The 288,358-nt window shown below is 38.5% G+C and overlaps 9 protein-coding genes across 11 annotated transcripts; 7 read left to right on the top strand and 2 right to left on the bottom strand.

Moving 5' to 3' along the window:
• The first annotated feature begins 8,586 nt into the window (after positions 1 to 8,586).
• LOC109271331 (olfactory receptor 10A5) lies at positions 8,587 to 9,549 on the top strand. The gene has a single exon (XM_019456659.2). The coding sequence runs from the start codon at positions 8,596 to 8,598 to the stop codon at positions 9,547 to 9,549; it is 954 nt and encodes a 317-aa protein (XP_019312204.2). The 5' UTR covers positions 8,587 to 8,595.
• A 15,440-nt stretch (positions 9,550 to 24,989) lies between these two features.
• LOC109271332 (olfactory receptor 10A2) lies at positions 24,990 to 26,048 on the top strand. Its single transcript, XM_019456660.2, has one exon. The coding sequence runs from the start codon at positions 25,095 to 25,097 to the stop codon at positions 26,046 to 26,048; it is 954 nt and encodes a 317-aa protein (XP_019312205.2). The 5' UTR covers positions 24,990 to 25,094.
• An 11,285-nt stretch (positions 26,049 to 37,333) lies between these two features.
• LOC109271333 (olfactory receptor 10A4) lies at positions 37,334 to 38,281 on the top strand. The gene has a single exon (XM_019456661.2). The coding sequence runs from the start codon at positions 37,334 to 37,336 to the stop codon at positions 38,279 to 38,281; it is 948 nt and encodes a 315-aa protein (XP_019312206.2).
• Positions 38,282 to 40,589: 2,308 nt separating this feature from the next.
• LOC109271334 (olfactory receptor 2D2) lies at positions 40,590 to 41,581 on the bottom strand. The gene has a single exon (XM_019456662.2). The coding sequence runs from the start codon at positions 41,579 to 41,581 to the stop codon at positions 40,634 to 40,636; it is 948 nt and encodes a 315-aa protein (XP_019312207.2). The 3' UTR covers positions 40,590 to 40,633.
• A 40,443-nt stretch (positions 41,582 to 82,024) lies between these two features.
• Positions 82,025 to 83,197, top strand: LOC109271335 (olfactory receptor 2D3). Its single transcript, XM_019456663.2, has one exon. It carries the CDS (start codon positions 82,025 to 82,027, stop codon positions 82,967 to 82,969), a length of 945 nt encoding a protein of 314 aa, XP_019312208.2. The 3' UTR covers positions 82,970 to 83,197.
• Positions 83,198 to 88,935: 5,738 nt separating this feature from the next.
• ZNF215 (zinc finger protein 215) lies at positions 88,936 to 118,990 on the top strand. Of its 2 annotated transcripts, XM_019456162.2 has the most exons (6): positions 88,936 to 89,243; positions 98,446 to 99,016; positions 106,357 to 106,442; positions 107,833 to 107,965; positions 108,311 to 108,406; positions 116,869 to 118,990. In XM_019456162.2, the coding sequence occupies exons 2-6, from the start codon at positions 98,617 to 98,619 to the stop codon at positions 117,774 to 117,776; spliced, it is 1,623 nt and encodes a 540-aa protein (XP_019311707.2). In that variant the 5' UTR covers positions 88,936 to 89,243; positions 98,446 to 98,616; the 3' UTR covers positions 117,777 to 118,990. The 2 variants fall into 2 exon arrangements, with proteins under 2 accessions (XP_019311707.2, XP_019311706.2); XM_019456161.2 differs by lacking the exon at positions 108,311 to 108,406.
• Positions 118,991 to 131,833: 12,843 nt separating this feature from the next.
• On the bottom strand, positions 131,834 to 148,342 carry ZNF214 (zinc finger protein 214). 2 transcript variants are annotated; one of them, XM_053900018.1, is made up of 5 exons: positions 148,099 to 148,342; positions 147,656 to 147,714; positions 146,977 to 147,065; positions 134,886 to 135,047; positions 131,834 to 133,789 (listed from the first exon to the last, which is right to left on the bottom strand). In XM_053900018.1, exons 2-5 carry the CDS (start codon positions 147,670 to 147,672, stop codon positions 132,093 to 132,095), a joined length of 1,965 nt encoding a protein of 654 aa, XP_053755993.1. In that variant the 5' UTR covers positions 147,673 to 147,714; positions 148,099 to 148,342; the 3' UTR covers positions 131,834 to 132,092. The 2 variants fall into 2 exon arrangements, with proteins under 2 accessions (XP_053755993.1, XP_019311711.2); XM_019456166.2 differs by lacking the exon at positions 147,656 to 147,714.
• An 11,284-nt stretch (positions 148,343 to 159,626) lies between these two features.
• On the top strand, positions 159,627 to 198,262 carry NLRP14 (NLR family pyrin domain containing 14). Its single transcript, XM_019456168.2, has 11 exons — positions 159,627 to 159,937; positions 160,712 to 160,783; positions 164,499 to 166,092; positions 169,462 to 169,632; positions 172,060 to 172,227; positions 182,186 to 182,356; positions 182,750 to 182,920; positions 184,708 to 184,878; positions 186,781 to 186,951; positions 196,532 to 196,702; positions 197,866 to 198,262. The coding sequence occupies exons 1-11, from the start codon at positions 159,646 to 159,648 to the stop codon at positions 197,999 to 198,001; spliced, it is 3,288 nt and encodes a 1,095-aa protein (XP_019311713.2). The 5' UTR covers positions 159,627 to 159,645; the 3' UTR covers positions 198,002 to 198,262.
• Positions 198,263 to 227,158: 28,896 nt separating this feature from the next.
• Positions 227,159 to 228,820, top strand: RBMXL2 (RBMX like 2). Its single transcript, XM_019456169.2, has one exon. The coding sequence runs from the start codon at positions 227,330 to 227,332 to the stop codon at positions 228,512 to 228,514; it is 1,185 nt and encodes a 394-aa protein (XP_019311714.2). The 5' UTR covers positions 227,159 to 227,329; the 3' UTR covers positions 228,515 to 228,820.
• The last annotated feature ends 59,538 nt before the right edge of the window (positions 228,821 to 288,358 follow it).

Below are 288,358 nucleotides of genomic sequence, written 5' to 3'. Positions count from 1 at the left end.
ATGCCTCTTCCCCTCTTTGCTGGAAACCTTCAAGTCTTGCATTAAATAGTATTTTGATAAAAGCTTGCCTTATATGACATTCACCAGGGTTTGTTCACATGTTTTCTATATTTCATTTCCTTCTCACAACAGGTAGTGGGACATAGAGTAATTTTAATATCTTCCTCTAGGTCATACTGCTAGAAATTCATAGGGAAGGAACCAGAATGAAAGTGTTATTTTGTTTCAATCTCTTTCATTTTTATTAAAAATTTAAGAAATGTACATGACAAAATTAGTTAAGTATAAAATAACATACGATCAAAAGATTTCCCTTTCAATACTGACCAGTGTGCTTCCCCACATTTCTGCCTCAAAGGCAATGAAATGATCAACCTCTGTGTATCTTATCAGAAATTTACTATTTACATGTTTTGTATGCCTGTGTGTGTATCTATTTCTATAAAATATATGTATAAAATTTGTATAATGTGTGTATAATATTTTTCACCTTTCTTTTTCAAATAAAATCTTATCTGGGAGTTTACTCCATGTTAGTATAATATTTTCACTGTTACATAGTATTCCAATGGAAAATCTGTAATTTTGAATCAGTCCCCTATTGATGGAATTAAGATAATTCTCCATTATTTTACTGTTGAAAATTGTGCTACAATAAAATAGTTATAATCTTTCTTGTGCCTGAAATTGTAGACTGTCTCTATCTTATACTGCTCACCAGCCTTTTCAAAAGCAGATAGCCTCAATTTACTTGATCAACCTTTGGGCAAGGGATTACATCTTCCATTTATGCATCTTCCTTGACAAGTCTAGTATTAACAACAACAACAAAAAAGATCCTATATTATATAGGAAGTCTAAAAAGAGAAATAGGGGTGCCTTGATGGCTCAGTCTGTTAAGCATCCAACTTTTGGTTTCAGTTCAGGTCATGATCTCATGGTTCATGGATATGAGCCCCACATCAAGAGCTCTGCATTGTCAGTATGGAGCCTACTTGGGATTCTCTCTCTGTCCCTCTCTTCTCCCTTTCCACTCACTGTCACTCTCTTTCACTCTCTCTCTCTCTCTCTCTCTCTCTCTCAAAATAAGGAAAATAAACTTAAAAAATTTAATTAAAAGAAATAAAGGAAGTCTACTTGACTGAATCCTTTCAGCAGTTTCCTATTTCTTCTCTCCTGGTCTTACAAGCTTAATTGTTTATTTGTTTGATGCCCGGCTTCCCCCATTCAAATGTAAGCTTCATGAGCACAGGGACTGTGTTTTGTTCATTTCTCTTTCTCAGGGTATAGAGCAATGCCTGGCATGTAGTAATCACTCAATACATACTTGCTGATGAGCAATTATTGGCTATATGACAGGTCATTGTAACATTATATTCATATGATACATTAAGACATATGTTGTAATATAATATATGAACATCAAAGCTAGTAATATATCCCATCTAACCATATCAACCCTATATAATAAACATTTTATCTTTGTCTCAGCAATATGGGAACAGAAATACAGAGAGTTTAACAAAATTGCTAAGCATCACAAATCAGAGTTCTAGTGCTGCAATTAAACTGAGGTCACTCAGAATCCAAAACTTTTGTGCTTTCCTCTACATAATGATACATTCCTAGAGTATGGGTTTTGTTTCTTGAGCTTTATCCTATTGACATCCATATATTTTAGGGCCTCAAAGGACAGAGAATGCAAGAAAGTTCAGGTACCCTTGAGAAAGAGCAGGAAGCGGAGCTAAGATGAGCCCAATAACACCTGAGGGAAAATACAGATGCCAGCCCTTAGACTGGCCCTGAGGACAAAAGAGACACAGCTGTGAATAACTCTCTAAGTCAGGACTGGGAACATGGCCGATCCATGTAGTGTGCTCGCTTGTGCCTGACAAAGAAGGCAGCAAGGACCTGGCTTCAAGTCCAGCCATTAATGTTTCATCCAGCATAGAGAATAAGCCTTCCCTGGTTCCTCTTCTGGTTTTTCTGACAACAAAGCCAGAGCTCTTCAAATACTCAAGGGCAAGCATGAAGCTCGGGTGTCAGGCAGACCTGAACAAGGCCAATCTCCCTACTGGGCATAGGTAAGGCTCCTACCAAGGGCCGGATCAGCCAAGGGCCCCTGTCCAAGTTCAGATGCTCAACTGGACCAGGTTTGGCAGGGTTTGGAGAACCACCTAATTCTACTTCTGTATCTACACTGGGAAGATCTCATCAGTTTCTCTCTTCCCTGGACCTCAGTTTCCTCTTTCTATGTCATAAGGTGAGTGATACATGAGACCATAAAAAGATTGAGATTAACCAGTTTTACAAATCTGTCCTCTATAGGTTTCTGTGTCAGAAAACTTCCAAGCTCTGAAGCCTCCACAGAACATATACTTCCTCCAAGTTTGACTTTCCTCTGATTAATTCAGGGAACACTTATGTCAGTGGAAATTCATGAGATAGAGCATATCAGAGCACTCCACTTCTTTAGGACAATTTTATGGATACAAAGGCCTAGAAGAGTGGGCTCCTACTCCTGGGGTGGTCTAATGATTACAGAAGGATGATCCTGCAGAAGTTCTGGAGGAACTGGGAAGGAGCCTGTGTGATAGCTGTGAGCCACTGGATTATGTAATGTATCTGTCTTGGGCCAGGGTGCCATCTCTTCTTCCCCAGTAGTTTCCAGAAGTTCTGTGGGAACCCTTCAGGCCTTTCATATCTCCTCCCTCTTCCTTTCCAATCTTCCTCACTGGTATCAAACACTACACTTTGTCCTGAAATAGAGCTTCTAATTAAAGTGGTTTAGTAGGATATGAGTAGATATGGAATCCAATGGAAACTCTAAGAATAATAAACCTCCTGAAATTCTTGTATTCATTTTTCCACTCATTTATCCCAAAATACATATAAATGGCTTAATCTGGGCATGTATTGGGTTTATGCCTATAAATAATAAACAGCTACTGGCCTGAAGGAACTTGCAGATTAAACTGGGAAATTCTGATATCAATAGATTATTAAAACATAACTGAGGGGTGCTTCGGTGGCTCAGTCAGTTAAGCATCTGACTTCAGCTCAGATCATGATCTCACAGTTCGTGGGTTCGAGCCCCATGTCGGGCTCTGTGCTGACAGCTCAGAGCCTGGAGCCTGCTTCAGACTTTGTGTATCCCTCTCTCTCTGCCCCTCCCCAACTAGTGCTCTGTCTCTGTCTCTCAAAATATAAAAAATAAAAACGTTAAAAAAAACCCCACATAACTGAATAACTACATCTTTTAAAAAGTACCCAGAAATAACCCTATTTAGAAGCATCACAGAGGAAACATCTGAGTTTTGAAAATGAGAAGGAAGAAGTCAACCAGGTAGAGGGCACATGTGCAAACACAGATGATGTTATATGCAAAGATATTAGAGCAGAGATTGGCCAACCATAACCCATGGACGAAATCCACTTTTATATGGCCCAGAGCTAAAATAGACTTTGACATTTTTTAAATGGTTAAAAAAATCTAATGAATAATGTTGCATAGCATCTGAGAATTACATGAAATTCAAATTTCGATGTCTATAAATAAGATTTTATTGGAACTCAGCCATACTCATTTGCTTACATATTGCATATATTTGTATACCTAATGTTTATTTGCTTACCTGTAGATTAGGTATTTTAAATGTGTGTGTGTAGATTTGTTTAGATATTGAGCAGTTGCCACAGAAATCACATGATCCACAAAGCCTAAAATATTTTATATCTTGCCTTTTACAGAAAAACTTTGTTGACCTCTGGTATAGAATCATGAAACAAAGTAATTATCAATAAATGGTAAGAGACGCAGCATTGGTGGAGATTATGGTGCTTGGATGAGGAGGAGGCAAAAGATAAGAATGAAGAACTATTCTGTATTCATATTATGTGTCTTGCTGAAAACCCAAGTGTTGCTTCTATTATATTTTTTCTGATTATGGTTCTGAGTGCAGTCTCTGCCTTGTACTGCCCATGCAGACAATTTACCAGATTCCTTAAGTACCAAATTACTTAATCTCTCTAAACTTCAGTTCATCCATTGGCAATTTGGGGAGGATAATAATAGCATCTAAACCAGACTGTTGTGAGAAGAACATGAAAAAAGTAAAAGTAAAAATAAAAATACGCAGTGTAATTCTATTATGTTCTCAGTAAACACTACCAACATATGGTCATCATTTTCATTTCTATTGCAACTGCTTTTATTGCTGCTATATAACAAATGTAACCCACTGTAAAATGTTTAGAAAGCCAGAAAATGAAGTTATAAATGGGCTAATCCCATCCCTTTTTCTACCACTTAAAGGTGATTATTGCTAAAATTTTTCACATTCTCTTAGTCTATTTTTTTCTGCGCACATATTTATGAAATTGGAATCTTACATATGTACATGTGTATTCTTGGGGTTTTTTCTCATTTAGTATTATATGATAGGTACTATCATATATACTATCATATGAATAGCAGTTAATGTCCTTCAAAAATAATCACATGTTATTTTAAGCGTTTGAGTCATAGTTGACCCAGACATTATGGATTACTGTTTTTTTCCAATTTTGATACTATAATGATACAAAACAGAATACATTTATATGTGAACTCATTATCTATGGCTCTGATTATTGGCCTACATTAGAAACCCTGAGGAAATTCTTGAAGCAAAATCTATGAAACTTTAAGGGACTTCATACACATTTTGTAAACTGCTTTTCAGAAAAATTATATTGACTTATAGTCAAAATCTGTACCATCCCTCTCACTAGCACTGAGCATTATGACTATTTTCACTTTTCTAAGTGTGATGAGAAAAATTGAATTTCTGTGTTATTTACTGATATGTTTAATTTTTGTTTATTTTTACTACCAGGAAAATTGAATAATTTTATATGCTTATTCCTTATTGGCATTTTTGGCAAATCAAAACTTTGTGGCCTCTAGTTTTTGTGGGCAGAAATAACGGTTTTCCTTAATGATGTGTATGACCTCTTTATGAGTCATTTGATGCTTTTAATTATTTGTTGAATAACTACAAATACTATTCCATTTGTATTTAATTTTTTTAAGAGTTGTTTTGAGTTACCAGGGCACCCAGCTGGCTCAGTTGGGAAAGCATGCAACTTTTGATCTTGGGGTCATGAGTTTGAGCCCCATGTTGGGCATAGAGTTTACTTAAAAAAAAAAAACAAAAGAAACCTAAAGAGAGAGTTGTTTTTAGTTACAAAAGTATTGTATTCTTAATAATATGTGTTTATCTCAATATAAATAATTATTCATCATTAAGATGAATAATGTAGAGTATACGAAACATAAAGAAGAAATTTAAGACACTTATATTAACAACCCGAAGATTTTGACATTTAAGTGAATACAACTACAATTTTTCTATGTATGGATATTTACATTAGTTACATTAGTTTCAGGTGTACAGCTTGGTGATTTCACAAGTTTATAAATTATGCTATGTTCATCACAAATGTAGCTACCATCTGTCCCATTACATCACTGTTACAGTATCATTAGCTGCATTCCTCATGCTCTGCTCTTTATTCCCATGACTTACTCACTCCATAACTGGAGGCGTCTATCTCTCTCTTCCCTTCACCCATTTTGCCCAACTCCTCTTCCCCACCTCCTCTGAAACCATCAGTTTTTTCCCTATATTTATAGTTCTGATTCTGCTTCATATTTATTCATTTTTTAAGATTCCATTTATGAGTGGAATCATATGGCATTTGTCTTTCTCAGTCTGACTAAAAATTTTGTTTTAAATGTTTATTTTTGAGGAGAGAGAGAGTGCAAGAAGGGTAGGGGGCAGAAAGAAGGAGAGAGAGAATCCCAAGCAGGCTCCATGTAGGACTCAATCTCATGGACTGTGAGATCATGACCTGAGCCAAAATTAAGAGTTGGACACCTAACAAACTGAGCCACCTAGGTGCTCCTAAAAATCTTGTTTTTAATTTCCATCTACTTGCCAGTAACTTCTTATATTTTATCTATGTTTTATAGCCATTTATCCTTCGCCTACATTTTTTTCTCAATATTTAAAAAAAATTTTTATTGTCATAAGAACACTTAAGATGAGATATATTTCTTTAATTTTTTATTATGCAATACAGTATTGTTGGCTATAAGCACAACATTGTACAGCAGATGTCTAGAACCATCTCTCTAATATTATAGTCTGAAGCTCAGAACTGGCTATTGTTTATATAAATATTCAGATTGCATTGAGAAAGTATTCTTCTATTTATGAGTTAGTAAAATTTGCTAGATTGCACTTTTTTTCCCTTAAGAGGTAAATGTTGAATTCATCAAGCATTTTTGGGATCTACTGAGATTAACATATTTTTCTCAATTGAATTTTTGATGGGATTAATTATGTTTGATTATTTTAAAATTGCAAACCATATTTGCATTTTGCATTTCTAGAATAAATCCTACTGGCATTACAGATAATTTTAGATTAACAAAGGTCTCAGTTTACTTGATATTTTTGCACTGGTATTACCAAATAAGATTGATCTTCGGACTTTTTGGTGTATTATATTTTCAACTTCTGAAAACAGGTATATGTAATTGTCATAATGTTAATTGGGAAACACTGCATCTTTTTCTTTGTTCTGAATCACAAGATTTATCTCTTCTTGAAGGACTGAATTACATCCATTAAACTATCCCAGCTCATGGCCTTTTTGGTAAATTTTGATAAAATTACTCTAACCCACTCATATTTTATCATTAAAAGTTTTTAATCTTTATTTACTTTTTTTGAGAGAGAGACAGAGTGCGTGTTGGGGAAGGGCAGAGAGAGAGGGAGAGAGAGAGAATCCTAAGCAGGTTTCATGCTGTTAGTGCACAGCCTGACACAGGGCTTGATCTCACAAAATTGCAAGACCATGACCTGAGCCAAAATTGAGATGCTCAATTAACTGAGCCACCCAGGAATCCCTTGTCATTTTTTAAATCAAAGTGAACCTTACCTATTAGTAGAAAACCATCAATTTCATTTTAAAATTATACCTTAATATAATTTTATTCTCTTATAATTTAAAATTTTTTATTCTACTTCTAAGGTTATTTTCCATTTCTTATTCCTACTATTGCATATTTTTGTTTTCTCTATTTCTTTATTAGATTTTCCAGCAATTTATCTCCATTTTTAACTTTTCAAAGGATAAACTTAGATATAATTTACCAATTTTACAATGTTTAAATTAATTTCTGCTTTTAATTTTATTTCCTCCTTTCTGTGTCTATTTTGCTTTCTAGATGATTTGAAAACCAAGTTGATTTATTTTAATTATTTTTATGGTATAATAATAAGTCTTAATTCTCCCCTACAAAATTTTTTTAACCTGAATGTACTGTGTCTTGTCATGTTTCTTGTCAGCAGAAATACGTTGTTCTTCCAAATTCCTTTATTTCTGGCTTTATTGAGATATAATTGATATTTAACATTGTGTAAGGTATACAGTATGATGATTTGATGCATGAATGTATTGTGAAATGGTTACCACATTATGGTTAGTTCACATATCCAAAACCTCACATAATTACCTTGTGTGTATGTATGCATTTAAAAACATTTAAAATCTGGGTCACTTGGGTGGCTCAGTCAGTTAAGCGTCCAACTTTGCCTCAGGTCATGATCTCATGGCTTGTGGGTTCCAGCCCCGTGTCAGGCTCTGCGCTGTCAGCTCAGAGCTTGGAGCCTGCTTCGGATTCTTTGTCTCCCTCTTTCTCTGCTCCTCTCCTGCTCGCACTTTGTCTGTCTGACTGTCTCTCAATAATAAATAAACATTAAAAATTTTTAAAAATCTGCTCTTGCAAGTATTGTATATAGTACAATATTGTTAACTATAGTCACCACCACCACTGTACATTATATCCCCTTATTTATCCTATAACTGGAAATTTGTACCCTTTAACCAATATCCCTCCATCTGTTTCTACGAGTTTGGTTCTTTTAGATTCCACACATAAGTGAGATCATACGTTATTTGTCTTTCCCTGTCTGACTTATTTTATTTAGCATAATGCCCTCAAGTTTCATCCATGCTGTTTGTTGCAAATGGCAGGTTGTTTTTTTAATGACTGAATAATATTCCTGTGTGTGTGTGTGTGTGCATGTGTGTGTGTATGCATGTGTGTGTGACATTTTCTTTATCCTTTCATCCACTGACGGACATTTAGATTGTTTCCATGTCTTAGGTATGGTGACTAATGTCACAATAAACATGGGAGAGCAAATATCTCTTAACACCATCTCAAAGGTATTAAGTGTGTAACAGTAAATGGGTATGGGTAAATACGATATGATTTGTTTTAGAAAATATGGTAAAAAAGCAGAAAATACATCATAAAAGAGTAACAATAGGAAATGATGAACTCTTTCCAGAGCTCAGGCTCCATTCTTCCTTGTGTTTATTCTTAGACAGCTCAAGGCCCTTTCTTTTCCAACTGAGATACCGACCCAGCCTCTTTTCCTGACACTAAAAAGGAGTCTGATAAACAAACCAAGATTCTGATTCCTCCAATCAAGAATCTCTCTCCATGACTGAAGCTGGAGATTCATTTCTGTATTGATGGCTGAAGGAAACTGGACAAGGGTTGGGGAGTTTATCCTCATGAGCTTCTCTTCCCTGCCTACTGAAATACAGTCACTACTCTTCCTGATATTTCTAATCATCTACCTGGTCACACTATTGGGAAACAGCCTCATCATTCTTGTTACCTTGACTGACCCCATGCTGCACAGCCCCATGTACTTCTTTCTCAGGAACTTGTCCCTCTTGGAGATTGGCTTCAACCTAGTCATCGTGCCCAAGATGCTGGGGACCCTGCTTGCCTGGGACACAACCATCTCCTTCCTTGGCTGTGCCATGCAGATGTATTTCTCCTTCTTCTTTGGAGTTGCTGAATGCGTCCTCCTGGCCACCATGGCGTATGACCGCTATGTAGCCATCTGCAATCCCTTGCACTACCCAGTCATCATGAACCAGAGGACACGTGCCAAATTGGCTGTTGCATCCTGGTTTCCAGGCTTTCCCGTAGCTACTGTGCAGACCACTTGGCTCTTCAGCTTTCCATTCTGTGGCACCAACAAGGTGAAACACTTCTTCTGTGACAGCCCACCTGTGCTGAGACTGGTATGTGCAGACACAGCAATGTTTGAGATCTATGCGATTGTTGGAACTGTGCTGGTCGTCATGATACCCTGCTTGCTGATCCTGTGTTCCTACATTCGCATTGCTGCTGCCATCCTTAAGATTCCATCAGCTAAAGGGAAGCATAAAGCCTTCTCTACCTGCTCCTCCCACCTCCTTGTTGTCTCCCTTTTCTATGTGTCATTAAGCCTCACCTACTTCCGGCCTAAATCCAATAATTCACCTGAGAGCAAAAAGCTGCTGTCATTGTCCTACACTGTTGTGACTCCCATGTTGAACCCCATCATCTATAGCCTGAGAAATAATGAGGTGAAGAATGCCCTTGGCCGGACCTTCCACAAGGCTTTCGGCCTTAGAATTTGCATCCCATAGACATTAAGAAATGAGAGTAAAGTGTACTCAATGTGGAGCAATCAGTTTCATATTTGGGATTCCTCTGCCTCCCTTGCCATCTCTGTTGGGATGAAACCCAGCTGCTGAAATGACTATTGGGAAGCTCAGAAGAGGGAAAAGAGCAGAGAAGTAGGTTGGCCCTGTTTCTACCTCCTGGAAAACTCCTCTGTTCATTGTAGGTTTACGTTATTTTTCTTATTGGTACAGCGGCACTTTGACACTTCTATGACTAACCTATTCCTGGTATTGACTTTGTTAATGTGTGCCAATGTGACAAACATGGGAGACAATATGAAACTGCTTGTAGTATGAACTTGGGAGACACAAAGTCATCTTGGCACTTTATCTTGTTTTGGACAAGTCTAACTTCATTCCATTGGAAAAAAGCCTATAATCCAGGTTTATATAATTTATTCATTTCATTTTGTATGCTTCTGAGGCAGTACTGGCTCTTAAGTTAGTTGGTGTTTCATGTGGATAGAGGAAGTGGAACAGTACTCTCCATGCATATTCCTTTATAATCCCACGGGCCTTACTCAATTCATTCCTCAGGCTATTTTTCCCAGGTAATATTACATTACAAAAAATGATACTCAATATTACCAACTCATCATCAGCAAACGTTTTCCTTGTTTGGCTAACAAATAAGCCTTTGGAAACTTAAATTACTTTCAGCCTCATTGTCATTTTATATTTTTATGAAGAAATTCTACTTTAGATACTCCATTTACAGTTTTCAGATCTGTCTGTTACTTTCTGTGAGTTGTAAATAATTTCAATAAATATTTAATCTAGAGATTCTTTCTGTCAGTGGGTAATAATTTCAATAAGTATTTAATCTAGAGATGTCTATGTATACTGTATTCTTTAACATAGAGTATCATTACATAATAAACACAATGATTTATCATCCAATTTGATAACAGAATAATCTGATCCCACCATGCTTTTTTAAAGGTTTTGTTTTAATTCCAGTTAGTTAACATATAGTGTTATATTAGTTTCAGGTGTACAATATTCAACAATTCCATGCATCACCCAGTGCTCATCATAAAAAGTGCACTTCCTAATCTCCATCACCTATTTTACCCATCCTCCTGACTCCCTCCCTCTGTTAATCATCAATGTGTTCTCTATAACTAAAAGTCTGTTTCTTAGTTTGTCTCTCTCTCTCTCCCATTTCCTCTTTGCTATTTTTTATTTGCTTGTTTCTTAAACTCCACATATGAGTGAAATCATATGGTATTTGTCTTTCTGACTGACTTATTTCACTTACCATTATTCTCTCTAGCTCTATCATGTCATTGCAAATGGCAAGATTTCATTATTTTTTATGGCTGAGTAATATCCCATTGTATATATGTACCACATCTTCTTTATCCATTCATCTATGAGTCAACACTCAGGCTGCTTCCATAGTTTGGCTATTGTAAATAATGCAGCTATACACAGGGAGGGTGCATGTATCCCTTTGAATTAGCATTTTTGTATTCTTTAAGTGCCAGTAACACTCTACTGTACTTTAAAATGTGGCATTTGAAGTTTAGTTCCTTTTCTCATTTTGACATCATGGGCTTGCACTGATAATAATATAAGTAAATAAAGTATTGAAGTATAGAGACACCTGTGGCACTCAAAATGCTGTCAAGTAATAACTGCATCACTGTATAATTTTTAACTTATTAATACTTACTTTTTGCAAGAGTCATTTACTCTTAGCAGCAGACCAGGCCATGTTCACACTCTTATAATTTGACAAGAGCTACAACAAGACTGACTAATTAAATTGTAACCATTTCTCTCCTATGTTCACCTGCCCTGATTCCTGGAAAATTTTTTTTCATTTTCATTGAGATATAATTGGCACATAGTATTATGGAAGTTTCAGATGTACAACATAATGACTTTACATATGTATCTTTGCAAAATAATTACCAAAGTTCAGTTACCATCCATCACCTCACGTAGTTAAATATTTTTTTCTTGTGCATCACTGTGGTTTTTAACACCCTAAATAGGGGGCATCTGGATGGTTCAGTTGGTTAAGTGTCTGACTCTTGATTTTGGCAAAGGTCATGATGTCATGGTTCATGAGATTGAGTCCCACACCTGGCTCCATGTTGTAATGGAGACTGCTTGGGATTCTTTCTCTCCCTCTCTCTCTGCCTCTCCGTTGCTCACTCATGCTCTCTGCCTTTCTCAAAATAAATAAATAAACTTAAAAAAATTTAATACCCCTAGCTGCAGATGAAGGTACCACTAATGTATATGAGTTCTACATAGCTGCTCAGCTATACTGTTGTAGGATGAAAACAGCCATAATATATAAATGAACAAGCATGGCTGCGTTTCAATAAAACATTTCTGGATACTAGAATTTGATTTTCATATACTGTTCGTACATCAAGGAATATTCTTCTTCTGATTTTTTCTAGCCATTTAAAAATGTAAAAACCATTCTTAACTCATGAACTATATATAATAAAGACCAGTGGACGGTGGGATTTGCCTGTAGGCTATAGTTTGCTAACATCTGGGTAAAAGCATGAACTCTGAAGTTAAAATGCCTAGGTTTTATCCTGGTTCTGCCACTTGACAGCTTGGTGATATAGGACAAGTTATTTTGCACCCCTCTTCTTCAGTTTCCTCTTCTGTAAAGTGAAGATAATAATAACACCTATTTCTTCCCCTTTTTCATCATGGTTGAGAGGATTAAATGAGTTAATATATGTGAATCATTAAGGAACAATGTTGGACACATAGTAGTTTGTATAGAAATGTTAGCCATTATAAAGATCTGATTATTGGGTGGGGGAAGTGATGATGATAGTGAGAATAATAGAAATTATGACATGGGAGGGAAAACTGGAGGGAGATGAAGGGGAGGAGTTGGTAGGAGTCAAATCTTGAAAGGCCTTCCATGCCAAAGAGCTTGAACACTATTTTGTGCACAAGAGAGGTCAGTTGAATGGTTTTCAGCATAAGGACAAAATCAAGTCTGTATTTTAGAAATATTACTTGGCAGTGATGAGAAAAGTGGGTGGTAAAGGGACACAACCTATAAGATAGACACCAGTCAAAAGACCTTTGTAATTGGGCAGTTAAAAGATTATAAGACCAAAATTCAGTGCAAGGAAAACCACTTCTTAATCTCAGAATTTGAAGTCCTCCATCAAAATGGGTCAGCAGAGCAGGCATTCAGCAGAGCTGACAGATCAGAGTAAATTCATTCCTGGTCTGGACTGCATCTACTCCTGTAAGCATGCAGGCCAGCAGGGATTTGAGCTTCAAAGCTGGCCTGCTTTCCAAGATGAGTTCGTTAGGAGGTGTGGCTGTGCAGCCTGAGTTCATTAGCCCTCTCCCCAGATCTGATCCTACCTATTCACATAAGCTTTCCCTCTGGCCCCTGGGACAGACCAGTGGGTGCCTCAGTCAACTGCTCCCTAAACAGCAGTGTGCCTCATTAACAACTTTTTAATGAGGTCACAGGCTATGACTGCTCATTAATAGGCTGGTTAGCCTACAACCCCAGAGTGGAGGAGTCTGAGGATAGAAGCCAGTGAGAACAGAGCTCAGCCTGCATTAGAGCTGCCTCAGAGCAGAGACTCCTAGGCTTTCACTCTCAGGCCTCCAGGGTCTTGGAGCTCTCCGAGACTGATTCTGCAGCTAGAAGTCAGGAGGGGCCAAGGCCTGAGAGGGGAGGAATTACAACAGAGTCCAGTGATCGCAGACTTGGGCCAGAGATTCTTGAGGAAATCAAATGCTTTTCAGGTTCTCTTTGATGCTTGCGTAAATGGAATATTGCCCTAGGAATTTTTGTTGTCTTGCTTTCCATAACCACGAATTTCCATGCTATTCTCCACACACACGTCCAAGTGCAGATTCTTTTGTATTATTTCTCAAGTCCTTTTGAACTATACTTGTCCTGGGAGTTCAGAGGTTGGCCCTCTTCTTCCGTCTTCCTTGTGTACTATCTCAGAGATCCCATCCATTGCCAGGGTTTCAACAAATCCTGTGGAGATGAAGCCTCCTTGTGGAGATTAAATTTGGGTATTGGCTTCTATCTCCCACCAGGATTATTCCTAGAGCCTCCTAGCTGATCTCCCAGCCTCCAGTGATACTGCAGACTTACATATGCACCTCATTCTAATCCATCCTCCTTACCGTCTCGTCTCTAGAGTTCTTTCTAAGTGTGCTTGTGAAAATCTGTCATTTTCGTGCTTAAAATCCTTACAATCCACCCTCATCTTCAAAATAAAATGAATGTTCTTCTATAATATGAGCCCCTTTATACATCAGCTCTGGCTTTATTTTTCCAATTTCAGTTATTACCATACTTCAACCATATCGTTGAATGAATAGTCAACTCTTGCCCTCCTGAACTATTTTCTTTCCCCGTACACCATGCATTTCCACTTTCTCTAAAGTTAGTCTTTTTTATTCCCCTCAACAATTAGCATTTTGAAAAACCTGGGTTCAAATTTTGTGTCTGCTGTTTACCAGCTATGTATGTTTATGCAAATTATTCTCTATCTCTAGCCCTCAGTTTCTTTGTCTTTGAATGAGGTGATAATACCCACCTCATGGAATTGATAAGATGAAAATTTGAACAATGAAAACTGCCATGAAAGTGTTAAAACTAATCATGCTCTGGCAACAGAGGCACCAAGCAAATAGCCACTTCCACTTGTAAAACTTTGTGAGTCTATTCTTTATTATTTCTTGCAGTTTGAAGTAAGATTGTCAGTTATGCAGCATTCTCAATTAGTTTGCTACTAATTGTAACACAGGGAAATCATTAGGTTCTCTCCATTTCCCAGAGAGCGGGGTAAAGAAAGGAATTAGCATGTAATAACTGTCAAATATGAGTTACCTATTTATAAATTAAGTATCATTTACTCTTCACAGGTATTATCAGGATGTACAGACTAGAACAACAACAACAAAAAACCAATAAGTGTCAGAGCTTATGTTTGAATCCAGGTCTACCTGAACCCAAAATGTCATGTTCTTGTCAGTATAGCATGTGCCTTCTCCAAAATATAAAGGCAGAAACTATAAAAAAGTTAGGAGGAAAAGCTCTCTGTCTCTCAAAAATAAATAAATACTAAAAAAAAATTTTTTTAAAGTAGACAAGTACACAAAAAGTTGTAGAACAAAAAGTGCCGTACAAAGTGCTGCACTATGTCATAATTCTGCACTTTGATAAACACTGTCATGGAAATATTCAACCCGTCTCCTAATCCTGATCATTCTTTCCTGGCAAAATTCTTACTTAAACCTTGGCTCAACTGCTATGTTCATTGTCCCTGTCATTACATACCACAAGCCAGGCTCTTATTTCTAAACTATTATTATAAGAGCCTCCTCACTGATCTCATTGCTTCCATGCTCCCTTCCCAATCCTCCTTAACCTCACTGCTAAGTACAGGATTTACAGGGATGAGCAAGACAGTCTTTGCCCTTGGGGTCATTATAGTCCAATGGACAGGAGAGATATATTTTTTAATGTTTTTACTTATTTTTGAGACAGAGACAGAGCATGAGCAGGGGAGGGGCAGAGAGAGGGAGACACAGAATCTTAAACAGGCTCCAGGCTTTGAGCTGTCAGCACAGAGCCCGACGCGAGCCTCGAACTCATGGACTGTGAGATCATGACCTGAGCTGAAGTCGGATGCCCAACTGACTGAGCCACCCAGGCACCCCTGGACAGGAGAGATATTAAACAAAGAACTGTGCAAATAAATATGTAATTACAAGTTGATATCATTGCTATGAAGGAAAAGAACCTAGTGCTCTGAGAAAGAATAAAAGGAAGGAGTCTTAATTTGCATTTGGACTAGAGAAGACCTCATCAAGGAAGTGACATGTTTTCTAAAGTTTTTATTTTAATTCCAGACAGTTAACATGTAGTGTAATATTACATTCTGGTGTACAATATAGTAATTTGACACTTCCATACAACACCCAGTGCTCATCACAAGTGCACTCCTTAATCCTCATCACCTATTTAACCCATCTCCCCTCCACCTCCCCCTGGTAGCCGTCAATATGTTCTCTATAGTTAAGAGTCTGCTTCTTGGTTGGCCTCTCCCTTTTTTTCCCCTTTGCTCATTTATCTCTTAAATTCCACATATGAATGAAATCGTGCTCTTTGGCTTTCTCTGACAGACCTATTCTGCTTAGAATCATACTCTCTAGCTCAATCCATGTCATTGCAAATAGCAAGATTTCATTCTTTTTTATAGCTGAGTATTTTTCCATTGTATGTATATAAATGTACATATGTATATATGTATATATGCATATTATATATATATATATATATATATATATATATATATATATTTCCCTCATATCTAGGATAAGGGTTTGCTTTAGGGCGAGGATAAGGATTGGGGTTAAGATTAGTGCCAGTATGAGGGTATGGACCTATTATCCTGCAGCTTAGAGACATCTCCAGAGGGATAAATTTAAGGCGAGGTTATGGTTAGGATGAAGGATTAGGGTTAAGGGTTAGTGGTTAGCTGTTAGTGGTTAGTGGTTAGTGGATTAGGTTTTTGATTAGAAGAATACTCTCTACCTCCATCCATGTTGTTGCACATGGCAAGATTTCCTTCTTCTCGAGGAAGTGATATTTAAAGTGGTATCAGAAGAGTGTGTAGGAGTTAGCCAATTAAAAATAAAGAGGAATAATATACAAATCAAAAGGATTTGTATATACAAAGATCTAAGTCAGTAACTGCAGAAATGGTGTTGGTAGCAGTATTAGTAGTAATGTTAGTCATCATGTAGTTAACTGGCATACTCCTTCCCTTCTTTGATGGCAACCTTCAAGGCCCAGGTCAAATAGCATCTTAATGGAACATTGCCATATACGACATTTGTCATGGCTTAGCATGTTTTCTACACTTTATCTCATTTTCTTCTCACAACAGGTACTGGGCATCTCATGCATATGAAAATGACACGCAGAATAATTTTTTCCAGGTCACAAGGTTAGGAAGCAGTGAAAGAAACCAGAATGTTAGTTTTGTTTAGATATTTGTTTCAAATATCTCTTTTCTATTAAAAAAAAAACCCAAATACTTTCACGTGATAAAAATTCAAGCAGATTCCTTCCTTTTGGAGGTGGAGATAAATTTCTCTTCCTTGTATGTGGGTTGGACTTAGCAACCCACATTGAAGGAATAGAATGTGGAAAGGGGATAGTGAAAAGTCATGTTTATATCCTGTACATCCTGATATGATGTGATGAGAAAGGCACTTCACTCTCTGGTATTATTTCCGCCTCTCCAAACCAAACGAAACGAAACCAAAAAACCCATGTAATCATGAAAACACAAGATCTAAGAGCATCACAGATTAGAGAAAAGTGAGGATATATAACAACTAAATGCAATTCAGTTGCATGGAATGAATCCTGGTAAAGAAGAGAAACATTTGTGGAAAAACTGATCAAATTCAAATAAGGCCTGTAGTCTACTTAATAGTATTGTAGCAATGTTAATTTTTTAAGTTCTGAGCAATGAACCAGGATCATGTAAGATGTTAAAACTAGGGAAACCTGCATGGAGTGTAAAAAGGAATTCTTACTATCTTGGCAACTCTTTTATAAATCTAAAATTATTTCAAAATTAAAAATGTTTTAAGTCAAAAATTCAACCAATATAAAATTATATACAATCAAAAGTAGATATCTGTCTCAATACTGACTTCTGGCACCCTATTTCCCTGCCCAGAGGTAACTCATCAATTTTCTATATATCTTTACAGAAAATTTCTAATAATAAATTTTATTTACATATTTGAGATTTTCTTTTTTTATTCTTTTAGTGTTTATTTTTGAGAGAGAGAGAGAGAGACAGAGCGTGAGTGGGAGAGGGGCAGAGAGAGAGAGAGAGGGAGACACAATCTGAAACAGGCTGCAGGCTCTGAGTTATCAGCACAGAGCCTGATGAGGGACTCAAACTTGGGAACTTGGGAATGGTGAGATTATGACCTGAGCCGAAATAGGACGCTTAACCGACTGAGCCATCCAGGTGCCCGTTGAGATTTTCTTTTATAAAATATATGCAGTTGTACGATATGTATATGATGTTTTTTACATTGTTACTTTAAAAAATTGCAAAACATTGGCAGTCTGGCTGGTTCAGTTGGTGGAGCCTCAACTCTTGATCTTGGAGTTGTGGGTTTGAGCCTCACAGTTGGGTGTAAAGATTGATAAAAATAAAATCTTTAAAAATAAAAATTGCTGAGTATAACAAACAGGAGAGATCTAGTGCTAGGATTAAATTTAAATTACTCTGACTTCAAATTTAGTGCTTTATTCTACAAAATCCTACGTCCCCTAGCCAGGATGCTTTTGTGTGTTTGTTTTGTTTTGTTTTGTTTTCTTGAAAGTTTTCCTGTAGGCATCTGAAATTCATCATGGTCTCAAAGGACAATAGATTTAAGAAAGGTCAGGCACCCTTGTGGGAGGGTAGAAAGAGCAGCTAAGGTGAGCCCAATAATTCCTGGGGGGAATATGCAAGTGCCAGCCCTTCACCTGGTCCTGAGTATAAAAGAGACATAGCTGGGAATAACTCTCCTGTCAGGACTGAATGCATGGCCAACCCATGTTTGCTCACAGATATGCTCACTCATGCCTGAAGGCAGCAGGGACCTGACTTTGAGTCCAGACAGTAATGGCTCATCCAGAATAGAAAATAAGACTTCCCTGCTGCCTCTTTTGGCTCTTCTGACATCAGACCCAGAGTTCTTCCAATACTCAAGGGCAGGCATGAAGCAAGCATGGGTATCAGGCAGAGCTGAACAAGGCAGATATCCCTATTAGGCACAGGTAAGGCTTCTACCAATGGTCAGATTAGCCCGGGACTCTTCTCCAAGTTCAGGTGCTCAACTGGGCCAGGTTTGGCAGGATTTGGAGGGACACCTCATTTTATTCTTGTGTCCACACTGGGAAGATCTCATAAGTTCCTCTCTTTCTATGTCATAAGTGAGATATGAGACCACAAAAAGATTGAGATTACTAGTTTTTTTCCCAGTTCTATCCTCTAAAGCTTTCTGACCCAGTCTTGCAGCCTCCACAGGACATAAACTTCCTCCAAGTTTGACTTTCCTCTGATTACTTGGGGAAGACTTGCCTCAGTGGGACATTCATGAGGCAGAGCACATCAGAGCATGCTACTTCTTTAGGGAAATTTTATGGGTGCAAAAGGCCTTGAAGAGTGGGCTTCTACTCCTGGGGTAGTCAGGCTAATGATTAGCAGAAGGATGATCCTGCAGAAGTTCTGGAGGGACTTGGAAGGAGCCTGTGGGCCAGCCGTGACCACCAGATTGTGTGATGTCTCTCAGTCTTAGGCCAGGGTGCCATCTCTTCTTCCCTGGGAGTTTCCAGAAGTTCTGTGGGAACCCAGTGGGCCCTTTCATCTCTTCTCCCTCTTCCTTCCCAATCCTCCTCACCAGCACCAAACATTATACTTTGTCCTGAAATGGAGGTTCTAATGAAAGTGGAGTTCTGACTAAAGGGAGGGCAGTCACTGAGAAAAGTAGGAATTTCAATGATGAATGGAAACTCCAGAGAGAATAAACTTTGTCAAATTCGTATTTTCATTCATCCAGTCATCTCAAATCACGTATCTGGCTAATCCCTGGGCTTCCTCCTGTAATGATGACCGAGGCAGTTAATTTTCTGAAGGAGTTTACAGATCAAGATGCAAATAGGCAATTATAATATCTGAATAACTGAAATATTTTTAAAGATATAGGAAAGAGAGAAGATGACTAGTATGTTTTCACTCATATGTGGATCTTGAGAAATTTAACAGAAGATCATGGGGGGAAGGGAAGGGGAAAAATAGTTACAAACAGAGAGGGAGCGAGGCAAACCATAAGAGACTCTTAAATACAGAGAATAAACTGAGGGTGGCTGGGGTGTGGGGGAGAGGGGACAATGGGTGATGGGCATTGAAAAGGGCATTTGTAGGGATGAGCACTGGGTGTTGTGTGTAAGCAGTGAATCACGGGAATCTACCCCCAAAACCAAGAGCACATTTTACACACTGTATGTTAGCCAAATTGACAATAAGTAATAGATAAATAAATAAATAAATAAATAGGAACGATAATGATGGCCTTGAAATCATAGCTGTAAGAAGAAAATGAGAGAATGAATATAAAGCACAAAGCATAAATCTCTTATATATTCAGTCGGTATTTCCAGCTTCATCATGAGTATGATTATCAACACTTTCACTTGTAATATTTTTATTGCTATTATATAGCAAATGTAGCTAGCTCACTGTAGAAGATTTAGAAATCCAGGAAAATAAAAATAAAATAAATCCCCACTTTTACCACTTGAAGTAGACCAGTTTTTAATTTTGCATGTACCCTTTCAGCCTTTCTACAAGAATATATTTCCAAAATTAGAAATTTATCATATGTGTGCAGTGTTAGCATCTTATTTTTTCATGATGGTTGGCCCTGCACAAACTTACATGTAAAATCGTTGCCTCCATCTCTTCTACCAGAGGAGTTCTTGCATCAAAGTGTATGAGCAGTAAAGGATCCTCACACAAGTATGCCAAATTGATTTTTAAAGAGATTATACTAATTATAAAGCCCTAAACAAAATAAGATATGGCTTACTACACCACCCCTGACTAGCACTGAATATCATATTTTTAAATATTTCAAAGATGATGAAGAAATTTAATTTATATGTTAATTTTCAATTTTATTACTAGCAAAATAGAGCAATTTTTATATGCTTACTGGCCATTGGCACTTTTTGGTGAAATAAATTTTTGTGTCTTCTATTTCTCTTTTGGGGAGATCATGTCTTTTAAAAATTTACTTATATGGCTAATTATTTATCAATTAGACAAATGCTTTTTATTATTTGTTGCTGTTATTGCAAATATTTTCCCATTTTTCATCTTTCCCTTTTTTATGGGTTGTTTTGTGTTATATGTATTTTATTCTTTATTATATTCAAATGTTCTTAAATAAAAACCAATATATTTCACTGTAGATAGGATAAAAAATATAAAATACAAAGAAGAAATTTAAAGCACTTGTAATTGCACCACTAACATATTAACAAAGGAATAGAACTGAAGGTTTCTATATGGATATATATGCATGTATATTTGTATTATGTATGTGTGTGTATATATATATATATATATACATTTTGAAATAAATGTCTTACATTGAGTATGCTATTTTGTAGCCTAATTTATCAACTTAGCAAAACATATTGAATATTTTCACATGCCATTTGATATTCTTATAACATACTTTTAAATTACTTCATAGCATTCTGTAGTATAGATGTAATACAATTTATTTCACTGATCTATTTTTATATATCTAGAATACTCTTTACTGTTTCTTTGTTTTAAGTTCTCTATTGTAAATAAAACTGAGAGGAGCATTGTGACAGATAAAATTTGCACATAATCTTAATCTAAAATTGTAGACATGGAATTGCCAGTTCAAAGAGACTATAAACATACAGTGAAATCTGCTTATCATCTGGACCTACAGTGTTCAAATGTTTATATCCTTTCACTTTTACCCAAAATAAATATATAATATTTTAAATATTTAAGGAAAATAATCTCTTCTTTTTTAATTGTATTTGATTTCTGATGACTTTGAACCTTCTTTACGGGTTTTTTGGCATTTGATTTCTGGTGATGTGAATTGAATGATTATAACTTTACTTAATTTTCTCTTAGATAATCTGCAACAATCTCTTGAAATTTATCTTCTAGATATTGTCTTCATTTGGTATTTGTCTTTAATTTCTCAGTTAGGCTTTTAATGTTCAAACATTTAATTTTATATTTTCAAATCAGTGGATCTTACCTTTTTTAGATTCTGTTTAAGAGTTTATGCTGAGAAAGACCTTCAGAAAGCTAAAGTAAATATTAACATACATTTTTTTTCAAATTCAACTATGACTTTGTATTTACATTTAAATCATCCATACTGGATGTATTTTGTTGTATTGTTTAAGGTGAGAATGTAACATTTATTTTCCCCTCAAGTTGCCCCAGAGCTGTTTACTGAATTCCTTTTATATATGCACTGCTCCTAGGATTAATTTTGTTTCAATTATTTGCCTAACGTACAATTCTTCGAAGCATGCACAAGTAAACATATTAAAGTATTTTAAAATTATGAGAGAATACAACAAAATATTGTGAGATAGTATTAACATGTGTTTTAATATCTAATGGTATATATATTCTTGCTCTACTTAATGTTTTTGGAACCACATTAAATTTACTATTAATTTGTTGGTGATTGACATCTTTATAATACTACTTGTTTCTTCATAAAGACAATATGGCATTCAATTTGTCCAAGACATTTTTCCAATTATATCAGTTCATTACATTCCATAAGAGCATGTCTTTTTTTAAAATGCTTATTCTAATGTACTTTGAATTTTAATGATACACTGAAACTTTTTTTTAGTTAGCATTTGTTTTCATGAATACTGGAAAACCACTTATTTGATATATTAGTACTATGACTAGTCAACCACTGAATTTTTAATATTGATAGTTTTTCATCTTCCTCTATAATAATGTTATCTTTTTCTTTCCAATATTTATTTCTTATTTACTTTCCCAGTCTTATTGCATTGGCCCAAATTCCAAAACTTATTGTGAAACCAAGCTGGGAATCTTCAGAAGGACTTCGGGAGATCTGAGGCTTCCTCCAAAATACATTCAATATTATATATTTTTTGAAGGACAGAGATTCCATAGTTTTTGTCAGAATCTCAAAAGGTTGCGTCATCCTCCAAATTTAAGAATCTCTGCTCTAATGTTTTACTTGTAAGTGTAGTGTTGTCTATTATTTCTACATAGATACCCAGATTGTATTGAGAAAGTAGTTTGGGTTATAGAGGAAAAATGAAACCCTGGGGAACTTAACTACCATGACCTTCCTTGGGTTCTGAGATATCTAGCTGGTCCAACTTCTCTCCATCTTTCAGAATCTTCTTTTGTTTCTTTCACATATAACGTCTAGGGGTTTTAGTGACACTTAGTGGAAAGAATAAGGAAAAATATATCTCCCCTCTCTTCCTAGAAAGAGTTCTCTGATTTATTTTTTTCCTTTGCAGTTGTGCTAACGTTTTTGTTTGGTTGTGATTTATAGGGGTCTTTAAAATTCATTTTGCTTTATTTTTATCATTTTCTAGTCAGTTACTTAACAGAATTTTCCCCTATCTTCAAATTAAAAAAAAAAAAAACTTTCACTAATATAAAGAAATGTTTGTGTAAATCTTTTAAAATTTATTTTGTTTTGTGCTTAGGGGTTCTTTCAGTTCAAAGTCATGCCTTCCTTTAGCTCAGAGATATTTATTCTTCCCCTGGTACTTCTCTGAGTATTGTCTCTCTTTCCTTTTTGTCATGCCATTCTGAAATGCCTGGCAAGTTGATTGTATTTCCTGTATTTTCCTTTATTATTACTCTCATTATTTTCATATTTTCAAAATTTTTCTCAGTGATGTGGGCATGATTTCTCAAACTTATATTCTAATTCATCACTTCAGTTTTCTTAAGTTTCTAGCACTACACTCCACAACCTTTTAATTTGATAATCATGGTTTGCCATTCTCATCCCCACTCTGCCCCAACCACCATGGTCTTTTCTGACCTAAGGCTGTTATTTTTAATTACTGCTTATTCAATATTCAATATTTTATGGGGCTTTGTTGAGAGTACATATTGAAAACAATCAACATGTCTTTAGTTTCGTTCAGACTCTTTCTTGAGAAAGGGAACAACTGTTCTCATGTCTCGAATTTATTCCACTAATTTGAATTGTGTCTTCATACCTCTCATGACTTTCTCTACTTATTCTGAAAAGCACAGGGCTGGGTTGTACTGAATGACAGTAGGAGTCTCTAATTAAGATTCTTTGTTTGTGGCATCAATGATCTTTTTATTATTATTAATTTTTGAAACTTGTATTTGGTTTTTCTGAAGTTGATCTCAAAACTGTAGACATTGCTTCATTTAATTTTTAGTGCTTCAGAGAAATCTTAGATCAGTCTGATCATTATTCTTTGGCAAGAATGACTTTCTCTTCCTTCATGGATGTTTTGGAGTTTTAAATACAACCTTCAAATTCAAATTACTCACTATTACCTGACTAATATTGAGCTTCAGTAGTTTGTCTATTGCTTAAAAATGGATTGTATATGAAATTGGAGGATGAGTATACCACCTGATTTTCTTGATCCCAGGTATACAGATTTCATCCCTCCCCTAATTCACCTTATATCATTCATTTTCAATGTCAGAGTGATGTTTCTATGTGTTCTATGTGGCATATATAACAATGTCACTCCCATGCTTCATATATTCAGGCGGCTCTCTTTATCTATAGAATAAGGTCCAAATTCCTTAGCATACAATAAAAGTCTATTGATGTAACATATTCAAAACAAGGACCACAAGCTTGTTTCTCTTTTACTTTGTTTCAATTCTGGTTTCTAGTGCTCTTAATAATGTTTTTATTTCTGTTTTTAAGCTTGTATTTTTTGTATAATAGTTTCCTAACCACATCCAATTCCTTTATTACTTATTTTCCAACTTCATCTCATAATTCCTCCATTAGAATTCAATGTTCTAGATTACCAAAATAATGAGAAAAGAAGGGAATATGATAATAAGTTGAAAATTAGAAAGAAATCATACAAAATGTGATTTTGCAGAAATTCCCATTTTATTTTCTTAAGCATTAATGAGTTAGTCTTCAGATCAAGGTAGAATAGTGCAATGAATCACAGTCCAGTGGAAGTCTGAGAACTCTGGAATTCAACAGATGTGGTTTGGGTTCGAGACCTACCACTTTCACTGCTATTCCTTAACTTCTCTGGGATAAGTTGCCTCCCCTATAAAATGCATATATAAAAGGACAAAACACAGGCATGTGTTAATTGTCCTCAATACATGCTCCTCACTCACCTCCCAAATTACAGCCAGCAAGAAAGATTCATGAAGAGTAGAAAACTTATTAGATGCAGTATTCTGCATTGAATATATAAATTCTGCATTTTAAATATATTTCTAAAGTTTTTATAAATTCACATGTATGTGTTTTTAATGAAATCATGAACTTTGGGCTTGTATCTCAAAAGTTGGGGTGTTTTCAGGAATATAATTTCTTCCAAAATGTGCCCCTTGATGGCTCCTTCAGGGACTTATGGTTCTGATTTGGTATGACCATTCTGTACATGTTAATGTACAAATAAGGAAATATCAACTCTTCCAGAAGCTGGCCCAGGCCCATCTCAGAACTTAAGCTCTGGCCATTCTTCCTTGTGTCTTATTCTTAGACAGCTCAAGGCCCTTTCTTTTCCAACTGAGATCCCGACCCAGCCTCTTTTCCTGACACTAAAAAGGAGTCTGATAAACAAACCAAGATTCTGATTCCTCCAATCAAGAATCTCTCTCCATGACTGAAGCTGGAGATTCATTTCTGTATTGATGGCTGAAGGAAACCGGACAAGAGTTGGGGAGTTTATCCTCATGAGCTTCTCTTCCCTACCTACTGAAATACAGTCACTACTCTTCCTGATATTTCTAATCATCTACCTGGTCACACTATTGGGAAACAGCCTCATCATTCTTGTTACCTTGACTGACCCCATGCTGCACAGCCCCATGTACTTCTTTCTCAGGAACTTGTCCCTCTTGGAGATTGGCTTCAACCTAGTCATCGTGCCCAAGATGCTGGGGACCCTGCTTGCCTGGGACACAACCATCTCCTTCCTTGGCTGTGCCATGCAGATGTATTTCTTGTTCTTCTTTGGAGCTGCTGAATGCGTCCTCCTGGCCACCATGGCATATGACCGCTATGTAGCCATCTGCAATCCCTTGCACTACCCAGTCATCATGAACCAGAGGACACGTGCCAAATTGGCTGTTGCCTCCTGGTTTCCAGGCTTTCCCGTAGCTACTGTGCAGACCACTTGGCTCTTCAGCTTTCCATTCTGTGGCACCAACAAGGTGAACCACTTCTTCTGTGACAGCCCACCTGTGCTGAGACTGGTGTGTGCAGACACAGCAATGTTTGAGATCTATGCGATTGTTGGAACTGTGCTGGTCGTCATGATACCCTGCTTGCTGATCCTGTGTTCCTACATTCGCATTGCTGCTGCCATCCTTAAGATTCCATCAGCTAAAGGGAAGCATAAAGCCTTCTCTACCTGCTCCTCCCACCTCCTTGTTGTCTCCCTTTTCTATGTATCTTCAAGCCTCACCTACTTCCGGCCTAAATCCAATAATTCGCCTGAGAGCAAAAAGCTGCTGTCATTGTCCTACACTGTTGTGACTCCCATGTTGAACCCCATCATCTATAGCCTGAGAAATAATGAGGTGAAGAATGCCCTTGGCCGGACTTTCCGCAAGGCTTTAGGCCTTAGAATTTGCATCCCATAGACATTAAGAAATGAGAGTAAAGTGTACTCAATGTGGAGCAATCAGTTTCATATTTGGGATTCCTCTGCCTCCCTTGCCATCTCTGTTGGGATGAAACCCAGCTGCTGAAATGACTATTGGGAAGCTCAGAAGAGGGAAAAGAGCAGAGAAGTAGGTTGGCCCTGTTTCTACCTCCTGGAAAACTCCTCTGTTCATTGTAGGCTTACGTTATTTTTTCTTATTGGTGTTTCAATAATTCTGTGCCATATAATTCCAGATATTCACATTACTATGTCCACATTGTGAACAGCATGAAACTGCTTATAATCCTATTGTGGGGATACATAATAACAGAGGACAAGACCAGTGAAAAATCATCATCTCACTTTCTTTTCCATCGGGCAGATCTGACTCCATTCATCAGAGAGAAAACCCTGTAATCCTTACCAATGCATAACTGTCATCACTGTCTTATTTCAGTTTGCATGCCCTTGAAGCATGTTAGTTCCTCTAATCTCACTGGTATGTGATATAAATATAGAAACATGGATTGATAATGCCCATACTTACACCTTTATAACCCCACAATCATTTTAGTCCTTACTGTTTTCCCAGGAAGAATGAGCTGAGCTTTCACAGGCTTTCTATCCCATACTCAGGTTCTTAAGCCTTGTTGAAGTAGTAGTATAAATTTCTATTGTGATACTGTTTTCATCAAAGTTTAAAATGGATCTAGCTAACTGCAACATAGCTCTTCCTTAACCACAAAAATATTTCTCATTCTTCTTATGATTTCATAGTACTCTATTTTTTAGATATACCATAGTTTATTTAATGAGTCTTTTACAATTATAAATCATGCTGTAAAAAATAGCTTTATACACAAGCATTTTCATATTTTTACCAGTGTATCTGACAGATGGAAATCTAGAAATTGGGCAAAGGGTGAATACATGTACCATGTTGTTATATATTGGCAAATTTCCCTCCAAGTTGATTATACCATTTTACCTTCCCACCAGAAATTTACAAGGGTTCTTCTTTCCCTATTGTCCCATCAATAACATTTGTCATCAAACATTTGAAATTTTGTTTACATAATAGGTAAAAAATAACTAAAATTTTAATTTGAAGGAAATAAATTTTGAAGATTATGGAAGAAATGATTGAGTAAATTAGAGAATATAGTGAATTTCATTCATACTTCTGTGTTAGTAGTTTAGATGATTAGCAGCTGGTGATGTCCGGTACTCCATTTTCTCTGTTTGAAAAGTTCTTTCCATCTGTACATTAGCCGGATCCATCTCATCTTTCAAGGCCCTGGTGTGATCCCTCAAGCAGCATAAATTATTCTCTGCTATATGCATCTATTCCAATTTTATCAAAAGATAAGTTAAATTTTGCATATACTATGCTGTACTGGTTTTTACATGTTTGTCTTTTCCCAGTGTACCTGTAAGTCTTTAAAAATTAAAGCTGCACAATTATTTTTGTTTTAACATGACATGAGAATTCCTGAAAACCATATGTTCTGGAAAACTCTGCTTTTAAAATACTATGGAAAAATAGGGCTAGGGAATACCACTCAAAATATATGCAAGTTTGAAGCCAGAGCATTAACAGAAACAACAGCTGGTACCTGGAGAGACAACATAGACTGCTCAGATATGCAGTTCAGTGATGTTGAAGGTTGCCACAGTAGATATTTAACAAGCATTATAACAATAGAATGAAAATGTCAATGATGGTTTATTTAGTAAAAGAGTATTTGGTACTGAGATAATGCAGTTGATATGATGCTCTGAACCAGTGGGGCAGCTTCTTATATGGTCATGGGAATCAGTGCCACTTTCCAGAAGTCAGAAACTGCACAAAACAAGAGATGCTTCTCTTTGTGAAAGGAGCTTCAATTATAGTCATACTTCTAAAATTTTCTTTAAAACAGGTAAGAGAGCTCCTGATGGCAAGGCCTTGTGACATTCAGCGTTGAAGGTTATATTTTGGTTTGCTTTGCCCAATGCAAACTTTACATTACAATGAAATTATTCTATAGTTTTTCAATAGTGTATGAAGATGAACAAACGAATGGGTAATCCAGTTGAGAAGTGGTGGTGACTTGGAATAGAGTAGTATCAATACAAATTAATTCTAAATAATTTTTGGAGGAAGAATTGATAGGATTTGATGGTGGATTGCATGTGAAGAAATACAGTGCTCAAGTTCCTGCAATAAAGTATAGATATTCTGAAAGTCTGGAGAAGATCCATTAAAGAGGCATGAAAGAGGTTTTATTCCCAGAAAGGTTAAACCTTTTCCTTCATATCCCTGCTATGAATCTCTTCTCACCTTTTAGAAACATCTTCTCCAAACTTACAGTAATTGATCTTGCCTCAGGATCAGTTCATTTCATTGGGTTATCCCAGAACCAGATATGGAGCCAAGGACTCAAGTGCAAGTGAATTATTAAGGAGAAACCATTAAATGTAGTAGAGTAGGAATGGAGAAGAAGCTGAGCAAAAATATAATTTTGGGTGCAATTCCAGACTCAGCAGTTCCCGCAGGGAACTCCAGGGAATAAATAAAGCTTAGTTTGTTCTGCTTCATGCCAAAGAAGTAGGCTTTTGTACTCCCATTTCAGTCATCCACTGGCTACTGGCAGACTGTAGAGTAGGAAATGGGGAGAATTAAAACTCCCAGGGACCACTGAAGGGGAAGAATAAATAGCTATTCTTTTTTATCCAGTGAGTCACCTTTATTATTTATTCCAACTTTTGTTGGAAATGTGGTATACTTCCCTACAACAAACTGCAAGATGAATGTGCCATCCTAATTAATTAAAATGGAAATCTCAGGTCATATAGGTGAAGTATGATGCAGAAGGTCAGTATTTTAAATATGGCTTGTAGAAAAATGCAAGCACATATTTGCAGGCACTTCGCTAAATATTAAGCAAACAATAATGAAGAAGTCAGGTATGGTTACTGCCTTTAGTAAGAAACATGTGGTCAAATGTCTGTTTCAGAAACACTATAAAAAATGTTCAGACATGCATTAGAGTCTTTGGATGAAGCCCTAATCACCTTGGGAAAATTTTGTCACAAAGCATGGACATCATCTTACTCCCTCAACTTCATTTCTTATTCAAGAAGTGTTAGGATTTTCAGACTGTTATTCAGACTTTCTTGTTTTCATCTTATCCAGGAGTTACTAGCCTCCCCAGCCAACAGTATCCCCTGCCAACTGCTTCTCCACTTGGCTTAGACAGTGATTAATGAGTTATCCTCTCCATGCATGAAAACTTCCGAATCCAGATCGGAAACACTCCCAAAGAATTAGCCCAATGAGAATCAAAAGTGAAGGAAGATGTAAAAGAATACTGGAATGATACAAATAAAATCACTGTCTTAAAGAGATACCTGCACTACCATGTTCATTGTAGCATTGTTCACCATAGCCAAGACATGGGAAAAATCTAAGTGTCCATTTACAGATGAGTGGATAAAGAAAATATGGCATATGTATACATATATACAATGGGATATTAATCAGCCATAACCAAGAAGGAAATCTGGCTATTTCAACAATATGGATGAGACTCAAGGGCATTATGCTAAGTAAAATAAGTCAGACAGAGAAAGACAAATACTGTATGATCTCATCTATATGTGGAATCTAAAAAAACCAAACTCAGAGAGAAGGAAAGTAGAATAGTGGTTATCAGAGACGGGGGTATGGTGACATTGGTCAAAGGGTACAAACTTAAGATGAATAAGTTCTGGGGATCAAAACATACAACATAGTGACTATCATTAACAATACTGTATTCTGTACTTGAAACTTGCTAAGAGAGTATATCTTAAATATTTTCACCACACACATAAACAAAAAGATAATTATGTGAAGTAATGGACATGTTAACTAACTCTATTGTGGTAATCATTTCAATATATGTATCCATTATCAAATCATCACATTATATATCTTAAACTTACACAACATTATATGTCAATTTTATCTCAATAAAGCTGAGGGAAAAAGGAATACTGGCATGCTCTTCTGATCTCTCTTTCTGGTGCAAACCTTGGAGAATAGACAGACCACTGTTTTTTCCCTTGCTCTTGTAGCCTCATGAGTGCAGGAAAAGTTAGAGCTGCAGCAAAGCACTTCCTCCAATTATGGGATTGCAGAATCTTCATGAATTTTTGCATGTCTGGGAATTCCTCAAAACTCACACCTGTCAGAAACTGAACCTATGACTTTACCTGAGGATGAGGAAGCATTGGGGGAATCACTCCCTTCCAGTAAACACCAGGGACTAAAATAGTCCTGAGACCCAGCCTGGAATCCTCTAGAGTGATTGACACAGGCCCAGCCCAGAGCTTCTCTGAAGTGACTAATGCTGCACAACTCAGAACTTCTTTATAGGGACTGACAGGATTTACCTGGGGTGTCTGGCACACCCCTGGACAAAGCTTCTTTGAGAATGTGACAAGGCAGAACCCCAGAGTTCGCCAGCAATGAGGACTGAGACACACCCAGAGTACCTTTGGGATGATTGGCACAGACACAGCCCAGGGCTTTTCTGAAGTGACTTGCACAGATATAGCTATATTTTAGGACTCCCCTGGAGTCACTTGTTCAAACATAGTCTAGTCTAAGCCTAGGGTAGCTGACACAGACCGGGGGTTCTCTGGAATATGATGCAAATTTCATTCGCAGGAGGTAAGTAAAGAGCAAAGTGGACAGAGCACAGACTTGAACTCTTTTGTGAAGAGGATGATGGCCTATTACAAAGAAAATGTGTCTCCTTTGACACATTTCTAGGAAACAAGAAAGGAGATCAGAGGTCTCAAGTAAATAACCAGAAGTTTTTGACAAATTAGGTAATCTGGGAAAGGATGGAAAACAATGATTATGTATTAGGCTTTAGAATGTTCAAAGCACTTGAGTATATATTATCTCATTTCACACCCATAGCCACCCTTCAGATGGATAGGGCATCTGTAATAATAGTCATTTTACAGTTGAGAAAACCCTAACTCAGAAAATGTCATGTCAGTAGCTCTGTGACTCACAGATAAAAATAATAACTAGAACTTTAACTCTGAATTTCTTACTCTAAAGTCCTTGCTATTGTAACTATGTGGCCTCAAACTATCATTTAGGTGGGATTTTCACAAGTTTTCTTAAGTATGCTATCTTGTTCTTTCTTGTTGAAACAGTGCATGGAATCTTCAATACGTTACCACAGAAAGGAGACACTCTGGATAGAGGTGTAGCTGGCCAGTCCACCTCAGCTAGGTTTCTGCATACTTTCCCCTTCCCTAGAGTTCTTTCCCCTTCTGATGGCTGCAAACACAACTACATTTATCCAAGGCTCTGTGCTTGCAAGACCATTAGTAAAACAGTAGCTGAATTATACCTCATCAATAACATCCTGACAACCTCAACTGCATTAATGGAGCTACAGGAAGATCCGTTCTTTAGAATATCATCCCAGCAAACTCCCTTCCACCATCTCTCCCCTGCTTAGTAGGGGAAAACAGAAATTTAAAAAATGAAGAGAAAGGTGAAAGAGATGGAAGAGAGAGAGAGGAAAGGCTACATCAAAAGAAGGCAATGTAAAGGGATGGTTAGAGAAGGATCAAAACAAATGAAGGAAAATATGGAGTTACAACTGTGGGAGGGAGGCAGATGCAAGGTTTTGAATCACATTTTCATATTGTTTTGTGCACCCCTAGGGCCCTAAGAAGCAGCATTAGGGGGCTCTTTCAGGGGAAGAGAAAAGTGAAAGTCAAGCAAGTGGGGCTCTGAGCCCCTGCCTCTGCCCTTACTCATCCTCATTGGACTTAAGTGTTGAGATTCTCTGTAGGATGTGGTTTGAAAGAAAAGGGAAGGTCATCTCTGCTTTAAAAGTCATAAAAACTAGTGCTATGAATATGCATTTCTCTCAGCTTCCTTAACTGAGATTTTCTTTTTTTTAAGTTTTTTTTAATGTTTATTTATTTTGAAGAGACAGAGATAGAGCACAAGCAGGGGAGGGCCAGAGAGAGAGGGAGACACAGACTCTGAAGGGGGCTCCAGTTTCTGAGTTGTCAGCACAGAGTCTGCCTTGGAGCTCGAATTCACTAACTGTGAGATTATGACCCAGGAAGTCAGATAACCATCTGAGCCACGCAGGCGCCCCAGTTAACTGAGATTTTCTTTGATAACATCTGAACTTCTGACCTGAGACCATTTTCCGTCCTTGCCTTTTGTTACGCATTGGCCAGTGTCTAAGTAGCATCATCTGGTTGTATCCTTAGGAAATTCTCAAACTATGTTATGTTGCCGTTTTTCTCCAGTTTCAACTATCAAAGCTACACTTTATTGGATTCTTTTCTATCTAACTGCTTTACCAAAAGATTTGGTTTAGTCTTTTTGAAACTATAAAGACTATAATAATATCGATAATAACAATGATGGTGGTGGTGGTGATGGCGAGAATGCAAATTTGTGTAGTGTTTTATAATTGTACATTTATTTCCGCATCTCTTACCAAACAATAATTTAAAACATTGTTTAAAATATTTTTACAGGGGCGCCTGGGTGGCTCAGTCGGTTAAGCGTCCGATTTCAGCTCAGGTCACGTTCTCACCGTCCGTGAGTTCGAGCCCCAGGTCGGGCTCTGGGCTGATGGCTCAGAGCCTGGAGCCTGCTTCCGATTCTGTGTCTGCCTCTCTCTCTGCCCCTCCCCCATTCATGCTCTGTCTCTGTCTCAAAAATAAATAAACGTTAAAAAAATTTAAAAAAAAAGAAAAATATTTTTACAAATACTTATAATAGTGATTACTTTGCTCCATCATGGATTCACTAAGAATTTCATGACTAAAAACGTAGTTAACTTTTAAAGATAAATATCAGCATGTTAAACCTATTAACTAATGCCATTAAGATAAATGTTACTTAGTGATTCAATAAATGTTGATCATTACTTTGTAGGTACCAGGCATTGTAATGTGTATACAATGATGCATATCATTTGGTTTATGTCAAGGAGTACACAATTAGCTGGAGAGGACAAATATAAAAATAATTATAATATAACACCATTGATATAATAAGGGTATTTTAAAATGCTCTGAGGAACACAACAGAGATAGTAATTTATCCATTTGGGGAAGGAGATTGTCAGAAAAAGCTTCACAAAGAAGCTGACATTAGATCTTAGATTAAAGAATGAGTATTTGATATGGTTTATCTGAATTTCACTAAGGCATTTGATGAACTTTTTCATGAGATCTTTGTTACTACATTAAACAGATATAGTCCAGGTAACAGTACATATAACTGTTTATTTATACCCAACTCATGTCTGAAATTATTTGAAGTTACTTATAGAAAAAAAAATAGTTTTGCTGAATAGCCCAAAAAGCAGAGATTAAAAAATTGGTGCCAACTCATTTTAGGATATGGCTTAAGTGGTGTGCCCCAGAGTCATGGCTCTGTCCTAGGAAACATTTTGATTAAATATTTCAGGGGAGTGGACATCTGTGGCACAGTGAGTGATGTAAAGCTGTTATAATAATGCTTTTAAAATATCTTCTCAGAACATAGCAATACATTTTTAAATAAATGTATATTGGAAAACAAAACCAAATGTACAACCTATAAAACACACACACACATTCAGAAGTCTTAACTGTAGACTCAACTAGAGACCCAATAGCATCATCAAACTGCTATAAAAATGATTAAACCTTAGACTACATTATTTATCAAGCACTTGGAGTTAAGCACTCTGCCAGGTGCAAAAGATACAATGATGAATAGATTTCCCTCCTGGCATTAACTATTAGATGATATAAATATATGTACACATACACAATTGTATAGTGCTCTAGTAGAGTTTTACACAAAGTGTTATAAGAGACTTAAAGAATAATCCCTTAATTAGGCCAAGGGAGTGAAGGGAAACTTCACAAACAAAATGATGTTTCAGCTGAGACTTGCAAGACCAGAAGAAATTATACATAATTGCAGGAAGAGGTTTCCAAAAGTAGAGAGTAACATGCACAAGTACAAGAAGGGGTAAGAGAATATGAGGTATGCACAGAACAGAGAGTATTTTTGTGTAACCAGAGCATCAACTGTGTAGGGGATTTGGACCTGGACAAATAAGCAGATACCAGAGAAAAAGACCTTGTTAAAGGTATTGTACTTTTTCCCAGGGATAATAGGTAGTGACTGAAAGACATTAAACAGATGAGTAACTTAATTGGGGTTGCTATCAGATCACACACAAGTCAAGGATGGTTTGTAGAGAATGAACTAGAATCAAGTTTCTGCAATATTCCAGGCCAGAGAAGATAAGAGTAGTGATGTAGAAGGTGACACTGAATCAGTGTTTTTGGAAAAATAATAAATTTTGGGGTTAAATGAAAGGATTTTTGTCCCAACTCCTGCATCATGAAGCCTGGGTGGTGTCATTTTCTGAAATGAGTTAGATAAAAGGAAGAGGCTTGGGGTAGTGGAAGATGATGGGTGTAATTTATAACCCTTATCACTCTTTAAATCTGTGTAAATTATATGAGGCTGTATCATTGATGTGTGTAGTCTTTGCATCTAAATTCCTTCTGAATGGGGATCACTGTGCCTACACTCTGTCTATACAGATATTTCCATGATTATTTTTTGTATTTTGTTCATTCTTCATTCACTTATTGAGTAACAATTTAATGGGCATCTACCTTGCTAGGAATTGAGATAAAAAATTAAATTTTCTACACAGTTTCTACTTTCAAGTAGTATACCATCTAAAATATGAGATGGAGACATAAGTTAACAATTATTCTAATATTAGGTCCATGAAAGTGGGTGTTGCTAATACCTTGAAACTTTCTGATCTTCTTTATAATTTGTTTTGCTTTTTGCTCTATTACTACCATCTTATGCCAAAAACTCCTGTTTGCTCTCACCTATTAGCCTAGACTCATTTCCATTCTCAGAGTGGGTGAGTCACCTAATGGGTAAAGCCATGACTCGGAGACAAACTGCCCAGGAGGCATATCCTGATGCCAACATTTGCTGGCTGTGTAACTTGGAAAAATTATTCAACCTCTCTGTGCCTCCTCAGCTGTAAAGTGGACCTACTAATAACCCGTATATCTTTAGTTTGTTGCAAGATTTAACATAATGCATGGAAACCACTTAGAATAGTGTCTGGCACTTACCTGGTGCTCATTAAGTGTTAACTCTTACTTGGAAATTGACAAAGTATCAAAATTTTCAAAGAAAACATGTGGGGACCTGGGTGGCTCATTTGGTTAAGTGCCTGACTCTTGGTTTTGGCTCAGGTCATGATCTCACTAACTATAGGATCGAGACCCACATGGGGCTCCACACTGACAACACCCACATCAGGCTCCATGCTGACAGCACAAAACCTGCTTAGGATTCTCTCTCTCCCTCTCTATGCCCCTCCCTTACTCTTGCTCTCACTCTCACTCTCACTCTTTCTATCTCTCTCTCTTTTTCTCTGTCTCTCAAAATAAATGAACTTAAAAAAAACATGAATATGAATCAGCAAAAAATTTTAAATAGCACTTTCTCACTGTTATTTTTTTCTGAATGTTTATTTTTGAGAGAGAGCGAATAAGGAGAAGGGCAGAGAGAGGCGGAGACAGAGAATCCCAAGTAGGATCCAGGCTGTGAGCATAGAGCCTGACATGAGGCTTGAACTCATGAACCGTGAAATCATGACGTGAGCTGAATGACCTCAGTTGAAAACAAGAGTGGGACACTTAAGTGATTGAACCACCCAGATGCCCCTCTTGCTGCTTTGGCTGTTTACTTCCCTCCTTCCTTCACCACCCTGACCATGTCTTGCACCTGCTCAGTACTTTACTCAAACATTATCTGTTCAGGGAAGCCTTCTCTGACACTCCCCACACCCCAAATGCCTATGTCCTTCTCCACTGTTTTATTCTTCTCCATTGTTCTTACAGCCACGTAACATACTATACATCCTATTTACATGACTTGTTTACAGTCTGTCTTTTCTACTAGAAAGTGAGTTATATGAGGGCAGAGATTTTTTTTTTGTTATGTTTACTGATGTATTATCTTTAGTATCTAAAACAGTGTCTGGCACAGAGAAGATAATCAGTATTCATTGAATAGACTATTCTTTTCTCTTAAGGATTAAAAAGTAGGGACTTCAGTGAGTTTGGGCAGTAGATAAGGAGATAAGAAGTAGATTTGGGAAGACAAATCTAGCATTATCTCATAATGACTACAATGGTTAGCATGTGTTATGTACCAGTTACATGCAAGTGCTTTAGATTTAGTCCTTCATTTAAGTTTATATTTATCACAATTTCAGGTCTCAGTTTTGAAGTTTAGTTCTTGATGCCATGATGAAACATTCTACTTATTTCTTACAGGATTTGATATTAGTCTACATATTTGAGTTGGTCTTTATTTATTAACATGTAAAACTTGAAGTGATATTTCTTGAAAATCAAGATGCAAGTCAACCAACAGAAACTGATGAAAGGGTTTATGTGCGATACATCTAGATTCTTTCTATGGTCTGACCCTGTCTTGAGTTTGTGTTCCCTTTTCTGATCACATATAGCTATACAGAGAATATTTATCCCAGGGATCAAAATAAACCACAGTCTCTATATTTCATGTCTCCTTGTATAAATTGCAATATTCTGAGTTTAGAAATGAATATATTTACATTGAATGTAGAATATATTGAGTATTCCTCCAATATACTGAAATCATCCTGAGGGTTGGCTGCTTGAGATTAGGGCGCATTCAGTTCTCTTCCTCAGGATCATTGGTAACTTTCCTTGATTTTCTCTTTCCTACCCTTCAATTTTGCAGAAAACATACCCTGGCTCACCTCATCAGCTTTCATTGTGCATTAAAGGAGTTTCATTGTGCATTGAGGAGAAATGCTTGGCCTGGCTGCTTTTTTAGTACCACTGAATGTTGAAGAAAGATAAGGTAGGAGCCCCAACATGAAGCTGTGATTTTGATCTCTATAGAGCAAAGTCAGGAGATATATAGGTATATGGTGTGCCTCAGTTCAATCTGAAAAAAGGTTAGTATTCTTCCAAAAATTATGAATCCCATAGACAGGCTTATTTTTTTACATTTTGGAAAGTACACCTTTTGATTTGCAACAACTATAACAAGAAAGGTAGAGAATGGGGCCATGGGAGGCTTTCTAAGGGTATAATAGAAGTCTAAATAACATATGGAGACTTCTACCTTCCTGGAGCATGAATGTCAATGAAATCCTGGACAGAAGAATGATGTGGGGAAACTGGACAATTGTCAGTGAGTTTGTCCTTGTGAGTTTTTCAACCTTATCCTCTGAGGTACAAGCTCTCCTATTTCTCCTTTTTTTGACTGTTTACCTGGTTACTCTAATGGGCAATATTCTCATCATCCTGGTCACTACAGCTGACTCTGCTCTACAAAATCCTATGTACTTCTTCCTCAGGAACTTGTCCTTCCTGGAGATAGGCTTCAACTTGGTCATTGTGCCCAAGATGCTGGGGACTCTGATCATCCAAGACACAACCATATCTTTCCTTGGCTGTGCCTCTCAGATGTATTTCTTTTTCTTCTTTGGGGCTGCTGAGTGTTGCCTCCTGGCCACAATGGCATATGACCGCTATGTGGCCATCTGTGACCCTTTGTGCTACCCAATCATTATGAGCCGCAAGGCCTGTGCCCAGCTAGCAGCTGCCTCTTGGTTCTCAGGGTTTCCAGTGGCCACCGTGCAAACCACATGGATTTTCAGCTTCCCTTTTTGTGGCCCCAACAGAGTGAACCACTTCTTTTGTGACAGCCCCCCTGTCATTGCACTGGTCTGTGCTGATACCTCTCTGTTTGAACTGGAGGCTCTGACAGCCACTGTCTTATTCATCCTCTTTCCTTTCTTGCTGATCCTGGGATCCTATGTCCGCATTCTTTCCACTATCTTCAGGATGCCCTCAGCTGAGGGGAAACGCAAGGCCTTCTCCACCTGTTCCTCCCACCTTCTGGTTGTGTCCCTCTTCTACAGCACTGCCATCCTCACATACTTCCGACCCCGGTCCAGCACCTCTCCTGAGAGCAAGAAGCTGTTGTCGCTCTCCTACACAGTAGTGACTCCCCTGTTGAACCCCATCATCTACAGCCTAAGGAACAGTGAAGTGAAGTCTGCACTGAGGCGAGTCATCCTCAGGACCCTGGGCCCTCAGAAACTATGATTGACTGACATGGAAACTGAAGGGGTGGAAGGCAAGGACAAAGGAGAGAGAAAATAATTCCTCAAATGGGTTCTGGTCTCTCCTCAGTCTAAGAGCAATGCTCTACCCACTAGAATTTTGGACTCTACTAGGATCCGTTTCTCAATGAAAGATCATGATTCTTTGGATTCTGTGGGATTGTGGTACCAATGCATCTGAGGATGCCGCCAGTTTACACAGATTAGGAGCCTATCCGGAGGTTGATAACATCGCTACAATTTGCCATTCATTACTTGTTTTAACTTTTCTTGAACTTCTTCACCCATGTCTTTTTATAATCTTCAGCTTTACATTTTTCTATTTGTCCAAAAACTCTACCTGCAACTCTCAAGGATCTTTTTTGCTTATAAGGTAAATTTATGATAGTGATGATAATAAATAATAGAGTTTTGTTTCATTCTTTCACTCACTTTTTTCAGCAAACTTTGAGTTTGAACTCAAAATTTCAGTGCATTTTTACTCATCATTCAGCATGTGTCAGACTCTGTTTAGGCTCTGAATACAGATTGCTGAATAAAATAGACAAATTTCTCATCTTATGGAATTTATGTTCTAGTGGGAAAGAGAAATAACAAAGCAATACTTAAAAAATTCTACTGGCTTAGAAAGTACCCGTGTTCAGAGGAATAGCAAATTAGGACTTCTTCCTCTACTACAATAATTGGTCTGTACAGTATCTGGAGAAAGACTGCTCCACATGGACACTGCCTCAATCTCAAATTATTCAACTTGGATATGAGAATTGCTTGACAAAAAGTGTGTAAAGGAATCCCAAGTTGAGTATAAATGGACATAATTCTAGGAAACTTCTGAGAATAACCCAAAGATTCTTTGTTTACTAAATTTTGTATGTAATCTTGTGATTGGGTGAAATCAACTGTCCTTTTTAAGCTTGCATATCACTCAACCAGTATAGCAGCCTGTCTTTATGGTTTTGTCCAGTGAACATAGTCCAACTCTGGATTCCAGGAAAATAGCAGACTTGGGATGTGTGCACCACAGCTTTGTGTTAATTAGTGAAATTAACAGAGTAAAATGGTATTCAGTGCATAGACATATCCTTTCCACAAACTCTATAAATAACTCTAACTCTGTGTGCTGTGGAGGTAACAGGTATCAAGGGGTCTCTTGTAGCAAGGGATCTAGAAAGGCAGCACATTCTAAATTATTACTACAAGAATTTACAAGTGAAAATATAGATCATGGGGTTCTGTTTGGATAATAGCAATCACACAGCTAAGTAGATTGACACCACTATACATTTATAATCTCCAATTTTAGCCAAACTTTAACTGCTCCTTTACATTTATTTTATTTGTCCTTGTATGGTAGGCAGAACAATGGTCCCCCAAAGATGTCCATGTCCTAATCCCTAGGACCTATAAGTATGTTCCCTCACATAGGAAAAAGGACTTTGTAGACAGAATTAAAATAAGTATCTTCAGATGGAGGGGTTATCCTGGATTTTTTTAATACAGTAACAGGAAATCAGAAGATAGGTAGAGAATGAACTCAAAATATTTATTCTTGTGGCTTTCTCACTTCCATACATCTAAGCCCACAGCTCCTGTCTGGTGGCTTTCAGACAGCTACCCTTTCCAAGTTCTAATTGTCCTTCAGGCCCAGGGTTGGTACCAGCTTCTTTCTTACTCTTTCTAGCCCTGGGATGTCACTATCTCCTGTTAGCTTCCAAAACTCTGTCTTTACCTTTATCTTATAGATAAAATATTCATGTCCCTTATTAAGGGTGTGAGCAGAGTGTGAGAAGGACAGCAGAACTCATATATTCTGCTTCATTGTACCCATGCTCTTCACTACCCACTTCAAACACACATACAGACTCATGTGCAGGCACATATATACTTAGCACCTATCTCATAGTAAGTGATTAAGTACTTAATTAAACACTTAATGTTTGTTAATTTATTGATTATTTGATGATGCAGAGAGATTCAAAAGATAAAAGAGATGGAGTAGGATCTGGGATAGATTGCTGGTAATATAAAACATGATTTAAAAAAAGACAGATTTTTACAGGTTCCAGAGTTTATAAAATGTGACTGTTTCTTGCAGGGTTTCCTAACTCTTAGATGCCAAAAAAAACAAAAAAACAAAAAAACAAAAAACAAGAAGGGAGCAGACCCTCATTGTATTGCTCCATGAATTATTGTCCTTCCTCTTCTATAAAGGAAGTGCTAGATGAAGGATGGAGGGTGGGTCCACAACAAGCCCCCAGGATCTTACAATATTCCAGTTTTGCTAAGGGAACTACTCAGCAAGTCTTATAAGTAGGGAGCCAAGAGGGTCTCACTGTCAGTGGAAGATTTCAAGCCTGCATGAGAAATTCCTTGTGGCTACTTTTCTCAGAGCTCCCTTCACGTCCTTGTTTCTCAAGCTATAGATGAGGGGATTAAGCATAGGTGTCACCACTGCATAAAACACAGACACCAGTTTTTCCTGTTCTTTGGAAGACTTTGGAGCCATGTAAGTGACAATTGCTGATCCATAAAAAAGGATGACCACAATGAGGTGGGAGCCACAGGTAGAGAATGCCTTGAGCCTCCCCACAGCTGACTTCATCCTGACCACAGTCACTATGATGTGACTATAGGATACCAGAATTAGGGAAACAGGTATGAGGAGAATCACAACACCCATGAGGAAAATGACCATCTCTGAAGTATGAGTGTCTGTGGATGCCAGGATCAACAGTGCAGGGGCCTCACAAAAGAAATGAGCAATACTATTGCTGCCTTGGTAGGGTAAACTTAGTGTAAAAGTGGTATCTACCACAGACACCAGAATGCCGCTGGTCCATGATCCTGCAGCCAGCTGGACACACACCCTCCAAGTCATGATGCTAGGGTAATGCAAAGGGTTGCAGATGGCCACGTACCGATCATAGGACATCACTGCCAGAAAGGCACACTGGGTGCACCCAAAAATGAGGAAGAATAGAAGCTGAGCTGCACAACGTGTGAATGAAATGACCTTCTTCTGGGATAGCAGGTGGGCTAGGGCCTGGGGAACGATGTTGGTAGAAAAACAGAAGTCAGCCAGAGATAAGTTGCAGAGGAAAAAATACATGGGTGTGTGAAGCTGGGAGTCAACCTGAACAAGGTACATGAGAAGTAGATTTGCAAGCACAGTGATGAGGTAGACACCCAGGAATAAAATGAATAGCAACTTCTGGGTGTGTGGGTCATCAGAAAGTCCCAGAAGGAGGAATTCTGTCACCTGTGTCTGATTTGTTTCTCTCATGGTTTGTCTCTTTTTTCAGTAAGAAGTCTCTTTTTTCAGCATGTAGTTTTATAACTATTATAAAACTATATAATTCAGATTTGAAGGGCTACAGAATTGCCCTCAATCACTACCAGCCATTCCAAGCATCCCCTTTATATAGATAATCACGCTGTTTTAGTTGGAACATTTTCAGTGTTGCAAAACTTAATGCTTCCAAGATGGTGCATTCATTTTTAGTGTCATCTGCAAATGTAGAGTAGATCAAAATAATCATCTTCTTTATTCTGAATATCAAAATTCTAATAATAAAAAAAGATTTGATTAATATATAAAGTGACGGCATTTAATTTCACTTCATTATCAACTAAAGCCCTTGAGTCTTATGTGGCTATTGACACACCTCTCCCGTCTTATGATGGTATAGATTGTTGTTGTTTTTTTTTAATTCTTTGGGTGTACAACTTTTCCTGTTGTCTCTTCCCTGACAAGACAGTCACTAAGGTATAAGAAATCAAAAAGAGCCAAAGTGCCTTGCAGAAATGACATTTTTCTTGGAGAAAATAAGCTGTTTTTGAAACTCAGGAAACCAGGGAGTAACTGGGTGGTGTGCCATAATCTCTTTGGCAATCCCATCCCAAGCTTTGGCTGGAACTCCCAAATATAGATCTTAAACATCAGTAAACTTCCAAAATAGCAGACAAACCATCACAACATTTCCATTTGAAGCCACCAGGTTGGCTAGTTTTCTGTGTTCAGACTAAATAGCACTAATCCACCTTCTCTCATTGCCTTGCATTATCTGTGTATTCCTCCCAGAGATTAAAAAGTCCTTTGAAAACTATATCTTTTTCATTTTTGTGCCCTTTTTAAGACATAGCATAGGGATTTATTTGATCAATTATTATTAATTAAAGTACATAAAAATAATCTGATCATATGGTTTGGTAGAGTTGTTTAAAAAGCCTACCAGATTCTCATGTCATTAAGACGACAACATAGATTGTTCCTGACTTTGTTCCCCTCACAATAAGAACAACCAACAACTATTCAAGAATAAGACACCACTGAGAGAAACCTAGAACACAGTGGTGAGGCTGAAGCAACCCTTGCACCACAGAGACCAAGAAAGATGGCATTAGAAAGGTAAGAGAAGCAGCTTCCTGTTGACTGCATTGTCCTTCCCCCAGGCCAGCACAGCACCATGTGAAGAGGTCTCCCCTGAGCCTCCTATTCCTCTAGTAGGAAACCCAGGGGAGACTGTCTGCACCACCCCAACATTGTGGGTTGCTTTATAAGGGAGACCCTACTCTGATCTCACACCACAGGGACTACAGAGGAATCGGTGGGGCTCAACTATTGGGAATCTGATTGTGATAGAGAAGGAAGGAGGGACTCACAACAATCAGCACACAGATCTTGGCAGATCAAATTCATACCTACACTCCCCAAAGACTAATCCCAACCAGCAGTTTTGCTCATCTGTAGAACCACATAAGGGGAACACTCTGACCAGAGAACAAGGTGGGGTGCAGATCTGCTTGTTTCAGATCCTCAAAGGAGTTTTGATGGCCCTAGAGCCTAGTTTGCTCATGCCCAGAAAGGGAGCTCAATCACAACCCTATCTGCTGTGAAGAGAGACTCTGGCTCCACCTGACCAGAAGGGCTGATGACAACTCCTGAAAGTGGCACAGTCCAGCAGCACTCAAGCTGAGAAGAGGGCAGGCACAACTGATTGCATCCAGAGCAAAGCCAATACCAGTGGAACATTCTTGTGCTACATATAGGCAGCGGCATTAATTCATAGCTTGGGCTGAAGGTAAATTCCAGCCCTTCCCAACTAAAGAGACTGCCTGAGAAATTAAGAGTAGCCTGAGTGGGCCATTCCCCTCCCACCCAGACTGGAGAGCTAGAACATAGCCCACCCACTGTCAAGAGTCTCTTCTGGCACCATCTGACTGAAAGGGCTGGTGACAACTCCTAGAAGCAGTCCAGTCCAGGGGCACTCAAGCTAAGAGGCAGGTGGGCAGAACTGGGAGTTTGTAGAGCAGAGGCTGGTGGCTCTGTTCCATCCGGAAACTTAGGGTATGTAAAGACAACAAACAAAAGACTTAATCATCTTTAGAGCTGCTCTCTCACTGTGCTCAGGCAAGAAATCTAATCTGTGGCCCCATTTATCACTGAATATAGCTTTCAGCTTGTCCAACCAAAGAAGCTAACCAGAGCACACTGAAAGCTGCATAGCCCATACAACAGCCCTACATGCAGTGGCACTTCAGCAGAGCACAGCTATGCCTTCTTTCATCTGCAGGGCAAAACTGATGACCTCACTTGACCAGGGAATTCAGTGCACACTCTGGATTGATTGGGGTCCTTAAACAATGAGTTTTACAGTGGGTTCTGTCCTACTGCCCTGCCAGTGCAGGGAAGTTATTTCATATACTATTACTGAATATAATACCCAGACCTGATCATCTAGTAAGCCTGACCAGAGAATCCAGGCAACCACAGAGCCCAGCCTACACCCTCACTTGGGTAGGGAACTGAGAAAGCAGTCATACCCAACTATTCTCAGACAGTGGAACATTTCCCATTATGTTAATAGAATGAAAGAAAAGAATCATATGATCATCTCAATATATACAGAAAAAAGCATTTGACAAAATTCAACATCCATTTGTGATTAAAAAAAAACTTTTTTTTTATTTCTTAGATCACCATTTTATTATGAAAGGATATAACTCAGGAACAACCATATGGAAGAGACACTGTTATAAAAATTCTTAACGTGTTATGCATGGAAGGAACATATCTCGATATAATAAAGGCCATGTATGACCAAGTTCACAGTTAACATCATACTCAGATGATCATACTCAGGTGAAAGATTGAAAACTTTTCTTGTAGGAACAAAACAAAGGTGCCCACTCCTATTCAACATAGTACTAGAAATCCTAGCCAGAGAAATCAGGCAAAAAAAATAAAAGGTATCACAATTGGAAAGGAAGAAGTAAAACTGTCTATATTTGCAGATGATATGATTTTACATATAGAAAATCTTAAAGACTCGATTAAAAATAAAGTTAGATCTAATCAGTGAATTTAGGTAAAGTTGCAGGATACAAAATTAATATACAAGATCAGTAGCATTTCTATACACAATTAACAAATTTTCCAGAAAACAAATAAATCAATCCCACTTACAATAGCATCAGGAACAATAAGATACTTAGGAATAAATTGAACTAAGTAGGTGAAAATTCTCTATTATGAAAACTACAAGACATTGATGAAAGACATCAAAAACACAAATAAATGGAAAGCTATCCCATGTTCATGATTGGAAGCATTAATACTATTAAAATGTCAATACTACAAAAAGCTATCTATAGATTCAATCCTTATGGAGAGTCCCAATGGCATTTTTTACAGAAGTATATAAAACACTCCTAAAATTTATATGGAACCACAAAAGACCCAAAATAGCCAAAGTAATCCTGAGAAAGAAGAACAAAGCAAAAGGCATCATACTTCCTGATTTCAAGCTAAAAAGCTATATGATAAAGCTATAGTCATCAAAAGCTATAGTCATCAATTCCAGTATGGTACTGGTATAAATACAGACAAATAAACCAATGGGACAGAATTGAGAACCCAGAATTAAACCCAAATGTATATGGACAACTAATATTTGACAAGGGAATAAAGAATGCTCATTGAAGGAAAGACAGTGTTTGCAGTAAATGGCAGTGAGATAATTGATATTCATATGTAATAGACTCATATCTTATACCACTCATAAAAATTAACTCCAAATGGATCAGACTTAAATGTAAGTCCTGAAATCATGAAACCCCTAGAAGAAAACACAAGAATAAAGCTCTTTGACATAGGTCTTAGTAATGAATTTTTGGATATGACACCTAAAGCATAATCAACAAAAAAAGAATGAACAAGTGGGACTACATCTAACTAAAAAGCTTCTGCACAGCAAAAGAAACCACCTACAAAGTGAAAACCAACCTATGAAATGGGAACAAATATTTGCAAACTGTATATCTGACAAGGGGTTTATATACAGAATATATAAAGAACTCATACAACCATTAGTCATTAGGTAAATGCAAATTAAAACCACAGGGACACATATCACCACATGCCTGTTAAAAAGGCCATCAAAAGCAGACAAGAGATAACAAATGGTGGCATGGATGTGGAGAAAAGGGTACCCTTATCCACTGTTGGTAAGATTGTAAATTGGTACAGCCACTGTGGAAAACAGTATAAAAGACCCTCAAAAAATAAAATAGAACTACCATATGATCCAGCAATTCCCTTCTGGGAATATATCTAAAGGAAATAAAAACACTAACTTGAAAAGATATCTGTACCCCCATGTTCATAGTAGCATTATTTACAATAGCCAAGACATGGGGATGCCTGAGTGGCTCAGTCTGTTAAGTGTCCGACTCAGTCTCAGCTCAGGTCTTGATCTCAGGGTCATGAGTTCAAGCCCCTGACTGGGCCCAGTCTTGGGCTCTGTGCTGGGCATGGAGCCTACTTGAAAACAAACAAAACAAACAAAAAAACAAAAACAATAGCCAAGACATGGAAACAACCTAAGTGTCCAGTAATGTATAAATAGCTAAAGAAGTTGTGATATATATACAATGGAATATTATTCAGTCATAAAAAACAAGGAAATGATACCATATGCAACAACATGGATGGACCTTGATTATGCTGACATTAAAGTACACTAAAGTACAGTTATTAAAATCGTTTTAGAAAGCAAATATACAATAACACATGTGCTTCCCTATTAACACATTAAAATTCAAAATGTTGTGACAGGTCTAATAACCACCTTACTTTCAAAATAATGAACTTAAAGGATATTTTGAGGTATCTTTAACAACTCTAATTTCTGTTGGTGATAAAGTCATAGATATTGCTAATGATAGTTTGGCTTAATTACCAACCTTCAAACAAGAAAGAAAATTTGAATTTCTGTTAGAGTAAAATAGAAATAAAGAAGTAGCATTCACATCTAAATTGAAGAACACTCTGAAGTTTAAGTTAAGAACTCCTAGGCTAAAGAAATTCCCAGTTTTCTCAAAAAGATAGTATTACATTCTATGTAATTTGATAATGGAGTCTTAGGTATCTGGATAGGTCTGTGAGTCAGTGATGAAAGGTTCCAATTCATCACAGAAAGAATAAATGAATAAATAAATCCTTAATATAAACAATCACATTTATGGTTCCCTTATCTGACCATAGGCCACATTTCCAGCCACTTTTCTCACCACATAAGTAGGACACACTGTGTTTTTATACCCCACTGATTTTTGTAGGGCATCATCCCCTTATTCAAATGTGTGCCCACTACTCAAGTTAGCATCACTTTCCTTGAACATTCATCACACTTTGAATGTTCAGTCAGCTTATTTGTTGATCAAACGTTATTGGCCAAACACATGTTTGATACTGGGGAAAACAAACAAACAAACCAAGCTCCTAAGGCCGAAGAATCTCAGATAGGAGGAATCAAACTATAGTCATGTTTTATCCTCAGTGACAATATGGTCTCAGGGACATCGTAGATTCACAGAAAATAATAGTTTACTGAATGAATGTACTGGGCCAAGTGAGTCTGTATTATCTAACAATTACTTAAATCAAACTAATATAGAATTGTTTCTAAAGAAAAATGTAGTCCATTGCCAAAATAGCTGACATAAAAATACATTTTGAGGGGCACCTGGGTGACCCAGTCAGTTAAGCATCTTATTCTTGATTTCCGCTCAGGTCATGATTTCATGGTTTGTGAGTTCGAGCCCCATGTTGGGCTCTGCGCTGACAATGTGGAACCCGCTTGGGCTTCTCTCTCTCTCCCTCTCTCTCTGCCTCTCAAAAATGAGTAAATAAACTTAAAAAAAAATACATTTTGAGACCACACACTATTTTAAGATACGTAACTTCAGAATTACCTCCATCTAGTGGAAGGTATTAACCTGATTAGTTCTTAGAGTCTCCCCCAGGACCTTTGGACTTTGCTTCTCTCTCTACCACAGTTCACACACTTCCCAGGGAAGAAATTAATGCATGTCTCTAAATCTCAGGGAAAATTAAATGGTAAGCAAATATTCTCAGTTTTGATGAAAATAACATAAAACTAAACATCTGTCACAAAGCTTTAAGTGATGCCTGTAATCAGTGGTTGACTTAATGAAAGGGCAGCTACAGAATATTGCTGATTTCTATAGCTTCATCTGGCTTATACCTACATGTTTTTACAGATTACATTCAAGAAAAATATTATCCGGGAATACTTTCCTTTCTGATCCACACATTTTTCCCATTCCCCACTCCCACTCACTCTGAACACATATAGGTATAGGCATATACAACTAAACACATTCACAAACTAAATATATAAGTGTACCTTCACCATCATATATTTACTTCCATCATAGCTAATAACGTTACATTGAAATTACTTTCTTTCTCTGTGGTGGTAAGATATTCAAGGGCAGGGACCACATCTGACTCATCTTTATTCACAGAAAATAGGATAAATGCTGGTACAGAGTAAGTGTACAATACATGTCTTTTGAGCTAATTTGACCTGAGCCAAAATACCAGGAGACAGAGAGGTCAGTGTGAGTCAGAGATGAGTGTGACTTGTGATCTGTCAGATAGGAGCTTTCACTGATCCTGGCACCATAGTAGAAGCCTACACCCCTGACCTCTCTTGATTTGTTTTTAAAAGCATATTATGCTCTAATGCAAATGTGGAGGAGAAAATGTTCCCCCAGGTGACTGTGAATCTGCCCCCAGGGTCAGAAAGCTTCTGAAAGAAAATCATATTTATATTGTCAAACTTCCTCTCCTTTATTCTGCCTTTTCCCTAGATTTGACATCAACTTTTAAGTTCATTTCTCTAAAAGTGACATATATTATGAATCAAACAATATGGTAGGATAACAGAGCCATGTGTTGTCTAATCTGAAATTATTTTTAGGAAGAAGATTCTGAGTGAATCCATAGGAACCAAGAAAAAATACTAAGTTTCAGTTTTGTTTCCAAGATCTTTTGTGCTCAAAATCACTTATTCCCTACCCTCCATATCCATTTATAGTCTTCCAAGCCCAGCTCAACAGAGGCATAAGAATTCCCACTCAAAGGATCAATACTGACTCCATGGAAGTTCGGGTTATGTCTCCCCTGGATGAGGACCATGATTCTTCTTCACAGGGAATTTGACATTGTGGTTGTGGTTTGATAAGGTAGATCCACTGTGGGAAAAACCTTGGCTAGATTTATTACAGAAGACTTAGCCCTAAGAATCTGATTGGACAAAATTAGTTGAATTTTAAAAATCAAATTTATGAAGAGATTGAAACCAACCCACTCCCAAAATATACTAGGTTATTACTTTTTTCAACTTGCACCTTCTCTTTCCATTCCTTCAATAATCTTACCAACATTTTCTCATCAGGTGGAGGAAAAAAGATCAAATTAGCATGTCAAAGTCAGTAAAAACATCTCACTGTTGAGGGGGAAACTGCTGCAGGTGTGTTGGCTGCAGGAGGGGCAGAGTGGAGACTACAAGACAGTGGGCATCTTGTCATAAGTCATCTGAGTCAAAGAGCTCAGTAAAATCTCCAAGTCAAGATCAGGGACAAGGCAGAAAGGGAAATCCCCACATGGAAAATGTGTTCTGTCTACCAGGCATACTGTGCATAGTTCCATTTAAAGGAGGTCAACAGAAGGATACTATGAACAGTCTCTGGAGTGACTGAAGGGCTCGGGAGAATTCTGGATCATTACAGTGGATCTTGAGTTATGTTTCCTCTCAGAGGTTCCCAAATGGTTATAAGGAGAACAGAAAATAACATGCAGTTAGCACTCACATCTCTGTTTATGAGCCCCATTACCAACCAGTTCTTCTTACTTGTATTCTCTTTTGGGAAGTGTTTTATTGTTGCAATTAAGTATTTGGTTTCTAGGCTGTAGGTTGCAACCCTGTTCTATTACATAATGTATGTATGATTTTGAGGAACTTCATTTGTAGAATGTGAATATGATGTGTCCCAGATAATAATGAATTCTTCAATGATTAACATTTTAACTATTTTATTTTAATAACCTGATGCTAAATTTTAGACTTAATGTCCAGAATATATAAGGAACTCCCACAAATAAGAAAAGTCAGAAAACTCCAGTAGCTAATAAGCATATGAAAAGGCACACAACATAATTAGCCACCAGAATATATAAATTAAAACCACAGTGAAATACCACTAAGCTTCATAAAAATGGATTAAAAAAGGGGCGCCTGGGTGGCTCAGTCGGTTAAGCATCTGACTTCGGCTCAGGTCATGATCTCACAGTCCGTGAGTTCGAGCCCCACGTCAGGCTCTGTGCTGACAGCTCAGAGCCTGGAGCCTGCTTCAGATTCTGTGTCTCCCTCTCTCTCTGACCCTCCCCCATTCATGCTCTGTCTCTCTCTGTCTCAAAAATAAATAAACATTAAAAAAAAATTAAAAAAAAGGAAGAAAAAAAATGGATTAAAATGTTTGAGGATGTGGAGCAATTTACATTGTTGATGGGATCATAAATTGGTACAATCAATTCAAAAAGTCCATTTGGAAATATCCTTGAAAACTATCCTTGAAAATATGTCTTCCTTCTATAATCCAGTAGTTTCACTCCTCTGTGGTATATATACCTTATAGGGATGAGTATTTATATCCACCCCAAGTATGTACAAGGATTTTTATAACAGCCCTATTCATAATACTTAGAAGTGGAAATAGGGGCGCCTGGGTGGCTCAATCGGTTGAGCGTCCGACTTCGGCTCAGGTCATGATCTCGCGGTCCGTGAGTTCGAGCCCCACGTCAGGCTCTGTGCTGACAGCTCGGAGCCTGGAGCCTGTTTCAGATTCTGTGTCTCCTTCTCTCTCTGACCCTCCTCCATTCATGCTCTGTCTCTCTCTGTCCCAAAAATAAATAAACTTAAAAAAAAATTTTTAAAAAAAGAAGTGGAAATAATATATATTTCCACGGACAATAGAAAGGATAAATTGTGATACAGTCATGCACTGGGATACTATTGAATATTTTTTCAAAAATGAACTACTACTATATGCAACCACATAGACAGAAAGATGTTTAGTAAAAGAAGTCAGACACATAAGAAATATATTCTATAGGATTCCATCTCTTTGAAGCTCAAGAACAAGCAAAACTAATTTATATTTTTAGATCTCTAAATAACAGCTACCTTTAAGAGAGTATTGATTTGGAGTTGACTGGGAGCCTTTTGATGGCTGTGAGTGTTCTACATTCTGATCTATATAATAGTTACACAGATATATACATACATAAAATTTTCTTGAGTATACTGAAGATTGGTGCATATTTTGTATGTAAGTAATACCTCATTTAGAGAGAGGGGAAGAGAGAAGAGAAAAAATGAAATTAAGTATTTAATTCAAACTTCTGAGGACAGAGGTGTGAAATAGCAGGGCAAATCCAAAGGCACAAACACGTAAATAATAAAAGAAGAAATCAATGAAATAGAAAACAAAATCTGAATATGAGAAGATTAATAAAATCCCTAATTTTTCTTTATAAAGATTATTAAGATAGCCAAAACTTTATCAAAAATTATTTTAAAGAGGGAAAATAGTAAAGCAGGGAATCCAAGGGGCCCTCCCTCCAAAGTTATACAAGAAAATATGACAAATGCCATCAGAACAAACTTTATCTGGATTCTGGAAAACAGAAGTTTACAGCAACTGATTGAGTGCTTAACCAAGAAAAAGACAACTGAAACCATGTTTGTGTTGTTTAACTTACTCCCACCATGAAAGTGAAATGATGTGTCACAGAATGAGAGAAAACATTTGCAAATCATATATCTGAGGAGGGTCTAGTATCCAGAAAATGTAAAGAACTCATGCAACTCAATAACAAGAAAGATAAATAACCAATTTAAAAATGGACAGAGACTTGAAAGGTATATCTCCAAAGAAGATATACAAATAAATGGCTGACAAGAACATGAAAAGATGTTGCACATCACAAGGCATTTGAGAATTGCAAATTAAAACCACAGTTAGAAATAGAATCTCTTCCTTTTCTATTGGCAACATTGCAAAGCCACAAAAATAAAAGCCAGGTCACACTGGTGAAAAAAAATAGCGGTGGGAGGATAATAAGTGGAAAAGAATTGAGAGCTCATAGATAGACCTATGTGAAAATTTAATGTACAAAGCAAAGTTAATTCCAAAAATCATTAGGAAGAGGACAAATAGTTTAGTAAAGAGTATTGGTAAATACTAGTTTACCACTAAATACTACATAGTATTAGTAAATACTAGTTTACTACCTAGAGAAAAATAAAACTGGATTTCTACCTAACATGACAGAACAATGTAGATTCTTAATGGATTAAATACGGGGGCACCTGGGTGGCTTAGCCAGTTAGGCATTTGACTCTTCTGCTCATGTCATGACCTCAAGGTCATGGGATTGAGCTTCTTGTTAAGGGCTCTGCGCAGGGTCTAGAACTTGCTTAGTGTTCTCTCTACCTCTCCCTCTCCCTCTGACCCTTGACAACTCTCACATGCTCTCTCTCTCTCAAAGATAAATAAATAAATAGATAGATAGATACATAGATAGATAATAAGTTATTATCTTCCCCTTTAAAAAAATAAAAGAAAATAAATGGACTAAATATCTAAAAGTTAAAATAGAGCAATGACATTGTAGAAGAAAATATAAAAGAACATCTTTATGACCTAGAGTGAGGAACCTCCAAAGCACAGACCATAATGAGAAATTTCATGAATTTGATTTCCTCAAAATCTGGGATTTGTCTTCAACGAAGAACATTATGAACAAAGTTAAAAGATAAATGAGAAAATGGGTGAGATATTTGCATTATGTAAAACAAATAAGACATAAGAACTTAATATCAGGAATTCATAATAAATTCTAAAAATCAAGAAGAAAAGGAAGAAACCCCCAATGGAAAAAAAAATAGATATAAAAAGGGAATTCACAAAAATTAACTTCAAAGGGCTACAAGAATATAAAGCAATATTCAACTTCATTAGTATTGAAAAGTATACAAATTAAAGCAACAAAGGGGTATCTATTTACCCCTATTAGGCATGCAGAAATTAGAAAGTCAGATACTTTAAAGTGTTGGCAAAAAGTAGAAGATAAAGGAATACTCATTTACATTTGGGAAATGTAGAAAGGTTCAGCCATTCTGGGAAGGAATCTAGTATTACTTGGTCACCTATGCCTGTACGTATTCTATGATGTAACAATTGTTGCTAAATATGGAGCCAAAAACTCTTAGAGAATGATATAGTCATATGGTATACTCCTGTAATATTTGTGGTTCTGTTATTTGTGTTGATAAGGTGTTGTGTAATTTGGGCATCTTTCACTAGGAAAGGAAATGAATGAAAATGCAAGAGATGTGCACCAAGGATATTGCACAGCAGTAGGGAGCAAGTCTAGATGAACATATGGCATTGCGAATGATCTTAAAGACTCAGAGCCAAGTGAAAAAGGTAAGCAAAGAAGCATGTAACAATATCATTTACATAAATTAAAAATATATGCACAAGTAAAAAATGATTTTTGAGGACATAATAAAAGCACTGCTTACGTTAGAGTACTTCCGAGGTCAATGGGAGTGAGGTATGGGTGTATATTAAGCAAACAATAAAGTGAATGCATAAATAAATGAGAGAGGGCCTTTGAAATCACTAACCATACAACATGTCATATACTGAAAAATAGAATTAACTCAGTTCTCCACACTGGAGAACAAGCAAACAAAAAACAGGAGAAATTAAGATTGCATGGTACTTGTACAGAAATACAAAGTCAGTAAAGGAACAGACTACCAAGTGTAAAAAAAAAAAAAATTAGCAAGAGTTTAGTATCTCATATAAAAGACACTTAGAATTGATGAGAATTTTCCCATAAATGGTGCTAGGTGACCATTGTGAGGAAAAAAGCAGGATCTCTACAGCATTCTTCATGTCAAAATAAATTCTAGATATATAAATATTTAATGAAGCCGTGTATGTAAGCAAAATTATGAAAATCTTAGAAGAAAAAAGGGATGATTTTTAAAAAACATAACCTTTTAACAACAGAGACCTTTCAAATATCAACACAAAAATCAAGTCATAAGAGAGAAGACTGATTGATTTGCCTAGATTAGATTATAAACATGTGATACAAAAATCTACAAAACAGAAAAGGCAAAGTAGAAAAAGACTTATTTTTAAGACAAAATCAAATAGCCAATTTTTCATAATATTCAAGGGTTTTACGCAGCGGTAAAAGTTGAATAGCCCAATAAAAGAAAACTAGCAAAGGAAATAGTCACTTCACAGAAAAAAGGGAATGAAAATGATCAATAAACATAATAAATTATGTTCATTTTCAAGTATAAAGTATCATATAATAAATTAGCAATGAAACACCATTTTTTAACCTAATGGATTAACAAAATTGAAGAGTTTCACAATACCAAATTAATTAGTAAAGGTATAACTAGGAACTTTCATATAAGTTTGATGAGTGTAAATTAATACAACTTTTTATAGGGCAATTGATAATATCTATTGACATTTTAAAGATCCTGCAGATAAACCTCAGGAAATTATCCTTCAAATATATTTGACAAGGACACAAAGATATATGTTCACAGAGGTTCACTGTGGTGCTATTTTAATGTCTAAAGATTGTAAATAATCCATATGTCCATTAATATGGATATGATTAAATAAATTATGGCATATTTATACCATGGAACATAATGCATTTGTTTTCAATGAGTTAGATTTCTATGTGCTGTGAAATCAAAACTGAACTATAAATAATGTGTAAGGCAAGCCACAAAGCCAATAAAACAACAAAATTCAAATTACTAGCATTTCCTTAATGTCATAAATGATGTTTTGCTGAAACTAAATTGCCACTTGAAATATGATTGGGAGAATTAACTGCTTCAGGGCATTTCCTTTAATCCTACATGGCCGTACTACCATTTGATTCTTCTACCTTCTTCTCTTACATCTTTTGACCCTCAGATAATATGAATGCATCATTTGGATCTAAAGTTTACCTTTTAACAAAGGTTTTCATTGGCTTGAGAGAATTATAGGAATAGTTCAATTTTTATGTGGCCAAACCAAAGTCTGAATTTAATAGTTTAAAAGTCTCATTCTATAAGATTGTCCTTTGTGAATTATTGCAACAAAAGAAAAGCTTTGACTTGATGTCCAGTAAATTTAACAACTTCGATATAACAGCTGACTCAGAACTCCTATTATCACATTGATATGAAGACCATGCTAACCAAATTCAACTCCACCACTTACGGTGATCATATGGCATCAAAACAACCATAACCAAAATCAAAGTGCAATCCCCACAATCAAGTTGTAGTACTCAGAAAGTTGGCATCCAGACAATCCAGTATCTGCTCGTTTTCATTTCTATTTAATGACCATATAAATGAAAACACAAGGTTGATAACTTGTGAGCCCCTGAGGATGTATCTGCTGATGGCATTTGGAATGATAGTGGTGTAAGGTTTGAAAGAGGGGTGTTAGTATGAGTTGGAGACTTTAGTCTGTGACTTCAAATAAAACACCAAGTGCCCTACAATGTCTCAGAGGATGGAAAGGTAATAAATTTGAGGGCTTTTAAAGCTCCAGGGAATGCCTTGTTTACATACTCTCAGGACCTCACCTTTAAATATTTCCTTGAAGAAAAAATGCTCTGTTCAGAACTAGGACCTAGGAGAATTGGAGTTTGTGGCTTGAATTAAGTAAGGCAGAAAGGCTTGGGGTGGAGTCACACTCTTAGGATGATTCTAGTGCAGGTCTTGGGAGGCACTGCTAAGGAGCGAACCCACAACTGGTGCTGTCCTTCAAGACTGGACCTTCAGGCTACAGAAATCATTCCCTCCCACATTTGACCCGTGATTCCTTCACCCATGACCCTGCAGCCCAGTTGCTGCCTCCTTTCTGCCCTAAGGTGAGAGTGGGAAAGCTGCTGATGGGCCTCAGTCTGTAGGAAGATTCAGTACCAACTGGGGATTGGGAGGTCGGCATGGTGATGAGAAAGGTAAATTTTGTCATTTACTGTCTTACACATCAATGTTCTTCCTTGCTAGACTCCCAGAGACAACAATTCTATTCTCACTGTTCTCCAGAATCCCAGCTTCCAAATCTTTTTCCAGACTTTCTTCTTCAGGGATGGGGCTCTTTCCAAAGATATCACAGAGGCTGTGCCTCTTGCTGTTGAAAAGTAACTGCCTGATTCTCTCTTTCCCTCCTTTGTCAGCCTTCATTGTTCATTTGTTGGTCTTCATTTGTCAGTCTTCATTGTTTCTCTCAGCTTGCTTTTGTTCCACCATCCCCCACTGAATAGGCAAGGGTCTGGAAGGAAAACAAGAATCTTGCTTTGAGGTATCTCATCAAGAGCTCCTTGCTCTAAAGTGTTCTGTGGGTCTAGGAGATGTGAAGGAATCAGGACCATATGGCACACTGTTCTAGGAATGCCAGCAAGTGCTGCCTCCAACCTGCTGGTGAGTTAGGGCAAGAAGGTGGAGAGTGGGGCCAATTACAATCAGTGTTGTGCTTCTTCTAGTCCTGAAGAGGATACTAGCTCCCACTGCTGGTGCCATCACACATATACTCCATACTGTGGTATCCTTCACATACAAGTCATGCATGGTGGGTTCCCAAAAGATCCAGCCTTGGTCAGTATCCAGTTGGCTCAGTACCTACTCTGTGACATCTTTTGTTACTGTCAAAGATTTGGTGGCCATGAGAGTACATAAATAAGAATATTAAATACTTCAGTGACTATATCTGCAGTGTGTGGATGTCTGTGTGTTTATGTAAGATATTGTGAAGCTGAGAGTGAGCAAGTACATGTAGCATGTGGTGTGTATATATGACAAGGAGTAATGCCATGTACACAACTGTGTATGTGTGAGATACAGTCACTAAGAGAAGGTATCTGGAAAGGCCGTATTAGTTACAATGTCATTAGGGTCTCAGAGGATAAAAGATGCATTGCCTGTCCCTTTGACTTGGGGACACAGCCAGAATTACAGATCTCTTCTTGTATTTCTTCCTTCTTTTGCTTTTCCTCCACATCTCTAGATTCCTGTCCTCTATGTTCAGCTTTCATTCCCTGATTTCTTCTAACTTCTATTCTCTTTATTGTATTTTCGTACTCTGAGCTTTTCTTCCTCATTTTTTCTCCAAATTAGATAATGAGACATTATTGTTTAATTAATTAGTAAAGTTTACAAAGTTATTTGAAATATGTAGAATGTAAAAGAATATTTATCCCTGGCCTTCTTTGGAATATAAACAACACTACATTTCATCTTATTTACCTCTTTTTTTTTATTCATTTATTACTCTCCTATTTGGAGGTAGAACTATACCTTCTCCAATACACATATACACATATGTATATAAATGTACAAATCCTGCCTTTAAGGGATAGAGAGATCATCATTCTTTAAATATACTCTACAGTCTCTACCTGGATGCTAAGTTTTTGTTGTGTGTTAAGAGTTTATCAATGAGGTAAGGGTATTATTTAATAGAATTATCTCTAGAGAGATAGAAAGATACACAACACCCACACACACACACACACACACACACACACACACACACACTCCATATGTATGAATCATACCCATCTATGTTATTTCACAGCCCACTTTTTTAACTCAACAGTGTGAGCAACATCTTTCTATGGGAAATAAAGATCTACTTACCTTTTAATGGCTTAAGGTTAAGGCATCATCATCATAGAAGTCATTTTTTAAAATGTAGTTGTCAGACATTGTGTAAACTACTTTCCATTAAGCTCTCAAGTTAATCTTTACATCCATACTATGAATTTGTGGTGTTATATCCATTTCACATTAGGAAACTGAGGCATAAAGGAACTAAATCAATTGGTCAAGGCCACAGAGCTAAAAATTGGGGAACAAGTATTTAACCTGTCTGTATGATTCACACATCTTTACTGTTACCCATTTCTCTCTACAGTATTGTATTATATAGGAAAACAATACTTTTTAAAGTTTATTTATTTATTTTGAGAGAGACAGAGAGAACAAGTTGGGGGAAGGACAGGAGAGAGGGAGAATCGCAAGCAGGCTCCATGTGGTCAGCGCAGAGTCTGATGCAAGGCTCGAACTCACAAAACCATGGGATCATGACCTGAGTGGAAATCATGAGTTGGATGTTTAACTGACTGAGACACCCAGGTGCCCCAGAAAACAATGATTTATTTAACACACCACCTATTGTTAGACTGCAAGTTGTTTTATTCTGGAAGCAATCCTATATGTGAATATTCTTTGAAACAAAGTTTTATGCATACCTGTAATTATTTCCAAAATATAAAGCCCTAAAAATAACATTGTTCAGAAAAAGAATCAAGTCCATTTTGTAAATTTTTAATATTTTCATATTGCTTTCCAGAGAGATTTTATAAATGTACATGCCTACATTTTTCATATCTGTTTGCCCCAATCTCAAAAATACAGTTTATTTATTTTATTCAATCTATTCCACCTTTGCTAATCTAATGTGAGAGAAACAATAACTATTATTTTTTTTTATATTTCTCTAAGTCAGTTTTTGGGCATTTGCATTTTTTCTGTGAATTGCCTATTTAACATCCCATTTGCATTATTTTCATTGGAATTCATCTTATTCTTGATTCTTTAAAGCTCTCGGATGTCATAGTTTCCTATTTGTTGCTTATATTTTAAACATATATGTTCTTTAGTTAACCAATTATTTTAAAATTGTTTTATAATAAAATATAACAATGGTTGTGGTTTTCACGGCACTCTTAGAGGGTCCTTTCTCAAAGAAAGATGACAGAAAGTATTCACCTACATTTGGTACTAGTAATGTTATGGTGTCTTTTTGTTTTATTTTGTTTTACGTTGAGAATTTTAATCCATCTGGATTTGAGGGAGAATAAGAATTGATGTGAGAATGTTTTGTCCAAACAGATAGCCAGATAGCTTAACACTATTTTTAAATAATATGCCTTTCTCTATTAATTTATCTTTTATCATTCATTCTCTTATATTCCTTTTTTTGTATTTTTTTTTGAGGGGGAAGAGGGGCAGAGAGACAAGGGAGACAGAGAATCCCAAGCAGGCTCTGCAGTGACAGCACAGATGTGGGGCTCAATCTCATGACCCTTGAGATCATGACCTGAGCCAAAATCAAGAGTTGGATGCTTAACCGACTGAACCACCTAGGCACACCTTTTCCCTTATATTCTTGAATTTGTTAATTGTCCCCTTTATTCATTGAGATGTTGATTTCTGAACTAATACAATATATATAATAAAATTTAATAGTATGTCTTAATATCAGATTAAATCTCCTACTCTCCCCAATACCACAGCTCTTTTCATTTTCATCTTTTCAGATGTTTTCCCCAAATATTTTCACATGCATTCTTCTGGATAAACTTCAGAATTATCTTGTGAAATATTCCATCAGAAATTGCTTATGGATTTTGATTATAATTGCATGTGATTTTTAGACTATTTCTAGGCAGGGTTTCTCAAAATATGGTCCATAGAATAATCATATCAAAAGCACCAAAAATACTTGTTAAAAAGCAGATTTCTTTGTTCAACCACAAACTTACTGAAAATCTCCAAAGCTCAGAAATATTTATTTTTGACAAACTCTCACAGAAAGATTTATTAGGAATATTAATATACGTGAATCAATGATTTAGGAAGAAATGATACCCTTATAATATTTAAATTTCCCACCTAGGAATTAGGTGTATTTTTCCATTTATTCATGTTGATGTCTGTGTTCCTCACTAGAGTGTAAAGAATTTTCCCCTTGTATTGGTTTTGATCATCTTCTGTTAAATTTACAGTTGAATGTTTGGGAGACATTGCTGTTATGAATTGTATCTACATTTAATTAATTTTCTAATTCTCACTAATATATAAGAAAAGCATATATACACACACATATATATTAATATATAAGAAAAGCATATATATACACACACACACGTATATATATATATACACATATATATGTATATATATATATATATACATATATATATAACTAGTTTGCAGATTTCTTATGTTTCTAATCAGTTTTCAGTAGATTTTATTAAGATTTTAGACACAAAATAAAATTCATTTACAAATGATGATAGATTTACTATTTCCTTTCAAATAATTATACATCTTAAAAATTTTTTTTAAATGTTTATTTATTTTTGAAGGAGAGAAAGACAGAGCATGAGCTGGGGGAGGGGCAGAGACACAGAATCTGAAACAGGCTCCAGCACAGAGCCAATGTGGGGCTTGAACTCACAAACTGTGCGATAATGACCTGAGCTGAAGTCGGAGGCTTAACCGACTGAGCCACCCAGGTGCCCCCAATAATTATACATCTTAATTCTAGTTTCTATTTCTAATTTCTATTGTAGTAACTAATAGTTATACAATAACTATTGCATAATAGTTATTTGCAATAACTATTGCAAACAGACACCTTTTCCAAACCCAGAAATTAACGTGAAAGTTTCTAATATTTCCTTGTGAGCATGGTGCTAGCTTTTGATTTCAAATAATACGTATTATCATTAAAAGAGGTGTACTTGAATTCCTTCTAAAATGAAGTATACCTAAGTTCCTATTTTACTAAAAATACTCATTTGAAATGAAAGATGAACTTTATCAAACGTCTTTTGTACCATGTACTGAGATTTTTTTATTCTCATTTTTATCTGTTAACATGAAGAAATATTTTTGGTCTATCTGAGCATTCATGGAAAAAAGTCACTTGTTCATGATGCTTTATTCTTTTGGAATACTGTGGTACCTTATACGCATTTATTTATTTTTAATTTTAATTCCAGTATAGTTAACATACAATGTGATTTGGCTTCAGGTATACAATATAGTGATCCAGTAAGTGTACTGTTAATCCCTTCACCTATGTCACCCATCCCCCTACACACCTACCCTCTGGTAACCATCAGTTTGTTCTCTGTAGTTACGAGTCTATTTTTCGGTTTCTTTTTTTCTTTGTCCCTTTATTTTGTTTCTTAAATTCCACTGCTGAGTAACATTACATGGTATTTGTCTTTCTCTGATTTATTTCACTTAGTATTATACTCTTTATGCCCATCTGGGTTGTTGCAAATGGCAAGTGTTCATTCCTTTTCATGGATGATTAATGTTTGAGTATATATATTCCACTTCTTATTTATCCATTCATCTATTGATGGGCATTTAGGATGTTTCCAAGATTTGGCTATTGTAAATAATGTTGCACAATAAACTTAGTGGTGCATATATCTTTCCAAGTTAGTCTTTTTGTATTCTTTGGGTAAATACCTGGTAGTGGAATTACTGGATCATATGGTAATTCTTTCTTTTTAATTTTTAAAATATTTTTCCTTATTTTTGAGACAGAGAGAAAGTATGAGTGGGAGAGGGGCAGAGACAGAGGGAGACAGTAATCAAAGTGGGCTCCACACTGACAGCAGAGAGTCCAATGTAGGGCTCAAACTCAGGAGCTGTGAGTTCATGACCTGAGCCAAATTGGGCACTTAGTTGACTGAGCCACCCAGGTGCCCCTGGTAGTTCTATTTTTAATTTTTTGAAAAACTTACATACTATTTTCCACAATGGTTACACCAGTTTGCATTCCCACCAACGGTGTGCAAGGGTTTCTTTTTCCCCACATCCTTGCCAACATTTGTTCCTTGTGTTTTTGATTTTAGCTATTCTGGCAGGTGTGAAGTGGTATCTCTCATGGTTTTGATTTGTATTTTCCTAATGATGAGTGATGCTGAGAATATTTTATTGTGTCTGTTCGCCATCTGGATGTCTTCTTTGGAAAAATGACTGTTTATGTTTTCTGTTCATTTTTATTGTATTATTTGGTTTTACAGTGTTGAGTTGCATAAATTCTTTATATGTTTGGATACTAATCCTTTATTGGATATGTCATTTGTAAATATCTTCTCCCATTCAGTAGGTTGCCCTTTAGTTTTGTTGATTGTTTCCTTTGCTGTGCAGAAGATTTTCATTTTGAAGTAGTCCCAACAGTTTATTTTTGCTTTTGTGTCCCTTGCCTCAGAAGACATATCTAGAAAGATGTTGCTATGACCACTGTCAGAAAACTTACTGCCTGTGCTCTTTTCTAAGATTTTTATGGTTTCCAGGTATCACATTTAAGTCCTTAACCCATTTTGAGTTTAGTTTTGTGTATGGTATGAGAAAGTGTTCTGGTTTCATTCTTTTGGATATAGTTGTTCAATTTTCCCAACACCATTTGTGAAAGGAATGTGTGTTTCTCATTCATATTTTGCCTCCTTTGTTGAGGATTAATCTACCATATAATCATGGGTTTGTTTCTGGGCTTTCTGTTCTTTTCCATACATTTATGTGTCTATTGTTGTGCCAGTACCGTATTGTTTTGATTACTACAGCTTTGCGATATATCTAGAAATCTAGGATTGTGGTATCTACAGTTTTCTCAGGATTGCTTTGGCTATTTGGGTTATTTTGTGGTTCCAGTGAATTTCAGGATTATTTATTCTACTTCTGTGAAAAATGCTGTTGGTATTTTGATAGGGATTGCATTAAACCTGTAGATTGCGGGGCGCCTGGGTGGCGCAGTCGGTTAAGCATCCGACTTCAGCCAGGTCACGATCTCGCGGTCCGTGAGTTCGAGCCCCGCGTCAGGCTCTGGGCTGATGGCTCGGAGCCTGGAGCCTGTTTCCGATTCTGTGTCTCCCTCTCTCTCTGCCCCTCCCCCGTTCATGCTCTGTCTCTCTCTGTCCCAAAAATAAATTAAAAAAAACGTTGAAAAAAAAAATTAAAAAAAAAAACCCTGTAGATTGCTTTGGGTAATATGGATATTTCAACAATATTTGTTCTTCCAATCCATAAGGATAGAATATCTTTCCATTTGTGTAGTCTTCAATTTCTTTCATCGGTATTTTATAGTTTTCAGAGTACATGTCTTTCACCTGCATAGTTAAGTTTATTCCTAGATATTTTATTCTTTTTGTTCCGATTGTAAATGGGATTGTTTTCTTAATTTCTCTTTGTGCTGCTTCAATTATTAGTGTATAGAAATGCAAAAGATTTCTGTATATTGATTTTGTATCCTTTGACTTCACTGAATTCATTCATTAGTTCTAATATTTTTTTGGTGGAGTGTTTAAGGTTTTCTATACTTAGTATTATGTCATCTGCAATTAGTGAAAGTTTTATTTTCCTTACCAATTCGGATGCCTTTTATTTCTTTATCTTGTCTGATTACTGTGTCTAAGACTTTCAGTACTATGTTGAATAAAAGTGGTGGGAGTGGACATCCTTGTCAAGAGATCTTGGGGGGAAAGTCAGTTTTTCTCCATTGAGTACGATGTTAGCTATGAGTTTTTCTTTTTTATTTATTTATTTATTTATTTATTTTTTCAATATATGAAGTTTATTGTCAAATTGGTTTCCATACAACACCCAGTGCTCATCCCAAAAGGTGCCCTCCTCAATACCCATCACCCACCCTGCCCTCCCTCCCACCCCCCATTAACCCTCAGTTTGTTCTCAGTTTTTAACAGTCTCTTATGTTTTGGCTCTCTCCCACTCTAACCTCTTTTTTTTTTTTTTTCCTTCCCCTCCCCCATGGGTTTCTGTTAAGTTTCTCAGGATCCACGTAAGAGTGAAAACATATGGTATCTGTCTTTCTCTGTATGGCTTATTTCACTTAGCATCACAGTCTCCAGTTCCATCCACGTTGTTACAAAAGGCCATATTTCATTCTTTCTCATTGCCACGTAGTATTCCATTGTGTATATAAACCACAATTTCTTTATCCATTCATCAGTTGATGGACATTTAGGCTCTTTCCATAATTTGGCTATTGTTGAGAGTGCTGCTATAAACATTGGGGTACAAGTGCCCCTAAGCATCAGTACTCCTGTATCCCTTGGGTAAATTCCTAGCAGTGCTACTGCTGAGTCATACGGTAGGTCTATTTTTAATTTTTTGAGGAACCTGCATACTGTTTTCCAGAGCGGCTGCACCAATTTGCATTCCCACCAACAGTGCAAGAGGGTTCCCGTTTCTCCACATCCTCTCCAGCATCTATAGTCTCCTGATTTGTTCATTTCGGCCACTCTGACTGGCGTGAGGTGATATCTGAGTGTGGTTTTGATTTGTATTTCCCTGATAAGGAGCAACGTTGGGCATCTTTTCATGTGCCTGTTGGCCATCCGGATATCTTCTTTAGAGAAGTGTCTATTCATGTTTTCTGCTCATTTCTTCACTGGGTTATTTGTTTCTCGGGTGTGGAGTTTGGTGAGCTCTTTATAGATTTTGGATACTAGCCCATTGTCCGATATGTCATTTGCAAATATCTTTTCCCATTCCGTTGGTTGCCTTTTAGTTTTGTTGGTTGTTTCCTTTGCAGTGTAGAAGCTTTTTATCTTCATAAGGTCCCAGTAATTCACTTTTGCTTTTAATTCCCTTGCCTTTGGGGATGTGTCGAGTAAGAGATTGCTACGGCTGAGGTCAGAGAGGTCTTTTCCTGCTTTCTCCTCTAAGGTTTTGATGGTTTCCTGTCTCACATTCAGGTCCTTTATCCATTTTGAGTTTATTTTTGTGAATGGTGTGAGAAAGTGGTCTAGTTTCAACCTTCTGCATGTTGCTGTCCAGTTCTCCCAGCACCATTTGTGAAAGAGACTGTCTTTTTTCCATTGGATGTTCTTTCCTGCTTTGTCAAAGATGAGTTGGCCATACATTTGTGGGTCTAGTTCTGGGGTTTCTATTCTATTCCATTGGTCTATGTGTCTGTTTTTGTGCCAATACCATGCTGTCTTGATGATGACAGCTTTGTAGTAGAGGCTAAAGTCTGGGATTGTGATGCCTCCTGCTTTGGTCTTCTTCTTCAAAGTTACTTTGGCTATTCGGGGCCTGTTGTGGTTCCATATGAATTTCAGGATTGCTTGTTCTAGTTTAGAGAAGAATGCTGGTGCAATTTTGATTGGGATTGCATTGAATGTGTAGATAGCTTTGGGTAGTATTGACATTTTACCAATATGTATTCTTCCAACCCATGTGGACGAAATGTCTTTTCATTTCTTTATATCTTCTTCAATTACCTTCATAAGCTTTCTATAGTTTTCAGCATACAGATCTTTTACATCTTTGGTTAGATTTATTCCTAGGTATTTTATGCTTCTTGGTGCAATTGTGAATGGGATCAGTTTCTTTATTTGTCCTTCTGTTGCTTCATTGTTAGTGTATAAGAATGCAACTGATTTCTGTACACTGATTTTGTATCCTGCAACTTTGCTGAATTCATGTATCAGTTCTAGCAGACTTTTGGTGGAGTCTATCGGATTTTCCACGTATAATATCATGTCATCTGCAAAAAGCGAAAGCTTGACTTCATCTTTGCCAATTTTGATGCCTTTGATTTCCTTTTGTTGTCTGATTGCTGATGCTAGAACTTCCAGCACTATGTTAAACAACAGCGGTGAGAGTGGGCATCCCTGTCGTGTTCCTGATCTCAGGGAAAAAGCTCTCAGTTTTTCCCCATTGAGGATGATGTTAGCTGTGGGCTTTTCATAAATGGCTCTTATGATGTTTAAGTATGTTCCTTCTATCCCGACTTTCTCAAGGGTTTTTATTAAGAAAGGGTGCTGAATTTTGTCAAAGGCCTTTTCTGCATCGATTGACAGGATCATATGGTTCTTCTCTTTTTTTTTTATTAATGTGATGTATCACGTTGATTGATTTGCGAATGTTGAACCAGCCCTGCATCCCAGGAATGAATCCCACTTGATCATGGTGAATAATTCTTTTTATATGCTGTTGAATTCGATTTGCTAATATCTTATTGAGAATTTTTGCATCCATATTCATCAGGGATATTGGCCTGTAGTTCTCTTTTTTTACTGGGTCTCTGTCTAGTTTAGGAATCAAAGTAATACTGGCTTCATAGAATGAGTCTGGAAGTTTTCCTTCCCTTTCTATTTCTTGGAATAGCTTGAGAAGAACAGGTATTATCTCTGCTTTAAACGTCTGGTAGAACTCCCCTGGGAAGCCATCTGGCCCTGGACTCTTATTTGTTGGGAGATTTTTGATAACCGATTCAATTTCTTTGCTGGTTATGGGTCTGTTCAAGCTTTCTATTTCCTCCTGATTGAGTTTTGGAAAAGTGTGGGTGTTTAGGAATTTGTCCATTTCTTCCAGGTTGTCCAATTTGTTGGCATATAATTTTTCATAGTATTCCCTGATAATTGTTTGTATTTCTGAGGGATTGGTTGTAATAAGTCCATTTTCATTCATGATTTTATCTATTTGGGTCATCTCCCTTTTCTTTTTGAGAAGCCTGGCTAGAGATTTGTCAATTTTGTTTATTTTTTCAAAAAACCAACTCTTGGTTTCGTTGATCTGCTCTACCGTTTTTTTAGATTCTATATTGTTTATTTCTTCTCTGATCTTTATTATTTCTCTTCTTCTGCTGGGTTTAGGCTGCCTTTGCTGTTCTGCTTCTATTTCCTTTAGGTGTGCTGTTAGATTTTGTATTTGGGATTTTCTTGTTTCTTGAGATAGGCCTGGATTGCGATGTATTTTCCTCTCAGGACTGCCTTCGCTGCATCCCAAAGCGTCTGGATTGTTGTATTTTCATTTTTGTTTGTTTCCATATATTTTTTAATTTCTTCTCTAATTGCCTGGTTGACCCACTCATTCTTTAGTAGGGTGTTCTTTAACCTCCATGCTTTTGGAGGTTTTCCAGACTTTTTCCTGTGGTTGATTTCAAGCTTCATAGCATTGTGGTCTGAAAGTATGCATGGTATAATTTCAATTCTTGTATACTTATGAAGGGCTGTTTTGTGACCCAGTATATGATCTATCTTGGAGAATGTTCCATGTGCACTCGAGAAGAAAGTATATTCTGTTGCTTTGGGATGCAGAGTTCTAAATATATCTGTCAAGTCCATCTGATCCAATGTATCATTCAGGGCCCTTGTTTCTTTATTGACCGTGTGTCTAGATGATCTATCCATTTCTGTAAGTGGAGTGTTAAAGTCCCCTGCAATGACCACATTCTTATCAATAAGGTTGCTTATGTTTATGAGTAATTGTTTTATATATTTTTGGGGCTCCGGTATTCGGCGCATAGACATTTATAATTGTTAGCTCTTCCTGATGGATAGACCCTGTAATTATTATATGATGCCCTTCTTCATCTCTTGTTACAGCCTTTAATTTAAAGTCTAGTTTGTCTGATATAAGTATGGCTACTCCAGCTTTCTTTTGACTTCCAGTAGCATGATAAATAGTTCTCCACCCCCTCACTCTCAATCTAAAGGTGTCCTCAGATCTAAGATGAGTCTCTTGTAGACAGCAAATAGATGGGTCTTATTTTTTTATCCATTCTGATACCCTATGTCTTTTGGTTGGCGCATTTAATCCATTTACAGTCAGTGTTACTATAGAAAGATACGGGTTTAGAGTCATTGTGATGTCTGTATGTTTTATGCTTGTAGTGATGTCTCTGGTACTTTGTCTCACAGGATCCCCCTTAGGATCTCTTGTAGGACTGGTTTAGTGGTGACAAATTCCTTCAGTTTGTGTTTGTTTGGGAAGACCTTTATCTCCCCTTCTATTCTAAATGACAGACTTGCTGGATAAAGGATTCTCGGCTGCATATTTTTTCTGTTTAGCACACTGAAGATATCGTGCCAAGCTTTTCTGGCCTGCCAAGTTTCAAAAGAGAGATCAGTCACGAGTCTTATAGGTCTCCCTTTATATGTGAGGGCAAGTTTATCCCTTGCTGCTTTCAGAATTTTCTCTTTATCCTTGTATTTTGCCAGTTTCACTATGATATGTCGTGCAGAAGATCGATTCAAGTTGTGTCTGAAGGGAGTTCTCTGTGCCTCTTGGATTTCAATGCCTTTTTCCTTCCCCAGTTCAGGGAAGTTCTCAGCTATAATTTCTTCAAGTACCCCTTCAGCACCTTTCCCTCTCTCTTCCTCCTCTGGGACACCAATTATGCGTATATTATTTCTTTTTAGTGTATCACTTAGTTCTCTAATTTTCCCCTCATACTCCTGGATTTTTTTATCTCTCTTTTTCTCAGCTTCCTCTTTTTCCATAACTTTATCTTCTAGTTCACCTATTCTCTCCTCTGCCTCTTCAATCCGATCCGTCATCATTTCCATTTTGTTTTGCATTTCGTTTAAAGCGTTTTTCAGCTCCTCGTGACTGTTCCTTAGTCCCTTGATCTCTGTAGCAAGAGATTCTCTGCTGTCCTCTATACTGTTTTCAAGCCCAGCGATTAATTTTATGACTATTATTCTAAATTCACTTTCTGTTATATTATTTAAATCCTTTTTGATTAGTTCATTAGCTGTTTCTATTTCCTGGAGATTCTTCTGAGGGGAATTCTTCTGTTTGGTCATTTTGGATAGTCCCTGGAGTGGTGGGGACCTGCAGGGCACTTCCCCTGTGCTGTGGTGTATAACTGGAGTTGGTGGGCAGGGCCGCAGTCAGACCTGATGTCTGCCCCCAGCCCACCACTGGGGCCACAGTCAGACTGGTGTGTGCCTTCTCTTCCCCTCTCCTAGGGGTGGGATTCCCTGTGGGGTGGCATGGCCTGTCTGGGCTACTTGCACACTGCCAGGCTTGTGGTGCTGGGGATCTGGCGTATTAGCTGGGGTGGGTAGGCAAGGTGCACGGGGGCAGGAGGGGCAGGCTTAGCTCGCTTCTCCTTAGGTGATCCACTTCAGGAGGGGCCCTGTGGCAGTGGGAGGGAGTCAGATCCGCTGCCGGAGGTTTGGCTCCGCAGAAGCACAGAGTTGGGTGTTTGCGTGGAGGAGCGAGCAAGTTCCCTGGCAGGAACTGGTTCCCTTTGGGATTTTGGCTGGGGGATGGGCGAGGGAGATGGCGCTGGCGAGCGCCTTTGTTCCCCACCAAACTGAGCTCTGTCGTCCGGGGGCTCAGCAGCTCTCCCTCCCTTTGTCCTCCAGCCTTCCCGCTTTCTGAGCAGAGCTGTTAACTTGTGACCTCCCAGACGCTAAGTTGCGCTTGCTGTCGGAACACACTCCGTCTGGCCCCTCCGCTTTTGCCAGCCAGACTCGGGGCCTCTGCTTGGCCGGCAGGATGCCCCTCCGCCCCGGCTCCCTCCTGCCAGTCCGTGGAGTGCGCACCGCCTCGCCACCCTTCCTACCCTCTTCTGTGGGCCTCTCGTCTGCACTTGGCTCCGGAGACTCCGTTCTGCTAATCCTCTGGCGGTTTTCTGAGTTATTTAGGCAGGTGTAGGTGGAATCTAAGTGATCAGCAGGACGTGCGGTGAGCCCAGCATCCTCCTATGCAGCCATCTTTGCTATGAGTTTTTCATACATGGCCCTTATTATTTTGAGGTAGAGTCCCTCTAAACCTACTTTGTTGAGGGATTTTATCATGAATGGATGTTGTACTTTGTCGAATACTTTTTCTGCATCTACTGAAATGATCATATGGTTTTTATTCTTTCTCTTGTTGATGTGATGTGTCACGTTGGTTGAGTTGTGAATACTGAACCATCCTTGCATCCCAGGAATAAATGCCATTTGATTGTAGTGAAAGATTTTTTAAATGTATTGTTGGATACAATTTCTAGTATTTTGAGGATTTGTGCATCTATGTGCATCAGATGTATTGGCCCTATATAGGTTGCTTTCTTTGTAGTGTCTTTATCTGGTTTTGGTATCAGGGTAATGTTGCCTTCATAGAATGAATTTGGAAGCTTTCCTTCCTCCTTTAGTTTTCAGAATAGTTTGAAAAGAATGGGCATTAACTCTTCTTTAAATATTTGGGTAGAATTCATCTGTGAAAGCGTCTGGTCCTGGACTTTTGTTTGTTGGGAGTATTTTTTTTTTTTTTTTTGCTGTTTTTATTTTTTTATTTATTTTTTATTTTTTTATTTTTTATTATATGAAATTTATTGTCAAATTAGTTTCCATACAACACCCAGTGCTCATCCCAAAAGATGCCCTCTTCAGTGCCCATCACCCACCCTTCTCTCCCTCCCACCCCCCCATCAACCCTCAGTTTGTTCTCAGTTTTTAACAGTCTCTTATGCTTTGGCTCTCTCTCCCACTCTGACCTCTTTTTTTTCTTTTTTTTCCTTCCTCTCCCCCATGGGTTTCTGTTAAGTTTCTCAGGATCCATATAGGAGTGAAAACATATGGTTTCTGTCTTTCTCTGTATGGCTTATTTCACTTAGCATAACACTCTCCAATTCCATCCATGTTGCTACAAAGGGCCATATTTCATTCTTTCTCATTGCCACATAGTACTCCATTGTGTATATAAACCACAATTTCTTTATCCATTCATCAGTTGATGGGGTTGGGAGTATTCTGATTATTGATTCAATTTCATTGCTGATAATCTGTTCAAATTTTCTATTTCTTCCTGATTTAGTTTTGGGAGGTTATATGTTTCTAGGAATTTTTCTGTTTCTTCTAGGTTGTCTAACTTGTTGGCATATAATTTTTCATAACATTCTCTTATAATTGTTTGTATTTCTGTGGTGTCATTTGTTATTTCTCCTCTCTCATTTGTTATTTTATTTATTTGAGTCCTTTGTTTTTTTCTTTTTGATAAGTCTGGCTAGATACTTGTCAATTTTATTAATTTTTTCAAAGAACCAGCTCCTGGTTTCATTGATCTGTTCTATTGTTTTTTTTGTTTGTTTGTTTGTTTGTTTCTATGTCATTTATTTCTGCTCTAATCTTTATTATTTCACCTCTTCTGCTGGCTTTAAGCTCATTTATTGTTCATTTGCTAGCTCCTTTAGGTGTAAGATTATGTTGTTTATTTGATATTTTTCTTGCTTTTTGAGGTAGACCTGTATTGCTATAAACTTCCCTCTTAGAAAATCTTTTACTGCATCTCAAAGATTTCTGACATTTGTGTTTTCATTTTCTTTTGTCTCCATGTATTTTTTATATTTCCTCTTTGATTTCTTGGTTGACCCATTCATTGTTTAGTAATGTGTTGTTTATCCTCCATGTATTTGTGCTCTTTCTAAATATTTTATTTTGTTTGATTTCTAGTTTCGAAGTATTGTGGTTGGAAAGATGTATAGTATGACTTCAGTGTTTTTGAATTTATTGACTTATTTTGTAGCCTAATAGGTGAGTGACCTATTCTGGAGAATGTTTCATATGCACTTTAAAAATGATGTGTATTCTTCTGTTTTAGGATAGAATGTTCTGAATATATCTTTTAGATCCATCTGATCCACTGTGACATTGAAAGCCACTGTTACCTTGTTGATTTTAGGTTTGGATCATCTATCCAATGATCTATCTTTCTTGGTCTGTAGTTAAAGTCTTTATTTTCAAGTCTATTTTGTCTGATACAAGTACTGCTACTCTGTCTTTCTTTGTACTTTAATTTGCATGATAAATGCTTTTCCATCTATTCACTTTCTTTTTTATTTTTAATTTTTTAAAAAATGTTTTATTTATTTTTGGGGCACCTTGGTGGCTCATTCAGTTAAGTGTCTGACTCTTGATTTTGTCTCCAGTCATGATCCCAGGGTCTTGGAATCGAGCCCCATGTCAGGCCTATGCTGACAGTCAGAGCCTTCTTGAGATTCTCTCTCCCTCTCTCTCTCTCTTTCTCTCTGCCCCTCCACTACTTGCTCTCTTTCTCTCTCTCTCTCTCAAAATAAAGAAATATACTTAAAAAACAATATGTTTTAAATAAAACATTTTGAAAGAGAGAGAAACAGAGCATGAGCAGAGGAGGGGCAGAGAGAGAGGGAGACACAAAATTCTTAGCAGGCTCCAGGCTCCAGGCTCTGAGCTGTCAGCACAGAGCCCAACACGGGGCTTGAAATCACCAACTGTGAGATCATGACCTGAGCTGAAGGTTAAGCTGATGCTTAACCAACTGAGCCACCCGGGCACCCTGTATCTATTCACTTTCAATCTGCCTGTGTCTTTAGGTCTGAAATGAGTCTTTTGTAGGCAACATAGAGATGGGTCTTGGTTTTTTATCTACTGTCATCCTATGTCTTTTGATTGGAGCATTTAGTCCATTTACATTAAAAGTAATTATTAATAGATATGTATTTATTGTCACTTTGTTAGTTGTTTTGTGGTTGTTTTTGTAGTTTTTCTCTGATATTTCTTCTCTTGTTCTCTTTCATGGTTTGTTTGCTCTCTTTAGTGATGTACTCAGATTCCTTTCTCTTTATTTTTTGCTTTGTGGTTACAATTTGGTTTGTATATAACATCTTCTGCATAGAGCAGTTTATATTAACTTGATGTTTGCTTAAGTTTGAATTCATTCTTTAGTCCTCTCTCCACCACGTTTTGGGTATATGATGTCATAGTTTACAACCTTTTATTTTGTGAATCCCTTGACTGATTTTTACAGACATACTTATTTTTACTGCTTTTGTGCTTCCTGCTTTTTATATTCTCACTTATGGCCTTTCCTTTCCACTCAAGGAGTACCTTTTAATGATTCTTGCAGGGGTAGTTTAGTGGTTATGAACTCTTTTAATTTTTGTTTGTCTGAGAAACTCTATCTCCCCTTCTATTTTGAATGATAATCTTGCTGGATAGAATATTCTTGGCTGCAGATTTTTTCCTTTTAGCACTTTGAATATATTAGCCACTCCCTTCTCGCCTGTAAAGTTTCTGCTGAAAAATCTGCTGATAGCTTAATGGGGTTTCCCTGGTATGTAACTGTCTTCTTTTCTTTTGCTGCTTTAAAATTTTTCTCTTTACTACACTTTTTGTCATTTTAATTACTATGTGTCTTATTGCAGACCTCTTTTGGTTGATTTTGTTGGGGGAAACTCTGTGCCTCCTAGATCTGGATTTCTGTTTCCTTCCCCAGAAATGGGAAGTTTTCAGCTATTACTTTTTCAATTAATGCTCTGCCCCCTTTTCTCTCTTTCCTCCTTCTGTAATCCCTATAATGTAAATGTTATTAGGCTTCATGGAGTCACTGATTCCCTATGTCTGTTCTCTTTTTTCTCTCATTTGCTCTGTTTGATTACTTTCCATTACTCTGTCTTATGGGTCATTTTTCTCTTCTCCTCTAGACTGCTATTTATTCCATTAAGTATATTTTAAATCTCATTTATTGTGTTCTTCATATCTGATTGTTTCTTTTTTATCTGTTTCTTAAGGGTCTCACTGATGTCCTCCACTCCTTTCTCAAGTCCAGTGAGTATCTTTATAATCGTTACTTTAAATTCTTTCTCTGGCCTATTACTTATATCTATTTTGCTGAAGTCTTTTGCTGTGATTTTGTCTTGTTTGTTTGTTTGTTTGTTTGTTTGTTTCTTTGGGACGTATTCTGATGTCTCTTCATTTTGTCTAACTCTCTGTGTCTGTTTCTGTGTGTTAGGAAAGTCAACTAGATCCTATAGTGTCCTGCAATGCAGTGTCTCCTGTTCTTCCAGACAGACCTGTTCTTGCTGGTGCTTCAGGAAGTGTCTCCTATGTGTGTTGCATATGACCCGCTATTGAGTCCTGACCACTTTTTTCTTCAGTCCAGTTGTCCGCAGAGGCTATCTTTGTCTGTTGTATGCAGTATTTTGTCCCTAGACAAGTGGGGCACATTTTTAACAAGGTGTGCACTGGTCTACTTGCAAAATGAGATCTGCTGCTGCTGCTGCCAGAAATGAAATCCTGCAAAATACGTAGGTCCAGAGATGTGGCATTGGTGGGGTTTGTGCTGGTCTTTTGGGGGAGGGAACCCATAGAGCCAGGACTAAGGCAAGCGTGACTGGGAAGAATGGATCTGCCAAAGTGGGAGTGGGGGTGAGGCTTGGTATAACCAAGTTAGTAAGTGTCAGCACTGTGCTGGTTCTTGCAGGTGGCCCTTTGTTTATGCTGGGGAGGGCAAAGGAGGGAAATGGTGCCTGCCAGCTCCTTTGTTCCTGGAGGGGTCTCCCTGTGATCCCTGCCTATCTGTGCCATCTGAGACGAGTAAATTACTCTCCCTCCCATCTGCCCCCAGCATTTTTCAAACTACTGCTTCCATGCTGTATCTTCCCTGGCTGTTTGTTGTGCTATCTCTTTAAGGGCAGGACTCCACTTCCTAACACACTCTGGGCTCTCCCAGACCTGAGTCTTCTGATTTTTTTTTTTTAATTTTTTTTTTAACGTTTATTTATTTTTGAGACAGAGAGATACAGAGCATGAACGGGGGAGGGTCAGAGAGAGGCAGACACAGAATCTGAAACAGGCTCCAGGCTCTGAGATGTCAGCACAGAGCCCGACGCGGGGCTTGAACTCACGGACCGCGAGATCATGACCTGAGCCAAAATCGGCGGTTTAACCGACTGAGCCACCCAGGCGCCCCTGATTTTTTTTAAATATAAGACTTTAAGTCTTGCTGGTTATAAGAACTCACAAGGTTTGGTCCCTCTCACTTTCAGAGCCAAATGTTATAGGGATTCATCTTCCTCGGTGCAGGCTCCCAGATGTGACATCTGTTTTTTGCCCTTCTCCATGCCATTGGCTACCTACCCACTGCAGACTGCCATGGTCTATTTCATTCTCAAAGTATGTCTTCACCCTTCCTACCTCCTTCAATTTGGCCCTTTTTTCTGTCTTCAGTTGTGGAGTTTGTTCTGGTCTTCAGGTCATTGTCTGGGTTATTTACATTGATGTGAATGTTATCTAGTTGTATCCATGGGATAAGGTGAGCTTAGGGTCCTCTTACTTTGCCATCTTCCCAAGCTCTCAATCTCTCCCTTTTAATAAGAATGTTTTATCCATTTACTTTTCATGTATTATGAATACAATTAGGTTTAAGTCTATTATCTTGTATTTGCTTTCTATTTTTCCCATGTATTCCTTGTTCTTTTCATCTTTTTTTGCCTTCTGTTTAATTGAGTATTTTTGCAATTCCATTTTATATATTCTGTTTGATTTTTTTGCTATAACTATTGTTTTATATGTTGGGGTTTATAAAATGCATTTTTAACTTATCATAGCTTATTCCTAAGACCTGTCCTCTAAGAGGTCTCATTGCCAGAAGCAACTCACTGAGCAACTCATTGCCAAGAGTTTTCCAGGAAGCCCCTCAATTTTGGATGGCTAGAATTCCAAAATCTTGCTGCTTTACCTGGCCTCTAATAGTTGTTTTTTCAGGCGTTTTCCCTGTCTTATCCTATGCTTGCTTTGCTTATTATGCAGCCAAGACTTGTTCAGATTCCTAAAGTGCCTTTACTGTACAACTACTTCCTTTCTGATGCTCTTTCACAATTTCCAAATGCTTTGGCACTATCATTTATGGGTCTCTGTCTCCTCAGCTCAGTAAGGCCATCATGTTCTGCTTAGGCTCCAGCTGCATGGACTGTGGTTCTGAAAGTGCCTCTAAGCATAAAGTTAATGTGACCATGAAACTCACCTTCTTTTCTTCCTTGCTATACAGGATTACATTCTGAACTGGCTATTATCCAATGTCTGAATATAGTTGTTCCATATTTTGTTTTATATTTGCTTCTAGCAAGAGAGCTAGTCCTATAGCAGTTACTTTATCAAGACTGAAAGCAGATGCAATAAAGTGACTTTAGTTTAGAGCATCCTCAATTAAGTGCTATATAGATTTACCCATTTTTATATTTTTTCCTATATTGGTAATAGATAGCCTATTAAAGAACAAAAACATTAAAAAAGAAAAAAATGGGGCGCCTTGGTGGCTCAGTTGGTTAAGTGTCTGACTCTTGATTTTGGCTCAGGTCATGATCTCACATTTGTGAGATTGAGCCCCATGTTGGGCTCTGCGCTGGGCATAGAGCTTTCTTAAGATTCTCTTTTTCCCTCTCTCTCTCCCTTTTCCCCTCAAGAAAATAAAAAATAAATAAACTTTTAAAAATAAATTTTTGAAAGTTCTTTCTTTCTGTGCATTTTGAAAACATATATTAACATTGGTCCCTAAGGCATTAGCAAAACCACTTTTTGTAAGTACCAGTGGAAGATGACTGGCATTATTATTATTAATGAAATCAATCATCCTCTGTTGGGAAGAGAAGAAATAGTAGTATTCAATAACAGCTAGACAATAAAGTCAAGGAAAAAAGAAAATAACAAACACTACATTATTGATAGTGATGAGAAAAGTTATTATATTACCTTTGGAATTTCAGAAATAATTGAGGGAGAGGAATAGTTATTCTTTGAATAACTATAGGCACTCTGCTGTACAGTACATTTCTAGGACTTACTCATTTTACATAACTGAAACTTAGTATCCTTTGACTAATACCTAATTTGACTAATAATTACCTCCTTCCCCAAGCCCCTGGCAATGATCACACCACTCTGCTTCTATGAGTTTGACTATTTTACACAAGTGATATCATGTAGCATTTGTCCTTTTTTCGTTTGTTTTTTAACTCTTTATCCTTATGTATCTAGCTTACTTCACTTAGAATAATGTCCTTCAGGCTCATCCATGTTGTCACAAATGGCATGATTTCCTTCTTTTTTAAGGCTGAATAATATTCTATTGTATGTATATTCAACATTTTCTTTGGCGCATAGACATTTATAATAGTTAGCTCTTCCTGGTGGATAGACCCTGTGATTATTATATAATGCCCTTCTTCATCTCTTGTTACAGCCTTTAATTTAAAGTCTAGTTTGTCTGATATAAGTATGGCTACTCCAGCTTTCTTTTGGCTTCCAGGAGCATGATAAATAGTTCTCCATCCCCTCACTCTCAATCTAAAGGTGTCCTCAGATCTAAAATGAGTCTCTTGTAGACAGCAAATAGATGGGTCTTGTTTTTTTATCCATTCTGATACCCTATGTCTTTTAGTTGGCGCATTTAATCCATTTACATTCAGTGTTATTATAGAAAGATATGGGTTTAGAGTCATTGTGATGTCTGTATGTTTTATGCTTGTAGTGATGTCTCTGGTACTTTGTCTCACAGGATCCCCCTTAGGATCTCTTGTAGGGCTGGTTTCGTGGTGACAAATTCCTTCAGTTTTTGTTTGTTTGGGAAGACCTTTATCTCTCCTTCTATTCTAAATGACAGACTTGCTGGATAAAGGATTCTCGGCTGCATATTTTTTCTGTTTAGCACACTGTAGATATCGTGCCAAGCCTTTCTGGCCTGCCAAGTTTCAAAGGAGAGATCAGTCACGAGTCTTATAGGTCTCCCTTTATATGTGAGGGCACGTTTATCCCTTGCTGCTTTCAGAATTTTCTCTTTATCCTTGTATTTTGCCAGTTTCACTATGATATGTCGTGCAGAAGATCGATTCAAGTTACGTCTGAAGGGAGTTCTCTGTGCCTCTTGGATTTCAATGCCTTTTTCCTTCCCCAGTTCAGGGAAGTTCTCAGCTATAATTTCTTCAAGTACCCCTTCAGCACCTTTCCCTCTCTCTTCCTCCTCTGGGATACCAATTATGCGTATATTATTTTTTTTTAGTGTATCACTTATTTCTCTAATTTTCCCCTCATACTCCTGGATTTTTTTATCTCTCTTTCTTTCAGCTTCCTCTTTCTCCATAACTTTATCTTCTAGTTCACCTATTCTCTCCTCTGCCTCTTCAAGCCGAGCCATCGTGGATTCCATTTTGTTTTGCAATTCGTTTAAAGCGTTTTTCAACTCCTCGTGACTGTTCCTTAGTCCCTCGATCTTTGTGGCAAGAGATTCTCTGCTGTCCTGTATACTGTTTTCAAGCCCAGCGATTAATTTTATGACTATTATTCTAAATTCACTTTCTGTTATATTATTTAAATCCTTTTTGATCAGTTCATTAGCTGTTTCTATTTCCTGGAGATTCTTCTGAGGGGAATTCTTCCGTTTGGTCATTTTGGAGAGTCCCTGGCGTGGTGAGGACCTGCAGTGCACTTCCCCTGTGCTGTGGTGTATAACTGGAGTTAGTGGGCGGGGCCGCAGTCCGACCCGATGTCTGCCCCCAGCCCACTGCTGGGGCCACAGTCAGACTGGTGTGTGCCTTCTCTTCCCCTCTCCTAGGGGCGGGATTCACTGTGGGGTGGCGTGTCCCGTCTGGGCTACTTGCACACTGCCAGGCTTGTGTTGCTGGGGATCTGGCGTATTAGCTGGGGTGGGTAGGCAAGGTGCACGGGGGCTGGAGGGGCAGGCTTAGCTCGCTTCTCCTTAGGTGATCCACTTCAGGAGGAGCCCTGTGGCAGCGGGAGGGAGTCAGATCCGCTGCCGGAGGTTTGGCTCCGCAGAAGCACAGAGTTGGGTGTTTGCGCGGAGCGAGCAAGTTCTCTGGCAGGAACTGGTTCCCTTTGGGATTTTGGCTGGGGGATGGGCGGGGGAGATGGTGCTGGCGCCTTTGTTCCCCGCCAAGCTGAGCTCTGCCGTCCGTCCGGGGGCTCAGCAGCTCTCCCTCCCTTTGTCCTCCAGCCTTCCCGCTTTCCGAGCAGAGCTGTTAACTTATGACCTCCCAGACGCTAAGTCGCGCTTGCTGTCGGAACACAGTCTGTCCGGCCCCTCCCCTTTTGCCAGCCAGACTCGGGGGCTCTGCTTGGCCGGCGAGCCGCCCCTCCGCCCCGGCTCCCTCCCGCCAGTCCGTGGAGCGCGCACCGCCTCGCCGCCCTTCCTACCCTCTTCCGTGGGCCTCTAGTCTGCGCTTGACTCCGGAGACTCCCTTCTGCTAATCCTCTGGCGGTTTTCTGGGTTCTTTAGGCAGGTGTAGGTGGAATCTAAGTGATCGGCAGGACGCGCTGTGAGCCCCGCGTCCTCCTACGCCGCCATCTTCCGGAACCCTCTATTCAACATTTTCTTTATCCATTTGTCAGTGGACATTTAAATTGCTTCTGTCTTGACTATTATGAATAATGCTGTAATGAACATGGGAGTTCAGATATTTCTTGATTTCAATTTCTTCTGACATAAACCCAGAAGTGAAATTGCTGGATCATATGATAGTTCTATTTTTAATTTTTTGAGAAACCTCCAAACTGTTTTCCATAGTGGTTGTACAAATTTACACTCCCACCAACAACGTACAAGGATTTTCTTTTCTCCACATCCTTGTCAACACTAGTTAACTTCTGGGGTCTTTTTTCCAACCCTTTTATAATAACCATCCTAATAGGGGTAATGTAATATTTCATTGTGGTTTTGATTTACACTTTCATGATGATTAGTGATGATGTACAACTTTTCCTGTACCGGTTGGCCATTTGTATATCTTCTCTGGAGAAATGTTTATTCAGTTTTCTTGTCCATTTTAAAAATTGGATTATTTGCTTTTTTGTCATTGAGTTGTATGAGTTCCTTGTATATTTCAGATATTAACCCTTTATCTGGTATATCTGATATATGGTTTGCAAATATTTTCTCCCATTTGATAGGTTGCCTTTTCATTTTGTTGATTTTTTCCTTTGCTGTGCAGAAGGTTTTAGTTAGTCTACTTTTCTTTTGTTTTTAATCTCACTTGTCTATCTTTTGCTTTTATTGCTTGTGCTTTTGGTGTCAAATCCAAGATCATTGCCAAGTCTAATGCCTAGAAAATTTTCCCTATATTGTCTTTGTAGAGTTTTTTAGTGTCAGGTCGTAAGTATTTTCAGTTGATTTTTGTATATGATATGAAATAAGGTCCAATTTCATTCTTTTGCATGTGGATATCAAGTTTTCCCAACACCATTTATTGGAAAGACTGTCATTTGCTCATTGTGTATTCTTGGCACCTTTGTCAAAGATCAGTTGACTGTACATGTGTAGGTTTATTTCTACATTCTTTATTTTATTCCATTTGTCTATGTGTCTGTTTTTAACCATTATTATCTAACATAATAAACATATTTTCTTGTGAACATTTTTCTGAAATTTAGAATATTTATTTAGAATGGATTCCTAGAAATGTATTTAGAAATTGGGATAATATTTGGGGGTATTAGATGATATTAGGCCTAGGGAACTCAGGAACTCCTAATATTAATATAGTACTAATACTAATACTAATATTCTAGTCCTGGTCATTCTTCCTTAGAGTTTTGTTTTTGTTTTTTGTTTTTTTTTTTTAAAGAGAGAGTGCTAGTGGGGTAGAGAGGCTGAGGGGGAGAGAGAGAGAGAAAGAGAGAAAGAATCTTAAGCAGGCTCCATGCTCAGCACAAACTCCACCCAGGACTTGATCCCATAACCCCAGGATCATGACCTGAACCAAAATCAAGAGTCAGACATTCAACTGACTGAGCCACCCAGGTCCCCCCTCTCCTTAGAGTTCTAGAAAAGAAACAAGAAACATGAAAAATAAGACACTGCTTTTTGTTAATTGCACTAGTCCCTAATGTCACTCAAATTCAGAACTCTGATTAGCCTGGGTTGGGGTACTCAGTCTCCTCTAAAGTCTTTCAAAATCTTCAACCTCCCTTACAACTTGAGGGGGACTTTGTCCATTTTATCAGTTCAGTACCATGAAGAAGTGAGAAAATAGAACATGCATGACCTTTTAAAGCACAATAACTGTAACCAATAGTAAATATGGACCAAGCAACACACTAGAGTATCACAAGTCAGATTATTCCTCACAGGGAAGAAAAGACTAGTAAAAAAAGAATATCTTCCTCCCCCATACTATTGAGAACTGGGTCAAAGTATATGAATATTTAAGTTTTAAAATATATTTGACAACATTTTTTTCTAGAAAGATTGGACTAATTTTCCTACCCACTTGCATTGTACAAAAATGTCTTTTTTTTCCCTGCACCCTCATTATATGGTTAATGAATTCTGCCATTTATTAATTGTTTAATTTGGGGAATGTAGCTGAACTTTTCTGTGCCTCAGTTTTCTCATCTGCAAAGTAAGATTAATAGTGTCTGTCATGTGTTAAATTTTCAATAAACTACTAGTTACTATTTTGTGATGTGATTATTTTGTTGAAATCTTAGCTAATTTCCCAAGTGAAAAATATATCCCTCATTGTTGTAGTTGTACTTATTTAGTTATAATAATATAGAGTATTTTTCTTAAATTTCGCAGCTTTGTATTTCTTCTTTGTAAGTAGTCTGTTCATGTCTTTGGCCCATTATTTCTTGGACTGAACAATTTTCATAGTGTTTTATATGTAATGTTAATGTAATAAGGTATTTTTTAATGTTTATTTATTTTGAGAGAGAGAGAGCACCTGAACAGAGGAGAGGAAGAGAGAGTGAATTCCAGGCAGGCTCCGCACTGCCTGATGCAGCTCAATCCCACGAACCATGAGATGATGACCTGAGCCAAAATCAAGAGTCTGACGTTCAACTGACTGAACCACCCGGATGTCCCTGTGATAAAGTATTTTAACTTTTGTTTGACATAATGTCTCCTTCAAATATTTTCCTCAGTTTATAGTTTATCTTTTAATCTTATTCATGATATTATTTTCTCACAGAAGTCTTTCAGTTTATGTTGTAAACTTCACGTTTTCCTAGACAGCTCTTGTGTCAGTCTGATCCTATCTAGATATCACAAGAATTTTAATTTATTTTTCCTGTTTTTTTAATTGTTTTACTTTTCGTATTTTTCTCTTTAGTTAAAATAGAACAATCCTTAGTGTATGAAATGCTAAGGCTTTATTTCTCAACCAAGAAAAATTTGTTGTTTTTTAAGAGGTCAAATTGAGTTTGATGCCTGAAAGCTGTTTCTCATCTTTCAAGCGTATGTTATAATTAAAGATGGAGTATTTTGAACAGTTAGTGGTGCAATTTTATGCATGATAACAGTGCTAACAGTATACACAGTCATTTTGTAACAGTATGTGTAGAGCCATTTAGTAAAGTCCACATGAAGTCTAATATCTTCATATCAGAATTAGCCAAGAAGGCTTTAACACTGTCATAGTTATCTATAAATAAGTGGCACTGTGAAGAAGAGTTTTGGAAGAAAATGAAGCGGATTTAAATTACAACCACCTAATAAGAATTACAATATTCTATTTAATATTAATTAGAACAACTTGGATAGCAAAAGCCTAGAAATATCCAATTTGCTTTATTTATTTATTTATTTTAAAATATTTATTTATTTTTGAGAGAGAGAGAAAGAGAGAGAGAGAGTGTGTGTGAGTGGGGGAGGGGCAGAGAGAGGGAGACAGAATCTGAAGCAGGCTCAAGGCTCTGAGCTGTCAGCATAGAGCCCAAGGACGCCAGAGTTTCAATTTGTGAACCGCAAGATCATGGCCTGAGCCGAAGTTGGAGGGTTAATTAACCCACTGAGCCACCCAGGCGCCCCTCCAATTTGGTTTTAAACTAAGCCTTAAATGATACTCTTCTATAGGACTTGATGTCACAAACCGACAGTTTGTTCTTTTTATTTGTACCAACAGGTAAACAGACATAAATCTCATGGGAGAGGAAAACCAAACCTCTGTGGCTGAGTTTGTTTTCTTTGGCCTTTCACAGGACTTGAAGACCCAAATCCTGCTATTTACTCTTTTTCTCATCATTTATCTTTTGACTGTATTTGGAAACCTGCTCATCATCATTCTCATCTTCATGGATTCTCGACTTCACACTCCCATGTACTTTTTTCTTAGAAACCTCTCTTTCGCAGATCTCTGTTTCTCTACTAGCATTGCCCCCCAAGTGTTGGTCCACTTCCTTGTAAAGAGGAAAACTATTTCTTTTTTTGGATGTATGACACAGATAATTGTCTCCCTTCTGGTTGGGTGTACAGAGTGCGCACTGCTGGCGGTGATGTCTTATGACCGGTATGTGGCCGTCTGCAAGCCCCTGCACTACTCTACTATCATGACCCACCAGGTGTGTCTCCAGTTGGCCATAGGATCCTGGGCCAGTGGGGCACTAGTGTCTCTGGTGGATACCACCTTTACTTTCCAACTACCCTATCAAGGACAGAATATTATTAATCACTACTTTTGTGAACCTCCTGCCCTCCTGAAGCTGGCTTCAGCAGATACTTATAGCACAGAAATGGCCATCTTTGCAATGGGCGTGGTCATCCTCTTAGCTCCTATCTGCCTGATCCTTGTCTCCTACTGGAATATTATCTCCACTGTGATCCAGATGCAGTCTGGGGAGGGGAGGCTCAAGGCTTTCTCTACCTGTGGCTCCCATCTCATTGTTGTCGTCCTCTTCTATGGGTCAGGAATATTCAACTACATGCGGCCAAACTCCAAGACCGCAAAAGAGCGGGATAAAATGGTATCTGTGTTCTATACAGTGGTGACGCCAATGTTGAACCCCATAATTTATAGCCTGAGAAACAAGGATGTCAAAGGGGCTCTTAGGAAACTAGCTGGAAGAAAGTCCTTTTTTCAGAGGCAGTGATCTCTGGGTTTGACTTTTAGAACTATGGTAACATCCTTAAAAAAGGTGCAGGCTTTTGGTAGGCAGTTATGAATTAGATCATTTCAAGAAGCATAAAAGTGAAGGACATGTTCCAAAATCCATGAATACTCCATGCTAAACTAGAACACAGAGGAGAAATAAAATGATAAAAAGTTAGGTTTTCTTGATTATGAAACACATCAAGTACTATTTTGGAGTTTGTGTTTGTGGTTAATTCAGCTAATATGGATGTTTTAAGCATGGTCACAATTGAATCTAAGAGGTTTAAACTGGATTATTTGAAGTAACATCTAATATGAGTTGCATACATGACACTAACATCGAAGACATTTCAGATTTAGATGTCCCAGTCATATAAATCTCCAGGAATAGGCTCTGATAGAAACAACCAATATATTTGGAAGAGTCTTTAATACTGGGATCATTCATGGCTCAACATTTCAGCTTGTAAAATGGTACCAAAAGCAAAATACTTCCTAGTTCATGATGTTTTCTCTTGAAAGCTCAAAAAAAATGAGTTTTTTAATCTCATCATCCCAAATTTCATATTAACATAGACTATCAGAGTAAAAAGGGAATTTCACAGTCATTAATTCCAAACATAGGCCTGAGACTTAAACCAGTTTATAATGTTTCTATTGAGTAATTGTCCAGCATTTGCCGAAACAAGAATATATATCTCCCTACTCTCTTGGATTATTCTCTTTCATTTATACAGCTACCCTTGAACTAGATTGTGCCAACCCTCACATATTTGAAAATCTGCATGTAACTTTTTGACTCCCCCAAAACTTAACTTCTAATAGCCCACTATTGACTGGAAGTCTTACTAATAACATAAACAGTCAATCAACACATATTTTCTATGTTATATTTATTACATACTCTATTCTTACAATAAAGTAAGCTAGAGAAAAGAAAATATTAAGAAGAGCATAAGAGAAAATACCTTTACATCACTGTACTGTATTGAAAAAACTCCATATATAAGTGGACCCATGCAATTCAAACCTGTGTTGTTCAAGGGTCAGTTATAGATAGTTCTTAGCTATTACAAAGATCTTCCTTATGGTAAGTCAAAATCAATTTTCCTTTATGTTGAACCCACTTTCCTTAGTTTTAGTCCTAGAACAACTTTCATTATACTATACCACAATTCACTGAAGTCAGTTTCTATACTTGCCCAAATTCAATCCTCACAGCCAAACACCCAGTTGTTTCTTTAAATTTCCTTCATGTAATGTGCTTTGGCACCCTCTAACCATTCTGGTCAGCCTCTTTTGAAAGGGCCCTATTTACCCAATGAATATTTCTTCCAAAAGCAAAAGAGAAATTAGAATTTGAGGAATTGGAGTTTACTAATCCTAGGCTGACCCCTTCATAGGCTTAGATGCCTATAACCACATCTGACTGTGTCTCAACTTCTCTACAATGGTCAATTCTGGGGTCTACTTCAGGTTTCATAAACCCTTAGTCCAAACAATCTGGCTGACAGCCCTTTGCATATTTTTCCCCAACTTTTAGCCAATCACATGTCTAGAGGGGATTCCATGATAACCATTCTACAGTTACCATGGATATGAGTCAAGAACTACTGACTCTTCAGTAGAAGACCTCCCCAGTGAAGTAATAAAATCTAGTAGCTATATTTCTTATTTCTTTCATTCATGCATCCATGCATTCATTTTAAAATAACTTATTGAGCTCTTATTTTATCATATCCAACTCTGATTGTATCCAATACATCCAGAACAATGACTGACACATAATGTGTTTTAATACACATTTTTGCATTTGTTACTATTCTTTTAAAATTACTGGAGGTGCACTACAATAGACAAACACCAATCTGGGTGTGAGGATCAGAGGAAACTCATTCAAACAGAATGTGCTAGTTGAAGTGATATAGACAAGGACAAAACACTAGTATGTGAAGTTGGTGACTTGGCTGCCTGTGATGATCTAAATGAAATCTATTTCAGTAACAGGAGGAAAAGTAAGACAATGTGAACAGAATATATGAACACTAATTTGGAGAAGTCTCACCATGGGGAAGAAGGAAGAAATAGGGGTGGCTGAGAAAGTGGGATTGTGAGATTTTTACTTTATTTTAGATTCCTAAGTCACTTCCCCCTTTTCCTTGAAGACTTTAAGCTCTGGATCACTGTCACTTTCCCAAGACACTACTCCTGTTATAGATCTTAGTTATCTAATTTTCACATAAAATCAAATATTCAAATATCTGTATTCTCAGAATTCCCTGATCTTCATTCCTCCAATGATCTCAGCCATTCGCTGCATGGTCATATCTTTAATATTGCCATTACCAATACTTTCCATTCCCACTCCAAATTCTGAAACCACAGACTCCTGAGCAAAATAAAATGGTTACTGTTTTAAGGCACTAAGTTTTGAGATGGTTTGTTACACAGGAATGGATAACTCAAATGCTGAGAGAATTATGCTCCCATTCATTCCATCAAAATAGATGCCAGTGGGAATTTTTCACATTACTAATAGAAGTTTATCTCTCTCTCTCTCTCTCAAAATGAACAAACCAACAAAAAATATGATATATCTCCTGCTATAGTGAGAGGGAATAAATTGTCAGAATGCTTCTAAAGAAAAAAATTTAGTGCATACACCCCAAAATAATAATAAAGATAATATATGATTAGGGTTCTTAGTTGTAAGTAATAGAGACTATGTGTGATTTAAGCTAAAAGGAAAAATACTGAAACAATGGTAATTCTGGTCCTGCAGCCAGAACTACAGGCCAAAATCCTGTCACAGAATGGGTGTCATGGGAACATCACTGCCGTTTAGCACTAGATGGCGCACTTTACTCTGCCAACACCATCAGCCCAGGCCCTGCAGAGGAAGCTGCTGATTCGCTGAGGCTGGAAATTGGGAGTTGGTGCTTCCTCTGCCACTGACAGAAAAAGAAAAAAGAAGTTATCTGCTGACAAGCACTACATCAGTCAGGTGATCAAGGTTAACAGCAATGTGATAAGTCACGTTGATATATATATACCCTTGAGATGATGTGATGGAAATAGCGCTTTATCTTTGTGATTGTCCTTCCCTAAACCCATAACTTCAGTCTAATCATGAGAAAAACATCAGACAAATTCTAATACATGAGCTTCCTATAAAATATATGACCAGTAGTCCTCAAAACTGTGAAGGTCATCAAAAACAAGTCTGAGAAACTGTCACAGCCAAGGAAGCCTTAAGGAGACATGACAACTAAATGTAATGTGGCATCCTGGATGAGATCCTGAATCAGAAAAAGGATATGAGGGGAAAGAAAAGAACAACAAAGAAAATCCAAATGAAGTATGAATTTTTGTTAATAAGATATCAGTGTTGATTTTCTTAATTTTAACAAAGATACCACAATAATAATGGAAGATAAGTGGGTATATAGGAACTAAGGGTACTTCTCAGTTTTTCTGCAAGTCTAAAACTGATCTGAAAAGTAAAGTCTATTTCTAAAAAAAGAAAAGAAATGGTTTGCTGTCCTTGCTTTTTCATGTCACTAGCTCTTAATTCAGTCTAGACTGAGTGTATCTAATTGATTGAGTCCAAGTTACATGCTATACAATAGCTGCAATTAAGGCAAAGAAAGTGAATTTCAGGTGTATTCAGCTTCTGTGGAGGCAGATAGGTTGTTACTAGCCCATGATTCACAGAAGGCCATAAATATGGAAAAGGTACTCAAATGATCAGAAGCCAAAAATTGACAAATATCCATTACCCATGGCCTATGAAACCAAATCACCCCCACTAATGTCTTGACAACCTATACATTCCAAACTGACCAGTATAACTCATAATGTACATAACACAACATTATGAGAATATGTAGAATACAGAATGTTGAGTGAAGAACACAGAAGAGTTGAGTGAGCTTAGAATAGGGAATGCTTCTGTTGGGCATTAAGACAGTCCTCATCTGATTGTGTTTAAATTTTTTTTTTTAATGTGTATTCATTTTTGAGAGGGCATGAGTGGGGGAGGGACAGAGAGAGAGGAAGACACAGAATCTGAAGCAGGATCCAGGCTTCGAGCTGTCAGCACAGAGCCTGACGAGGGGCCTGAACCCACGAACTGTGAGATCATGACCTGAGCTGAAGTCAGGCGCTTAACCGACTGAGGCACCCAGGCACCCCTGATTGTGTTTACTAATGTGTTCCCTACTGCTAGTACAATGTCTGTACTAGTCACATATTCTCAATAAAAATTTGCTGAATGAATGTGTGGCCTAGGAAAAGTGTTGATTTAAGTTTTCTCTGTATGCTGAATTAGGTTCTAATTCAGAAGACCTAGATTTCATGATGCTAGAAGGAAATGGAGTCTGTAGCAGACAACTGTATGAATCTTAAGGATCAAGTCCCAGTTAGTTTTACCTTCACAATAAAAGTCATATATTGCAAGAACAATCATAAGATTGTTCCATTAAAAAATATCTGGACCTGGGGCACCTGGGTGGCTCAGTCAGTTAAGCAACCAACTCTTGATTTTGGCTCAGGTCATGATCTCACTGTTGGTGGGCTTGAGCCGTGTCAGACTCTGCACTGGCAATGCAGAGCCTGCTTGGGATTCTCTCTCCCTCTCCATCTCTACCCCTCCCCCTTCCCCCCCCCCCCCCGTCTCTCTCTCTCTCTCAAAATAAATAAACTTTAAAAAATAAACTAAAAAAACCTTTAGTGAGGTGACTGCAACCTGAAAATTACCCTATTCAATTAGAGAGCAATGTCAGTGTTTCCGTGGACCTCTGAAGGTAAGTGGCCAGAAACCTCATATCTGTGAAGGTATGAGAGGAGAAAGGCTGGTCCTTCTCCTTCCTACTTTGTGCTTTTTCCATTTCTCTGCTCTTTAATCAGCTATAGATTATATTCGAGCCTATTTACTGGCAACACTTACAAGTTAAAATTTTGGTTTTGCCTAGCTAATTTAATGTGACTTTCATAAAGGTCAGCCTCATTGCAAACAATTCATAGCACACACCATACCCCCAATCTTGGAAAATGTCATTCCACAATTCTGTCAAAACTTACTAATGGCTCTCTAAGTATTGAAACATTGAGTGAATAGCAGTGATGCAAATATGAAGTGATCTGAGCTTGGAGCTTAGCTTTGCCAGATTTTAGTTTCAACAGATTGGGGAATGATAATATCTACCTTATAGTGCCGTGGTGATGAGTGAGATGATATTTATAATTTGCTTATGATAGTAGTGAGCACAGAGGAGGTTGGCAAAAAAAATATCTAATTCCCCTTTTGTTTTATTTTGGTCAATTCGTGCTCTAGATGTAAAGCTCCTTTTCTGGGAGGCTCTCCCTGATTTACTATTTTGAGTTCTTCCTTTGGGGCTCAATCCTGGGCCCTTTCATTTTAGTATTTTCTCCTTTTTGTTCTTTCTACAATGTCATCCTCACTCATAGTATCAACTATCATCTACCCAGAATTGACACAAATTTTACACCACTGGCCCCAGACACCTCTAAGGTCTCCAGACTCCTCGATCCGTATGCCTATCTGACATTGCTTCTTGGATGTCACAAAGTATCTCAAACTCAACTCAGCCAAAACTGAACTCATGATCTTCCACGACACTTTTTACTTGGTTGCAAAACAGAATGAATGAATGAGTGAATCAATAAAATCAGTGACAATCATGTTATATACAAATTGGTATCCTTTCGAAATTCTGTCACATTTTTTGGTTCCACTCAAGTGGGGTGGGGGGGGGGGGCACGGAAAAGGTGAGGAAGATTTTGGACACTTTTCCGGGATGGGATGGGATGGGATGGGGGAAGCAAAGAATGTTTGAGATGCCGTTCTCCCTGCGCCTTACCCTCGCCTCCACCCTACCGGAAGCCCGCATCCATTCGTTCGTGGCCCTGGGGTTGGACGAAAGTCTACGGAGGGGGCGGGGCTGAGGAAGGGGGAGGGACTGGGAGAAGCCCCCAGTCTACTCTGCAGACTGAGGCCGCAGGGGCCGCTGGGGGCTCCTCCCAGGGCCTGTGCGCGTGCGTGCGCCCGAGGCTCGCCTTGGCCTTTAGGAGACCCAGAGGGGCGGCGGCGTTGGCGTTTAATAGGCGGGTGTAGTCACGGCTTCTTAGTTCCGGCGTGATTACCCACGCCGCCTCTTTCCGCCCGCGAGGCCAGAGACCTCCGTGGCTCCTGTCGGAACTGGCGCTTGGGTGTGAGTGAACAGAGTGCCGGCTGGGAGCTGTGCCCGCAGGTATCGCCGGGGTCAGCGGGCGACGAGGACGCGGGTGCGCGGAATTGGGAATCCCGCTGGAGGGCGTCGGCTTGTGCGCAGTTAAGAGGATTCCGGCGCCGCGCCCCGCAGTCTCTGCGGGACCACCTGGAGGGGTCACCAGTGGCGGGGAAGGCGCGGGCTGCGGAAGGAAATCGGTGCGTGGGAGAGCAGTCCTGAGCAGCGTTTAGTGCAACCCTCACTTCCACTCTGTAACGGGGGCAATCTGCAGGCACTTGACCTGGGGAAAGTATCTTCATTAGTGGGTTCGGGAATGACTGGTATTGATTCCTCGTGGAAATACCAAGTGTGACTGGATCCATCAGCTGGAAAAGAAAATAGGGAAACCTTCATTGCCACTTGCCTTCTTTCCCAGTCATTCCTTGTTACTCCTCCAAACAGTTAAACTTCAAGGCGTCTTTCAAATTTCAGACGCTTCATTTGCAAACTGCTTTCTGCTCCTTTACCTGCGCTAATCTCCAAGGCTGTTTTCAACTCAAGCTTCTGCTCTACCTATTAGGTTTAAAACAACCCTCTTCACCGACAGATGCTACCTTGCCCACATAATTGGCCCCTGTTCCATTTTTCCTCAATGCTATAAAATCCTTTGAACCTGTGTCACCTGCTTGTTTAACGCCCCAGATTCCTGTCACCTGCGCCTTATTGAACCCTCCCTTCCAGTGGTAGTGGCTCACAGTTAACGCTTCATTCTGACTGCCACCATCATCCTGAAAGACGTCTGTTAGTACTAGAGCTTAAACTTCAGTTCTTGACTTTGTTTATTCCCGTGTTCATCGCTTACAGACCACTTAAGCTTCTCGCAGTCACAGTCGTACCTTGGACGTTCTGTCACCCAAACTGTTCCCTTTTTGAAATCTTAAATGCAAGCATGTCGTCCTGAACATCTCTGTCCTTCCAGCTCTATAATTATTGGTACCGAGTAATTTATTAATTTATATACTTAACCTATAAATTCCCAGTATATTTTGTTGCTTTTTCTCACTTTGAGTTGAATGTTTATCTCATTATTATTTAATTACATATGTAAGTCTTTGACATTGCCTAACAGTGGAGCTTGAACCGTGCTCTATAGATTTTGATGTCCATTGTTTTTGTCTTTTGAGGTGTATTTTAGAAACAAAGTTTAAATTTCGAATTAGTTGAGAATGTTTTTTGTGTCAAATTGTAGTTTTCATTCTGATGATAAATGTAGTCTGTTCACTGGTAGATACTTTTTATTTATTGAGTTTTTTTGTAGCCTCATACATAGTAGCTTTTGTAAACATTTTCATAAGTGCTTGAATAGAAACTACATTACATCACACTAAGCACATTTTTCATATCTACTATATTATTACTTAATTTTAGTTTGTTAAGGATTAAGGATTTAGTTTACCTGTTAAGGATATAGCTTATTTGCTAAGGATTTATTTGTTGTGTCCTTGTTGATTTCATCTTTTGTTTTCTGAGGATTTTGCCATAAACATATTCCAGTTACATTATTTGGTACATTTAATAAGTCGTATTTCATTATAAGTTATACCTTCATTTAAAGTTTCCTTTTTGTCTACTTTAATATACTTGTGCTTTTTTTTTTTTTTTTTTAAGTTTTTAATTATTTATTTTGAGAGAGAGTGAGAGGACACACACAGGAGTGCTCCATGGAGGGGCAGAGAGGGAGAGAGACAGAAAATCCCAAGCAGGCCCCACACCATGGGTGTGGTCCCCGATGCAGGGCTTGAACTCACGAACTGTGAGATCATGATCTGAGCTGGAACCGAGTCAGAGGCTTAACCAACTGAGCCATCCAGGTGCCCTGTGGGCTTTTTAATTCATTTTATCCCTGTGTATTGTTTACATTTGCTTGTTAGGTTTTTAATCCCTTTATTTGTACCTTTGCAGTTCTTTTGTTTTCCATGTCTCTTGAGCGTTTATATAGTGAAAATTTTTACCCAGTACATTTACCATTATAGTGGATATCCTTGTTATTCTTTCCACCTTTAATTTTTTAATTTTTGTGCTTCCTTGGTGTTTCGTTTTATTTTTTAACATTTTGCCTGTGAACTGCTCACCTCCCTCACCTCCAACCCTCACCCCTGCTTTCTCCCTTTATGTTAATTAAAAAAGTATCTGGGCATATAGTTTAGTCTTTTGCTGGGACTCCGTGATACCTCTTAAGCACTTTGAAACTTTCTTTTGTTTTTTAATGAACCTGTGCTTTCCTTAAGCTTTAGAGAAGGTTTGTGTTGGGTCTCAAATATTCTTCCTTCAGTTGATCCACTTTGCCCTGTGTCTGGCAGACATGTAAAGGGGTACTAAGGAGCATATAAACGGTGTCAGTACATCTCTACCAGATGGAGAGTGGAGGGGGTTCTGGGTGGCTCAGTCAGTTAAGCGTTCGACTTCGGCTCAGGTCACGATCTCAGTTTGTGAGTTCAAGCCCCACATCGGGCTCTGCTGACAGCTCAGAGCCTGGAGCCTGCTTTGTATTCTGTGTCTCATTCTCTCTCTGCCCCTCCCCCACTTGTGCTCTGTCTCTCAAAAATAAATAAAAATGTAAAAAAAAATTTTTTACAAGATGGGGAGTGGAGAGAAACATAGTTTTAAGAAACAATGTAGAAAAGGCCACAACTTAGAATGTACTATGAGGTAACCACAGTGGAGGTGGAAACTGCCTATTTGTTTCATAAGCAGTTCCAACAGAGTGTGGGAGTGAGAATCAAATAGAACATAGGAATCAAGTGTAACATCTATTTCAGTCATCTCCCTAACTTCCCATTTCCCTTCCCACTTATATAAAGAGGCAGTTCAGCTTCAGTGCCTTCCTCCCACAAAAAGTTCTTTCCTAAATAAATTGAATAAACCATCTGAGGAGAACCAAGGCTTTTAATGTGGGTGTTGACTTTTCAAAGTAAAACCTTACTTAACTGAATTTGAGAATATAGTACAGAGAGTTCCCATACACCCCATACCCATTTACCCTATTAGTAACAAATTAATATGGTACATTTGTTACAGTCAGTGAAATATGTATATTAACTGAAGTCCATACTTTATTCATACTTCTTTAATTTTTACCTAATGTCCTTCTTCTGATCAGGATCCCATCTGGGATGCCACAGTACATTTAGTTATCATATCTCCTGAGGCTCCTCTTGGCTGGGATAGTTTCTGAGACTTGTTTTTAATGACCTTTACAGATTTGAGGAGTACTGGTCAGGTATTTTATAGGAAGACCATCTATTAGAATTTGTCTGTTAGAATCCTTCTCATGATTAGACTGGTGTTATGGGTTTAGAGAAGGAAAATCAGAGACAAAGTGCTATTTCTACCACACCATCTCAAAGGTACATACTGTCAACATGACCTGTCATTATTGGTGTTAACTTTGATCACTTGTTGAGGTATATATTTTAGGTTTCTCCATTATAAATTTACTCTTTTTCCTTTTTCCTGTATATACTTTTTTGTGAGAAATTCACTATGCAGAGTCCAAACTCCAGGGATAGAGAGTTCTGTACCTCCTAGAGGGCTGAATAGCTACACAAATTATTTGGACTCTTCTGTATGGGAGATTTGTCTATTCTACCCCATTTATTTATTGAGTCAGTCATCTGTATTAATATAGCCTATGGGCATTAATTTTATAGTTAGATTGTTTATTACTAATATTGTTCCAGCTTTGGCCATGGGGAGCTCTTTCGCTTGGCTCCGGTGTGCTTTTGATGTGCCCCAGTAAATGTGTTTTTGTTTTTGAGCTTTTGTTTAGTTTTTAGTACTTCAAGATGCTCCACCTCTTCTTGTATATTTTTTTCTCCAGTTTTAAAATCAGCCATTTTTCTGTGGAGCCCTGGTTCCTTTTATTGAAGTATGGTATTAGAAACTGAGACCTGGGAGCTAAGTGTTATTGTTGGTCCTGGGATGTCCTTGCTTCTAGGCCAACTCAGCTGACAGAGCTAGGAAATATATGCATGCATACTAATCCCTGTATATACAAATATCTATAAATATTTCTGTATGTAACCACCTTTATAGTAAGCTACACAGAAGTTCATACTGATATCTCCAACTCTAATTCATTACCACTTGAGCCATTCTAGCTTCTTTCCTTTGATTATCTGAAAACTCCTACTCAAACATTAAGAAAGCTGCTTCTCACAATCTGCAGTGCATGTACTTATTGTTCAATTCCGATATACATGCATAATGTATCAGAATTGTTAATGTATATCTCCATAGGAAAGAACTTTATCAACTAGAGTACAGTGCTATTGTATATTTTCTTTTGCCTTCAGTCTTACAGATTCCACTCATTTCCATATTTGTTTTTTTTTTCTTCAGAAAGTCAGTACGTGTTCTAAAATGTTTTCTTGCCTTGACTTTTTTGAGCATTGTGCATTTTTCCTTCTGCACTCTCTTTTCATAGGCCTCTCTATATTGTTCTTTTGCTCCATATACTAATCTTTATTTGAATGTTGAATAATCTTTCAGGTAGACATTGCCAATAGATGAGGTCAGGAAATACTTTTGTGAACTAACTTTTGGCCAGTCTGTAAGATCTGCTAACAAGCAGATGTACACACGTATATATGAAAATCTACTGAGTGTAGATTGTTGTGTTTTGTTTTGTTTTTTAAGTGGTTATTATATGGTTGCAATAAGACACATGGAGGGGCGCCTGCGTGGCTCAGTCGGTTGAGTGTGCAACTTCAGCTCAGGTCATGATCTTGTGGTTCATGAGTTCAAGCCCCACATTGGGCTGGCAGCTGGCTGCTGTCAGCATGGAGTCCGCTTTGGATCCTCTGTCCTCTCTCTGCTCCTCCTGGGGTTGCGTGTGTGCGCGCACTCTCTTTCTCTAAATATTTTTTTAAAAAACACAATGGAAAGTATTGAAAATTGATATTTTGCCCATTGCTTCAGGCTTTTTTAAATTTAACCTTTGGCCCCTTATACCCATTTCTCCCACCTACCACCCTTCTCCTCTGGCAACTACCAATTTTGTTTTTTGTTGTTGTTTTTAAGGTTACACACATAAGAGAGATCATACGGTATTTTGTCTGACTTTATTTCACTTAGCATATTGCCCTCAAGGTACATCCATTTGTTTCAAATGGTAAGATTTTAATTCTTTTTATGGCTGAATAACATTCCTATATGTATATTCACACACATGCACATGCATGCACACAATTTCATTATCCATTGATCTGTTGATGGACACTTAGGTTATTTTCATGTCTTGGCTATTGTAAACAGTACTGCAATGAATATGAGGGTGCATATATCTTTCCCAGTTAGTGTTTTCATTTTTATTCAATAAATATCCAGAAATGGAATTGCTGGATCATACAATAGTTCTATTTTAATTTTTTAAGGAATGTCCATACTGTCTTCCACAGTGGATTCACCGATTGACACTGCCACCAACAATGTACAAGGGTTTCCTTTTCTTCACATCCTCACTAACACTTGGTATGTCTTCTCTTTTTGGAAATAATCCTTCAAAATGTGTGGGGTGATACTTCAGTGTGCTTTTGATTTGCATTTACCTGATGATTAATGCTGCTGAGCATTTTTCATGTATCTGCTGGCCATCTGTATGTCTTCTTTGGAAAAATGTTCAAATGTCTTCTCTGGAAAAATATTCAAATCTTCTGCCTATTTTCAAGTCTAATTTTCTTTTGTTATAAAGTTGTATGAATTCCTGATATACTTTGAATATTAATCTCTTAGCAGATAAATGATTTGCAATGTCTGCAAATCAGTCGATGTGATACATCACATTGAGAAAATGAATGATAAAAATCATATGATCATTTCAGTGGATGCAGAAAAAGCATTTGACAAAATTCAACATCCATTTATGATAAAAACTCTCAACAAAATGGGTATCGAGTATTTATTATCTTCCAAGAAGTGGATGAGAGTTCTTTTAATCACTGTAATTCAGTCAGATAGATATTATTATATCCATGTTACAATTGAGAAAATTCAGGTTTTGGTTAACTAATTTGCTTAATTTCATACATGTAGTTACTAGTACAGCTGCTATTTAACCTCCTGTCAGTATGACTCCAAAGTATGTACTCTTTGTCACTATGTATTTTCTATAGCAGGGATTTCTTTACCTTGGAATTAGTGACCTTTTAGGCTGGATAGTTCTTTGTTATTGAGCACCATCTTACGCATTGTAGGATGTTTAGCAGGATCCCTGGGCTTCTCTGACCCGATGCCAGTAAGAGCCCCCAGTTGTGATAACCAAAACTGTCTCCAGAATTGTCAGATTTCCCCTGGTACCAAATTGCCCCTGAAAACCACTGGCTTAGAGGTATATAGTAAAAAATGAACCCTGACATGGAGGAGGGCACTTGTTGGGATGAGCACTGGGTGTTGTATGGAAACCAATTTGACAATAAATTATATTAAAAAAAAAAAATGAACCCTGAAAGTTCAATTGCTTTCAGACTGGGAGAATTGTAAATCAGGTAGAAAGCTGTATCTGAACTTCCCTGAATGTGATGATTCTCCTAATGGGGGAAGTTCTTTGGGGAACCCTGAGTGCTGTGCTCAGAGTTGTTAAAAAAGACTCTGGCTCTTGTGGGAAGGCTTTAAGTCAATGTGCTTTCTGCACAACCTATGTAGATCTCTTGACTTGAGCTATACTCTGTGAGGACTCCCACTGAAGAACAATGCCAGTTACTCAGCTAGCAAGCTGTGTTTTCTGTCCAGAGACCTTCTGAACAACTAGTGCCAAATATGGCCCATGGTAGTCATGTGAGTCTAAATGCTTAGCTGAGCCTATTACTTCCCTGGTGGGCATTGCAGACTGGCCGATAACGAGTCCTAACAAATGAAAACTTCTAATCATTTTAGTCTGGGAATGCACTCTTTTTTTAATTGAAGTAAAATTGGCCTACAATGTTGTATTAGTTTCAGGTAGATAACTATTGATTCCACAGTTCCATATAGTACTTAAAATGCTCACTACAATAAGTGTAGACACTGTTTGTCACCATACGTTATTACAATATTATTGCCTATATTCCCTGTGCTGTACTTTCCATCTCCGTGACTTATTTATTTCAAAATGGAAGTTTGTACTTCCTAATCCCCTTTATTTTGCTGATCCCCACCACCCCCCCACCACCCACCTCCACTCTGGCAACCACCAGTTCTCTATATTGAAGAGTCTGTTTGATTTGTTTATTTGTTCATTTGTTTTGGTTTTTAGATTCCACATATAAGTGAAGTCATGAGGAATTCATTTTTGTTTGACTTATTTCACTTAGCATAATACCCTCTAGATCCATCCATGTTGTTGCAAATAGCAAAATCACCTCCTTTTATGGCTAAGTAATATTCCATTTATATATATGTGTATGTGTATATACATATATATACACATACACACGTATGTACACACACACACTACATCTTCTTTATCCATTCATCTCTGGATGGACACTTGGGTTGCTTCCATATCTTGGGTATTGTAAATAATTCGGTAAACATACGGGTGCATATATCTTTTCAAATTAATGTTTTCATTTTCTTTGGCTAAATACCCAGTAGTGAAATTACTGGATCATATGGTATTTCTATTTTTAATTTTTTGAGGAAACTTCTTACTGTTTTCCACAGTGATTGCACCAATTGACATTCCCACCAACAATGCGTAAGGTTCCCTTTTCTCTACATTCATACCAACACTTGTTATTTCTTGTTTTTTTGATATTAGCCATTTTCTGACAGGTGTGAAATGATACCCCCTTGTGGTTTTAATTTGCATTTCCTGATGAGCATCTTTTCATGTACCTGTTGGCCATCTGTGTATCTTTTCTGGGAAAATGTCTGTTTAGGTTCTCTGCCTATTTTTTAATTGAATTATTTGTGTGTTTGTGTGTATATGTGTATGTTGAATTGTATAATTTCTTTATATATTTTGGATATTAACCCTTTATCAGTGATGTCATTTTCAAATATGTTCTCTCATTCAGTAGGTTGCTTTTTTATTTTGTTGATGGTTTCCTTTACTGTACAAAAGCTTTTTTATTTTGTTATAGTCCCAGTAGCTTATTTTTGTTTTTGTTTCTCTTGCCTAAGGAGACATATTCATAAACACATTGCTAAGGCTGATGTCCAAAAGATTAACTACCTATGTTTCTTTTGGGAGTTTTATGGCTTCAGGTCTCATATTTAGATCTTTAATCCATGTTGAGTTTATTTTTTTATATGATGTAAGAAAGTTGTCCAGTTTCATTCTTTTGCATGTAGCTGTCCAGTTTTCCAACACCATTTATTGAAAAGACTATCCTTTCCCCATTGTGTATTCTTGCCTGCTTTCTCATAGGTGAATTGAACATAGAGGTGTAGATTTGTTCCTTGGCTCTCTATCCATTGATCTGTGTGTCTGTTTTTTGTATCATTGGAATGTACTTTTTGATTTACCCCCAACAATGAATGACTCCTATTTATTCTCCTTTTTTTTAAATTAATTAATTTTTTTTTGAAAGATTGAGAGAGAGCAGGAGTGGGGGAGGGGCAGAGAGAAGGAGACACAGAATCTGAAGTAGGCTCCAGGGTTTGAGCTGTCAGCACGGAGCCTGATGTGGGGCTCGAACCCACAAACCATGAGATCATGACCTGAGCCGAAGTCGGACTCTTAACCAACTGAGCCACCCAGGCACCGCTATTCTCTTATTTTTTAAAATAATTATTTCTTAAGTTCTAGTGGTGTGTTCTGTTCTACTCATTGTATATAACCTTACTGATATTTATTGAGAATTTAGAAAGAGATTTTTTAGGCTTTTCTAGTATAAAGCCTTAATAACCTAAATATCCTTCTGAATATTTGTTTTGCTTAATTTTAAAGCAAAAATGTGTTGTCACCTGATACAGGAGAAACCTAATTGCAATTAAATTGTGAGGTTTTTTTTTTTTTAAAGGACTATTTCATTTATCACTTTTTGTGTGATGTCTGTGTTTATTTTCTTTTTGGTGGGTGATTGGGAAGGGACAGCATATTTTCTCGTTATAAGAAAGAAACAAGAATGGAAGTATAATCCATAATATTTATCTTATTGGACAATTTTAAGAATATTACTTGTATTTTATCTTTTGGCAATATGCTAAAACATGTTCGTTAAATATAGGTCATATTGGTATCTTTTTTTCATTTCCTCAGGTACCAGAATGTTGGCTTTGTATCTGAAGCTCCTGGAACTTTTCTCTTATTGAGATAGAACTTGGTTCAAATCACATTACATATATATAGTACACATGTGCTTCACCCAAGTATTATTAGAATCCTCCAGTAAAACAAATTGGAACTATAGTGGGAGTTCTGTCTGGGAAGATGCAGCCTCTGAACAAGTTGATGGCTATCTCAAAACCTCAAAGCCTGACTCTACATGAACAAAGTGAGGCCCTGAAAGCACATGTGTCTTGGCAGCAGGAATCCATCCCAGTCATGGAAACATGTGACTCTGAGGCCTCTCGTCAAAAGTTCAGACATTTCCAGTATTTGGATGTGTCTGGGCCTCATGAAGCCCTGTGCCAACTCTGGAAGCTCTGTCTTCAGTGGCTGAAACCAGAAGTTCATACAAAGCAACAGATCCTAGAGCTGTTGGTGCTGGAACAATTTCTGACAATTCTCCCTGAAGACATTAGGACTTGGGTGAATTTACAACATCCAAAGAACAGCAAGGAAGTGGTGACCCTCATAGAGGATGTGATTGGAATGCTTAAAGATGAAGGTAAGAATGTAAAGAGTTGGTGGTAGAATAGTTGACCCTTATTTGGAATCTAAAAAAGAAAAAGGAAAATTAGCTCATAGATAAAGAGAACAGATTGGTGGTTGCCAGAGGTGGGGTATGGGCCAAGTGGGTGGAGGGTCACAAGGTATAAAATATAACTCCCAAGTACAAAATAAATAAGTCATGGGGATATAATGTACAGCATAGTGACTATAGTTGGTGATACTGTATTGCATATTTGGAAGTTGTTAAGAGATTAGATCTTAAGAGTTCTCATTATAAGAAAAAAAATTTATATATGGTGACTGATGTTAACTTGACTTCTTATGATCATTTTGCAATATATATAATTGAATCATGATGTTGTATACCTGAAGCTAATACAGTTGACCCTTGAACAACATGGGTTTGAACTGTGTGGGTCCAATTATACATGAATTATTTTTTAATAAATACAGACAGGATTGTAAATGTATTTTTTCTTATGATTTTTTGAACATTTTTTTCTCTAGCTTACTTTATTATAGGAATACAGAATGTAATACATTCATAAAATATGCGTTACAGTGCTGATTGTTATGGCTCTGTCAGTGGTAAGCTGTTAGTAGTTAAAATTTGGGAGAATTAAAAGTTATACACAGATTTCCAACTGCTCAGGAGGTTGGTGCCCTGTGTTGTTCAAGGGTCAACTGTATGACATTATGTGTCAATTATACCTCAATTAAAAAGAAAAAAAAAAATGAACCTTAAAAAGAAAAGTAATGGAGTCTTTCCATTTGAAAAGAAATTCCTTTTTTCTGAAGCTAGAGGGTATCAAGGGCCAGATCATGAAGGACTTTATCAGGAGGCATGGATTTTATTCTGTGGGAAATAGAAAGCTTTCTAGCCTGCTTACCTGGCTTTTAGAGAATGAGATCTCACAGATTGGGTAGGGAAATCGATTTGATTTGCCTTTTAAAATATTTTGATATCCAGGCGCCTGGGTGGCTCGGTTGTTTAAGCATCCAGCTCTTGATTTCGGCTCAGGTTATGATCTCACTGTTTGTGGGATCAAGCTTGGCGTCAGGCTTCACATTGAGAGTATGGAGCCTGCTTGGAATTTCCTCTCTCTCTCTCTCTCAAAATAAATAAACTTAAAAATTTTGATATCAGTATTGAGGGAGTGGTTGGCAGACTATGGCCCAAAGGCCAATATTTTTGGAGGTAGTTTTTTTGGAACACAGCCACGCCCACTTATTTACATTTTGGCCACAGTTGTTTTCATACTATGACCAGGGTTGATTAGGTATAGCAGAGAAACTATTGCCTGCAAAACCCAAAATATTTGCTATCTGGATCTTTAAACAAGATGTTGATAAACTTTTTCTGTAAAGGACAGGAGGGCTCTGAAAACTGGAAAATCTGTTAAGATAGATGAAGTGTTAAAGAATGAGGGAGCATTGAGGGGCACATGGGTGGCTCAGTTGGTTAAGCGTCCGACTCCGGCTCAGGTCATGACCTCATGGTTCGTGAGTTCGAGCCCCTTATCAGGCTCTGTGCTGACAGCTCGGGGCCTGGATCCTGCTTCAGATTCTGTGTCTCCCTCACTCTCTGCCCCTCCCTCACTCACGCTCTTTCTCTCTCAAAAATAAATAAACATTAAAAAAAAAAAAAAAAGAAAAGAATGAGGGAGCATTGGGAAAACAGGAGTTTGAACCTAAAGGAATTATGGGCTGAATATAAGGGGTGAATGAGATAAGATTTGATGTAAATGTCCGTGCTCAGCCTTACATGAATGGAGCATAAGTAGCAGATTTTATGGGAGGGGATTTATACAGTAATTATGTGGCATGTTGAATTTGAGGTCTCTATGGGCCATACACAATGAATAAACTAACACATAGTTAACAGTGTGGCTTTGGTGTTCAGAAAGAGAAGATTTGGAAACTTACAGGTATGAATTGAAGTAGGAGAAATACATTTCCTTGGGGAACATCAATATTTAAGAGTTACCATAGATCTAACTACCCATTACAGGAAATACAAAGGAGAGGGGAACATTTTAAATTATAGCATGGGAATGCCATTAGTAAAATCTAAACTCTGAGAAACTACAAGGCAATCTAGTTTCTAGAACAAAATAATTTTAAGGGAGAAGTAGGGGTATGGAAGAGGGATTTAGAAATTAAAAGAAATGTAAAAGATGTATAACCAGTCATATGAATGTGTGGACCTTATAAGTCATGAGGTAATTGATTAGATATTTGATAAAGAATTATTGAGTGGGGACAGTGATGATGTCATTATTGTTGGTATCCAGTAGTCCTTATTTGAAAAAGAAATAATGGATTAAACAGAAGAAGAAAAGCCAGGTAAGCAGGCTAGAAAACAGTAATCTAGGACATCAGAGAACCAGGAAATATTAGTATCTTGAGCTAAGAAAGGAGAAATCTTCAGGAAGTGAGTGTTAATAATGGTGCAGCAAAAAAGTCCTATTAAGATGAGTTTTGAGGGGCACGTGGGTGGCTCAGTCAGTTGAGCGTCTGACTTCGGCTCAGATCATGATCTCACAGCTCGTGAGTTTGAGCCCCCCGTCAGGCTCTGTGCTGACAGCTCAGAGCCTGGAGCCTACTTTATATTCTGGGTCTCTCTCCTTCTCTGCCCCTCTGCCACTCATGCTGTCTCTCTCTGTCCCTCAAAAATAAAAATAAACATTAAAAAAAAATTTTTAAGTGAGTGTTGAAAGTAATTTACTGAAATTGTTGATTATGAAGTTATTGTTAAGCTTTAGAACAGTTTCAGAGAAGGAGTTGAGGTGGTACTTATTTGTAGTTAGTTTTATTAGTTTTCTACTACTGCCATAACAAACGACTACCAACTTAGTGACTTAAAACAATGCGAATGTATTATCCTACAGGTCTATAGATGAGTCGTCTAATAACATGGGTCTCCCTGGGCTAAAATCAAGGCATTGGTAGGACTGCATTCCTTTCTGGGCCTCATGATTTTCTACCCCCATCTTGAAAGCTGTCAGTGGAGAGTCATGTCCCTTTTTTTATTTTTATTTTTTTTAAATATTTATTTTTGAGACAGAGTGTGCATAAGCAAAGGAGGGTCAGAGAGAAAGGGAGGCAGAGAATCCAAAGCAGGCTTCACACTGTCAGCACAAAGCCCAACACAGGGCTCGAACGCACGAACCGCAAAACCATGACCCGGGCTGAAGTCAGACGCTCAACGGACGGAGCCACTCAGGCTCCCCTGAGCCATGTCCTTTCCAACTGCCTTCTCTTACCCTCCATTCTGTTGTCACAGTACATACTCTGCAATCTGTTATTCTCCCTATCACATGCCCCCCCCCCACCCCCACCAAAAAAAAAAAAAAAAAGAATGGATGGATAAAGTATGAATGTCAAAATGACTATAGGCAATTCTTTCTTTTTAAATCTTTTTTAATGTTCATTTATTTTTGAGAGAGAGAGAGAGACAGAGCATGAGTGTGGAAGGGGCAGAGAGAGACAGAGACACAGAATCCAAAGCAGGCTCAAGGATTTCAGCACAGAGTCCAGCTTAGAGCTTGAACTCACAAACCACAAGATCGTGACCTGAGCCGGTCAATTGCTCAACCAACTGAGCCACCCAGGTGCCCCTAGAAAATTCTTGAAGTTTAATTGAGAAGGAAAGGAGAGGTTGCTGGGTAATAGAGGACTGAGAAAGGTTTTTAGTTTCTGTCTTGGCTCTCTGAAGAACCCACCCAATTGCCCTTATTTTATTGCCCTTATTTTATCTGACTCAGAACTGTCCCGGGGCTGAGGTGGCCACCTAGGGGTCATTTGTCAAAGCATTTAATGGGAAAGCTGGGGTATGAGATGCTTTGGGGAATAAAGGATTTGAAAAGTTTCTGTGTATCCCTAGAGATTTAGAAGGCTGGGCACATGTTCAGAAACACCTGATATGGCCTTAACTCTCACCTCTGACTGGCCTTCAGGCTTTGCATAAGCAGGAACTAAAGGTGAAGGTAAAGTTGAAAAAAATTATCTGGCTAAGTGGTGAAGGCATGCCTCAACACATGCAGCACATCTGCAAAGACTAGGAAATGGGTTTTTGTTTGGTTTGGTTTGGTTCCAGGTATTTAAGGAAATCTATGTGGAATCACTAGCTGACCACTAAGCTAAGGGAACAGACTTAAGTGGGCACACACAACAAAGAATATAGACTTTACAAATCAGTTCAAAAAAAGTAATTAAGTGAGCAAGAACTGCAACAATCAGGCCCTCAAATATATGAAGCAAAAACTGACAGAAAGGAAGGGAGAAAGAGATCAAGAATACTAGTTGGAGACTTTAGCACCCCACTTTCGTTAGTGGATAGAACAACTAGAAAAAAGATAAAAAAGGAAATAGAAGACTTGAACAATGCTATAAACTAAAGTAGCACTCTACCCAATAGTGGCAGTATGTACATTCTTCTCAAGTCCACATGGAACATTCTCCAAGATAGAACACATGTTAGGCCAAAACAAGTCACAATTAATAGAAACATTTAAATCCTACAAAGTATCTTTTCTGACCACAGTAGGATGGAATTAGAAATCCGTAACAGAAGGATATCTGGAAAATTCACAAGTATGTAGAAATTAAAATAAGAAAGATTAAAAAGAGATAAATGAACTAGAGAACAGAAAAACAATAGAACCAATGAAACCATAAGTGGGTCATTTGAAAAGAATAGCAAAATTGACAAAGGCTTAGCTACACAAGAAAAGTATGAAGAATGAGATAACTAAAATCAGGAATAAAAGTAGGCACATCTCTACTGACCTTGCATAAATCAAAAGGATTATAAGAGAATACTATGAACAATTATATACCAAAAAATTAATTTAGATTAAGTAGAAAAATTCCAAAAACACACAAACTGCTAAAACTGATTCAAGAAGAAATAGAAAATCTGAACTCCTCTTTAACAACAGAAAAGATAGAATCAGTAATCAAAAAAATTTCAACAAAGAAAACACAAGGACTAGATGGCTTCACTGGTGAATTCTATCAAAAATTTAAGGAATTAACACCAATCTTTCTCACACTTAAAAAAAATTTTTTTTTAATGTTTGTTTATTTTTGAGACAGAGACTGAGTGCAAGTGGGGGCGGGGCAGAGAGAGAGAGACAGAGAGAGGGAGGGAGGGAGGGAGGGAGGGAGAGAGAGAGAGAGAGAGAGAGAGAGAGAGAGAGAGAGAGAGAATCTGAAGCAGGCTCCAGGCTCTGACCTGTCAGCACAGAACCCGTTTCTCACACTTTTTAAAAAAATAGGGGAGGAAGGAATACTTCCTACCTTATTCTATGATGAGTTTAACTTGATGCCAAAGACAGACAAAGCTATCACAAAACTAGCAAAGCAAACCCAGCATCATATTAAGAAGACTATACACCATGACCAAGTGTTATTTATCCCAGGAATATAGGATAGTTCAACATGTGAAAATCAACACTATACACCATACAGAATTAAGGGGAAGCAATTGCACTATTAAGTATTTATCCAAAGGATATAAAAATGCTGATTCGAAGGTGCACATGCAGCCCAATGTTTATAGCAGCACAATCAGCAATAGACAAATGGAAAGAGCCCAAATGTCCATGGTCTGATGAATGGCTAAAGAAGAGGTGGTATATGTATTGTGTGTATATATTTATATACATATATACTTATACATTACTTCTATAAATACATACATACACACACACACCTATATACACAATACAGTATTACTCGGCTATCAAAAAGAATGAAATCTTGCCATTTGCAACAATGTGAATGGAAATAGAGTGTATTGTGCTAAGTGAAATAAGAGAAAGACAAATACCATATAATGTCACTCATGTGGAATTTAAGAAACAAAACAGATGAACATAAGGGAAGGGGAGGAAAACAAGGTAAAAACAGAAGGAGGCAAACCATAAGAGATCTTAACTATAGAGAACAAACTGAGAGCTGCTGGAGGGGCAGTGGGTGGAGGGATGGGCTAAATGGGTGATGGGCATTAAGGAGGGCACTTGTGATGAGCACTGGGTGTTATATGTAACTGATGAATCTTTAAATTCTGAAACAAAAAAACCACAATAGAATTAAGAGGAAAACTCACTAGATCATCTCGACACAGAAAAAGCATTTGACAAAATCCAATGCCTTTTCATGATAAAAGTATTCAACAGACTCGGAATAGAAGGGAATTCTTCTACCTGATAAAGGACATCTGTGGAAAACTACAGCAAACATCACACTTAATGGTTAAAGACTTAAAGCTTTGCCCTGGGATAAGGAACAAGACAAGGATGCCCACCCTTGCCAGTTCTTTTCAACATTATACTGGAGGTACTAGCCAGTGCAACTAAACCAGAAAAAGGAATAAAAGGCATCCTAATTGGAAAAGAAGTAAAACTATCTTTACTGTCAGTTGATCTGTTCTTATGCAGTTGACCCTTGAACAGCACAGGTTTGAACTGCACGAGTCTACTTATATGTGACTTTTTTTTTTTTTTTAAGATTTTATAGCTAACGCCATAAGGCATTTATTTACAACTGTCCACACTAGTCTCCACAGGTCAAATGGAAGACAAATAGTTGAGAGTTCACACCTACTATCCTCCAAGTACCCAGAGATGTCTTCAGAGCCTGTCAGCAGCCCTTGGGATCCCCAGGACTGGATTACCTGTCAAATTTTTTCATTAAAAAATAATTTTAGGGGTGCCTGGGTGGCTCAGTCAGTTAAGCATCTGGTTTTTGATTTTGGCTCAGGTCATGATCTCACAGTTTGTGAAATTAAGCCCTGCATTAGGCTCCATGCTGACAGTACAGATCCTGCTTGGGATTCTCTTTCTCCCTTGCTTTCTGCCCCTCCCTGCTCATTTTCTATCTCTCTTAAAAAAGTAAATAAACTTTAAAAAATAAACTACATTTAAAAAATAAAAAATAGGGGCACCTGGGTGGCTCAGTTGGTTGAGAATCTGACTTTGGCTCAGGTCAGGATCTTGCGGTTCATGGGTTCGTGCCCCATGTCAGGCTTTGCGCTGACAGCATAGAGCCTGCTTTGAATTCTACAGTCTTCCTCTCTCTCTGCCCCTCCCCAACTAGCACTCAATCTCAAAACAAACGTTAAAAAATTTTTTTTAAATAAAAAAATAAAAAATATAACATCTGAGCTCTTACCTTTAGAGATTCTGATTGCTTATAGTGCCTGATGTCATTATTTTTCCAAAGTTTTAAAGATGATTTTTATGAATAGCATGTTAAAACTACTGTAAATCAATAAATGTTTCTCCGGGGGAAATCTGTCTCCATAATGTTTTCCTTCATCTTCCTCAGAGACACCCTGCAAGGATTCTGTCCCGCTCCAGAAGGGGAGCATCAAGGAGAAAATGGAAGCTGACTCACAGACTAGCAATTCCCAGGTGAATTAAAATTCTGCTCTCTACTGAAATGACCTGCATTTTCTTTTTGGTTTTTGAACTTTTGCCAAACATAGGTCCATCTAAGGATATAAGACTATTACTTCTTCCATAGGACATTGGATCTATTTTATTTCCGTTGGTGATACACTCTTCGGAAAATATTGAATCTTTGTATTTTTCTGTGCATGTGTTCCCTCAGGATTGTAGATGATAATTTAAACCAGAGAAATAGAGCCTACCCAGAGAATGTTTAGAATTGAAAGTGAAGGGAGCCAAGGGCAGAATGCTGAGTAATGTCATTTAATAGGCAGGAGCAGAAGAAACCTCAGACGATGCTGAAATGAAAGAACCAGAGTGGTAGAGAAAAACCAAGAAGATATGATGTCAGTGAAAGCCAAGGATGAGAAAATTTCAAGGATAAATCCTTTAAAATTTCAGGAAAATTCAGCTTGAGTAGTGCCCGTTCACTTACCATCACGGAGGTACCAGGCATGGGAATAGAAACCAGGTTGCGGAGGGTTGAGGAAAAAACATGAGGAAGTAGGCAAAACTAACCTAGATAATTTACTCACAAGGTCCTCTGATATCTTAGAGACATCTGGCTTTGAGGTAGAGGAAAGGAAAAGATTTGTGTATCTCATTGTGATTAAATGTGCCCGTCATGACAAGGTTGAGAATGCTGAAGAGGGAAATGCAGCAGTTGATGGTGTGAAGGCCCTTGTAACAAATATTGATACAGTGTCTAACATGCCACTTGTCCAAGGGCTGGTTATGTGATAGTAAACGAAAGGAGATCCCTGCCTTTGCAGAAATGACAGTAGAGGTAGACAGGCAAACACAAGCAAATAAGATAATTGCAGATAGTAGTAATTACAAAGAAAAGAAAGAAGCATAATGCAGTAGACACTGACTAGGAGGGTGGCTACTTTGGGTAATCAGGAAAGGGCTGGGCTGGGTGACCTGAATGGTAAGGAGTTAGCAGGCTATATTTCTCGAGAGGAAATGCCCTAACTTTTCTGCTAGCAGAGCCTCCGTCTTCATTACAATTCCTGTCAATCTATCTGAAACTCTTTCTTTCTCTTCTGAATTCCTTTTATGTCAAGTATTTTTACTCTTTAGTAATTTTTTGTTCCATAGTTATTCCAACTGTCTTTTTCTCCTCAACCAAAATGAAAGTTAATTTCAGGTTAAAACTTCTCTTGATTTTCCTTTTGCAAGTACCAAGTTGATAGGCCTCTAATATAACCTGTTTGTCAAAACTTAGAACCCCAAACATTTTCATCAATTTCTTACATATTCTAGGCACCTACGCTATTCTTTCCAAATTCATTTCTTCTCTAGTAATATTTTTGGGGCTGACCTTTGATTAAAAAGAAACTTAATATTTTAGGAACCAATATCATTCAAAGATGTGATTGTGGAATTCAGCAAGGAAGAGTGGGGACAACTGGACCCTGCTGTAAAGAACCTGTACAGGGACGTGATGCTGGAGAACTATAGGAACCTGAATTCATTGCATCAAGGTGACTTCTATGTGTTTACCTATGCTGCCCATCAGTAGTTTCTTTATCTGCTGCTAAAAAGCTATAGGACTACTACAGTAGGTAGGGACACTTGGGTTTGGGTTCAGGTTTCCTAATGTCCTCTGGGCACAATAGCAGATTTTCCTGCTGTATCTGAGGGAGAGTCTTTTCTAATATAGAGCTAGAAATACACAAGTCTGTGGTGACCCCTGGCCTTATCTTTCAGCAGCTCTTAGACTACTACATAGGGATGGAATTCTTTTCCCTATAAAAATGTCGGAAGTGTCATGTTTGTTTGTTTGTTTGTTTGTTTGTTTGTTGTTTTTTCATGTTCCCCATGAAAAGAACATGTATTTTCCAAACCAGTTGAGCTCTCTGAGTTGGAAAGTAAGGACAGAAGATGGATAATAGAGCAAGAAATCCCAAGCACATCTTTTTTTGGTGAGAACCAGGCAGATATGAGGCATTTGTAAGAATCTTCTGTTTGTTAAACACACGGTGAGGTTAACAGCCTTTGAGTTAAGAGTTGGGGAGGTGATGATAAAACCGCAGAAGCTTTGAAGGAAAAAAGTCATCATTGCTTTTCATTCACATATTCGATTTCATAAGTGGGTAATTGGAGGAATGTTGCAGGTGAGGAATGCAGACACTTAACTTAAAGCTCTGTGGCCTGGAGCAACCCATCTGCCAGTTTCCTCATCTGTAACACTGAGTTAATAACAGTATTTATCTCCACGTTCCTGTGAGGACTACATGAGTTGATATGTGTGGCACACTTAGAGCAGTTCCTGGAGCATGGGAAGTGCTAACAAACATTAGACAACCTAACATTAAGTAGTATTCTTTCAAAGAAAACAAAGCTCTGCTTTATGCAAGAGTGACTTTAGTAATCTTCCAGTTTTCCTTCTTTTACTATAGAACTTCTTGTGCCCTAACTTTCTACCTTCATCATAATCTCTTTATTCTTATTAACATTGTATTTGTGGGAGATTATCAATTATTGTGTGCTTATGATAAATTTTAGTATATATAGAAAAGTATGAAGAATAGAACTCACCCATGACCTCATTACCCCGAGCTATGCAATATTAACATTTTTTTTTATTTATTAGGCTTTTTTCTTTGCAATGATGTGTCTCTGTGGCTTATGAAGATTTCTTTTTTTCCAAAATGGGATCATCAGGAATATGTTGTTTTCTATTCTGTTCTTCTCACCTAATATGATACCAAGGGCAATTACGTGTTATCACTAGTCTGTGGAAATGGGGCTTCACATGTAATGGTCCATCACATACAAGTATCATAATATATTTAACCATTCCCCCCAGCCATTGGACATTCAGGTTGTTGCCCAGTTTTCAGGCGTGTCTGATAAGTTCCATAGGATATGCCTTATTAGAAGAGAAACTTCAGCATCAAAGGACATGAATATATTTAAAGGTCTTGTTACTTTGTGCCATATTGTCTAGAGAAAGGTTATACCAATCATACTCACTAATTATCTATTAGCACCCTAGCACGCTATTGTTTACCTGAAATCTTTATTAATTTGATACGCAGATTACTCAATTTCATCCTTTCTAAGGTAAATTCCCTTGCCTATCCCCCCTGCCATTTTCCTTTGGACTCCATTTCTCCCTGTCTTCTTTCACTTATATTTTCACCATTTCTGCCTCTCATTAGCTAGTCCTCCTATTAGCTTTTTTTTAAATTTATTTTTATGTTTGTTTTTTTTAATTTAAAAAATTTTTATTTTAGAGAGCACACAGGAGTTGGGGAGAGAAAGAATCTCAGGCAGGCTCCATGCTCAGCACAGGGGCAACGTGGATATCTTGGGATATCTCAAGACCTTGGGATTATGACCTGAGGTGAAATCAAGAGTCACATGCTCACCGACTGAGCCACCCAGGCACTCCTCTCCATTTAGCTTTTTAACATTTTTAGGTCATTACTGATTTAAAAAAATTGTTCTGTCAACCTCTCTATCACTCACCTCTTTATAGCCAAACTTCTCAAGATATTTTATACTTTTCTCATTTCCTCACCTTTTAGTCCTCGGTCCATTTCACTTGTCTCTTATTCCAAATATCCATCTGAAACAGTTCTTACTGAGGTCATAGATGACTTTTTTTGTAGCTAAATCCAGTGGATATGTTTTCGTTCCTTGTTTCACTGACTTCTCCAAAGCAAGTGACAGTATTATCTGCTCTTCTTTCTTAAAACACTCGTAGGTTCTTGGAATACTTCTGATATTCCTCCTCTCTTTCTGATTATTCTCTCTCTGCCTATTGCAGACTAATCTTTCTCTAGCTCTCTAATAAATTCCTGCGTTTCTCAAGATTTGGTCTCATTTTGTCTTGTTTTCTTACTCTGTATTTTCTTCCTGAGGTTATCACATCCACAACTGCACCTTCACTTACCACACATGTATAGGTGACTTACAAATTTGTATCCCCAGCCCAGGCTTCTTTTCTGAAGGACATGACATTTCTCTTGGCTGTCGTAAAGATAACTTCAGTTCCATAAAACCAAAGTCATAACTTTTCCTTTCCAGTCTTTTTCTATTCCCTGAGTAAACAGCACTGCCATTCATCCTGTTACACAAGTATAGAGTATTATCCCTGACACAACCTCTCCTTCCTTCACCTGTCTAGTACTTGGGTGTGTGTGTGTGTGTGTGTGTATCTTTCTAAATGTCCCTTGAATGTCTCCACTTCTCTCCATACGTAGTGCCACTACTGTAGTCCATGTAGTCCATCATCATCTCTCATCTCATTCTCCTGTTCTTTGCCTAGTTGACTCCTAGTCTTCTCTCAGATCTCAGATAGTTTCACATTTTCTACTAGTTAGTTTTTTCTGTTATATACTCCCATAGCACCATAATCTTCTCTTTTTATCATTTGTCACAATTATATTTTACTTGTATCTGTATAGGTCATTGTCTCCCACATTAGGCTTTATGTTCCTCGAGGGTAGGGACCATGTCCCTTTTTGCCCTACCTTTATATCTCAAGCTTTTGCACATATATAGGACAAAAGGGGAAAAAAATGGATAGATAGATGTGTATTGGATTATGAAAAAGCTGAAAATTATTTTATTTGTTTTGGTCACTTGTGATTCAGCAAATGGTTTTATGTCCATTATCTATTAAGAATTTAGAGGTTTTTAATAATATATAATAAAATTTATGTAAATTCTCACTATTGATCATAGTTACAACAAATGAGATCTTGCAGGTTTTTTATTATTTTATTTATGGTGTCTGCCATACATATTTTTAAAATTTATGTTATCACATATCTTTCCCCCAGTGCTTTATATCTGTTAGTTTTATGCATAAGAATTTTTCCATCCCCAAATTAGAAACACATTTCCTGATTTTATTCTGACTTCATCTATTTCATCATTTAAATATAATACTTCAGTCAATCTGGAATTTGCCTCTGTAAATGTCATTTATTTTCCAAAACCGTTAATGGATTATAGTGATTTAAATCTATATTAAATCATATTAATTTAAATCTATATTAATTAAATCTATATTATCTTCCGTGGCTACGGAATCTTTGTCGCTCTCTTCATCAAGACGTAGACTTTGGACACATGAAACTAATGTAACATTGTGTGTCACCTATACTTCAATTAAACCAAAAAAAAAAAAAAATGCCGACTGTTTCTCTTCCCTTTGAATCTCAGCTGGCACTGAGCTATTTAATCAATCAAATGCTGCAGAAGTGACATTGCCAGTTATGGGTCTAGCCTGTAATAGGACTCCACTTCTTTCTCTTGGAAGTTAGCAGCCACTGCTTCAACCTGTTGAATGTTGACCTGAAATATGTAACTAATGAACAAAAAGACCAAAAAACGAGAAATTTAACTAGTAGAAAAGAGGGAAAAAAGGCTATTATTTGTAAATGGTAACTTTCTACCTAGAAATCCAAGAAACTCATTGTCAAAACTACTATATCTGTTAAAGAGTTTTATAAGGTGGCTAGATGTAAAATAAAAATATTGGTAATTTTCCTATGTGCTAGAACTAAGTGATTTGAAAATAACAAAATACATGAAAGTTATTTTAAAAATGGGAATAATAGAGTTATATGAAAAATGAGTTATAGAAATATGAGGCGAACATCACAAACTTGCTTAGAGAAATACATTTAGGAATTTTGCCATTCAGTAAATGCTACTGGAACAGTTAACTGTTTCAGTTACTTATTGTTTCTAAAAACTTACCTCCAAACTTACTGACTTTAAACAGCAATCATTTTATTAATTCTCACAGTTTTGTGAGTTGACTTAGGAGTTCTCAGGATCTATACGATATTGGCTGAAGATACAGTGTTCTGCTGGGATGGAATGATCAAAATGGCTCATCACATGGCTGGAAGTTGAGGCTGGTTGTCACAGAGAACTTAGCTGGTCCCATGGACTAGAGTACCTCCATGTGGCCTCTTCTTGAGGCATGGGCTTCTTTCTCATAGCATGCCAGCCAGGTTCTGAGAGGGAGTATCCTGAGAGGAATTGGAAATTGTCAGTCTCCTAAAGGCCAGGCCCAGAAGTGGCATAGTATCACTTTTACCACATTCTGTAGGCTAAGCAGTCACAGAAGGAGCCCATTTTCAAGGGGAAGAAAAATTAACTCCATTGCTCTATAGGAGAGTGTAAAAGAATGTGCATCCATTTTTTTTTTTTTTTTGAGGTATAGTTAAAATATGGTGTTATGTTAGTTGTAGGTGCATAACATAATGATTCATTCATTCTTTCCATTACTCATCGCTCATCATGATAATACACTCTTAATCCCCTTAACTGTTTCACCCATTCCCTCACACACCTCCCTTCTGGTAACCATCAGTTCATTATATTTAAGACTCTTTTTTGTTGTTGTTGTTTGTTTGTTTTTCTTTTTTCCTTTGTTTCTTAAATCCCACATATGAGTGAAATCATAAAGGTATTTGCCTTTCTTTGACTTATTTCACTTACCATGATACCTGTTAGATCCATTCATGTTGTTGCAAATGGCAAGATTTCATTCTTTTTTATAACTGAGTGGTATTCAATTGTATATACATACCAATCTTTTTTATCCATTCCTCTATGAATGGACATTTTGGTTGCCTCTATATCTTGGCTATTATCAATAATCCTGTAGTAAACATAGGGTGCATACATCTTTCTGAATTAGTGCTTTCATTTTCTTAAGCTAAATAACCAGTAGTGGAGTTACTGGATCATATGGTATTTCTATTTTTAATTTTTTGAGGAACCTCCATCCTGTTTTCCACAGTGGCTACACCAGCTTGTATTCCCCCAAAATGTGTTCCTTTTTCTCCACATCCTTGCCAACGCTGTTATTTTCTGTGTTTCTGATTTTAACCATTCTGCCTGGTGCAAGCTGATGTCTCATTGTGGTTTTGATTTACATTTCTCTGATGATGAGTGACATTGAACATCATTTCATAAGTCTGTTGGCCATCTAATGACTGCTTTGGAAAAATGTCTATTCAGGTTCTCTGCGCATTTTTTTTATTGGATTATTTGTTTTTTTAGTGTTGAGTTGTACAAGTTCTTCCATATATATTTGGATACTAACCCTTTATTGAATATATTATTTGAAAATATCTTCTCCCATTCAGTAGGCTATCCTTTAGTTTTGTTGATGGTTTCCCTTACTGTGCAAAAGATCCTTTGGTATAGTCTCAAGAGTTTAATTTTGCTTTTGTTTTCCTTGCCAAAGGAGACCTACCTAGAAAAATGTTGCTACGGCCAATGTAAGAGAAATTACTGCCTATATTTTGTTCTAGGAATTTTATGGTTTCAGGATTCACATTTAGGTCTTTAATCCCTTTTTAAATTTATTTTTGAGAGAGAGGGAGAAAGAGACAGAGACAGAGCACAAGTGGGGGAGGGGCAGAGAGAGAGAGGGAGACACAGAATCTGAAGCAGGCTCCAGGCTCCAAGCTGTCAGCACAGAGCCTGATGCAGGGCTCGAACTCATGAACTGTGAGATCATGACCTGAAGTCTGACGCTTAACTGATTGAGCCACCCAGGCGCCCCTTTAATCCGTTTTTTAGTTTATTTTTGTGTAGAGTAAGAAAATGGTCCAGTTTCATTCTTTTGCATGTAGCTGTCCAGTTTTCCCAGCACCATTTGTTGAAGAGACTGTCTTTTTCCCGTTGGATATCCTTGCCTTCTTTGTCGTAGATTAATCGATCATAAAATCATGGATTTATTTCTGGCTCTCTATTCTGTTCCATTGATCTATATGTCTATTTTTTATGCCAGTACCATTCTGTTTTTATTACTACAGCTTTGTGTAGTATATCTTGAAATCTGAGATTATGATACTCCAGTTTTGTTCTTCTGTTTCAAGATTGATTTGACTATTCAGGGTCTTTCATGGTTCCATACAAATTTTAGGATTCTCTTTTTTTTTTTTTTATGAAATTTATTGTCAAATTAGTTTCCATACAACACCCAGTGCTCATCCCAAAAGATGCCCTCTTTAATGCCCATCACCTACCCTCCCCTCCCTCCCACCCCAAATCAACCCTCAGTTTGTTCTCAGTTTTTAAGAGTCTCTTATGCTTTGGCTTTCTCTCCCACTCTAAGCTCTTTTTTTTCTTTTTTTTCCTTCCCCTCCCCCATGGGTTTCTGTTAAGTATCTCAGGATCCACATAAGAGTGAAAACATATGGTATCTGTTCTAGTGTTGTGAAAAATGCTATTGATATTTTGATAGGGATTGCATTACATCTATAAATTGTTTTGTATAATATGGGCATTTTTAACAATATTGGTTCTCCCAGTTCATGAGCATGGAATTTCTTTGTGTCAACTTCATTTTCTTTCATCAGTGTTTAATAGGTTTCAGAGTACAGGTTTTTCACCCTTTTGGTTAAATTTATTCCTACATATTTTATTTTTAGTGCAGTTGTAAATGGGATTGTTTCCTTAATTTCTCTACTACTTTGTTTTAAGGTATAGAAATGCAGCAGATTTCTGTATATTAATTTTGCATCCAGCAACTGCACTAAATTTATCAGTTCTGGTAGTTTTTTGATAGAGTCTTTAGGGTTTTTTATGTACAGTATCATGTCATCTGCAAATAGGGTTTTACTTCTTATTTACTAGTATGAATGCCTCTTATTTCTCTTTCTTGTCTGATTGCTGCAGCTAGGACTTCCAGTACTATTTTGAATGAAAGTGGTGAGAGTGGACATCCTTGTCTTGTTCCTGACCTTAGGGGAAAGCTTCTAAGTTTTCGCCCTTTGAGTATGATGTTAGCTGTGAGTTTTTTATGAATGTGCAGCCATTTTGATCTATAATCTGTCCTCTGGCCACAAATTATTTTTTTCCCCATTATTAAATATATTTATTCTCTCCTAAGACCTCATTATGGCATCAAGCTTGAAGTCCAGGATCTCACCATCTAAATTAGGTCCAGGTTTGGAAGAGATTCCTCTCTCACTGAAGACCTATAGGTTATCTGCCCACACACCCAGTTTACGCTGGTGAGGCAGAAACAGCGAAACTACAATTGATACCCTCGTTATATTCCTAGGCTCCACCCCAGGAGATTCTGACTTAAAGGTCTAGTTTCCACTGTATTACACAGACAGATAATTTCTGCTAGAAATTAGACTAAACCAGGCAGAATTAATAGGTATTTGACAAAGTTGGATATATCAGTGGAGCTGCTTTGAGGTAAACATCATTTCATAAAAAAAATAGTACCTCAGGGCACATTAGATATGAGAGCTAAAGAGCAATGGTTATTCAAGATCTCTTTGTGGACTCTAGTGTAAATATTAGAAGGACAGTGACTCACTAAACAAGTGAGGACATTGAGGGAAGTTCTTTCCACATGAAAGATGAAATTCTCAGGCTCATTTGTTAAGTTGGAAGAGAGTAGTAGGATAGTTGAGTGGCATTGTCTTGGAGATGGATAGAAACAGGGGTCGATAATATATGTGAGACTACCAAGTGGAAGATGTGTTTTGGCTACCAGTGAAGTATGGAAGTAAACGCATTAGATAAACCTGAAGTTATATGTGAGAGGATAAAGGGAAGTCAGTGAAATTTAGTTTTTAAAAAGTTGTTAGAATGTAAGTATTTATACAGAAGCTAAGTGAGAAAGCAATTCTGAGAAGGGAAGTGGGACATTATTAAATGAAACAAACTGAAGACAGGTGAAAACAAGAGAATTAAATCATAACTAGAACAGGTGAAGTTTTGCATTCTAGGAAATACCTAGAGAAGTATCATAGGGCTATTAGAATCAGGAATGATTTTGAGCCCACAAAAAGGGTGGTTTCTCTGCTACCTTTGATTATAGTTTTTTTTTCCTGCCTTTGTTAAATATGAGGAATAACTGCAGCTTGTATGGAAATAGAGACACTGATTGCAAGTTTGTTTTAGCTGGTTAAGGTGTGGAGCCTGTAAATGTAGATTGTTTTTAAAGATATGATTAAATTGGTGTTTCAGAAGGGTGTATTTATTATTGATGAACAGCATGGATTAAAAGAGACAAAGACAAGATGCTAGGGAAAGGAAAACTATGTGTAATCCACACAGACTAGTTATGAACCAGTAACAATGTGAACTATGAAATGCTACCCTATCCCAGTTCATACGCTGATATTTGACCCAAGCTCTATGTATTCTCATTAATATACTTGAATAGCTCTTCTCATATTTTATGATCTTCTAACCTCCTTTTTAATACTTTTGTCCCTTTTATTTCTTCTGTATTTCTCCTTTTCTAATCTCACCTCACATTTCCATTCTGTATTTAAGACCCATAAAATCTGCATATTTCCTTATGTGGTTTAGCATCCCTTTCCTAATTAAACAATTTCCCTTCTGCTAGCTCATAGAATTTTTAATTTCTTTTTAGACAGAGAGGTAATTTCAGAAAACCAAGATTCAGTTACAAAGGAGAGAATTTCTGGAGAATCATCATCTCATGGAGAAATTATGAGAAGACTGACCAAAAGTGGACCCCCTTCTTCAGATGCTTGGATGAGTGATGATTGGCTATACAGGAGCCAGGAACACTGGGACATAAATTTGCCAGAAGAAGCTTTTGTTCACAAGACAGTCTACACTGAGGAGGGAAACTTTGAAGGTAGTGAGAATAAGAAAAGCTTAGATGTTGAGTCAGTTAATTCAATTTTTGATATACAACAGGGAATTCCTATGAAAAAGGGGTTCTCAAAATGTGATAAGTTTAAAACTAACTTCAAATTTAATTTAGATTCAGTAGGTAACCAACATTTAGAATATAATAGATGTGGAAATGCCTTGAGCATGAGTATAGACATTCAGCACCCAGAAAGTCATACCTTAGTGAATTCCTATGAATGCTATCAATGTGGGAAAGCCTTCAGCCGGAGTTCATCCGTCATTCGACATCAGATCATTCACACAGGAGAGAAACCCTATAAATGTAGTGAGTGTGGGAGATTCTTCAACAGACGTACAAATCTTACTAAGCATCAAAAAATTCATACTGAAGCAAAGGTCTGTGAAGGCAATAAATGTGGAAAAGCTTTCAGTGAGAGTAAAAATAGTAATAAAAATTCCAGACTTTATTCTGGAGATAATCCCTACGAATGTGTTAACTGTGGAAAATCCTTCAGCCGGAGCTCCTCCCTTATTCGACATCAAATGATTCATACAGGAGAAAAACCATTCAAATGTAAGGAATGTGAGAAGACCTTCAATAGGAGTTCAAACCTTAAAAAACACCAAAAACTTCATACTCAAGAGAAGGAAGAAACCCAGGATTACCTACATCAATGAATTTATACTGGAGGGAATCCTGTGAATGTAGTAAATGCAATAAAACGTTTGTCAGGGATTATTCTTTAATTGATATGACAGAACTATATTAGAGGGAAATATTTTATTGGGCATATATCTGTCTGAGCTTTTCCAGTCTCCCAAAGGAAGCCACAAGGGTATGGAGTTTAAATATATCACCATAAAGTCTTTGCCTATCATGATTTTGATATCATGGCCATCATCATTTCTACTTCATAAATGGGACCTATGGCTTCCATATATTCACCTAATTTATTGAAGTAGGGAGGAGCCAAGCAATACCCTTAGAGTTGATATTTAATAAAACTCAAGCTTTCAGTCTTTATGAGAAGGTCATGAGAAACCACGAGCTCACAAGAATATTGGAAGACTACTAACGAGGAACTGAACTCTGAATGACAGAGACCACAGTGACAGCAAATTACTCCATTCTTGATAATATCCTTGGCTGTCCTGGTGCTGAGTGGGACCTAGAATTGGTGGAGGGTTATCAACTGCAATGGGAAGTAGAGTAACAAATCTACATGTAGTCTTCAAGCCTGCATTTTTAAAAGTACTCTTTGGGATATAGGCTAGAGAGACATCCATAACCTTGGGTCTCTCATTTATTCCAAACATTAAGAGGTTAGTAAAGTGTGTTAATGCTCTGTATTAAATAATACTCTGTATACTAGAACTTCCTCTGTCTTCTGTAAGCTACTTCAGGATCCCAAACAGTGTTCAGCCAAGAGGCTTATCTTAATCTGCCTCAAAATGTTCATATTGGAGACATTCCCAATGAATGAATGGTGGCTTGTTAAAACTCATATCTTATTCAAAAACAGAAAAGGTATACTGGAGTGTGAACACTTATGATGAGTTAATGTGGAAATTATTCTGTGTTCACTTGTTTTATGATTTCAGGTCTTCAATCCATTTTTTATTTGTGTATGTGTATGGTTTAAGATAGTGGTCCATTTTCTTTTTTGCATGTGGCTGTCCAGTTTTCCTAATACTGGTTATTGAAGAGACTGTCCTTTCCCCATTGTATATTCTTGGTTCCTTTGTGGTAAATTAATTGACCATATTTATGTATGGGTTTATTTCTAGGCACGCTGTTCTCTTCCATTGATCTGTGTGTCTGTGTTTATGCCAGTACCATACTGCTTTGGTTACTATAGCTTCATAATATAGTTTGAAATTAGGAAGTGTGATGCCTCCAGCTTTGTTCTTTCTCAAGTTTGCCTTGAGTATTCAGGATCTTTTGTAGTTCCATACAAATTTTAGGATTTTTTTCTTTTTTTGTGAAAAATGCCATTGGAATTTTGAGAGGGGTTGCATTGAATCTTTATATTCTTTGGGTAATTTTAATAATATTAATTTTAACAATAATTCAGTCAATGAGCATGGAAGATCTTTGTGTTTGTGCCTTCTTCAGTTTCTTTAATCAATGAATGATAGTTTTCAGCGTATAGATCTTTCATCTCCTTGGTTAAACTTATCCACAGGTATTTTATCCTTTTCATGAAGTTGTAAATGGGATTTTGTTTTATTTATTTGTTTACTTTGAGAGAGAGTATGTGTACGGAGAGGGGCAGAGAGAGAGGGAGAGTGAGAGAATCCCAAGCAGGTTTCATGTTTATCGGGGAACCTGACATGGGACTTGAACCCAAGAAACATGAGATCATGACCTGATCTGAAATCAGGAGTCAGATGCTTAACCCACTGAACCACCCAGTGCCCTTTAAATGAGGTTTTTGTCTTAATTTCTTTTTCTGATAGTTTATTATTAGTGTATAGAAGGCAACTGATTTTTTTTTTAAGTGTAAATAAGATGTGTAAACTGTCCTCAGGGAAAAATACTGAGCTATATTAGATTGTAAGGATAGGACTAACAGCTCATGTTGTGCCATAGACTTGTATCACTGCTGTGAGAGAAATCTGTGCCGTGTGCCCAGGGAGTTCGTAGAAGACAAACATAGGACTCTTCTTTCAGCTTTTACAGTGAACACATTTCTGGCACCATGTACCTCACCATGTGTGGTCTGAAGTAGTCATCCAGCTCTTTACAGGGCATTGATGCTTACCAGAAATCGTTCTGCTTCCCCCAACTGCAGTCCTTTCCATTTCCCACCCTATTTTAGACCCTTCCTGCTCTCCTCACCTTCTTAAATCAGCACACCCAGCTCCCGTACGATCAGCTTGCTTCCATTGAAGAAGTTGGGTACCATCAGACAAAACCATCTCCACATCCTGCCATCAAGCCTTCAGAATGCAGTTCTCCGTAACCATGGAAGAACTATCCTTCCATACCATGTCCTCTAAATCCTGCCTTTTTCACTTTCTTAGAATAATCACTCCCACAATCACCTTTCCTTTTAGATCTTTAAATTCAGCTTCTATATTTGGCATCTTCTCATCAGTAGTTAAAAATGCTTAAATCGGCGTGCCTGGGTGGCTCAGTCAGTTGAGTGTGCAGCTTTGGCTCATGTCATGATCTCTCAGCCCATGAGTTCGAGCCCCACATCGAGCTGACAGCTCAGAGCCTGGAGCCTGCTTCAGATTCTATGTCTTCCTCTCTCTCTGCCCCTCCCCCACTCACATTATGTCTCTCAAAAATAAACATTAAAAAAAAAAGATATACAAATGCTTAAATCACCTCTACCTTAAAAAACTAGAAAAGGAACATAGCAAAACAAAAACCTCTCTGCTCCACTACCCATAGCAATTACAGTTCTCTTTCATCTCCATGCCAGCCACACTTCTAGGAAGTTTTGTCCATACTGGTTCACTGCCCACTGACTCCTCAACAACCTGCAATCTGGTCATAGTCCTCTTACCTTTAATGAAAGAGTGCTAACAAAGTAATCAACTGCTTCTTTTTTTGGAACCGAGCATACTTTTCAGCCTTTATCTTCCCTCACTTTCATCTCCATATGGTGTTTAACTCTATTAATGGCTCCCTTTTTCTTGAGGTACTTACTTCCCTTGGTTTTTATGTCATTACAGTATCCTGATTTTCCTTTCACATCTTTGACAGTAGTTCCTCCTTGGTATCTGACAATCTGTCCATGTGGTGTTGCTCTTCAGGGTTCTTGTCTTCAATTATTATCTCTTCATGGGGGATCTCAAGCCAAAATATCTTCCCCAGGTTCTAGACCTATAAGACATCTCCATATGGATGGCCCATAGGCCATTCAGCCTCAGGGCAGAGAATGGACCAGTTGTCCAGACTCAAAAACCTGCCCTGTCTCCCTGGGCCCATACTCCATAACCCATGAATTACTAAGGCATTCTGCTAGTTGTTATCCAATATATTTATTCACTCCACTTTCACTGCTACAGAATTTTAGCTGGACACACAGCCACCTAACTTTTTATATATTTATTTATGAACAGAAGTGATGTGTGTCACTTCCAGGTCTTGCGTTCAAACAGCTAGGCATCATTCTATTCTGAATCCTTTCCCTCTCCCTGCTGGCTGGAAACAAGGAAAACCGTAGTAACTGCACTGGACTACAAGTGGAAACCAGTGTTGACAATGGAATCCTGGGCCACCCATCTCCCTCCAGATTGTTAGAAATAAACTTCAGTCATATATAAGCTACTGGTTTTGTTTTGTTAGTTTCTTTTGCACCACAGGTTGCCCTGTACCTTAGTGAATATACTCACTAAATCTTTTAGACTCTTCCTTGTACCTATCTGCATACACATACACACACACACACACACACACACACACACACACACACACACACACACTGGTACTATATTTCTATTTCTGGTTACTGTCCTCTCCCTTACATTACTTCAACTGTGCTTCTGCCTTGAAAATTTGTAAAATGCAGGCAGAGGAGCTTTCTGAAAAACAAATTTTGATTATTGCACATAAATGCTTAAATCTTTCAAAGACTCCCCATGAACTTTTAGGTGAAATCTAAACTCTGAAATGACTATCTTGCCTTTCACGTTCTAATGTTCTTCTTGCACTGCACCCTTTGCACTCCATGTGTCAGTCATGCAATAGCTTTCAGCTTCCCGTCTGCATACGTTTAGCTCTAGTATTTTCCATATGATATTTCCTATTCATGGAGACCTCTTTATCCAGCTATTTTTCACTCCTTCAGGTTCAACTAAAGAGATTTCTTCCTCTAGAAAGCCACCTCTGACAAGACTGAGAAGACGTGAAAATCTATGTGCTAAATTCAACATACTTACACGTTTATAGCATTACAGTAATCCTCTCACAATTGTTTTAGACTGTACCCCTTACTACTTAGTGTGGTTTGGAGGGAGGCAAGTATTCCATAAAAAGTATTATACTTGCCAGCAACAAATAGTAGTACTGAGTAAGTAGGAAATAGACCTGACCACTTATTTTTTACATCTCATTGTAAAACGATGAAGACACTTTTAAATGAATACTAAGGATCCCACTATAACATCAGTACTTTTTTCAAGTTTCTGTATTTCTTTTAATAAAAAAATACTTCTATTGTTCACCCTGAACTATGATTGAATTTGATTAGAGGCCTTTACTGGGCTCTATTTGCTATCATCTTCATAGATGTGAGCTTTGAATTTAGTAATTTACCAGTACTAGTTCTGCTCTATCAATATTCACCAAGTACTTGATATCCAAGTTGTTTTCTCTTGCTCTCATTACTTCATTTTGAAGTTGTAATGGCTGAAATTTAAAAGAAAGATCCACAATTGCCATAGACATTATGTGCCACCCTAGCAAGTGAGGAAAATCATAAGAGATTACAGAATTTTCCTTTATATCTTCATTGAGGCAAAATGGTAACAGCGGGTTTGACTTCTGAATGAAAATGTGTAAGAGGGGGAGCAGAGGGAGGAGAATGTAGGGACAGCCCCATTTGTAGTCTTGAGAGATCACTTCTCTAGGAGAGACACTATAAAGTGGTCTGAACTCCCACCGCTTTGAGGGGATAGATGGATTCCAAACCCGTCCATCATTCCCAGAATTTGTCCTGAGCTCACGTTGGAAGTTCTGACTGAGACCTAATGTGTAGTAAGTGCGTCTACAATTCATAGCTTCAGCCTATCAACAAAAACAAGAAATCAAGCCTAAACCTCTGAGGCTTGCCCTGGAAGCACCTCCAGTGTGAGAGGGCAAGGCAGGCTGGGAGGCTCCAAGGGCCAGCCCACTATAGAAACAGTACTGGACTCTATTCCTAAGGCACTCTTAAACGAAAATAGCCTTGAGGTTTTATCCCAGCCAGAAGTCACTGCCCCCGTGGGGCCTTGGTGGGGCAGGGAGACCAGAAGTGTAGACTCATCCGTCCTCTTGCTCGAGCGCGGTGGGATTCTGCCCGCTAGGTCGTTTTTCCTTTGCATCCAAGTCGGCTTTTTGGTCCTGGAAACCACAAGCTTTCCTCGGAAAATTGGGTAACCCTTCTGACTTCTGGGCTTCTCTTCTCTTACACTTGTAATTAGAAGTGTACCATGACCTCTAGTCCGCAGTGCCATGAAAACCGTTGCCATTTGATGTCTGAAGACTTTGTGAGGTTTCCAGCTGGACCTCTCCACTTGGGGTGGACATTTTAGAGCCAGGAATTCCCCTGACTATAGTGTGCACTTAATAGGACCTTTCTTGAAGTGATTGTGAAATTAAAATGATATCAAACTGTTAAGATTTCACAGAATGAGTGTGCTGTGAAAGTTATACTTTATTATATGGTATGCACTATTCTAGAGATAAAAGTTTATTAGGCGGCTTTAAGACTCTTACTTCGATCTCTGTAATTTACAGCTAAGGATACTTAAACTCAGAGAAAACAAATGATTATCTGAATGCCATGCCATCAATAAAAGACCCTAGGTTAAACACAGAGTCCTTCAGATCTTTCAGCCACTATGCTTTTTTCAAAAAAAATGTTAAAGTTCTAATTCATTTGGAATTTAATGTTTAGTGGAAGACACCTGTACACTTGACTCATAGTGGTCTGTATTCTAAGTTCTAGAACCTGCGAAGATGAACAAAAACACATTACCATTTGGAGTGGATTGCATATTTTTTCAGCCATGTGCATAGCCTAGTACAATATTCAGTAGGTATTAAGATTTAATTAATTTGGTAGGCATTTCTAGCAGATCTGCCTGACTCTGATAGTTGGCCTGATGATAGTCTGCATGACTCCTAGTTCACACTGATCCAATGATTATAAATTTGGCATTAGGTAGAAATATATCTTGTTTTCATAGTAACTGATGTGAGCTCAGGCAACCTAGCTCTTAACCACCAGGCTGTACTAATTCCTAAGAGTCCATATTTTGCTCACTCCGCTTGAAACACTTACCCAACTCCCTTCCCCTAACTCCTCCTCCCCAGGTTATTTCAATTTATTCAATCTCAGATTAGAATCACACCCTAACTCCTCCCTAAGGTTGGGCTTGACTAGGCCCATGGCCTAATTTGAGCTTTATATTATCCAGATGAAAAAAACCCTACATCTTGAGGAGTAGCTCAAACTCCAACATGAAATCATTTATCTAGACAGAATAATTTCACTCTTCTAAAACACTGTGCTCAACTACAAGTTTTTACAACCAATTCCTCCTGTCTGTAAACTACTTTGGCCTGCTTTTTACGTATTAAAATGCTATCTAAAGCCCAATTTTGAAACTACTTTCTGACATATTCATCATATTCAAATTATATCCAAAATTTATTTCTCTCACTTCTGTTAACACTGGGTTAACACTTCTCTCTTGTAGACATTACTGCAATACCTCCTTGGAATCCTTGCTTTGGCTCCAGCCCCTCCCTTCAGTCAATTCTTAGAACCTTCAGAGTGACCCGGTTAAAATGTAAAGTTAAATCATGTCCTGTAAAACCCTCCAGTGGCTTTTCACACTATCTTTAGCCTTATTTTTTTTAATGAGTATGTTTTCCAGATTTACTCTGGTGAGCACACTAAGGGAAAAATGAAAACAATTAAAAAAGGAAATTGGCTTGGGGAGCCTGGGTGGCTCAGTTAGTTAAGCATCAGACTCAGTTTCAGCTCAGGTCATGATCTCACTGTGATTTAGAGCCACACATCTGGGCTCTGCGCTGCCAGTGTGAAGCCTGTTTGGGATTCTCTCTCTCTCCTCCCTCTCCCTCTGCCCTCCCCCTCTCATGTGCTCGCGCGTGCTCTCTCTCTGAAAATAAATTAAAGAAACATAAAAGGGGGCGCCTGGGTGGCTCAGTCAGTGAAGTGTTGGACTCAGTTTTGGCTTGAGTCGTGATCTCAAAGTTTTGTGGGTTTGAGCCCTGCCTCGGGCTCTGTGTGAGTGACACAGAGCCTGCCTGGGATTCTCTCTGCCCCTTCCCCGCTCGTGGGGTCTCTCTTTCTCAAAATAAATAAAACTTATATAAAATAAAAAACTGCTTCCTCCTGTCAAAACTCATTGACTAAATGGTCTTGTGACCTCTGTTCTTACTCATTCTCTTCTTACTCTAACAACATAGCCAATCTCCACACTGTTGTTAAAGTCATCTTTTCAAAATGATAGTGTTGCACCTTTGTTTAAGATTCTGTAATGTTTCTGGGGTGCCTAGGTTGCTCAGTTGAGCATTGGTTTTGGCTTAGGTCATGATCTCATGGTCATGGGATCAAGCCCTGCATTTGGCTCCATGCTGAGTGTGAAGCCTGCTTGGGATTTTCTCTCTCCCTCTCTCTCTGCCCCTCCTCTGTTCACTTTCTCTTGAAATAAATAAATAAACATTTTTTTTAAAAAAAGATTCTTTAGTATCTCTTCATGACCAACAGAAATTTTTTTAGCTTGACACAGGAAGTCCTTCATGATCTGGCCATTCTCTAACCTCTCCTTTCACTTTTACACTTTATACACCAACAGTGTTAGGCTACTTGTAGCTGACTGTCTACATCATGTAATTTAATTATTTCATTTCTTTGCACAAATTATACTTCTGTGACCTATAGTTTAATCCAATAATTGAATATAGAAAATTATTATAAAAATTGACAAAAATAATCAGAAACTTCATACATGATGACATTTATGGCAGTTAAATTCATGATATAAAAATGAAAAGTCCAGGGGCACCTAGCTGGTTCAGTTGGTGGAGCACGTGGCTCTTGATCTTGGGGTTGTGGGTTTGAGCCCCACACTGGGTGTAGAGATTACTTAAAAATGGAATCTTTAAAAAAAAATTCCAAATCCCTGATAATATAATTGAGCATTATGATACAGTAATACAATGGAATATCATGCAACCATTGACATTTTAAATGTTATATGTAAAAATGCCATTTTTATTTACGAAGACATCAATAAAAATATTTAAAAAATACAGAAAAGTATGAAGAACATAAAGATAGCCACAATCCATCCTATCCACTATAACATTTTGGTATATATCCAGTTTTTCCCCATGGGAATATGTGTATAAACATAGATAGATAGATAGATAGATAGAAAGAATCTTACCCCATATATAGTTCTATATCTTATACTTTCAATTAACACCATAAGTATATCATCATTACAAGATTCTTGGAAAATATAAGTTTTACTGGCTGCATAACATTACACATATAGATGCATCATAATTTATTCAACTTTTCCCCTATTTTGGGGGGGGAGGGCAATAAAAAATACTGCAATAAATATCTTGAACAATAAATATCTTTGTGTTCTAATGTAATTCAGAATGCTTGGCTCAGACCCACCACTTTCTGGGGAAAACTTTTGGAACATCAGCCCTTCAAGGCCATGTTTTATGCCTTATTATCCATCCCTGGGCATGTCTGAAGGGACCAGAGTGAACATCTGACAACAAAGCTGGCCAATCCAAAGCCTTTCCAGTAGCCTATGGTTTAGCCTGCCGCAAAGGCTTGTGTAGAGGTAGTAATGAAAAGTCAGCCAATCATCTTCTCCCACTCAGAAATCTGAATGGGGAGACCCAGAAGGAAGTTTACAAGTTAGTGGTTGGCAATGGAATTAAAAAATACATATTCATGGATGTGGTGGCAATTATAGACCTGCAAAGAGTAGGTCAGTGCGTAGACAGTAGAGAGGCTACCCAAAGAGAAACACGGTTTTGAAACAGTGGCTTTGTCTAATGGCCACTAATTCTAGAGCAAATTCCCATATGAAAGCTTCTGTCCTTGGATTTTTTTCTGTGAGATTTTAAAACATGTTTGTTCTATAGCTCTATTTTTTGAATTAGATAAATGAAGTGGGTCTCTTCTTTGGAAATAGAAATGCTTTAATAATGTGTAATCTATTTCCAAAAAATATATGCCTAGACATGAAATCACTGAAGGAAAGGATATCAACAATTTTAAGGCTTATGATTAGCCAAATAGCTTTTCCAAAGTCTGTCAATTTACCTTCATCGTAAGTAGTAAGTATCCATCACTCTGTACTCTCACTGAAAATAGCTATTATAATTGTTAATAAAAGTGGCATTTCATTGCTTTAATCTGATGTCCTTTGCCAATCTTTAGTAGGTAGGTATCTATCTTCCTTATTTTATAAAAGTTCTTAACTGTCTTAATCATGAAAAATATTTTTCCTACTTTTGATTTCAGTGTTTTTCACCTACAGTTTAAAAAACTTTTGTGGCCAAATTCCTAGGTATATTTTCTAATTCTCAGAAAATACATATGTGTTGTGCATGTTTTCAACCATAAAAAAAACCCACTTTGGTGCATTTTAAACATTTTATTTTAAAGCAGTACAATCCTCTTTAAAAAGAAACGCTAATCTTGAATATGAATCAGATAAAGATGGGGTTGAATTTGTAGTTCGTTTCTGATAAACCAGCTTTCATGAAACCACATGGAGGTTCGTGGAATCCAGCCTGAAAATTTGTGCTTTAATATATATTAGATTAATATATATACGATGTAGGTCATGAGATGAAAGCCTAATTTTATTTTTCACCAAAAAGTTAAATAATTTTCTCAGCGCCCTTTACTGAATAATCCTTCTCCTATTCATAGATCTTTATAATATATATGTAAAGTATATATGCATATATACTAAATATGTTACATATACATATGTAATCCATATACTTCTCTGTTTCTAAGTGATTTACTGACAGCACTCTGAACATTTTTTTTCAAGTGTACAATAAAATTCTCCATTATTTTAACTTCAATATATTTTAGGGCAATCTCATTAATCTTAAATTATCTTTGCTTTTCTCCAATGTCTGTTTTTCTTAAAAGACTAGATTTTTTTAAATTTCAAATCTCATTGGGATTTTGGTGAAATTTGCAATAAAGCTATAGATTAAGAACATTTCCTCTTAAAAAAATCATAAGACTTCTCTATTCTTTTATTTTCTTCATTGTTTTCATTGAATTATTCTTTTTTAGAAAGAAATTTTAGTGTTACTACAAGCCATATTTTTTCCACCCATTATATTTTCTGATTATAGCAAGAGCTCAGGAAACTATTGGTTTTTGTATTTTTACTCACTTTATGGATTTAGTTATTTTTATTAATTTAAAAAAACATATTGTAGGCACTCCCTTATATTTACCTAATAAACCTTTGCCTATTTTATATCAATAATGGGTACTTACTGATCAATATAATTTTGCTTTAATTTTTTTCTGTCTTTTGCCAATGGGGACTGAATACTGTTTTTATTTTCTCCTCTGTTTTGAAAGGTATATGTGCTTTAGTTCTGTTAGTTGCAATTCCTAACTTTGTAAAAAATATATATATTTTACACTCATTTCTCCAGTTGTTAAGAAGATGTAGGGTCCCTGCTATTTAAGATCAGAAATGTAGCACACTTTATATTGCTATTCTTACCCCCACAGGGTTGCGGATTTCCAAATAAAAACACAGGATGCCTCATTAAATTTGAATTTCATAAGCAAATAATTTCTTAGTGCAAGTCCTGTGCAATATTTGGGATATATTATATTAAAAAATTCATTGTATATCTGAAATCTAAACTGGGTGTTCTGTATTTTATCTGACAACCCAACTCTCCCAATGAGGCATTTATATATAAACTGTTAAAGATTTTCTTGCACAGCTATTTAAAATCTTTGACATTTTGTAAACGAATTAACAATTCTGACTTAACTGCATACTTAACTGATTTTAGTACTCATTACCAGTTTTATGTCATAATCTCCACATTCTTGACCTCTCTTTAAGAAATGAACATGTATGATGTTTTCTGTTTTCTTATTTAATTTGTTACCTGCACAATTTGGACAATAAAGACAATTTGGTTGATTTAAAAAATAGGTGATAACAAGTTTTTTTTTTAATATCACAATTCTGAAGATGTCATTCCAGTCTTTTGACATTTACTGGTAAAGAGTTCTTTATCCATTCTCTCTTTTCACTGGCTTTGTAGATGACCAGAATTTTTCTTTCTGCATGATTGCAATTCTTTTTTCCCTAAGCTGTTTCTAAGCATGCTTTTTATATTGGTTTTGCCTAAAATCTAGTGAGTATATATACTTTTAGCTCAGGTAAAATGTCTTCATTTCTGTGATCAATGATTATGTTCCATGTTCTTTTCTTTCTTAGAAACACCTTTATTGTGATTGGGATCAGTTTCTTTGTCTTTCAACATCACTCCTCATCAGGGAAATACAAATCAAAACCTCACTGAGATACCACCTCACTCCAGTCAGAGTGGCTAAAATGAGCAAATCAGGAGAGTATAAATGCTGGAGAGGATGTGGAGAAACAGGAACCCTCTTGCACTGTTGGTGGGAATGCAAACTGGTGCAGCTGCTCTGGAAAACAGTGTGCAGGTTCCTCAAAAAATTAAAACTAGATCTACCCTATGACCCAGCAATAGCACTGCTAGGAATTTACCCAAGGGATACAGGAGTGCTGATGCATAGGGGCACTTGTACCCCAATGTTTATAGCAGCACTTTCAACAATAGCCAAATTATGGAAAGAGCCTAAATGTCCATCAACTGATGAATGGATAAAGAAGTTGTGGTTTATATATACAATGGAATGCTACTTGGCAATGAGAAAGAATGAAATATAGCCTTTTGTAGCAATGTGGATGGAACTGGAGAGTGTTATGCCAAGTGAATTAAGTCATACAAGAAAGACAGATACCATATGTTTTCACTCTTATGTGGATCCTGAGAAACTTAACAGAAGACCATGGGGGAGGGGAAGGGAAAAAAAAAAAAGTTAGGGAGGGAGCCAAACCATAAGGTATCTTAAAAACAGAATTAACTGAGGGTTGATGAGGGGTGGGTTGGAGGGGAAAGTGGGTGATGGGCATTGAGGAGGGCACCTGTTGGGATGAGCACCGGGTGTTGTATGGAAACCAGTTTGACAATAAATTTCATATTAAAAACACCTTTAATTCCTACATTGAATCTCCATTCTTTGCACTTCATATCTGTCTTTTCTCATTATTCCCATCTCACTATCCTTTTTGTATACATTGAAAATCATCTCAAATTTATTCATTATTTAGGGGCATCTGGGTGGCTCAGTCGGTTAAGCGTCCAACTTCTGCTCAGGTCTGATCTCATGGTCCGTGAGTCTAAAACCCATGTTGGGCTCTGTACTGATAGCTCAGAGCCTGCTTTGGATTCTGTGTCTCCCTCTCTCTCTCTGCCCCTCCCCCACTTGCACTCTGTCAAAAATAAAAATATTAAGAACAAACTTTAATTTATTCATTATTTGATATTCTGCAGTGCTAATTCAAATTGCTCCTTACTGCCTTTCACTTTGATCCATTTTAAATTTCCCTGTAGTCCCTCGTTTTCTTTTTATTTTAGAGGCTCTTCTCTACTTAGGGATTTCTGGTCTAGTTTTACTGATTACAGGTTTTCTCTCATGCTACTCAGGACACCAATTGTTTTGACAATTTCTCCAGGAGACTGCAATAGCTGATTTTCAGGGCTATCGATTTTCAACTCTTCACAATGGTTTTATTTCTTTGGTACTGCAATTCCTGTTATTTCCCTGAACAGGTCCCCTTAATTTAGTTTCTCTTGGGCAGTGATATCTAAACATGTTTATATTATGAGTAGTTAGGACTTGTGTATTCCTACTGACTACTCCATTTTATAATGGCCAAATTCTCTCGTCTTACATCATTAGCTTATTCAGTTTTGCACATAGCTCTGAGTTCAGTTCTGCTTCCAGCAGCGATTTCTCTATTACCACTTTGTTCTACTGAGATTAAATCAGAGTCTACTGCTTAAATCTCTAATTCTGAACAGATCTGAACAGATCTAGCATTCTGTCCAGCATAGCTGAACAGATCTAGCTAGCATTTTTTATCTAGCATAAAAAAATTTTTTTTAATTTTTTAATGTTTATTTCTGAGACAGAGACAGAGCATGAGTGGGGGAGGGGCAGAGAGAGAGGGAGACACAGAATCAGAAGCAGGCTCCAGGCTCCAAGCTGTCAGCACAGAGCCAGATGTGGGGCTCGAACTCACAGACCACCAGATCATAACCTGAGCCGAAGCTGGACGCTCAACCGACTGAGCCACCCAGGTGCCCCATCTAGCATTCACTTCTATCAGCTTTTATCAACATCTTTCACCCCTTATTTAGACACATTAAATTTTGCATTTCTTGTTACGTGGTGTCTGAACCTATGAATAAATGTGGAAACCTGGGGAGAGGGATACCTGGGAAGGGGGACGTGTGAGAGTGCACCTCAAATGCAGCACAGCACCCCTATAACAAAAGAATGGTTCCTGGCTTTTCTGAGTGACAGAGATAACATCTCTAAGACATCCTATCTCAGATAAAGGGTCATGCAATGTTTTCTTACCTTATGTCATAAGCAACTGAATTGTACTGGCCCTGTAGTTAATGCTTCCACATTTGAGCAATAGGTTATCTACCAGTTAAGTTTCAAGTTTTGTGTTTTTTTTCCTGTGGTTTCCTAGGGACTTTACAGGGAGTCAAGATGCTGTTTCATAGCTAGCTAGCCAATTTCCATTCAAACCAAAGTGTAAGTAAATGTTTTGAAGTCAGTGAAAATACAAAGTTAAATATACAGTATGATTTCATGCACATAAAAATGTACAAAAAAAGACTAGAAAGGATGAAGAGTTTTCTTGAATCTTTCATATATTTTATAATGGCTATGTATAATATTAATAGAAAAAGTAAATACACTTTAATTTTAAATACATAGGCATCCTCCTAAGGATTTCTTCTTGAAGCAAATGCTTCTTAGTGGGAGTTAGGGAAAACTATAAACGTTGCTTGGGATTACTTGGGTTATTTATAGAATTTTCTTCCCAGCAGCATTTATTGGGCTTAAAGTTAAGCTTTGATTAAAGAGGTTAACTAAATGAACATAATTATAAGCTTTCCTGTCCGTGATTATTGTGAAGATGTGAATTCGGATCAAATCCCTTATAATACTCATGGCATTTATGAGGTTTCTCTCCTGTGTGGACTCTTTGATGAATTCGAAGAGCTGAGCTATGACCAAAACCCTTGCCGCACTTAGCACATTGATAAGGCTTCTCTCCCGTGTGGACCCTCTGATGGATGTGAAGATTAGAGCTGTGACTAAAGCCCTTTCCACAATCATCACATTTATAGGGCTTTTCTCCTGTGTGGACTCTCTGATGAATGAGAAGATGTGAACGCTGACTGAATCCCTTACCACACTGTTCGCATTTATAGGGTTTCTCTCCAGTGTGTACTCTTTGATGAGTGTGAAGCTTTGAACTCTTGCTGAAGCCCTTCCCACATTCATGACAAGTATAGGGTTTCTCCCCTGTATGGACCCTCTGATGAATGCGAAGATCAGAGCTGTGACTAAAGTCCTTCCCACAGTCATCACATTTGTAAGGCTTCTCTCCTGTGTGTACTCTCTGATGAATCTGGAGATTTGAGCGCTGGGTAAAGCCCTTACCACAGTCATCACATTTATAGGACTTCTCTCCTGTGTGGACTAACTGATGAATTCGAAGATTTGAGCTCTGACTGAAGCCCTTACCACACTCATCACACTTATATGGTTTCTCTCCTGTGTGGACTCTCTGATGAACGTGAAGCACTGAACTCCGACTAAAACTCTTACCACACTGATCGCACTTAAAAGGCTTCTCTCCTATGTGAAGTCTCTGGTGAATGTGAAGTAATGAATTTCTACTGAGGTCCTTACCACACTCAAATTTATAGAGTTTCTCTTCTGTATGGACTCTTTGATGATTGTGAAGGCTAGAGATCTGACTGAAGCTCTTACCACACATGTGGCATATATAAGAAACCTCCCCTGTGCAGACTCTCTGATGAAAGTGAACACCTAAGCTCTGACTGAAGTTACCATCAACTTCATCACGTCCATACAGCTTCTTACCTATGTGAATTCTTGGATGTCTATATAGGTCTGATCTCTGAGAGAAGCATGCTGTGCTGATGGAGCACTGATAGAACTTTTCTCCAAGTTGATTTCTCTTGTGGAGAACACACTGCGAGTTCCAATAATAAATTTCTTTGCATTTATTACATCCACAGTATTTCTCTTCCATAGAGTCTTTCAGTAAGTCATGTTGATATATCTCCCCAATGTACTCTGGACGGGCTTCCCCTGTTGAGACACAAGAATGCTGAACTATGAGCTTCTGTTCTTTTTCCATAGAGAGATTTTTCTTAGATATGCCAAGATGGCATCTGCTTCCTTGAAAACCATGTGACTCATTCATGTAGATTTCTCTAGCATAGTCTTGAGGGGTGTGTTTTGTTTCTAAGGACTGCCAGGGTATAAACTTTGTATATTTTAAGTTCCTGGGACTTCTGCCTTCAAAAGTCAGCTCATAGTTCCCATACCCTGGAACTTGCGTGGAGAGTATCAACCATTCCTGATGGTGGGAAAGGTCTTGTTGCTTGAGGTCTTTGGAATCTATTCCTTGGATGGTTTCCATATAGCTTCTATTCTTATATATCTGAGTGCTGGCACTCCTCCAGCCTTGCCAGCAGGGATGATTTTCATGTTCTAAATATCTGAATCTTTCTTCTTGGGGTTTGTAACTCTCTTTCCAGTTTCCTAGAAGAATAAGCAGATTATCCAGTGGTGAGATGAAGGTGGTGTTAAAAAATTTCCAAGTATCTCACTGACCTCCAGAAATATATGTGTATCCAGAAAGAAGGATTAGGACTTAGGATTTAGGTCTGAAATTCATGTGTTTGTTTATTCATATGTGAATCCCTTCATTCACTTATTCATTCAATCCATAGATGTATCCTAAGCATCTACTACTACCACATACTGTTAGAAATCAAAAAATAAGGCTGACTGCTTCATGGAAATCATCTTAAAAACAGATTTAATTAGATTACTCTATTTGGGCATTGTTATGAGAAATAAAATATTTCTATTTTTCTATTCTAGCAGAGTGTGATAGATTGTGTGAAAAAATGGCTGTATTAATTCTGTACCTCTGCGTGTTCCCCTTCCATGCTGACTTTAGCTGGGCTATACAATTTGCTTTCTTTACTGGGACAATAGCAAAAGTGATACAAGCAGACTTGAAAGTGCTTGTACACTGGGGTTTGTCCTCTCTCTTGCTGGTTTTGAAAATTCTGTGACCACCAATATGTAAACAAGCCTGGGCTAGCCTGCTTGAAGAAGGATGTATGGTCAACACATCTCCATTATCCCTACTGATATCGACCTACTGCCAGACATGTGAGTCAGACTGTCCAGCCTCATTTTAGACCATCCAGCCCCAGTCAAATCACTCTATGATAGAAGTTCCATCTAACCAATGAGAATCATGGAAAATAATAAGGTTTGTTTTAAGTCACTAGTTTGAGGTAGTTTGTTATATAGCAAAAGCTAACTTGTACAAATAGTATGAAGAGAGAACAAATTTAGAACCACACAGAGTGAATTATGTGTGGAGATCTGTATTTTAAGTGAATTCCAGAAAATAAATAAGAATAATCACAAATACCTATCAATACATAGCCTGGGTGTCTTAGAAGGTTGCTCTATCTTCTATCTGTCATCTGATTTAAGACCCATTTCTGAGGATACTTCTCCTATCTCAATACAATACCTAGACAAAGAACCAAAATACTCAACAAAACTGGTCCCAGAAGAAACTAACTCTATTACCTAAGAGCTGGGATAACTTTACCTACTGACATGACATTTGTGTAGTTCTCCCACATGACCTCTCTGTAGAGCTTTTTTTGAGAAGAATCCAGGAATTTCCACTCCTCCCAAGTGAAAATAACAGTCACATCTTCAAATGTTACTGCCATCTGGTCAAAGATCAGATTTTCCAGGAAGAAGAGATCTAAATGAGAAGATGGACAAAGCAATAGCCATTCAGCACGTAATGTAAGTAACAAAGCAAATAAAAAAATAAAGAACTTTAATAATGAAGAAAAACAAGAAAGGTAAGAGGAGACATAACAATAGCGGATGGCTAAATAATGTATCCAGTCACTGAAGCCGGATACCCGGCTTTCCATCTTAAGAAACATTTATATAGCATCTGTCTGCTAACCACTGGGCTAAGTACTTCACATATTATTTTAAGTAGTCCTCACAGTGACCCTCTTGTAGATACGATTATCATCCCTATTTTAAAAATTAGTAAATAATAGTTGAAAAAACTTAAGTCAATTCCCCCCAACCCTTTTTATTCTGGAAATGTTCATCTTCCTGCTCCAATCTGGGCTGGCTATTCTTTTTAGTGCTCCATTTTCAAGATTATATGATTCTTCCTCATTTGTGAATTACTCCATTAATTGGAAGGCACAGGCCCAAATTAGTTCAATCAAGTTTATGAATGGTAAGTCCACGGCCACTGAAAAAAGCAAAGGTGAGACACAGACAAGGTTTTCAAGATACACTTTTGGTTTAAAGGAGAATCTCCAAGCATGGTTACACTGCATGTTTGAAGTCCTTGTCATCATTCACGTGGCTGGGTATTGAATTCTAGAGCAAAAAGAATTTTTCTCAGAATCGTTTCACCGTTCATAAGCCTTCATTGTTGTTTCTAAGACTTTTTGTTTGTTTAATTCCTTTGCAACCAACTTTTTCTTTCTTTTCTGGAAATACTTTAGGATCCTCTTTTTTGACTGACCCTCTGCTTCCAATGTTAAAGATGTATCCTCAGCTTCCCTGAAGTTCACAGGGCTCATCAAATCCTTCTTATGCTTATTCCCCTGTGGAGCATTCCAGGATGGAATGTCTTTAGCTCTATGCAGCTCTTCCCACTGTTGCTCCTGTTGCCTTCCAAGTTACTGTTGAAATTTCTCATTTGCTAATGGCTCTTTACTTCATCATTTTTTTTTTTAGTTTTTTATCATCATGCAGTTTTAGAAAGAAGAGATAAATGTATGTATTCAGACTGCCTAAAAATACTTCTCTTAGTGGAAAGAACAGCTCATAAGTTGGTTATGTGACACATTTCTTTGATGACATATTCTCAATTCTAAAATTCAATTAAAAATGTTTAGTAAATACTACAATAAAGAAAATACATACTTTTAATGGAGGAAAACTAGAATATCATGACCATCAAGTCATTATAATCATAGCAGTTAAATACCAAAGGTTATGTGAAAAGGGCTGTTATCTCATTTACTATGACAACAATCCTAGAAGGTATAATTATCAACACTAAAGGAATAAGGAAACCAACATTTAAATTTCTTTTTTCTGATGTTTATTTATTTTTGAGGGGGGGGGGGAGGGCAGAGAGAGAGGGAGACTGAGGATTCAAAGCAGGCTCTGTCCTGAGATTGGAGGGCCCTAACACTGGGCTCGAACTCATGGATCATCATGACCTAAACCAAAGTCAGATGCTTAGCCAGCCAACTGAGCCACCCAGGTGCCCCAGAAACCAACATTTAGCAAGATTAAGTAACTTGTGTAAGGTCATTCAGTTGCAAAATAGTGGTTTTTAAACCCAGGCCTACTGTAAAAGAAGTAAAACACAACTTGGTGAAGGGTTGTAAATCAAGATTTCCATGTACATCCTTATTGTGTTAACAAAAGGACAGAAGGAAGATGTATTGAAATATTCAAGGATTTAAAGTATACCACCCAGGTACTGTTTTCCAAAAAACCTACATGAAAATCCATGCGTCAACAATGAAATATTAACCACAAATAAGAACTCAAGAATGAGAAAATTCAATGCTGTTCATTTTTAAATGTTTATAACATAAATGTTAAAAATGTAAAATATAATAAGTCTATGGGACGCCTGGGTGGGTCAGTCAGTTGAGCGTCCAACTTTTGATTTCAGCACAGGTCACAATCTCGCAGTTTGTGAGTTTGAGCCCCTCATCGGACTACATGGTGCACAGCCTGCTTGGGATTCTCTCTCTATCCCTCTCTTTCTGAGCCTCCCTGCTCTCTCTCTCTCTCTCAAAGTGAATAAAATAGACTTAAAAAAAAATATAGTAAGTCTATTTTAACATAAACAAATGAATATGCATAGATATCTGGCTAGCTAGCTAGACGAAATAAGTAAATTGGGATGCTCAGAAGCCCAGACTACAGGAGTGAAAACTGGAATTAGAACAGAAAATAAATGAACCCACTGGTTCCTTATTTTGTAAAAAGTACAGAAAAGTAAAACTCGGTCTGTTGGCCTGTTGTTATTGGCTTTGATTATTTTTAAAAATGTTTAAGAATTGCTTTAAAAAATACACTAGAGATTCAGAGTTTAGTCACTCTTACTGAAAACAAATTCATAAAATTTTCATTAATTCTGAATAATAATAAAAAATAAAAACTGAAAGTCTACCCTCCCTAAATAAGTTGAGAAGTAACCAGGATAGTTTTTACTGTGTCCTTTCTGACCTTTATTCATTCATACACACAAACATACATACACACCCCACTGAAATTTTCTCTTAACAAAGACATGACAATTCTGGTTTGCATTTCTCATGTAATATATAATGTACAACTTCACATTTCAGTACATATATACGTCCATCTTATTTGTGGTAGTTTTAAAATATGTCCACAAATTATATGATTCCCTTCCCTCCAAGAAGTGTTCCCGACCCCTTGAAAGTGGACTGGACTTAGGGACTCACTTCTGAGGAATATTACATAAAAAAACAGAAGGGGAAGAAGACATGGTATGCAACTTTCAAGACTAGCTCTTAAGGGCACTGCAGCTTCCTCGCCCTTTTTCTTAGATCACTCTCTCTTGAAGAAGCTACCTTCTATGTGGTGAAAATACTTAGGAGCCTTGAACAGAACATGTGGCAAGAAATTGAGGCTTCTGTCCTCAGTGTGAAATGAGGCATTCTGCCAACGGCCACATGAGTGAAACATCTTAGCAGAAGATCCTCTGGCCCCAGTGAAGCCTCCCGATAACTGCAGTCCTGCTGACAGCTTGACTGCAGCCCCGTGCGAGACCCTGGGTTGGGACCACACAGCTATGCTGCTCCCAGATTCCTGACCCTTAGAAACTGAGTGACATGAAAAAATGTGTGTTATTTTAAACTGCAATAAATAAATAACATACTATTGTTCTACCAAGCATTCTGTTAGCGGTTAATTACTATTACAGTCAAATTGTTTTAGAAAAGAGAAAGTGAAAATTGCTAGCTCATTATGTGGCTAGTGTAATCTTGACTCCAGGAGCAGATAAAGACAGTATCAAAAAGTAATTGTAAAATTACAATCCCATTTGTAAATTTTATAAATCTATAAAAATCCTAAATAAAGTATTAACTAATTGAATTCAGGAATATATTAAAAATATGAATCATGATTACGCATGGTTTATTACAGGAAGGAAGGACAGTTCAACATGATAGAGAAAATCTATCAACATAATTCACTATATTAATAGACTATAGAAGAAAACCATAATTAGCTGATGCAGAAAAATCATGTGATAAAGTTCATAATGTTCAACACCTATATATGATCTTTAAAAACTTTCAGCAGGGGCAAGGGGGGCGCGCCTGGGTGGCTCAGTCGGTTGGTTGAGCTTTCGACTTCGGCTCAGGTCATGATCTCACGGTCCGTGAGTTTAAGCCCCGCATCGGGCTCTGTGGGACAGCTCAGAGCCTGGAGCCTGCTTCAGATTCTGAGTCTCTCTCTCTGCCCCTCCCAACTCATGCTCTGTCTATCTCAAACATAAACATTAAAAAAAAAAATTTAAAACTTTCAGCAAGGGCGCCAGGGTGGCTCAGTTGGTTAAGCCTCCAACTCTTGATTTCAGCTCAGGTCATGATCATGTGGTTTGTGAGTTCAAGCCCCATATTGGGCTCTGCACTGTCAGAGCTTGGGATTCTCTCTCTGTCTCTTGTTCTGCCCCCCTCCCCTGCTCATGCTATCTCTGTCTCTGTCTCTCAAAATAGGCAAATAAACTTTTAAAAAAATTTAATAAAAATAAAAAACAAAGTAAAATAAACACTTTTAGAAAGTAGAAATAAACTCCCTAAATTGGTAAAGGTTACATATTAGGAACCTTCATCAAAATCAGAACTTGAATGTAGAATCTTTGTATGTGTTCCTTTTATTATGGTAAACAAGAATGACTACCATTACTGTTGCTTTCAACATAGTACCAAAGGTCTGACAAATACTATAAGAAAATGAAACAAGAGGCATAAGAATTAGAAATAAAAACAAAAAAAAGTAATTATTTGCATATGTTATTGAAATCTATGTAGAAAAATGAACAGTATTCAAATAAACCACAAACTAAATAGAGACCTCAGCAAAATTACCAGATACAATAAAATGACAGCATAATTGTATCAGCAATCAACTACTAGAAAATAGAGGGTATAGGGGTACCTGGGTGGCTCAGTAGGTTAAGCATCCAACTTCAGCTCAGGTCATGATCTAGCAGTTTGTGAGTTCGAGCCCGCATTGGGCTCTGTGTTGACAGCTTGGAGCCTAGAGCCTGCTTCAGATTCTGTGTCTCCCTCTCTCACTGCCCCTCCCCCGCTCGTGCTCGCTGGTTCTCTCAAAAATAAATAAACATTAAAAAAAAATAGTATCATTCACAAAAAAGCAAAACAAAAACAAAAAACCACTATCTTAACCAAGAACATAAAGAAATCTTTGAAGAAAATTTTTAAATTCCAATAAACAGAAAGAAGATGATCTAAATAAAGAAGAAGCATACTTCCATGTTCTTGGATGGGTTGAATTAAATTCAATATACCCCCAAATTTCCAGCTGGATTTTTTAAGGAACACAATATACTTTTTCCCCTAAAATTTACAGGGAAGGAAAAGAAGTCTATAAAGACTTAAGTAAACCAAGCAGGAAGACTTGCCCTACCAGATAGTGACATACCACGAAACTACAACATTAAATCAAAACTGAAAAAAGACCAGTAGAACAGCATGGAAGACTCAGAGACTGTGTTTGTTTATATGTGAAAACACATTAACAATAAAGATGGCATTAAACATAAAAGAGGAAAGAATGGATTATTTACTATATGGTGTTGTGAAAACTGATTAACTATATGAGAAAACATAAACATGGATTACAACTTAGTATCATATACAATGTGAACACTAGATAGATTTAAAAAGGGAAATCAATAAAGAAAATGGTGGAACTGAAAAACATTTACTATTATGAAATGAATCCAAGAGCCAGTTCTTTGGAAGAAAAATATTAACAATAAAATAGATAAATTACCAGATAGCTAGCCAAAGGGGGAAAAAAGGAGTGAGCATAAATAGAAAAAAGTTAGAATTGACATTGGGGAAGTAGGAACAGATACAAATTTAACTGAATGTGGGGCGCCTGGGTGGCTCAGTCGGTTAAGTGTCCGACTCTCAGTTTCAGCTCAGGTCATGATCTCACAGTTTCGTGGGTTCGAGCCTTGCATCAGACTCTGTGCTGGCAGTGCACAGCCTGCTTAGGATTCTCTCTCTCTCTCTTTCTCTCTCTGCCCCTCCCCCACTCATGCTGTCTCTGTCTCTCTCAAAACAAATAAACTTGAAAACTTAAAATTAACTGAATGTTAGGTGGGCACTTTCTACAGCTCTTTTAAAAATTAATCTTAATAGAAATAGGAAATATATTTTTTCCTAGAAAACCATTCAACAAGTCCTAAAGAAAAAACACCTGAACAGATCAGCTATATGAAAGAAATTGCTCAAGTTACCAAAGAACTATAGCCTTCAAAAATAACTGGCCCAAATGTTTCCTAACATAAATTCTCTCAAATTTTCAAGGAACAGAATATTCAAAGTTATTAAATTATTCCAAATCATATAGAAAAACTATCAAAACTTTTAAGACATTGAGGAAAACACTGAGACAGTAAAAGTCATAAAACTATAGATCTACACTGTGTTACTAATGAATATTGATATAAACTTCAAGGATAAAGTAAAATATAAGGCTAATAAAATCCAGCAACACCTATATTTATAACATACTGCCATACTGCCAGTATTATCTTATTTTTTTACAGTTTCCCTGGAATTCAGGAATGGCTTGGCTGGGCAGTTCTAGTTCAGATCCCTCAGGAGATTGTTGAGTTGTCGACAGGAGCAGCAATTACTTTTTTTTAGAGGCTTGCTTGATTCGGCTGGAGGATTCATTTTCAGGGTGGCTCACTCACAAGGCTGGCAGGCTGGTTGTGACTGTTGATGGAAGATCTTAGTTTCTTTGCATTTGTTCACATGGCCTAGGCTACCTCTCAATGTAGAGGCAAGCAAAAGCTGTGTCCTTTCTATGACTTAGCTTTGGAAGTCACAAGCATCACTTCTGCAGTACTCCATTGATTGAGGTAATCATAAACCCCAGCCAGATTTGAGAAGAGGGGACACAGATCCTACTTTTTGGTGGTAAGAGTGTTAAGTCACATCGTAAGATGAGCATGAAGAGTCCAATATGTTACCGGTGTGGTCATCTTTAGAAAATGCAGACGTAATCTGCTACAATATCAAAGCAAATTGTAGCATGACAGAATGGTGCTTTATTCCAAAAGGTAAACAAAGGAAGGCCCAAATGAAGAAAATGTTAACTATAAACTGTCATAACAATGTTAAATAAGAAAAGCCATATATTTTAATCAGTGCCAAAAAGGTACTTCTTAAAATTCGGTATGGATCCTTCATTTAAAACTACAAACAAATCAAGTTAGCAAAATAAAAATAAAGACATGCAAATATATCTCAAATCCAAAAGTAAAACATTAAAGGCATACCCAATAAGACTGGAAACTTGACAGAGATACTGCAAATTCACTATATTTAAACCACTGATGAAACCACTTCCCAAAGCAAGTAGAGGGTATGGTATATGGGAAACCAAAGAAAATCAACTGAAAATTATTAGTAATTATAAGGGAAGTCAATTCTAATACTAGGTTTGTACCCTAGAAAACAAACACATGTATGCCAGAAGATACATACAACAAGTTTTTCAGTATATCAAAAAGACTGGAAGCAAAACAAAAGGCCCAACAACAGTAGGATGGATAAATAAGTTGTTGCTCATACTGTGAAAGCATACACAACAGTTAAAAAAAACTTTAGGTACATGAATCAACATGGATACACTGTAAAAATCTAACATTATACTAAAGAAGCTATTCACAGAATAGTTATATAGAGTCCATTTATATAAAACTAAAAAAAAAATAGGTAAGGAATAATAAACATAACATTTAAGATAGCAGTTGCCTCTCTAGGAAAAGGAGGGAATGAAATTGTGGGGTTAGCAGGGTGGCTTTTAAAAGTATTTGCTGGTCTAGGGGCCCCTGGGTGGCTCAGTCAGTTAAGCGCGTCTAACTTCGGCTCAGGTCATGATCTCGCGGTTTGTGTGTTCAAGCCCCGCATCGGGTTCTGTGCTGACAGCTCAGAGCCTGGAGACTGTTTCAGATTCTGTGTCTCCCTCTCTCTGCCCCTTCCCCACTTGCACTCTGTTTCTCTGACTCAAAAACAAACAAACATTAAAAAAAATTAAAAGTATTTTCTGGTCTAGATGGTAGGCATTCATGTTATTATATTTTAATTTATACATACATGTTTTAGTATGTTCTTTTGCATGTATGAATGCATCACAATAAAAGTTCAAATTAAGTAACCATGTGAAGTTCAGACATATAGTCATTAAAAGTTATTTGTAAAATGACATTTACAATACCAATTAAAAAATAAAATTCCTGGGATGCCTGGCTGACTTAGCTGGTTAAGTGTCTGACTCTTGATTTTAGCTCAGGTCATGATCTCGTGGTTTGTAAGTTTAAGCCGAGCACCAGGCTCTGTGCTGACAGCATAGAGCCTGCTTGGGATTCTGTCTCCCTTTCTCTGCCCCTCCCCTGCTCACAATCTCTCTCTCTCTCAAAAATAAATAAACAAAAACATTAAAAAAAATATAAATTCCTAAAAGCTTAACAAAAATACTTAGAACCTAGATAAATGTAGCTTTTAAATTTAGAAAGCACTCCTCAATCTTAGGTAGGAGAAATAAACATAATTTTGTTCTCATTAAACTTATCTACATTTTCAATGATACTTACAGGTTTGGGGGTGGGTCTGAGAAACTGATTTTCAAATACTTTTGTGGGAGAAAGAAAAACCATTATTAAAAAGAAATGACACCCAAAAAACAAATAATCCAGTGAAGAAATGGGCAAAAGACATGAATAGACACTTTTCTAAAGAAGACATCCAGATGGCTAAAAGACACATGAAAACATGCTCAACATCACTCACCATCAGGGAAATACAAATCAAAAACCATAATCAGTTACCACCTCACACCTGTCACAGAGGCTAAAACTAACAACTCAGGCAACAACAGATGTTGGCAAGGATGCGGAAAAAGAGGATCCCTTTTGCACTGCTGGTGGGAATGCAAACTGGAACAGCCACTCTGGAGACGAGTGTGGAGGTTCCTCAAAAAATTAAAAACAGAACTACCCTACAACCCAGCAATTGCACTGCTAGATATTTATCCAAAGGATACAGTAGTGCTGTTTCAAACCGGCACGTGCACCCCAATGTTTATAGCAGCACTATCAACAATAGCCAAAGTATGGAAAGAGTCCAAATGACCATCAATAGATAAATGGATAAAGAAGATGTGGTGTGTGTGTGTGTATGTGTGTGTGCACATGCATGTGTGTGTGTGTGTATGTGTATAATGGAATATTACCTGACAATCAAAAAGAATGAAATCTTGCCATTTGCAACTACATGAATGGAACTAGAGTTTATTGTGCTAAGCAAAATTAGAGAAAGACAAATATCATATGACTTCACTCATATATGGAATTTAAGATACAAAACATATGAACATAAAGGAAAAGAAGCAAAAGTAATATAAAATCAGGGAGAGGGACAAAACATAAGAGACTCTTAAATATAGAGAATAAACTGAGGGTTGCTGGAGGAAGTGTGGGTGGAGGGATGGGCTAAATGGGCAAGGGGCATTAGGGAGTACACTTGTTGGGATGAGCATTGCATATTATACGTAGGGGATGAATCACTGGATTCTACTCCTGAAATCATTATTGCACTATATCATAACTGACTTGGATGTAAAGTTTAAAAAAAAAAAGAAGAAGAATTAAAACAAAAAAATGAGAGGAGACTAACCCAGTGGCATATTAAAACTCTGTAACTCTGTAATTATAACACCATGAGGTTGACACAGGAATAGACAAGATCAATACAAAAGAATAGAAATCTGGAAATGGACCCAAATATAGCAGAGAATTCAAACATGATAAAGGTAATATCAAATTTGTGGGGATAAGATGGCTTATATATGGTGCCGGGATATCTGACTAGCCATTGGCCAAAAAAATATATTAAACTAGATTCCCTGCTCAATTCTTATGTTTTAGCGACTAGAAATAGTTGTACATTATATTGTAAATAATAACTAACATAATAGCAACCAATTCTTATTGATTCTATTTGTCCACCACTGTGCTGGGTTTTACATATTTGACCTTATTTAACCTTCTTAACCCTACTAAGTTCTATTTCCCCACTTCAGAGATGAGAAACTGGTTAGGTAATGCAATCTAATTCACATAACTCAGAAGTGGCAGAAGCATGAAACAAGCTTAGATAGTGGACCCAGAGCCTGTATTTTGACCAATATGCTTTATTAAAAAAAACATACTGAAAGGTTAATATATTCAATATCTAAAACTTATAAGTAACTTTTACTTCCTTTTTTCCCAAAATGGGCTATCTTCCTTCCTTTTATCCTTAAATGAGGAAAAAGAAAGGCTAAATTCCTCTTCATTGCCCATTAAACGCACTATATATATACAGGAACAAAATTAAATACACGTCGATAGCAGAATTGAGAGATGGGTCCATGAAACAGGACAGCCCCAAAAGTGATCTGTGTGTACAACTGTGTATGTGTGTGTATATGTAATGAAGTTGGTAATTTGGTATATAAACAAGTAGCACTACAACCAATGGAGAAAGTAAACGTTGTAAGAAAAATAAGAAAGTGGGAGGTGGGAAAGAATGTTTAAGTTCTATCATTTCTCACACCAAAATAAATACCTGAAAGGCTTCAGAGTTAAACTTTTAAAATACTTGAAACTATAAAAAAATAATTGAGGAAAATGAAAGTAATTATGTATTAGATTTGAGGGTGAAGAAGAGCTCTCAGAGCATAAAACTGTATTAATGAAAAGAAATAAGATTTCACTCTATACAGATTTGAAACTTACATGAATAAGTCCCAAAAGGCAAATGACAAAAGGGAGAAATATAGCAATTAGCAAATGGTTTGTATCTTTTACATACAAAGAATACTTTTCATCAAATAGAAACAAAAAATTCAGTAGGAAAAAAAAGTAATGCATGTCAAGAGGCATACATTATTTATGTCAAAGAAAGAATGCAAATGACCAGTAAATGCATGTAAAAAATGGTCAACCTTTCTAAAGATTAAAGGGATGCAATTAAAGGCAAAATCTTAAATACTCAAAGCTGGTAAAGGTTCAGAGAGAGAGGATCTTTCATCAAATGGTTACAGAAGTTAATTCATGTAGTATTTCTAAAAAAGAACTTAAGTTTTTCAAAAGCCTAAAATATAGACATTATATTCTTTGGCTCTGTTATCCTATTTCTCCAAGCGTATTTTGAAAGACATAAAGAGAGATACACTTAATAAATTATGTATAAAAATATTTAATAGAAAATGTTTATAAACAGCAAAATATTGAGAATTACTTTAACTTTTCCCCAAAAAAGAAAATTTAAATAAAGTACATATAGCTGGAAGGGAACATATATACCTAGAGTACAGTACACATACCTGGAATGGAATAATAGATAGTCTTAAAAACTCATGTTACCAAAAGACATTTGAAAAAAGTTCAATTATATGTTAAATGAAAAAAATTATACAAAAACTGGCCATCCATAATTCAACAAATATTCAATGAGTGCTTACTACATGCCACGCACAGTTCTATGTACTGAAAATGTTCTCTGCCTTCATGGAGCCTATTTCTCATGTTCAAATTGTTTTTATATATACTAATCTACATATATGCATGTTAGATTACCTATATGTCTACTTTTGTACGTATGTGTACATATTAGTGTTTTTACAGATTAGTATGTATTTGTATCGAATATTAAATAAAAGACTATAAGTAAATAGATCCAAATGTCAGTAATGGCTGCCTCTGGTTGATGTGCAGGGGACTGAGTGGTGCACAAGAATAAGTAACCAATTAAACAAAAATAGCATAGCTTTCCACAATGTGACCTCACTTTATACATGCATACTTAGGTTCTACTGTAACTAGCTCTGTTTTCTTAGTTTTCCCCTCAATTTCTGCCTGAGACTAAATGATGATCTTCCCATCTAGAATACTACCTTCCTGTTCATGATGATTTTTTCAAATCTGAGTTTCTATTCCTGTCTTTTAAGTGCCACTCATTCTAACACATTAATGTTTGCTAACTTGAGAAATTATTATTGACCTCATATGGTTTATCTCCTCAGTGTTCAGAAAAAAATTCTTATATTTCTTGATCTCAGAGCATCAAGAACGGTACAAATTTTACAGTAGACCTGAATGACTGGCTGAATAAATGAGTAAATGTTGGGAAAAGACACTGGGTGGGAATAGGAGGTTTGGAAGTTTCTCAGCCAAGTGAGGAACATTTTCTACTCTGGTTCATCCATCCCCACTGCCACTTCCACTATTCCCACCACCTATGGATAATTCCAGGGGTATTTTATAAATAAGAAAAGACATTCCTACTCACCTGGGATCAGACTATGAAGAAAATAGTGAACATTGCTTCCTCCTGTATGCTCCTCTTTTAGGGAAGGGTGGAGTTTTGAGGAGTCTGAGCTGAGGGAGAAGAAAGGAGGAATGAAAGACTGGGCATGCCTTGCAATCATCTCCACATACTAACTGGGTGTGACCCCCAAACCTCCTAGAAAGAGGCCAGAAAGAACATAAGAACGTTTCTGTTCCTTTTCAAGGGCCAGATAGGAGAGTTATGAGAATTGGAACCAGGACTTAATTTCTGAACCTTTAAAAACTTCAAAGGTACAATTCTTGTTTGGGCATGAAAACAGAATTTGATCTCACAGTCCCTCCAGGGATGCAGATGCTCTCTAATGTAATTTAACCTCTCTGAGCCCCAAGGCTTTCCTTATTAATTATTAACAAAAATAGTAAAATAATAGAAATAGGGCACTTATTTTCTATTCTTAAAGTATTTTTCTTATTTTGTTCAGTAAAGTAGAAAGATAATTCCATTGCTCTTCTCTACTTAATATACAGAAATACTGGATTTACTATCAGAGTTCCTAGAATCTTACAGAACGGTCCCAGATCTAGCGATCCCTGGACCTCATCAGTCTCTGTCACTAACCACTTGTAGAACTTTGAAAATGACCAAACTTCTAGACCTCCCAGGGCCTCACTTTCCTCACCTGTAAAATGGGGGCATGAGCCTTTGCTACCCGGGTCCTGCCTTGGTGATCACAGGTCCCTGGGGAAAATGATAAACAGTTAAGAGCCCTCTTTCTCTAGAAAGAAAAAAAAAAAAAAACGATTCGTGGACGGCCCGAGAGCAGCATAGCTTTGGGCTCTCCCAACGCGCCACGGGCTGCCCGAGTGTTTTTGGATTCAGACACACAAATGGTTCTCAAGGAGCGGGATCTGCTCGCATCAGGGCCACCGATCTGCGTGGCCTCTGCTTCTGCAGCGCAGATGCGCGCGGCCTCCGTTCCACGTCCAGACCCCCGACCCCAGCTCCGCCCCAACACCTTCCAGTCCCAAGCACCCCGGTCCCGGGGTCAAAGCTGCCTCTGTCCTCCTCTCTTCTTCCCCTCAGTCGGTTTTAATTTGGGGAGGGCGACTGTGAAGGACCCACCTACACTGGTGTCTTCGGGATTTCTAAGCCGGGAGCCGCTTCTCGGCCCCACACCCTCCCTTTTCTGCCACTTTTTCTTCAGCCACAGCTCTCCCCGCTTCTGGCTCGGTGCTCCCGACAATCCGCGTCACTAGTGGAACCTCTGAGGGGGAACAGGACCGGCCAAAACAGTCCGTCTACACAAACAATGGCCGCAGCCCCGCTAGACCGAAAAGGAAGCCCCGGGCCTCCAAATAGACACTCGGAGTGTTTCCATGGAGACGGGAGGGGCGGGGCGGGAAAGGAAAGGAAAGCGCCGGAGAACGTGGCTCCTGATTGGACAGAAGGCCCGGGACTCAGTTCGGCGGTCTGTCGCAGGCGTTCGGGCACCGGAGACCTGAGTTCTCCGAACTCTGAGTGGAGAATAGGACCGAATCACCGCCCGCCCCCCCGTCCCGATGCTAACGAAATAGGGCTACTCTAGGTGCTTTTAGGGACTCTGGAAAGGGGGGGGGGGGGGCTGGGGATTCACGGAATGGAGAGGCCAGCCTCGAAGAATTCTGGGACCCTCACAACCCGCCAGTGCGGAACTCCCCAACAGGAACCTGGGGAAACCCTTGCTGTCACTTCGCCTTTGGGGGAGAGAGGTGGTTGCTCCCGCTGTCCTGAGCCCTCGGCAGAATAGGCACCCCACTAGCTCTGGCCCGAGCATTGTCCTTAAAGTCCAGGTTGGAGTCGCGTAGGCACAAAGAGGACCTTTTAAATTCCAGGTTACGGTTGCCCAGGATCCGCTTGGCTTCTGCTGACTCGGTAGAGGGGTCGCGCTTTCCTCCTTCCTCCCTCTTCTCTTTCTGCCAAGTCCCGGGCTCTCTGGAGACTCCTGGCAGAGAGGAGAAAGACAAGGTGGGGACCCAGGCGGAGCCGTGGGAAGGAGCTCTAGAAAGAGATCCAATCACCTGCTCTTCTATTATCTTGTTCAATGTTCTCTTAGGAAAATATTTTCATTTCCTTAGGCGCTTCTCCTCAAACTTGGGCTGGATCAGTAGTATTCAAATATTGGTCAAGGAACGTTTTTTAGGGTAGTCTTTAAAAGCAAGGGACTCGTTGGATTCTATTCTGACCACACCACCCACTCAGGATGTGATCTTGGCTGAATAACAACCTTTTTGTGTCATCATTAAAATAGGCAGCATAATAATTTTTTTTACCGGCTTGTTGTTAGAATTAACTGAGTTAGTGTCGTCAAAATGCTTAAACTGGTCCCTGGCACATAGGAAGTACTCTATAAATGTTAACTATGTATGTACAGTTCAACGTTTAGCAGAAGTGGGTGGTCCAGGGCCTACCCGTCTGGCCTCCACTAGGAAATGAACACCTGAATTTCTTATGACTCCCAAGATCACCTTTTGAAAATCACTGTGTGGACCCCCTCTGGCTTACCCATTCAGAGGTTATATGGCACAGAGCTTAAGAGCTTGGGTTTTGCTGTCTAAAAGAACTGACTTTAAACTCCATGGTTTTACCCATTAAGTGATGTTGGGCAAGTTATTTAATCTTTCACCCCCAGTTTTCTCCTGTGTAAGATGAAAACTTTAATAAGATTTTAGTTAACATCCTGAATGCATAGACATTGACCAGTAAGAGCGAGCACTGAGGTGGGCTGCTCTCCCACACTGCTTCCAAGTGGTAGAGTATTAGTCCTGATTGTTAAGGAATAGTGGGATAATCCATGCAATTTGCTTTTCAGCATTCCTGGCACATAAAAACATCAAATGTTAGCTGGCAATGTCACTCTTTATAGTCTCATTTTTAAAATGCACTTTTAGGGCCCCCTGGGTGGCTCAGTTGGTTAAGGGTTTGACTTTGGCTCAGGTCATGATTTCACAATTCGTGGGTTCAAGCCCTGCGTTGGGCTCTGTACTGACAGCTCAGAGCCTGGAGCCTGCTTCAGATTCTGTATCTCCCTCTCTCCGCCCTTCCCCTGCTCACACTCTGTGTGTGTGTGTCTCTCTCTCAAAAATAAATAAACATTAAACAATTGAAAAAACAAAAGGATTCAGAGTCTGTATCACTCAGGTCCCCTCCATCTGAAGAAACAGTTCAAGAAAGCACTCTAAACAAATAGCAAATAAAGATGGAAATAAATCAGAAAAATTATGGGAAAGGAAACAGAGGAATTCATGATGTAAAATAAATATGAACCTAAAGTAACATATAATGCAATATATTATCAACCCATGTGCTTAAGGTGAATGGACTGAATTTTCTTATATAAAGGGAGAGACAGACTGGGTCAAGCAACAAAATCCAGGCATATGCTGTTTACAATAAACACCTGTGAGGTTGGTCAAAAAGCTACCAGGCAAACAAAAAGCAGAAATTTCAGTATTACAGATAACTAATTGAAAGTTCAGAATCAAAGAGATGGTTCTTATACATTGATAAAAGGCACAATTTATGAGGAAGCATAATAGTATCAAACCTGCTAAATACATAAGGCAAAAATTTATAAATTCTGAGGACTTGATAAATACAATTCTGTGGGAAAATTCAGTACATTTGTGTCAGAATTAGATCTAGGAGAGAAAAGATAAGGTCCTACAGAAATTGAGTAGTATAATTAAAAATCTTGATTTAAGAGGCATATAGAAACTTCTTTCCCTAGTGTCCATAGAAAATTAACAAAAATGAATTATGAGCTTTGTCGTCCTCATCCATAGATGATGCATGTGCTTTTAATTGCCTTTATTATTTTCCCACCTTATTAGTGCAGTTTTACTAAGAATAGTGTCTCTCCTTCCAGCTGCAGGGGCATGAGGAGACATGTTAACATTTTTTCTAAGATGCTTTTTTGCTAGTAGTTATTAAGAAGTTTTGCATTTTCCATTTTATTATTGTGCACTTTAAGACAAAGAAGCCCCCCAAAATTAAACTGTAGCAAAATAGAGAAACAACAAAGCCGAATTATCTTTAATGATAATGCAATAAAGGCAAGTGATGCTCTTCCTCACAAAGGTGGCTTTTCATGACAAGGCTAAACCAAAAGGGAAAAGAAACAAAAAGGGTTGCACTGAAATGTATGACACTGGGGTGCCTGTGTGGCTCAGTCGGTTAAGCATGGGACTCCTGATTTCACCTCAGGTCATGATCTCATGGTTTGTGAGTTCGAGCCCCAAATGGGTCTCTGCACTGACAGTGCAGAGCCTGCTTGGGATTCTTTCTTTCCCTCTCTCCATGCTCCACCCACCTCTCAAAATAAATAAATTAACTTTAAAAAAATCTTTAAAATGTATGTATATTATACTTAAGTGCTTATGTAAAATTAAATACATCAGGTATATGTAAATTAAATGAAAATGGGGGGAAAAAAGTCGAATTCACTTTTACTAAGGCACAGTTTGGGACCCTCAGCTTCTGAAACTTATTTTAACCATCTCAGTTTATTTTCCATGTATAAATGTGTTCTATTTAATGGTTTTATAAGCATGTTGGAAATGGTTTTGGAACCTAAACCTGTAACACTCCTAGCTTCTCCTAAGATGTATGTACTTGCGAACTTTGGATGTTTTATTCCCAGCTAGAAAAGGTCCAGAAAACTGCGAGGCACGAAGTAGGTGCTCAGTAATTATATGGTTTCCTGGATGGGTGAGTAAAGTGATGCTGCCTATTGGGGGTCATCCTGTCTGGGAAAGGTCGTCTGCAGCCAGGGTCCAACTCTCAGACCCACCTGGCGCACGTGTTCTTGGTTAACCGGAAAGGGAAGGAGTCACGCGCCCGCACGGCTGCTGCGCTCAGAGGACCCTAATCGCACACTATCCTCTGGGAGGAGCTGTGCCTGCCAGGCGAGTCTGAGGCTCCTGTGGGGCGTGGGCGCGTGGGCGCAGTGCCCCCTCCGCCAGCCAATGGGAAAAGGGGCTCACCGGCCCGGCGAAGAAGTGTCCGCGCCTGGCGCAGCCCTCCACGTGTTTGCTCCAGCGCGCAGCTGCGTAGGGACCTCGCGCATAAAAAGTCCGAGTGAGCTCCCATTTCGCATCAAGCAGCTGGTACCTGTTGAGGCGTTTTTTTCACTTTTTGCCTTCCCTCTTTGGCTCGTGGCTTTCAGCACTGGGATTTAACCCGCTCTTGACCCCCTCTGTGACCCAAGGTATGGAATGACCCTCCTCTTCCCCGACGGTGTATTGCCCGTTCTAAACTAGCATGTTAGGTCTTGTGAGGGCCTTTTCAGCGCCCATATTCTTAGGGAAGACAGGGAAGGGAATGGAGACCCCGACCCGTGGTCCAGAAGGAGGAACCATCAGACCCCTCGGGTAGAGAACGCGGTGGGCCTATGGACGCGGGCCGGACCACCGAGAGAGACCACTTGCCCCTTGCGAGGCCGCGGTCACCCCAACCCCAGTGGGTACGTGGGTAAGGAGTCCGCTTCGGGTGGGGACCTTGTGTGGTCCTTAACTCGCGTGCAGCACCTGTTTCTTAACAGGTCAGGTGGTAGGATTATGCTCACTTTCGTCATACCTGGTAAATAAAGGCACTCCTCTCACATCCCATCCCGGGAGCAGGTGTTTGGCCTTCAATCTGGAAATAATCTCTCCACCTGAGCTCTGCCGTTTTTCCTCTACTTTGTGCTCACTCTCAGCCCTTCATCCTACTGAAGGTGAAACAGCCAAAAACTTTACAGACCCTGTGCTCCACGCTACCGGTTTCTCTCTCTCCTCCTTACTAGCAAAATTCTAGAAAGAATAGTGCATGCTTGCTCCCTGTACCAGTCACATCTACCCATAGTAGTGAGATTTTAAATAACTCCCAACCCTTGTCCCCTAGCAGTGACTTAAAATTGCCCTCTCTACAGTGGTTACCAGTGAGCTCCCACCTGCCAAGTTCAAGTGCAGTCGATGGGCATTCATTTCTTCATCTCTTTGGGATTTGACAAATTGATGTTGCCTTCCTTTTACCTTTCGGTTTATTTAAGGAATGTATTCTGATTAAAATTGTCACAAATTGTCTTAAACCCAAAACGCAACCATGGTTAATATTTTGGCATATTTTCTTTGTTTTTATGCAGAGGTTTTGTTTGAATTACTTAGATCTAATACTGATTGCCTTACCATATGCTTTTAACCCAGCACGTGTTGCTTGTTGCTGCACAAAGAGGTCATTTTAAGGACTGAAAAATCAAGTGTGTGCCATATTTTTAACGCATTTGTTTCATTAATCATAATTTTAATTTGACAATTATTTACTTTTTTAAAAAATACCTTTATGCATAAAACTTTATTTCTATAATTGGGATTCTTTCCATTGGATAATTTCCCAGAGAGAGGTTACTGATTGAAAACTCATGCAGTGTTTTTAAAGTTCTTCCTAGTTGCGGACATGCAGCTTTCCAAGGGTATAGCTATTAACATACTGACAGATACAGCTGTAGTTGATTCTCATCATCATGTTGTTTTGGTTTTTTAAAGTTAAATATTTTTGCCATTTTGATAATTGTGAAATGTCATTGGTATGTATTAGTTTTGATATCTGCTTAAGTTTGAACATTTTCTGAAATACTTGTTAGCTATTTACCTCTTTCCCCCCTGTATGAATAGCCCATTAGCAATAATTTGTTTTTAGTGCTTTTCCTATTTGTATCTGTATTATGTTTTAGTGCATAACCTATTTGTATTATGTCTTTCTGGTAATATTAACCTTTTTATGTAAAGTATTTCTTTTTTAAGTTTGTTTATTTATTTAGAGAAAGTGCACATGTACCTATGAAAGCAGGGTAGGGGCAGAGAGCGAGAATCCCACGCTGTCAGTGCGGAGCCCTATCTGGGGCTCAGACTCACAAACCTGGAGATCATGACCCGAGCGGAAATCAAGAGTCAGATGCTTAACCACCTGAGCTACCCAGGAACCCCTGAACCTTTTAAAAATAACCATATTTTAGTGTGAACTATAGTTCACATGGGAGACTGCATTAAACGTATGTGTGCAGCTTAGTGAGTCATCCATGTAGACCCATAGGAAGCCAAGGAAAAGAACTTACCAGAATCCAAACATCTCGAGGGCATGTCCCTGATCACCAACACCTCCCTAACTGAAGAGGTAGTGTTAGATCTACTTTTATAGGTAGTTACCTCCTTACCCCAGCCCATGTAAAAAGTATGGTTTTAACACCTATACGTGCAACCATAAACAGTACAGTTTTTTTTTTTTAAGCTTTGATTTTCTATAAATGGAATTACATGGTACTTAATCTTTCTGGGACTGGCTTCATTCACTGATGATATTTGTGAGCTTCATCCTAGTGACAGGGAGCTGCATATCATATGTGTTCATTGCTGTATAGGATTTCATGGTATGAATTTACCACAGTTTATTTATTGGTTCTATAGATGGGCTCCTGGATCTTTCTAGTACTTGGGAATTACAATCAATGCTGCTGTGGCTATTCTTAAATATCTCTTAGTGTTTGTGCACCCATGTTTCTGTTGGGTGTATTCTGAGAACAGTAATTATAGGCCATAGGGGATGCAGATCTCCAATTAAAAAAATAAAACCATTTTATTTAGAAATAGTTTTAGATTTACAGAAACTCCCCCCCCCCCAATTTCCCCTATTTTAATGTCTTGTGTTACTATTGTGTATTTGAAACCACTAAGGCAATCAATGAAGACTATCAACTAAGTCACACTGAATTCAGATTTCACTACTGTTTCACAGTACTTTTTCTGTTCTTGGGTCTTTTCCAGGATATTGTATTACATATGGTCATCTTGTCTCCTTTGGTCTGTGACAGTTTCTAAGTCTCCCCACCGCCCCCCCTCGTGCCCATTTTTTTTTTTTTTTTTGATAACCTTGACAGTTTTGAGAACTACCGATCAGGTATTTTGTAACATGTCATTTTGGGTTTGTCCGATGTTTGCCTCATGTGTAGACTGGGATTTGGGGTTTAGGGGAGGAATATGACAGTGGTGATGTACCATTTTCTTCACATCATTATCAGTGGTACATATTATTAACAATGACCTATGACTGATTGTATTAACCTTGATCACCAGGCTGAGACAGTGTTTATCAGGTTTCCCCACTTAGCAAATCACTAAGCATAGTCCACACTCCTGGGTAGGAGGGGAACGGGGTTAAGATCTACTTCCAGGAGGAGGGAATATCTACATAAAATATTAAATTTTGAATTCTTTAAGAGATTTGTCTCTTTCCCTTCATTCATTCATTCATTCATTCATTCATGTATAGCCATATGGACTCCTGGATATTTGCTTTCTGCTTTGGGTTATAATAATATAGTATGTTATTTTGGCCAGTGGGAGCTCTTTCCAGTTGGCTTCTGTGTCCTTTTGATCTACTCCATCCTTTTTTCCTTTCTGGCACTATGGGCTCTAGGCTTCTTTTATATATTCCCAGCCCCAACCCTAGAACCTGCAGTTTCTTCAAGGAGCCCTGATTCCTTTTATTGAAGAACAGTATTAGAACCAAGATCTGAGTCTGGGTGCATAGCTACAATTTTAATAATTCATGTCAACAGTTCTGAAGTGGTTTTACTGATTTACACTCCAACTCTATTTGCTGAATTTCCTATAAGGTTTTTGCTGTTGGGGTGCCTGGGTGGTTCAATTGGTTAAGCACGGGACTGGATTTTGGCTCAGGGCATGATCTCACAATCATGAGACAGCCCCGTGTCTGGCTCTGCACTTGGCGTGAAGCCTGCTTGAGATTCTCTCTCTCCCTCTCTCTCTGCCCCTCTCCTGCTTGCACTCTCACTCTCTTTTTTGTTTTTTCATTTGCCATTTGTATTTGAATTCTTATGGACAAGAGGTTTTAACTTCAACATAGTTAACTATATCTCCTAATATTCATGCTGGTTCACAATCATTTCCCTTATTGTGCCCAAGCTGGTAAGTCCCCCTTCTCCTAAGCTATAATGAATATTCTCTATTTTTCCTCCTCTGGTCTGAAGTATTAATGGCTTACTGATTTACTCTAGATTAGTTCTGTGAGGATGCTAATTAATCGTTTCTGAATGGTTTACCAGTTGTCCTAATCTGCACTGGAATGCTTCCCTTTTCAATTATAGTATTCCTTCTATTGTACATTAAAATCTTTTGAGATTGTCTTTTCCTGAGTTATCTACTCTGCTTCTGATTTGTTTATTATGGTAGCATCCTAGAGAAGGACTGATTGAGTTACATACTCAGCAGTAGAGGGTAAGGCTTTGGAAATGGTTTCAGCTGGGGGCAGTTTGCTGCCCTGAGGACCTTTGGCAATGTCTGAAGACACTTTGTCACAACTATGGGAGATTGAAGGTTCTAATAACATCTAGAGTCCTGCAGTGCTGCTAAACATTATATAGTGCACCTAAGTGTCACTCAATGAAGAATTTTCTAGCCAACAATGTTAGTAGTGGTGAGATTGAGAAACTCCATTCCTTATGGCGATTCCATAAGGGCAACCAAGAAAGAAAATCAGGCCAGAGTATATGAAAAGGGTGGGAATATCCTATTTTCTAGATGAAGTGTCACTTCCCCCAGACCTTCTCATCTCTACCCTTTCTAGAAAAGAATCCCTCCTTCCTTTGTGTTCTAGAGTCCTATTAGAGCTCAGAAGATTGCCATTGCATATTTAGAGGTTCCTCTTCCTGTAGCCCAGTGTTCAGCACAGGATCCAGTATCACAGAATATGGCCACACAGATTGCATTTAACCCTGAATCCCCCATGCCTAGAAAAAGAGTGAAATTAAAAGGAAGGGGTACCTAGTAGAAGGAGAATGACCTTTGTAGTTTGATTGGCTACTTGTCAACTCTTTAACCTGGGAAAGTTTCTTAATTTCTGAATCCTTGATTCTATAAAATGTGGATAAAAACCAAACCTTCAGGACTATTTTTAAGACTAAAGAACATTTTCATAACCTATACACAATAGATCCTCAATAAATGTCATTGTTAACATGTGAGGAATGAATATTTTGAACAGGCTTTAATTATAAAGAGCAAAAATTTATATCAATAAATTTGCAAATTGAAATCCTCTTAGACCATGGATTCCCATTTTAGTTCAGAACATGTTGGAATTTATGAATGCCTTCACACAAGAGGAGCAACACCAGACAGCATCTGTTTTCCAAACAAAGGAAGACCACAAAACAAGGAAAAAGAACAATTCCTTCAAGAACAGCATAAAACCTTTGGGAAGGAGGCCAAAGTGTATGGTACTTTCTGTCAGAATTGCACATATCTTGTAGGAGTATAAATCCAATAAGATTCAGAACCATCTAGATCTTGGCTCACAGAGACACCTGGAAAGGCAAGAGGAAAAAAAAGTATCAGATTGTGAAAGTTAAGGGGAAAGAGAATACCAAGAAGGTTCTTATTATATGTATGGCACCCTGTAAGTTAGGTGCACGCAGTAACTTCTAATCTTTGCAGAGGTAGGTACTGTCATTTTTCTTCTAGATATGAAAGTTGAATCCAAAAATACCTGTTGGGTTTTGTAGCAAGATGGTAATTGGTAGGAGTTATCTCAGTGGAATTCTGGTGGCAAAAGTGAGATCACAGTGGATGGAGGAGGAATGATAGGTAAAGTATAGAAGACTCTGAAGAAGCTTGAGCATGAAGATGAAGGGGATGTGGAGTAAAGGGAACATTTGTGTAAGGCTAGACTTGGGCATGTTTAAATGTTAGTGAGAAGAGCTGAGAGGTCAGGGAGACGTTAAGACAGGAGATCACTAATGAATTAAGTCCTTTAACAATTAGAAGCTGATGAGGTTCAGATCACCAGTGGAGCCAAGAGCTTTACAAAAGGAGAAAGAGCCCCTTTGTTACAAAAAGAAAAATATTGGCCCAGGCACAGTGAAATCTGGAAATTTCTAGGCAGGACCCTAGGGTGTGTTCTGTGCCTCATTTCCCCTCCCCTACCATAGCTTTTCTGTCTTGGAGAAATCTCATTTATCCTTTGAAGTTTCCTCAGATTTACTCCTTTTTTTTTTTTTTTTTTTTTGCTTTTTGCTTCTTTAAAAAAAATTGTTGGAAACTGTTTTGGTACCATCCTAATCTGTAAACTAGAATATTCTCTGCAGTGCAGACACACACACACACACACACACACACACACAAAAGGCAAGATCCTAAAACAACTGATGGCTCCCTCATTACTGTAGGATAAAGTCCTGATTTACTATGTAATTTTGAGGTAATTCAATTTTTGCTTAAGAAGTAAAATCCCCTTCTCCATTTTCCCCTATCCTTCTTTTCCAGGCCCATTAGCAAGAATAGGGGTAGGTATTATGGAAGACGGGAAAGATCTAGGTTTTCTGAATTTCTAGGCAATTCTGTCTGTACCACTTACTAGTTCTGACTCTCTAGCCAACTGCTGAAAAGGAGATAAGGCACTTGGAGACCTGGGTTAAGCGATTACCTGCAGGTGCCTGTGCTGAATAAAAAACTGAATAAGGCTCTTAAGTGGCTGATAAATAAGAGGAAAACCGGGCTCAGAAGAGGAGGATTTGATAGTTTTTGAAGAGCTGTCCTAGTGGGAGTGAAAGCATGAAATTGCTCAGTTACCTGGAAGGTATTAGGAGAGAGACTGGGTTATAGGAGCCTGCGGTTTAAGTGTGAGTAGTCTTTGCTGATAAATGCCAGAGTGGAATATGGTCATGGGAGTTGAGGTATGGGAAATGAGAGAGCACTGTTTTGGGTGGGCTTTAACTTGGAACACACCCAGAGTATGTGTGGTGTTGGGAAGTGGGTGGGAACAGACCCTCATTGGCTGTGTATGGATGTGTGACCAGAGATAACATGACCAGAAGAGGGAGGTGGTGGCATATCTCAACTGTATGAGCTTCAGGAATAATGATGCATTGCTGGGGTGCAATAACAGTGTTTCAGGGGCTGAGATCTATGTCGGGTGTTGGTGGGGGAGAGAAGGGATGAGGAGAGTTGCCAGTACTTAGTAGGAGCCTGTTCTGTGCCAGGTGATATATGAACTCTACCTCATTTAATCCATACCATGCTTCTCTGAGGGTGATTCTGATCTTCTCACTTTGCAGGAGAGTAAACTGAGGCTCAGAGAGATGAATTGCCTTTATTTATTTTTTTAACATTTATTCATTTTTGAGAGACAGAGCACATAAGCAGGGGAGGGGCAGAGGGGGAGGGAGACACAGAATCGGAAGCAGGCTCCAGGCTCTGAGCTGTCAGCACAGAGCCCGACATGGGGCTCCAACTCATGAACTGAGTGAGAGATCATGACCTGAGCTGAAATCAGACGCTTAACTGACTGAGCCACCCAGGTGCCCCTATTTCTTAACAGCTCATAGGTGGTGGGACTGGGAGTAACTCTGGGAAGGTGGAAGAAACATACAGTTGTCTGTGTTAAAGGCATGTTTTTATGACAGCAAATGTGTTCCAAGAGGCACTATGTCAGTACTGAGCCTAATACACCGGGCTTCAACATATTTGTTGAATTTGTATTTTTATAGGCATTTTGTTTTTCTAATCTTTTCCATCAGTCCTGTTTATTCACATTCTTTTGTTTCCCCCACTGAAGCCTGAGTATTGATCTGTGGACAAGATGACAGATGGGTCATCGTCTTCCTTCTTTCCTGATTTTGGGCTGCTCTTGTATTTGGAGGAGCTAAACAAAGAGGAATTGAATAAATTCAAGTTACTTCTAAAGAATGAGACCATGGAATCCGGGTGCTGCCAGATACCCTGGGCTGAGGTGAAGAAGGCCAAGCGAGAGGACTTGGCTAATTTGATGAACAAATATTATCCGGGGGAACAAGCCTGGGATGTGGCTCTCAAAATCTTGGGCAAGATGAACCTGAAGGATCTGTATGAGAGAGCAAGAGCAGAGATCAACTGTGAGTGATGCTGGGGACCTATCTGGGGGTGGGAGAAGGATGTGCTTCCTGAGGCCCATTGGGATGATTCTATGAAAGGGACTTGGGGATTGAACCATTGTTGGCTCATTTGAGAAACACTGAAGAGGCAGGAGCATTTTGAGTATTGTTACTCAGCCTGGCTCCTTAATTGGGGGTAATTCATCCATCTTGTACCAATTATGATGATTAAAGGAACTGAGTGATAATAATTGTCCCATCTGGTGTTCCTGTGCCTGAACTGCTGCAGATAGTCAGTCCTAGGTTGCACTAAATTTTAAGTAATTTCAAATATGATTTAAGATCTTTGCTAACATAGGAGGAATGGGCAAAATTTTGTTAAGGGGCATAAGCCAAGCCAATATTTCTGGTCATTCCTAAGTATGAAATATTATAGACGTCAAAACTTCCTTACTCGTATGCTTTACAAGGCTTTACAGCTACAAAGTGTGTATTCATTATTTTCTAGGAACCTCACCATATCCCTGCGAGGTCAGTGTAGACCAGGCTTAGGCTAGACCACTTGCCCTAACTACAGGATGGAGGGCCTCGCAAGAGGTCTCTGCTACAGTGGTGCTGACACATCACTTCTCCCCTGGCTAAGCTGGTGGAGTCGAGGCTCTGTTGGCTCTGCTTTTCTTAAGCCCAGATGTCCTAGAATTGGACCACTGAGGGCCATTCTGGCCCCTGTATGGCTGTCAGTAAAGCTTTCCTTGTTTTTGGTGAATCTCACAATCCTGTTGGAACCTGTTGCAGGGACAGCCCATTCCCTGGGACCAGAGGATGCCAGGACACAAGAGGAACAAGATGAGCAGGAGGCAGTGCAGGGTGAGCAGATGTTTGGGTTTTTGTTTTGTTGTCAGATTTGGGAGGAGGTTGAGTGTTTGAAATGTGATGGGGGGTTATGCCCCAGGAGACAGTTGTTCACCTCTTCTTAACTTCTAATATACTACCTGTTGATGGTTATTCAAAAAGAGTCAACAAAACTGGCTCTCTGGCTGAGGTCAGAATCTGGGCCGTGTTAATTCAGGTCCTCAGTGAGCATAGTATTTGGAAACGCCCAGTCAGAAGTTCACAGTCTGATGAAGAAAGGTATATTCGCGTCTCATTTACAAGTTAGAGAGTCCCTGAGTTTGGCAGGGACTATTCGGCTTATCACATCTACTTCCTTCCTTTAGAAACGATGCTGTAATTGAGTTCCAAGAGTGGTGACCAGCTAGTCCGTATAGCATGTAGTTTCTAGAACCAGGTCTTCTTAGTCTTCGTTCAATACCATTTCCATCCCCCCTGCTTAGTTTTAAATTCCATGTAGTTGAATTCTAGTTTCTGTAAATGGAATTACAGTAGAAAGAAACTTGATCAAGTAAGAAATCATTCTTAACCCAGCTATGCTGCTTTCTGATGGGCCACGTTATTCTTCTTTTTTTTTTTTTTTTTTAATGTTTATTTGAGAGAGAGCAAGCAGGGGGACTGCAGAGAGAGGCAAAGAGAGAATCCCAAGCAGTCTCGATGCTGCCCAATGTGGGGCGCAAACCCATGAACCATGAGATCATGACCTGAGCCGAAACCAAGAATTGGACGTTTAACCAACTGAGCCACCCAGGTGCTCCTGGGCCACATTACTTCACTCAAGAAGTAATTGATACCTGCTTTATTCCAAGCACTAATAAATAAAAAATGCTTCCTGTGTTAAGTGATCTTGAAGATAACTTTTTGCTTTGAGCTTAATTTCTGATTCAGTGTAAGGAAGTTTATTCTTATGGTATTTATTACTGACCATAAATTTAGGAAATTAGGATTCCTTCTTGTAGAAATTAACTGTTAGAAAATTTGGAAGATAGATAAAAGTACCATGAAGAAAGTAAGTCATCCTCATAGGTGCACCTGGATGGCTCAGTCAGTTCAGTGTCCAACTTTGGCTCAGGTCATGATCTCGTGGTTTGTGGGTTTGAGCCCCACATTGGGCTCGCTGCTATCAGCATAGAGCCCTCTTTGGATCCTCTGTCCCCCTCTCTCTCTGCCCATCCCCCACTCACACTTTGTCTCTCAAAAATAAATAAACATTAAAAATTAAGAACCAATCATCCTCATAATCCCAATTTTCTTTTAAGTGTTACTCTTTTTATGGTATAATATTTAGTAGAGTGTATCTGCCTTGCAATACCTACCTTCTTCTGGAGGAGATCTAAGCATAATCTCGTAGGACATGAATTGTGTTAGATGTTTGTACTGAATGCCCTGGTAGAATAAAGAAAAGAATTATTTACGTTTAAAAGTAATTGTAGCTTGTGAGATGTACTGTGAATGAAAATATAGCATGTTTTGAGAAAAATGAAAGAGAACTATTCTAGCATTGGGGTTCAGAGACAGGTTCTCTGAACAGTGACATTTAAGATCTAAAGAAGGAATTGGACTTAACTAGGTAAGGGTGAAACTATGTTTTCACTTTGCTTGGACACTTCGGAATATATTTTTAATTTTAATTCCAGTATAGTTAACGCACAGTGTTATAGTAGTTTCAGGCATGCAATGTAGTAATTCAACAATTCTGTACATTACTCAAGTGCTCATCATGATAAGTGTACTCTTAATCCCCATCACTTATTTCACCCATCCCCCCACCCACCTCTCCTCTGGTAACCATCGGTTCTCTGTAGTTGAGAATCTAGTTTTTGGTTTGTCTCTTTGTTTTTTTTTTCCTTTGTCCATTTATTTTGTTTCTTAAATTTCACATATGAGTGAGATCATGTGATGTTTGTCTTTCTCTGACTTATTCTGCTTAGCATTATACTCTCTAGCTCATCCATGTTGTTGCAGATGGCAAGATTTCATTCTTTTTTATGGCTGAGTAATATTCCATCATATGTATATACCACTTTTTATTTATCCATTCATCTATCAGTAAACACTTAGGCTGCTTCCATTTCTTAGCTCTTTTAAGTAATACTGCAATAAACATAGGGGTGCATATATCTTTTTGAATTGGTGTTTTCATATTCTTTGAGTAAATACCCAGTAGTGGGATTACTGGATTGTATAGTAGTTCTATTTTTAATTTTGTGAGGAATCTCCATACTGTTTTCCGTAATGGCTGTACCAGTTTGCATTCCCACCAACAGTGCACAAGGGTTCCTTTTTCTCCACATCTTCTCCAACACTTGTTGTTTCTATTGTTGTTGATTTTAGCCATTCTGACAGGTGTGAGGTGATATCTCATTATGGTTTTGATTTGTATTTCCCTGATGATGAGTGATGATGAAAATCTTGTGTCTGTTGGGCATCTGGGTGTTTTCTTTAGAGAAATGTCTATTCATGTCTTTTGCCCATTTTTAATTGGATTACTTGGGTTTTTTGGCATTGAGTTGTAGAAGTTCTTTAAAAAAATATTTATTGGGGTGCCTGGATGGCTCAGTCGGTTAAGCATCTAACTCTTGATCTTGGCTTAGGTCATGATCTCACGGTTTGTGAGTTTAAGCATCATGTCAGGCTCTGTGCTGATAGTTGGAGCCTGCTGAGGATTCTGTCTCACCTTCTCTCTGCCTATCCCCTGCTTGTGCACACACACACTCACTCTCTCTCTCTCTCTCTCTCTCTCTCTCTCAAAATAAATAAATAAACTTAAAAAATTTTTAAAAAGGAATCTCTGCACCCAACATGGGGGTTGAGCTTACAACCCCAAGACCAAGAGTCGCATGTTCTACCAACTGAGCCAGCCAAGCACCCCGGGTTGTAGAAGTTGTTTATATATTTTGAGTACTAACCCTTTATCAGATATATCATTTGCAAATATCTTCTCTCATTCGGTAGGTTGTCTTTTAGTTTTGTTGATTGTTTCCTTTGCTGTGCAGAATATTTTTATTTTGCTGTGCAGCAAACCAGTGGTTTGCTTTTGTTTCCTTTACCTAAGGAGACACATCTAGAAAAGGGAATATTTTTCTTTTCTTTAAATATTCTTCAGGCTATGTTTCAATGTTCATTATTCTTCATAGTTTACTAAAAGGCAGATTATTTCGATCTATAGATTCAGATATGTCTTCAGGTCTTCCCTGGCTATCACTGTTAATTGACCTGTGTTCTTTTTTCATCTGGATGATGACTGTGCTCTCCGCATAAGGCATCTTTTTTTTCCCTCTATAGAGGAAGAGTACAAGGAGAACATATTTCTCTTTTTTTGTTTTAAGTAGGCTCCATGCCCAATGTGTGGCTTGAATTCACAACCCCAGGATCAAGAGCTGGAAGCTCTACTGACTGAGGCAGCCAGATGCCCCAAAGAGAACACATTTTTAGAGCAAATCTAATTTTTACTTTCCACCATAAATTCATTCTTGTTTTGTCAGTTTCTTATGCATGTTTTAAATCTATAGGAACATGTTTTAGTTTTACTTATATTCTTACCTAAACCAGCTGCACTTTGATTTGAGTGCACATTATTGCTTGTTCTTGACTTCAAGTCCAGTGTTCTTGACACTGCAATTGACAGAATTCGCTTTGATCATGTGTATCTGTGTTTTTTTTTTTTCCTGCTCCATTCTCACTAACTTAGGTGATGGAACAGAATACAGAACCCAAATAACAGAAAAATATTGTATCACGTGGGATAAGAAGTGTTTATTTGGAGAACCTGAAGATTTACATCCTGGAGTTGCTCAGAAAGATCAAGAACTGTTGGAACATCTGTTTGACGTGGATGTGAAAACCGGTGAGCAGCCACAGACAGTGGTGCTCCAGGGGCCTGCTGGAGTTGGGAAAACAACCTTGGTGAGAAAAGCAGTGGTAGATTGGGCCCAGGGAAATCTCTACCAGCAGAGGTTTAGCTATGTTTTTTATCTCAATGCAAGAGAAATCAACCAGTTTAGAGAACGAAGTTTTGTTCAAATGATATCAAAGGACTGGCCCAGCACAGAAGGCCCCATTGAAAGGATCATGTCCCAGCCCGGCAGTCTCCTTTTTATTATTGATAGTTTTGATGAGCTGAACTTCGCCTTTGAGGAACCTGAGTCTGTGCTGTGTGAGGACTGGACCCAGGTACACCCAGTGTCCTTCCTTCTCAGTAGTCTGCTGAGGAAAGTGATGCTCCCTGAGTCATCCTTATTGGTGACAACAAGACTCACAGCTTGTAAGAAACTGAAGCCTCTGTTGAAGAATCCGCATTCTGTAGAGTTGCTGGGTATGTCTAAGGGTGCGAGAGAGGAGTATATTTACCAATGTTTTGAAGACCGGAAGAGAGCTTTGCAAGTATTCAATTCACTAAGAAGCAATGAGATGGCTTTTAGCATGTGTAAAGTCCCCCTAGTGTGCTGGCTTCTTTGTACCTGTCTGGAGCAGCAAATAGAGAAGGGTGGTGACATCACGTTAACCTGCAAAACAACAACAGCGCTGTTTATCTGCTATATCTCTAGCTTGTTCCCACCAGTAGATGGAAACAGTGCTAGTCTACCCAGCCAAACCCAACTGAGCAGCCTGTGCCACTTGGCTGCCAAAGGAGTGTGGACCATGACATCTGTATTTTACAGGGAGAATCTCAGAAAGCATGGCTTATCTAAATCGGATGTGTCAATTTTCCTGGACCTCAATATTCTTCAAAAGGACATGGAGTATGAAAATTGCTACATGTTCACCCACCTGCACGTTCAGGAGTTTCTTGCAGCTATGTTCTATATGTTGCAAGACAGCTGGGGAACCAAGAACAGTTCCTTTCAGTCTTTCGAAGACTTGAAGCTGTTGCTTGAAAGCAACAGTTATAAAGACCCCCATCTGACACAGATGAAATGCTTTTTGTTTGGCCTTTTGAATGAAGATCGAGTAAAACAACTGGAGAAAACTTTTAGCTGTAAAATGTCACTAGAGATAAAATGGAAGATACTTCAGTGGCTGGAGATGATGGGAAACAGTGAAGATTTTCCAGCACAGGTGGAATTTCTGGAGTTGTTTTTCTATCTGTATGAGACTCAAGATGAAGCTTATATAAGCCAGGCAATGAGCTATTTCCAAAAGATTGTCATTAATATTTGTGGGAAAATCCATTTGCTTGTATCTTCATTCTGCCTTAAGCACTGCCAATGTTTACGGACCATGAAACTGTCAGTAACCATGGTATTTGAGAAGATGTTAAACTCAAGCCCCCTAGCTGAAATTTGGTAAGCATGGAAGTTCCCTGTCAGGGAGTGAGGGAAATAGATTTCATTGGTGAGAGGGGGGGAATTGTTGAGCTGAGGTGCCAGAGCCAGGATAACCCTTCAGGCTTGTCCTACCTTGAGGCAAGGAGGGGAAGCACTGAAACCCCTTATTGACCAGTAGTGGCTACTGGTGAGGAAAGGACAAAAATATGCCTGAAGTGGCTCTCTTGGCCTGAGGGCAGTATCAAGAAAGGGGCTTGGCTGAGAGCTATCACCTGTCAACACCCTTAACTAGAAATAATCTTCAGGTCACATCCTAGCACAAAGTTGCATCCAGTATGGTACACGTTTAACTTTTAAAAAGAATGCCCTCCAGAAGAACAAGGGAATGGGAATTTCTTGCTGAAGCTCGTTTATATAGGGTATCTATCTGTTCCTCTATAAGCTGCTGACCTAGCTCACCTTCCCTGTAGCCTAGACTTAGGTCAGTCTTTGCTTTGTAGTTCATGAAAGGTCTCAGCCCTTTAACACCTAACTGGAGAGAGTACGATGTGGGTAAGAAATAGTAGGGGCTGAATGAGTATTTTGAAATAATGAGTCTTTAGAGTTTTATGCCTATTATTTTATCCTCTTCTCTTCCTTGAATTGCCTTTTCTGACTCCATCTATGCCTGGGGGAAGAATTCAACTATGGGATTAGCTCCAGATTTAACTGAACTTGAGGGCAATGTATGTGGTACATAGTTGTCTAGTGCATGGGAAATTTAATCTCTTACCCAGTTCAATGCTGGTCAAAAGCATATCTCAGTTTATTTTTCAGATTACAAAACTTTGATTCAGAGAAGTTTGCCTGGATAGTAAGTGCACAATTGTCGGTTCAACACACATCAGATAATAGCTAGCATCTGCTTGACCATATGCTGACAGTCTTCTAAGTCCCAGCTCATTTAGGCTCTCAACAATCCTAGTAAAAGCCTACTAGTAAAAACCCTGAGGTATCAAAAGATATTAATTTGACTGAGGTCCTACATAGGATTGTGAGTCCTTGGTTTTCCAGCTTAACCCACACTGCCTTGTTGCCATTAGGTACAATCACAGAACCATCTCCCTTGTAAGGACATACATTTCATTTCTCCTTAGCTGTGAGAAAATTCTAGGCTCGGATGCCATGACCTTTACTGTTCTCGGGGTGTTCTAAGTAATCTCATTCAGTCTGTCTTCTCAATTCTGACTTAGTGGTTCTGTTTAAAGATGTGATTGAACCCAGGGTGTTAGAATGTATTTTATGCCCAAGAGTAAACATTAAGAAGACATTCTGGCCATTATATTGCTAGTCCTCAGGCTACCTTCCCTTCATCTGTGTTCTAGTGTTATATAATACTAGAGTTGGCCTTGTTGCTAAAATAAGAGTCTGAGAAACCCAGTGTTCCAAGAGGCACATTATAGGTAGGTCAGTGTCTTCCACAACAAAACAATGTTGTAAATTTAATAGCATCGCTATCTGTCTTGTTCACTGTTATATCCCATAACATTTCTTTTTTTTTTAATATATATATATATATATATATTTTTTTTTTTTGGACACAGAGCATGCACATGAGTGGGGGAGGGGCAGAAAGAGAGAGGGAGAGAGAGAATCCCAAGCAGGCTCTGCACTGTCAGCACAGAACCTGAATCGGGGCCCAAACTCACAAACTGTGAGATTATGAACTGATCTGAAATCAAGTGTCATACACTTAACCTACTAAGCCACCCACACACCCCTTCCACAGCATTTCTACGTAGTAGGCACTTAAATGTTTGAATGAATGATGTATTGCCTAGTTTTCTCAAATTTAAGACCTCAGGTGGTAACAGAGGCCAGCACTCTGCAATGTTATTCAATCCAATTTTTAAGTAAGGTATGGGGAAACCAGTATTTATTGGGTAGTGAAGGAGATCAGGATATGCCACCCCAAAATATGCCACTTTTCCATTAGAAGTATTCTGAGCTGAAAGCATTTGAGTTCCTGAAGCTCCTTACCTGCCTACAGGCAGAGCCTCTAAAAAGAACTCAACTGTCATGAATCCCCTCCCTGCAAGCAATTTCTCTAATTTCTTCTTGGAGGCAAGTTGGCACCACACCCAGGTGGATGTTGTCACAAACTATCCTGTCTCTTCTCTGTTCTCTTAAGGGTCCATTTATCTTTCCAACAAGTCCTTTGTTTTTCCACAAGTGCCTTTTCTCCCTCTGCCTTTCCCCCACTAAATTAGCTATATAAACCCAAATAATGCCTACATCTCTGAGTTACTCATCACTGAATTCCTCCCATGTAGGTCTACAATGCATATGCTAATACAATTTGTATGCTTTTCTCTTGTTAATCTGTCTTTTGCCCGTCCAATTTAGAGGGCCCCGGGGAGAACCTAGGAGGCCACAGGGAAAAAGATGCTTTTTTTTTTCCCTCTCCTATAGCAACTATTTGTATAAGGCAACATGCTAGACTTTTATGTATTTTAATATAAATAAACAGCTATCGATTGTTAGCATTTACAATGGGAAACCTTTGTTAAGCATTTTGTATAGATTCTTACTGAATCTTCACAGTAATCCTAAGAAATAGATACTATTATCTTCATTGTTTAAGATGAAGAAACTGAGGCTCGCCTAGGCTAGTGATGTTGCCAGATCAGCCAGTTTAGTGAAAGGCAGAGTTGGGACTCAGGACTGTTTTGTTGTAGAGCTTTTGCTTATAATTATAAGGATGTCCTCTGCTTTATTCCTTACTAACCTTTGTTTATAATGAGTTTGTCAATAGTATGCCTATTAGTTAAATTATACAACAGTTACAAATTTACAGAGTGCCTTTGTGTATGTACTAAATTTGACTATTAAATCCTCACAGTCCTGTGAAGGGAGATAGAATTTCCATTTCATACATGAAGAGAGCTCAGAGCTCCTAGAACTGATGTGACTTACCTAAAGAGATGTAGCTAGTCAACGGGAGAACTGGAGCTCAAAACCCGGGCTTCTTAGTCTCCACCCTGTCCCCAGATGTCTCCCTATTACTCCTATTCTTACTCTTTGTAGTCTTATTTTTCTTCTTGATACTGGCTCTTTGGGTATTTGAAGACCTCCGGATTGTCCTTCCTAAGTCTCTTCCTCCAAAGTGAAGTCTCTAGTGTAGTTTTGTGTGTTGAAGAAATATGTTGAGGGGGTGAGAGAGTTACTTGGCAAACAAAGCCTTTGGGGTGCCAAGAGGAAGATTTTCGGGTGGACTGCGCCCACAACAGACCTGCACTGATGTACTCACCATTTTCGGGGTATACTTCCTTTCACCCAACACCATCTTCTGACAGGTGCCCTGGTTGAAACAGATAAATCCATCTTTTCTTTTTCTCAATTATCTAGGCGAAGGGATGGTGGTCATATTACTCATTGCTGGCAAGATCTCTGTTCAGTGCTTCATACAAATGAACACTTGAGAGAATTGGACCTGTGTCATAGCAACCTCAATGAATTAGCCATGAAGACTTTTTATCAGGAACTGAGGCATCCAAGCTGTAAACTACAAAAGCTATTGTAAGTTTGGCATCAGAAAATCTAATGGAGTTATTCCACCTTCTTTCTTTGTCCCATTGGCTACTACTTATTAGGGGATCCAATAGTAAACAAATATTTAAAATCCACGGTGTAAACTACTTTAAGAACACCACCAGTGGAAACCTCTGGGGATGTGGAAGCATACCTAACTTGTTCTGGGAGTGTAGCAGCTATTGACATGTGTTTTTTGAGGCCCGATAAGGAATTTTGTACGTGAGGAAGGACACAGAGCTAAGGCATTCTAGGCAGCTCAACAGCATTTTCAAAGATAGGTTCTGGAGTACACTATTTTTCTTTTTAATTTCTTTCTATTGAGGAATAATTTACATTTAATAAAAGGCACAGATAGTAAGTGTCTAGTCAAGCTTGATGATTGCATATACCTATGTAACCAATACCCAAAACAAGCTAGAGAATAATTCCATCACCGCTGGAAGTTTCCTTCTACCCCCTTCTATTAGTTTTCTTACCCTATCCAGTCTCAAAGGCAACCACTTTCTAAATTTATAACTATAGATTAGCTTTGTCTGTTCTTGTAAATAGTTTTGATTGCTTCATGTAGTATGTACGTGTTGTGTCTGTATTCTTTTGCTCAACGAAATGTTTTAAAAATTTACCTATGTAGTTGTATGTTTTAGTAGCCTGTTTCTTTTTATTGCTGATGGGAGTATTCCATTGTTTGACCTACTGCAGCTCATTCATTCTCTTTTGAATAGACTCCTGTGTTGTTTCCAGTTTTTGGCTATAATGAGTAAGGCTGCTATGACTATTTTTGTATGAATTTTGCATGTGTGTGATATATGTTCTCATCTCTTGGGCTAATATTTAGGAATGGAACTGCCAGTTTACAGATGGATGTTTAACCTGTTAATAAATTGCCATCCAGCTCTTTAGAGTGATTGTGCCATTTTGTAGTCCTACTGACAATGTATGAAAGTTCCACCTGCTCCTCATCCTGGCCAACATTTGCTACTTGTCTTTATTATATCCTAATTTGATTCTACAGACCCTATCATTTTTTTACATTTGCTGGTTTGCATGGCTTTCTCCCTTTTGTCTACTGGCTCTACTAAGAGCTGGAACTGATGCTATTTAGTACTGTATTCAATGCCCATCCATGTGCTCAAGGCCTAATTAGTGCTCAGTAATATGTATTGAATACTGAACAAACGATTAGCACTGGAGATTGATGTTCTTTTTTTAGGGGAGGGGGACAGGCTTCTCCCTAAATGTTTCCCTTGGAATCTCCATGTTTTCAGTGAGATCTGACCTTAGATTTAAAGTACCATATTTGGTCTGGTTTTGCACCATAGATGGTGTAGTCAACTGCATAGATGTCATGATCAAGGGGTTCCTGGAAATCCTTTTCATTCACCCCCAGGCATCTCCCCTACATTTTCCTTTTACTGAAAGTCACCAATCTAAAGCCCTGAAATTGCTACTGCCTTCTCTGGGGTTAAATGGCTCCCTCTTTTACAGTGCAAGGGTCCCTTAGGGGGTGACACCATGAAAGTAGCTGTTAGTCTTTCTCACCTCAATGTGGTCTTACTTCAAGTCCTTTTTCCTTAACACATGAAATCGTACTTCCAATTTATATTTAGTGAGTGCATTAGGCACTTTTACTGGATGATGATGGTTAATGCTGTAAACAGGTAAAAGTTTTATTTTCCTGTGCTTGGCTAGAAGGGGAGTGAGGGTGAAGGTTAGGTGGTGGATGAAAGGGAGGAGAGGTGATGTTACACAGGGATGTTTTGAACAGTTAGTAGCAGTGTAAGCATATTAGGCATTTGGGACTACCAGAGGCACTTACAGAAGAATCAGATATAGCTAACAGTGACTGAATAGCAGATAATAGCTAGGAAGAAAAAGGGGCATACTTAACTTCCTCCCATATTTAGCTTTGGGCTGTCTCTGTACACTTAAAGTCCACAAGATGACAGCGTCTTTTGCAGTGATATGTTTTGTTAATGTTGCACATCAAACAGTTGATATTAATTATGAACTCACCTGGGGTTATTTAAAGGATTCAATGTGAATTAATGCTGTAATGAAGTATTTGGAATATCCCCCATTATTTCTGGTAGTCATTCCTAGGATTAAGAGTTCAAAACCTCCTCTTCTGCTTTTCCTGATGTTATTACCTTCTTTTCCTTCAAGGTCAAAAAAAAGTTGAGGATATCAGTTGTCAGGATGTAATGGCTATCTAAGTAGTAACCCAATTATTTTTCTAAGCAACATCCTGAAACTCAGATTTCTGAGAAATTGTGAAATCTGAGAAATCCACAGTAAAATAAGAAACGGCAGGAATATTTAGTTATCTAAGAGTTGGTTTTGAAAAGAAAGTGAGTGCTATAACCAGGATATGAATAATTTTGTAATCCCCCCCTGCCTATTTTTATTCTGAAGGATGAGATTTCTTTCTTTCCCTGATGGTTGTCGGGATATTGCTAGTTCCTTGACTCACAACCAGAATCTGATGCATCTTGACCTGAAAGGGAGTGATGTAGGGGACAATGGAGTAAAGTCCTTGTGTGAAGCCTTGAAAAACCCAGAGTGTAAACTACAGAATCTGAGGTAAGTTGTGAGGTTTTTTTGTTATAACTGAGACTTTTGTCTGTCCAAACAGACTTTACAGCCTGGATTTACTATTCATAGGGCCAGCTTAAATCTATTTTCATGATATAGAATGGCAGGAATCCCCAGATTCAGGGTAATTTTCTCCTGACAGGACTTTTAATTGCTTCCATCCCCCCACTAAAGACCCCTCGTTGTATGGTTCCATGTCAACATTTCCTAAATTAAAAAAAAAACCAGACCCAGAATTTAAAATTATTTATATTTAAGTGCAGCCATATGTGTATTTATTGTATCTTTGAACGCTTACAGAAAAGAATGTACTAATGCTAACTGGGGCCAGTGTTAAGCAAGCTCAGTTTTACTTAAGTTTTGATAACAAATCACCCTCCCCTTATAATTGCAACTCGGTGACCAGTACAGAAAGCCGAGGAGGAAGAGCACAGTGACTGTCAACTGTCAAGGTGTTTGTTCATTCTCACACACTGTGGATCCTAGTGCTGGGTCTGATTTTCTCTGAAAGTGAGAGGGTTGGCAATCCTACTAGGTCCCCACATTTGTGTGACTGGTTACAAGGGAGATATTATTTTCCAGTGAAGGGTTTTTAATTCAGTTTTTGACAAAATAAAACCAAACCAAAGCAAAATAAAAAATCATTGCAATAAATTTTACCTTAGAAGTTTTTATCCCTGGACTCATTTGAGGGGTGGGGTGGGGTGGGGGAGTAAGGCAGAACCTTGATGCATGAAAGGCCAGGATAGGTCTGTATTTGTTAGAAGCAAATTATAATCTATATGTAGAAATCACAAGTAAAATGTGGAACAAGACCTTCTTTTTGACCATAGGCAGGTGAACTGTATTAACATTGGGAATTCTTAAGTCTCCCCAGTTTTTGTAGGATGAAATTTACTTACACCATATCCAGAAAGTTGTTGGATGCTTCTTGAACATGGGTTGAGTTCAATTGTCGGCAGGCCAGGTTGGGGGGTATTAGTATTACCATCTGTGAAGTAGTTTTAGGACATGGTGAGGAATTTTCAGTAACCTGCAGCTTCTAGTATGGAACCCAAGTGAGAAGTAGGTCATTGGTTCTTCTGTCTACAAGTGAAACATGTTAGTAGCAAAAAACTGTTAAATGGAAGGAAAGATGTTTTCTTACAGTGGGAGCCATGGGTCCAAGACAAAAATGCCTTGGCACTTGACAGAGCAGCAGGACTGGGGTAAGATCTTTTTCATCAGCTGAGATTTGAACAATGTTTTCCACTGATAGGCCTTAAGGTAGACCCAGTTACTAGGCTTTCAAATAGGAAACCATCTGTCTGTGTCAACCAGTGGGGCTCCTTATATCAGTAAATAAAATTTTTTGGTGGCAGAAGTCACCAGAGCTTTGTAATAATTGAGCACTGCCTTACGTAGGATTGGATGCTCTCCCATTGTGAGTAACTCCTGGAAGTAATCGATAGTCTTATAGACTTCGTATTAACGCTCTGGAGAAAGTTTCAATTTTACGTTTACTTTAGACCTCATGTCCTAACAGCTGTGGACAGTTGACTGGCCACGGTAGTCTGGTTTAAGCATAGTTCATGCTGAGCTTAACATTGTCAAATTGCATTTTGCTGTTTTACTATTCCCACTGATTCTAGTTGATGTGAGCAGCGAAAGCATTGATAAATCAGTAGACCTCTGCCAGGCTGCCTCACAGAAGATCCCCAATTACTGTAGGAACTTTGCAAATATAAAGTATTTAAGAAAACTTTAAATTGCTGAGAGACTCCTATCAGCCCTTATACGTGAGTGTACTGGAAAGGTACATACAATCACTAATTTCATGTGAAGATTTCACTCTACTATGTACTAAAGGTTCCCCTCCAGAAGGGGGAGAAGTATCTACTCTCCTTGTCCTGATAATTTTTTCCACCTTGTGAGCCTGATGATAGGGTAGTTCGTAAAGTATGTTGAGCAAATAAGGGGAAAAACAAAAACCTTGGGCAAACTAATAATGCCTCATTGTGCCCAGAATCCTTTCTTATTTTGCCTGTGCTCTGCAATTGGGGGTTAATAGCAAGGTGAGGGAGCAGTTGATTCCACCAAACAGCCACGTGAAGAGTACCGAAACAGTATTAACGTAAAACACTCCCTACATCTTCAAAGATTTTGAATTAGAGAATATTCCAGAAGGGTACTATCTAAAATAGTTGCAAGAACAAACTGATTAGTTGATCAAGATAAGAGGAAGATGGGGCACCCAGGTGGCTCAGTCAGTTAAGCGTGTGACTCTTGACTTCAGCTCAGGTCAAGTTTGTGAGTATGAGCCCCACATCGGGATTGGGATTCTGTCTCCCGCTCTCTGTCCCTCCCCTGCTTGTTCTCTCTCTCTCTCTCAAATTAAAAAACAACAACAACAACAAAAAACTTTAAAACAAAACAGATAAGAGGAAGGTGCCTGGGAATAACAACCACAGCCTTGACTGTATTATTAACTAGAATAAAATAGTTTATAAGATGTAGATAGCATATGGACCAGTGGAAAATTTTTGCTTTTCCAGGAGTTTAGAATCGTTCTAGTGTGTTATAATTGTTGACAACCATAAAGAGTTCAAAAGTATAATGGGTCCTCGTAAATATGAAAAGACTTTGGAAAAGTGAGAGTGTATATACTTTGAAATCAGAATTTCTGCCACCTGCACAGATGACCCAGCAGGCAGAGACTTGAGTTGGAACCTGAACTACTATTCCTGTTTTCTCTATTACAAAAACGTCTGTTTTAGTCATTAACTTTCATAAACCCTGATATATATCCACAGCTTCATAATCATACCAAACAAGTGTTTTTTGTTTTTTTTAAGTTTATTTTTGAGAGAGAGAGAGAGAGCATGCTGAAGGGGCAGAAAGAGAATCACAAGCAGGCTCTGTACCATCAGCACAGAGCCTGATGCAGGGCTCAAAGTCATGAACCATGAGATCATGACCTGGCCAAAATGGAGAGTTGAATGTTTAACTGAATGAGCTACCCGGGCACCCCCCAAACAGGGTTTTAAATGAAATGTAATTTAAAGATTTAAGCCCTAAGTTCAAACATAAATAGGAATATAAGACAACAATTGCTTTTGCCATCTTAATTTGAATAATATGAAGAATAAACTGTAACAAATTGGTAAGAAAGTAATTTATGTTCTTGTTTTGAAGTTTAGCATTTTTAGAAATTTTTAGATTAATAGAATATTTTAAAAATTAGTTATTTATCTAAGTTTCCAAAATCAATAAATTTGGAAACTATATTTAAGTCAACATTAAAGATAGTATAACCACTGCTAAGAATATTGCAACACAGTACACCTCAAAAGTTGATTCAAAAAGCATAATATTTGCAATATTGTCTGATTCCAAGATTTGTAAGATTCCAGTTTATAAATATGTTGGTCATTTATGCAACTCATTTTAATTATGTACTGAGATTTATATTTATATGCTTTTAAATGTTAATATAAATAATACTTAACCTACAGGGGAAATGTGAGAGATTTAGAAAGTTCTTTAAGATTTTTTTGTTGTTGTTAGGGGCGCCTGGGTGGCTTATTTGCTTAAGTGTCCAACTCTTGATTTCAGCTCAGGTCATGTACTCATGGTCCATGGGTTCGAGCCCCATATCCGGGCTCTGTACTGACATATCCGGGCTCTGTACTGAAGCGGAGCCTGCTTCGGATTCTGTCTATCCTCTCTGTCCCACTCCTGTTTGTGCTATCTCAAAATAAATAAATTAACTTAAAAAAATTAGTAAATAATAAAGATTTTTTTGTTAAAGAAATACAAAGCCATATGTGATCTTAAAATCTATGTTTGCATTTTTATTTCTCACTGTGGTAAATTCAGGAATGAGTCCCAAAACCATCTTTTAAGTTTCAAGTTACAGAACAAATTAACTTAATCTAATGATTTAGCTTTATTTGTAATAGGTCCATGAAGCCTATCTTGTTCATCCAAAGACCTTCTCCTGCAGTGAACAATTTCTGCAACCATATCCCTTTAGAAACAACTCTTCTGCTGTTTCTCAATTTCTCATGCCTGTCAGAAAAATAGGGGTGCTTGGGTGGCTCAGTTGGTTAAGCATCCAAATCTTGATTTTTGGCTCAGGTCAGGTTTTTGGTTAGTGAGATGAAGCCCCGTGTGGGGCTCCATGCTTTCAGCGCAGAGATTGGGATATTGGCTTCTCCCTCTCTCTCTGCCCCTCCCCCGCTCAGACAGGGAGCTTGTGCACATGCCTGCCCGCTCTTAAATACAGTAAAAAATAAAAAAAAAAAAAAAGAAAAATAATCTCGCATTCAAATAAAAAGTTACAAAATTCTCGGGCAACCTAGAGACCACATAGCAGACATTTTCACAAAAGAACATTCACACAGCTGTTCTGAGGTCCTGGAGTGTTCATCCTCCAGGGCAGCAGACCCTTCTAACTGAGGAAGGGCCACTTTCTCTTGAGCAATGCCTCTTGAGTGGCAATTTTCTAATCCTGTGCTGCCAGAAGCATAAAAGAGCTTATTCCACTGAGCCTCAGCTCCTAGAGAAAACTGGCATCATGCATCAGATAAAGTCCTACCCTGACTGTGTCTCACACCAGGAGATGCTTATTCTTGACACATGGATTCCTTCTGAGTGAGCTGCATCAAGGACCACCTAATGGACCTGTACCCAGTCACAGCTGGTCAGAGCCACAGACTGCAATCAATGAGAACAAAAACAATGAGAACAAATTTATAATTTGCTTGCTTTTTAAAATTTATATCCAAACTGGTTAACGTATATTGTAATAATGATTTTAGGAGTAGAATTTAGTGATTCATCACTTACATGTAACATCCAGTGCTCATTACAAGTGCCCTCCTTAATGCCATCACCCATTTAGCCCATCCCCCACCCAGCACCTCTCCAGCAACCCTCATTTTCTTTGTGCTTAAGAGTCTCTGCTTCCCTTCCCCTGTGTTCATCTGTTTCTTAAATCCTACATATAAGTGAAATCATATAATATTTGTCTTTCTCTGACTTATTTTGCTTAGCATAATGCACTCTAGTTCCATCCACGTTGTTGCATATGGCAAGATTTCATTCTTTTTGATCACCAAGTAATACTCCATTGTATATACATACCACATCTTATTTATCCATTCAGTCAGTGGATATTTGGGCTCTTTCCATATTTTGGCTATTGTTGGTAGTACTTCTATAAACATTGGGGTGCGGGTGCCCCTGTGAGTCAACATTTTTGTATCCTTTGGATAAATACCTAGTAGTGCTATTACTGGGTCATAGGGTAGTTCTATTTTTAATTTTTTGAGGAACCTCCATGCTGTTTTCCAGAGTGGCTGCACCAGTTTACATTCCCACCAGCAGTGCAAAAGAGTTTCTCCGCATCCTCACCAGCATCTATTGTTGCCTGAGTTGTTAATGTTAGCCATTCTGACTGGTATGAGGTAGTATCTCATTGTGGTTTTGATTTGTATTTCCCTGATGATGAGTGATGTTAAGCATGTTTTCATGTGTCTGTTAGCTATCTAGATGTCTTCTTTGGAAAAGTGTCTATTCATGTCTTTTGCCCATTTCTTCACTGGATTATTTGTTTTTTGGGTGTGGAGTTTGATAAGTTCTTTATAGATTTTGGATACTAACGCTTTATCTGATATGGCATTTGCAAATATCTTCTCCCATTCTGTTGGTTGCCTTTTAGTTTTGCTGATGGTTTCCTTTGCTGTGCAGAAACTTTTTATCTTGATGAGGTCCCAATAGTTCGTTTTTGCTTTTGTTTACCTTGCTTCCAGAGACACATCAAGTAATAAGTTGCTGCAGCTGAAATCAAAGAGGTTATTGCCTGTTTTCTCCTCTAGGATTTTGATGGCTTCCTATCTTATGTTTAGGTCTTTCATCCATTTTGAGTTTATTTTTGTGTATGGTGTAAGAAAGCGGCTCAGGTTCATTCTTCTGCATGTTGCTGTCCAGTTTTCCCGGTACCAATGTCTGAAGAGACTTTTTTTTCCATTGGATATTCTTTCCTGCTTTGTCAAAATTAGCTGGCCATACATTTGTGGGTCCATTTCTGGATTCTCTGTTCTGTTCCTTTGATATAAGTATCTGTTTTTGTGCCAGTACCATACTGCCTTGATGATTACAGATTTGTAACAAATATTAAAAATTATAATTTGCTTGGAAATTTTCAGTCAAGGGCCTCCTTGTAGGGGCACTATAGAGAGAGAGAGAGTTGGGGTCAGTTCCCCACCAGAACCCAAATGCAAGTTAATGTGTCTCCTCTGTTTCACTGGCCCATATGTAGGGGTTAGCTTAGAGCCACCGTCATCAACTCAACTTTTGATTGAATTACTGGTGATTGATGTTTTGTATTAACATAACTGAGACAAGACCTTCAAACTCTCAGAAAACAAGAGACCAGAGTTACATTTTTTTATTTCCTTATGCACGTGAGAGGAGAGGAGAGCCTTGATGATCTTTCTGATTTGACACAATCTGTTCCATATTTGTAACATTTAGAAATTCAGAAGTAGCAATTTGAGTATTACAGGAGTGACACATTATTAAATAAGACACTTGGTCAAAATTATAGACTTACTAGAACTTAAGGGTTGTTTTCACAAGACACAGTAGCAATTTCTAAAGTCCACATGTCTTCTTATAAGACTTCTTTTTTACAATAAAATATTTTCAGACTTGTAATACCATCTGCTTTTCTTTGTAGCTATAAGGGAAAGAGGGAACATTTTCTTATGAGGCTGAGATTTCATTTGTCAGGAATTAGGAAGTCCATAGCTGAAATTCTGTTAGCACTAAGGGAAAAGAAGAAAGCTTGAGAAGCTCAAACTTGTAATATGGAAAGGATAAGAGCGAAACAGATCATGAACAAAAGAACATGAGCCATGTAATATTTACATCCCCAGCTGAAAACCTTTTTTTAGTGTTTACCGTTTCTGTTCTTTGCTTCCTGGATGCATTACATTGTGTTTCATTTTTGATCTATGTGTATGTGTGTCTGGAAATTTGCAAGTAGGATATTGCCTGTTTTTATTGGATTATTATCACCCTTCAGGGTTTTTCCCTCCAAATGTGTGTTTGAATTACCAAATTTAAAAGGATTAAAGCATTTAAAATACCCTTATGTAAGGCATTGCATTTAATGTACCTCTGTCATACAATTTCCAGCATGTTAATTTAATCAGGATTATGGGGGCTACACATTTTACATTTTGAACTCTTTCAGAACTTTTCTGACTTTTTGTCATGGCGATGCACATGAATACAACAATTATTCAAATTTAATTTTATATACTTTTTATCAATGTATATGTGTATTTTTTGTTAAACTTTCATTTCTTACTGTATAAAATCTTACATTTCATTCATTGCATTATTGGCCGTATAATTTTAAATTACCATTTTCATGAAATGTATATGAATGATATATTTTAGGACTTCATTTATATCCCTCAATTGCCCTCACAGATGATTAACTTCTTGTTTATTTATAAAGTTTATTTATTTTGAGAGAGAGAGAGAGAGAGAGCAGGATAGGGGCAGAGAGAGAAAGAGAGAAAGAGAATCCCAAGCATGTTCCACACTGTCAGTGCACAGCCCGATGTGGGGTGGAACTCACAAACCATGAGATCATGATCTGAGCTGAAATCAGACACTTAACCAACTGAGCCACCCTGCAATCCTGATGATTGACCTCTTACCTGGGTCTGAGGGCTCTATTTTCCTTCTTAGCACTTTGACTTTGGTACATTGCTCTGCAGCATTTGGTGTTCTAAAGTCCGAGGATAACCTGACCCTTGAACCCCTCACCTTCCTGCCCACCTTCCTGGTTCATACGTGTTAGTTTTCTCTCATTGGTGTTGTCCAGGTAGTTTTCCTTACTTTGGCATGAAAGTACCTTTTGATCTGCTAGCAACCTTTTTTTCTGCCCAGAAATTCTTTCTTTCAATTGGATTTTTAAAAATGGGTTTGTTTCTCTTGCTCTCTTTCTTCAAGAGCATCTCATAGTCATTGGTTGTAGCTCCTTTCCTATATAACTCTTACTTACTTTATGTCACTTTAATCTTTTTTCATCCTTCCTCCTTGAGGAGTTTCTCACATATTTTCACTGCTTTTGTTCTTTATTGCTTCAAATATGGATTCCAGTTTTCTCCTGTTTTTAAACTCATTGGACTCTTTATCTTAAACCCGCTCCCTTTCTCAGTGTTACCTCTTCTTAGGATGTGCTCTTGTTCAGAGAATGTGCACCTTATACATTTAAGATGTAAAGCAAGCTTTTCTAAACATTTTCTTCTGTTTCCCCATTTTCTGTTTTTCATACATGTACATATTTTCTGTCCTTTAGTTAAACTTTAACATTTTATCCACAGGCCCCATAATATTGGAATCTTCCTCTGCTAGAAGAGCTGGAACCCAGTGTATGACGCTTCCCTTGTTTCTCTAACTGCCTGCTTGGCTGTTGCTGTAATACCCTTTTGTATCACCCTGTTCAGCCGTAACAAATACCACAGACTGGGTGGTTTAAACAAAGGAAATTTATTTGTCACAGTTTTGGAGCCTGGAAGTTGAAGATCAGGGTGCTGGCAGGGTATGTTTCTGATGAGGCTTCACTCCTAGGCTTGTAGACAGCCACCTTCTCCTGGTGCCTTCATGTGCCTCTTTCATGTGTGTGCAGTCCTGGTACCTCTTCCCTTCTTACAAGGGCACTGGTCCTTTCGGATTCAGGGTCCCCTCTTAAGACCTCATATAACCTTAATTACTTCCTTAAAGGCCTTGTCCCCAAATATAGTCACATTGCAGACATGAGCTTCAACATCTGAATTTTGGGGAACACAGTTCAGTCCATAACACCTTTTCAGGGCAAGTTGAGGTTTCCAGCCTTAGGTGATCCACTGAGGTCTAATTCTGGATTGAGGAGGGAGCTTCTCTTGTTCTTACCTATATACACCCTTATTCTGATGAAGACAAACAATTCCTGAGGGACTGGGTTAAGTGCTTGATTCAAAGGAGTAACTAGAGTGACTCCCAAGTTCCCAGAACACTGGTGTCACCTTCCTCGTCTTACGAAGAGCTGGTACCAGGCCCAGCCTTCTCCAAGCACAAGCTGTCTCTAAATAGGAGTCTCTACAAATATGGTCTCTTCATGTACTTCTTCCTTTCTTCTTTGGGTTCCCTTCTTCTTTTGCTTTATTTTTAGAGACTTTTATTTCTGATTTACTTTTTATTTAAAAAAATTTTTTTTTTAATCTTCATTTATTTTTGAGAGACAGAGTGAGAGTGGGGCGGGACAGAGAGAGACACTGAATCTGAAGCAGGCTCCAGGCTCCAAGCTGTCAGCACGGAACCTGACTCAGGACTTGAACTCATGAACTGTGAGATCATGACCTGAGCCGAAGTCAGACTCTTAACCAACTGAGCCACCCAGGTGCCCCTATTTCTGATTTACTCCTAGTTTTTACTCTTAAGGACTGGGTTCCTCAGAAAACATGGATTGACTCCCATGAATAGGTGAGTTCTTGGTAGACAGCTGTGGGAATCACAGCTTTTCATCCTGACTTCCTGCCCCATGTTTTTCAGAAGTCAGAGTGCAAGGACTCCACACCCTTCAGTCCACCTTCTTCCATGTTGTAGTTGGAGGAAATTCCTCCTAGAGAAAAAAAAAAGTATCATATAAAAATACTTCTTTAGGACTTCCATACATATTTTCATAGGGAATTGGGGAGATAGGGATGGAAAAGACAAGCTTTCTGCTCTCCCCTAGCTCCCTATCAGATCCTTGTGCTTTAGCTAAATAACTCATTGCAAGTAGGGAAGCTGGTTTTCAGAAGGGGTCACAAAGTCTGGGAGCCCACACCATCTGGCTGGGTGAGTGGTGGTCATAACTCTTCTCTGAGGAGGGTCATCTCTGGTTTCCTGTGTTGTTTTTCAGCTTGGAATCCTGCGATCTAACTACAGTTTGTTGTCTAAATATCTCTAAGGCTCTCCTTAGAAGCCGGAGCCTGGTATTTCTGAATCTGTCGACCAATCACCTATTAGATGACGGAGTCAAGCTGTTGTGTGAGGCCTTAGGACATCCCAAGTGTCACCTAGAGAGACTGTCGTGAGTCTTGCTGGTTTGTTTTCCCTGCAGTCCTTTTGGGCAGTCTTGTGTGACTTAGTTAAGAGCTGTATGGGCAAACTGTTTGGGTCTGGACACCACTTGGCTCATTTGTCAATCCTGGATGAGCTCTACATGAAGTCCTCTTTTGCTTTCTCTCTCATTAGACTTTTAAATGCTGCTTTTCTTCATGAATGCTTATTTTTATTACTATTTTCCTCCTCCTCTCCCTTGTATGTAGCTGCAAGGGCATTTGTAATTTTAGTAGGTTTGAAAGGTTGATTCTATAGTAGAGATATAAGGACTGTAAGTATCAGCTAGTGTCCCTGAGAAGAGGATGAGAAACATGAACTTTGGGATTTGACTGATCCCTTCCCAACTGTGTTTCTCCTTCAGCTTAGAAAGCTGTGGCCTCACAGTAGCTGGTTGTGAGGATCTTTCTTTGGCTCTCATCAGCAACAAAAGGTTGACACATTTGTGCTTGGCAGACAACATCTTGGGAGATGATGGAGTAAAGCTTGTGAGCGATGCCTTGAAACATCCACAGTGCAATCTCCAGAGCCTTGTGTAAGTGAGCACTAGTTTTCATCCTGCTGATGTGTACATTTTGAAATATATTTTAAAAGGGACAGTGTTATAAATATAATCTGTCCCTTGCATTTTCCCTGCTGTTATCAATAATGATAATGCAGATGATGAGGATGATGGTATTAATGATTGCCATTTGTTGTGTCCTTACTCTGTGCTGGGCCCTGTGCTAAATTTGTTTAATCTGCACAAATGTACCTGTTGGTGTCAAATTGGCCACTGAGTTCTCAGCCCCAGGTGAGAAATGTGAGGCTTAGAAAGATTATATAGCTTGCCTCATGCTCATGAGAACATGGTGGATTCAGGACTAAAGTCTGCCTGTCCAACTCCATATTCTGGGTCTAGAACAGGTAAATGTATATGAACACCACTAAACAGGAATGTAGCATCCCATGGTAGGGCTGGATCACAGTGTGATTATTCTGTTCATTGCCCTTAGATGAATTCCCAGATGTGGAATTGATGAGCCAAAATTTTTACTTTGTCAGACGTGGTTACATTTTCTCCAATAGATTGTTCATAATTCCTTGGCAGTCTAGAAGTCTGCATTTTAACATCCTCATCGAGTATCTACTGGTTGTTTTTTTTATCAGTATTGATTAGATAATTGAAAGTAACTTTAAAAATGATTTGATGTTGAGGGGCGCCTGGCTGCCTCAGCTGGTAGAGCATGTGACTCTTGATCTTGGGGTCATGAGTTCAAGCCCGACCTTGGGCATGGAGCCTTCTTAAAAAAATAATAAAATAAATAAATAAAAATAATTTAACGTTGAGCATCTTTTCAAATGTTTTTGGCCTTTAATATTCTAGGAATTGCCTCTTCATAGGCTCCATTTTCCTCTGTATGTTTTCTGTTGTATATGTTATGGTTATTAATATCACATACATTATAGCCATTATTTTTTCTGTTTTGCAAATAATTTACCTAGCATGTTTCTGTGTGTTTTCTCGTGGCCATTTTTAGAATACGGAAGTTTAAAATTCTTGTGAAGTCACATTATCTTCCTCCTCATGACTTTTAGAAGTTTTGTCATAATTGGAAATACCTTTATTTAAAAAACCCTACTTATGTCTATTCTTTATGGTTTAATTTTTAACATGTAAGTGTTAAATTATTCCTACTTTGTTATAAGGCTTAAAACTTATTTTCTCCCATATGTCAGGTCTGCTTTCCCAAATGACTTATAGTATAATAGATCTTTTCCCTACTGATTGGAAATGCCACTTTTATTATATAAAAAAGTACTTTTTTATGATTACTCCCATTCTATTCCATATGCCTACTCCTCTCCATATAGCTACTTTTGCAATTAGGTACTGTATTTATGCACAGTGTGAAGAGGTTAACATTTCATTTATAGTAAAGAAGAATTATGGGGGCATCTGGGTGGCTCAGTCAGTTGGGCATCTGAGTTGGTTTCAGCTCAGGTCATGATCTCACAGTTCATGAGGTTGAGCCCTGTATCGGGCTCTGCACTGACAGCACGGAGCCTGCTTAAGATTCTCTCTCTCTCTTTCAAAATAAATTTTAAAATCTAGCATTTGAAAAGAAAAATTCTGAAGAACATGGATATCTCAAGTGAATATTCTGAAGGATATTCTGAAGAATATCCCAAGTGAGACAGGCAAAGAGGTAATGAGGGAGAGGGTATTTGTTCTGAGATGAGTGTTGGCAAGTAGGTGAGGGAGCACAGGATGAAACCTTTGCAAAATGTCTGGGCAGTAAAGCAGTGATTCCATGTGTCCTCACACTGTCCTTCCTATAGGCTGAGGCGTTGCCACTTCACCTCACTGAGCGGTCAACATCTCTCCTCTTCTCTCCTACGCAACAAGAGCCTGACACATCTGGATCTGGGGTCCAACTGGCTACAAGATGATGGAGTAAAGCTTCTGTGCGATGTCTTTCGGCATCCCAGCTGTAACCTTCAGGACCTGGGGTAGGTTTTCTGTGACCTGACCTTCCATGTTTTAACAGATGAGTGAAGAAGGGCTGAGCTGAATATCTGTCAGAGAAAAGAATACACAGCTGATTCTCTCTCTCTCCTCCTGCTGGAGACAAGCTGAGGAAGTATGTTCATCAGATTTTTCTTAAATAGTTACTACAGTAATTGTAATCAACCTGTTTGTACCTCACTGAATCTACTGTGTGTCCTCTGCTCTACATCCCTGAAGCAGAAACTGTGCTCTACTAGTTTTTCTTTCTTCAATTCATGTTTATAATTAGGTCAACTTTTAAACTGGGAAGGGAATTTTAAAAAATATCCAATAATCCAGTCATTCTGTTGTTGTTTATTTAAATGTTTTTATTTATTTTGAAAGCAAGACAGTGAGAGCAGGGGAGGGGCGGGGGGGGGGGGTGGGGAGGGTGAATCTCAAGCAGGCTCCACACTGTCAGCACAGAGCGCGACACGAGGCTCAATCCCATGACCCTAGGATCGTGACCTGAGCTGAAATCAAGAGTCAGACACTCAACTGACTGAGCCACCCTGGTGCCCCATATCTCTACCTTCTTTAGGAAAATATATATGATCTAATTCTCTGAAGTTTCCTTGACTATTATTCAACTAGAAGGCAAAATTTTACTTCATGGAAATTATGTTTAAACCCAATACCTTTTATTTCAGCCACAATTTCTATAATTTCTAAGTGACCTACATACACAAGATGTTTGGTTAGTCCACTTGCTCTCCTTAGCTTTGCTATAAACAGACAAATTTGTGCTTTCGTAGCTACCTTCATAGCTTCTATGCAGGCCATGCCAGTTCTCTCCACCAAAATTTACAACAAATATAAAATACATTCTGAGGGCATTAAAGATTATTACTAAGGTTATGCTCTTGCCTCTGGTAACTTACAAAATGCTGATGGCAGGGAAATGAATATACAGCCAATCATAATATATCCCATTTGTCATAAAGATATGACAGGGATGCCTGGGTGGCTCAGTCAGTTAAGCATCTTGACTCTTGATCTTGGCTCAGGTCATGATCTCCTGGTTCGTGAGTTCAAGCCCTGTGTCAGGCTACACACGGTCAGTGCAGAGCCTGCTTGGGATTCTCTCTCTCTCCCTCTCTCTGTCCTTCCTCTGCTAGCTTGCTCTCTCTCTCAAAATAAATACATTGAAAAAAAAAAAAAGATATGACAAAAGTCCCAAGGAGCAAGGAGTGGGACAGAGGAGATTGAGTTACCTTAGCCTTGAAAGACGAAGAGGATTTTGTTGTGTGCAGATATCCTTGGCAGAAGGTAGGAAGAGCGAAAAGAAGGGGAATGAAGATAGGTGTGGTAAATTTGGAAAAAAACAAAATAAAAAACAGAAACACAGAGGTGTATGGTTGGCAAATAGGTTAGGGACAAAGTATGGAAAGAGAATGTTTGAGGCCAGGTTGTGAATGCTCTTGAATGCCCTACAAAAGACTGAAAGACATATCTTTTTATATGTAGGCTGCTTCCTCTTAGAATGTAACACCTTAACATTTTTTTAAAGTATTTTTATTTCAAAATTCTATTGGAAACTGAAAGCACAGAAATCTTTGGGTTCCTTGGGTAAACTTATATCCATTTTTTAGTATTGATAGAAATGTGTTTATACCCTTGATTTGGGAAGCTTGGTGGATAACAGCCTGTTTGTGGGAGAAAGCAGTTTTACCCAATGGGGTTTTTTTTCTCATTAAGAAACCCCATTTGTTTCTACTGATAATGTTAGATGTTCCTGTGTGCATCTTGGATTGTGGATAGAAAAGAGTCAGGAAAAGGGTTTAGATACCTGGGCTTCTCTCCTAGGAATAAACTAATTAAGCCTCACAACTGAAGGTCTCACTTGTCTCTTATATTTCTTGCAGATTGATGGGCTGTGCACTCACTAGTATGTGTTGTCTGGATTTGGCTTCTGCTATTCTGAACAACCCACACCTGCAGAGCCTGGACCTTGGGAACAATGACCTGCAGGATGATGGAGTCAAAATTCTGTACGAAGCTTTGAGACATCCAAACTGCAATATTCAGAGGCTTGGGTGAGTTCAGTTTTCCATCAGGAAAGTGATACCTATTTGGTAGCTAATGTGGCCAGAAGAAATTTAGTACATGAGAGAGGATGAAAAATAAATGGGGCTCGAAGGTAAGTTACTCTCAGAAATGAGAATCTGAATTTCAAATATATGCATCAGTGTATTATGTGTTGTTAGTATTAAAGCTATAGTTCACATTTCTTTCTGTTCCCTTTAGTGCCTTAGATGGGGTATGTATGAAGTAAAAGGTCCTTGCTTTAAGGTCTTTCATGTTCTGTTTCATGTTCATATCCTTCAGATATTCTGTCTTTGAATTAATTTTTCTTATTAAATTGAAGATTTTGCTAATTGTCTTCTCTCAAAAAATGCTATCTAGGCTCTTAAGGAGCCTGCAATCTAATACGGTCTTATCCTGTGTTCTGAGTACTTTTTATGTTTAATCATGTGTTGTTTAGGTGTTTATTTTCTTTTTGAATCTTGAACTGATATTGGCTAGTACATTCTTACATAGCATGAATTATTGACCTTTGGGTCAAGAATTTTGCTCTATGTGTGGGAAACCCAAATACTATGATATGTTTCCCTGACTCTTCCAGGAAAGTGCTATTTTACCTATGTTTCCATTAACTATTCATATATTTTTATGACAACAATGATGATATTGTAATGATTGGATCTGAAATTTAATTTTATCCTGCTTATAACCTAATAAGTTAGCCTATCACTGTTTCATGGATGCTGGCAGGAAACCCAGAGTCCCATTGGAGACAGAGGACTTTATTACTCCTAGCATAGCAGCATATGCACTAGTGTATGTGTGTCAGTTTTCTTTGTCCCCCAAGTCCCACAGGGTGGATATGGATAGCCCAGATGGACACCTGCACATGGAGTGGGTTGCATCCCATGGAGCTTGGGGGACTCACCACTTTATAGCAAGCACTAAGCAAGCCTGCTCTTTGCCCCAGAGGAAGACATCCCTCAAGGCTGCTCACTGCACACACCCCCTAGGAAGTGGCCATGTAGGGTTGTCAGGGTCTTAAATTTTTGTCAATAAATAGGAGAGCAAAAGACTCACAGAAGAATGTCTCCCAGAAATATCTGCCCCCTTTTTCTGCACAATAAAGTCTTGGTTAATTTTCACATGGATATGCCATGCTCACTAATCTCACCAACAGAGGCTGAGGCCAAATCTGCTCAATTTGTCTCCTACGCCATTTAATTAAGGCCACCATAATTAGGACTCCAAGCATGGGAGGAGGTCAGATTGCAGTATTGATTTCAACTATGTCCTCAGCATCCTGGACCGGCCAACTGAATGAGACCAAGGGAGGACCAAGAAGTCTTGTTATTCATTATAACTCGTGAAAGGGAGTTTAGGTTGACCTGCTGATCTTGGTATCATTGGCAATAAATATAGGGAACAAAATCTGGCCAAAAGTAGTCCCATCCCCAATAAAGAGATATTCAGTGGTCCACACCTTCACACATAAAAAACATATAACCTGAAGGAACACAATTCACTTCAATGTGGGATGTTTTCTATTGATCTGGGTCACCATTACAGTGGTTTGGTTATGTGTCACTGAGTAGTTACAGTGTTAGACATAAATCGCATAACTCAAGGCTGCACTGGCATCAAGAGAAGCTAATGAATTTGTAACAGACTGAAACAAGGTTTGTACCGGTTGTGTTTGTACACCCGTGACAGAGGTCCAGATCTGGGGGGCTGCCGCTGATGACATCAGGTGCAGCAGAACAGTTAGGACCTGCCGTATCCACGTGGAATTTTCTGTTTCCGTGGCATGTGGACAGACTGGGCAGTGGGTCACTTTGCCAGCCATAGCTGCTACTTCAGCAGACCACATAATTTTTCCAGGCAGCTGTGTTGGGTCTAGGGAAGGAAAAGAAATAATGAATTGTTCTTCCCACTCCCAGCATCTCACAGGTTCTGAGATGTTACTTCCCCAGGTATTGGTGTGGCTCTTCTTCCCCACAGTCCTGAAATCATTGTGTCCCATCTTAGTGCCTGTAACTTTGCTTTTTCTCCAATCATCCCCTGCTCGTACCCAGGCTTTCAGTCCAGAGGGATCTGGCAGGAGAAAAATAAAGCATTTTTTATAATATTTCTATAAACCCATTCTATTCTACATCTTTGCTTGTAGGGGGACTTCTCAAGCAGTATACTCAACCAAATGGTCATTATCCTCATGATCCAAAGGTGACTCCAGGTGTCTGAAGCCAAATTAAGTTTGAACCCCACAGGTCCTTTGTGGCTGGCCTGTCACCTGGAGGGTACACCAGTTAGGCTGGCCTGGAGTTGCTGTTATGGAAAGAAAAGTATCATGAAATTTCAAAGGTTTTATATGACTTTCTGTCCCTTTCATCGTAATCATTACTCAGGAAGTGGCCAGACAGAGATGAACCATTTCAGGGGATAGCCATATTTAGTGACCAAATGCCCCACTATACTATGTTGACCAGGAGGTGGTGAGGGAGGTAGGGTCACAGATCTTTGTAATTTCGAAAGATCATTCCAGAGCTCAGTAATACCAGATGCCTGTGGATGGTAGGGACCATGGAATGTTCATTGAATACCTTGACTATTGGCTCATTGTTTCTTCAAAATGAGAGATCTAAGTACTATTATCCTTGACTTTTTGTATATCTGGAAATGTCTCAGTTTTCTATGACATTGAGTGGCGGCTTGGTTGTGTTCATATTTTGGTCGTCCTTCCTCTGAGAGTTTTACAGAAAGTCCACTGCCTGCTAGCATTGAATCTAGTTAGAGAAAAGTCTGAAGCCAACTGATTCTTCCCTTTTAGTGTCCTTACTGGTTAAACATACTTTTTTTTTTTTTTTTTTTTTGGCTTGAATGTCCGTAGAATTGCTCTTTAGGAACAATAATTTGTCCTGTGTAGAATTTTCCTCATTAATATTTTCCTGAGGAAATGGTCTGCCATTTCAACATGTAGATTGTATTTTTTATAGGGTTTCCTGTGTTTTAATTTCTGCTTATCTAATTTGTTTTCAGGGTCACTAATTACACTTAGGTTGGATCTCTTTTGTCTGTCTTTATAATTTTTTTCTAATCTTTTAAAACTCATTTTCCTTTCACTTTTCTCTAACCCATAATTTTAAGTTCATTTTCAGCAGTGATGACCCCCTTTCTGCTTCTTGCAGTGTCATCTACAGTCCATAATTTTTATTTTTCTCTTCTGATATTTTAAAGATCTGCCTGTATTCATATGTTTTGTTTCTTAAATTTCACATATGAGTGAAATCATATGGTATCTGTCTTTCTCTGACTGACTTATTTTGCTTGGCATATTCTGTAGCTCCATCCACATTGTTGCAAATGGCAAGATTTTATTCTTTTTTATGGCTGAGTAATATTCCATTGTGTGTTTACACCACATCTTCTTTATCCATTCATCAGTCAGTGGACATCTGGGCTCTTTCCATACTTTGGCTATTGTAGATAATGCTGCTATAAACATCAGGGTGCATATATTTCTTTGAACCCGTATATTTGTGTCCTTTGAGTAAATACCTAGTACGTAGTAAAATTGCTGGATCATTGGAAAAAAAAGAAAACCATAAAACAGATTCTTAACTATAGAAAACAAACTGGGGGTTGCTGGAGGGGAGGTAGGTGGGGGGGTAGATTAAATGGGTAACGGTGTTAAGGAGGACACTTGTGATGAACACTGGGTGTTGTATGTAAGTGATGAATCGCTAAATTCTACACCTGAAACAAATATTACACTGTATGTTAACTAACTGGAATTTGAACAAAAACTTGGGGGAAGAAAAGGAATGTTTATACACAGAAAAAAAAAGATCTACCAAGTCATATTTTAAACATTTTCACTATGAAATATAAAATACATAGAAATAAGTCAATAAAACTATTTAAAAGTTAGGGATTGCCTGGGTGGCTCAGTTGGTTAAGCATCAACTTGATACCAACTTTCATGGTTTGATGAATTCAAGCCCCTCATCAGGCTTTGTGCTGGCAGCACTGAGCATGCTTGAGATTCTTCCTCTCTCTCTGCCCCTCCCCTGCATTTATTTATTTTTTACTTAATTTGTTATTTATTTTTGAGAAAATAAGTTAAAAAATAAATGCATGAATGAATGAATAAATAAATAAATAAATGTCAAATGTGTGTAATCTCACCTGTGTCAGAAATTGAATTTTCCCAGGAAATTAAATTCCCCTACTCCTCCTTTATAAATCTCTTCCCTCCTCCCTAAGAAGTAAAACTATTATCCTGAATTTTGTGGTCATCATTTATTTATCTGTAGAGTGTGAGTGTATATAGTCCTAAGCAATGTATTGTTAAATTTTGCTAGGTTTTGAACCTTATATATAATCATACTCAGTATATTCTTTTGTATTATGATTTTTTTTGCTCATTGTTAGGAATTTGTCATCCAGTCATTTCATGTAGTTGTAGTTAGTTCATTTTTACCACAGTAAAGTATTCTAGTGAATGACGATATCACAAACTATGTAACCATTCTATTGTAGATGGATGTTTTTCATTTATTTTATGACTAATGCTGCTGATGAATATTTTACTACATGAATTGAGGCACATATGTATATATTTAGGAAAAACAGCGATTTATTACATCATTGGGAATGGGTCTTCAAATTTATTAGATACTGTCAAAAAGATTGTGCTGGGGTGCCTGGGTGGCTCAGTCGGTTAAGCGTCTGACTCTGAGTTTCGGTTCAGGTCATGATCTCACATTTCATGAGTTTGAGCTCTGCATTGGGCTCTGCACTGCCAATGCAGAGCCTGCCTGGGATTCTCTTCCTCTCCCTTTGCCCTTCCCCAGCTCTCTATCTCTCTCTCAAAATAAATAAATAAACTTAAAAAAAAAAAAAAAAAAAAAGATTGTACTAATTGATTCTGCCCCTAGTAGTGTGTGATAGTTCCTGTTCTCTATTCTTGTCAATTTTGTCTGACTTAATTTTTAAAGTTTTAGTGAATCAGGTGTGTGTTTTGGCATCTCTTTGTGGTTTTAATTTAGAATTGTCTGGTTAAAGAGAGGTTCAACACCTTTTGAGATGATTAATAGCCATTCGGATTTCCTATTTTGTAAAGTTGCTTTTTCACTTATTTTGTTCATTTTTCCATTGGGTGAGCCATTTTCCCCTTTTTGATTTGTGGGGGTTTTTTTTCCTCCAATATATTCTGGTTATTAGCCATTGTGACTTAGATATGTGACAAAAACTTGGGCTTTTCTTTTCACTCTTTATGATGTCTTTTATAGAACCAAAGAACTTAATTGTAACATCAGATTATTCCTTTATTAGTCCTTTTTGTAATTGGTTAGGAAAATTTTTCCCAACTCTGGGATTATGAAGACATTCTACTATTATTTTCTAAATGTAAAAGGCAGCTTATGAAGCATTTGAGACTTTAATATAAAAATATGGTTAGTAGGGTGCCTGGGTGGCTCAGTTGAGCATCTGATGCTTGATTTTGGCTCAGGTCATAATCTCATGGTGGTGAGACTGAGCTCTGTGCTGGGAGTGGAACCTGCTTGAGATATTCTCTCTCTCTCTCTCTCTCTCTCTCTCTCTCCCTCCCTCTCTCTCCCTCTCTCCCTGTCTCCCTCTCTCCTCCCATTGGACCCTCCCCAAATTGTGTGCATGCACGTTCTCTCCCCCCCCCCCCCCCAAATATATGGTTTGAGGTCAATCCAATTTAATATATTTCCTATGTGGATACTCCTCCTTTCCAGCAAAACTTATTGACTGTTTTTCTTTCCCCACTGTCTGGCAGGGCCATCTTTGTTATAAATCAAGTCTTCATTGGTGCATGGGTCTATTACTGGGTTTTTCCTTGGTGTTTCCAAACAAAATTTTAAATATCAGCTTATCAAGTTAACACACACATGCATGTGCATCTCCCTATATTCCCATGCCTACCCATGTGTTGGCATTTTGATTAGAATTGCATTGAATCTATCAATTATGATAGATCTCCTTAGCTTAGCTCTATCAATAAAGCTTAGTAATTTTTCCTGTGGTAGCCCTTTATTTTGCTGTTTGACTTTATTCCTAAGTACTTGCTATATTGCAATACTATTGTAAATGGGTATTCTTGTTATTTTTCATTTTGTTTATTCTTTATACATAGAAACACAGTTGGGTTTTGTGTGTTAACTTCACACCCAGTAGCTTGGCACATCCTCTGGTTGATTAGAATTGCTTTATCACTTGGATTTTCTAGGTACACAGTCCTCTCTCTTGGGAATGATAGTTGTCTTTCCCTTTTCTGTTTCTTTCTTTTTTCTTTTTATTGCCTTAGTAACTTATAAGATGTGCGATAGAATGTTAATATGTCTTGAGATAGTGGGCTTCCCTATGTTATTTTCATTGTCAAAACCAAAATTTCAGTGTTTGTCTCATTTATTAATTTAAAAGGTTCCTATCTTTAGTTTGCTAAGAATTTTTCTTCTTTTTAGATTATGAATATATGTTGAACTTCTATGAAATGTGCCGAATGTGGTCAATAACATGGATTTTATTATATATATTATATCTATTACTATATCAACCTTACTTTTTTGGGCTCAAAACCAACTTGGTCATGATATGTCTTATATACATTGTGCGCTTTATTTTGTTGATATGTAAATATTTTAATATCTTTGTTTATAATGGAGATTAGGTTATAATCTTCTTGTATAATCCCAATTAAGTTTTGGCATCCACATTACAGTATTTTAATAAAATGAGTTCAGGAGTGATCCTTCTTTGTTTCCTGGGGAGATTTGTGTAAGATTAGAATTATTTCTTCCTTGAACTTTGTAGAAATTTCTGGTGAAGCTGTATGATCTGGAATTTGCTTTCTGTGAAGATTTGACTTCTGATTCATTTTTAAGATAATTATACATTTATATATGTTTTATTGAGTAATTTTTGGTAAGATTACTCCTATGATTTTATCCATTTCATCTAAATTTTAAAATTTATTGGCAAGTGTCTAATTTATTATCTGCTCAGCTTCTAATCATCTCCAGTGATTTAGACATCTGTTAATGTCTCCTTTCTTTTCCTGATATTGGCAATTTGAGCTTTTTCTCATTTTACTTTTTAAAGAACACAACAATGATCTAATTTTTCATCTTCTACTTTTGTTGAGTTTATTTGATTGTTCTTAAATTTTTTTCTTTTTTTAAGTTTATTCATTTATTTTTGTGAAAGCATGCAAGCAGGGGAGGTGCTGAGAGAGAGGGAGAGAGAGAGAATCTCAGGCAGGCTCCGTGCTGCTAGCACAAAGCCCAGTGCTGAGCTTGGACTTATGAAACCATGAGGTCATGACCTGAGCTGAAACCAAGAGTTGGACACTTAACCAACTGAGCCACCCAAGTACCCCCCTTGTCTTCTTTTTAATACCATTCTTAAATACTTGAGTTGAATGTGTAGCTCATAAATATTTCCTCCTTTTCCAACACTTGATTTTTCCTTGAAATCATTGCATTAACTTCATTCTATAATATTATATGCAGCATTTGTTATTTTTGAGTCTAAAATAAATTTAAGTTCCTTATGCTTTTTTCTTCATGGATTATTTTAAACTGTGTTCCTTAATTTTCTTTTTTTTTTTTTTTTTTTATTTATTTTGAGAGAGACAGAGTGAGTGGGGAAGGGGCAGAGAGAGAGGGAGAGAGAAAATCCCAAGCAGGTTCTGCACTGCCAGCACAAAGCCCAACATGGGGCTAGAACTCATGAAACATGAGCTCATGACCTGAGCCAAAACCAAGAGTTGGATGCTTAACCAACTTAGCCACCCAGGCACCCCAGTATTTCTTAATTTTGAAACATATAAGAGGAGTTTCTTATCTTTTTATATTTAATCTCTAGCATTGTGGTCTGAGAACATACTGTGTATGATTGCATTTCTTTGAAATTTGTTGACATGTGCCCTAGTATATAGTCAGTTTTTATATGTCTACCATGGTGTGCTTAAAAAGATGAAGAATTGTTGGCTGCAGTATTGTAAATGACTTTCATTAAGGTCATTAATTCTGTTATTCAAATCATCTATATTTTTAGTGATTTTTTTCCAGATACTTCAATCACTTGCTGTGAAAAGTATGTTAAAATCTCCATTATAATTGTAGATTTGTGTCTTTCACTTTGTAGTTCTGTTAGTTTTAGTTTTCTCTCTATATATTTTTAAGATTTAAAAATTTTTTTCTTTAGAGAGAGTGTGTGAGTGGGGGAGGGAGGGAGGGAGAGAGAGAGAGAGAGAGAGAGAGAGAGAGAGAGAGAGAGAGAGAGAGAGAGAATCTTAAGGAGGTTCCATGCTCAGCACAGAGCCTGATGCAGGGCTCAGTCCCATGACCCTGAGATCATGACCTTGAGCCAAAATCAAGAGTCAGATGCTCAACCAACTGAGCCACCCAGGCACCCCTCTAGATTTTGAGACTATTATTAAGGACTAAAAACAGGATGATTGTTTCCTGATTAATTCTTGATAACCTTTGTCTCCTAGTGTTTTTACCCTACAGTGTATTTTGTATTAGGTTTATTTACTTTGTGTCATAAATAATGGGACTGTTGCTCCATCACATTAATGCCAGTTTCATGTGGGCAGTAACTTAAAATTTTTTTAAGTTTGTTCATTTTGAGAGATAGAGTACAAGTTGGGGAGGGAAAAAGGGAGGGGAAGAGAGAGAATCCCAAGCAGGCTCTGTACCCAGTGCTGAGCGCGACCCAGGGCTCAGTCTCCTGACCATGAGATCATGACTTGAACTGAAATCAAGAGTTGGACACTTAACCAACTGAGCCACCTAGGCGCCCCTAAATGTTTCTATATGCTCAGCACCTATGTAAGCACTCAATTGTGGAATGGCTAGGTAAACATAGGTGAAAATGACAATTGGTTGGGAGCATCATCAGGTGTAGAAAGTTAAGTTTAACATGCTACTTCAGTTCATGGTATTATCATTGGTTTATGCAAGGGCCCTCTACTGACTTTGGTTGGTTAGTTGGTTAATTTATCTTTTAATCATTCTTCCCCTATATAGGCAGCTGGCCTAGTGTGTTTGAAATATGCCATGGAGTTGTGAGTATCCTTGTAAAAGATGTAATGTTGACTTTTGGTGTATGCACTTTTATTTGCATAAAGGCATGGTGTTAGAGACCTTATTATATACCTTGCTTTTAAAATAGTCAATACCATATTTCAAAAGTTCACTTATGTGTCTATATTTTTAATGATGATCAAAGATTCAACTGCTTTGACTTTCCTTGGTGTGCTTACCTGTTTTGTTTATTCCCTGGACTTATAATTTTGAACTTGTAATTTATGATTTAGGAAGAGATAAATTCAGTCAATAAATATCTAGTAATGATGATTATAAGTACTTACATTCTTTGAATCTTCACTAATTGTGCTTGCCTTTTTGTTTGTTTGTTTTTTGTTTCTTGTTTTGTTTTTTTTTTTTTTTTTAAGCTCCTGGAGCCCTCCTGCACTCTCAGCTCACAGATCTCTTACATGCTTGCTCTCTGTCCCAGGGTTAAATGAATTTTATCATTCGTCTCTCTTCCCTGCAGGTTGGAATATTGTGGTTTGACCTCCCTGTGTTGTCAGGATCTCTCCTGTACTCTTAGAAGCAACCAAAACCTGATAAAAATAAACCTGACACAGAACACTTTAGGGTATGAAGGAATTATGAAATTATGTGAAGTCCTGAGATCTCCTGAATGTAAACTGAAAGTTCTGGGGTAAGTCTTCGTTGGCTTCTCAGGGCGGAAGTTTACTGGAACAAGGGATTTGGGAAGCTACTTGTTCACTGCAGGCCTAAGAATCAACCTGATTGTGGATCTGTGCGTATTCTTGAGGCCCTTCTTTTCCTCCCATAGGACACTGAATTTTAAGAGACATACTGTAGCATACTGTTTAACAGCTGAGAACTCTAAAGCCAGACTACCTGAGTATGAAATGTAGCCCTGGAACTTACTAGATATTTGAACTTGCAGTAGTCTCCAGTCTCTGTGTTTTGATTTCTTTGTCTATAAATGGGTGAAATGATATGTACTCATGGTTTATTATGAGGACTGATCAACTGAGTCAGTATAGGCAGTACAGGTGTCCCTCTGCTATCTGAAGGTAGAGTGTTCCCGTGAAAGCTTTCATAAGCCAAAATGGTGTAAAGCAAAGAAGCAATTACCATTTATATGGAAAAAATTTTGAGCATTCCTGGGCCCCCAAAAACATCCTCTCTTTTAGGCTTTTCTGATACCTTAGGACACATCTTGTTAACACATGCACAAAATAAATGGATATGAGGCCCAGATGCTCATAGACACAGTTCACAGCTGTAGCAGCTGGGTGCTGAGGTGCAGCGCAGGCCCTGGGGAAGGAGCTGGGCAGGGCTGCTCTTGCTGCCTGGGTTCATGCTGCCTCCATAATGGCTCACTGCATCCCAAATGCTGAACACTGTTTTCGCTTTTTAACTTTTTTGTGTGGTAAAAGCAAAATCTTTGGACTTCTTTCAGTTATCAAAAACACGTACTAATGTCGGTCTCTCAAAAAGGTGAAGTGGTACAGCCATGACCTTTGGAAAAGCAAAGAATACCTGTACTTAGAACTGCCTAGTATATAACACCTAACTGTTTTCTATGTTAGCGGTTGTCATCATTAGAAGTAGTATTTTGCTTGAGTAGAAAAAGGCTCTCGGAGGATCCTCTTCAATTTTAATCTTTTTTTATTTCTACTCTGTGTTCCATTTTCCTTCCTCTGCCACACTCCCTGAGTCTATACCTCACATTCCCCTTGCCCCACTCCCCAGCCATGTTCACTTCTGTCTCTAACAGTTTTTCTCTGAGAAATGAATTCTTCAGTGGGAAAACTGAGTGTGAGAAGAGGTCTTCCCTTATTTTCTCAGGGTGTGCAAAGAGGCGTTTGATGAGGAAGCCCAGAAACTGCTGGAAGCTGTGCGAGTTAGCAATCCACAGCTCATCATTGAGCGGGATTGTAATGATCACAGTGATGAAGATGTTTCCTGGTGGCGGTGTCCCTGATTTGAAGAACCTGATGTACTTTTCAAAAGTAAAATGCCTCAGTGTGATGAGGGAATCTTAGCTTTAGATGCTTTATGCCCAGACGTACTGTGTTTGATGTCTGTTAGATGTAGGTGAGTCACTTCTCTGTGAAAGCTCTGTTCTACTTCACATGGGGGTTGAGAAGCTAAAATAAAACGAAAAACCTAAACCTCGGTGAAAGGTATGACATGTTTTTAATTGAATGCAGAGCTCAAGAATTCTGATGTGAGAAGCCTAGAAATGAAAGTGGAGGACGAGCCTAGGAAAGATTATGTTAGAGCACCTGTTTCCCTTTCTCTCCCTCCCACAAATGGCTTACTTCACAGCCTCACCATCTCCGGCTTGCTTTACTGAATGCTTCTCCATGCATGTTCTTGGGACAACTGGCGTCTAAATCACTTGGGTGTTTCTTAAAATGCGGTTTCCTAGAGCCCATATCGGACTTACTGAATCAGAATTATCTAAAGGTCCTAGGAACTGGTATTTTAAATAATTTCCCAGGCAACTTATAGGTATGTTACTATGTGAGAATTGATGGTCTCAGTCAAAATGGGAGTCCACTTCCTCCATGAACATTTTCTGCAGCCTGTTGTAAAGATGTAAATAGATCTAAGATTATTGGGATTAGAGCTAAAAACATCTTCCTCCGTTTGACAGAAATCCGACACAGTAACATTTTCTGTGAAAGACTTTTAATTATCTATTGCTATGTGAAAAAACATCCCCAAATTTATTGGCTTAAAGGAGTGACTACTATGTTCTGTCTCATGACTTGGTAGATTAGAATTCAGAAAGGGCTCAGCTAAGCATTTCTTATGCTCCACACATCACTTGGAATCCCTTGGTGGTATTCAGCTGGTAGCCAGGTTGTACTGGGGGCTCCGAGGTGACTTCACTCACATGCCTGGTGCCTGGGCAAGGATGGCTGGAAGGTTAGGTTTGACTGGGCACCTCTTCTCTCTAGTCTTAAGGACTTCCCACATGATCTTTCCAGCAGGGAAGATGGAGTTCTCTCATGGGGCTTTAGGGCTTGAAGGGCCAAGTGGAAGCTGCCTGTTTTCTTGAAAGTTAGGCCCAGCACTGACATGAAGTCACTTCTGTCATACTCCATTGGTTGGAACAGTCCAGTTCAGCCCAGATGCAAGGGTAGTCACTTCTTGATGAGCATAGTGTCAGAGAATTTGTAGCCTTCCTTAGTCTACCACAGACTATCAATTTTTTTCCCTGTCTGTAGGAGATAAGAAAGCCTTTTAGGTGGTACAATAGCCCCTTGAGTCAATGTGGCAGAGCTGGAGGTAAGAGTGAACCATGGCAGTTAGAAGGGGGCAAGTGGCAGTCATGGGAAGATTCGCAGGTAGTGTTACTGGGGCTGGTATGTACACCTATGATGCCTAGAGGGAGGTCACTGCTGAGGCTGATTCTCAGTGTTGACAGTCATGCTGGCTAGAGAGAGCTCGCCTGGGGCCATCATAACAAACAAAAGAAAGTCTGCAGCTAACATGTGGCACTCCCATCACAAGGCACTCTTGGGCTGCAGTGAGCGTCTTATCCTTCGTAGAAAATAAGATTTGAAAGATTCCCAAGTAAAACTCTAACAAAGGAGTTAATAAATGCTTCTTATCAAGGTGATTTCTAGCCAACTTTCAGGCAAAGGAAATTCCTGTGTTTTTTAAAACCATTTCAGAGCATCATTGAGGAGGGTAACTTTACCATTTTCTTTCTTAAGCTACAAAACTTTGATAGGAGAGCCTCAAAAAAGATAACACCAGAAGGAAATTCACAGTTGGATGTTACGAATACATATGCAAAGACTAAATATAAATATTGAAAATTCCAAAAATCACCTTAAAGATAAAATGAATGGGGCTCCTGGCAGGCTCATTTGGTAGAGCATGTGACCCGTGATCTCCAGCTCATGAGTTTGAGCCCCACATTGGGTGTAGAGATTATTTAAAAGTAAAAGCTTTAAAAATATATATATATATACCACGAATATTATGATTTACAACAGAAGTGCAAGAGAGGACAAATATTAGGAGGAATGTTGTAATTTATGATATCAGTTGGTTGATGGAGAAAGACCAAATAATCACTTTAGTATATGTTGATAAGGCATTTAATAACATTCAGTCTTGTGTTGTCAGGTACTTTCATAATATGATAAAGAAATTTTACCCTGAACTATAACTGTATATATTTTTTTGGCATTTTATTTACTTATTTATTTTTTTTCAATATATGAAATTTATTGTCAAATTGGTTTCTTTTTTTTATATATATATATATATGAAGTTTATTGTCAAATTGGTTTCCATACAACACCCAGTGCTCATCCCAAAAGGTGCCCTCCTCAATACCCATCACCCACCCTCCCCTCCCTCCCACCCCCCATCAACCCTCAGTTTGTTCTCAGTTTTTAACAGTCTCTTATGCTTTGGCTCTCTCCCACTCTAACCTCTTTTTTTTTTTTTTTTCCTTCCCCTCCCCCATGGGTTTCTGTTAAGTTTCTCAGGATCCACATGAGAGTGAAAACATATGGTATCTGTCTTTCTCTGTATGGCTTATTTCACTTAGCATCACACTCTCTAGTTCCATCCACGTTGCTACAAAGGGCCATATTTCATTCTTTCTCATTGCCCTGTAGTACTCCATTGTGTATATAAACCACAATTTCTTTATCCATTCATCAGTTGATGGACATTTAGGCTCTTTCCATAATTTGGCTATTGTTGAGAGTGCTGCTATAAACATTGGGGTACAAGTGCCCCTATGCATCAGTACTCCTGTATCCCTTGGGTAAATTCCTAGCAGTGCTATTGCTGGGTCATAGGGTAGGTCTATTTTTAATTTTCTGAGGAACCTCCACACTGTTTTCCAGAATGGCTGCACCAATTTGCATTCCCACCAACAGTGCAAGAGGGTTCCCGTTTCTCCACATCCTCTCCAGCATCTATAGTCTCCTGATTTGTTCATTTTGGCCACTCTGACTGGCGTGAGGTGATATCTGAGTGTGGTTTTGATTTGTATTTCCCTGATGAGGAGCGACGTTGAGCATCTTTTCATGTGCCTGTTGGCCATCTGGATGTCTTCTTTAGAGAAGTGTCTATTCATGTTTTCTGCCCATTTCTTCACTGGGTTATTTGTTTTTTGGGTGTGGAGTTTGGTGAGCTCTTTATAGATTTTGGATACTAGCCCATTGTCCGATATGTCATTTGCAAATATCTTTTCCCATTCCATTGGTTACCTTTTAGTTTTATTGGTTGTTTCCTTTGCTGTGCAGAAGCTTTTTATCTTCATAAGATCCCAGTAATTCATTTTTGCTTTTAATTCCCTTGCCTTTGGGGATGTGTCGAGTAAGAGATTGCTACGGCTGAGGTCAGAGAGGTCTTTTCCTGCTTTCTCCTCTAGGGTTTTGATGGTTTCCTGTCTCACATTCAGGTCCTTTATCCATTTTGAGTTTATTTTTGTGAATGGTGTGAGAAAGTGGTCTAGTTTCAACCTTCTGCATGTTGCTGTCCAGTTCTCCCAGCACCATTTGTTAAAGAGACTGTCTTTTTTCCATTGGATGTTCTTTCCTGCTTTGTCAAAGATGAGTTGGCCATACGTTTGTGGGTCTAGTTCTGGGGTTTCTATTCTATTCCATTGGTCTATGTGTCTGTTTTTGTGCCAATACCATGCTGTCTTGATGATGACAGCTTTGTAGTAGAGGCTAAAGTCTGGGATTGTGATGCCTCCTGCTTTGGTCTTCTTCTTCAAAATTAATTTGGCTACTCGGGGCCTTTTGTGGTTCCATATGAATTTCAGAATTGCTTGTTCTAGTTTCGAGAAGAATGCTGATGCAATTTTGATTGGGATTGCATTGAATGTGTAGATAGCTTTGGGTAGTATTGACATTTTACCAATATGTATTCTTCCAATCCATGTGCACGGAATGTCTTTCCATTTCTTTATATCTTCTTCAGTTACCTTCATAAGCTTTCTATAGTTTTCAGCATACAGATCTTTTACATCTTTGGTTAGATTTATTCCTAGGTATTTTATGCTTCTTGGTGCAATTGTGAATGGGATCAGTTTCTTTATTTGTCTTTCTGTTGCTTCATTGTTAGTGTATAAGAATGCAACTGATTTCTGTACATTGATTTTGTATCCTGCAACTTTGCTGAATTCATGTATCAGTTCTAGCAGACTTTTGGTGGAGTCCATCAGATTTTCCATGGATAGTATCATGTCATCTGCAAAAAGTGAAAGCTTGACTTCATCTTTGCCAATTTTGATGCCTTTGATTTCCTTTTGTTGTCTGATTGCTGATGCTAGAACTTCCAGCACTATGTTAAACAACAGCAGTGAGAGTGGGCATTCCTGTCGTGTTCCTGATCTCAGGGAAAAAGCTCTCAGTTTTTCCCCATTGAGGATGATGTTAGCTGTGGGCTTTTCATAAATGGCTCTTAGGATGTTTAAGTATGTTCCTTCTATCCCGACTTTCTCAAGGGTTTTTATTAAGGAAGGGTACTGAATTTTGTCAAAGGCCTTTTCTGCATCGATTGACAGGATCATATGGTTCTTTTCTTTTATTAATGTGGTGTATCACATTGATTGATTTGTGAATGTTGAACCAGCCCTGCATCGATTGACAGGATCATATGGTTCTTTTCTTTTATTAATGTGGTGTATGACATTGATTGATTTGTGAATGTTGAACCAGTCCTGCATCCCAGGAATGAGTCCCACTTGATCATGGTGAATAATTCTTTTTATATGCTGTTGAATTCGATTTGCTAGTATCTTATTGAGAATTTTTGCATCCATATTCATCAGGGATATTGGCCTGTAGTTCTCTTTTTTTACTGGGTCTCTGTCTGGTTTAGGAATCAAAGTAATACTGGCTTCATAGAATGAGTCTGGAAGTTTTCCTTCCCTTTCTATTTCTTGGAATAGCTTGAGAAGGATAGGTATTATCTCTGCTTTAAACGTCTGTTAGAACTCCCCTGGGAAGCCATCTGGCCCTGGACTCTTATTTGTTGGGAGATTTTTGATAACCGATTCAATTTCTTCACTGGTTATGGGTCTGTTCAAGCTTTATATTTCCTCCTGATTGAGTTTTGGAAGAGTGTGGGTGTTTAGGAATTTGTCCATTTCTTCCAGGTTGTCCAATTTGTTGGCATATAATTTTTCATAGTATTCCCTGATAATTGTATCTCTGAGGGATTGGTTGTAATAAGTCCATTTTCATTCATGATTGTATCTATTTGGGTCATCTCCCTTTTCTTTTTGAGAAGCCTGGCTAGAGGTTTGTCAATTTTGTTTATTTTTTCAAAAAACCAACTCTTGGTTTCGTTGATCTGCTCTACAGTTTTTTTAGATTCTATATTGTTTATTTCTGCTCTGATCTTTATTATTTCTCTTCTTCTGCTGGGTTTAGGCTGCCTTTGCTGTTCTGCTTCTATTTCCTTTAGGTGTGCTGTTAGATTTTGTATTTGGGATTTTTCTTGTTTCTTGAGATAGGCCTGGATTGCGATGTATTTTCCTCTCAGGACTGCCTTCGCTGCATCCCAAAGCGTTTGGATTGTTGTATTTTCATTTTCGTTTGTTTCCATATATTTTTTAATTTCTTCTCTAATTGCCTGGTTGACCCACTCATTCATTAGTAGGGTGTTCTTTAACCTCCATGCTTTTGGAGGTTTTCCAGACTTTTTTCCTGTGGTTGATTTCAAGCTTCATAGCATTGTGGTCTGAAAGTATGCATGGTATAATTTCAATTCTTGTAAACTTATGAAGGGCTATTTTGTGACCCAGTATATGATCTATCTTGGAGAATGTTCCATGTGCACTCGAGAAGAAAGTATATTCTGTTGCTTTGGGATGCAGAGTTCTAAATATATCTGTCAAGTCCATCTGATCCAATGTATCATTCAGGGCCCTTGTTTCTTTTTTGACCGTGTGTCTAGATGATCTATCCATTTCTGTAAGTGGGGTGTTAAAGTCCCCTGCAATTACCACATTCTTATCAATAAGGTTGCTTATGTTTATGAGTAATTGTTTTATATATTTGGGGGCTCCCGTATTCGGCGCATAGACATTTATAACTGTTAGCTCTTCCTGAGGGATAGACCCTGTAATTATTATATAATGCCCTTCTTCATCTCTTGTTACAGCCTTTAAAGTCTAGTTTGTCTGATATAAGTATGGCTACTCCAGCTTTCTTTTGGCTTCCAGGAGCATGATAAATAGTTCTCCATCCCCTCACTCTCAATCTAAAGGTGTCCTCAGATCTAAAATGAGTCTCTTGTAGACAACAAATACATGGGTCTTGTTTTTTTATCCATTCTGATACCCTATGTCTTTTGGTTGGCGCATTTAGTCCATTTACATTCAGTATTATTATAGAAAGATACGGGTTTAGAGTCATTGTGATGTCTGTATGTTTTATGCTTGTAGTGATGTCTCTGGTACTTTGTCTCACAGGATCCCCCTTAGGATCTCTTGTAGGGCTGGTAGTGGTGACAAATTCCTTCAGTTTTTGTTTGTTTGGGAAGACCTTTATCTCCCCTTCTATTCTAAATGACAGACTTGCTGGATAAAGGATTCTCGGCTGCATATTTTTTCTGTTCATCACACTGAAGATCTCCTGCCATGCCTTTGTGGCCTGCCAAGTTTCAAAAGAGAGATCACTCATGAGTCTTATAGGTCTCCCTTTATATGTGAGGGCACGTTTATCCCTTGCTGCTTTCAGAATTGTCTCTTTATCCTTGTATTTTGCCAGTTTCACTATGATATGTCGTGCAGAAGATTGGTTCAAGTTGTGTCTGAAGGGAGTTCTCTGTGCCTCTTGGATTTCAATGCCTTTTTCCTTCCCCAGTTCAGGGAAGTTCTCAGCTATTAATTCTTCAAGTACCTCTTCAGCACCTTTCCCTCTCTCTTCCTCCTCTGGAATACCAATTATGCGTATATTATTTCTTTTTAGTGTATCACTTAGTTCTCTAATTTTCCCCTCATACTCCTGGATTTTTTTATCTCTTTTTCTCAGCTTCCTCTTTTTCCATAATTTTATCTTCTAGTTCACCTATTCTCTCCTCTGCCTCTTCAGTCCGAGCCGTGGACATTTCCATTTTATTTTGCATCTCATTTAAAGCGTTTTTCAGCTCCTCCTGACTGTTCCTTAGTGCCTTGATCTCTGCAGTAAGAGATTCTCTGCTGTCCTCTATACTGTTTTTCAAGCCCAGCGATTAATTTTATGACTATTATTCTAAATTCACTTTCTGTTATATTATTTAAATCCTTTTTGATCAGTTCATTAGCTGTTGTTATTTCCTGGAGATTCTTTTGAGGGGAATTCTTCCGTTTGGTCATTTTGGATAGTCCCTGGAGTGGTGGGGACCTGCAAGGCACTTCCCCTGTGCTGTGGTGTATAACTGGAGTTGGTGGGCGGGGCTGCAGTCCGACCTGATGTCTGCCCCCAGCCCACTGCTGGGGCCACAGTCAGACTGGTGTGTGCCTTCTCTTTCCCTCTCCTAGGGGCGGGATTCACTGTGGGGTGGCATGGCCCGTGTGGGCTACTTGCACACTGCCAGGCTTGTGGTGCTGGGGATCTGGCGTATTAGCTGGGGTGGTTAGGCAAGGTGCATGAGGCAGGAGGGGCAGGCTTAGCTCACTTCTCCTTAGGTGATCCACTTCAGGAGGGGCCCTGTGGCAGCGGGAGGGAGTCAGACCCGCTGCCGGAGGGGTGGCTCCGCAGAAGCACAGCGTTGGGTGTTTGCATGGAGCAAGCAAGTTCCCTGGCGGGAACTGGTTCCCTTTGGGATTCTGGCTGGGGGATGGGCGAGGGAGATGGCGCTGGCTAGCGCCTTTGTTCCCTGCCAAACTGAGCTCTGTCATCCCGGGGCTCAGCAACTCTCCCTCCCTTTGTCCTCCAGCCTTCCCGCTTTCTGAGCAGAGCTGTTAACTTATGACCTCCCAGATGCTAAATCCCGCTTGCTGTCGGAACACACTCCATCCGGCCCCTCCGCTTTTGCAAGCCAGACTCAGGGCTCTGCTTGGCCGGCGGACCGCCCCTCTGCTCCGGCTCTCTCCCACTAGTCCGTGGAGCGCACACCACCTCGCCGCCCTTCCTACCCTCTTCCGTGGGCCTCTCTTCTACGCTTGGCTCCGGAGACTCCGTTCTGCTAATCCTCTGGTGGTTTTCTGGGTTATTTAGGCAGATGTAGGTGGAATCTAAGTGATCAGCAGGACGTGCGGTGAGCCCAGCGTCCTCCTATGCCGCCATCTTCCCTGTTCCGCGCCAGCAGGTTGGCATTTTAAAAAGATCACTCTTCATTCCATTCTCACACTGTAAGAGGGAAGCAGGGAGACCACTCAGGAATCTCTTTTAGGTGAGAAAGTGTAACCGTATATTAGAAGCACTGTCATAACTAAATTTTGGAAACACAGATTGTGTGTCACTGCTATCAGATAACCCGTCAGTCAGGATTAGGGTGATGGGAGTGAGGCACTTACTGGAGGGTGGAGGGGACTAGGATGGGTGTAGTACAAGTGCAGGGTCAGACAGTCTCTAAATTTTTGGTATTTGGTTATCATGGGTATTTTGTGTTAATTTTGATTTACAGAATATTCCACTAATTTTTTTTTTTTTTTTTTTTTTTTGAGAGAGGGCTTGAGTGAGTGAGGGGCAGAGAGAGAGAGAAGTGGGGCTCACTTGGGGCTTGTGTTTTTACCCGAAGTGTGTTTTAGCTGACCTAAGACAGGGATGTGGGACTTGGACTCACGAACTGTGAGACCATGACCTGAGCGAAAGTCAGATACTTAACAACTGAGTCACCCAGGCGCCTTTCCACTAAAATGTTTACCTTGATTGAATTTTTCCGTATCTCCTTAAATTTTGTGTATCACCCAAGTCACTGCCCTCATCCTAAATCGAGCCCTGGAGAAGGAAGGGCTTGAAATTTCAAATAATATAGTTAAGGAGTCAAAAAGGATAGTCCAAGAATCAAATAGGGTGACCAAAACAAACTTTAGCTTTGTTGGTTCTTTATTTTTTATACTTTAACATTTTTGTATGTTTTTTTTTTTTAAGTTTATTTACTATGAGAAAACACATGCACACAAGCAGGGGAGGGGCAGAGAGGAGTTGGGATCCCAAGCAGGCTGCAAGCTGTTAGCACAGAGACTGACACAGGGCTCCACCTCATGAACTGTGAGATCATGGCCTGAGCCCAAATCAGGAGTCAGATGCTTAACCCACTGAGCTGCCTGGCATAGTCACCTCTAGGCTGAGCATCTGGCTCGGGTTTTACTGATCTTTTATACATAATGTGCTTCCGGGTTGGGCGGGACTAGCATAGTCAAACTACTGGCTGCCGGCTGATACAAGAGGCAAGCAAGATTGCAGAAGCTAAAAGCATGCCAAGGGAGTATCCAACCTTGGACATCTGGCTGGCCCTTTTTATCTGCATTTACCAGCTTTCCTTCTCAATAGAAGTGTGATTATAATTTCTAGACTTAAGGGTTTTTAAAGTTATCTTTTTGTTATTTTTAACCTAATTGAGTTATGATCAGTGTGTTCTGTTTGAAAATATTTTTTTGAAATTAGTTAAAATAGATTTTATAGCCTATTCTATAATCAGTTTTCTATGTGTGCTTGAAAAGAATGTACACCTTCCCATAACTGAGTGCCTGTACACACACACACACACACACACACACACACACACACATATGTATATATACACACACACACATACATCCATTAATCTTTTCATTTTGCAGTTCAAATCTTCCTATACTAATCTTTGCTGTTTAATCTATCAATTATTAAGAATATTTTCTTCTAGAGGCCTCTGGGTAGTTCCATCGGTTGAGCGTCTGACTCTTGATTTCGGCTCGGGTCATGATCCCAGGGTCATGGGATCAAGCCCTGCGTTGGGCACCATGCTGAGGATGGAGCCTGCTTACCCTCTGCCCCTCTCCCCTGCTGGTGTGCTCGCTTGTTCTCTCAAATTAAAAAATTTAAAAAATATATTTTTTCCTAATATTAGAAGAATAAGTATTCTAATATGATGGAATTTTCTCCCCTCCCCCCCCCCCACCATAGCTTAAACTTTTTGCTTTAGATATTTTGCAGCCGTGGTTATGGGGTAAATGTGATAGAACTATGTCACAGGGAGATTTGAACTCCCCTATTGTCAGCTTAGCAACCAATGAAAAAAGAGTTCTTGTATTCCACTGCTTTGGTTTAAAAAGTCTTCCAAAGACTAATTGGTCCAGCATGTATCCAGTGATGCAGTAAAATATCATTTTCAAGAATTTAAAATCATGGTTCTTACCTAAATGCAGAATGAGTACTTGTCCAAAGATTCATCAATGCGGTAGTAAGAGAACCAGTGAGGTGTTGATTTAAAAAGCATTTAAGGGGGGCGCCTGGGTGGCTCAGTCAGTTAAGCGGCCGACTTCGGCTCAGGTCATGATCTCACAGTCCGTGAGTTCAAGCCCCGCGTCAGGCTCTGTGCTGACAGCTCAGAGCCTGGAGCCTGTTTCAGATTCTGTGTCTCCCTCTCTCTGACCCTCCCCTGTTCATGCTCTGTCTCTGTCTCAAAAAGAAGTAAACGTAAAAAAAAAAAAAAAAAAAAAATTAAAAAAAAAAAATAAATAAAAAGCATTTAAGGAACAAAGGTTTATATATCCACCAGAAATAGCATTTTTAAAAAAAGTTAGAATAACATTTCAAGGGAAATATAAAACTGGTTAATGTCCAACAAGGTAATAAATAACCTTTGGGGTTATCTTTTCAATCTTACAGCAATCATTTGCATTGCTAGCTGACAAGAATTATTTGCATTGCTGTCAGGTTTCTGCATAGAATCTGTACCCTTAGTTGTGAATCTCTTCATCAAATAGCTAATTGAGAGTCAAAGAAATGAGGCATATTAAAACATTTAAGAGTTTGAGGGGAAATTAATTTGAACTGTGCAGCACCAGACTGGAAGTGGCAAGAAGGGCTCCAGAAGACAGCCAGGAGAAAGTCTTTTAATGGGAGAAATGTGAGAGCAATACAAAGAAATTATTTGGGTACAGTGGAAGTATTACATTCCTTATTTGGAAAAGCCTTGGTTAGGCTATTTGAGGTTGGTTGTCCTTAGGTTTCCATTTAACCTTGAGGCTGTTACAGGCTTATATTTTGATTTGCTTGGATAGGTGTCATGACACCACAATGTCAGTTGTATTCAGTCATAAAGTTAACATAATTATGAAGCAGGTTCAGAATTCCAAACTCCATGACCTTTCACTCTGTGATTAATTGGGCTTCTTAAACAGCACACAAAGCAATGCACAAAACAAGTTCTAGAGCAAACAAGATAGACCAGAGGGCAGGAAGTTAACCAAATGCAAAGCCAGTGCATACTTATGTCCTCAGCCCCATGGAAGTCAGCTCTCAGCACTTACTGCTTATTATGTTCAAGCAATGAAGGATCTCTGTTCTCTTCAGAGATAAGTCAGGGAGAACCTTCAGCAGCAGCTGCCTTTTTGAAATGACCAGACATGAGGAGGTCAGTGTTTGGAGAGTCTGACAGTTTGCTGCAAAAATCCTACCTTTTTAAAGGTGTTTAGTCAGTCTTGGGCCCCTGCAAACTTCCTCTGTTTCTGCTGGTTATAAGTTCTGAATGTGTCATCAGCCGGTGCTGGTCTTGGCAATATCTGGTCTCAACTGAAATGCCCTAACTGCTTGGGTCATTGCTTGACACAGGCCATTGCTTGATAAGAGAGATGCCATCTTGCTCTCCCTAACCTGCTGCTAACATATTAGAACCACCTCAGTCTAATGGCACTGATGTGAGAAACAAAGACAGAAGGAAATAGCAGATAAAATTAAATTTCCTTACAACCTGCAGCCCATTGACAAATACTTGAGGCCGGCAGAGTATAACATTTCTCCAGGAACTCCCTACTGTCTTAATGTTAATGCTCTGCTAGAGGGAATAAACAACCTTAGATTGACAATAGCTAGGCCTTCAGTATCCTGGGACTCTTCTTTAGCAGAAGAAAATCCCTTTAGAAATTTCCCCTTCACTTTACCTCCCCCAACTCCCATATATAATCAGTCACTCCTTACAACCCTAGTGCAACTTTTTTCTGTCCATGGGTCCTGTCTCAGTGCTTTCATAAAATCACCTTTTTGCACCAAAGATGTCTCAAGAATTCTTTCTTGGCCATTGGCTCTGCACCCCTACCACCACGCCAAAACTCCCCTTAGCCACCTTGTTTAATGTAACAGAAATACACAGCCCTAGAAAATCAGATAATTCCCAGCCTGGTAGACCATGCCTAGCACTGCAATGAAAGGATACCCAGTAATCCCTTTTGCCTACTTTGATTTTGGATAATTTTTCTTTATAAATTTTTTTATTAGGTTTATTTTGAGAGAGCGAGCGAGAGAGACAGAGTGCCAGTGGAGGAGGGACTGAGAGGGAGACACAGAATCTGAAGCAAGGCAGCAAGGCTTCAGGCTCTGAGCTGTCAGCACAAGGTCCTACGCAGGGCAAACCCCTGAGTGTGAGATCATGACCTGAGTCGAAGTCGAACGCTCAACTGACTGAGCCACCCAGGTGCCCCTTGGATAAGTTTTCTTAATGCTCACCTCTAATAACAGTGTATCTCATGGTCCATGAGTTCGAGCCCCATGTTGAGCTCTGTGCTGACAGCTCAGAGCCTGGAGCCTGCTTTGGATTCTTTGTCTCCCTCTCTGCCCTCCCCTGCTCATGCTCTGTCTCTCTCCCTCAAAAATAAATGAACATTAAAAAAAAAAAAATAGTGGATCTCAACTGTGATGATTTGGCTACCAACGAGTGATTTTTGGTGGTTTTAACTGAGGGTTGCCACTGATATCAAGTGGTTTTCCAAATGTCAAGTGATCCTGGGATCAAAAGATTTTAGTCCTGTTACTACCAGTTGCAAGCTCTGTAATGTTGGCAGATACTTACTATTTTCATACTTTGAGTTATCTGTAAAATGGAGGCTAAAAATATTGGTCTAATGACCTTGAATATTAGCCTACGAGAGAATGAACTTTAAGGTGAGGGAAGTAGGAGAAGGCAGGACAACTGTCTTTACCCAACTGTGCTGTGATTTATGATAAATACATTCTTGTCTTCAAGTTTCCTGGCTCACAGCTCCCAAAACACTTGGAATTTCCTAAACCAGAAGAGCAATGGGAACATCTTTTGTTATAATATTTGGTCTTTTGTCCTCAGTTCCTGAAATTGCCTCAGAGCCAAAAGGTGAAACAGGTGTCTTTTATCCAACTACAAGAATTTATGTTAATAAGGTAATCTCTGGAAATCTCCTGAGGATGATGGGCTGGTTGCCAGGGGAACCAATCAGGATTTGAGGGTTGGAGTTTTCAGTAATAGCTCAACTGCATGGGGGAGTGTTGGAGGTTGAATCACCAATAGCGAAATAGCCAGTGATTCCATGAGTCATGCCTATGTAATGGAGTGTCCATAAAAACCCAAGAGAATGTTTGAAGAACTTCCAGGATGGTGAACCCAAATGTGTCAACCTCCTAGTCCCCAAACTTCATGGGACCAGAAGCTCCTGCTCTTAGGGACCTTGCTCCCACTTGTATTGTAATAGACCAGTAATGGTAAGTGTGATGTTTAAATGGGGTGTCTCTTGTTTGAATGGAGGCCCCCAAATGTGGGATGACAATCTATAGAAGCTGGTGGCGCAGGAGGTGAAAGAATTAACCTGAGGCAGAACAAAGATTTACTCAATACACCGCAAGGGATAGGTGGGCAGGGACAGCAAAGGAAAAGCCCTCTGCAAGAAGGCAGTGGGTAGGGGCTGTTTTTAAAGGGGGGAGATGAGATATGGAGATGTATGGAATCTTCCCTTTTTTTGGTAGCTGCCTAGTTTTAAGTAGACCATTGGTTTAATTAGGGCCTTTGGATATTTTTGAGGTTGGTTGCCTGATGAGACTGTCTGTATTCAGCCAGGTGGTCTCTTTGGGCCCTTTCCGCACACCATCACTCTAGCCTGTTTGCCTAAAAGTGACCTATATGATAAGTATACTGGTTTCCTGAGTCTATGAGCCACTCTAGCGAGTTAATCGAACCCAAGGAGGGGCCTTGGTATTACCAAAGATCTGTCACAGCCACTTGCTCGGGAAAGAATGGGTGAGCCCTGGCATGCTGCCATGGCCAACTCCTCCCTTCCAGGGAATCCCAAGGGGGCTGCACAAATGGAAAGCAGAGCTTATGGCTGGGTGTGCCAACACTGTTGCCAAACAAATTCTGATAAGAGTCATAAGAGAAGCCAATAACTCAAGAGACAGGAGAGCTTTATTTTGGGTGACAGCAGATGGGAGCTCAACCCTTAACAACTGACCTCTCCAACAGCAAGATGGACACTTAGAGCTTTGTTGAGAGAGGTTTGGGTGGGGGGTTATGTGCAAGAGACCGGGCAGAGGACATGTGATCACAAGTGGGGGTCGGTATATGTTCAGCCCATGATCATGGGCAGGGAAGGGGTATGTTTTTTTCAGGTATTCAGTTACTATCCAGGCTCTTCTGGTCTGGCTGTTGGCATGTTCCAGTTATCATCCATGCCTCAGGAAAATGCAATAAGAAATAACCATTGGAGGTCTATAGTTGAGCAAGAGGGTCATTGACAGACTGATTTATCTATAGCCAGTCTGATGCACAGGTTAACAACCTGGACTTTCAATTAGCATCTGATGTGGGGGTAGTCTTGTGGGACTCCATCCTTAACTGATGGGATCTGATGCTATCTCTAGGTAGTGTCTGTATTGAGTGAATTTGTAGTATATCCAGTCAGTGTCTGAGGAGAATTATTTGGTGGTGTGGGGAAAAACACATGGTACCTTATGAAGTGGAGAACAAAGGCAAAAGAAGAAAAAGTTCCTTACAACTTACAACCCATTGACAAGTTCTTGAGACAGGCAGAGTGACCCTCCTTTAGGAATTCAACCTCCTCGATGTTAATACCCTTAGCTTAACGTTATCCTGACCCCTCCAGGATCCTGTAAATCTACTTTAACATGTAAAAATTCCTTTGGAGGGGCACCTGGTTGGGTTAGTCTGGTAGGCGTTGACTCTTGATTTCCACTCAGGTCATGCATGATCTTAAGGTTTGTGGGTTCTGGCCCCAAGTTGGGCTGCACTAACAGTGAGGAGCCTGCTTGGTATGCCTCGTCTCCCTCTTTCTCTGCCCCTCCCTTGCTCACGCTGTCTCTCAAAAATAAAAAATTCCTTTGGAAACTTGTTTTATCTCTACCCCCCAAGGTATATGTTAGCAATCATCCTTCAAGCATATAGTTCACTGATACACTTGTGAAGGGTCTCATGTCTAAGGTTTTACTAGATAGGAATAAATGACCTTTTCCTAATAATAGCACTTCAAGTTCCTGGAAACCTTGCTTCCAAATTCCTTAGAGACTTGTGCTGTCCCTTGAAGTTATATAGGTATATAATCAGTTATCCATCACAACCCCTGTGCAGCTGTTTCTGCCCACAGGTCCTGTCTTTGTGCTTTAATGGGACCACCTTTTTTGTACTGAAGCCCTCTCAAGAATTCTTTTTTGACCGTTCACTCCCAAAACCCAACATTTTCATATCACCTTATGTTGTCAATACACTTCTTTAAGAGTGAAAGAGAAAAATTATAAGAAAACCAGGTTAAAAATATTTCTTCTTTCTAGTCTTAGTACAGTTTATTTTAGGTCACGATTTCCTGTTTTGTCTCCTGGCTTGTGTTCTCCTCTGTTCTCTGCACCACTCTCAAAGTAGTTCTCTTTAAAAGCAAAACAGAAAACTATATTCAAGTCTTTTCCCTCTTCTTCTGCCTCTGATAGTTTACATTCGGCTTTATCTCTTGACCTCCAAACACAGTGTAAACCACTGACAATTAACATTACTTTCAAACGTAATACTGTGTTCGGCTTATCATTTTGTCTCTTTTTTTGCACATAATGTTCTAATTTTTTCCTCTTCACTCTTCAGTCTTCACTCCTTTATTTTTTGATCATAGATACTCTCCCAGAAGATAAGTTACCTTTAAGAGCAGATTAAAGGGTGGAAATTAGCAGATTCCTTTATAGAAATAGAAGGAAGAAAGACTATGAATTCACATATTGTTAATAATTTTTGTCTTTCAGATGTAATTAGTTGTTTAATTAAACATCCCTCTTTCCTATTTGTCTTCACCTCAGAATCTCCAACACCCAGTACAGTGCCTGCATGATAGTGGGTGCCCAATAAATATTTGTTGAATGAATGAATAAGTGAATTATGTGAGAGTTGGGCCAAATTATCCTTATTTAAAAGGAGCATAATTTGGTTCCTCTTTCCTCTCACTAAAGAACCTAGTGATTTCTTCTCAATTCTTTGTCCCAAGTTTTTCACCACTGGTCCTTTGCATTGGTGATCCTGTCTGTCCACTGTGCTCTTCCACTCTTCAACGCACCTAACTCTGGACCATCCTTTACACTGAAGTTTATTATTGTTTTTTTAAATTTAAATCCAAGTTAGTTAACGTAGTGTAATAATGATTTCAGGGATATTTAGTGATTCATCATTTACATATAACATCCAGTGCTCATCCCAGCAAGTGCCCTCCTTAATACCCATCACCCATTTAGCCCATACCCCCACCCATCACCCTGTCATCAACCCTGTTCTCTGTATTTAAGAGTCTCTTATGGTTTGTCTCCCTCTTCATCTTATTTTTGCTTCTCTTCTCCTATGTTCATCTGTTTTCTTAAATTCCACATATGAGTGAAAACATGTGATATTTGTCTTTCTCTGACTGACTTATTTCACTTAGCATAATACCCTGTAGTTCAATCCACGTTGTTGCAAATGGCAAGATTTCATTCTTTCTAATCTCTGAGTAATGTTCCATTGTATATATACACACACCACATCTTCTTTATCCATTCATCAGTCGATGGACATTTGGGCTCTTTCCATACTTTGGCTATTGTTGATAGTGCTGCTATAAACATTGGGAAGCATGCGTCCCTTTGAAACAGCATACCTGTATCCCTTGGATAAATACCAAGTAGTGAAGTTGCTGGGTTGTAGGGTAGTTCTATTTTTAATTTTTTGAGGAATCTCCATACTGTTTTTCATTTACGCTGCAGTTTTTTTTTTTTTTTAATTTTTTTTTTCTTCAACGTTTTTTTATTTATTTTTGGGACAGAGAGAGACAGAGCATGAACGGGGGAGGGGCAGAGAGAGAGGGAGACACAGAATCGGAAACAGGCTCCAGGCTCCGAGCCATCAGCCCAGAGCCTGACGCGGGGCTCGAACTCACGGACCGCGAGATCGTGACCTGGCTGAAGTCGGACGCTTAACCGACTGCGCCACCCAGGCGCCCCTACGTTGCAGTTTAAATACCCCTACGTTGCAGTTTAAATACCCCTACGTTGCAGTTTAAATACCCCTACGTTGCAGTTTAAATACCCCTACGTTGCAGTTTAAATACCCCTACGTTGCAGTTTAAATATCACTTGTCACGGGGCGCCTGGGTGGCGCAGTCGGTTAAGCGTCCGACTTCAGCCAGGTCACGATCTCGCGGTCCGTGAGTTCGAGCCCCGCGTCAGGCTCTGGGCTGATGGCTCGGAGCCTGGAGCCTGTTTCCGATTCTGTGTCTCCCTCTCTCTCTGCCCCTCCCCCGTTCATGCTCTGTCTCTCTCTGTCCCAAAAATAAATAAAAAAACGTTGAAGAAAAAAAAAATTAAAAAATAAATAAATAAATAAATAAATATCACTTGTCAGAAAGGTTGAGCACTATAATCGGAAGTAGCACTGCTTGCCCCCCTTTTCTAACAAAGCATTGATGTTTCTTTATTTCCTAAGACTTCACAAAGATTTCCTTATTGTCTCTTTTTATCAACACAGTGTAATTTCAGTGAGGGCAGGACCACAGCTCTTTACTGTTCTGTTTCCAGCCCACAGCGCGGTGTCTTGGCAGTGTGGGCTATTAATGAATGAAAGCAAAAATATCCCACTCCTCCTGAGGACATCTGTATTACTATCCAACTTACTAGCAACCCCGTGAAGTTGGTGATACTGTTATCCTGGGAAAAACCGCAGACTCTCACAGCTTGGGAACGCCCTGCTCTTAGGAAACCCCTGAATTTGCATTCTCCCCATTGCGTGGTAGTCCCTGGATTCCAACCCTGGTGGAGAGGAGAGTGCTTCGTTTCCAGTTGGCTTTTGTGAATTATTAAGTTTGGCGAATCTGCCCTCAGGTCCTGGGAGGAAGCCTGGAAGGGAGACGGAGTCGGAAGATTTGTGTGGGGTGTCCGAGGTTGTGGCTAGGTAGGAGGGGGGAAGGCGAGCTCAGCAGGTTGGGGAGGCCAGGGTAGGGTGCACAGGTGCGCGGGGGTGGGGTGGGGGTGGGGTAGGGGGGGTGGGCGCTGCGGTGCTGGCAAGCCTAAGCTTTTGACCCGTCGGGTCGCGGGCCGTTCTGACCAGGCTTGCGGGGAGTGGGAGTCGCGGGTCGGGTAGTCCGCTCCCTAAACTTGTGTCCCTGAGCCAAGCACCCTCAGATTTCGGCTTGGGGCGCCGTTAGCGTCGTGGACGTGCTTGGTAAGGAGGCAACCCCAACCTGGTCTACATAGGCAGAGAAAGCAGGACCCTGGACAGCGCTCAGAGGCCTAAGTGGCTTGCGTTACTTTTTTAGTTCCCAGATCTTTTCCGCTTAGGCAATTTGACCACTCATAATAAAGCTGAGTTCTCAATATGTGAAGCCACTTTCCTAAAGTTGGGCAGAAATGGATTTCCCAAAATTGGATACCTGCTATCACTCACCAAATGAATTCAACTCAATTCTGACACTATCCACCTGGAGATAGTCTCAGACCCCACAGGTTGAAAGCTCAGTCCTGCATCACTGCCCCACACCCCTGCTCTTAAGATACCAGTCACAAGTCCGGATTGTACCTGTGCTTCTGACTCACCAGCTATGAAGCAGGGTTCCCAGGACCCCCTCTTGAGGTTTGACTAATTTGCTAGAGTGTCTCAAAACTGAGGAAAACATTTTACTTATTAGATTACCAGTTTGTTACAAAATCTTCCTGAGTTCAGGAACAACCAGATGGAAGATAAGCTAAGGGCAAGGTATGGGGAAAGGATGCATTGCTTCCACACTCTCCCTGAGCAAGAGTGCCTGGGAGCTCTCCAAACCCACTGCTTTTGGTTTTTTGTGGAGGCTTCATTACATGTGTGATTGAGTTCCATCACCTTAGCCAATGAATTAATCAAACTCCAGTCCCTCTCCCCTCCAGAGAGGTTGGGGTTGGGGTAGGGCTGGAAATTCCAGCCCTCTAATCCTTTGGTTGGTTCCCTTGGCAACCAGACTCCATCCTAAAATCCTTTCAAAAGTTATCTCATTAACATGATAAACTTAGGTGTGGTTGAAAGGGGCTTGTTATGAATAACAAGACACTCTCTTCACCTTTATGGTCCTGAAGCTATTTCAAGAATCTGTGACAAAAGACTAAATATTAAAAGATGGTCCTATTGCTCTTGATCCTCAGGAAATGCCAAGGGTTTTAGGAGCATGAGCAGGAAACTATGGACCAAGACAAAAATATATAATAAACCACAACATCACAACTACTGAACTGTATACCTAAAAATGGTTAAGATGGCAAATTTTATGTTAGGTGTATTTTACCACAATAAAAAAATTTAAAATTTAAGAAAGGCAGTGCCCAAGCTGCAGAGTGGCCAGGAAGCTCCCTCTTCACTGTCAAGGAGCTTGTGGCATAGTATAGAGTTACGAGATCACTCCATGTGTCTGGATGGTTGGACCAAAATTCAGTTCCTGAAAATACTGGAAAGGAATTTAGGGTTTCAGGCCATAGGTATTGGTGCTGTTTCCAGAGATACTCCCCTGACCTTCCTCTTAGGAAGGATGGGGATCTCATTCAGTTGACTCTATTTCTGCCCTGAGAAATAGACCTTCATGGCAGTTCCTTTGTATTCCAACTCTTCCTCCTCAAGGCATAGCCCTTTGCATAGATGATTATTATTATTGGAGGGAGGTGATTATTCTTTTTCTCAAAATGTCATCTATATTCCCTGACAGTGGATAGATTTCTTTTTTTCATCTTGGAGCTTCTCTACCCACATCTAGGGTTCCCATCTAGGGTTCCCTGGTCCAGTTACTCTCGTGGAGGATACTGTAGCCAGTGAGATACTCCATAGGGAATCCCCTTGCACTCCCTTGCCTGGCTCTCCTTTCTTTAATGTACCCTTCCTGTAAAGGTGGCTTTTAGGCAAACAGGCCTGAGCAATGGACTGTAGAAAGGGCCCACAATGACCTCCTGGCTGAATACAGACAGGCCCATCAGGCAACCCACCTCAAAAATATCCATAGGCCCTAACTGACCAATGGGCTATTTACAACTAGGCACAGTTACCAAAAAGGAGAATTCCATACATCGACATACCTCCCCTCACCTTCCCCCTTTAAAAACCATCCCCACCCACTGCCTCCTGGCAGATAGCCTCTCCCCTCCGGCCCTGCCCACCTATCCCTTGCAGTGTGTTCCACACCCACTGCCTCAGGCAGATAGCCTCTTCTCTATTGTTCTGCCTGATGTTCCCCTGCTTTGTATTGTGTAAACTTAGGTTTCCTTTGCTCTGCCTCAGGTGAATTCTTCCACCTACCAGGCCACAGGCTTCCACCTGATTGTTGCCCCACATTTGGGGGCCCCCTATCTGATCAAGAGACACCCCATTTAAACACTACACTTCTCTGTCCACTAGTATTCACATCTTCATTAACTATTCAGATCTACTACCGTTTGCTGCAGGTAGCTGTAAAAGGAGTGAAAAATAGTATTAGCATTCTTTTTCACGTATACATGGGGGACAGATGTAAACACATAAAATACTCATCTACTTAATGTTGCAGTTTCAGGAATTTTAATTATTAAAATATTTAATTTTTCAGGCATCTGGTCTAACTGAGCTAAGAGAAAATATCATCTCTTGCTTTGAGCCTCTTTTGACGTGTTAATGTAGTTTTGAATTTCCCTCATTATAGAACCCGTTTATTTATTTATTTTCGCTCCATTTATTCCCAACGTTTTCCACCTTTGGAAGGGACGTTAGGTTCACACACTGTGCGGCTGTAGATTGCAGACAGCAATATTAGTCTAGCAAGTACCTCCTCCTCAGTCCACTCCCATTTATTTAGAGTAAGGTTACATAGGTACAGAATTATTGGGTATTTTTTTACCATTAGACATAGCTGCATACAGTGCTAATCATGGTTTTCCCAAATAGGGTAAAGGTATACCCCATCAGATCCTTAGGAATTCTGACATAAGGTTTAAAATTTAGTTACAGGGTCACCTGGGTGGCTCAGCCGGTTAAGTGTCCAGACTCTTGATCTCAGGTCATGATCTGGCAGTTGGTGAAATTGAGCCCTGCATTGGGCTCTGTGCTGACAGTATGGGACTTGCTTGGCAATCAATCAATCAATCAATCTCTCTCTCTTCCCCCCCCCCCCCCGCCCCCACTCTGCCTCTTTCTCTCTCTCAAAATTAATAAATAAAATATTTTTAAAAATAAAATATAATTTCTTAGGAATCATCCTTGCTTCTGGAACTTACAGCTGAAGACCTGCTCCTGCACCCATTAAGTAAGAGAAAGAAAGTTGAGGTGATAAGAAGAAGAAGGAAAAAATTACAGTAATTAGTCATCTTCCCCTGGGAAGATGCATGGTCATTCTACCATCCTCTTCCAATCCTCATCCCCAGATCCACCACACACACACACACACACACACGAGTATTTAGTGAGGACAGTTCCTTAGCCCTCCTTATGTTGAGTGTGAGCACATACTCATGAGCCCTTCATGCCTTTATCTCCCTGTTTCAGATGACCAATGTTTTAATTGCCCATTCCAATTCTCTGTCAAACTATTACTGAGGAAGTTTCCCCTCTACTCATTGTTGGACATTATGGGCTGTAAGTATGCTCCTAGGTCTGAAGAAATATGACTTGGTGATCCAAATTGGTGCAATATCTTCTGTTATGGTTTTTTTATAGTATTCTAAACATTTGCATCTACCACTGGATAAGCAAAGTTGGTCCCATACCTCCTAGGGACATCTCTTTCTTTACCAAAAAAACAAAAACAAAAACAAAAACAAAACAAAAAAAAAAAACCCTTTTATTTATTAAATAATATCTATGTGCAATGTGGAGCTCAAAATCATGACCCCAAGATCAAGAGTCACATGCTCTACTCACTGAGCCAGCTAGGTACCCCAGGGGCATCTCTAATTGGCCAGTTTTCCACTGCTCTTCTGCCTGACCATATGGCCAGGCCATTGGACGCCACCCCTGAGTCAGTAAAAGCTCAAACCTAGGGGCTTTTATCATTGTTCAGTTCTTCAGTCACTGCTAAGAAAACCGCATGTGATTCAGTCTCCCAAGTAGATTTATTTTTACCTTCCTCCAACACAGTTTTTAGCCTTTCAAATAAGATGCTGTCTGTTCACCTTGGAATTGCTATCCATTAACCAAGCAGCTTTTTGTTGGTCAATCGGGAAACTGTTTATAGGGCACTATCTGTAGAATAAAATCTGGGAGCTCCTCATGTGGTCCCAAAGTCAGTCCAAGGGGAAAAGTCTAGTTGCTTGCTTGTGAATCCACTGGGTAACTTTCTGCATTCTTCTGGTAGCATATTCCTGTAAAAACCATCTCCATTTTATTATGGAACACTTCTGGGCACTGCTCTCCCCATTGGCATGTTTCTCTGACCAAACCCAAGATATCACTGATATTTCAGGTTTTAAGGTCATTATTTTTTATTTAAACATTTTTAATTATGGTTAAATACATATGACATGAAGTTTAGCATCATAACCATTTTTAAGTGTACAGTTTAGTAGTAGTAAGTATATTTACATTGTTGTGCAAAACCAATCCCTGGAACTTTTCCATCTTGCAAAATGGAAGTTCTATATCAATTACACAACAGCTCATTTCTCCTCCCTCCAACTCCTAGCAGCCACTGCTCTACTTTCTCTTCCTATGAACTTGACCACTCTAGATACCCCATACAAGTGGAACCATCATTCAGTATTTGTCTTTTTGTTACTGGCATGTTTCACTTGGCATAATGTCCTCAAGGTTTATCCATGTTGTAGCAGGTGTCAGGATTTCTTTCCTTTTTCAGGCTAATGTTAAATTGTATGTAAATGCTACATTTTGTTTGTCCATTCATCTGTGCATTCATCTGAAGCAACTTGAGTTGTTTCCATCTCTTGGCTATTGTGAATAATGTTGCTGTGAACATGGGTTTATAAATATCTGAGACCCTGTTTTCAAGTCTTTGGGTATATACCCAGATATATGTATACACCCAGAGATTGCTGGATCATATGGTAATTCTACTTTGATTTTTTGGAAGAAACACCATACTGTTTCCCATAGTGGCAGCACCATTTTACATTCCTACCAGCAGTATACGAGCATTTCAGTTTTTCTGCATCCTTGCCAACATCTGTTATTTTGTGGGGTTTTGTTTGTTTTGGTTCTTTGATAGTAACCATCCTAATGGGTGTGAGGTGATGTGATTATATATAACCTTCAGTCATAGAGGCAATTCAATTAATGTCCAATAGCAAGCTAGTAACTGCCTCTCAAATGGAAATTCTCTATCCCAAAATCTCAGTAGTCATTACTGTGGGGCATTCATAGGCTTTTGCCATAACCCCGGTTTACACACCACACAGGTCTCTCATACAGAGAATTGTCCCACACCAGCACTCCAGTTTTTATTTTACACTGTGTGGGTTTGGGCAGTCTTATTTGTCCTCATTTAGCATGTCTAACTAATATTCCTTGAAGGGTGGATTGGCATGCCTTGTATTTTACAATGCTAGGTAGGGGAAATATTCCCCTACCAGACACAGTATCCATCCATTTAATACATTCAGCTGAAAGAGACACAGAGACCCAATCACTTTCTGTAAAAATTCCAGTTTTCACCCAAACTTCCATTTCAACTCTATCAACCCTTAACATTTCTTTATTCTTTCATTCTGATTACAGCTCCTGTTAGGGATGCACCAGTGGGTTTTGATACCCCAGTGCATGAGGTTCCCTTGTCTATGAGTCCCAGAAACTACTCCACTCCTGACCATTTATCCACTCATAAGACTTTGTGCTCCCAGCACGTGTCCAGCTCAGGGACCTAGGCCATTTGTCAATCTTTATCTTAATTGATCTGGATGACCGTTAATTCAGGAGATTCCAATTCAGTTTCTCACTGTAATCTTTACTTTCAGGCTTTTAAAATGCTTCTAAACTGGGGGTAAATAGAGCAGATTTATTTGAGGCTCTTTGATGTTGAAGGACTAACAGGAGATCCCATTGGTCTACACAGCCTTGGATAGTGCTGCATTAAGACTTTCGTTAACCTTATCAATGTCCATTCTATTTATGTCACTTCTTAATAACCATGGGACAAGTCCCCTAACTCTTTCTGCCTTTCTCCATTTTATTGCTAGTATTTTTTTTTTTAGCACCTACAAGACCCATGAGGGGAAGCTGAGATTACAAATTCTATGAGGCTTTTCAGACTGCCCCTCTATTTTGTAACATGAGATGCCTATGCAAAAGGGCCCCCTAACCACAACATTTACCATGACCTGGGTAACCAGCATATTCAGTGGGTGAGTATCTTGATTATCCTAAAGCCAGTCCCACATGGCTTACATGTGAAGCATATCAGATGCTTCACGTGGGGTGTTCCACTTAGCATTTATGGGGGGAGCTGAACTGTCCTGCTTCTCAGACTTTACAATATTAACCAATCCACCAGGCTGGCTGTTTTCTTGAGAATAACTTGGTATGTTTCACCATACCAGTAGTGATTGTTCAGTAGTGAGCTGTGGGTCCTGTATCAGTCCAAACATGTGCTTCCGCTCTGCAGCATTCAAAACCAAAGATACCACCCTAAATTAGTCACTCTGTGAACTAGGAAGTCCCATGCAGCACAAAGGACTTGTCCAAACACTGTGCTAAGAGACTCCATGTAAGTCTAGCCTAGTTTCCACCTGTGTTGGGACATGTCTTTAAAGGTGACCCCAGCCCCCATGCTGAGTCTTTGTCTAAGAAAGCACAATGTTCCCACACTGCAAAATGTATATTGTCCCAACCCACATTTCCAAACCATTTTCAGTAATTTTCCACAACCCTCTCTGTAATTTTTCCATTCCCCCATAGCCCGTTAGTCCCACATTTTTTACTTCTCCATCACCCCTTTTTGTTCCCTCTCTTCTCCCTTTAAAAACGTCTCCTTTGAGTTGGAGCTGAGCTCAGTTTATACAGTTTAAGTTATACTTAAGTCTGTCTTGTCATCTTTAACAATTGTCTGGTGCTGTTTCTGACCCTTCTATGATGTCCCTACTCAGACCTGAATCGGAGCCACCAAAGGACCCTGGGACAGGACAACTGGACTGACTTAGCAAGCATCGAGACATTTTATCTCCAGTATGCTTGCTTGTTTAGGTATCTGGTGAGTCTTGACTCCTGATCCAGTGCTCTGGAAGCACAGTGAAGAAATATTTTGATTGTTAAGATTCTGGGTATACCCTTGAGGTTGAGATAAAGCTCCAGGACTCTTTGTAACATACCATTAGTTAAGGGTACGGGAACTTGCCAGTTCACTGAGCACCCTTCCCCTCCAACCCCTGCAGACTTTATGCTTTGCAGCTATGGCCCTAATACTGTTTACTTTCTTTCTCCCTGACAAAACTTTCCCAAAGACAGTATTGAATTGTAGTGGCCTCTTTGGGCTCCTGGGACATCACCAAAGTAGTTTGAGAGGAGCCCTGGAACAAAAGGAAACAAAAATTTCAGACACACGATGGTCCCTTACTTTGTCTGGAAAGAAAGATTTAAAAAACATCTCCAGCCTCTCACTCTTTCCTGGTGTGTGTGTGTGTGTGTGTGTGTGTGTGTGTGTGTGTGTAGAGGGGACCTCAAAGTTCTAACCCTGTAATCACAGGTTCCTTAGGCTACCAGTTCCCATCCTGAAACTATCTAGGACCCCCAGTAGGAGTAACCTTACTAGCATAAATTCAGGTGTAGTCAAAAGGGGCTTTGATGAATAACAAAAGAAAATCTATCCTTCAGGAAATCCCAAAGGTTTTAGGAGCTCTGTGCCAGGAAGTGGGGACAAAAACCAAATGTATATGTACATGTATGTAAATGGGTATATATATTGTTCCTCAGGTGGTGATAATTTGTATGAAGGTAGTAGAGGTGCAGAAGTAGTTAAGTGAGTGCAGTCTGGATGCATTTTGGGACTGGGGACTGATTGGATAGGGGGGCAGTGCTGGGAGAACTGGAGGAAACAAGAATCACCCCCACCCCAACAAGCCCCTATCCATCAACAGGAAAATGAAAAAATAAATTGTAGTATAGTCATATAGTGAATACTAGAAAATCAAAAAGAGCAGACCACTGGTGCATGCAATACATGGATGAATCACAGAAATAACATAGTGAGTGAAATAAGCCAGATACATAACAGTTTATTTTACATGACTCCATTTATATAAAGTTTAAGGGAAGGCAAAACTAAGTTATGGTTGATATAAGTCACCATAAGTTATGGTTACCTCTGGGAGGAAGGTATTGTTTTGAAAGGGACACGAGGGAAATATTTGGGGTGACGGAAATGCTATAGATCTTGATATGGGTCATGGTTACATGGATATGTGCATATGTAAAAATCAGGCAGTAAATTTAAGATTCTATAAATAAACTTACAAGTTAGCCCTAAATAAAAACATTTAGGTAAACATTTAAAGAATAGAAATAGAAGGCAAAGCTTCTATATTAGTAGAGGAAAAAGAGGAATAAAGAATTCATTTGGTACAAGAGAATGCAAGAAGGATGGGAAAAAAAGGCAAGAAGGGCATTGTTACCATCACACAGTAAGCTGACAGAAAGAGATATGAAAAACACTGAGCTATGAAAGTATTAGACAAAACAGATTAAAATAAAAATGTTACGGATTATGAGGATCAATTACATAATAAAGGCAGTTATCAGAAATACATAGCAATTCTCAATTTTTATATATATCCAACAATATAATCTTAAATTACATGAAGCAAAAATGTGCATAAAAATAAAGAGAAATGGACAAATCCACAATTATGGGAAAGGTAAAAACCATTCTTGGTGATCGACAATTCTATCAAATAAAAATAGGATAAGGTAGATTTAAACAGCACAATATAAAGAAAGAATTCTACCCCACTATTTAGAGAATATAGACTTTCTTCTCAGGCATATATAGAACATTACACAGACAGGCAGACACACACACACACACACACACACACGCACACGCACACGCACACGCACTGACAGCAGGTCACAAAACAATTCTCAACAAAAACAAAAGAATAGAAATCATACAAAACATGTTAAGAAATAATAACTCCCAAAATCTGTGTTTTTGAAAGTTTGAAAACATACTTCTTTATAATTCATGAATCAAGAAAGAAATGAAAATGAGAAAATGGTAGGAACTGAACAACTGAAAATACCATGTATCACAGCTCAGGACATACTGTTAAGTAATATAGAGAGAAGTAGTTTTAAACTTAAATACAGCAATTAGAGGAAACTTTTTTTTTAATGTTTATTTATTTTTGAGAGAGAGAGACCGAGCACAAGCCGGGAAGGGTCAGAGAGGGAGGGAGACAGAATCGAAATCAGGCTCCAGGCTCTGAACAGCACAGAGCCCAATGCGGGTCTGGAACTTGTGAACCAGAAATGTAAAATTTCTAAGTAAAGTATGAGCAAACAAAAATAAATGTATTTAAAAATAAATACATCCCAAACAGGTAGACTTACCTTAGAAATACAATAATGATTTAATAAAATCTGTTACTGTAACTTATCACATGAACTGATGTGATGCATTTAACTTCCATTTGTTCATATTAAAAAAATCTTAAAACTTTAAAAACATAAAGTCAGAAAAATCCCCGTAAAGTCAGAAAAATCATAAAAATGCCTGCTTTCACAACCTCTTTCAATACTGTGTATCTACTGCAGTAGTAAACTGACATAACACATATGTGCACATGTATATGTACACATATTACATACACAAACATTGACATCTCATGACTATTCAGTTAACTTTTCATAAAGCAGCCTTTGAAAAATCTAAAGTATTTTTGTAAAAAGCCCCCAAACATACTATAGTTTTTTTTTTTTTAGAAAGTGGTTTTAGGTGTCAAATCTCAAGCAAAGCTATGTTCACCAAGTTACTCCATTCAGAGAATATCATATGGAACAAACTTGAATGGTGTACTTTTCTTTGAACCCAAATGTTCTGTTTCATTGCGATGTACCTCCTCTTGAGAGGAAGAGGCAAAGGCTTCAGCTTGTTATGCTTGCTAAGGTGCTACTCTGATGAATGTCCAAGAGCTCTCATGTTTTCTCTTTATTTTTCCTAAAGGTGGCTTTCTGTGAAATACCTTTTTATTAAAGGGCAGTACTACATAAAACTCTGAGCCCTCTGAAGGCTGACAAATTGAAGAAAATGGTGCAGAAGGAAAAAATTATGCATCCAAAGAATGACTCTCTCTTTTTCCTATTCCCACAACCAATCCCCCACTATCAAGTCTTCTCATTCCCATTGACAAGTGAAAAAATTCTTGTTCTTAATACCTTTCACGTACAAACTGCATTTTTCGACGTTTATTTCATTTTTCAGTTGGGTTTTTTCGTTTGAAAATGGTTTGGGTAAATTGGATTAGAATGCACTGTAATTCCTGTCATTAAGACCCATAGGGAATGAATACACACACACACACACACACACACACACACACACACACACATACATATACATGTATACACACACACACACACACATTTAACGGCTTTTCATTTTGCAGCTGAGCTTTCAGGGGTGAATTAAAAGCTGTAAGCCAGGGGCAGGTTATGAAGCCAAAGTTTAAAAGCTGGAAGTAAAGTCACAAAGCTTCCCTGCCCTTCCCGACGGCGACCCCGGGCCACCAGCCAATCACGACTAGAAAGAGCCCTGCCTGGCTGCGCACCCAGACCCAAAGGCATACACCCCAGCGTTCCACCGGCGCAGCCGGGACGCCGACCGCGTTTACGCGACGACGCTCCACCCGACCGGTAGGAGCCGCCATCAGCTAGCGGTTCCCGGGCCACAACGGGCGTTGCCCCTTGCCTTACCCCTCCACCGAGCCCACCACTGGCCGACATGGTTGAGGCGGATCGCCCCGGGAAGCTCTTCATTGGCGGGCTCAACCCCGAAACCGACGAGAAAGGCCTCGAGGCCGCGTTTGGCAAGTATGGCCGCATCAGTGAGGTGCTCTTGATGAAAGATCGAGAAACCAGCAAGTCCAGGGGCTTCGCGTTCGTCACCTTCGAAAGCCCGGCAGACGCCAAGGCTGCCTCCAGAGATATGAACGGCAAGGCCCTGGATGGTAAAGCCATCAAGGTGGCCCAGGCCACCAAGCCGGCGTTTGAGAGCGGCCGGCGGGGCGCCCCGCCGCCGTCCCGCAGCCGCGGTCGCTCGAGGGGCCTGCGCGGGACCCGCGGGGGCGGCGTTGGTCCGCGGCGACCCCCATCCCGGGGCGGGCCGGCGGACGACAGCAGCTACGCGGGGGATTTCGACCCGCGGTCCTCCAGGGCCTCGCTGCCCATGAAGCGCGGGCCGCCGCCACGCAGGGCCGGGCCGCCCCCCAAGAGGGCCGCGCCGTCGGGCCTGGCTCGCAGCAGCGGCGGTGGAATGCGCGGGCGGGCCGCGGCCGCACGGGGGCGAGACGGCTATGCAGGCCCACCGCGCCGGGAGCCGCCACCCCCGCGCCGGGACCCCTACCTGAGTCCCCGGGAGGAGGGCTGCTCGCCCAGAGACAACTACTCGAGCCGAGACTACCCTAGCGCCCGCGACCCCCGGGAGTTTGCTCCCTCGCCTCGAGAGTACACCTACCGCGATTACGGCCACTCCAATGCCCGGGATAACTGTCCGTCGAGAGGCTATGGCGACCGAGACGGCTACGGGGGGCGCGACCGCGACTTCTCGGACCATCCGAGCGGAGGCTTCTACCGAGACCTATTCGAGAGCTACGGGGACCCGCGCAGCGCCGCCGCGATGCGGGGGCCTCCGCTGTCGTACGGCGGGGGAAGCCGCTACGACGAGTACCGGGGCTGCTCGCCCGACGCCTATGGCGGCGGCCGCGACAGTTACGGCGGCGGCCGTAGCGACCGCTACTCGAGGGCCCGCGACCGGGTAGGCAGAGCCGACCGCGGGCTCTCCCCGTCCTTGGAAAGGGGGTGCCCTCCCCCGCGCGATTCTTACAGCCGCTCTGGCCGCAGGGTCCCCAGGGGCGGAGGCCGCCTGGGAAGCCGCTCGGAGAGAGGGGGAGCCCGGAGCAGATACTAAGTACCAACAGACTTGGGAGTTGAAAATTCCGTTTTCAAAGAAACTAACGAAAAGAAGAGTCAGTTGTGTGCTAACTACCCAAGGATTAGTACAAGGAAGAGTTGTTTTTACCTTTTAAAAAATTTTAAAATTTCCTGTTCACTTCCTCTCCATAGTTTTTGTGCTTTTTGGGAGGAAAAAGTTAAAACTCGTTTAATTGCGTTTTGGAATTGTTAACGTTTCTTTCAACAAGCTCATGTTAAAAGTATGACTTGAACCTGCGTACTAGTCTTCTTATATTTCCAAGTAAAAATTCTTCTAAAGGCTTCCTCTCTTCTAAGTTTTCCTGATAAATGAGACAGTCTCTGCCCACCAAAAATGGAAAAATGGATCAGTCTGTTAATTGAAAGCAACAAGATTTGGGGGTGGGGGGCAGGGAATGGAAGGGCACTGGTATATGCTACTCTTAAGATTTCAGGGTATTTTTCAGACTGAGACTCAGTGTTCCCAGTATTTAAAAAAAAATGACCAGCAACAACAACAAAAATCATTTAGATGCCTATTTAAAAAAAGCTCTGTTCACTCTTAAGTCTAAAAAAAGCAAGTGGATAATGCTGGGCATATGTTGTCTTTTTGCCTTTACTTTGAGAATCTGCAGAATCTCCTGTTCCCTTGCTCCCCAAAATACTATTCATATATGTTGAACAAGGATGGAATACTAAATTACAGAGTTGGCCAACCAACCACAGAGCTGCAGAAATCCCAGACAAACATCAATTAATCGCATTTATTTTCACCACCAACAAATTATTAAGAGCCAAGTAGAAAATACACCAATGGTGAATTTGGGGATCATAATGGCTTCTGTACCTAACTCCACGCTACTTGCCCTTGGCTCTAGAGCCAGCTAGCTGGCTCCTATGGAGAGAATTAGTCTTCTGCCCTTGGGGGTGGAGGAACCAAATGTGAAGCAGCATCAGAGCTCAGAAGCTCAGAGAATTCTTGAGAGAGCTTGGCATTTCAACGTCTGAGGAACTCATCCTGGTGTGAGGGACCTGGGGATGGGTTGAGTGTTCTGTACTGTTAAGCTGGGGAGAAGGGCTTGAACAGATAAAGATCAGAGAGGCTTCCCCCAGGGTGCCTCAGGAGGGATGTAACAGTCTCCACTTTCTACCCCAACCTCAGGGCAAGAAACACCTTTTTCCAGTCAGCACCTGTGGAATTTCCCCGTTTATCTGAGAGAGAGGTAATTGCACAGTCAAGGAGCTCTAGTCGCCAGAGAAAGAAGGATCAGGTTAAAATAGTAGGACTCATGTTTTGCATAGTAATTGCTGGAGGAAACAGATGAGCACCTGCACAACAAAAAAGTACTTAAAGAGATCTGAATGTAACACACTCACATACACAACTCCAAAAACATGACTTTTTGACAAAATAATAAAGTAGGTGAATTATAGGAAAGGCTGCATTACTGGCCCAGAAGATCAAATGCAAGAAATAGCTAAAAAAAAAAAAAAAAAAAAAAAAAAAAATCCAGAATCACTCAGACAAAATGTGTAATACCTTTATGGAAAACTTATTAACGTTTATTGAAGGACCTATAAAAAGACTAAATAAATGGAGGTTTGTATCATGTCATGGTTGGGAACACTTTTTATCATAACTATTCTTAACCTCACCAAATTAATTTGGAAAATCAGTACAACTTCAAGTGAAGTTACAACATGATTTTTCCACACAGCTCCCTTCTCTTTCCCAGTAATACCCATTTATTTGTGTGATCTACGATGGAATACTGAATAAAAGATTTGGCTAACCAGCCACAAAACTAAAAAAAAAAGAAAAAAAAAAAGAAAATGACTTCATTCACCACAAATTTTTAAGAAACAGGTAAGAAAAAGACACTAATGGGAGATTTATCTAAAGCTTCATATGGTGGAATAAAGAGCAAGAAGAGCCAAAGTGATTCTGAAAAAAAAAAAAACAATAATTAGAAAGGACTCACCCTACCAGATAATCAAAACTTGTTATAAAGCTGTAGTAACTTAAGCTGTGTGATATCAACAGACAAGGGTAGACAGACCAACAGAGCCAAGACAGTGAGCCCATAAATAGGCCCACTTGCATACGAAAACATGATATATGACAGAGGTAGCTTTAAAAGTCATTGATGAAAGGATGGACTTTTTTTTTGTTTTTAACGGCTATCTCTTTGTAAAAAGATAAAATGAGATCCCCTAACTGAGCATACACAAAAAATACATTCTAGATGGTTTGAAGATATAAACCTGAAGAGGAAATTTTTAAAAAATATTTAGAAGAAAATAAAGAAAAACTATCATCCTGGGGCAGAGAACTTTTGACATAAACACAAACCTCGAAGGAAATCATGTTGCTAGAATTTTCCATATTCTTAAGATATTTTTTAATGATAGGACATTTAATAAAGTGAAATGTAAAACCATAAATTCGAAGAATATTTGCATTGAAATAACCCCAAGAGTGCTTAGAAACCATTAAGAAAGAAAACACCAAGGGAAAAATAAGGGGGCAAAAGGACTGATACCTTTCTGATAGAGGTAGAAATTGACATAATCACTTTGGAAATAATTTTGGCAATGCCTAGTAAAGTTGGAGGGTGCATACCTTACAACTCAGAAAGTCCAAGGAGAGGACCTAGAGAAACTCGCACATGTACACCAGGAGTTAACCACAAGATCACTGCCCTCTGAATGTTAAAAGAGTAGAAACAGCCTGCCTGGAGTGGATTAACTGAGACTTATTATAATAAAGTTCAATGTAGAAGCTAATGTGAATCAACCAGATCCACATGTATCAACATAGGTAAATATCAAAGTATTTGTTGGGTGGGAAGGCAAATTGCATAAATACAAGTGTAATGAAAAAACCTATGATTGGAGTGATACATGAAAAGTCAAGTTCAGTGTGAGGAAAGGAAGGTGGGATGGATGAGGAGTGGGTCTTAGCCGAATATGCATTGTTTTATTTCTTTAACAGGTGGACTTTAAGCAAAAATGACAATGTTGACATCTTAAATTTCTGTGGTGTGTACATTAGCATATCTTTGATATTCCATAATTTTGATATATATATAAATATAAGTAAATACAAACTTTAATATGAAAAATAGAGCTTAGCACAGCACCAGCATGTAATGGCTACTCAAAAATGTTAACTATTGTCCTGAACCTGCCTTTCAGTTGCAACACTCTTGACAATGACTCTCCCTCTTGACTTTGTTTATGGGTGATGCCTTATTCTGTTTGACTCTTTATAGAAGCTCCTGTCCCAGACTGGGCTCATAGCTAGCTCACCATAACCTCAGGGGTAGAATTTGCATGTCTGAGAACCAGATCTTAGAGGAGAGTGTAGTTTTCCCCTTTGACATTCTTTCTGAAGTATAATAACGATGAAAACCTTTTTCCAATTAACAAAATGCCAATTTCTGAAGCCTAATCTCCTGAATATTAAAACTATTAATAGCTTTTTAAAAAGTGATGTAAACATTTGGAAATAAAGACTCCTGCAGAGCTTAGATGAGTTCAAGACAGCATACAGAGGCTATGGATTTCTCATGTATGTGTGCAATAGAGCAGCCCCAATTCTTCTTTACTGGAAATTACTGTATAAAGCTATTTTTGTAGGAAAGTATATAAGAGATCTAGCAATTGAAAACTCTTGCTTGTAATTTCTTTCATGATGATGAGCGAGGGAGAGCAAACCAGGTGTTTCACAGGACTTACCCACTGGATATAATTTAAAGAATGTGCATCTCCTAGCCAAAACCTTTGTGTTCTCTATCTTGTGCTTGACTCAGCCTACTCCTGAGACCCTATCTCCACATTCCTTCTGTCCAAAATAGGGTTCCAGGAGGATCGAAAGTGTCCATGTGGCAACCAACAACATCACTGAGTGTTCCCCACCAGGTGAGGCCTGAACATCTTCCATCTCTGATTGCAGCCTGAATCCTGTTTTGGGTCCCGGGACTCTCCTAGAGTGCTGGAGGCAGACCTCCTTTCTAAAGCACAGTAGCTCCCTTTCTTCCCTTGCCTCAGGCCAAGTAAAATGGGGAAGAATTTTCTGCTTGTATTCCTTCTACCTGGGGCCTCTAATATGTCTCAGCCATTAGATTATGTGAGGTTCATGCTGCTACCCTTTTAGTCTTTATATTAAAAAAGGTGATGTGATTTTCCTTCTCTTGCACAGCAATTTCCTTTGTGGGGACAGTTACTCTGTTCTTGACTCTTTTGAGCATATTTAAGAACTCACCAAGCAGAATCAGATTGTGTGAACTCAGTGGTAGTCGGTATTCCTTTCAGAATTCATGTATTGTTTGTGGTGACGTAGTTTCTGAATATAATTTCTCTTATAGTATAACACATCTAACAACTCTTTAAAAATTATTCTGAGTATAAATATTTTGAGGGTAACACTTAATATGGGTATCAAGTGCAAAAAATAAACTATAGCAACTACAGAGCATTGAGGAGTGTGGAATGCACTACTGATCAGATTTACTAAAGTGCTTAAGGAGAATGAGCAAATCTGAGGATGTATTATGAAATTTTTAGGGACAGCATTAGGAAAAAATAGCGAAGCTTCCCTGTAATGTTTGGATGCTGCTCATTATAGTCGAAGGGTAATCTTTTGGTTGTATAAAAGAGTCTTCATTCTGTTTACTTATGTGGCTTGGGCAGTTTTATTACAAGTTTTGACCTTCAGTTTTTTTCATGTGCGAATGGTGATGATATCTCATAACAATTGTGAAAGTTTAAAATAAGATAATGCATGTAAAGCCTGCAGCACAGTGACTGGAATTGCAGTGGGTTCACTAAACAGTTGTACAGGGCACTGTGCAAATAGCAGTAGCTCAGACTTTCCTTTGGTATTTATCCTTTCCATTGACCAGTAAAATTGCTTATGTACTAGAAGTCTCCAGAAAGTTCAACTTGAGAGTTTTGTTGTATTTATATTCAAGGTGTTCTCACCCAGCTTGAAATCTTGGAGAGATATTTGACTCTTCACAGCCCCCACTCTGCCTCTGCCTTCTATATTTCTTGACAGCTAGGGTGAGCCAAAACTTCTGCCAGCAGACTCTGTGTCCCATTCCTAACCAGTCAGAAGTGAGGCAGATAGATGTTATCAAGACCTTTTTTCCTTCAAATCTAGCAGGGTTTAGAATTCTTACTCTCTGGCTTAATTGGCGTAGACTTCATTGTACCTTATAAGTAAAATAGCCAGTACAGTGCCAGGATTTTAAAAAGCTTGGCTATTGTTGTTATTTACAATTGACCCAGGGCCCAGTGTACCTCAGGAAATCCCTGAGTTGTAGTAAAGTGTAGTGATCTGGATTAAGTAGCATGGAATCTGGTAGACCTGAATCCAAATCCCGTATCCACCACTTACTAACTGTGATCTTGGTCAGGCTACTTTATAACTCCCTGCTTTGCTCCCCTTACCTATGAAACTGCAGAAGACAGAGGTAGTAGAAAATAAACGGTACTATAATATAATGGCTGTGAAGGCATTACTCCGCATAACCCCTCTTCTGAGATGTTGGGAAAATGGGGCCAAAGTCTTGCAATTGAAGCTGAATGACATAGTAAACTAGCAGCAGGATTTGCTACATCAGCATTCATGATTGGGAAAGGATTAGTCCTATATTTGTTTATTTGGGGAGGGGGGTGGAGAGAGAAAAAGAGAGAGAGGGAGAGAGAGGGAGAGAGAGAGAGAGGGAATGAATGAATCAATCAATCCCAAGCAGGCTCCACGATCAGTTCAGAGCCCCACATGGGGCTTGATCCCATGACTGTGAGATCATGACCTGAGCTGAAATCAAGCGTCAGATGTTCAACCAGCTGAGCCACCAGGATTAGCCCTTTTCTAACACCATAGCTGTAGGGGCTACTATGGTCCAAGCTGTGCAGCTGACCATGATTGATTACCTTGAAAACTAGGTCTTAACCAGTTTCCACTGATACTTCACATAAGGCCAATCTCTTTCTGGGAGACCAATCTGCTGGGGATTTGTTTGGGATAAATTAATCCTCATCTTTTAGCTAAGCAATGTAGACACTGTGGTGAACAAAAGTAGACATCATTAATCCTCCAAGGGATTAATGTTCAAAAGAGATAGTCTTTGGTTAAAAAAAGGCAAAATTGTAAGTGTGATAAGCATTATGAAAGAGCTGCCTAGTGCTGTGAGATACTATAGTATAGTAACAAAGGTCTGGTGTAGTACGGGATGTTGGAGAATGCATCCTTAAGGAAGTGATGATTGAATTCAGATGTGAAGGATGAGTGAAAGCTACATCACTAGGAAAATTAAATGAGACAATATATTAAAGCATGTAGCACATAGGAAGCTCTCATTAAATAGAGGCTGTGGTTTTCTTGTTGCTATTCTTTTTTGACATCAAGATATTTTTTGCTGGAAGTTTGAGCTATATGGATAAGGGTGAAGGAACACAGATAAATCACTAACATATTAATTTAAGAAGGCATACCTTGAGGCTGATAACCAAGAGAGCACAAAAGGGGAATGCCAAGTGAATCAACAAAGGCAGAAAATAGATCAGTTTGAGGTCAAAGTAATAAGAAAACATTAACAGGGAAAATGTAGAAACTGGGAAGCAGGCATGGACTGTTGGGATTAATGAGGTGGAATGAACTGCATTTGTAGTGTCAACCTTTTGAAGTCTGAGTCACCTTCCTGGAGAAAGTCACTCATCTTAAAGGTGTCAGGGCTGTTTGAATCTGAGATGAACCAGATCCTGTCTTTATCCTTAAGACACTCACAGTGTAGTGCGGTTGGCAGATTGTTCTGCATCAAATTACCTACAGTGCAAATCAGAGAGAGATTAAGTGCTATGAGATAGGTGTGGGCAATGTACTAAGGGAGAAAAGGAATTCTGATTACAGGAATGCTTTCCAGAGGATGTGAATTTCTAGGTTGTCCCTGAAACAGAGAAGCTCCTACTCAATGTGTGTATATTGTACATTTTAGAGAAAATTTGGTCCATTTTTTTCTACTTATATTTAATTTTAGGATTGTTCTCATCTTTGCTGGTTTTATTTCCCTCTCTGATAATTTACATCTACTTTATTCTATTGCCAATTGAAACTTCTGAAGACAGGAGTGGTGATGTGAGCTGCACTTGACTGTTATATCCCCGGCATCTGAAGGATGGACCACAGAGAAAGTTTGGAGGCAGAGGGCCATCCTGTACATGATAAGGCTTACATTTTTAATATTTAAAATTGCCCTCGTGGATTAAAAAATTATGTAGAGAAAGTGTTTCCAGACTCTGAACAGAGGTTAACCATGAAAACAGTCCACAAGATGGCACCAAAAGCTTAAGGATTGTGGCTTTATGGTTCCCCCTTCTCATATCTGCCACCTAGAACTTGACCTCCAGGGCCACAACTGTACGGCTGAGTGATGCTTGTACCTTCCTTCTGGGTGTAATGAAATTAAATGGGGGCAACTGGAAATCTTCACTGAATCAGATACTGAGCATTGGGTAGAGTTGGAAAGACCAGAAATATATTCAAGTGTATACAAGTATTCAAACTGGTAGGGAAAGACAAATAATAATGCAGTGAGTAATGCTGATTTAATTGGCTAAGTACTTTGGGAAAAAAAAAATGTGTGTACACACACACACACACACACACACACTTTTATGCTCCAAAATAAGTTCCAGGTAGATTAACTTTTTTTAGGTAAGGTTTTTCTCTAAAAAAAAAAAAAAAAATTATCTCCAGTTTTATTGAGATATAATTGACACATATCACTGTGTAAGTTTAAGGTGTACAGTGTGTTTTGACTTACATGTTGTGAAATGCTCACTGAAGTAAGTTTGGTTAGCATCCATCATCTTATCTGGATAAAATAAAAAGCAAAGCAGTTTTTTCCTTGTGATGAGAACTCTTAGAATGTCCCCTCTTAGCAACTTTCCTGTAGGTAATACAGTGGTGTTGGCTCTGGTCATCATGTCATACTTTACATCCCTAGTGCTTACTTGTAACTGGAAATTTATACCTTTTGACCACTTTCCTTCAATTTCCCCTCCTCCCATCCCCCACCTTTGGTAACCACAAATCTGATACCTTTTTCTACAGGCTTAAAATAATTTTAATTGTGGTAAAATACACATACAAGTTACCATCTTAACCATTTTTAAGTGTAAAGCTCAGTGGCATGAAGTACATTCACACTCTTGTGCTGCCATCCCTGCCACCCATCCACAGAACTCCTTTCATCTTATAAAATGGTAAAAGATAAGCTTAGAAGATATAGGTGTGCAGCTCCTCTCTCTCTCTCTCTCTCTCTCCACATATATGTGTATATATATATATATATATATATGTATATATATGTGTGTGTATATATATATATGTATGTATATATATATGTGTGTATATATATATATGTATGTGTATATATATGTGTGTATATATATATATATGTATGTATATATATATATGTATATATATACACACGACCTTGAGTTGGGGAAGATAAGTTCAACAGCAGACGTATCAAAAGTTACATATTGAGGGGCGCCTGGGTGGCTCAGTCGGTTGAGCGGTCGACTTCGGCTCAGGTCACGATCTCGCGGTCCGTGAGTTCGAGCCCCGCGTCGGGCTCTGTGCTGACAGCTCAGAGCCTGGAGCCTGTTTTGGATTCTGTGTCTCCCTCTCTCTGACCCTCCCCCATTCATGCTCTGTCTCTCTCTGTCTCAAAAATAAATAAATGTTAAAAAAAATTAAAAAAAAGTTACATATTGATACATTTAATTGCATAAAGATTAAAAGTGTTTCCAAATAAATAAACCTCAAAATTTATTGATTTATCATATATATTTATTCTGTTGGCAGAATTCATCTTCATGTGGTTAGAGGACTATAAGACTGAGGTTTCTTGCTAGCTGTCAGCCAGGTGCTGCTCTCAGCAACTAGAGGCTACTACCCCCCCGAGTTCCTTGCCATGTGACCCTCTCGCAGGCCCTTTCAGAACATGGCAGCTTATATCTTCAAAGCCTGCAACAGAGTCTCTCCAGTCTGCTAATGTAGGCTCTTGTATAACAACAGAACAGAACATTAATCTTATATAACATCTGCATAGCATCTCCAGAATCACAGTGGTGGCATCCTACCTCCTTTGCCATGTAATGTGACCTAATCAAGGGAGTTCCCGCCCCCCCCCCCCTCCCCCGCCACATGTGTGTTTATCCCAGGGAGAAAACATGAAATATGAGTTTGTTTGTTTTTTAATTTTTTTTAACGTTTATTTATTTTTGAGACAGAGAGAGACAGAGCATGAACGGGGGAGGAGCAGAGAGAGAGGGAGACACAGAATCAGAACCAGGGTCCAGGCTCTGAGCCATCAGCCCAGAGCCCAACGCGGGGCTTGAACTCACGGACCGCAAGATGGTGACCTGAGTTGAAGTCGGACGCTTAACCGACTGAGCCACCCAGGCGCCCCATGAAATATGAGTTTTAAGAAGATATTAAAAAATTGAATAAGAATAGAGGTTTTGTGGGGCTTTAAGTAATGTATAGATTACAATTTTATTTTTAACAAATTTAAAGTTTAAATTCATATTAGAACTTACTGCTCTAAAGAAACCATACAGTTGGGGGGGGGGCGGCGCTGGGTGGCTCAGTCATTTAAGTGTCTAACTCTTGATTTTAGCTCAGGTCATGATCTCATGGTTTGTGGGTTAGAGCCCCACATTGGGCTCTGCACTGATAGCACAGAGCCTGCTTAGAGCCTGCTTGAGATCCTGTCTCTCCCTCTCTCTGCCCCTCCTCTGCTTCTGCTCTCTTTCTCTCAAAATAAATAAACTTAAAAAAAAAAAAGAAACCATACAGTTAAAGAAAAGAGGGTTATATATTTAGGATAAATATCAGAATATTAATGGAAATTATGCAATCATTTAATCTGTTTAGCTTAACATTTTTCAAATTCAAAAGTAAGAAATGGAGAGTTGTGAAGATAATGTTGACCTACACGATCTCCAAGTTTTCTTGTTGGTTCTAATGATAGTAACACAAATAAATATTTTTGAGTGATTCCTCTGAACAGGCGCTGGGAGAATTTACCTCATTTATTCTTCACAGCTCTAGGAAGTAGATTCCTTTTTTTTTTTTTTTAATATGAAACTTACTGTCAAATTGGTTTCCATACAACACCCAGTGCTCATCCCAACAGGTGCCCTCCTCAATACCCATCACCCACCCTCCCCTCCCTCCCACCCCCCATGAACCCTCAGTCTGTTCTCAGTTTTTAAGAGTCTCTTATTTTTTGGCTCCCTCCCTCTCTAACCTCTTTTTTATTTTTTTCTTCCCCTCCCCCATGGACTTCTGTTAAGTTTCTCAGGATCCACATAAGAGTAAAAACATATGGTATCTGTCTTTCTCTGTATGACTTATTTCACTTAGCATCACACTCTCCAGTTCCATCCACGTTGCTACAAAAGGCCATATTTCATTCTTTCTCATTGCCACGTAGTATTCCATTTTGTATATAAACCACAATTTCTAGCACTTTCAACAGTAGATAGCTTTTTTAATATCCATATTACAGATGAGAAGACTGAGGCCTAGAAGTGGTTCAGTTCTCAGCTTGAAGTTGTAGGAAAAATTATTAAATGGGGAATATTCTTTTCCTATTTAATAGGCATTCATATTTCACAATTATAGAAAACATTTAATCAGAAGAAATATATTAAAAATTAGCATGTAGGTTGCTTAATAGAGATAAAGCTCCACCAATCCCTGGTTTCACCCAATGTGTTAGTATCTTTTTATAACTCACACTTCACACTTCCTCCAAGGACAAGATGATAAGGATAGAGCAGGAACACATCTTGGGTGGCTGCTGTGGCTCTCTGCTGGCTACTGGCTATTCTTATCATTAATTTCTCTACAATTAGCATCTTATCCCTCAATCATGACCGCTGTTTTGAACTAAGAAATCTCACAATGAATCTTGAATTGTAATTTATAATGTATGTTTTTAAAAATCCTGTAGTGATTTTTGGTATCGAATCCGGAGAAGCTCAACTTTGTCAGAATCTCGGGACACACACTACCTTCATATTGACCACTTTGTGCTGGCAGTTGTCTGGATGTAATTTGAAATAACTCCTTTCAGTGTTCGATTCTCTATCATGTTTAAGTTCAATCATATTCTCACCTGGATCTTCCAGTTACCTCACAGGCAGCAACTCATTGACTCCTGTCTGGTTGGAGATTATAAACTCATAGATGTCCTCATTTGCCCATTATATTGTGATACCATCTGCTTTTATTTTTCCAATAACATTGAGATACATAATAATATTCTATACCCAGACTTGAATTTGTGCTGGAGAACTCAATCATTACAACACGCTTATTTTCACTTGTTTTTATTTCATTATTGGGGCCACATGTAGCAGTGTATGGGTTTTAGCCTTTGTTTTAATCTGGACATTTAATTGTTATAAGCCTTTTTCTCCAGACCTCATTCTGGTTTGGGGCGAGATTCTAAACTTTCTAAAGTTGATACTGTGATGGGTGTTTCTACCAAAATTAGAGACCTGGAAAAAGGAACCATTTGTATATTTAATTAGGGAGAAATGTTCCTGGGGTAGTAATCAGTCTGGGCATTTAGATAAGCTGGACATACAATTCCACTTTTCAGATGCTCAGTGGTTTCCAAGAAACTGTCCAACCCACTGGTGAGGAATGAAGGGGCACAGAACATGTTAAAAGGAACCTCCTCATGGCTTGCTATTGTCCTCAGCTTTCTATTCATTCATTTAGTAAAGATTAATTCAACACTTGCTACTGGCTGAACATGGTTCTGAAAGGTGGGAATGCAGATAGGTGACACAATTATGGTCTCTTCCTTTCAATATTTATCTTTCAGTCCAGTGGGGAAGAAAACACAAACTAACAATTTCAACCCAACTCCTGTGTAAGAGTACAAATGAAAACATTTCACATCAGGAGGAGAAAACAGACTTTTGCTTTAGAACAGAAGGAAAACTGAAGACCAGAAATGAAGCTAAATAAAAGGCTGAAGTGAAGTAGGGTCTGGATAAAACTATTGTTTGTTTCCTCTTTTATGTCAAGTGAAGTATTTTTGACACTAGAACTCCAAAAATACGTAACAATAGTGAATTGAAAAATTGCTTTCTAGAAGCTTTGAGGAAACATCATTACTCTGATATAAGGAAATCATAAATATTATGGACATTTTGATATACCAAAATAGCAAACTAAGAAGATTAGTTTTTGCCAAATGGATTTTATGGCCTCAATAACAACACTGCTTCATTTATTTTCATTATTTCCAGTGGAGTAAACACTTCACATGTAACTAATATATTTGGATTAACTCCTTTGAGCTTCCTTTTTTTCTGCGAAGGATTAGCAACAAAGCTAGATTTATGAACCTTGGGGGAGGGGTGTACCCTATTGAACTGCTCATCTGATTTTATACATGTTTCTAAACAACCATGTTCACAAGCCTCAAATGGTGCCCAGGAGAGTTGAAATTAACCAGGCCTCAGCTCCTTAAGGATGTGAGCACAGGCTAACCTGGACAACTACATAATTAGGGGTCGCCATGGAGTAGTACTCAGTCTAGGGCTGAGCCACTGCTGTGGCAAAAAAACCCCACTATTCCTGGCCTGGCGTAAGGGCCAGGTACTGTTCCTTCCTAATCCTTTTGGATTGTGCTTTCTCAGTCTCAGATTGTTTACTCAGACACGTGCACTGATCCACACTTGGCTGGATCCCCAAGTGGACCCTCTGCAGATGTCCAGAGTTCTGTCGTTGTGTTGCATGGCTCTCAGGTCCTCTGGCCTATGTGTGGTGAAGGACTTGTTCCCCTGTGGACTCTTGTCTCTGGATCCTCAACTCAGGGCTTTTTAGTTAAGGCCAGGCTCTGCCTGGGTTCTCTCCCTACTCTCAGTAAAAATGGGCATTTAATAAAAAAATATAAATTGTAGAAATAGATCCAAGAATACCTAGAATATACAAATAGGATAATAATCATGGAAGTAATCTAAAATGTGAAAGATTTCTCTAAAACCACACTTGTTTTGTTCAGATTTTAAAGACAGAATTCCCCATGCTACATAAGTTATTGAAGAATATTTATTTTCTTTTATTATTATTTTTTATTAAATTTTTTTGACATTTTAATTTTATTTCTGAGAGAGACAGAGCATGAGTGGGCAGAGAGAGAGGGAGACACAGAATCCAAAGCAGGCTCCAGGCTCCAACCTGTCAGCACAGAGCCTGATGTGGGGCTTGAAGCCATGAACTGCGAGATTATGACCTGAACCGAAGTCAGATGCTCAACTGACTGAGCCACCCAGATGCCCCTTCTTTTATTATTTTTTCGAGAGGACATGATAAGGGAAAAGGGGCAGAGGGAGAGAGAGAGAATGTTAAGCAGGCTCCGTGCTGGGCATGGAGCCTGACACAGGGCTTAATCCCACAACTCTGGGATCATGACCTGAGCTGAAATCAAGAATTGGATGCTTAATCAGCTGAGCTGCCCAGGCACCCCTTGAAAAGTGTTTTAAACAATAGTGTCTAAGTTCATTTTACAAGCCAGTATAAACTTGCTACCAAAACCTGACAAAAATATGAAAATTACAGGCACTTTTCACCTGTAAATATAGATAAAAATATATCCTCAATAATATCATAGTAATGAGTTCACATAACATTTAAAGAATAATGTACCATGAATAAATAGGAATGTAGTTTTATAAAATCTACTAATATAATATTTTATACAGTAGACCAAAATTTAAAAAGTCACAGTTATCTCCATACACTCTAATGAAGCATTAATAAAAATTCAGTATCCATTTTTGTTAGAGACTCTTCCTATGCCAAAAATATAACGGGATAAAATGTATCCATTTTGCAATATCAGCTGATAGCATTCTTAATACTAAAGCAGAAGGAATCTGATTGAAGTAAGAAATAAGGCAGAGATATTGCCATCATAATTATTTTGTATTGTTTATGGTGTCAGCATATGAAAAAAAGCAAAAGGAATTAAATAAGGAGATGAAATATAATGATGTGCTGATAACATGATCATTTACATTTAACTGCTCATAAATGAGGAAGGAGCTATGCTTTCAATGTCAAGAATGAAACAGTAGGGGAGCCTGGGTGTCTCAGTCAGTTAAGCATCCAACTTTGGCTCAGGTCATGATCTCACAGTCTGTGAGTTCGAGCCCCGCATCCGGCTCTGTGCTCACAGCTTGGAGCCTGCTTCAGATTCTGTGTCTCCCTGTCTCTGACCCTCCCCCGTTCATGCTCTGTATTTCTCTGTCTCAAAAATAAATAAACATTAAAAAAAAAGTTAAAAAGAATGAAACAGTAGTTTCCACCTCCCTCATTTTTCAAAATGAGAAAATTAGAAAATTTCTAATTAGAAAAATTAGAAAATTCATTTTTCAAAAAGAGAAAATTAGAATGTTTCTCCACCCTAGTTTCCTCCCATTGCCCTTTGCAGTTTTGAATCATTGGAATATTAGATGCTTATTGTTTTATGTAGCCCCTCTGGCAAAAATAACTAGTGACCTGAAACTAATATAACACTATATGTTAATTATACTTCAATTAAAAAAGAAAAAAAAAAACTAGTGACAATGGTATTTAATTCCATTAGGGTATTTTAAAATTATGTAGTATAAATTTTGTTGGTTTTCAATACTTACCGCCAATTTTTTGTACTATCTTCCCTTTTACTATGTTTTTAAAAACTTTAGTTATTTTATGGTCGGTGGTTGTCAGATTTTGACTTCTTATATGGTTGGGAATGTTTTTCAGTGGATTCTCAAATGAATGCTTGCAAGACCAGATAGAAAATGTTTGTGTGTCTGTCATTTTAAAGATTCTGTAGTTAACACTAAACTGTTTTCTGGCTTTTATTATTGTAGAGCAGACATCTGAGGCAAACAGGACTCTTTGTGGTTCATCTTTTCTTTTTACTTGAATGCTGGTTTGCATTTATTTGTTCATCCTTAGAATTACAAGGTTTATGAGATTACACCTTCCCCACCCCCCCACCTCCCCATTACATTTGCTGTGAACAAAGTGAAACGCTTCAACCTGAAAATTCAGGTGTTTTTTTAGTCCAAGATGCATTTTTCTTTCACTTAATTGATTTTGAACCACACAACATATTTAAAGAATAACACACCATGAACAAATAGGAATGTGGTTTTTTAAAAATCTATTAATATAATCTTTTATATCAGTAGACCAAAAGAAACAAGAACACACAATCATATCTGTAGATCCCAAATGAAGCATTCATGAAAATTCAATATCCCTTTTGATACAAGCTTTTAGGAAACCAAATAGAGAATGCATTTCTATTTCTCTTTTAAGAATGCTTCTTATATGTGTGTTTCATGTGCTAGATTTGTCTTCCATGCCTCTAGTATTTCTCCTGTCAGGAGAAACCTGTCCACACAGGATCCTTTATTTTGAGGTTTAAGAGTTTTTCCTGAACATGTATTTACTTTGTTACCTCAGTTTTTTGTCATAGCAAACCTCCATTTGAGAAATTTAACAATCATGTTTTTCAAACCCTAAAAAAGATCTCCTAATTTCGTATGGTGTTTTTCTTATAATTTTGTATTCTATTTTCATAAATCATTATGCACCACAAAATCGTGATAAGTCGGTGAATGGTATATTTTCTAATGATTAAAAAAATTGTTTTTAATGTTTATTTATTTTTGAGAGAGAAAGAGAGCGAGCTGGGGAGGGGCAGAGAAAAAAGGAGACAACGGAAACTGAAGCAGGCTCCAGGCTCTGAGCTGTCAGCACAGAGCTCTATGCAGGGCTTGAACTCATGAACCATGAAATCATGACCTGAACTGAAGTTGGATGCTTTACCTACTGAGCCACCTAGGTGCCCCTCTAGTGATTTTTTTTTTAAGTTTGTTTATTTATTTTGAGAGAGAGAAAAAGCGTGAGTGGGGGAGGGGCAGAGAGAGAGAGAGAGAGAGAGAGAGAGAGAGAGAAAGAATCCGAAGCAGGCTCCACACTGTCAACGCAGAGCCCAATGTGGGGCTCAAACCCATGAACTGTGAGATCATGACGTGAGCCCAAGTTGGATGCTTAACCGACTGATCCACCCAGGCACCCCTAATGATTTTTCTTTTTAGGGCAAGCAGTCTGTTTACTTGGGGTGGCCAGGGGGTGGGACATGCTCAGATTTGTCAGCTTAGTCTCTCTTTTTCCCTGTTGAATATTTTCATAGTCTAATTATCTTTGCTCTTTTTCATTTTATCTGCTGAGGGATGTCTCTATTTTAGCAGAGGGGAAGCAAGGTGGCCTTAGTCAGAGACCCTTTTGGTCCCTTTCAAATACTTGAAGCACCAACATATACAAGGAGCCATTCTAGATTTTGTCAGGTTTTACTTTGCCATTGTAAAGTTCCAAAAGCCTGTAAGGAAAATTAGAACTGTAGAGCTAGGAGTAGTCAAAGCAAGGAGCATTGTCTTGGTGCTGAAAAGATAGGTTTCCATGTTTGTTGTGAAAACCCAAATTAGAGAACAATGTGTTTTCATTTTTCTTCCTTTTCTTCCTGCTCCTCTGCTCCCATTCTCCTCCTCTTAGTTTTATCTATTTTTGTCTTGGTTTCCTTTTTAATGCTTATTGAAAAATATATCATACATGCAGAAAAGAATGGAAATTTACTTATACGGTTTAGAGAAAAATTGTAAAGTGAACGCATATGTAATCACTACCGGTCCAGCCAGCACACAAGAAGTCACTCCCCTACTGCCACTCCCCAGTGTAACTAATTTCTCTCCCTCCCCCGGAGGTAAAGACTTTCCTGACTTTTGTATGCTCGCGTTCTTGTTTTCTTTATACTTTAATAACCTAGCTGTGTTCTTAAATAATGTGATCTAGTTATGCTGGGTTTTATTTTATATGAAAGGAATTATACTGTATTTTTTCTTTGGTGACTTTATTCTTTCACTCAATATTTGTGGTATTTATCCATGTTCTTGAATGAAGTAGAAGTTTGTTAATTTTCATTGCAGTGCTAATTTTCATTACATTGTGTAAGTATACCATCATTTATTTGCCCATTTTGTGGTTGTAAATATCAGCATAATTTCCAGTTTGGGACAGTTTTGAACAATGTCCCTCTCAGTATCTCTGGGCCTAGAATATTTACTAAATAATGCGAAGCTGCTTTTCAAGTACTGTGGCCTCAACATATAGTTCACCTACTCATGTTTGTGAATACCTCACAAACTCACTTCCTTCCAACTCTTAATGTCAGCACACATTCACTTACTAGTCAGTGTGATGGGTGCTCAGCTCAGTACCAAAGCAATCCCCTGGGTATTTGGGGTAGAGGAGGCAGCTTTTTGTCTGTCTTTGTATGACCCTGAGGGTACAGCTCTTTGGAGGGAGGCTCTCCTTCTAGAATCCTTGCCGAAATGCACCCTGGATTTGGTCTTCTGTCCTAGGCTAAAGAAAGCTTTGGAAACTACTGTTAAAGGAGATTTGGTAGTGTCCTCCTAGCAAAAGTTTCTTTACTTACATTTTCGCCTGATCATTTTTTACTATTTGGGCAGATCTTTGATGCATTCAAGATTTATTTTTGTTCTATATATTTTGTCCAAAAGTTTAGTTTTTAAGTTCTTTTAATCTCTCCAGAGCAGGTCAGGTTGGTTCAAATAGCCTTAAGTCTACACTCTTTTTCTTTTATAATTGGCACGATTGCCTGTTTTAGATATCACCACAGCAGGGCGCTCACCTTCATTAGCTGGTAATCTGCTGTGGGGCTGGATTCTTTCTTTGGACAGTGTCATTTTCCCTTAGGTGTCAGTAGGAATTAAATAGGCCTCCTTTCCTTCAAGGTCTCAAGTTTGCCCTCCTTTCAGCACCAAATGAAGGTGCAGTGAAGGTGACTAGGGAACTAGCTCTGATTAATTAGGAATTGCGTTGGCATTACTTTCCACTTATTCCCAGATAGGCTTTTCAGTCTTTTGCAGGAAATTATAGTATTCTTTTTTCCAATCTTATATCCTTATATCTTTAAATATATTTCTAATGTAACTGACAGGCAAAATATAACCTTCCATAGTCCCCTCACTGATTGACTTTCCCCCCCTTCAGTATTTCCTTTTAGAATTTGGAAGGGATTGGAGATAGAAGTTTAGCTAATATGTTCATGATGCTACCCTGACCAATAGTTCTGTCTTGTATATTCAGAAACAGTGTTATTTAGTGTGTAAGTCTTCATGCTGTTATGGATTTGGGGAATGTATCCTACTCCTCAGCTATTTAGGAAACTTGTGCTACTATTTTTTTTCAATTTCAACTTCTCCCCCTCTATTGGTTTTCCTCCATCAGGATATTTTAAAGTTTATTTATTTATTTTAAAAGAGAGTGAGCACATGCACACATGCATGCGGGAAGGGGGAGGGACCGAGAGAGAGAATCCCAAGCAGGCTCACTGTCAGCATGAAGCCTGATGTGGAGCTTAGTCTGATGACTTTGGGATCATGATCTGAGCCGAAATTAAGAGTCAGATGCTTAACCAACTGAGCCACCCAGGTCCCCCTCTCCATCAGCATTTAAATGTGCTCAAGTCTGTGAAAAAACCCTTCTTGATCACCAGACTCTCTCTAGCTATTACCCTATGATTCTCCTTCCCTTTGTAGCCACATTTGTCTCTGTTTTCTTATCTTCAGTCTTGTGGGGTTCTTCCCTGAATGAGAAACTTGGAAATCAACCTGCTAAGTTCCTTACAATTTTATTTTATATTTTAACTGGGAATACATCAAAATTGTAGATAAATTTTGTGTGAATTAACATTTTTAAAATATTGAGTTTTCTCATTCAAGAATACAGTTCATTTTTTTCTATTTGATAAAATGTCCTTCATACCTGTAGGTAAAATGGAGTCATTTTCTTTGTATAGATTTTATTAGCTTCATTTCAATGTAACACTTTTTCTTCATACAGTGAATGCTTTTCTTAAGTCTGTTCTGATTATTACTGCTGGTTGGTATAGGAGGCTATTGGTCTCTGTAGACTTCTCCCATGTAGAACCAACTTACTCAACACTGATAACTTTTGATAGTTATTTAGTTGATTCTATTGTATATTCTGAGGAGGCAATCACATAGTTTGCAAAATAGCATTTTTTATCTCTTTTTTCCTAATATTTATATCTTTATATTTTTCTTGTCTTACTAAAATGGATACAACTCTCAATAAAAAATTTTTCAGTAGCAGTGATAATGAGAATCATCATTAACTGTGTTTTGTGGGATTCCTTCTAGTATTTAACATAAGGCATGGTATTTGCTGTGGGGGTGTGTTGAGAGACTTTTACTTTTTCCTATTTGCTACAAGTAGAGAGGTTTTGGTTTGTTTGTTTTAAACTAAGAATAGTTGGGGTGCCTGGCTGGCTCAGTCAGTAGAGTGTGTGACTCTTGATCTTGGAGTTGTGAGTTTGAGCCCCATGTTGGGTGTAGAGATTACTCAAAAATAAAATCAAACAAACAAAAACAAAGAATAGTTGTTTAGCATTAACACCTGCTTATGTCATATCTATCAAACAGGTCATATGTTTTCCTTTATACTGATAATGTAGAACTATCTTCAGATGAACCCTACATAGACATGATGTATCATTTTTAATGCACTGCTGGATTCAGTTTTCTAATATTGATTTATAACTTTTTCTTCTACTAGGTGAGTCTACTCTGTAGTTTGTGTTTGTTTGTTTTTCTTTTCTAGTTTAGGTATTAGGGTTAGGTTGGCCTGATACAATTCTATTCTACTGTGAGTCTGTGTATTACTTGCAGGTAATATGGTGATGTCCATACAATACTCCAAAGAATCAATAGATGAACTGTTAGAACTAATAAGCGAGTAAGCAAGATTGCTGGGTATCAACTTATAAAAATAGGTACCATTCTTCTACATGGGCAGTTATTATTTCTAGCAAACAGAAAATAAGCTAACATTATAGTCATGGCAAAAAAGCATAAATTGTATGGAAGTTAACCTACCAAAGTCTTCGAAAGACCTTTAAGTAGAAAAATATGAAAGCTGTAGGAGAACCTAGGGGCACCTGGGTGGCACGGTCGATTAGGTGTCCGACTTTGGCTCAGGTCATGATCTCGTGGTTTGTGGGTTTGAGCCTTGCATCCAGCTCCACACTCACAGTGCAGAGCCTGCTTGGGATTCTCTCTCTCTCCCTCTCTATGCCCCTCCCCCACTTGCATGCATGCTTTCTCTCTCTCTCTCTCTCTCTCTCTCTCTCTAAATAAATAAAAACAAAGAAAAGCTGTATGAGAACCTTTAAAGAAAACTTAATGTCCCATGTTTTTAAGGCAGATTGACAGCATTGTGGAGGCTAAAATTCTTTACATGTTAACATATAGATAAAATAAGATTTGAACAAATATTCTAGATTTTTCCTCAAAAAACATAGTTTACATATATTACATATATTAATCTTTTCTCAATTTTAGATATAAATATCTTCTTCCAGATGATAATTCATCTGTTACCTGTTACCTTTGTCTGTGGTAAACTTGACCAAAAAAGAATCCTTTTTTTTCTTTGAGATAGAGAAAGAGAGTGGTGGGGGGGAAAGGGGAAAGAGAGAGTAGGAGAGAGAATCTTAAGCAGGCTCCCTGCCCAGTGAGGGGCCCAACATAAGGCTCAGTTGAGATTGAGATCATGACCTGAGCCAAAATCAAGAGTCTGATGCTTAACTGACTGAGCCACCCAGGTTCCCCTGGAGAATCCTTATTTTTGATGTAGACAGAGCCATCAATGCTATTTTTTTTTTTGTCCGTTTAAAAAAGTATTTTTCCACCTCAAAGTTACAAGATATTCTCCCACCTCTTTTTCTTCACTTCTTTTTTCCTAGAGAAAGAGGCATTTATTCTGCCCTGTAAGCACACCTCTCCCACATCTTTTTCTCTTAGAAAATAAAATGTTCATTAATTAAAAAATAAACAAGATAAAAAAGATTCACAACTAGTGAAGAAATTTTTGAAAAAGAACAAAAGAAGAGACTTACCCTAGCAGAATTTAAGACTTATTACATAGTAAGGTGGGAATGGCAAAAGAACAATGGAACAGAATAGAAAGCCCAGAAATAGTTATAGGTTTTATGTATAGATCATATACATATATATGTATATTATATAAATGTAAGACTCCATATATAGTATAGTGTAGTTATATATTATATATATGTAAGACTCCATATATAGTAGAGGTAACAGTGAGGATAAGGATTATTCACTAGGTGTTGTTGGGGAAAATGGGTTCATTCCATTGAGAAAAATAGGAGGTCACTGCCTTACATCATATACATGGATAAATTTAAGATCAGATAAATTAAGACTAACATGTAAATACTAAAGTTGTAGACCTAGTGGGCAAGGGATCAATATCTTTAAAATATAGAATTCAATGTATGTCAGACTAAATAGAAAAATGGGCAAAGGAGAACAATTTACAGAAGGGGAGTGTTGAATGGATAACATGTATGTGAAGAGCTGTTTGATTTCACTAGTAGTTAGGGAAATGAAAATTAGAACCATGAGATACCACCTTATACTCATCAGACTCAACAAAAATTGGAAATTGAATGTGAGAGAAGAGGAACATTTATGCTTTGCTGGTGAGTGTATAAAATAGTACAGTCATTCTGGAGAGAAATGTAGCAGTATTAGCGGAAATTAAAAAGGCTTATGCTATATGATTGAATAATTCTGACCCTGGGAATTAACTAAAGAACTCCCTCCCAACTACCCCACCCAGCCCAGGGTCTAATAAGGAGGCATGTATATGAATATACATTGCTGCTTTGGGTGGGGCATGAAATTGCAAGCCCATTGTCCGACCTTGAATCTAGTCATTGCCTTTGAATGCACTCTCTCCATAATCTCAGTTCCTACTTCTTGCTCTCAGAAGATAATCCACTGCCTTATATTTTACTCTTTTGGATCTGATGATTCTTTATCATTGCCACAACCAGAAGTATGTTTGAACACACCATATTTTCATAAAACTTTATATCCTGTGTATCCTCATTTCCTTCCTTACCCAGCTTATAGTCCATGGTCCAACACTTCATTACTCCCTTAGTCCCCTTGTCCTTCTTTTGCTCTGACATTCTTATGTGGCAAATCCCAATTCTGTTAGATCTAGCTCTCCTCATACTCCACAGCTGTGCCAAGGGAGCTGAATATGACTGGAGAAAAACTCATTCCGGCCCCCTTCGCCCCCCTGCCCCTGGCTAGTATCACTTTAAGTGTATGGTCATACATATCAAGTGGAGTCAATGCTTCCAGTGTCACCAATCGATTCATCCCCTCACTCTTCTAATAACTTTTTTACATCTTCTCTCTTCTCACACCACCAGCATATATGGCCTCCTCCTTACTCATAACTGTTGATCTTCTTATTTCACCAAGAAAATAGAAGCTCCATGAAAACAGGACTTGATTTTGTTTTGTTCATTGGGCCTAGAACATCTGGCACATAGTAGGCACTCAATGTGTAAATGTATGCTGAATAAATGAGTGATGGGTGCATGTGATGGAATACTAGGTAGCAGTCAGAATCAATAAGTGTGTTGTACACAGAGCAGCCTGGATAGATAATTAAAACAATGATGATTTCAAAATAAGCAAGAGTGAGGTTAACAATAAGATATCCTTTAAGTAAATTTAAAACACGTATTGCAAAACAGCACTAAAGTTACATATAAGATAGTTCTATTTTTCAGGAATGCATACATGTTCAAGACTATATGGAATACATTTGACTGGGTGCCCATGAAGGAAAATGCCATGAAAATTCCATGAAGGAATAGCAGAGTGGATAGGAAACTAGGAGGAAAAAAACCAAAAACAAATAAACTATAACAAGGGAATGGCCTTGCACAAACTGATAATGACTTGTGGAGCATCATCAATTCAATTCCCTGCACCTGGGGTTTAACTTTTTATATTAATAAAAGGAAAAAATAAATGATCTGTTCAGGAAGAGAAAGGGCAGCTAGTGTGGTCTGGCACTTCAGAATAAAATCCTCTGTATCCTAGTGTGTAAGGATGCTCAACAGAAAGTTCAGCCTCTAGCTTACTCGCTCTCAACGAGATTTCTTCAGTTCCATTGTCAGTAGGAACCAGATGGGTCACATATACACACATATACACACATGGTAGCATGAGCTGCAAGCAGAATAGCCACTGACTCTTAGCCAACTGGCATTTGAGAATGTGAGCCTCCTGTTGCCAGCTATTCTCTATTTTTCTTCTTTTTTAAGGCTTTATTTATTTTGAGAGACAGAGAGAGAGAGAGGGAGAGAGAATGAGTGAGGGAGGGGCAGAGAGAATTGAGAATCTGAAGCAGGCTTCCCATTGGCAGCTCAGAGCCTGACGGGGGACTCTATCTCATGAACCGAGAGGTCATGACTTGAGCCAAAATCAGAAGTTGGACACTTAACTGATTGAGCCACCCAGATGCCATCTCTATTTTTCAAAAGAAGGCAGAAATACAACTTTTATGTGAAAACTCCCACATTTAAATTATTTTCAATTTAATTTATAAAGTTAAAATTACTATGTGAGTCCTGATTTGGCTCATGGACTAATGACTTAATATATATGAACAGATGTAAAAGCCTTCCAGTTGCTAATTTCTACCCCATATACAGAACTTCCAGTCAGTCTTATTCCCTTATTATTAAAGATGAATGGACAACTATGAATCACCAGATATTTAAGGAATGCCTACAGCAAAACCAAGGTATACATACTGAAAACTGATCTCTTGGGGAACAGAGATAATTCTGGAAACAGAAGACAAGTTTAACTGTATCATATGTAGTAATCTCCTTCACAAGTCCAATAACTATTTTTGAACTGTAAGTTCTGTAGGGTCAGAAATTAGTGTCCTTATTGGCTTGTTGTGCTTATGGGCAATTTGATACCTATTCTAGAATGTTATCCACATTGCAAAATCCTGCTGTGTTATTGGATTCGTCACCTCTGACTCTTTCTCCACACTATTTGCAGAATAAGAGAAATGTCCTCACGTTACCACAGAGTGCCCAGGTTGCTGACAGAACGATGACAAATTTAACTCTGGTGAGAAACACCACCATGTCAGTACTGTGCATCGTTCTTGAGATGCATCAGGCTCCATAGGCCTAGGACAGGATTTGATGACAGGACTTTCTTTGTGGCTTTTGCATTATGTTATTCTAGGATATTTTTAGAACTATGTAAAAAGAAAGTGTCAATTCTTTCATATCTTCTTCCATTTCTTTTTCTAGAGTAATGAGACAGAATAAGGCCACGAGCAAATATTTTAGTCTAATAGGCTATATGCTTTTAAGGAATAATTAGAGCAAATCACAGACTTCCTTAGTTTGAATTCCAGTTTTACCAGGGATTTGTGCTTTAAGGTTGGTGAATTCTGAGCTTTTAATGGAAAAGTTGAACAGAAGAATTTGAATATCTTTACCATTTATTCCTTAAATAAAATTCTGTGCTTTTAATGATTCTGTTAGTGACTGTATTTGACTCTCCATTCAAAGGTATTTGCCTCTTACTACAGAGTTCTTATTCTCTTTTTTGTTTAACTAAAATATACCGACCAACTACCAAAGCCTAAAGCTGGGGTGTGGTGGGGAGGGATGCGAAGATAAATCAGCTGTAAGCTCTGCTCTCAAGATTGTCATGCTCACCATGCTGAAAGTCATTGTTTGTTTGCATTAGGTCCAGAAAGAGTGCCATGTTATACTTTTCCAGAAATAGAATAATATAGTGGCTCTGGAGTCAGGCTGCCTGAATTCAAATCAGCTCTGCAATTTAACAGCTATGTGACCTTGGGTAAATCACTAAACCGTTCAGTATCTCTGTTTTCACAACTGTAAAGTTGTAGTAAGAAATAGTACCACATAGATTGCTGTGAAGATTTAATATAATACTATTTGTAAAGGCTTGGGGAGCTGTGTCCTAGAACAAAATCTGTGAACTATTATCTCCATAATGCTCACTCCCTCTTTATGAATGGCTGGGATTTTTAAGTCTCGGGCCCCAGAAAGTGTTTAGAGAATGGAAAGTTTGAAATAGCAACACCTTCCTATTTCAGAGAAAGTTCTGGGGGTTTGGAAGAGTATATTCTTGTATCTTTTATCCCACAGACTTGGTCTTGCACAGTGATGCCAGCTGATATGATTTAAGGAAAATCTCCCTGAACTAAACCTTTTTCTTGAGAGATTGGATGAACAAACACTCCCAGAGAGACATAAATTGGCTTTCAGAAACTAACACTCTTGTGTGCTTTGATTTAATCAGCTTGCTTTCCTGATGCTAAATTGAACCCAAAAGAAGGAACAAATAGAAATTTTACTGGGATAAGAATAAAGTGAGGAAGATAATGACATTATTGGATGTCAGCATAAAAGTAATGATGCCTAGTGGGTCAGAGAAAAGGAGGAGATAACATAGTGAGGTTGAAAGAGGCAGCAATAGGGAAATAAAAGTGATAGAGATTGAGGAAGGGTGTATAGGGAGGTGTGTTATATATAGTTGGAGATAGGAGAGAAGGCAGAGTACTCTAAACCCTTGCTACTCAAAGTGTGGTCTTCAGGTCAGTTGCAGCATGTCACCTGGGAGCTTGTTAGAAATGTAGCATCTCGGACTCCATCTACAAATAAAATCTGCACTTGAGAAAGATCCCCAAAGGACTTGAATGCACATTAAACTTTGAGAAGGGAGCATAAAAGACACAAGTCCCTATTGTCTACTGTGATGAGAGAAGCATGTAGGGTGTATAGTGGAAGGGGGCAGCCTAATGGATGAGGTGGAGATGGATATGTGGATCCAAAAATCTTCCAGGAGAAAAGCGGTTATAGAGTAGTTAAGCTGACTGTGAATTATATTTTAGTCTCCACCCTGGCTATCAGAGCCTCAGTGTTATGAAACAAAGCCTGGAAGTTTTTAAGGATTAAAGTTACTGGAGGTTCCTAAAATATTCTGATATTATTAGGTATTGGTTTTCATTTTCAGCATTTGGTGCTGAATGTACATTTTTGTTCTTTTTATTGAGTTACTGGGTTGGGGAGGCTGTATTATGGGGAGTTATGCAGAGGTAATTTTAGGCAGGAAGTCATTCCCATCAGCTTCCAAATGTTCTTGTCTCATATTCCTTCAAGGGGCCTTTTGCCGATCTTACCTCTTTTTTTTTTAAATATTTATTTATTTACTTATTTATTTTTGAGAGAGAAGGAGAGAGTGGGAGAGGGGCAGAGTGAGAGGGAGACAGAGAATCCAAAGCACGCTCTGCACTGTCAGTGCAGAGCCTGACGTGGAACTTGAACCCATGAGCCACAAGATCATGACCTGAGCCGAAGTCAGACGCTCAATCAACTGAGCCACCCAGGTGGCCCTGCAAGTCTTATTTCTGAGCATCTTTTGGAAGTTTTTGTTTTCATGTTGTGTCATTGGCCATCTCTTCTTTCACTTCGCACAACAAACTTCTATAGGTTGTGTCATTTATTCTTGTGAGTTCTACCACGAACAAATTGCTATCTGAGATTTATATTCAGTCTTGTTCAGTTTTCAGAGCCCTAGACCTACTGCTCAGTATCTTACTAAATATTCAGTAGGCAACTCAGACTCAACAGATCACAAACTAAATTCATCTTCTCTTTGAAATGCTTTCTCTTTTCTCTATTCTCAATGAATGCCACTAACATGAACTCATTCCTGTGTGCCTGAGGTTGGGGCATCAAAAGTATAAGATGAGCCCAAAATATCTTGATTTGAAGCAAGGATTTGATAAAAATTTATGAGGGTTTGTCAAAAAGACACAGTAGCCAGAATGAAGAACAGCTGGGACGATTTGAGCATCAAAATAAGTAATGACTGTAACAGATTATAACCTGTGGATTAAAATAAGGATTAATTAGTCTAAATGAATGGACAAATAAGTGAATATAGGAAAAGTAAAAGCTCTTTCTTATAGTACAGTATCAACAAGTAAGCATAGAAGAAATGATAGAGTTACAAAGTCATTATTAGCAAACATCACAGTAATTATTTAGTCAAGAACCATCAATAGAGTCTAAAAAAACTTTTGAGTAAAAGTTTGAAGATGAATAGGATAGCAATGTAATTTCAAAGGATCTCCCTATAAAGTCCTTCTTAATTACCAAGGGAAAACTGTAATTTTATAGAGAAGAATTTTGATGGGCACCACCTTCATCCAGTGATGAGAGTTAACCTCACTAGGAATGGTACATATCAATATTGTGTTCTTGCTAAAATACCCTGAGAAGAACACGGCATTACTTCTGTGACATTCCTGCCAAAAATACATAACCTGAATCTAATACTGGGGAGATGTGAGTAACATCAAATTGAGGGGAACTCTACAAAATAACTACCTTGTACTGTTCAAAAATGTCAACATCAGGAACCAGGGAAGACTGAGACTGTTCCAGACAAAAAGAATAAAAAGCAGTAACGGTGAAAGAAATGTAACACTTGATCCTCAGATGGATCTTGAACCAGAAGATCCTTGTACTTTTCTTTGCTATGAAATGCATTACTGGGGTAATTTGTGAAATTTGAATGGAGTTTATGGATTTTATGGTCTCAGTGTTAGATTTCTCAATTTTATGGTTGTATAGGAGAGTGTCGTTTCCTCTAGGAAACAGCAGTAATGGGTTATCATGCCTGCAACCTATTCTCCACTAACTTAGAAAAGAATGTGTGTCGTGGTGGGGGTGAGGCACAAGAGAAAGAGAAAGATAGAGAAGGAATGATGAACATGTGTCAAATGTTAACACTTGGGAAACCTGGCTGAAGGCAGGCAAGAGTTCTTTTTGCTGTTCTTGCAACCTTTCTGTAACTTTGGTAATTACTAAAAGATAAAAAAGTTTTGGAAAAAAATCACTGTTTCTCTGACCTTTTTTATTTCCTAACTGCAGCTTCCTTCTAATGATTCCCAGAGCACATGGGAGCAAATTAGTGAACTATAGGATGAGGAAGTATAAAACATGATGGTTAAGCTTCTGGGCTCTTTGTCAGACTGCCTGAGTTCAAATCCCATCCCTGTGTGATTTTGAGACAAGCCTCTTAAGCCCTCCATGTCCCTTTCCTCATCTGTAGAATGAGAATAATACAAATGCTTATTTCATGATGGTTTGGAGAGGATTAAATCATTTAATGGTTACATGTAAAACACTTAGTACAGTGCCCAGCATATGGCAAATAACTAAATTAATATCTATTCAGTTTTTTTTCAAAGGACTTATTGAGAGAGCTTACCACTAAAGAATAGCTGGTTTGTGTGGCATTTTGTTTACTGGAATCTATATTGTGTGGCTTGTGTGGCTGACAATCCTATGCAACCTCCCACATCCACATAATACTGAATTAATTCAATGTCTCCAAGCCATGAAAATGCAAGTATTACATTACTTCTGTGTTACAGAAGTATTACAATACTTCAAGTATTACAGGCTGAGGAATCACCCCTACATGAGGTTGTTGATTAATTATAATAATGAGTGGTTTGGGTGTTGTTGTTGTTGTTGTTAATGTAACTTATAAACCACTTGCTACCACTGCCCAGAACCATCAGAGAATAGGGAGGATGGAGGGAAGAATGAGGCAGCTACTTTTAGTGAGAGATTCAGAAGAACAGAACAAATGCAGTGCTGCAGGCAATGCCTAAGACTGATTCCATGAGCTATTTAGAAGCTTATTTTAAGAAATATTGGATTTTATCAGGTCAGTCAGTGAGGCAGAAAGAGCTCAGCTTGCTTGTGGTGCTTCTGGAATACAAGAAATGTATCTGTACTAGAGCTTAGAGGAGAAGTGTAGGAAAGGAGATAATAAGGAAAAAGAACTGGATGAGGGACAAACAATTAAAATCTCATGCTTCTGGCTCTCAGTCCAAAATAAAATCCTGCCCAAGTGATACTCAACATAGAGTGTCTTTGAAGGGTATGATGGTGGTTAAGAGCACCAGTTATAGAGCCAGACAAGTCTGCAGGTGAATCTTGACTCTGTTACCTAATAACCGAACAGTGTGATCTCATATAAGTTACTTAACTTCTCTAAGCCTTAGACAAATATAAAATGGGGATGATATTATTTGCTTTACAGTGTTATGTAAGCATCATATGAAGTATTATTAGAATGCCTGTCACATAATGTATTCAATAAATATTGGCTCCTATTCTGATAAGAATCATAAAGCAATGACAAAATAAAGGCAAAATTTGGAAGAAAAAAATCTAGTCATCTTTGAAGATGAAGTTAACATTGTTTCAATTTTTTAACTTTTTATTTTGAGATAAGTATAGATTCATATTAAGTTGTGAGAAATAATACAGACAGATCCCAGTTTACCTTACCTCTACTCAATTTACTCAGAGTACCCTTTCCTTGACTTCTGCATGACACTAGACAGTTAATGCACTTCTATAATTTGGTAATTTTAGGAATCTTATATAAATGGAATCATACAGCATAGAACCTTTTGCAGTTGGCTTTTTGTTTACACATCATAATTTTGTGGGCATTCATCCAGGTTTTTGTGTGTATCAATAGTTCGTTTCTCTTTATTGCTGAGTAGTATGTCAAGATATGAACGTATCACAGTTAAACTAACTGTTCACCCACTGAAGGATTTGGGGGGTGTTTTGGCTATTATGAATGAAGCAGCTGTAGACATTTGTTCACGGGTTTTTGTGTGAATCTGGGATAAATGCCCAGGAGGACAGTTGTTAGATCATATGGTAGTTGCATGTTAGTTTTTAAAAATACTGCCAAACTGTTTTCCATAGGGGTGTACCGTTTTACATTTACACTAGCAATGTATGAGGGATTCAATTTCTGTGCAACTTTGGTGTCTGTTTTTAATTTTAGCCATTCTGATACGTGTGTAATGACATCTCATTTGTTGTTTTAGTTTGAATTTCCAAAATGGCTAATGATGTTGAACATCTTTTCATGTGCTTATTTGCCATTTACTTATTATTTTTGGTAAAATGTCTTTTTATGCCCTTTTTCTGTTTTTTAATTGGATTGTTTTATTGCTGATAAGTTTTGAGAACTCTTTATATATTATATATAATACTTCTTTGTCAAATAGATGGTTTTGCAAATATTTTCTTCTACTCTCATAGCTTGCCTTTTCATCCTCTTAACAGCTTCTATAGAGAAAATGATTTAATTTGATCAAGGTCCAACTTATTAATTTTTAGTTTTATAGATCATGGTGACAGGTCTAAGAAATATTTGCTTAGCTATGGTTCCCAACGACTTTCTTCTAGATTTTTATAAAATACTATAGTTTTACATTTACATTTAAGTCTATGATCCATTTTAAGTTAATATTGTATAAAATGTGAAACTTAGGTCAAGGTTTTTGCCTATGGATGTCCAATTGGTTCAGCACCATTTGTTGAATTACCTATATTACCTGTGAATCTTTTTAACAATCTATCAGGCATATCCATTTGGGTTCCAAGGCATTGGGTTCCCAGACATTTCTGGGTTCTCTGTTGTTTTCCATTGTTCTGTTTGCCAATAAAACATGGTCTTGATTACTGTAGCTATATAAAAAGTCTTAAAACTGAGTAGACTGTTTGCTCCTAATTCTTGTTTTTCAAAATTATCCTAGTTCCTTTGCCTTTCCATATAAATTTTAAAATAGTCTCATCTCATCTGGATCTACAAACATTCTTTCTGGGACTTTGGTAGAAGTCGTATTAAACCAGCATATCAATTCGAAGGACAATTGACATCTTTACTGTGTTGAGTCTTAAAATCCATGAACCCAATATGTCTCTCCATTTATTTTAATCTTTGATTTCTTTCATCAGCATTTTGTAATTTTCAACATGCAAATCCTATATATGTTTTGTTAGATTTATACTTCTGTGTGTCATTTTTCTAGTGATTGTATATGGTATTATATTTTAAATTTCATTCATGTAATCATTATTAGCATAATAATATTTGTATATTTATCTTGTATCCAGTTACCTTGCTGAACCTATTTACTAGTTCTAAGATAATTTTGTAGATTCCTTGATATTTTCTGTCTAGAAAATCATGTCATCTGCATGTAGGATTTTATTTTTGCCTTTTCTATCTATATGCCTTTTATTTCTTCTTCTTGCATTATTGCATTGGCTGGAACTTCCAGCACTATGTTGAATAGAAGTGGTGAATACTTTGTCCCAGTTGTTTGGAAAAGTATTTAGTCTTTTTCCATTAACTGTAATGTTATCATAGGGGTTTTTATAGATGCTTTATCAAGTTGAAGAAGCTCTCTTCTATTTCTATATTGCTAAGAATTTTTACCATGAATGGATGATGAATTTTGCCTAATTCCTTTTCTGTATTAATTGTTAGATTCATTTGATTTTTTTCCTTTAATCTGTTAATATGGTAGATTATATTGATTGATTTTTGAATATTAAATCAGCCTTGTGTCTCTGAAATAGTCCCAACATGGTTGTGGTTTATATAATTCTTGTTATAGATTGTTAATTGTAAATATTTCATTAAGGATTTTTTCATCTGTGTTCATGAGGTATATTGATCTTTAGCTTTATATTTAAAATATACTCTCTCTGTTTTGGTCAGAGAATAGTAGTTTCATAAAATAAATTGGGAAGTGATCCCTCATCTTCTATTTTCCAGAAGAGATTATGTAGAATTGATGCTAATTATTCTTTAAATATTTGGTAGAATTCTGTGGCTAAACCATCTGAGCCTGGAGATTTCTTTTTGGGAGTTTTAAAAATTATGAATTCAATTTCCTTAATAGTTACAGAGTTACTAGAATTATCTTTCATATTAAATGAGTTGTAGTAGTTTATATTTTTTGAGGAATGGCTTATATCATCTAAGTTGACAAATTTATGGGTGCAGAGTTATTCATACTATTCCTTTATTAACTTTTTGAAGTCTGCAGGATCTGATTGATATCCCTTGTTCATTCCTGATATTGGTAATTTGTGTCTTCTCCTTTTTTTTTCTTTTGCAGTATTGCTAAAGTTTTGTGAATTTTATTGATTTTTCCATCTTGTTTCATTATTTTTATTCTTTTTCTGCTTTCATTTTCACTGATTTTTGTTCTATCTTTGTTATTTTTTCCCCCTTCTTGCTTTGGTTTTATTTTGCTTTTCTTTTTTTAAGTTTCTGAGAGGATATCTTAGATTATTGATTTGAGACATTCCCTCTTTTCTAATATATAAACGGCCAAGGATATATTTATGAATATTGTATTTATCCACATTTTTCATTTTTGCCTACCATCTGCTTTCTTCTTTCCTAATGTTCCTTTTTTTATTATTTCCTTTCTTTTTAGAGAACTTCTTTTAGCCATTGTTTTAGAGTGGATCCTTTGACAACAAGTTCTTCATTTTCCTTCATCTGAGAATGTCTTGATTTCTTCTTCATATCTGAAGGATATTTTCACTGGGTCTAGGATTCTGGGTTGACAGTTCTTCTGGCACTTGAACAATATTGTGCAACTTCCTTTTGACCTCAGTGGTTTCTAGTGAGAAATCTGTCATCTGAAGTGACTTTTCCTGTATAGGCTGCTTTCAAGATTTTTCCTTTATCTTTAGATTTTGGAAGTCTAGTTAATTTACGTTTGGGTAGATTTCTTTGGGTTTATCCTTTTTTGGAATTAGGTCAGCTTCTTAACTCATATTAATGTCTTTTGCTAAATTTGGGAAGATCTCATCCATTACTTTTTGAATACTTTTTCAGTCCCTTTCTCCTCTTTTCCTGGGACTCTAGGTTTTGTTTTTTTGTTTTGTTTTGTTTTAACCTATTTTTCCTCTGTAGTTTACTATTGCTCTTTTTTCATTACTAATTCTTTCCTCTGTCTTCTCCATTAGGGAGGGGGAGAAGCAACTCGTTAGTGTCAGGTGGGGATAGAAGTTGAGGATCTCCACGTGAATTATTGCCGTTTTAATGTAAAATCACTTAGAGAAAAGTCTAGCATCTTCTTTGGAAGTTGGCTGGCCATCCAGACAGATCCCTTCATGTTGGCATTTCCTGGACAAATTCATGACAGGCCTGATTATGGCTGAGTCCCAGGAAGAGAGGAGAAAGGGACTGAAAAAGTATTCAAAAAGTAATGGATGAGATCTTCCCAAATTTAACAAAAGACATTAATATAAGAGTTAAGAAGCCATCAGTTTGAAACATAATTATCAATATGATAAGAACTAGATCTGTTTCTCAGAGTGGGCTCACATTAAGCAAGTTCATGAAGGCCAATGACTAAAACCTACAGTGTCAATTAATTTAAAATAAGAAGCTTAGCCATTATATGGGCTTAAAATAAATGCTTTCTCTGGAGAAAAATGAAAACAGAAAACTTAATTAATACAAGGCTGCTTAGTGAGCCTGCAACTAGAAAAAGAGCAGTTAGTTGGAGATTTCAATGCCTGTGTCATGAAGCACTGAAGATTGCTGAGTGTACCTCTGCCAGAGGGTCATACCTGCCACATCCCCTGGTTGGTCATCATGCTGGGCTAGCAAACTCTCTTCTCACTGTGAAGTAAATATCAATGTTTGACGTTCCCTTTTCTTAACTTCCTTTCCTGACTAAATCTCTTAAAGACTGTAATGTTCCTACACTGTTTGTGTTTGTACACTTAATGAAGTTTTGTTCAAGTCTTGGCCAGAGCTCATTGCAACTTTACATTATCTCTAATTAAAACCATCATTTAAAAAAATTGTTTAAAACTCAATCTGCAGCTTTTTTCTAAGTTCTTGAAGGGAATCTGTCCCTGCGAACCCCACTAAAATTGGAGACATTAATTGACAACAAAGACTAAATGTTATTCCTTTCCACCCCCCCCCCCCCCCGCAAACCTTCTTATTCTTAAGGGAGTAAGAGCTGACAAGAGTATGTCTCCTCTATAATTTCAACTTTAAGGAATAGAAAGAAAGAAAGATTAGAGATCTTGGAAGGTGGTACAGAGCAAGTTCGGTTCCATGCCATATGTCTGATTTCCTGGGCTTTGGAAGAAAACTGTGTGGAGGAGGCAGATGTTGGGGCATGAGGTATAACCTCATCCCCCACACAGACATTCTCCACCAGCTGCTGTCTTTGGAAAATGGTGGACTGCCTTTTCAGGACCTGGAAGGTTTCCTGTAGTGCATGCTGGATGAATTGGTTCCTCTGGTCAGATAATTATCATGTTTAGCTAGAATACAACAAATGATTTCTTATTATATAATAATTTAGCTCCAATTTAAGAGACTTAAGGAAAGAAACTTTTCTCATGTTTAAGGAGGAAGTTCAAATTCTCTACTGTTTAATAACTTGTTCAGTTGTTCAATAACAAGTTGAATAACAACTTGTTGAGCTGATGATTAATCTGATAACTATAAGTCAGTTTCTGTTGTAAAAAGCAAGACTTCCAGTAAAATTTTAAAATCATCTTGAATATACTTCATTGCCCATAGAAAACTGCTTGATTTTAGGATCAAATTCAAATTCCCTAGCCTAACATGTAAGTCTTTACAGTATAGCCCTTGCTTAACTTCCAAGCCTCATCTCCCCCAATTCTCTCTGCTCCCCATAGAGTTTCTGACCATGGAGCATGTGTCTAATGTGGATAATAGACATTAGTCAAACAATAATACAAATAGAAGAAATACCACAACTGGAACAAGTGTTATGAAGGACAAGAGCATGTTACTATAAGAACATAAAATAAAGGGTGCCTGGGTGGTGTAGTCAGTTAAGCGTCTGACTCTTGATCTCGGATCAGGTCGTGATTTCACGGTTTGTGAGTTCGAGGCCCACATTAGGCTCTGTGTTGATGGCATAGAGTCTGCTTGGGTTTCTGTCTCTTCTTCTCTCAGCCCCTCACCTACTTGTGCTCTCTCTCTCCAAATAAATGAATTTTTAAAAAATGAAAAAAAAGAACATAAAATAAGATTATTTTTTTTTAACGTTTATTCATTTTTTGAGAAAGAGAGACAGACAGAGCATGAGCACGGGAGGGGCAGAGAGAGAGGAAGACACAGAATCCAAAGCAGGCTCCAGACTCTGAGCTGTTAGCACAGAGCCCAATGCAGGGCTAGAACTCATGAACTGTGAGATCATGACCTGAGCTGAAGTCAGACGCCCAACTGACTGAGCCACCCAGGTACCCCTAAAATAAGATAATTTAAATGTTACCAAGGACATAAGGCAGGTCAGGAAAGACTGCTCCAAGGAAATGAAGATTGAGTTGAGATTTGAAGAAAGAGATGGAGTTAAAAAGGCAAAGAGAGGAAGGGAAAATATTGAAGTCAGGAGGAAATTATATTTTCAAAAACCTGCAGCCAGAATGCAGACTGTAGTACACAAAAGACCAGTGCAGCTTGAGTTAAATGAGTGATGGAGGAGCATGTTGAATTCAGATCTTCCTGTAAAGATAGGTACCGGATGAATCATGTTAAGGAATTTATCTTTATTTTATATATATATATATATATATATATATATATATATATATATATATATATATATAATGGAATGTTATTCAGCCATAAAACAGAATGAAATCTTGCCATTTGCAATGACATGGATGGTACTAGAGAGTATAATGCTAAACGAAATAAGTCAGAGAAAGACAAATACCATATGATCACACTCATGTGGAACCTAAGAAACAAAAAAAATGAACAAAAGAAAAAAAAAGACAAATAAAAACAGGCTTTTAACTATAGAGACTAAATTGATGGTCACCGGAGAGGAGGTGCGGGGTGGGGTGATGGGTGAAGTAGGTGAAGGGGGTTAAGAGTACACTTATGATGAGCACTTGAGTAATGTAGAAAATTGTTGAATCACTATATTGTACACCTGAAACTAATGTAATACTGTATGTTAACTATATTAGAATTGAAATTAAAATAAAATTTAAAGAAAAGCAATGGGAAGCCACTGACATGTATATTTTATTTATTGATTTATTTATGTATTTAAAGCTTTTTAATATTTTATTTTTTGAGAGAGAGAGACAGAGCACAAGCAGAAGAAGGACAGAGAGAGAGACACACACACACACAGAATTCAAAGCAGGCTTCAGGCTCTGAGCTGTCAGCACAGAGCCTGACGCGGGGCTTGAACCCACGAATGAGAGATAATGACCTGAGCTGAAGTCGGACACTCAACCCACTGCACCGCCCAGGCGCCCCTATTTATTTTTTAAATATTTATTTATTTTTGGGAGAGTGCAAACAGGGGAGGGGGAAAGACAGAAGGGGACACAGGATCAGAAATGGGCTCCATGCTGACAGGCTGATAGCACAGAGCCCAATGTGAGGCTCAAACTCAAGAACTGCAAGGTCATGACCTGAGAGCTCAAACAACTGAGCCACTCAGGTGCCCCCACTAGCATATTTTAAACAGAGAAGTGACATGATAAAATACGTGTTTTCAAAATAACACCCTGGCTGCTATGTGGAAAACACAGTGCAAAAGGACAAAAGTAGATTCAGGAAGATATTTATTTATCAGACTATTGTAATAATTTAAGCAGTTGATGATGTAGGGGAAGCAGAAATTTCCTTCTTTTCCCCAGGTTCTTCTAGCTGGCTTAGGAATTAAATTGATATGAAACAGATTAACAGGAGGAACAAACCAAAGTTTTATTTACCCGTGCAAGAAAATCCAATAATGAAATTAATGCCCAAAGAAATGACCTAGGCAGGCAGATTTTATACATTTTAGACATAGACAATAAATTTGTGAGTAATTGACAGGATAAAGAAAACAGGTGTTTGGGAGCTTTAATTAGTAAGGAATTCTAAGCAGAATTTAGGCTGAGGTAGTAGATGAGAAAAAGAAAAATAACAAGGTTTGTTTCTAGAACTTTCTCAACTTTAAAGTCCCTATCTCTGGGGCACCTGGGTGGCTCAGTTGGTTGGGCGTCTGACTTCAGGTCAGGTCATGATCTCACAGCTCGTGAGTTTGAGCCCCACGTCAGGCTCTGTGCCGACAACTCAGAGCCTGGAGCCTACTTCAGATTCTGTGTCTCCCTCTCTCTCTGCCCCTCCCCTGCTCATGCTCTGTCTCTCTCTGTCTCAAAAATAAATAAAAACATTAAAAAAAAATTTTTTTTAAATAAATAAATAAAGTTCCTATCTCTGGTGATAAGGACATCTTTGTACTTCTTAGTACAGGGAGGGTACCTTTCCTATGGGAGATCTATTTCCTGCTCTCAGTGGGGGACAGAGGAGGGTCTGAGTGACCTTGCACTGGCTGTTTCCCAAGTAACTTCAAAATAATATGTCCTTGTGGTATATTTTGGGGCAGCCTGCCCTGGGCCCCTACAGTGACAGTAGGTTGGCCTAGTCACACAGTGTGGTAGGAATGAAGTTGGGATAGATCTTAGACATATTTAGGAAGCAAATTCAAGTAGAGAGTGAGGTGGGAGGCGGGAAACCCTTCTTGACTACATATTCCCAAGGACTGGGCCAGGAGCTCCTTCTTTATATGTTTATAACTCCCTGTACTTGCCACCTTCACAGGCTTTTTAATAAAGTAGTGAAAATTGCCTACCTACGCTGTATAAGCTCCATGTCTTCCTCATTAATATATCTGCAGCACCTAGTGCCACGCCTAGTACACGTTAGTTTCCAGAATTCGTGCAAAGAAAGAGTAGAAACAGACTTTGAAGTGGAGTTCAAATGATGGTAATCGATTTTCAGAAAAAGCAGTAGCAGCTTTAAATGTGAAAAGCAGTAAGTTATCCTCAGCATTTAACTCTCGGTTGCGTAATACATATTTACAAGTTCAGAAATGGAGCAAGCATACTTTTGTACTCCAATAATACCCATATCCAATGAAAGCAAAACAAGTAGCACTTTTAATTGAAGTTTTACAGGACCTCCTGGAGCTTAGGACAAACACCCTCAGACACAGACACTAATTCTAAGACCCAAGAAAATGCAGCATCTCTTACACTGCCTCCCAGCAGTTATGCTTATAGCCCAAGTCAATTCTTAGAGCTGGGTCAGTGGTGCCCTACTCTCCATGCCACCTTGAAATAGAAAAGAGCACCTGTACATCATCTAATGCAATGCTGTTTTCAAAATCCTCTTCTTTTGCACCACCCCCCATCCTCTTTTGGCCCATCACCCCTTCTTGCTGCTTGTAAAATATATCTAAGGATACCGATCCATGATCCTAACAACTTGTTTCTTTTGCTTTGTTTTTACATGTTCTTTCCTATACCTTCATGAGCTTATCTGGAAACACATTTTACATTTTATTACCCTGGATTTTCTTCTTTCATGCCCAGGTTTTCTCCACATATCCAGTAATCCTTTTTTTGCCTACTGTGGGCAGCCACGCTTCAAGACAGTCTCCAATGGTGTCACTTTCTGATTTCTTGTGTTGTTCCCTCTCCCACTGTATCAAGTTTGATCTGTGTGACCAGTATATATGACTGACATGATGGTATACAATTCTACAGGTTGGGGCTTAGAAGGCACTGTTACTTACTGCTCCCTGTTTCGCCCTTTCTCTTGCAATACTCCTTCTAGAGGAAGCTAACTACTATAACATGAGGAGAGGTCTGTGTAGCAAGAAACCGAGGCATCCTGGTAACAGCCACACTAGCGAGCTTGAGAGTGGATCTTTCTGTCTGCATCAAGCCTTCAGATAACTATAGCCCCAGCCAAAATCTGGACTGGGGTCTCACGAGAGACCCTGAACCAGAAAACCCAGATAAGCCATATCTGAATTCCTGACCCTCAGAAACTGTGTGAGATAAAATGTTAGTCATGTTAAGCTACCACATACTGGAATAATTTGTAACACAGCAGTAGATAACTTAAAAACTACTCATATTTAAGAATGGAGGGAATAGAATGTGCCAAGTAGGAGTTATATGCGTGTGGTGGGCTGATTTTCCTTAAACTGAATTCTCGGACGGAAAACTTTGTGAAAAATAGGGCCTAACTTTTGCGTGACAGCAGTCCCATTAGGCACCTCAGTTCTCCCTTAGTAGTTCAATTAATTTCAGAAATTTTTTCAGGTGACAAATTCTGGGCTGCCTAAACTCTTCCTGAGGCAGTGAGGCAGGAATAGTCTGTTGTGCACACGGATCTTCAATTGATCTTTTTGTTTGCAACCTCACTTTTGACCTTCACCTTTTTAAAAGTAATTAATTAATTGCTACTTTTATTTTAATGCCAGTATAGTGAACATACGGTTATATTAGTTTCAGGTGTACAACATACTCACTAAGTGTGTTCTTAATTCCCATTATCTGACCAAAGCTCACACACTGCCCTTTGGTAACCATCTGTTTGGTTTCTATAGTTAAGAGTCTGTTTTTTTGGTTTGGCTCTTTTTTCCTTGTTTGTTTTGATTCTTTTAAAAAATGTTTTTTAATGTTTATTTATTTTTGAGAGAGAGAGAGAGAGAGAGAGAGAGAGAGAGAGAGAACGAGCACAAGCGGGGGAGGGGCAAAGAGGGAGGGATACAAAGAATCCGAAGCAGGCTCCAGGCTCTGAGCTGTCAGCACAGAGCCCAATGCGGGGCTGGAACTCATGAACTGCAAGATCATGACCTGAGCTGAAGTTGGACTCTCAACCAAACTGAGCCACCCAGGCACCCCTGTTTGTTTTGATTATTAAATTTCACACATGAGTGAAATCATATATTTGTCTTTCTGTGACTGACTTATTTCACTTAGTCTTATAGCCTCAAGATCCATCCAAGTTGTTGCAAATGGCAAGATTTTATTCTTTTTTATGGCTGAATAATATTTCATTGTATATACATATATATATATATATATATATATATATATATATATATATATATAACATACCACTTCTTAATCTATATCTATATATATCTATACATATATATACACATATATATGTGTGTGTATATATGTACATATATATGTGTATATATATACCATATACAGAAGCAATATACCAATTATAGAAGCAGCTCAGGTGTCCATCAACTGATGAATGGATAAAGAAGATGTGGTTTATATATACAATGGATACTACTTGACAATGAGAAAGAAGGAAATCATGCCATTTGCAGCAACATGGATAGAACTGGAAGGTATTATGCTAAGTGAAATAAGTCAGTCAGAGAAAGACAGATATCATATGTTTTCACTCATATGTGGAACTTGAGAAACTAAACAGAAGACCATGGGGGAAGGGAAGGGGAAAAAATAGTTACAAACAGAGAGGGAGGGCGGCAAACCATAAGAGACTCTTAAATACAGAGACCAAACTGAGGGTTTATGGGGGAGGGGGGGAGAGGGAAAAATGGGTGATGGGCATTGAGGAGGGCAGTTGTTGGGATGAGCACTGGGTGTTGTAAGCGATGAATCACAGGGATCTACCCCCAAAACCAAGAGCACACTGTATACACTATATAGTAGCCAAATTGACAATAAATTATATTTAAAAAAATAATATTTGTTCTTCCAGAGATTCCATAAGCATAGAATCTCTTTCCATTTGTTTTATGTTGTCTTCAAATTTTATCATCATAGTTTTCTAATTTTGAGAGTAGGTCTTTCACCTCTTTGGTTAAGTTTATTGCTAGTTATTTTATTCTTTTTCGTGAAATTATAAATAGGATTGTTTTCTTAATTTCTCTATCTGCAACTTCATTATTAATGCATAGAAATGCAATGGATTCCTGTGTATTGATTTTGCATTCAGCAACCTTACTAAATTCATTTATCAGGTCTAGTAGTTTTTTGGTGGAGTATTTAGAGTTTTCTATATATAGTATCATGTCATCTGCAAATAATGAGTTTTACTTCTTCCTTACTGATTTGGATGACTTTTATTTCTTTTCCTTGTCTGATTGCTGTCATTAGAACTTCCAGTACTATGTTGAATAAAAGTGATGAGAGTGGGTATCTTTGTCTTGTTCCTGATCTTAGGAGAAAAACTATCAGCTTTCACCACTGAGTATGACATTCACTGTAGGTTTTTCATAAATGGCCTTTATTATGTTGAGGTATGTTCCCTCTAAACCTGCTTTGTTGAGGATTTTTATCATGAATGGATGTTGTACTTTGTCAAATGCTTTTTCTGCATCTGTTTAATGATCATATGGTTCTTATCCTTTCTCTTGTTGATATAATGTAACTTGTTGATTGATTTGCAAATATTGAACCACCCTTGCAACCCAGGAATACATCCTTGATCTTGGTGAATGATTTTTTAGTGTATTGTTGGATTCAGTTTGCTAATATTTAGTTGAGGATTTTTGCATCTAATTCATCAGAGGTATTGGCCCATAGTTTCTCTCTCTCTCTCTCTCTCTCTCTCTCTCTCTCTCTCTCTCTCTGTAGTATCTTTATCTGATTTTGATATCAGATTAATCAAATTACCCTGAGGTCAGGGTAATTCTGACCTCATAGAATGAATTTGGGAGTATCCTTCCTGTTCTATTTTTTGTTACAGTTTGAAAGAATAGATATTAACTCTCCTTTAAATGTTTGGTAGAACAGATTATGAAGCCATCTGTCCTGGACTTTTGTTTCTTGGGAGTTTTTTATTACTGATTTAATTTCACTGCTGGTAATAAGTCTGTTTAAATTTTCTATTTCTTCCTGATTCAGTTTTGGAAGGTTATATGTTTCTAGGAATTTATCCATTTCTTCTAGGTTGTCCAATATGTTGGCATATAATTTTTCAGAATATTCTCTTACAATTGTTTGTATTTCTGTGGTGTCAGTTATTATTTCTCTCTTTCATTTCTGATTTTGTTTATTTGAGTCCCCAACCCTTTTTCTTGATAAGTCTTGCTAAAGGTTGATCAATTTTGTTGATCTGTTCAAAGAACCAGCTCCTGCTTTCATTGGTCTGTTCTATTTTTGTAGTTTATTTTTTATTTATTTCTACTCTAATCTTTATTATTTCTTTCCTTGTACTGGTTTGGCATTTTGTTTGTCCCTTTTTTTTCTAGCTCCTTTAGGTGTAAGGTTAAGTTGTTTGAGACTTTTCTTGTTTATTAATGTAGGCCTATATTGCTATAAACTTCCCTCTTAGAACAGCTTTTACTGCATCCCAAAGATTTTGGACCTTTATGTTTTCATTTTCATTTGCATTCATGTATTTTTTTATTTCTTCTTTGATTTTTTGGTTGACCCATTCATTGTTTAGTAGCATGTCATTTAACCTCCATGTATTTGTGTTCTTACCGGAGTTTTTCTTGTGGTTGATTTTTAGTTTCATATTGTTGTGGTCAGAAAAAATGCATGGTATGAATTCAGTGTTTCTGAATTTGTTGATACTTGTTTTGTGGTCTAAGATATGATCTATTCTGGAGAATGTTCCATGTACACTGGAAAAGAATGTGTATTCTTCTGTTTGAGGATGAAGTGTTCTGAATATATTTGTTAGATCTACCTGGTCCATTGTGTCATTCAAAGCCACTGTTTTTTTATTGATTTTCTGTTTGGATAATCCATTCATTGTTGTAAGTTGGGTGTTAAAATCCCTTACTATTTTTGTATTAATATTGATTACTCCTTTTATGTTTGTTATTAGCTGCTTTATGTGTTTGGGTGCTCCCATGTTGCTTGCATAAATATTTAAAATTGTTACAAGTTCTTGTTGGATTGTTCCCTTTTGGTTATATTGTGTCCTTCTTGGTCTCTTGTTACAGTCGTTGTTTTAAAATCTATTTTGTCTGGGGGCATCTGTGTGGCTCAGTTGTTTGAGTGTCTGACTTTGGCTTAGGTCATGATCTCAGGTCTGAGTTTGGCCTCTGAGTTCAGCCCCATATCAGGTTCACTGCTGTTAGCACAGAGCTCACTTTGGATCTCCTGTCCTCCTCTCTCTCTGCTTTTCTCCAGCTTGTGCTATCTCTCAAAAAACATTTAAAACAATTGTCTAAAATCTATTTTGTCTGATATAAGCATTGCTACCCTTATCTAGTATTCTTGGTTGCATTCCTTTGACTTCCATTTGCATGGTAAAGCCTTTTCCATCCCTTTACTTTCAATCTGCAGGTGTGTAGGTCTGAAATGAATTTCTTAGAGGCCGTATATAGATGGGTCCTGCTCTTTTATCCATTTTGTCACCTATGCCTTTTGATTGAAGCATTTAATCCACTTGCTTTCAAAGTAATTGTTTATTTTAATGTTTATTTATTTTTGGGAGATAGAGTATGAGCGGGTGAGGGGCAGAGAGAGAGAGGGAGACAGAAGATCCAAAGCAGGCTCCATGCTCATAGCAGAGAGCCTGATGCAGGGCTCAAACCCACAAACTGTGAGATCATAACCTGAGCTGAAGTCGGATGCTTAACAGACTGAGCCATCAAGGCATCCCTCAAAGTAATTATTGATAGGTATGTACTTACTACCGTTTTAATACTTGTTTTCTGGTTGTTTCTGAAGATTTTCTCTGATCCTTTCCTCTCTTGCTCTCTTGCTCTCTTTCATGTTTGTTGACTTTCTTTAGTGGTGTACTTGGATTCTTTTCTCTTTATTCTTTGCATATCTATTACTGTTTTTGATTTGTGGTTACAATTTTGTTTGTATATAACATTATATATATATATATGTATATATTTATGACATATAGTGTCACGGTTTATGTCCTTTATTTCGTGTATCCTTTGACTGATTTTTATAGACATACTTAACTTTGCTGCATTCATGCTTCCTAATTTTCTTAGTCTTAGATATGGTCTTTGCTTTCCACTCAAAAAGTCCAATTTATCATTTCTTTTAGGGGTGGTTTAGTGGTGATGAATCCCTTTAACTTGTGTTTGTCGGGAAACTCTTTATCTCCCCTTCCATTCTGAATGATAGCCTTGCTGGATAGAGTATTCTTGGTTTCAGATTTTTTCCTTTCAGTACTTTAAATATGTCTTGCCACTGCCTTTTGGCCTGCAAAATTTTTGCTGACAAATCAACTCATAACCCTATGGGGTTCCACCTTGTAATTGTTTTCTTTTCTCTTCCTGCTTTTAAAATGCTCTCTTTATCACTACTTTTTGCTATTTTAATTGCTATGTGTCTTGGTACGGACCAGCTTGGGTTTGTCTGTTGTGGCTTTCTCTGCCTTCTGGATCTGGATTTATTTCTTTCTCCAGATTTGAGAAGTTTTCAGCTATTATTTGTTCAAATAAATTTTCTGCCCCCTTTACTTTCTCTTCTCCTTCTGGGATCTCTAGAGTGCTAAGGTCACTGTGTTTGATGATATTGTGGAATTCCCTAAGTCTATTATCATTTTGTATTATTTTTTTCCTCTCTCCTTTCACTTTGATTGCCTTCCATTACTCTGTACTCCAAGTTGCTGGTCCATTCTGCTTCCTATAGTCTATTATTTATGCCATTGAGTATATTTTGAATTTCAGTTATTGAGTTCTTCATCTCTGATTCATTCTTTTTAATTTTTCTATCTCTTTCTTATCTCTTTGTTGAGGGTCTCACTGAAGTCTTCCACTCTTTTCTCAAGTCCATTGAGTATCTTTTTGACCATTACTTTAAATTCTCTATCAGGAATATTATTTATCTCCATTTCATTTAGGTCTCTTGCTGTGATTTTGTCCTGTTCTTTCATTTGGGACATATTTCTCTGTCCGCAGGTTTTATCTAAGTCCCTGTGTCTGTTTCTGTGTTTTAAAAAGGGCAGCTACTTCTGCTTTTCAATGTAATGGCTGGATGAGAAGAGGTTCTGTATGCTCTGCAGGTGGTATCCCTGTTTGCCAGAATCTGGCGCTTCTGGAGTGTCTCCTGTGTGTGTTGGGTGCTCCCTGCTATTGTGACTAAGCTGCTTTTGCCTTCAATCCAGTCATCTGCAATGTCTCTCTCTGCCTGTTGTGGGCAGGATTTGGTCCCTGTGTTGTTAGTGGGCCACTTTGGCGTCACCTCCTGCTTGATTTGAATCAGACCAGGCATTTGCCAGAGTTTCAGTAGCGTGGAACTGTAAGGTGCTTTCCCTGTGCCCCCTGAGAAGTTTTGTTGGTGGGTTGGGCCTGCAATCAGACCAGATTGCTGGGGCCACAGTTAGACTGGTGTGTGTGTGCTTATCTTCCCCTCTCCCCAGGGCAGGAGTCACTTTGGAATGGTGCTAGCCCCTGTCAGGGCTGCTTGCATCTTATCAGGCTGTGGTACCACTTCAGATGGGCTCGGCCAAGGGTGTATTGGAGGGGCCAGGTATGCAGAAGAGTGAGGGTAGGGATGAGGGGGGTAAGGCATGTGGTGTTAGTGAGGTTTACCTGGGTCTTCTGTGGGAGGGGACCTAGAGCCCTGGCCTGACTGGAGAATGATGGGCTAGGGCACACTTTTAGCAAGTTAAGTGGAGAGGGTTGGCTGCTGCACTGGTTCCTACAGGTATCTGTGTGTCTAGATTGGGGGATGGGGAGGGAAATGGTGCCTGTTATCTCCTTTGTTCCTGGAGACGTCCTGTAAAGATCCCTACTCCTCCAGCAAACACTCTGAGATCAGTAAGTAGATCTCCTTCCCATATACCTCAGGCAGTTTCAAACTGATGCTTCTATGCTGTATCTCTGCGGGGTTGTTTGTTATGCTGCCTCTAAGGATAGGGACTCAGTTTCCTATCGCCCGCTCAGCTCTTCTAGAGCTGAGCACGCTGATTTTTTAAATTCTGGGTTTTGAGTACTGCTGATTGTAAGAACTCACAAAATTTAGCCCCTCTGGTTTTCAAAGTCAAGTGTTATGGGGATTTGTCTTCACCATGCAGGTTCCCTGTGCCTGGATATCTGTTGTGGAAGTCTGGTGCTCTCCCCTCTCTGTGCCTGTGGCGTCCCTCTCTCCTGTGACAGTCCCACAGGTCCACTTAGCTCTTAACTGTGTATCTGCCCTTCCTACCCTATTCAGTGTGCCCTTTTCTCTACATTTAGCTGTGGAGAGTCTGTTCTGCCAATCCATGGGTCGTTTTCTGGGTTATTTGTGGGTGTTACCTAGTTGTGTCTGTGGGACAAGGTGAGTTTAGGATCTTCCCTAGAACGTCCTTCACCTCCTGATTATAGGATTTTGCCAAGCATACGGTTTCCTTTTCCCTGTGCTACCTTATTCAGGCTATGACTTCTTCCAGTTTATTGCATTTGTCAGCACTCTCCAATCTGCTTCCAGAAATATGCGGAAATATTTTTGTCTGCTGAGACTGCATCCTCACACTTCCCCTCTACTGTCTTTGCTGTTATTTGCTTATACTATTTAAAAACTGGTTTTGTTGTTGTTGTTATTATTATTTTAGTGGGATTTAGGGATCGGGGAAGGCTCAGTCTGCCATCTTGAACCAGAAGTCCTCTGTGTGGCTTCCTGTATTACATTCACTCATTATACAACACTTCACTTCTAAAGATCTAAAGCTGGTTACTGTTATTATGTGTTCTTTTCCAAGAGGTCTCTGGAACCATTGTACCCCCTTCATTTACTCTTTGTCTGGCCCTGCCAGTTTTCTCTCTAGGTTCTCTCCATTCTGTGCAACCTTTCCTCTCACCCTGCAAAACAATCACAGGTATTTTATGAATCCCAATCTTATGAACAAATTATCCTCTCTTGTCTGGTATAGACCAGTGGGAAAGTCCTGGTTGGTAATGACCAGGTGACACACACCTCTTGTTAGCTCTACCAAATGGGGCTGTGGAGAACAGTCTCTGCTAAGGTTAGCAGAGAAAGTGAGTATGACAAAGGATGAAGACTCCATTCACATTTCTCCTGCTGGAAGTGTCCACAATCTTCCTGGGCCACAGGATAGTCCTTCCCATAGATGATTATATCACAAGAAACCCTGGAGTATAGAAAAAGAAAGCATAGTTCTTGGAATAAAAGAACCCCCCTGCTCCTACCTTCCTAAACCACAGAGAAAGGCAGTTCTGGAAAAGAGGGTCCTGATAGCTGTCCAAGTTCCCAAAGTAGCTCTGTATATTTGTTTCATGTCAAGGTTTAGAAAATAATTGCCACTTCGGTATTTTGAATTTCTTTTTTTTTTTTAAGTTTATTTATTTCAGCAATATCTACACCTAATGTGGGGCTTGAGCTCAAGACCACAAGATCAAGAGCCACACACTCCACCAACTGAGCCAGTCAGGTGCCCCGATATTTTGAATTTCTGACAGTGGTGCTGTCCAGGTGTGAATCATGTGCGATTCCTCTTTTCCACATGTAAAATACTGATAAACAACAGAGTCAATTTAAAAATTTGAGTCTGTGTCTTTAATTATTACAATATTGACCAAAAAAACGTGTATTTCATGGGAACAACCAGGGCAAATCCAAGAAAGTGGTGCATCTTCACATGTAGACAAAGCATAGTGGAGAAGAATACAATGTAAATGGTATTTGGAGGTATCTTGGCATGTTTTCAATACTTGGAAGGTCCAGTCACAGAGGCAGGGTCTCAGTCTGGGGATTCATTTAGAGAATTAACTCCAAAATGGAGCTTATCAAGAATGTTACAGAGCCTCAGTTCCAGAAAGGGAATGGAGGGTGAGGCAGGTCACAGGTCAGAAACCCAAGAACTGAAGGGCTTCAATTTCACCAGAGACCTGGGGAAAATGCCAAAATAAGGTCATGTGAAACATGTAATGCTATGCTTTTCTTTCCATTTGAACTAAGTTTTAAAGAATTTAACCTCATTAAATAGAACAAAATCCAGACTTTGTATGGTTTATCTCTGGAAGAGGAATTGCTAGGAATGTACGGGTTGCTTAAACATAGTATTGACCCTGTGCCCTGAGGTTCATCCACTCTTTGGAAGCTCTCTCATTCATCCAGCTTCACCAGAGCGCACTGCTGTGGGCCTGGGGATCACCAGGCCTTTGCTCTTAGCAGGTCTAACACAGATGGAAAATCCCAAAGCTTTTGTTCGTATGAAGGAAAAGCATAGGAAAATAATCAGGAAATAGATGGAATGTCAAAACACTTCATTCAACAAAATCCAGGGATCCAGTCCCATCGAATCTACTTTGTTAATATTTCTTTATTTGACCCTACTTCATTTAAATCTGTGTCCCCTCCTTCCTAGTTTCTGGCCAGTCTCTATGTATCAGTTTTAATTTTGGCTACCTTGTTCCCACTGCTCACTGATGAACGCCACAAAAATCTTGTCACTTTCAGTGCAGTCTAAAAGAGAGACTTTGCATATCTGTTGTTTACTTTTTCAATTTTGATTTTTAGTTGAGAAAATGGGCTTATTTCTCATGTGATTGACACCAGGAATGACTTTCAGGTGACACTTTGACCCAGCTCCCTATCTACAGACCCATGACTTTATATTGCAGGATGCAATATATGCAAATGACATGCAAATGAAATGCTTCTCATGCAAATGGCAAACACACTATCCTTACACCTGGGTTACCCACAAACAGTGATAGGTGAGTTGTTCTCTCATATAAGGGCCAGTTTATTTATATATATCAAAATGGTCATTCTGTTTCATGGAAGTAAAGGGGTTTAAGAAAGTCTCTCCTCTCTTATTTATAGGGAAGAGGAAGAGTTCTCCAGAGAGAATGGAGGAAATATGATAAATAGTAAATCTGAAAGTATGGGATTCTAATGACCTCAGGAAGAATTAAAGCCTAATCAAGAGTTAGGAGTGTGGACAAAGGTGCCTAGAGGTGATAATGATGCAGAAAAAACTATGAACAACAGAAGATACACAATCAGGATGATCCCCATGGAGAGGAAGACAGATTCTGGGGGAGAACGCTCAGAATAAGGAATGTATCCTTGTCAGAAAAAAAATGGTGACATTTGGTGAACTATAGATACTACTATTTTCAGGGGACCTAGGAATCATTGAATTTCAGCACACCAGATGATGGCTACACATTCCCACAAAAAATCTGCCTACAAGGAATAATGACAAAATAGGAAGCAGAATAGTCTTATTTCCTAGGCTTGGGCCTTAAGCCCTAACATTGAGAACTTTCATAAGTGGTGCTGGAGAAAACGGTTTAAGGGCCCTCTATTTCACACTCCTTCTTAGAAGCCCAAAGCCTCAACCTCAGAATTGTCCTCATACCAGAATAGAGTGGCCCTAAGGCCATTCACCTGTTTTGCTGAAGAAATGGAAAAGAGAGGAGAGAGAACCAATATATGGGCAATCTCTAAACCTATAGCGACCCTCTATCACTATTAATCATGGCTCCAACTAATCAAAATAATGTTCCTCTTGTGCAGAAGAATTAGGAAAAGCAGAAGTAGCATGAGGGAAGTTTTGAAAATTTTATAATTGTCTTTAAGGTTCTATTCCCAGTTTAGCAAGAGGCATAGATAAAAAGAATGTTCTGGTGAATGCTTGTTTTTTACAATCTCACTCTAAACCACATCATTATTCTGTTGATAATACTTCACTTAACTGTGCACCAATTTCTCCTTGCTGCCTATACAACTGTTTCTTTGTTTCTGCCTCTTCTATTATTACTGATTTTTTTCTCTGCTTAATCTATTGTCTTAATAGAGTTAACTCTCCCTTGTGATAGTGGGCTTGTTGATTTTCCTTATAGTTTCAATAAATTTTGCTTCATATATTTTAAAGCCATGTCATTAAGTACCTACAATTAAAAATTTTTAAAACAATTTAAAATGTCTTCCCAGTGCATTGAAACTTTTATTAATTAACAGATCCAAGTCACAATGAAAGTGAAAAATCTATAGTTACATGCATCTACATGGATAAATGTCAGAGACATTGCTGAGAAGAACATGGAACTTGTAGACAGATACAGACATACTTTCTCCATGCACATAAAATTCAAAACCCTGAAAGACTGAACCGTGTGTTGTTTAGACATATATGATATAGGTGGTAAAAATCTATAAGAAAATCCAAGCAGGAGTAACTTAGGGGGAAGGGAAAGGGTTATTATTAGGGAAGATTAGATGGGAGGGCTTCAAAGTTTCCTAATCTGTATCTTACATTGGCTGGTGGCTATCTACGTGTATATTTTATTATTCTTATTTAGTGTATACATATGCTATATATTCTTCAGTATATGATATATTTCATAATGAAAACAACCAAATAACTGATAGGGAAAGAGATTAAATACAATTTCAAGATTGACCTGCATGAATCCCCGAGATGAGGCAGTTTCCTCCTGCCCTGAGATTCTGAGACATCTGCTCATGAGGTTGGGCTTGTTTATAAGGCCATGTGCTCAGTTCAGCAAGCCCTGCCAGGCCTCGGCCAAGTGTACCAGGGTGATTTTTTCACTCCCACATTTATGACCATGTTGATCAATCTCCTATTCTGATTCAATCATTCTTTACTAAAGTTTCAAACTTGAGGAACACTTTCAACTCTGACCTCCACTTACTTCCTATAATTAATCTTCTGCATTAGTCCCTGTTTAGAAAATCTATAAAACAACAACAGCTAAATTGGAATGCTTAGTTTGTGCTCAGCTTTATGAATCCTAATTTACATATATTAATTTAAACTTCACTACAATCTTGTTAGCTTTTCCACTTCACAATTGAAAAGACCAAGGTAAAGAGAGATTAAATAATTTGCCCAAGATTTTTCAGCTCCAAAGTGTGTATAAAATGAGACATTCTGGCTTCAGAGTCTGTGCTCTGAACCACCCAGGTTAGGCCTTGCTCTTGCCAGCTCTCTTTCCAGAAGCTTTGGTCTTTTTCCTGAGCTTCACTGCAGCCAAACCAAACATGAGTGACTATCTTGGTTGCAGGCAGCCTCTCTGCAGTCTTCAGGTTTCTGCCCACTGGAGACTCTCCATCACTGACTCCACCTCATGCTGTTCTGGCAACTTCTTCGGTGCTGTCCTTTTTGCCCAAAAGTCAGTAGTGCTCAGATACCATTAATTGTGGACATGGCTTGACAACCACTGTGAGCCAGGAGGGTAATTCAGTATCTCTCTGCCCTGTTCAGGTGGGTGAGTCTATTGCCAGGTTGTGACTTCTTTCCCCACCTACATTTATCTTGCTGTGAGTCAGCCACTAGCTTTGCCTATGAATTATAAGCCATAATAGATGTGCAAAATAGGAAAGGAAGGAAGGAAGGAAGGAAGGAAAAAGAAGGAAAAGAAAGAAAGAAAGAAAGAAAGAAAGAAAGAAAGAAAGAAAGAACAAAGCTGACATGAAGTGGGAAAAAAATACTGCATATATATGAAGAAGATATGTGCCTGTAGAAAACACAGAGATTGAGCATGGACCCTGTCTACAGAGCATGTGGGCAAAGCCAGCAAGAAAAAGGAACTGAAGTGAAATAATCATGGACACCCCTAGGCCAGTGGGTGAGATGAAATGAGTACATGATCCTGGCACAGTGCTTGGTGCATAATAGGTGATCAGTACAAAATGTTTCCTTTGGAATAAGTGACCGAATGATATATACTTCCCGCAAAGCATGAACCTGGCAGAGACAGGACATTGTCATGAAAGGGAAAAAGAATCAGCTATTTATCTGGAGGAAAACTCTGGTTGAAAGCAGTCTGAAAAGACCTTGATTCCTCTCTGAAATTTTATTTTCTCGAAGTAGAGAAAGAACTAGGGGGCCTGGCAATTAATGGCCCATGATGGTTAATTTTATGTGTCAACTTCTCTGGGCCACAGATGCTCAGATATTTGGTCAAACGTTATTCTGGGTGTGTCTGTGAGGCTGTTTTGGATGAGATTAACATTTGAATCACTAGACCTAATAACATTTGAATCACTAGACCTAGTAAAGCAGATGGCCTTCCTTACTGTGGGTGGGCCTCATCCAATCAGTTGATGGCCTGAATAGACTAAAGAGCCTGACCCTCCCCTGAGTGAAAGGGAACTCCTCCTGCCTGACTGCTTGAGCTAGAACATTGTTCTTTTTCTTCAGATTCCAATGGAAACATCAGCTCCCCTTGGCTTTTGGACTGGAACTATACCTCACTTCTCCTGGATCTCCAGCTTGCTGATAGCAGATCTTGGAATGTTTCAGTTTCCATAATCATGTGAGTCAATTTCTTATCATAAATCAATCTCTTCCTCTCTCACTATCAAATATGTATATATTTATTCCAAAAATAAAAATATTTATTATTTTTATAATATATAAAATTTAGATGGCAAATGTTATATTTATTATTTTTATATTTATAAAGAATTTATGAATAACAATAATTAGAATATATGTTTATAAAGAATAATAAATAATAAATTATATATATAAATATATATTATTTATATATATAAATAATATATATAATATAAATATATAAATATATATTTTATATATATATTATATATATTTTATATATATATATTTTATATATATAAAATATATATATATAAAATATATATTATATATAATATATATATCATATATATATTACATATGATATATATATCCCATTTCTCTGGAGAATCCTGACAAATACAGGGCCTAATTGTAACCAATAAAGAGGAATTTGTCAGTGATGTAAACATTGAGAAAAAGAGAAAAGGTAGTATTAGATTTGAAAGTGGTATAGGCATTCTAAAGGTAAGAAGAAAAGAAGATTGTAGTCTTGCAACAGGAGATTTTAAATGGAATTTGGGCGTTAAGAGAATTGGATAATTCTCACTTAAAAAAATATAAAATACACTAGCAAAGAAAAGGAGGAGGCACAGGAAGATGCCATGCAGACTGTAGAGGGAGCTGTCTCCTCAGCTCAGATACCCAAGGCTGATTCCGAGAGGAGAGAAGAACACTAGACCAAAGACTGCCTTGTGGGCACTATTCACGGACGAGTAACTTAACATTTGTGTGAATAAGATTGAAACGAAGGACAAAGATAAGACATATGAGAATTGTGTCCAGAAAAATTACACTCAAGTTTGCTAGAACTGTAAAAAAAATGCAGTGGGGCAAAGAAGGGGAGGGTGGCTTTACTTTTAGCCACGGGCTATGAAAGAACAGATCCTGTTCTAAGAAAGAACAGACCCTGCTCAAAGACCATACTCTAAAGTAGATGTCCCAGTCCTGATTTGGTTCTATCTTGTCTTTCAAGGTATAATATTAGGATGAAAAGCATTATAAGGACTCTGGAAAGAGGGGACAGTACAGAGTGGGATGGACATCAGAGAGCCCAGCTCATCTCCAGGTCCACAACTTATCCCACCCTCCACAGATTTGCAGTGGGGATTCTTGATGTACTCACAATTTAGTCATTCAACATTCATTTATCAAGCACATGGCCTGTGCCTGGCACTAGGTCAGACATCCAAAATGCAGGGATGAAGACAACACAAAATAGTCTCCCTGGAGCCTGAGGAATTCCAGAGAATGGAACAAGTTCTGGAGATCAGGAAGTGCTCTGACTTCCCCAAGGGGAATATGAAGTGGAATCCTTAAAGTACCAGCTTCCTGGTTCTTGGACACTCAGGCTTCAAGTCAGGTTGACATACTGTATATCAAAATCTGGTGGGCAATAAAAGTTAATTTCAGGTGTCTGAACCACGGACCCTTCTCAGTTAAATTCTGCTCTAGCTCCTAGTCCCTCTGTTTCTATGTCCTCCTGGCGTCTGGTCATTAGCTTTGTCTCTAGGTTATAATTCAGACCTTTCTTGCTGAGTAAAATGCCAACTGTGGCATCCATCCATTCATTCATTCATTCATTTATTCAACAAGTATTAATTGAATGTCTGTCACATGCCAGACTCTGTTCTAGGTGGTAGGGATATACCAGTGACTAAAACAAAGTCCCTGACCTTATGGAACTTATGGAACTTATGGAACTTATCTTCTGATACTGGTTATAGTGGTGGAGACAATATAAACAAATATTTATCTATATATCTATAAATATCTATACAGATATGTATGGTAATCTAGATAGATAGATAGATAGATAGATAGATAGATAGATAGATGGAGAAAAGTAAGATACAGCAGCCTGAGAGAGACAAGGAGTACTAGAAGCTACTATTTTATGTAGTATGACCAGGGAAGGCCTCTCAAATAGGGTGACACTTGAACAGAGATAGGAAGGACTTCAGAGTGAGAATCATGCTTTTCTAGTGAGAAGAACATCTCAGTAGAGAGAAATGCTAGTGTAAAGGCATTGGAACAGAGTGGACAGAACAAAACTGGTAAGCGGTGAGGTCATGGCAGTAGTGAAGGCAAGGGGAGCATAGGATGTAGGGCCTTCCAAGCAATGGTCAAGACTTTGGCTTTAACCTGAAACTATAACTCTTGAAGGATTTTGAGCAGGGAAATGCCATAATCTGATGTGTTTTGAAAGGATAACTTGTACTGTCATATGGAGAATAGGTTTGGGGATGGGGAGGTACAATCAGAAGGAGAGCAGTTAAGGGTCTATAAGAATTATAGACTGGGGAAAAGTGATGGTGGGAAAGAGTGATGGTGGCATAGACCAGGTTGCAATGGTAGAGGCAGGAAGAAGTATGGAATTCTCAATGTATTTTGAAGGTATAATCAAAAGAGTTTGCTGTTGGATTGGATGTTGGGTATATGGAGTATTGGAGATGAAATGTTCCTGGTTTGGTCATTATTATTCTCTAAGACATGGTTTATTCCCACCTTCTTATGTTACCCACTTCTAGGCCCTTTGGTGGCCAACTCTTTCTATCCTCATTGAGAATGCCAGCTTTCAGCTCTGGCATTGGCCTCCCCTGTCATTTGCTCCTATGGGGCTTGCTCTAACTACCAAAGGAGGATTAGACAGGTTTTCTTCTCTCAAATTGAAAAACGAGGACAGCAAAACTAATTGAAATGGCCTCTGGTGTGTCCTGAAATTTTTATCAATTTCAGGGAAAGATAGGATTAACAATATATGTAAATGTAGCATTTTATTTTCTTTTTTCTTGATTAAAGAATCAATATTTGGGTGATCATAAAATGAAAATGGGCACATAAATCCCTACTAAGGAGGAGAATTTCCTAGGAAAATGAACTTGTGTTTCTGTTTCAAGTCAAAAGATAGATGATGGAGAAGAAATATTTTCCTTCATGTTGTGGTAATGAATTTAGCCCAGAAACCTCTGATGCTAGCAGTGGTCTAATGACTACAGAGAAATTGTGTTGATGCCTGTTTTATTTATCCACCCTTGAAGTGCATCCCATCTGCCGTACCACTGCTTTCTCCCCTTTTCCACTAGTTGGGACCCAGACAAGTGTCTTTGGCATAGGAGCTGAAGGTGGCATTACTGCATCCCTGGGTCAGACCAAGGGAATCTAGCTTTGCTTCTCTGTTTTGGCTGTTACACAGATAGCTTGCCATTCCCACACACGAACAGGAGCTGATTAGCACTCCGGTGCCCTATTTAAGCTTTCTGGCTCCAGAGAGAAGCTATTTTGAAAAGTGAAAAGATTACACTCCGATAATAGACCAGAGGCCTTACCCATGTGGATGGCTCACAAAGATTAAAAGAACAAACCCAGAATAAATGCAGCCTGCACCTGATAGAACAATGAGGGTGACTTGTTCTCACACTGACTACAGGGTTTGTTTGAAGGAAGTTCCCTGCTCAGATCATTGGTGCCTCTGTGAGCCAACACAATGGCGGGTAGTTTAGGGGCCCAATGTCTGATCCAACTGCTGTCTTCTCGAGGAACCAATTAAACCACTTCATACTCCTTTGATATCTCAGAGATCTTAGGTCGTAATTGGTAGACTTCTCTCTCCAAAATTTGTTTGATCTTTTTCTGAGTGTTCCTGCATGGCGACCTTTTCCCAGGGTCACTAATCATCTGAAGAAGTAGATGAGTGGGGAAATTCACACTTGTTCTAATTTATTTTAAACAAAAGATGATGCAGATTGGAATTTTATTAATCTCAGGCCAAGATCCCCTAGAGCTATCTGTAAGAGGAGCCCATGGCTAGACAGGCTTTTAAGCCCTGTAGTCAAATTTAAGGAGATCAAGACTTTGGGAAGACTGACTCATTCAACTGTGGTAATACCCATATGTCAAAGAATTCATTTAGCAGGAGAAGTTATGTGGTCCAAAGGATACAAAGTTTCTTGTAATATCGGTCCCAGTGCATTTTCTGTCCAGAAATTAAACAAATATATTTAACAATATTTAGTAAACACATGTTACATGTCAAGAACCTTGCCTACACTGAAGATTCAGTGGTGAAAGAGAATTAAGGCATTGGTTTTGGTGTCTATAATCAATGAAGAGGAAACTGTTGAAACGGCACTCCTCCTCCCCAATCATAGTGGGTTCCATTATGTAATCCATGGTGTTTGTCCTAGAAACTTTCTGGTGTCTTTCAGATCTACTTTTGACTCAAGCATATATGTCATAGGTAGAAATGAATTATAGGGCACCAGGCCAGATTTATAGCCACAAAACATCCTAGTATTTACATAATCTACAGTGGTCCACAGGGGTGATGTTGTAGCAAAGTCACTGTGTCTAAGTGGAAGGTTCACCCACTGCTTGGAGCAGGAGCCCGTCCCCACTGCAGACAGAATATAAGCTCATGCTTATTGTTCCTGCCTGATCATCTTGGTCCAACAAAATAGGCTGGGGAAAGTGTTTTTGGGTGGGACAATAAGGTAGGATGGCTTCTGTTGACCCAGTTTTCAGGCTTGTGGGACCTGGCATCTGTTTGGTGGGTCTTACCATCTAGAAGACAGAGTTTGAACATCTTTAGGGAAGCTTTCTGATCCTTTGAGGAAATATTTCCATGCCTCCAAAGTGGCATACTGTCATTAGTTTTTACCCATGCTGGTTTTTGTGCCTATTTTAAACTGTGAGGAGTAGAAGGTGCCAATGATAGTTAGGAATCCAGGAAAGAAATGTCAGGCAGGAATATATGTCCCTCAGTTTTAGCCATGGTCAAGCAGGAAGCCAAGCAGGTCTGATGGATACAGTGAGGGCCATGCCCTAGGACCCTAGTAGTATGTTTCATTTGCCCACACACCTGACCATGACTTTGAGCCCTCCCTTGGCCAGCGTGGCATGAGTAAATTTTAAGTAGGTTTTGCAATTTTTTAAATAAATTTTAAATTTTATAATAATATTAGATTTACAGAAAATTTGCAAAGACACTACAGAACGTGCCCATATGCTCCTCACCCAATTTCTCATACAATTGATATTTTACATTCCCATGCTACGTTTGTCATGATGGAGGAGCTAACACTGGTAAAATCGCTATTAATTAAACTCCACATCGTGTTGGGATTTTACCTGTTTTTCCCAATGTAGGGTTTTTTTGTTTGTTTTTGTTTTTGTTTTGTTTTGTTTTTTAAGATTTTATTTTTAAGTGATCTCTACACCCAGCATGGGGCTCATGTTTACAGTCCCCAAGTCAAGAGTTGCATGCTCCACTGACTGAGTCAGCCAGGTGTCCCACCCAGTATAGGGTTTTTGAATCATTATTCATACACAGCACTAGTTGATAGCATCCTATTCAGTGCATCATTGTCCAGTCTTGGTATCAGTATTATGTCAGCTTTATCACCTTTCTCTAAGCTGTGGAACAGTTTGTAATAGATTGGAATTATTTGCTTACTGGTTTGAAAAAACTGACCTGTGACATGTATAGTCTTAGTACTATTTGAGGACTTGTATAGTCTCAGTACTATTTGAGGGATGTTGCACGGACTAAGACAAAAGCTGAGAGGAGCATTGATATACCAGCCAGGACTTTGGCCCCACACTCCAGTATAATCCACAGTTGAGGTGCTAGAGTACTTGGAGAAGTCTCTCGTAGGCCACGTTGATCTGTATGTCCACATAGACAGCAGGCTGGGTTGCCTGGGTGGCTCAGTTGGTTAAGCGACTGACTCTTGATTTCGGCTCAGGTCATGATCTTGATGTACGTGAGTTTGAGCCCTGTGCTGGGCTCTATACTGACAGCATGGAGCCTGCTTGAGATCCTCCCCCCACCCCCATCTCTCTCTCTCTCTCTCTGGTCCTTCCCTGCTTGTGCTCTCCTTCTCTCTCTCTCAAAATAAATAAAACTAGAAAGAAAGAAAGAAAGAAAGAAAGAAAGAAAGAAAGAAAGAAAGAAAGAAAGAAAGAAAGAAATCAGGTTTAAATGTCCACCTAGCCTCTTCCTCTTGAACCTACCCAAGAGGCTGGAATTTTATATCTCTTTGAGAAGGAAAGGCCACACCAGAACCTTGTAGTTACTGAGAAAATAACAGAACAAAAACAGGAGGATTAGAGTTAGATGTGATGCTCAGAGAACCTACTCTTAACCCTTTTAGGCTCAGGCTCACTCCCAGAATTTTGATTCAGTCTCAAGTGGGGCCTGGAGTTTTATACTGAGAACAAATTCTCAGGTGGTACTGCTAGTCCAGGTACCACACATTGAGAAACACTGCCTTAAGGTATAGTTTGTAGAGAAAGCAACCATAACAACAACAGCAACAGAATAAGTGCTTCATTATGTCTCTTCATTTTCCAGTTTTTAAAATAATAATTCAGTTCCCTAGCAGCTTCCAAAGGACCAGTGATTTTTATTGTCAATTCAATATTTTCAATATTGCTTCTGACATATTTAATGTGTCTCAGTTACTTGCAGATATTTGCTTTCTTCTTGGAGCTCAAGTTGTGTCATGTTTGGCCTGTGGAGGCCTCTTCACATTGGCTCCCTGTTCTTTTGAAACATGACCCATTTCAACAGTCTTCAAGAGTGTCCTTGTTTCTGGGTACCAACAAAATGCTGCAGGCTCATCTTATAAACTTCATACTGCAAATTTGAATTCAGCCATTTATCCAGAGTCTTGGTTGCTTTTAAAGTGCATCTGTATTTTATATTTAATAATTTTTTTTATTTTAAAGAGAGAGAGCATGAACAGGGGAGAGAAGCAGAGAGAGAGAGAGAGAGAAAGAGAAAGAGAGAGAGAGAGAAAATCTTAAGCAGCCTCCACATTCAGTGTGGAGCCCAACATGGGGCCCAATCCCATGACCCTTGGATCATGATGTGGGCCAAAATCATGAGTTGGATGCTCAACTGTCTGCCACCCAGGTGCCCCATATTTAATAATTTTTTTCTGCATATTCTCATTGCAGAAAGTATGGAAGTAGCATGATAGTGTAAAGAAGCAAAAAAAAAAAAAAAAAAAAAAAGTCCTAACATTTTAAAGGAGCTACTGACAGCATTTTAGTCTGTTCCTTCCCAGGTATTTGGCATTGAAATTCTACATAGCTGAAATCACATTATGTATACAAATGAACATCTTGCATTTTTCATTTAAAGAACATTCATGACAATTTTCCTATATCATTAAAAACTTTCACAAACATAATTTTAATCACAGTACCATGTCTGAGTCTGTGGATTTACCATAACTTCCCCAGTCATTCCCCAAATATTGGACATCCAGCTATTCTTGTAAATTATGCTTCCAAGGACAGTTGTGTGCTTAAATCTTTGATCCCATTTTATATTGTTTCCTTAGCATCTGTTCCAAAAGTAGAATTCATAGATCAGAGCATATGAACATATTTAAACCTATTACTATTTTGGTTTAAACCTATTACTAAATTACTAAATTGCTATCCAGAAACCATTATACTACACCCTTCCAGCTTTGAGCATTCTCATTTTAAAATCTTGAGTGTGACAGGTGAAAAATTAATATCATTGTTGTCATTTGAATGTTTAACACTTGATCCTTTAGGATACTGAAAATATTTCCTCTGGTTTATCATTTGTCTTTCAGTGTTGGATTAGTTTTTGGTACACAGAAACCTTCCATACACATCTGCTAATATCTTCTTTCGAAACTTCTTCCATTGGATTTATAATGTCTACATTGATAACAGAAATAAAAGAGAAGTTTCTGTCTAGTTTATATAAATTAAC

The sequence above is a fragment of the Panthera pardus genome, unplaced genomic scaffold (genome assembly GCF_024362965.1).
Source record: "Panthera pardus isolate Hobbes unplaced genomic scaffold, ASM2436296v1 HiC_scaffold_12, whole genome shotgun sequence".
Classification (NCBI taxonomy): domain Eukaryota; kingdom Metazoa; phylum Chordata; class Mammalia; order Carnivora; family Felidae; genus Panthera; species Panthera pardus.
The sequence above is the reverse complement of the archived record's forward strand: the minus strand, read 5'-3'. Positions and strand labels throughout refer to the sequence as shown.

What these genes read in the sequence shown, in the direction of transcription:
- LOC109271331 (XM_019456659.2), top strand. Translation starts at nt 8,596, where the DNA reads ATGGCTGAAGGAAACTGGACAAGGGTTGGGGAGTTTATCCTCATGAGC.
- LOC109271332 (XM_019456660.2), top strand. Translation starts at nt 25,095, where the DNA reads ATGGCTGAAGGAAACCGGACAAGAGTTGGGGAGTTTATCCTCATGAGC.
- LOC109271333 (XM_019456661.2), top strand. Translation starts at nt 37,334, where the DNA reads ATGATGTGGGGAAACTGGACAATTGTCAGTGAGTTTGTCCTTGTGAGT.
- LOC109271334 (XM_019456662.2), bottom strand. Translation starts at nt 41,581, where the DNA reads ATGAGAGAAACAAATCAGACACAGGTGACAGAATTCCTCCTTCTGGGA.
- LOC109271335 (XM_019456663.2), top strand. Translation starts at nt 82,025, where the DNA reads ATGGGAGAGGAAAACCAAACCTCTGTGGCTGAGTTTGTTTTCTTTGGC.
- ZNF215 (XM_019456162.2), top strand. Translation starts at nt 98,617, where the DNA reads ATGCAGCCTCTGAACAAGTTGATGGCTATCTCAAAACCTCAAAGCCTG. An exon ending in TGGAATGCTTAAAGATGAAG is followed by an intron (nt 99,017 to 106,356) that starts GTAAGAATGTAA and finishes CATCTTCCTCAG; the next exon opens with AGACACCCTGCAAGGATTCT. An exon ending in CACAGACTAGCAATTCCCAG is followed by an intron (nt 106,443 to 107,832) that starts GTGAATTAAAAT and finishes TTAATATTTTAG; the next exon opens with GAACCAATATCATTCAAAGA.
- ZNF214 (XM_053900018.1), bottom strand. An exon ending in TCTTCATAGTCTGATCCCAG is followed by an intron (nt 135,048 to 146,976) that starts GTGAGTAGGAAT and finishes CTTCTCATTTAG; the next exon opens with ATCTCTTCTTCCTGGAAAAT. An exon ending in CACAAATGTCATGTCAGTAG is followed by an intron (nt 133,790 to 134,885) that starts GTAAAGTTATCC and finishes TTATTCTTCTAG; the next exon opens with GAAACTGGAAAGAGAGTTAC.
- NLRP14 (XM_019456168.2), top strand. Translation starts at nt 159,646, where the DNA reads ATGACAGATGGGTCATCGTCTTCCTTCTTTCCTGATTTTGGGCTGCTC. An exon ending in TGCAATCTCCAGAGCCTTGT is followed by an intron (nt 182,921 to 184,707) that starts GTAAGTGAGCAC and finishes TCCTTCCTATAG; the next exon opens with GCTGAGGCGTTGCCACTTCA. An exon ending in TGTAACCTTCAGGACCTGGG is followed by an intron (nt 184,879 to 186,780) that starts GTAGGTTTTCTG and finishes TATTTCTTGCAG; the next exon opens with ATTGATGGGCTGTGCACTCA.
- RBMXL2 (XM_019456169.2), top strand. Translation starts at nt 227,330, where the DNA reads ATGGTTGAGGCGGATCGCCCCGGGAAGCTCTTCATTGGCGGGCTCAAC.